This window comes from Equus quagga, chromosome 2 (genome assembly GCF_021613505.1).
Source record: "Equus quagga isolate Etosha38 chromosome 2, UCLA_HA_Equagga_1.0, whole genome shotgun sequence".
Taxonomy (NCBI): Eukaryota; Metazoa; Chordata; class Mammalia; order Perissodactyla; family Equidae; genus Equus; species Equus quagga.
This window is the reverse complement of record NC_060268.1, coordinates 169,803,433-170,068,219: the sequence shown is the minus strand read 5'-3', so window position 1 is coordinate 170,068,219 and position 264,787 is coordinate 169,803,433. Positions and strand designations below refer to the sequence as shown.

Below are 264,787 nucleotides of genomic sequence, written 5' to 3'. Positions count from 1 at the left end.
CCGCGTCCCCGCACCCGCCCGCCGTGGGCGGTGCTCCGGGCCCCGGGCCCGCCGGGCCAGGGGGACTGCACACGGGCGCACCGGCTGCCGGCCACGGTCTCTTCAGCCTGCCCGTGCCCTCGCTGCTCGGCTCCGTCGCCAGCCGCCTGTCCACCGCCCCGTTGACAATGGCCGGTTCGCTGGCTGGGAATTTGCAAGAACTCTCCGCCCGATACCTGAGCTCCTCGGCCTTCGAGCCTTACTCCCGGACCAACAATAAAGAAGGAGCCGAGAAAAAAGCGCTGGACTGATTTGAAGTGTTCCCCTGTATTTATATTTATAGTATCTATTGTGGTGATATTTATGGACTCAGTGCTTTAGGCGCCCGGGGCTCCGTTGATGAGCTCCCGGCTCCCACGAGGCCTCTGACAGTCTCCTTCCCCACCACGCTCTGCCACCAATATTATCTCATTTGGGCTTTTTTTTTTTTTTTCTGTTTCCTCCGTGTTCTTAACCCCCCCCCCCCCCCTCCTTAATTCAGGAGAATCCAAAGAATTGGGGAGAACACCCGAGTTAGCCAACATCGTGCCCCAACCAATGTCCGGCCCTGGAGGGAAGAGACTGGTTCTACGACCGCAGCACAGGACGCCTGCTCTAGATCCGGCCGCTGCTGTGGTTGATTATTCTCATGAATATTTGAAAGAAGAAAGCTGCATGCAGACCCCAGCGGCTGAAGAGGCTGGCAGATTTCATCAGACCAAGAAAGGAGGACTTTGCTTCCTCTCGCCAGAGAAACCAGGGCTTTTGGAAGGCCCTGGGCCTCCCTTTGCGGACCTCGCGGGAGAGCCGGTGCGCACGCACCTTTCTGGCTGGACAGAGCTTGCTGTTTGCTCCCCTTTAGGGACACTCCAGTCACAACCACTCCCGACCCCAGGAGACAATGAAGCAAACACCATGGTGGGCAACGGTGGCCATAAATTTGATCTAATCAGCAATAAAACAAGTAATAACTACGTAAAACCAAATGAAGTGGAACTAGTTTTTAACTGCTTGTAACAATGGAGTTTGGAAGACGTAAGAAAACTCAGGATAGAGAATATGCCACAGGGCAATGCAAAATTAAAGTTCTGGGTGTTATGACTTTAAACAGGAAATTAAAAGTGAAAAGCAAAAGAAAAGCCAACGTCGCTAATGAAAGAAAATTCAGAGTCTTTTCTCCGAGGCTATTCGGGGCGGTAGCCGACAGCTTCAAGCTCCTCCCGGAGAGCAAGCAGTGCGGCTTCCGGCGGGTCTCCCCACCGTCACCGCGAAGCGTGGCTCCTGGCAGAATTGCTGGGTTTGGAAACGAATCAGTGCCCGTTGTCTCCTCTCCCCGACTCCTGGATTCACAAAACCCTTCCAGCACGCAGGAAACGCCCGGATTTCAGAGCAGCTCTTTGCAGACCGGGAGGCAGGGACGCAGCCGGGGACGGCAGGGTGGTCGGCCTCCTCGGTCGGTAGTCTCCGCGTCAGATCAGCTCTTTGCGTGGGTAGGAAAAGCGTCCCTCCCCACCTCTCCCCCTATAAAAACCCCAGCAAAAAACCCCCTAGATTTTCTGTGGTCCCAAGTCAGAAACCCGGAACGCGACTCCGTCCCAGCTTCACCCCTCACCGCCGCAACCACCACCTTCCCCACAGCCATCGCCACTCGCCTTCTCACCAAAACCTCAGACCCAGACGGCGAGGTGCCGCAGTGTCTAGAATGTATTCCTTCATCCGAAGCGAGCGCAGAGCATTTTAAAAATACTAATTTTATTGTAAATTATTTACGTCGGAAGCTTTTTTTCCTTTTTTTTTCTTTTTAGGCAAATAGTAAAGAAAATAATGAATGATTCAAACGCGGGTAGGTGTCACTGAATCCTGGCTACTAACTTTGTTCTGAATGTTTTGGATTTTTGGATGTTTTGTATTTATGTGGTGAGAGTGAAATATATATATCTATGATGATAAATGAGGTGTATTTTTGTCTTGTATTTGAAGGATAGAAAATCAAAAACAAAAAAAGAAGAGAAAGAAGAAAGACCCAGCAAATGAAGAGTGTCGGCGTGGGGACCCCCGGGGCAGAGGGTGGCAGCCCCGTCAGTGCGGGGGGCCTTACAACTGGTACCGTGAGCGCTTGAGATGACGTTCGGGGCACATTTCCGTCTCAAGAGACAGAGACGGCCGGCTACGATGTTGATTCCACTTTTGAGTGCCTCACTCTCCCGTTCTCTGTTTGTCCTAATGGTGTCGGACCTTCAGACCCTCCCGCCTCGATCTCCCACTTCTTGTTTCTTGGTGTATTTAGGAACTTGTCTCCTGAAACCCTAAAGTTCCTGCCTCCTAACGCTCCCAGTTTCTAAAGTTTTCCAGCCGCATCTCCAGGCTGGCAGTATTTTGGATTTGTGCAATCACAGGGCCCGGAACAGGCAAGATTTTCCTTTCTTCTGAATTAGAATAAGTCCGCAGTCAAAGAGAAACTTTGAGGGAGCAAGAGATGAAACAGTAATTCCTGTACAGATCTCTCTCCTCCACCCCACCCCACCCCACTCTACTCCAGGACATATGCAGTGGTGATGGATGTAGACGTTGCAAATAAATCTGGGGAAGCTAGGAGGCGTGGGGAGAGGACACCAGTACACTCCGAAACCGTGCGCGGCCCCGGGCGCAGCTGGGCCCAGCTGCGCACAGGGGACAGAGTCGCCAGCCTCCTCTTCGTGGCGCCTGCACACCTGGGTGATGCGGCGAGGCCCACAGTTCCCTTGGGGCACCCGCACAAGACAGGCCCTCCGAACTCCCCATGCGTGTGCTGTGCCTGACCCGCCAGTTTGAGGCATCCGAAATGAGGCGGCGGCACAGTGTGGGCGGGGAAGTTGCTGAGCTATGTGTAGGTTGAGGAGCTACCGGGTTTAGGACCCTCGCAACGAAGTTGGCGTTTTGCTGGGAACAGCAGCAGCCCCCAGACAGTCCACTTTTGTTTCTCAAAGTCGCTACACGTCCCTCAGCTTTGCTACCTCGTGGCTCTTCCCCTCCCTGTCCTTGTCCCCTTCTTACTTTCTCCGGCTTAAGCTGCTTTCCCTCTTCGACCCTTTTCTTCTTCGCTTCTGTCCCGCAGACCCCTGCGCTCCCTCTAACGATTTCTCTTCTCTGGGGGGATCTCGGTCTCTTCTTGTCTCTCCCCTCTTCCATTGCTTCTCTCCAATTTGTCTCTGTCTCTCTGCTTGTCTCATACTCTCTCTGGGGCTCTCTTGCTCTCTTCCTCTCTCTCCCTTTTGGATTCCTCTGCCTGCCCGGGTGGCCCCAAGGCCGAGGCGTGGGTGGTTCTGACTGCAGTTTCATGGCTGGTGGCTGGGGCCAGCGAGGGGGCTGGAGAAGGGAGTGAGAAGGTGGCATAATTTTATAGAACAAAAGAAAACAAAATTCCAGCCTCAGGGTCCCCAGCAAGCTCAGTGCCCTCCCCCAGAAGCCTCAGCCCGGAGAGTCCCAGCAGATCCCTTAACAGCTTCCCCCACTTTCCCCTTTTTGCTTTCTTATCCTTAAAAGGGGAAAGAAGCAGTCACCCCATCGCCTCTGCTCTCACCTCCCTTCCCTGCCTGGCTTTGGAAAGAGCTGTGGAGCTCTTGCCTGCCACTCAGGGAGTACAATTGTTCTTAAAGAGACTCTTCTGCATAGAAGAAGAATCACAATTTTAATTAAAAAACATTTATAGACAATTCATTTAATTTTAGTGACTGTCTTGTTTCCCCGCCTTCCCTGAGGGCCTCCAGCAAGCTGCCTTGGTCCCTGGAGGCCTCTGGTGAGGCCTCTGGCTTCCAAATAGTGACTCACAGGCCAGGAAAGAGGCAGGTGGCCTCTGTGACAACAACTGGCCCTGCCTGGGAGGAGGTGGAAGGGGCTCCTGGGGGTCAAGAGGTTGGGGGGCTGAAAGGACTCTCATGCTCAGGCTTACGCAAAGCAACATCCAAGTTAACTCAGAGCCGCAAAGAAAAAGAAAAGTCTCTCCAAATCCCTCTGAGTTTGGTGGTCAGGTGTGGGGAGGATGTGGGAAGTCACTTGGGGAGCTGAACGGGGACGATAGTCAAATCCACACTTGCAGCTGGCCTGACCCTGAGCCAGAATGTATTCATAATACGTAGCATTTGACAGCCCTTTATAGTTTACAAATAACCTTTCACATACACCATCTCTGTTACTCCTTACTTTCAGAGGTCCAGCACCATTTTACAGATCCACATATAGTCTTGGAGCAGCAGTCAAATGACGTGCTCAAGGCCACATAGCTAGTCAGAGCCAGGAGACTATAAGCTGCCCCTAGGGCCAGGGCTCTTTTCTTTCTGTTTCTTTCTCCTTCTCTCCTTCCCATTCCTCTCTCCTTCCCTCCCTCCCTCCCTTCTTCCCTTTCCCTTCTTTCCTTCCTTTTGTGCCCTAAGTGTCTGGCTCAGGGTACTTGAACTCTTTAGCCTATTTGCATCCACATCTGCCCACTGCCATTTCCAGCCCTCTTTCTAATACACCAGCTGCTGAGGATTTACTTGGTGCCTTCATCTAAAGGTCTGAATTTCTCCCTTCTTCCTGTTTTATTTCCTGCTACCACGCAACCTTTTCCTCCTACTTACCTCTAGAATGACATCTTTAAACCCCTTACCCTATTTGCCTTACATTTCCTTAAAATTTTTTTTTTAAATTGAGGCATATGGTAAACATCTATATGATAAAGTACACAAAGCTTAAATATGCAGTTGATGAGTTTTTATACACACACACACACTTCTTGAACTGTTCCAGTGACACTCTTTCAACTTCTCCCCTAGGCCACATGATGACACAGTGTCTTTTTCCCCGTTTGAAAAGAAATTGGTGTCATATCAGTGTGCTGTTGTGCAGAAAACCTTTCCAGGAAGTCTTTGTAAGGCTTCTTGAAGGAATAAGAAGTCACATATCTTTTCCAGCTTCCTGCAGTCCTTACTTTAAGTCAAACACTGGATCAGAATTGAAGATCCACTAAGTCAGGGCTTCTCAGGATACAACTGAAGGCTACCTGCTTCAGAACCACCTGGGGGCTGGTTAAAATGAAGGTTTGTAAACTTCAGCCCCACCTGATGAATCTCGGTGGGGCGCAGGAATGTGTATTAACAAGGTCCCCCAAGTGATTCTTATCCACAGTAACATTTGAGAGCTACTGTACTAAATGGCAAACTCCCAAAACACTGCAACCTGCAGCATCTGGCCCAGGGCCTGGCGTTTGGTGGGAATACAATGAATGTTTGTTAAACAAATTAATGCACATTTTCTGACACAGTTTAGAGTTTCTTGGATCACATCATACTATTGTAATTTAACACCATTTCTACATTGGAAAATCTTTACATTTCAGAGTCTTTTTACTCAAATAGGTTTTATTTTGATGAAACAGGAGAGGAAGAGAGAGAGATTTTGATGGTTTTTCAGGTCTCAGAGGAGCTCTTTTATAAACCCGCTGTCGTTGCTGGACAGGCTGCTTCTCTTCAGACCTTGGAGTTTGGGGAGGGCCAGAGGAAAGTCTTCCAGATTTGCCCAAAGACACTCAGATGCACATCTTTCTTGGTTGGAACTGAAGGCTTCTGTTGGAGAGACATCAGAGCTGTGGAAGGAGCAAGGCCGCCAGATCCAGAGAAACTGGCATGGAATGAACATGAAAGTTGAAAATTACTTCAGTATTCTCTGATTAATGGTTGATATGAAACATTTTCTATCTAGAAACACATTTGCTTATCCTCTTACCCTGAAAACAGAAAATAAATGTGTGCTTTATGTGGGAATGTTGCATCCGTTCTTAGAAATAATAGCAACATACATATACACATTGCTCGGTATCTCACAAGACCCAGGATGATGGTTTGCTGCACTAAGAAAAAGTAATTCATCTTAGTAGTTACTAGTTAGGGACTCCAGAGTCAGAGTGACTTGGGTTCAAATCTTAGATCCACCACTTAATAGCTGTGTAATCTTCAATAAATTTCTTAGCTGGCTGCACCAAGCCTGTTTTCATATATGTCAAATGAAGATAATAATGGTAGCTACTGCATAGAATTTTCATGAGTAGTTAATTAGATATGGCATGTAAAGCATCTGGTACAATCTAGCATAAACCTTCAATACTAGCTATTTATTATAAGACCGTGTCACTGTGGTAGCTGATGATCTGAGACTTTCTCTGGGCCTCAATTTCCCCATCAGTAGAGTGAGGGGGTTGGCCAAAATCCCTTCCTGAGGAAGGACTTGGAATTGTGGTTGAGCTAATTATAATGAAATTTACTTTCACTGCTTTTAGACTGGATACCACAGCTATCAGTAAGCACAGCAGTTCAACCAAAAATGATAAATTATTATTTTAACGACTTGGCAGACAACCTTCAGTTGTCAGTTTTCAGACAGCCCTCAGCTGTCAGTCTCCTTTGGGAATTGCCTCAGCAAAAGAGAGCCACCTTAAGCCCAAAGTCATGCCCCATTTCCCAAGGTGGTTTCCAATAACTGAGAGACACGAGGATAAATCTGATCCTCGCCCTCCAAGTTTGGAGAGCTTTGAAGGGCCAATCTATTATCCAAGCTCCCTGAATTGTTGGCTAAGGTTCTGTCAAGACTCCAACGCAGCTTGACTTCTCCTTCTGCCCAACACTGCTTCCTTCCTTTCCCTTCCACACTTGTTGAACTTGGAGCACTCTCTACTAAACTTCCTATATGCTAATCTCGCCTGATCAAGAAAGGTTTTAAATACCAAGCTAAAGATCTTAGGGTACCCAACTTACATCAACTGTTATGGGAAAGAGCATGCTAAATGGTAGAAATGGAGAAGAAGCACTGACAACCCAGAGCAAAGAATGACTGAGGGCAAATGGTGGGAGAAGAGGCAGGAATGCAGGCAGGACCTGGTAAACCACGTTAATAACACTTGGACTTGACCATCAAGTTGATGGGGAGTCACTGAAAACTTTCCCAAGGAGATCATGGAATCATTGCAGGTCTGCATTTTGAAAAATCTTTTTTGGTTTGAAGAGAATCTGAGGGGAGGTGGTGTGGGAACAGGAACACAAGGATCTGAGGCAGAGATCAGTTGGTGAGTTCACTGCAATAGGGACAAGAGAGGATAATGGTGGTGGTGGTGGTGGTGGGGTCAGCTGGTGGAGTAGCAGCAGAAATGGAGAAGAGAGGATGTGTTCAAGGCATTTTCTGAGATAAAGTCAACAGATCTTAATCAACTGGAGGTGATTGGTGGTGGCATTGACTTCAAGATTGGGTCCAAGTGGAACTTTGAAACCATTTTCCTTGAACTAGAAAGGGAATTAGATAAGGAGCCCGACCCAACAAAGGTTTGGGGGCGACTGGGCCCCAAGGGCGGAGAGACAGGGGTGAGTTCTGGCAGAGGCCTTAGACCGGAAAGCAGGAGGGCCAGAGGGCGGTAAAATCACGGAGCATGCGCACAGCACGACTTGAGCCTGCACAGCCCTTCTCGGTGGGCGGAGTCTGTGGTAAGATGGCTTGAAGGACTTCCTTGGTTGAGCTCCCGGGGTGAGTGGGCTTCTGGTGTCCTACGCCAGGCCCCCAGGCCTCCTGTGGCTCACCCCACGCCGATTCCACCCGCCAGGGCCAGGGACACATTCGCTGAGGCGCCTGCCCCGACCGCCACCAGGAGAGTGAAAGGCTGGGCCTGGTTTGACGCTTTCGCGCCCGACCTTGACCTAAGCCGAGCCTGGCGTGGCGCCCTCTTGCCCAGTGTGGGCAGAAAGGAGCGCTGGAAGTGCCTTCCTTGAGGGTCAGGTCGCGCTCTGAAGAGGTCGGCAGTGACCCAGGTCTATGGGGCAGCGGGAGCCGACATGAGGAGGTGTGGCGACCACCCTGGGAGGCCCCTTCCCCGCCCGCCTGCTCTGCCGAGGTTCTGCTTCCAGCTGCTCAGCTCGTGGAAAAGCAGAGGGAGGCAGGCCGGAGGCCGCCGTTCCACGCTCCAGACCAACGCCCTGGGCCCTGGAAAGAACTCGGGCTGGGGCCGAGCTGTGGGCCCACCCCCTCTTGGAAGGAGAGAAGCCGGGATGTGAGGGATGAGGGGTTTCCTAGGGATGCCCAACAGTCAGTGCCTGGGGTTTGTTTTCCTTTCTTTTCTGCTCGTTAGATAAGACTGCCGTCCCTTAGATAAATGGTCAATAAGTGAGTTCATCCAGCCGTTTTTACTGAGGGTCAGACTTAGTCCATTCCAGCGAAGAGCTAAATGCACATTTAATTTTCTGTCGCGGATGTCAGCTGATGCTACGGAGAGCGAGCACCGAGGAGTGAGAGGACGTAATTGGCTGAGAGGAGCAGAGAACCTGTGGGGAAGGACTGTAGGAGTCTGAGGTGAGAGGAAGGTATTTCAGACCTTAGCAAGGGCGGCCCAGGGAGGAAGGGGAGGGGAGAGGGAAAGAAAATGAAATGGAGTAAAAGGAATTGGGGGGTACACGTTGAGTAGAGGTGAAAGATGAGGCTGGAAAAGTAGCCTGATCAAGAAAGGTCTTAAACACCAAGCTAAAGATCTTTATTCTGTAGGCAAAGGAGAGGTTTTATTAGGGCAGTGAAGGGAAGAAAGCTGAGTTACCTGATCAGACAGGTACAGACAGGGGAAGCAGGTTAGTGAACCTTTAGGTGAGGTGTTGAGGCCTAAAATTAGCCTGTTGGTCAGGAGAATGGAAAGTGGCTAAGGAGTAAACGTCTCTGATCTCCTCAGTGAGGCAGGCTGGGGGTAAGCTAACATGTTGATACAAACACTGCTTTCTAAACATCAGTGTTATTTCATTTTAAGATTCTCTTCCTGAGCTTCCAGTGAACATCCTTGTTTAGAAACAGTGAGCTCTTCAGAGACTAGTGGGAGGGTGGCAAGTAATTTTCAACTGTGGTGCTAAATTGGATTGATTGGTGTAGCTGCCTGGGGTACTAAATTACAGAGGGTTCTGGGTCCTCCTCTAAGCTCCATGGAAAAGTATGCTGATCATTAGGGATGTCTGCTATAGCCATAGGAGAGGTTTTTGCAATTCTGAGACAAATAAAGTGACTTCGTGGTCAGACTGCTTCTCTCGGTTCTGAATAACGAATTCGGTCCTGTTTTGGCTCAGCAGGTTTTCTTAGCCTGAGACGGTCATGGCAGAGTAGGGAGCTGTTTCTAAGTAACTCAGGGCAAGGTTCCTGCAGCGGGTATCCCAATCATCACGTAGACCCCCACAATATGGCCATAGTAAGAAAACTTGGGCTTTGAATTCCATCTCTGCCTTTGATTAGCCATGTGAACTTAGACACATTACTTGACCTCCTTCAATCAGAATACTCTTCTGTAAAATAGAAATATTACTTTTTCAACTGAGATGTAAAGTGCTTGATATAGTACCCAACTATGAACTCAACAAATGTTAATGCTTCTTACTTTCCATTTTGGACTAAACCTTGTCTTTAGGCCCTAAACATCAACTTCTTCTTTTTTTAATTTTAAAAATTTTTTTGGAGGAAGGTTAGCCCTGAGCTAACATCTGCCACCAGTCCTCCTCTTTTTGCTGAGGAAGACTGGCCCTGAGCTAACGTCCATGCCCATCTTCCTCTACTTTATACGTGGGATGGCTGCCATAGCACAGCTTGACAAGCAGTGCCATGTCCGCACCTGGGATCCGAACCAGCGAACCCTGGTCCGCTGAAGCAGAACGTGCAAACTTAACCACTGTGCCACCACGCCAGCCTGAGAGCATCGACTTCTGACTAGGTTTTCACCTGAGCAAAATTACATACCTGTAATTTTTGTGAAGATTAACTGAGATGTTGGATGTGGAGTATATGATGTAGAATAGGAAAGGAGAGTTCTCTCTGCAAGTTGTTGGAATGAAGGGGAGACACTTCCAACAGTTAGGTGTCTCCAGAGCATTTTAAATACATTTATACAAACACCCTCACTCATACATTTTGTTAAGGTTCTTGTTTTTCCTTCACATAAATAGGTTCATATTATACATATTGTTTTGTGAGTTCTTTTTTATTTAACAGTATAATTTGGAGGAGGTCCTGTTACAGTATTGCTCATTTGTCTACCTATTTTGTTAAACTTTATATGTTTTATAGTATGGATGTATCACCATTCACTTTTTGATAGAAATTTGTATTCCTTCTTTTTTCTTGCCTTTACAAATATATTTCTGGGAACATTCTTGTATCTTTCCTCACCTATACTGCTATTCTTAAAAGTAGAATTATTGGATCAAACAATGTGTATTTTTTAAATTTTAACAGATAGTGCTGAAAGTTGAGTGAATTTATACTCCCACTCACAGTGTTTGAAAGTTAGGCTGGGTAATTTGATGTCTCCTACTGTACATGATCCATCTGAGGCTCTTCTGTATGCTAACTTCTTAAATGATTGGTGTTGAAAATGCATACAACATACATTCCCTGAAGTTACTGCAAAAACACAGTTTGTTCCTTCTCTTTCCTGAGTTGGTTATTAAGCTTGTAAATAGTTTAGGACCTCCTTTAAAATTAAACAAATTTATTTTCAAAGTGATAAAAAGTCAAAATTTCAAGGCTTATTACATAAAAAAGCAGTACCCTGCTCTCATTCTCAGGAAGTAACCACCCTAAATTATTTTGAATGTGTTCTTTTAATTCTTAATTCCTCCCATTCGTCTCCTTTGCAAACCCATAGTTCCTGTCCTCTAATACTCTCAGTTTAGTTTAAGCATTTTAGGGGGCCTAGATAAACATTTTGTATTTACATTATTATGACAATATGAACCCTATTCACAGTTGAGCTGTGTCCTGTATATATTATGATCCATTTGTTTTCCTGTACGACTTTTGTTTTCCCTGGAGTTAGTAGTTTTCTTATTTATTTCTTTATTTTTTAGTTTGTTCTTGCGTACTGATCACTGATTCATTTCAAGCTCTGCCGTGAGTGTAAATCTCCTGTCGGTTAGCTCATCTGTGCCAGATGTTCTGCTAGTTCCATCTTCTTGGAGACATCTGCCTTGGTGTTCCTGTCCTCTTCTAATGGAGACTGCTAACTGACTAGGCCTGTGACACAGCTGTGTTCCTAAAATCTTTCTTCACTATTATTCTGGGGGTCATTATCCTTTCCTGGGTTGGAAGCTCTGTTTCCTGGGTTCTGTGTCTTCTCTTTGATGATTCACTCCCTTGTTTTGGTAGAGCACTTCCTTCAGTAGCTCCTTGAGACATGGTGCATGGAGGTTATTATTTTGGAGAGTTTCCATGCCTGGAAGTACCTCTGTTCTACCCTTATATTCACGTGATTGTTTACCCAAATGTAGAAATCTAGTTTGTAAATGCTCTTTCCTCAGAATTTTGAAGATGGTACTTTATTGTCTTATAGCCTCCAGTGCTGCTGTTAAGTACAATGCTCTTCTCATTTGTGATCTTTTATATGTGACTATTGTTTTTCTCTGGAAGTTTTTAGGATCTTTTCTTTGTCCTCAATATTCTGAAATTCACAAAAATGTTCTTGGAGTAGTCTTTTTATATCAATTGTGCTGATACTCAGTGAGCCTTGTTTTTTTAAAGATTTTTTTTCCTTCTCCTCCCCAAAGCCCCCCAGTACATAGTTGTATATTCTAGTTGTAGGTCCTTCTAGTTGTGGCATGTGGGACGCCGCCTCAGCATGGCTTGAGGAGCGGTGCTAGGTCCGCACCCAGGATCCGAACCAGTGAAACCCTGGGCTGCTGAAGCGGAGTGCCCGAACTTAACCATTCGGCCACGGGGCAAGCCCCCTCAGTGAGCCTTTTTGATCTGGAAACTCATATCCTTCATTGGCAAATTATCTTGAATTATTTCTTTGATAATTTATTTCCCTCCTTTTCCTCTGGTCTTTTTTCTGGAACTCCTATTATTTAGATATTGGATCCCTTGGACTGATCCTCTGATTTTCTTATCTTCTCTTTCCTTTTCTCTATCACTTGGTGTTTTGAATGAGTTTATATGTTATAAAGCACTTAGGACAATGTCTGGCCAATTTTATCTTCTAATATACCTGCTAGGACTTTCATTTTGGCTACTAAATTTTTAATATCCAAGAGCTGTGTTTGATTTTCTAAATCTGTGCTGTCCAATATGGTATCCACTAGTCACATGTGGCTATTAAAATTAAATTTAATTAAAAATCACTTCTTAGTTGTATTAGCCACATTTCCAGTGCTCTAAAGACACATGTGGCTAGTGGTTGCCATGTTGGACAGTGCAGATAGAGAACATTTACATCATCACAGGAAACTGTTGCACAGTATTGCTTTACTGCTTCTTCTTCTTCTTTTACAATATCCTGTTATTGTTTCAAGGATGCTTTGTCTTACCTCTCTGAGGATATTAATGATAATTTGTTTGAAGTTTCTTCTACACTCCTTTATTCTGTTAGATTGTTCATATTTAATATTAGGACACAAAAAATCTGATTGGGAGCTTTCTGTGCATGGATGGGCCTTGTTGACTGTTGGGCTTTACCACACGGTGGTTTGGTAGGGACCACTGAAGAGCAGTATCTTTAGGTCCTTTCTTTTATGTCCGATTCTTCACAGAAGAATTTCTCATCTCCTGATTAGATACAGGCCTGGCTGCCAATGTTTTTGGCAGTTGAGCATAGGAAGAGGGTTAGGAGTCTCGCTGACCAGTATGCAGACTTTCACTTATTCCTTTTTGCCTTCAGTTGTGCCTTTTGTCTTCCAATTTAGAGTCCTTCTGGTTCCGTGTATCCAGGAAAATAAACCTCTGGTCTTCTGCTGAAGTAGCAGAGGGGTGGTCTTCTGTCTCCTCAGGGTGGGGGGATGGGATTGAACTGGGAGTCCAGCTACTTCTTTTGTATATTGATCCTGTACCCTCAATGAACTCATTCATTAGTTCTGATAGTTTTTTTATGGTTTGGAAAGTCATTTCTTAGTTTCTCAAGATGAGTCTTGGCACCCCATGAAAACAGCATAGTTGGGATTTATTGACAAATGAAATGAGCTTCCTTTCCCTCTCTATAATGTAGAGACACTATTTCCTAATGTAGCAGTAACAATTGAATTCTAATGTGAAATGTTCCATTCTTCTGGTTATTTGGTTAAAGCTGCTGGCCTGCTTCTCCAAGACCATGGAAACCCAGGCTGGAGACAGGGAGCTCATAGCTCTGTGGTTACAATATTGTGATTATGTTCCAAGAGCCAGTCTCCTCTTGGATCAGCAAGCTGTTTCTCAGACGGGAGAGATGTTGGATGACTAAGGGAAATTCTCCCTTCAGGATAAGAAAATGCAGCACAGAACTCAGTGAAAATGGGACACTAGTAGGTTTTATAACATACCTTCTCAATCTCTGAGGAGAGGATATTCATTTGTTGTTCCCATTATTTCCTCTCTATCCTAGGCCACCATTGTCTCAGTGCCTAGATTACTGTAAAAGTCTTTTAATTTATCTCGTTTTTCTTCCCTATAACCTATTCTCCATATTGCAGCCACAGTGATGGTTCTCAGATGCAGATCTAGTCCAAGTTTTTCTGCTGCTTAAAACTCTTCAGTGGTTTCCCATTGACTCTATGATCAAATTCATTCCCCTTAGCATGATTTACAAGGCCATTCATGATCAGACTTTGCCTTTTCTCACTGTTTCTGTCCCTTTATATATAGTCTAATCTTACTGGACTTTTTCAGGTTATGCACAAGCTGTTCCCTACGTCTGGAGCATGTTTCCCTGTTAACTCACTCCTTCCTCACTCTCATCCACATCCTGTTCATCACTATGCATAAATAAGCAATAAACAGCATGTAAAAATAAGTAGACAATATAAATAAATAAACATACTATATATATACAAATGAGGAGAAAGAGAAAAATTCAGTGAGGAAAGCAAAATGCAGCCCATTTTAAAGATGCATAACTTGAGGCATGGAGAAACAGTGTGTCAGTGAAAGGATTCTAAGTTAAACTTTATCCTTCTGAGTCCTGGAGTACCACTCTGAATGTTATGTTCAACTCTTTAGTTTTGCTACGTTCCTAAATGTGCTCTACCCTCAGGCTTTCTCCCTGAGTTGGGTCCTTTCCTTTCATTGCCCTGAGGCCCAGTAACCCCCAGGTTGGAGCCAGGACCATAACTGCTGCATCTGAAGTTTAGCAATTCTTTTAAGTCGGTGCTTTGGTGATACATTTGGAACAGCAATCAGACACAGATTTAGGTAGAGATAATTTGGGATACAGGAAGATGCTGAATGACCCCAAGCTCGGGGGTTGTTTATGTCATTTTTGGAGGTTTTGGGATGCTAATCACTCACTACTCTTCTCTTCTTGTTCTAATCAACTGAAAACAAGGTACCAAGTAGGGGTACAAATTTAAGTGGCAGCACGTGACTCCCAACTTTGTCTCCTGTTTCCCACCTGGAATTGAATTTATCCATCCAGGCACCATTAGAAAAAGGGAGAAAAAGGTGGAGAGGAACAGTATCCCTGCTTTTTCAGGCACCATCCACAGGACATAGTGGTCCCATGCATATTAGTGCTCACCACTCAGATTAATTTCTCACTTGTCTCTTGAGTTGTGAGAGTTAGAGGAACAATCATCTTTCCTAGCACTTCCCTAAGTGGGTAGAAGCATTGGCTGAATTGCCTTTTAAAAAAATGTAAAAGTTCTGTAATTATTATTGTAGTTAAATTTTTTTTTTTTTGAGGAACACTAGCCCTGTGCTAACATCTGCCAATCCTCCTCTTTTTGCTGAGGAGGACTGGCCCTGAGCTAACATCCATGCCCATCTTCCTCTATTTTATATGTGGGACGCCTACCACAGCATGGCCTCCCAAGCGGTGCCGTGTCTGCACCTGGGATTCGAACTGGTGAACCCTGGGCCACCGAAGCAGAACGTGCACACTTAACCGCTGTGCCACAGGGCTGGCCCCTATTGTAGTTAAATTTAACAAAATACAAAAAGATTGAGGGTTCTCATTGTTCTTTTGAATTTGTTTTAACTCTTTGGATTGCTATTCCTAGGTCTGGTACGTAGTAGGCACTTTAATATTTGTTGACTGACTGGAATCATAAAGTTCGTTCGTTAAGTGATTTGAGTCCCTTTGATTTCATGAGTCATCTCATGAAAATATACCTTTTAAAATACATTTTGTTAAATATTTTATTGCTTTCACCTTCTGTATATACTTCACTATCCATCTGCCCTCCAATGAATCATTTGAGAATGTGTTGTAGACATCATGACACTTCTTCCTTGTACACTTCAGAATTTATCTCCTAAGGACATTCTCCTACACAACTACAATACCGTTAGCACATCTAAGAAAATTCGTGGTGATTTTGTAATATCACCTACTACCCACTATATATTAAAATTTCCCCAATTGTCCCAACATTGTCTTATAGTTTGTTTGTTTTTTCTATATCCAGGGTCAAATCTGGGTTCATGCATTATATTTGGTTATTGTCTCACTTTTGTTTCTTGTAGTCTAGAACAGTTGTCCAATTTCTTTTTTCTGCCATGATATTGACTTTTGGGAAGTCTAGGCCAGCTGCTTTATAGAATGAAATGCATTGTGGATTCGTCTGATTGTTTCCTCATGGTGTCATTTAACTTGTTGCTCTATCCCCCATGTGTCCTGTGAAGTGGAAATTAGACATATTTGACTAGAATACTTCATAGGTGATGTTTTGTTGTAATTGCCTTCTCATGTGATCTGAGGAGAAGAATGGTTCCATTTTACAATCATTACACATCTCTTCAGCTCCTAGTAGGTAGCATGTACTATGTTAGACAAAGTGGGAGAATATAAAGAATATAATGTTTAACATAGTGCCTGACGTATGATATTACTCCATAAATATTTATTGGCCACTGAAAGATATAAGTAAGATAATTGACATTGTAAGGCAATGAATGGTAAAAGTCAAATCAGTTGCTGAATGGAGCTATAATTTAATTTAATTTAACAAATATTTAAGTTTTGTTGAAGAGAGCTACTTCTGTATGCTCTGAGCTAGGTACTGTAGGCACTGCTAGGCACTGGAAACATATGGATGATCTACAACCCCAGTCTCTGCCTTTGAAGAGTAAATGCCCCAGCATTCAGAATTTGGAGAATACATTTAGATGAGAAGGAAGAATTTGTGTAAATACCCAACAATGTAAGTAGGAGTTAGATTCTGGAAGACTTTGAATGAAGGTCAAATAATTCAAACCATGGGAGAAGACATTGATTTTCCAGTACACAGAGTTTTTGGGGGGGGTAACTGTTTGACTTTGGGCAGTGTTGCTTTATAATTTATGTGGACCCTAGTTTCTTCATTTGTAAAATGAACAGAATAATAATAGCTTTTATAGCTCATATCTATTTAGCACTTGCCATGTGGCAGACACCATTCTAAATTTTATGTAAATATAAAATCTCCTTTGGTTTTCGTATCTCTGTAAACCATTTCCTTTTCTTTTCTTTATGCCCTGAGGAGTTTACCAGAGAACCTTGCTAATAAGAGAGAGTCACTTCTTGTGGATCTTCAGGAAGTACATTAATGATTCCCACCACCACCCACAGGGATCCCAAATGACATTCAACAGAACAATTTTAACCTTGTCCTTTCATGCTCAGATGTGATATTTGGCCAAGATTATCAGATCCTCCTAAGAGAATGTGATTAAAAAATCAAAATGTTACCAATAGTCATTTTCTTACACTTCATACTAGTGATTCTCACATCTTTTGCTTCAAGAACGTTTTACATTCTTAAAAAATATTGAGAACTCCAAAGAGATTTTAGTTATGTGGATTATATCTATTGATACTTACCTTACTAGAAATGAAAAGGCTTACATTTCAAAAATAGATTTATTAATTCATTTAAAAATGATAAACTTCTTACATGTTAAATCACGGTGTTATGAAAAGTAACTATATTATCCAAAACAAACAAAAATTAGTGAGAATTGTAGCATTTTTTAATATCTTTGCAATTCATGTTAATGTGTGGCTTCATAGATGACAACTGGATTCTTAGGTCTGCTTCTGCATTCAATTTGTTGCAATATTCTGTAAGCCATCTCCTATAATTGTCTCCATTCTACAGATGAGGATGCTGAGGGACACAGAGGTTAAATGATTTGTCCGAGATTATATGGATAGTAAGCGGTGGAATCAGAGTCAAGCTCCAGCAAACCTGAGAGATTGTATTCTTAGCCTTCTATATAGTAAATTGCCTGTAGGGCTGTTGAGAGGATTAAATGAAATAACTATTCACTTAATCAGTGTTTGGCATATAGGAAAAGCTCGGTAAAGTGGGCTGTCACATTATTTCACTTTAAGATATTCTTAGTGAAATGCTTAAGTGTGGTAGATCATTAAAAGTTTGTGAGCTGGGGAGTGTGTCACAATTTAAGTGTTGATTTCTGGAGGATTAATGTGACAGTTCTCAGTAGGATGGGATATAGAAGGAGATACTGGACGCAAAGAGATGTTTAGAGACTTGAAATAGTCCAGTTGAGTGTAAGGAGAGAGTCTCCATCACTAGAACAGCTTGAGAAGGAAATTTTAAGATAGTGTCGAGAGTCAAGCAACAGCATTTATGGAACACCTGAAATGCACAGATAACTGCTGGTTACTATGGGAAAGAAAGAAAACTAACATTCTCTGAGCACCCATGATAGGTGCCATTACCTTTTTTTTCTCTCTTTAGTTGCCATTTATTGAGGACCATCTATGGGCAGACACTTGTCTAGAATTATTTCTCGTTCTCACAGCAGTATTTCAAAGTCAGTATTATTGGTGCCATTTTGTGGGGAGATGGTCATTTAGCAGATTCTCAAAGGAATCTATGACCCCAAAAGAGAAGGACAATTGTCTTAGACTGTCAGAGTTGGAAAGATCCTTAGAAATTAAAGTCCCACTGCCCTCATTTCAAAGTTGGGTAAACTGAGGCACAGAAAGGGAAAAAGATTTGTTACAGAGTGACTCAAGCGGCAGAACTAGCACTAGAAGCCAGTCCCCTTGTGCCCCAGGCCACTGCATCTCCTTTTTTGATGCCTTACGTGAGGGCAGCAGAAGCCTTGAGCAGCTTGGAAGAAATGTAGTGTACCGAACCAGATCTCCTTTTAGACTGTCTTGGCAAGGAGTCAGTTAGGCACCTCTGGAGGGAGGTGTGTTAATTCAAGGACCAGGTTCTAAATTAGTACTATTTGGTAAATTGCCACTTTATAGAGTACCATTAGTAAGTGACAGCTCTAAAGCCAGCCCTAGAGGGTAGAAGAGCAACCCGACTCTCCAAGGCCCTGCTTCTTGCCTGGTGTGTAGTTTTCTCCCCAGGTAGAGGAAACCCTGCCTGGGCTGCGGCAAATCAGGCCTCCTTTTAGGAGCTTATAGTAGAAGGGGGAAAGGCAGGACAAGCTGCTTTCCACACTAGCAGAGACTGTCTGCATGCAGGAGTGGCTTTAACATAAGGAAGTACAGTTGGTACTCATATCCCCTCCATGTTCAGTCTTCTGTGAGGCCTTGCAGGCAGCCCCGCCTTCTTCTGAGCCCAAAACCACAGACCCTTTTCCATTTTCTCACTACACTTTTAAGGCTCATTTTATCCTACCCATCACATTGGTGCTTGAATCAGTATTTATTGACTAAATAAATGAATGAGATTCTAGTTGGATTTGAATCTTGATTCTACCACTTACAAGCTGTGCTATTCTAACAAGTAAGTTAACCTCTCTGAGCAATAATGCCTATCCTTACGTGGTAAAATGGAAAACAAAAGAAAATCTCAGCGATGGTCGAGACAGACCCTCTTGGGAGCTGGGGGAAAAGAATAGCAGGAGCATGACTCTCTTGGGGAACTTAGAGGCAGACTGGCAGTATTGCTCCAGCCTGCTTCACAGGTTGGTCAGCCCCAGAAACCCACTCCTGATTCAGAACCTTGACCTTGCTTTTGTGCACATCAGGCTCATTCCTCTTTCTTGGCCTGCCTCAGGAACAACTGGGGAACTTTGACATTTTCTGCTCCTTTGACATGACCTTCAGGTTTTCCTTCTCCAGGGCAAAGCCACATTTGTGCCAGCATCATTAAAGATGGGTGGTATTTGGAGGAGATGCCTGGCCAAAGACAGTTAAGAATGGAAGGTTTAGGATTTCTTAAAGAGTGACCCCTTCTACTTCAGACAAGTTTCTGTTACTTAGCTTTGTCCAGAAAAAGATTATTGTTTCTAGATAAAGCCTCTGTAGTTCCAGACATAATCCTGATAAATCTACCAGGAATTAATGCCTATCTGACATTAGACCAATTGCCTAGAAATCATGACACTTATAAGAAATAGTCATCTCTTTATTTGAATGAAAACAAAGCATTCCGGGGCAGATTAAAAATATATTATTTAATTTTTAGAGGTAAAGAATTCTTTAAAGAGAATTGTCAACAATCAAAACTAGTTGATAAATCACATATATAACTATATAATTAAACTTCTCCATTTTCAGAGACCTGCAATTAGAGTTCTTCGCCTAGTTACCCATAATGATTCATTCTTGCTAATATGCTGAGGAAGAAGGGAGTCAGAAAGAGACATTTTAATTTGAATTTTTCCCAGTTGGATCAAGAAGCAGTGGAAGAATGCCTAGGCTGGGGGCAGGAGAATTGGGTTCTAGTTCTACTTCTACTTTTCATTAAGGTGGGACTTTAGCCAAATCACTAAGCCTATCTGAGCCTTTGTTTCCTGAGCTATAAAACAGAATAATAATACCTACTTAAGAGTATTGTTATGAAGCCTTAATGAATCTATGGGTGTGCTAATGCTTTGTAAATTTTAGAGCACTGTAAGGTCCTAACACATTTTAGCATTGTGCTTTCTTTTCTTAGCATAGTGGGCTAGGCCCTCTGTCGGTGGTGGGAGGAAAAGGCTTTAATGTACAATATCGGCCTTTGTCTAGTGTGAAAAGACAGACCTTAATGAAGGGCTAGGGTACTTTGTTGAATGTGTCTGTGATTGACTGGTGGCCCTGCTTCTGAATATCGGGCATTTATTATTAAGAAAATTGCTATGTGCTTAGGGAGCTGGGACTTGGTTTGTGTCTTCCCAAGCAGAGGGTCACTGCAGATGCCTCAGGTGCGTTGCATTGACTTTGCTGGATTCACATTTAAAGAGAAACCTTTCATTTGGGCCAAGTGGGGGTTATGGGGGATTGTCACAAGGACATTGAGAATTTTCAGGGTTCAATTCTAAGTCTTGGTGTGGGGCCATAGGATAAGAACTAGGGTTGAGTTCAAATAGAATATCAGAGCTGGAAAGTACCCTACAGATAATCTAATCTAGTGGTCCTCAAAGTATGGTTGAGTTACAGCTTCAGCATCACCAGGGAACTTGTTAGAAATGCATACCCTTTGGTCCCATCCCAAACCTGCCGAATCAGAAACCCTGGGGCGGAGGTTTAGTAATCTGTGTTTTGACAAGCGCTCCAGGTGATTTTGATGCGCTCTGAAGTTGGAGAACCACTGCTCTAATCTACGCGCATTTTGGAAATGCTAGTAAAATGCTGAACCTAGTGCTTGGTGCATAGTAAACAGTGCATATATGGTAGCTGTTGCTGCATTGCTATTCTTATCTGCAGATCTGGGACTAGAACAAAAAGACTTCCTGAGTGCTACTTTTTCCGTGACACCACACTTTGCAGTGGTCCTTACAAATCCAAGTTCTTAGGGATCAAATGGACGCGAACAGCTGCAGCACTGAAGCCTTCAGTTCTCCATCTTGTGTCAGAGAGAATACTGTTCTCCAAGGGATATGAGAGATGTTCCAGGAAAGAAAAATGAGTCGTGATCTCACTATTGGCTATTTTGACCTTAACTATCATCAGAGTCCAGTATAAACTCAGGTAGACTCTACTTCTGTGATTCAGTTTTTCCATCTGTAAAGTGAAAATAATGTGATTTCCCCACTGATTAGTTGACAGAGACAGGATAATTATAGGATCATGTTTATAAGGTAAGTGTGTCAGAAGAAAGACTCTTTCCTCTATTAAAATTTAGTTTTATTAATTTTGTGATTATAAATATAATACATGTTAATGCCTTTGGAAAATTTGCAAAAGTACAAAAAAGAAAATTTTAAAAATCACCCATAATCCCATCACTCAGGGAAAACTGTTAATGTTTTGGTAGATTTCCTTCTGCCTTGAAATTTTAACAAAAACAGTTTGAAATCAGAAGATATTTTCTTTTGAGGGAAGTTTGCATGTATTAAGTGTCTCCTGTGTACAAGGCATTGTGCTAACCACTGAAGATATTTTAAATCAGTTAATCCTACTTCCACCCTGTAATGAGGGGTTCTCAACCTAGACATATTAGAATGACCTGGAACAGTGGATGGGGGTGGTCTTTAGAAGTCAGAGGCCCATGCCTCAGACTGATCATTTCAGGATCTCTGGGAGTGGGACCAAGGCATTAGTATTTAAAATTTTTTTTTATTGAGGTCAAAATAGTTTACAACATTGTGAAATTTCAGTTGTACGTTATTAGTTATCCATAACCATGTAAGTGCTCCCCTTCACCCTTTGTGCCCACCCCCCAACCCCCTTCCCCCTGATAACCACTGAACTGTTCTCTTTGTCTGTGTGTTTATCTTCCACATATGAGTGAAATCATATGGTGTTTGTCTTTCTCTATCTGGCTAATTTCACTTACCATAATACCCTCAAGGTCCATCCATGTTGTTGTGAATGGGATGATTTTGTCTTTTGTTATCGCTGAGTATTCCATTGTGTGTGTGTGTGTGTGTATATATATGTATATACATATATACACCATATCTTCTTTACCCAATCATCAGCTGATGGACACCTTGGTTGCTTCCACTTCTTGGGCGTTGTGAATAATGCTGCAATGAACAAAGGGGTGCATAAATCTCTTTGGATTGTTGATTTCAAGTTCTTTGGATATATACCCAGTAGTAGGATAGCTGGGTCATATGGTATTTCTATTTTTTAGTTTTTTGAGAAATCTCCATGCTGTTTTCCATAGTGGCTGCACCAGTTTGCATTCACACCAGCAATGTAAGAGGGTTCCCCTTTCTCCACATCCTCTCCAACATTTGTTATTTTTTGTCTTGGTGATTATAGCCATTTTAACAGGTGTAAGGTGATATCTTAGTGTAGTTTTGATTTGCATTTCCCTGATGATTAGTGATGTTGAACATCTTTTCATGAAGGCATCAGTATTTTTTAAAGGCTGTCCATATAATTACAATGTACAGTCAAGGCCAAAAAGTTGCCTAAGTAGACTATTGGTTTCCAAACTTTAGAGTGCTTGTAAAAACACAGTTTGCTGGGCCCGCCACCAAAGTATCAAGTTCTCGTTCAGTAGATCTGTGATGGAATCTGAGAATTTATAGTTCTATCAAGTTCCCAGGTGATGCTGATGCTGCTGGTCTGGGGACCACTTTGAGAATCTCTGAGGGAGATTATGTACACACCATTTTATGGGTGAGAAAAATGAGGCTCAGATTAAATAATTTGCCCAAAGTATAAAGAGGAAAGCTTGTAGAACCAGAGTATGAACCCAGGTCTATACAAGGTCAAACTTTTCTCACTTCTCTACTTCTCTCACCCTAGTAGTGTCACTTAGCTAAGGTCCACTAATTTAATAAATCGAGTCCATGGTAATACAGAATTTTTTAACCTCCTGATTCACCCCCCAAAATTGTAAGTGAGTAGTAGAAGTGAAGTTTGAAAGGTAGCAGGGAGCTTGTTTTTCTTTGGTTGTGAGTGTCAGGCTCGGTGTCTGAACTATGTCCTATAGCAGGTGCTGCTGCTTTTTCTACTCCCAGGTGCATCCCTGGTGATTGATCCGAAAGGTTTGTGCCTGGGAGGACTGCACAGGAGGTGGAGTTCTAGGCATGGCTCTGTTTCTGCTGCCCCTTAGTGGCTCTAGTCTCAATGTAGGACATCATTAGAACGGTTTTGTTATTTAATTCAGTTGTTTATCTGTGTTTTAAAGCCATGTTAATTTTTCAGTGATAAGCTCAAGCCAGAAAGACTGAAAGCAATCCAATGCATAATTGTTCTCACCTTGTTTAAAAATTATACTATCATCATGGTTGGTTTATCACTGGACTAAGTTGGACTCAGCTCCTATACTTATGAGAAACAGGGTTAGGATACAAAAGACCAGGATTTTAGTCCTGGCTCTGCCAAATACTAGCCATGTGACTGTGGGCAAATCATTTGACCTTTCTGGACCTTGGTCACTTCATCTATAAATAAGAGTAAGAATTCCTATCTCCTTACCTAATAGGATTTTCACCAGATGAGTTTTATGCTTTTGAAGAGCACCTTGGCTTCAGGTGGTCTAGGACAGCTTTCTGGGCAGGGGATGTGGATCTGGGCTGTGAGGGATGGGGAGAATGGATTGTGAGGAGGGATGCACATCTGAAATAAGGGCAGCGATGTGTGGTAATCAAAGGTGGTAGTGGTGGGGCTAGAAGAGTGCATGCTGAAGGGAGGGGACATCAGCCCAGCTGGAATCTAATTCAAGTCACGTAATTCCCAGGGGTAGTCAGACATATCAGACATTTTTTTTTTTTTTTAGGAAGATTGTCCCAGAGCTAATATCTGTGCCAGTCTTCCTCTGTTTTTTTTTGTGTGGGATGCTACCACAGCATGGCTTGATGAGCAGTGTAGGTCCGCACCCAGGATCTGAACACATGAACCCTGGGCCACCGAAGCAGAACATACGAACTTAACCACTACGCCACCAGGCTGGGCCCAGACATATCCGACTTTTACTATGGAGGCTATTAATGCTAAATAATTTGGAGGCTGTTCAAGACAAATAATTTTAATGGTAATAGTAACAAATTAATGGTCGATTAACATTACCAGACTTAGGGCTGAGGCTTTCAGTAAATTCCACAATTGCCTCATTTACTTTTCTCAACAACCTTCTGAGGTAGGTGTTATTATCCCCAACTTATAGATGAGGAAACTGAGGCTTGATGTGGTCACACAGCTAGTCAGCACCAGGAGTCAAACCCAGGTTTATCTGGCACCAAATCCACCTGGTTACCGTTGGTTTGTGCCTCCTCATTTGTTCTTTAGGTGTTTTCTGTATTCATCTCTAGTCCTAAGATTGTGTTAGAGATTATTTTACTTGGCCTTCAAGGCCCAGTTCAAATACCACCTCTTTCATAACATTTTCCCTTCTTCCCCAGTAAGAACTTTTTTTCTTTCTCAGATTTTTGGTATGTACTTGCGCAGCAATACTCTATACTCTGCTTTTTGTTTTAATTATTTGGGTACATGGTGTCTTCCCTCATTAGGCTGTTCCTCAGCGGTATATCTACCTAAGAATTGTTTCTCAGCATAGGATTGCTGATAATTACATTCCAGGGCAGAAACAGTTGCTCTCAAACCCACAACCACTAAGGAAAAACTCAAGTAAAAAACCTGTATGGTATATGTTTCCATCAGGTGAAATATGAACAAGGAAAGAAAATGAAATAAAGGCCTCAGTTTTTTCAATCATTCTGCCAAAATGGCTCTGAAAAGGCAAGTGACAATAAATTCAGTGGAGTGAAGCTTCACCTGGTTCTGGTTTGCAGAGCGCCTGTCTCTCTGCCTTTTAATCAAATAATAGAAATGACTGAAAGAGTAAAGGTGGCGGCCGATAGTTATGCTGAGTCCATTCTTCCCGTTGATGCTTAGGGGATTTATGTAGGTAAGTCCCATTAATGTTAATGGAAGTTACATGTGTAATTCCTCTTTTTCATCACTGAGAGAATAGAGCTTTATATTCCCTCGGTAATTATGGTACCAGCGCTGTTAGTTTTTTCAGTTAACTTTTTCACCTGCCTTTCCTGCTTGGACTCTTAAGAAAGGAACTGAATTCTTCTGTTCAAAAAGGAAAATTGCCAAAATATCTGAGAGGTGAAACAAATGTAACTAGATCCACTTGTTTGAGGGTAAAAAAGCAAGAAAACACTAGGACAGGAAGCTGGAGGGTGAGCTCCTGCTAATTTTCAGATCCCAGGAAGCATGTCGTGGTTTGGATTTTCTAACAATGCAGGGCTTTTCACTGGCAGCCCATTTCCTCAGGTATTTGAAGTGAGAGGAAAATAAGTTCCCTGAACATTCTGACTGAATTAATTTTAGTGTGTAAGATTTGAGTAGCAATGTGTAAGTCTTTGTAGAGCCTAATAAAGAATTAATCTTGGTCTCTGCCTAAGACTTAATAAAGGATTTGAAATACCTTGGTTTCTGAGATTCGGTTTACAAGAATCTGAAAGGACAGCTGTAGTACCATCCTACTAGAAATGTAAGCCACTTGGGTGTTCCTGTGTCACACTAGGTCCTCATACAGCACAGGTCATCCCATTCCTTACGATATAGCAGTGCCTGTTCCTTAGCCGGAGATGGGAAATTCTTCATCCTAGTCTTGCTATGTAGACAGAACATTTTTCAAAAAAGGTTTTCACAGTGAAAAGGAACAGAGATTCAACTTTCCTGGTGGCTTTACTTCTACCATTTAAAAATAGTTGGGTTTTTTTGTAATTGGGAGCCAAGGAAAGGTATACTTTGTCACATGGACACTTTCAGGTTTTGTGGCAACCCTCCAATCTCATTTTGAAAAGGACTTTTATAGCCACCTACTTGAGCCAACTGGCCCAAAAGCATTCAGTGATAGGGAGCTTACTCTAGTACTTAGTATGGTATCTGGAATACAGCTGAGTAGATGATTTGAATCAACTTGTCAGGAACAGGCTGTTTTCTCTTTGGGCAACTTTGTGATAGAAAGTTCTGCCTCAAGGTGAGATAAAAATATGTCTTCCACTGGTTTCCTTTTACCCTTTGGACCCTGTTCTATTCTTTCACCCATTGGCCCCTGTTCTATCCTCTTGGGACCATAGAGAATAAGTTAGCTCTCTCTGCTACTTGAAAATCCTCTTGTTTCTCAGAATTAAAATTGAGACATTTTATTGACCTGCCTTTTTCTTCTTAGATGCAATTTGTTTTGGTTTCTTAGGCCAGGGTTCTGGCTATTCATTCTCCAGCTGTTCTCTTATTCTTTGGGCAACCAAACCATATTTCTCCAATTTGGCTCATTTCCTGAGGCTTGTGACAGAAGACCTTTTGTCTATCACCTTGTCTTTTAATCCTTCACACCCAGATTACTGGTCCATGTAGCTGCCTATCCCTGAAGCTCCTTTCAGACTAACTAATCAAAGCTTGGAGAAGACCCAGATACAATATTATGTGAGCTGCTTTCTCCAAAACTCTTCAGTGTAGTGAAAAGAAAATTAACCGAGAATTAGGAGACCTGGATTTTAGCCTTTTCTCAATCATGGAGGCTCCCTATTTCCTTCCCGTCTATTTATTTATTCATTATGCAACAGCCAAGGTGATCTTAAAATATAAATTGGATTATGTCACTTAAAATCATTCAATGGTTTCTCAACCCACTTAGGTCTTAGCCTAAAATCCAAAATCTTTGTTGAGGCCTAAGAGGTCCTCTATGATTGACTCCATCCTGAATACCCCCCCACCGCACCCTCCTAGCCTCATTTTTACCTTTTTCTATGTTGTTCACTATGCCTTAGCCACTCTGACCATTTTGTAAGACTTGTCCCACGTTGGAATCTTTTCATAAGATGTTTCCACTTCCTCAAATGCTTATTCCCTCAATTTTTGCCTAGCTAACTCTTAATCTCTAGATTTCAGCTCAGATTATCATTTCTTCAAGAAGCTTTTCCATAAACTGGAAGAAATGCCCTAGCTAAATTAATGGCAGCCAAATTGAGTCTTGTGCCCTGGTGATGAGCATAATCCAACCCTTCAGCCTGTGCTTTTGAGGTGTGCCCAGCTCTTCTTGTGGTTCTTTCCACTGATACATGTTATATGTAAGTCCTATTATATGCAGGCTGGATATGCAGGGATGAATGCTAACAGTATGGTACCTGGGCCTTAAAAATATTTTTTAAAAATGTAGTTCACTCAACTTGAAGCGACCATGCTCAGTAAAGGAAAGGAAGGGCAATAAAACATACATTTATTGATTATCTACTTCAGGGTTTGGCAAACTTTTTCTGTAAAGGGCCAGAAAGTAAATATTTTAGGCTTTGTGGACCATACAGTCTCTGTTAGACTCAACTCTGCTGTTATAGCCTGAAAGCAAGCATAGATAGTACAGAAACAAATGAGTGTGCCGGTGTTCCATTAAAACTTTAGTTACAAGGCAGGTGGTGTTAAGACAGCTGGTCATTGTTTCCCAGGCCCTCACCTAGTATGCCAGATGCTTTCCATGTATTTACTTTTTATGACAATCTGACATGCAGTTATTTATCCACTTTACAGGCTCATAGAGGTGAGGTAACTTGTCTGGAGCCACCCAGCTTAGTATGGCAAAGAATTAGGATTCTAATCTAGGCTTCAAAGATAGAAGAAAGGAAAGGTCAATAAAGTTTAATTCAACAAGTATTTACTGAGCACCTACCATATGATTATGGTAGTGCTAGACATTTGAAGTATACAGATAAGTATACAGATGACTTCCCTCTGTATACTTAACTTCCCTCTGATTCACTAGGAAAATTTTAAAATAATTTGGGGAGGCACCATGGTGTGCTGAAAAGAAAGTCAGTTTTGGAATCAAACATGATTCAAATTTTAACGTCACTATTTAACAACTCTGTGAACTTGGAAAAGTTATTTAAGTTCTGGCCTAAATATCCTGAGACCAAAAACAAATGAAGTGATATTGGTAGATAGTAGGCCTCCATTAAATAATTTTCAAATGAGATTTTATATTGGAACGGACATTGCACTTTTTGTTTATACTATTTGGATTTTTCTGTTCTCGGTACTGTTAAGGTCTTTATGGATTTTAAGACTTTTAAAAATAGAGATAAAAAGGAGAAAGCCATTCTTTTTTTGTTTAAATTGTTTTGTTGAGGTCTTATTGCCTTATAACATTGTGTAAATTTCAGTGTAAATTATTATATATCAGTTTCTTTGCAGACTGTATCCTGTTCACCACCAATAGTCTAATTTTTATCTGTTACCATACATATGTGCCCCTTTACCCCTTTTGCCTCCACCCCCTTCCCTTCTGGTAATCACCAATCTGTTCTCCTTATCTATGTGTTTGTTTGTCTATGTTCCACATATGAGTGAAATCATATGGTATTTGTCTTTCTCGATCTGACTTATTTCGCTTAGCATAATACCCTCAAGGACCATCCATGTTGTTGCAAATGGCATGATTTTGTCTTTTTTTATGGCAAGGAGGCCATTCTTTATGTCTCCTTTAGGGCTGGTTCATCTCTAAGAAGTTGGCTTATGTGATGGAGCATTAATTGACTGTCTCTACCAGCAGGAAGAAGCTTTTGGCGGATATTCAGGGAATGAGGTAGCTACCGAGTTTGAAAGTAGATAACTTTTCGAGACCTACATTCTTTCTCCGTTATTTGCTAAGTGACAAAGGGATTATTTGGGAGAGTGACTTGTAAGGTCCACATCATCATCATGTTTGATACTTATATTCAGAGTAGTCTTTGGCATGATCAATTGTTATTACCCTTAGCAAACATTTAAAAAAGATGTACTAGGAGGAGTTAAGTGGTTTATGGGGAAGATTTTTATGACCAAAAGAAGGCTACTGTCATTTTGAGAATTGTCTTTAGTATCTGATTACATTATGCAAACTGCATCTTGTTACTTGGAATCTCTTATTCCATAGGCTCTATCATCTCAAATTTCAGACTTTCAAAAGCACACCAGACTGCCTGTTTCTGCTCCTAGAATTATCATTCACTGCCAGAAAAACTTTCCATTTCATTTCCGTGCCTTTTCAGTTGTTTTGAGGACATTCTACTCCATTTTACATGATGCACCTTGCACTAGAGGCAGCCCTCTGACTCTCTTGCCCTTATCTGTGTTTGTTGTGCTAATGGAAAAAAAAAAACCTTCAAAAATCAGTGTGGCAGATTAAAATATAAACTAGGTCATGGTTGAGAATTTAGCATTTGGTGCAATTTTAGTAATCCATAACCTTCATATCTTTCTGCTTTTATCAGATGAAAGGCAAACTCCTTTGACCCATGAAGTTGATCTGTGAACTCTGTCAAAAAATTCAAAACCCCACAGTTGTAGATCATGCATGCAATTAGCATAATTTGCCACCCAGGGTGTAGATGTATATTGTCTAAATTGGTGCATAGTATAGATAGTATTTTATATTGGGTTAAGACAAAATTGTTTATTTGAGATGTAGTAGAGTGAATTAAAAGTTTGCCATAAGAATTACTAATCTTTTTTTCTTCATATTTTCTTCCAGAAACTATGTTGTAATACAAATTTAAATATAGTCATTGAGATAGAGAATATACTTCAACTCAGTAAGACCATATATTCTAGCAGAGTCTTTTTGGGGGGGGTAGGTTTGAACAGCGTGGGAATTTGATTTTCATAAGCATATCAGTTTGGTAAATTAGGATGGGAAAAGTAAATGTCTCAACTAATCAATTTCAGTCTTTGAGAACCAGTTTATAAGCTGAAGTAATAAAATAGAGAATTTGAGAATCTGAATTTCCCTTTGCCCCTACTCTGGGGCTTCCTTCTCTCTTTGTGTGTGTGTGTGTGTGTGTGTGTGTGTGTGTGTGTGTGTAGCTTGGGTGTTTGTAGGACTTACTTCACTATTATTAAAGCTTTGTAAGATTTCTCTAGGATCTCCATGATGATGTTCCTCTTTTTTAATTCCTGAAATTAAAATGTGTTGGAATGCTTGGCTGCCTTTCACTCCCTCCTCAATGGACCCTTTAGTTTTTCACACCAAGGTGTCCTTCTTCAGGGTGCCAGGTCAGGCTACCAAAACAGCTTCTAGGAGGGGATTAGGACCAATTAACATCTTTGTACACAAAAGCCACTGGCAGCTGAACAGGCAGCCTGGTGGCGGCTCCGGAGCTGCATTTTAAATAGGGGCCTTCTGTACTTGAGTTCAAGTAGGAAGAGGTGGAGAAAGTTTTTATTTATAATTGAAAATGCTGTTTTTGGATAAAGTCTAATGAAAAGAAAAGTAGTGTTCAGAAGTATCTAACAAATACCATTTGAATGTTGGTCTATATTGTATGTGATTCTATCAAGGATGCTCTCACAGTATAGCCTGTTCCTTGGCACATATTGAGATGAAGTGATGTTTCTTCACATAACAATTTTGTCCTTACATTTCTCTTGTTCTCTGTTTAAAAAAAGTTCAGCTGGATCTCTAGGCACAAGAAAGAGCTGCTCTCAAGAATATATGGTTTTAAAAGCCAGTAGCCTTTTCATAAGAAATCTATCATATGGATACCTGTACCACAAAATCTTTGTTTAGGGCAAAATAAAGTGGAGAGAGGCATTGTGCAAAGTTTGTTTGTTTTTTAACCCTTCAATTTGAGAAGAGTCAAATTATTTTTGTTTTCATTTTAAGCACAATAATCAAATTGTTACACTTTTTATTTTTTACCTTTAATTTTTTTGAGGTAGTATATATTTTTTAGTTCATAAATACTGGAATCAATGAAGATATTTGAGTTAAAGAGATTTTGTGACCCAAGTAAATGGGAAGAGTCTTAAATAGAGATCTTGTTGGAATCTGTTATGAATAATATTGTTAAAGATGTAATGGAACCTATTTCTACACTTGGGTGATGACAGTTTTCAAATACATGTTAAAGCTCAAGGGCAAAGTAGAAGTGTTTTCAATCCAATTAATATTGCACCTTTCTAGCTTCCTCCATTGCAAGGCATGTGGCTTTCTCTGTAATTGAAAATACTAGAAAATAAACTGCTGCTTTTGGAATTTACATGAGGAATCCATGGGGAAAACTAGAGACCTGAAAGAGAAATTAATTAATATATAGTAGGTCAAAAGAATGACAGTGATTGCAAATTTACTGAATCAGGGTGGAAGGTATAAGGAAAAATGGGACAACCTGATACTCTATTTCCTGTCCTGTTACATATTTTTGTTTTACGGAAGGAAATGACGAAGAGAATAATATGCATTTCTCTTTCAATGGCTTGAATGGAAAATGTTTTTAAAAAGTCAGCCTCCTGGTCCCTAATCTAAATTATGGTCATTTTCAGTTTCCTGGGTTTTATACATAACTCTAGATTCTTCTTAGTGTGATATTTTCGAAGCAAACCTTAATACAGTCTCAATGTGTGGTTTCCCCCCTGGGTTTTAGTTTCAGATACTATATTGTGAGTCTTCAGACATGTTGCGTCCCCCTAATGTTAAATGGTAATTGCCAGAAGTATAGGTAGGGATGGAAACATTGTTATATTTTGTTCATTTTTCACACTTCAGCAGTTATCCGTTTTTCTCTCTTGCTGTATGCTTATTAGGGTATGAAATGCAGGTGTGTGGGAAATGGCTAGCGGACATTGACAGGTTATTTTGTTGGTCACTGCCTAATTAGTAGCATAGTGGATGCACCCTGCTAAGCTTTAGTGTGGGGCAGCAGAGCTGGTCTGTTCTAATTTCCTCACGGCTTTGATATTCGCCAAAAGATTGACGGTTTACACAAAAAGCCAAGGCCCGAAGGAGGCCTGTGGAAACAATGAGCTTTCTTGCTCGTAGACACCACAGATGTGAGAGAAAGCTGGCTAAAAACAATTGGTTGACACTGTCTAATTGTCTCCGATGTCAGCGTCATTAATGTTTTCCCATGTAAAACGGAGAAGGCCAAGGTTGTATCCTCCCTTTATTTTGAGTCACATGATTATGTAACTTATCGAAATTCAGATTAAGTGTTAATTGTATTTGTGCAATAAAGAAACTGAAGCTACCTTGGGTTTAATGAATATGTGCTTAATTAATTTTGACAGCTTTTATCTTATTACCTTTGGAATAATCCTTATCAGAATTAATAACATTTTTTCAGTAATTAAAATCACTACTCATTTATGATAATATATATTTACATTTCTTTCTGAGTTCAAACTAGAGAAATGGTTATGAAAGTTTGCTTACCTTCTGGGAAGCATCTTATGAGTGTGTTAAGAAATACTTAGAACAAATACTTTGGGATGTCAGCAGAGCTTTTCAAATTAGACAACTGTCCCAAGCATTCTAAAGAAACACGTGGTAATAGCCAAGAAGCATGAAATTGCAAGGTTGCCCCTGTGAAACTCCAAACCTATTTTTATCAATGAAATGGTTTTAAAGATTTTTTTCCCGAGAAGGGGAAGGTGAAACCCTAGGAGGAACTGACAGGTTGGACTGAAATTAAACATTTTTTTGCAAGGTAAGACCTGTAGTTTCCTACAGTGCTGATGATACATCAATCCAAGCAGAAGTATATTACTCGTCGTTAAATCAGCAAATATTATCATACATTTTGCACTGCGTAGCACCATCTGTGACACCAAAATAAGTCAAGGCAGATACCGTAGTTTCTGTTCCTTTTGATATTTCCTGGGTCTTTTCTAGGCAGTACATTTTTTTCATCTGAGCAACGTAATGCCCCAGAGTGGTGGTGGTGGTGGAACAGAGCTGTTCCCACGAGAAGAGACACTCTGTGATGTGTTTATTGTCTGTGAAGCTTTTCAGTCAAGGAAACCCACATATCTTGAGTTCTACACTGAGTTAGAATATATCAAACTTGATTTCCAAAAATAATCTCTTTGAAAAATTGGCCTCCCCCAAAATCATTTTTCCAAGAAAGCCCCATGTTTTCCTCTGAACCTTTTATTATCCAGGTTTGTTACTTAAATATACAGCTACTCCTGACAGGTGGTATTAGATTTTAACTTGGAGTCATGCATAGAAAATTCCGTCTCTGAGTATCTGACTTCCTGTACGCCTTCTCCACAACAACACCTGCAAAGTGCAATCCACGTATTGGATGGCCAGTATGTGGCGGCTCAATACAGTGTCCATAGTGGTTTCATAGGAGATATGTTGCAGCACAACTTATGACCAAAGCGACCCTAATGTTGTGGAAAAATGCATAGTCTTTAGGGTCACATAGATCTGAGGCTAAATCTGGCCTCTGCTACTTACTGGCTGTGAGACTTTGGGTATGACCTTTCTGATGAGCCTCAGTGTCCTCATATTTAAAAGGGGTGATAATACCTTGCAGGGTTGGTGTGAGATTTAAAGATAATGATTGTGAAGTGCTCAGCACAGGATCACCTATAGTAGCTGTTCTATAAATGGTGGCTGCCATTATTACTACAGAAGCACCTTCTGCACTCTGCTCCTTCCATTTTCTAACTGTGTATACCTGAGCTTTTTACCTAACCTGTCTAAACTTACTTCCTCATGTGTAATATAGGGATGATAATAGTATATATCTCATAATGTTGTTACGAGGAATAAGTGAACAGATGATAGTAATCTTAATAATAGACATAACGACTACTACTGACATTTTTTGAAAGAGGATTCAGTGCCAAGCACTGGGTTAAGTTTTTGTAAATGCACGTTATCTCATTTACTGCATATTGCATAGAGTCTGGAGCATAGTAAACACTTTATAAATATTAGCTGCTATTGTTGTGTTTATTTTGGAGCCCTTGGAGTTGCTGAAGAATTTTAGCTCTGCCAGATTCTTCACATGTTGTTGTTAGGGGACCCTGGTGAAACAGTTCCTCAACGAGGCATTTTTTATCTGTGAGGTTAAGCAAGTATTGCATATGAACCTATCCCCCTTTCTCTTAAACCCATTAGCCTCAGTCCCTCCCTTGTCTCCCCCTCACTTTTTAAAAGATTGTCTTCTCTAAAGACAGCAACAGTGTGAAATAAGTCCAAGCTCTCCAGAAAAGGGCATTTGCTCATCTTGATGTATTCCAGTATATAAGGTGTCTGCATGCAGTTTTTCTCTCAATGGCCTAAATCAGCTGGGTAGTGTTGCCTCCTGATCGGCAGATCCTTATGCACTGGGTACAGCCAGATGGGCCTTGAAAATACCCTCTTCTTCCCCTTTGTTTTTATTGGTTTAATTTGCCCCCAAAGGGGATAAAGTTTCAGTTTTTAAATACTGTGCCTTCATTTGTGTGTTAGTTTATTTATTCATCATTTAAGCCAATAGCTTCAAATCAGTTTAGCAAACATTTCCTAAATATCAGTTATTTGCAAGTTACTGTGTTGCATGTAGGGAATACAAATCTGAATATTGGAAGTACTATGCGTTCTAGTGGTTATGTGTGCAGGCTTTAGTATCATATCTAGGTTAAATCTTTTATCTATCCCTTAAAGCTTAGAGAAGATACCTGCTCTAAGACTTTTTCCTCATTTGCACAAAAGGGGTTGAGAATATCAATGTCATAGGATTGTTTTTAGCATTAAATGAGATAACATATGTAAAGCAGTGATCACTCAATAACGTAGTTGTTAATAAGACAGAGTCTCTTCCCTAATTGGAGGAGACAGACACAGAAAAGAGAATTTCCATGTAAGGTGGTAAGTGCACTAGGCTCATTCTGGCAGGGTGGGAAGAAGGTGGCCTTGGGAAAGTTTCCTGGAGAGGATGGTAGTTGACTTTAGTCTTGATGGATGAGGCAGAGTCATTCAGATAAAGAATGGCGAGGGACCAGGTTTTCCCAGTGGAAGAGAGGGTATGAGCAAATGCACAGTGAAGAAAACATGGCATATGCCAGAACCTGCAAGAAATTTTGTGTTACCAGGAACCCAATGTCCTTGAGATGGACTTACCTGTAAGAGAGGCTGCTAGGAAGTGGGCTGGCCTTGTTTAGCCTTCCCTTTGTTTTCCTCCCCTCAGGCTAACTTAGCAGGTTCCAGCTCCTTTTGGAAGGTGATGTGGTCTAAAGAATGCCAGCTCTTACTTAATTTGTTTAACTTACATTATGAAAGGAAAGGTTATTTATGGGGAAAGGTCGTGTCTGTCATTCAAGGAAAAGTCAAACATGGATTTCCAGAGCTTCCCTTACTGACCGTGTGATCGTGTGCTTATTATTTAACACACGTCTCAGATTCTTCATCTATAAAATGAAAAATCTGGGAAATAATAGTATTTACCTCACCTGGGATATTTCAGGATTAAGTGATATAATACATGTAAAGTGCTTGAAACAGTCCCTGGCACAAAGAAAAAGCTCAATAAATATTAATATTGATGTGTTAACTACTCCCAGAGTATTTTCATTCAGAAGAAGGCAGCATTTAACTGAGAGAAATGGTGGAATTTTCCAGCATGATGTCATTTGCTATTTGGAAGCAGAGGTCAGTGAGAGAATTGGAAGAGGGTGATCCAGTTCTTTCAGTCTTATTGTCCAGAGGAAAATTTAGTGCTATTGCACATACTGTAGTTTGAAAGGGAAACAGAGATCCTAAACTGTGATTCCAAGCTACCCTGTGCTATTCTCTCACAAAGTCGGAAGCTTTTAAATAAAGCAAAAGTCCTGAGAACAAACTTACCCTTCTGGGCAAAGGTTCTGGGCAGAACCCTTTTCTCCCTACTCCTCCCCCTGGCTCTACTGGCTCACTCTTTTTCTCTCCCTTTCTCTCTTCCTTCCTCCCTCCTCTCACCCTTTCTTACCTCTCTCTTAATTTCTCTCTCCCTCCCTCCCTTCCCTTTCCTCTGCCCCTACCCTCTACTCTTCCTTCTTTACCATTTAGGGTGTTTGGCTTGGAGAACAGTGTGGGTTAGGTTTCAAACCTGTGGCTAGGTGCCCTTGTGCTAGACAACTTGCACAACCATATGAGACAGCTCTTATTCCCCTCTGAATCCTTAACTCCTATTTGAGCTGACTCAGTGGTGATTGTTTTATTTTATTTTATTTTTAACTGTGGTAAAATACATAGACCATAAAACTTACTATCCTGACCATTTTTTTTTTAAAGATTTTATTTTTCTCCTTTTTCTCCCCAAAGTCCCCCCGTACATAGTTGTATATTCTTTGTTGTGGGTCCTTCTAGTTGTGGCATGTGGGACGCTGCCTCAGTGTGGTTTGATGAGCAGTGCCATGTCCGCGCCCAGGATTCGAACCAACGAAACACTGGGCTGCCTGCAGCGGAGCGCACGAACTTAACCGCTCAGCCATGGGGCCAGCCCCCATCCTAACCATTTTTAAGTGTAGAGTTCAGTAGTGTTAAGTATATTCATATTGTTGTGCAGCCAATCTCCAGAACTTTTTTTTTCTGCTGGGGAAGATTCGCCCTGAGCTAACATTTGTGCCCATCTTCCTCTGTTTTGTATGTGGGTCACTGCCACAGCATGGCCACAACAAGTGTTGTAGGTCCACACCTGGGAACTGAACCTGGGCCACTGAAGTGGAGCACACTGAACTTAACCACTAGGCCATGGGGCCTGCGCCTCCAGAACTTTTTCATTATGCAAAACTGAAACTCTATACCCATTAAATAACAACTTCCCCATTCCTTCCTCTTCTCAGCCACTAGCATCTACCATTCTGCTTTCTGTCTCAGTAAATTTGACTACCCTAGTACTGCATATAAGTGGAATTGTACCATATTTGTCCTTTTGTGACTGACATTTCACTTAGCATGATGTCCTCAAGGTTCATCCATATTGTAGTATGTGTCAGAATTTCCTTCCTTTTTAAGACTGAATGATATTCCAGTGTGATTCCATTGGATATCACTATCCAAGTGATAAACATTTTGTTTAGCTGTTCATCCTTCAAGAGTCATTTGGGTTGCTTCCACCTTTTGGCTATTATGAATAATACTGCTAAGAACATGGGTGTACAAATATCTCTTCAAGACCCTGCTTTCAATTCTTTTAAGTGTATACTCAGAATTGGAATTGCTAGATCATATGGTAATTCTATTTTTAATGTTAATTTTTAATGGTAATGGTAATTTTTATGGTAATTCTATTTTTAATTTTTTGAGGACATGCCGTACTGTTTCTACAGTGGCTGTACCATTTAAATTCCCACTAACAAGGCACAGGGGTTCCAGTTTCTCCACATCCTTGCTAACACTTGGTGTTTTCTGTGTTTTTGACGTTAACCATCCCAATGGGTGTGAGGTGGTATCTCATTGTAGTTTTGATTTTCATTTCTGTAATGATTTAGTGATGTTAAGCATCTTTTTATGTGCTTATGGCCATTTGTATATCTTCTTTGGAGAAATGTCTATTCAAGTCCTTTGACCTTTTTTTTTTCAGTTTTAGGTGTTCTCTATATATTCTGGATATTAAGCTCTTAAAAGATAGAGGATTTGCACGTATTTTCTCCCATTTTGTGGGTTGCCTTTTTTACTTTGTTGATACTGTGTTTTGATGAAGAAAATTTTAAAATTTTCATGAAGTCCAATTTGTGTATTTTTCTTTTGTTTCCTGTGCCTTTGGTCTCATATCCAAGAAATCATTGCCAAATCCAATGTTGTGAAACTTTTGTCCTTTGTTTTCTTCTAAGAGGTTTATAGTTTCAGGTCTTACATTTAGGTCTTTGATCCATTTTGAGTTAATTTTAGTGTATGGTATTAGGTAAGAGTCCAATTTCATTCTTTTCCATGTGGATATCCAGTATTCCCAGCACCATTTGTTGAAAAGACGGTCCTTTCCCCCTTTGAATGGTCATGGCATCCTTGTCAAAAATCATTTGACCATATATGTGAAAGCTTATTTCTAGGCTTTTTATTCTATTCCATTGGTCAATATGTCTGCCTTTATGCCAGTACCACACTGTTTTGATTACTGTACATTTGTAGTAAATTTTGAAATCAGAAAGTGTGAATCCTTCAGTTTTGTTATTTTTCAAGATTGTTTTGGCTATTTGGTGTCCCTTGAGATTCCACAAGAACTTTGTGATGGGTTTTTCTATTTCTGCAAAAAAGTCATTGGGATTTTGATAGGATTGCTTTGCATCTGTAGATCACTTTGCGTAGTGTTGACATTTTAGCAATATTAAGTCTTTCAATCCAGGAAAACGAGATGTGTTTCTATTCATATACTGTATGTCTTAATTTCTTTCAGCAATGTTTTGTAGTTTTTATTGCAACCTCTGTGATTAAATTAATTTGTAAGTATTTTATTCTTTTTGATACTATTGTAAATGAAATTGTTTTTGCAATTTCCTTTTCAGATTGTTCATTGTTAGTGTATAGAAATGCAACTGATTTTTGTGTGTTAACTGTGTATCCTGCTACGTTGCTGTATTCATTTATTCTGCCATTTTTGTGTGTGGATTCTTTAGGGTTTTCTGCGTGTAAGATCACATCATTTGCAAACAGTGATAATTTTACTTCTTTTCTGATTTGGATGCCTTTTATTTCTTTTTCTTGCCTAATTGCTCTGGCTAGAACTGCCAGTACTATATTGACTAGAAGTGGTGAAAGTGGGCATCCTTGTCTTATTCCTGATCTTACAGGAAAAGCTTTCAATCTTTCACCATTGAGTAAAACGTTTGCTGTGGGTTTTTCATATATGGTTTTTACTACATTGAGGTAATTTCTTTCTATTCCTAGTTTTTTTAGTGTTTTTATCACGAAAAGGTGTTGAATTTTGTCAAATGATTTTTCTACACCAATTGAGATGATCATGTGTTTTTTTTCTTCATTCTCTTAACATGGTGTATTACATTTGATTGATTTTGTGTGTTGAACCATTCCTGAATTTCAAGAATAAATCCCACTTGGTCTTGGTCTCTGTGCTGAAGGTCACGCTGTGTGCATGCTGCTCCTAGCACATGATTGCCTGCCTTGTGGCTATGGGTGGGAGATGGGTGGCAGCTACTGTGCTAAGAGCTGAAATTGACTAAAATTAACCTCAACTTACCATCCAGTCCTTCCTCTAGAAGTTGCAACCCTTCAGTAGACTCCAGAATTCCAAAGCAGTTATATCAGATTTTGCCAGTGCGATTGTTGTCTAGGTGGGGAGATAAGTTCCTGGTGCTTCCTAATCCTCCATCTTCCCAGAATCCTCCTCATTTTTTTAACGCTGTCATTTAAAAACGATCCTTTTTTAATTTTGATGAAGTCCATTTTATCAAATTTATCTATTTTTTCCTTTATGGCTTGTGCTTTTTATGTTCTAGCTAACATTTTTGCCTATCCCAAGATCACAAAAATTTTATGTCGTTTTCTTTTAGAAGTTTTATAAGTTTATCTCTTAGATTTAGTTCTGTTATCCATTTGAGTTAATTTAGCTATATGGTATGAAGTAAAGATTGAGGTTCCTTTTTTCTTTTCATATGACTATCCAATTGTTCCGGCAATATTTCTTGAAAAGACTGTCTTTTACCAGTTGAATTACCTTCACACTTGTGTTGAAAATCAGTTGGCATATATATGGTCTTTTTCTGTACTCTTTTCTCTTCCACTAATCTATATAAATCTATCTTTAAACCAATACCATGCTGTTTTGATTGCTTTTGCTTTGTAGTAAGTCTTGAAGTCAGGTAGCATAAGACTTTCCACTTCGTTATTTTTCAAAATTGTATTGGCTGTTCTAGATCCTTTGCATTTCCATGTGAATTTTGAGACTCTGAGCTCTTTGTGTACAGGAAGTATGTCCAATCTTTTAGTGTCACACCACTGGCACAGTACCTGCTAGGATACTTTTCCATATTTGCTTACTGATCAGTTAATGGGAACTGATGAAATTGGTAGGATTCAACTCATTGAATCCTAGAATCTTAGAGCTGAAAGAGGACTTACAGGAACACCAAGATGAACATTAAGCCCAACCACCTAATTAAAAAGAACTGAGACCCAGAGATATTGAGTGACTTGCTTAAGGTCACACCGTGAGTTAGAGGCAGTTAGAAAGAACTCAGGTCTTTGACCCACCTACTCCTAAATCAGGCACTGGGCTTACCTGGGTTGGTGGGTCTGGGGAGCTCTATTTATGTGTAGAGATAGGACTTCATTTTGCCTTTGCCTCCAGGGCTCATTAATAACATGTCAGGCCATAGGGATACAGAGAGGAATGGGACATGGTACTTATATTTGAAGTGTTCGTGGTCTCCTAGGAGCTACTTTTATATGCCTCACTGAAAGTTCCCCTAGACAAAGTCCCTGATGTGTGTGTGGTCTAGGAAATGCACCTGAAAGGAGACTGTAGGCATCTGTTGGTAACTATACTGTTTTAGTAGCAGACCTAAGGCAAGTCAGCACCTGAAGGAGTATAATCAAAGACTCTTTCCAGAGACACAAGGCAATGCCAAGGACAAAATTCTTGCAGAGTAAATAGCCTACATATTACAGGTGCTGCCATCTTCTCACCTGTATTGGAGGACTTGCTGAGTATAGACATTTTGAATTTTTAATGGATGCCTGTGAAATTGACAAATTAGGGGGAGGAAATTGCATCTCTGAAAGCTTGCGGTTCATCATTTTCCTGGGAATGACTCAGCTCCTTCTTCTCTTCAAGCTATAATTTCAGGAGTTTTTTTCTAATGGACACATTGATATTTTTGTACTCATTTCTAACCTTATGGCCTTCTGAAAACTTCCTTAAGAGGAAATGGAGAAGTAATTCAAAAAGTAGCTTTTATGTGAGGCAATTCTATCAATATTAAGATTTAATCAATGCCTTAAAATGGAACATTTCTAAACTTTAATCAACCTTGAATAAATGTTACTATTTTGATATGATAAAGGAGATTTTCATTCTTTTTAAGTATTTTCATCCATATTTATTAAATAAAAACAAATGTTAATTACTTTGGGAAGCATTAAAGCATGCTGTTTCCTTTATCAAATAGAATTTTTTTCCTAAAATTTTGTATTTAGACCTTAAGAAGACAAAATTAGATTAATAATATAGTGAATATCTATGATATTAGCTCAAGGACTAGAAATTGCTAGTAACATAATTACCACTATGTGTTCTTCCTTATCCTATTTTTCTGTCTCTTTTTCAGAGTAACCACTATCTTAAATTTTGTGTTTATCATTACTTTGCTTTTAAGTTGAATCACACATACTCATGTATTTGTTTGTCTAAACAATGTATTCTTTGTTTTTCGTGTATTTGAGCTTCATAAAATATGTCATATAGCCTTCTGAAATTCGCCTTTTTCTACTCTGTAGTCATGTTTTTCATTCATTTTTACTGCCATATAATATTCTATTTTGTGACTATATCACATTTTATTTATCTGTTATCCTGTCAATAGTCACTTGTGTTGTTTCCAAATTTTTGCTGTTACAAATATTGATGCTATGAATATTCTTTTTCTAAATAACACATGGGAGAAAGAAGAAGTCTCAAGAAAAATTCAAAAATATTTTGGACTAAATGAAAATGAAAATACAACTTATCAAAATTTGTGGGATGCAGTAAAAGCAATATTAGAGGGAAATTTATAGCAGTGAATGCATATGTTAGAAAAGAAGAAAGATCTAAGATCAATAATCTAATCTTCCACTTAGGGAAACCAGAAAAAGAAGAGCAAATTAAATCCAGAGTAAGCAGAAGAAAAGAAATAATAAAAATTAGAACAGAAACCAATGCAATTGAAAACAGGAAATCAATAGAGAAAATCAATGAAATGAGAAGCTGGTTTTTTGAAAAGATCGTTAAAATTGATAAATCTCTATCCAGGCTAACCAACAAGAATAGAGAGAAGACATGAATTACTATATTAGAAATGAAAGAGGGGCCATCACTATTGATCCCATGACATTAAAAGGATAGTTAAGAAATATTATCAACAACTCTATGCCCTCCAGTTTGATAACTTAGATGAAATGGACCGATTCCTCGAAAGAAGTAATCTTCCGAAAGTCACACAAGGAGAAACAGATATTGAACAGACTAATATCTATTAGAGAAATATTCATTTGTATTTAGCTACATATTTTTATTCTTCTGGTTTTCATCATTCCTTATTTTGCTTCTGTGTTTCTATCTGAGGCCATTTTCTTCTGCCTGTGGTACTCCTACTAGAGATGTGTGTGTGCATGTGCTGGAAACAATTCTCTTAACTTTTACATCAGGGAAGAACTCCAGCCTTTTAGAGGATGGCAAGCAAGCAGAACTCCGTAGGTGTCAAAAATAGGCACGACTTACTGTATCGCAGCAGGACAGTTTATTACTCATAGCACAGCAAACATGAGGAACACCAGCGTGGTCCCACTGTTCCCCAGATCATAGCAGATGTTGGTCTCAAGTGCTCTTATAGTATGGCCAGAATCTACTATTCTCACAGATATGGCATTTCCATAGAGAGTATAAGTGTCAAAGGCTGTTAGACACTAATGGTGGCCACAAGATTGTAGTAGAGGCCTGATATAATTTATGGGCCAGAAACAGACAGATGCTTACCTTTAGAAAGCTATGTCAGCTACTCACAGGAGCCACTGTCCTGGTAGAGTGTTTTGGCTTCTTTGGCTTATAAATGAGCCCATTAGGTTATGTTGGTAAGGTTGCTGTGCCTAGTGTGATGAAGAATGCAAGAGTGAGGCAGGCCACTTGGACTTTATTGGCCTGATTTGCCACATTGTTCTATTCCATCTTGTCTATATGTGAATTCTTACAGATACCCATAGGTAGCTAACTGAATTCAGTTGGCAATAAGCGACTGTTAGCTTTCATCTCTTGTTAGCCTTTTCACTGGCCACACAGGGCTGTTGCCTTGAGATATTGTATCTCTCATTACCCCTGTTGCCTTTACATCCCCAATCAAGGCTGTGCCTTTTTCTCCCTTTCCTAAAACTCTCTCTCTCTTTCTGTTTTTAAAGATTGACACCTGGGCTAACAACTGTTGCCAATCTTTTTTTTTCTGCTTTTTCTCCTCAAATCCCCCCAGTACATAGTGGGATATTATAGTTGTGGGTCCTTCCAGTTGTGGCATGTGGGACACTGCCTCAGCGTGGCCTGACGAGCGGTGCCATGTCTGTACCCAGGATCTGAACTGGCGAAACCCTGGGCTGCTGAAGTGGAGCATGTGAACTTAACCCCTCGGCCACGGCCCCCCCCCCCCCTTTTTTTGAATATAGCATGAGAGGAAACTGGAAGCCTGGTTGCTGGTCTGTTTTGCACTGGTTCCACTATCACCCCTCAAGTGGTTCTTCCTGGTTGAGAAAATACCCTTTGGACTTTATGAGAATTCACAAAGCAATCATGTAAAATGTCAATACCAATTATACATTCAGCAGTAAGAGCAACAACAATGGTAGACAACAGGGGTCTGAACAGCCTTAACTGGAGGATTAAAGTTATTTGCCCTCACCAGTTTATTGTTTCCATATCTGGCAACTTGAATGCATGGTCCTCACCCCTCAAGAGAGCCTGGTAAGACAGAAATTTTCATGGTGGTTTATGACTATCTCCTCCTGCCATCCCATTGTTCCCTCAGAAGGCCTAAGGGCTTCATTTCCCCCTGGGATAGAAAGATCTTGGCCTCACTCGTAGTCTACCCTGATAGTCAGAGGCTGTTAAATCAGGATATAGGGATGCAGGGTCAGAGTCTGAAGATGTTGAAGGAGTAATTTGTTCTAAGGTAGCCATCTAGTTTCATAGTTCTATAGTAGAGAGACATTGAGCTCCTTGGAGGAAACTGGAGCTATAGAGGCCGCTTTCAACCAGGACAGCTGCCTGCTTGTGCCCTCATAGCTTAATATTTGGTTCAAATTTCTTCAGTGTTCACCTCATTAATCTGTTCTTTGGGACTCTTTGTTTTAATAGCTCTGTACAAAGCTGGGTCCCTTTGGAGGATTTTATTATTCTTGTCCTTGGCTTTGTCTTTGCAAAGACTCCAACAGGATTAGGGATATATGTCTTTATCCTGGGCATCTTTTGGTCCCAAATCACCACAGGCTCTTGCACAGGCTTCAGGGCAGTAACAACAAAGTTAGTGGACTCTTCCGTGTTGAGGGACAGATCCTAAAATCTTATCAATCCTTCTCTGGATAAGGGGCTTATCATTGAGCCTGTCAATCTGTCCCTCATATAGCCAGTCTGTAGCAGTTATAGCCCTTAGGCTATGAAAAGCTTCTTCCATGGGAAATTGCTCTGGGTTGGCTATTAATGTAGTCACTGACAAAGGAATACAAGGTAGCAAATCTTGTCATGGGGCATGATTTTGTCCCAGATGAATAGTCTGCACAAATCACAGGGTTATGTGTGAGACCTCCTGGTTGCTGCCATTTACCCTTTCCTATATCACATGGATACATCAGCCAGTCTTTAGCAGCTCCCTAGCATGTTGACCAAAGTAATCCCAGGTTTCTCTTTTTTTCCCTCTCACTGTAGTTCTGCACCTCTGTACTCTAGACAGAGGTATGTTAACCTCCAGGAATGGTTTTAATGTGCTTGCTAAAATAGGGTACAAGTCTGCTTCCCTCCCTGATGGGTGCCCAGGATATTCTCCTAGTCCCCTGTCCCACAGGAGAGCAAGCAACAACCATGGCATCATTTGGGCAGCTTGTTTCAATCATACCTCCCATTGCTCAGTCTCTTCTATTGACTCATTTCATATACATTTACAGGGGGGCACCCCTTAGTTCTCCCTTCACCTGCAGCTTGGGGTGATAACATTTGCTTCTGGTTTCCAAAGAGTTTGCTCAAATCCCTTAACCCAGATCATAGGATCTCTTCCCAAAAGTCATTGTCTATCTTGACATCCTGTTAGCTGCTCCCATTTTGTCAAGGAACACCTCAACTTTGCCTCAACTCTGTAGTGCCAAAAACAGATGACGAGATTCAATGGATTCAAGAAAGACCATTTATTACTCACAGCAGAGCAAGCGACAGGATTGTGAGCATGGTAACACTGGTTTCCCTGACCCTAAGTCCTCCGGGGCAACTCAGTGGATCTAGATGGTGGCTACACACGCAGTGGGTTGTATTGCAGTTGAAGAACTGAAGGCCAAAGGCTCAGCACCTTTTGCAGTAAACAGTAAGCAAGGCTGTCCCCTTCTCCCAGGAAGTGACCAGTTGCATGGGAGTCATGCTATGATCATATGACCTACTTATTTGCCTGTGTGACTAGCTACAGAAATAGCTCAGGAGTGCTTGATAGTTATACCTTGCAGTTTGGCACACGCAGCAAGGGTGTGCAGAGATGTTCAGGACCATGACAGACTGCTTCTCCCAACATTTTATTTGCCTGAAAATTTGTTTTGTTTTGTTTTTAAAGATTGGCACAGCTAACAACTGTTGCCAGTCTTTTTTTTTTTTTTCTCCTTCTTCCTCCCAAAGCCCCCCAGTACATAGTTGTATATATTCTTGTTGTGAGTGCCTCTGGTTGTGCCATGTGGGACACCACCTCAGCATGGCCTGATGAGTGGTGCCATGTCTGCGCCCAGGATCCGAACCAGCGAAACCCTGGGCTGCCAAAGCAGAGCACACAAACTTAACCACTCGGCCATGGGGCTGGCCCCCTGCCTGAAAATATTTTTATTTCAACTTTGTTTTAGAAGAGTATTTTTACTGGGTATAGAATTCTAGGATGGCAGTTATTTTCTTTCAGCACTTTAAAAATGTTATTCCATAGTTTTCTGGCTTCCACTGTTTTGGTTGAGAATCCGTCAGTCCTTCAGCAGTAGCTCTCTGCCCCAGGGAAGGCCTCTTGCCCTGTGGATTCATAGCTTCTTTCTCTGCAACCAGATATAGTTAATACCTCATGGGGGGAAAAAGGCTGCAGAACATCAGTTGGCTTCTCCACAGCTCTCTTGTCTGGAATGTTAGTCCCTTGGTCCTTGTTTCTAACCTTTGCCCTTTCAGATCCAGGGATTGTAATGGCTTCCCACTATTGCTAGTCACAGGATAATTCCTTGTACCATATTGGCTCCCTGAACTCTGCCTAAACTTTGTAAACAGTACTTCATTAAATTTTCTTCAGTTGCTCTTTTTGGGTGTAACATCTACTTCCTGCTAGGACTCATATGCAACAGGTTTTTTTTTTAATGTGGAATTTCTGATGTCTTTTAGTATACTAATTTGTCCTGTGAATTTTCCAGAAGGTCTTAGAATATGTATCTCTTTGGGCATTTCAGGACTATGTTTCTCAGAGCCTTATATTTAGAATTAGTGTTATATGAATGTGGACCTAATGCTAAAGGGCTGGAATTTCTTGGAGTCTATAAACAGAGGTAAACAGAAGGTTCCCAACCTGGCTAATGAGGGACCTGATGCCTTAATCTTTTTTTTTTTTTAATTAAGGTTATAAAAGTTAACATCCTTGTGAAATTACAGTTGTACATTATTAGTCATGTTGTAGGTACACCACTTCACCCCTAGTGCCCTCCCCCCACCCCCCTTTCCCCTGGCAACCACTGATCAGTTCTCTTTGTCCATACGTTAACTACCACCTATGAGTGGAGTCATGCCGAGTTCGTCTTTCTCTGTCTGGCTTATTTCACTCAACATAATACTCTCAAGGTCTATCCATGTTGTTGTGAATGGGACAACTTTGTCCTTTTTTATGGCTGAGTAGTATTCCATTGTATAAATATACCACAACTTCTTTATCCAATCATCAGTTGCCGGGCACTTAGGTTGGTTCCATGACTTGGCTATTGTGCATAATGCTGCAATGAAGATAGGGGTGCATAGAGCTTCTGAAATTGCTGATTTCAGGTTCTTAGGACATATACCCAGTAATGGGATGGCTGGGTCATAAGGTATTTCTATTCTTAACTTTTTGAGGAATCTCCATACTGTTTTCCATAGTGGCTGCCCCAGTTTGCATTCCCACCAACAGTGTATGAGGGTTCCCTTTTCTCCACAGCCTCTCCAACATTTGTCACTCTTGGTTTTGGATATTTTTGCCATTCTAACAGGTGTAAGGTGATATCTTAGTGTAGTTTTGATTTGCATTTCCCTGATGATTAGTGATGATGAGCACCTTTTCATGTCTCTATTGGCCATCCGTATATCTTCTTTGGAGAAATGTCTGTTCATGTCCCCTGCCCATTTCGTAATTGGGTTATTTGATTTTTTATTGTTGAGTTGTGTGAGTTCTTTGTATATTATGGAGATTAACCCTTTGTTGGATAAATAACTTGTGAATATTTTTTCCCACTTAGTGGGCTGTTTTTTTGTTTCAGTCCTGTTTTCCCTTGCCGTGAAGAAGCTCTTTAGCCTAATGAAGTCCCATTTGTTTATCCTTTCTATTGTTTCCCTCATGTGAGGGGTTATGGTGTCCGAAAAAATTCTTTTGAAGCTGATGTCAAAGAGTGTGCTGCTGATATTCTCTTCTAGCAGACTTATTGTTTCAGGCCTAATCTTTAGGTCTTTGATCCATTTTGAGTTTATTTTAGTAAATGGTGAAAAAGAATGGTTGATTTTCATTCTTTTACATGTGGCTTTCCAGTTTTCCCAGCACCATTTGTTGAAGAGACTTTCTTTCCTCCATTGTAGGCCCTCAGCTCCTTTGTCAAAGATTAGCTGTCCAAGATGTGTGGTTTTATTTCTGAGCTTTCAATTCTGTTCCATTGATCTGTGCATCTGTTTTTGTACCAGTACCATGCTGTTTTGATTACTGTGGCTTTTGTAGTATGTTTTGAAGTCAGGGATTGTGATGCCTCCAGCTTTGTTCTTCTTTCTCAGGATTGCTTTAGCAATTTGGGGTCTTTTGTTGCCCCATATGAATTTTTGGATTCTTTGTTCGATTTCTGTAAAGAATGACATTGGGATTCTGATTGGGATAGCGTTGAATCTGTATATTGCTTTAGGTAGTATGGACATTTTAACTATGTTTATTCTTCCAATCCATGTGCATGGAATATCTTTCCATCTCTTTATGTCGTTGTCGATTTCTTTCAAGAAGGTCTTGTAGTTTTCATTGTATAGATCTTTCACTTCCTTGGTTAAATTTATCCCAAGGTATTTTATTCTTTTTCTTGCGATCATGAATGGGATTGAGTTCTTGAGATCTTTTTCTGTTAGTTCATTGTTAGCATATAGAAATGCTACTGATTTATGTATGTTGATTTTATACCCTGCAACTTTGCTGTAGTTGTTGATTGTTTCTAATAGTTTTTGTATGGATTCTTTGGGGTTTCTATATATAAGATCATGTCATCTGCAAACAGCGAGAGTTTTACTTCTTCGTTGCCTATTTGGATTCCTTTTATTTCTTTTTCCTGCTGAATAGCTCTGGCCAACACCTCCAGTACTATGTTGAATAGGAGTGGTGAAAGTGGGCACCCTTGTCTTGTTCCTGTTCTGAGAGGGATGGGTTTCAGTTTTTGTCCATTGAGTATGATGTTGGCTGTGGGTTTGTCATATATGGCCTTTATTATGTTGAGGTACTTTCCTTCTATACCTATTTTATTGAGGGTTTTTATCATAAATGGATGTTGGATCTTGTTGAATGCTTTGTCTGCATCTATTGAGATGATCATATGGTTTTTGTTTCTCATATTGTTAATGTAGTGAATCACGTTGATTGACTTGTGGATGTTGAACCATCCCTGTGTCCCTGGTATAAATCCCACTTGATCATGGTGTATAATCTTTTTGATATATTGCTGTATTCGGTTTGCCAAAATTTTGTTGAGGACTTTTGCATCTATATTCATCAGTGATATTGGCCTGTAGTTTTCCTTCTTTGTGTTGTCCTTATCAGGTTTGGGGATCAGGGTGATGTTGGCTTCATAGAATGTATTAGGGAGTGCTCCATCTTCCTCTATTTTCTGGAACAGTTTGAGAAGGATAGGTATTAAATCTTCTTTGAATGTTTGGGAGAATTCTCCAGAGAAGCCTTCTGGTCCTGGACTCTTATTTTTGGGGAGGTTTTTGATTACTGTTTCTATTTCTTTACTTGTGATTGGTCTATTCAGATTCTCTATTTCTTCCTGATTCAGTTTGGGTAGGTTGTATGAGTCTAGGAATTTATCCATTTCTTCTAGGTTGTTCAATTTGTTGGCATATAGTTTTTCATAGTATTCTCTTATGATCCTTTGTATTTCTTTGGTATCTGTTGTGATTTCTCCTCTCTCATTTCTAATTTTATTTATTTGAGACTTCTCTCTTTTTTTTTTTAGTGAGTCTGGCTAAGGGTTTGTCGATTTTGTTAATTTTTTTGAAGAACCAACTCTTTGTTTCATTGATCCTTTCTACTGTCTTTTTTGTTTCAATATCATTTATTTCTGCTCTAATTCTTATTATTTCCCTCCTTCTACTGACTTTGGGCTTTGTTTGTTCTTCTTTTTCTAATTCCGTTAGGTGTCATTTGAGGTTGTTTATGTAAGATTTTTCTTGCTTATTGAGGTGAGCCTGTATTGCAATGAATTTTCCTCTTAGGACTGCCTTTGCTGCGTCCCAAATAATTTGGAACGGTGTGTTTTCATTTTCATTTGTCTCCCGATAATATTTGATTTCTTCTTTAATTTCTTCAATAATCCATTGTTTGTTCAGTAGCATGTTGTTTAGTCTGCACATTTTTGGCCCTTTCCCAGCTTCATTCTTGTAGTTGATTTCTAGTTTCATAGCATTGTGATCAGAAAAGATGCTTTATATTATTTCAACCCTCTTGAACTTATTGATGCTTGCTTTGTTTCCCAAGATATGGTCTGTCCTTGAGAATGTTCCATGCGCGCTTGAGAAGAATGTGTAACCTGCTGTTTTTGGATGAAGTGTCCTATATATATCTATTAGGTCCATATGATCTAATTTTTCATTCAATTCCATTATTTCCTTGTTGATTTTCTGTCTGGATGATCTGTCCATTGCTGTTAATGGGGTGTTGAGGTCCCCTACTATTATTGTATTACTGTTGATGTCTCCTTTTAGTTTTGTTAAGAGTTTCTTCACGAATTTTGGTTCTCCTGTGTTAGGTGCATATATATTTATGACTGTTATGTCATCTTGTTGGAACATCCCTTTTATCATTATATACTGCCCCTCTTTGTCTCTCGTTACCTGTTTTGCTTTAAAGTCTACTTTGTCTGATATACGTATGGCAACACCTGCTTTCTTTTGTTCATTATTGGCTTGGAGTATTGTCTTCCACCCCTTCACTCTGAGTCTGTGTTTGTCTTTGGGGCTGAGGTGTGTTTCCTGGAGGCAGCATACTGTTGGATCTTGTTGTTTGATCCATCCTGCCACTCTGTGCCTTTTGATTGGAGAGTTCAATCCATTCATGTTTAGTGTGATTATTGAAACGTGGGGGCCTACTCTTGCAATTTTATCACTTGCTTTCCGGTTCTTTTGCATTTTGTCCTGATGGAGAGCTGTTACTTTGTATTATTCCTTCTGCTTATCTCCTTTGTTCTGGATTTTGTAACCCCTTTCCTTTTTTTGATTTTTCAGGAATGAGGTTCTTCCTGAGCATTTCTTGAAGAGGAGGTTTTGTGGTGATGAACTCCCTTAACTTTTGTTTGTCTGGGAAAGTTTTTATTTCTCCATCATATTTGAAGGATATTTTTGCTGGGTATTCTTGGCTGCAAGTTTTTATCCTTCAGAATTTTGAATATTTCATTCCAGTCTCTTCTAGCCTGTAAGGTCTCTCCTGAGAAATCTGCTGATAGCCTTATGGGGTTTCCTTTGTAAGTTATTTTCTTCTGCCTGGCTGCCCTTAGTATTTTCTCTTTGTCGTTGACTTTTGCTAGTTTCACTACTATATGTCTTGGGGTTGGTCTTCTTGCGTTAATAAAGCTTGGAGATCTATTGGCTTCTGTGACATAAAGTTCCATCTCTCTTCCCAAGTTTGGAAAGTTCTCAGCTATTATTTCTTTGAACAGGCCTTCTGCCCCCTTCTCCTTCTCTTCTCCCTCTGGTATACCTATAATCCTTATGTTGCATCTCCTAATTGAGTCGGATAATTCTCGGAGAGTTTCTTCATTTCTTTTTAGTCTTAATTCTCTCTCCTCCTCTGCCTGCAGCATTTCTATATTCCTGTCCTCCAAATTGCTAATTCTGTCCTCCATATTATTGACCCTACTGTTCAGAGAGTCCAGATTTTTCTTAATCTCCTCCATTGTATTCTTCATCTCCAATATTTCTAATTAGTTCTTCTTTATGGTGTCAAGCTCTTTTGTGACATAGCTCCTGAACTCGTTGAGTTGTCTATCTGAATTCTCTTTTAGGTCGTTGAGTGTTTTCATAATGGCAGTTTTGAAATCATCGTCATTTAGGTTGTAGATTTCATTGTCTTTGGGATTGTTTTCTGGATGCTTATCATTTTCCTTCTGTTCTGGAGATTTAATATATTTTTTCATACTGCTTGATGGTGTGGGTTTGTGCCTCCGCATAGAGATAGAGTTTAGTCGCTGTTTCCACTTGTTGCAACTGGTGTGTGTGAGGGGGCAGCTGTTTAGACTGACCCAACCAGGAACCCTGTCAGCTGTTACTGACTGGGTCTGGACCCCTCCTCGTAGTCACAGTGGTCCTGCGGGGTCCCTTGTCGGTTGTGGGGGCTATTGCAAGGGGGCCTCAGGCTGCTGGTGCCTACTGCTGCAGCCCACTTAGACGCGCTCCCTCCTTGTGGTCTGCAGTAGTGTTGTGGGCTTTCCCATCAGCCAGGAGCAGGATCACCTATAATCTCCAATTTGTCCCTAACAGAGCCCACCAGATCACACTTGTCCTGCAGAGCTATGGGTATCTTCTGCAGTCTGTCATTAGCTCACTTAGCTGTGCTGCTTTTGCCCCAGGGCCTTCCCGCCTTGCGATTGCCAGTCGGGACCTCTCCACTAGTGCTGTGCAGAGGCTTTCACTGAGGCTGCTGTAAGAACCTGGAGTTCCCCCGTGGGCTACGTAGTTGTTTCACCGGAGCTCTACTCTGCCCCACTTTACTCTCACAGGATCTCTGGGAACCCCTTGCCTCGTCTGGGACACGGCCAGAGTCCATAGGCCTGGCAGTGGCTTGTAAGCTGCTGCCTTGTGGGGAATTCTGCTCTAGGGAGCTTCCTGGTGTTCCGAATGCTGTGCAGGGCCTCCCTGCCAATGATGAGCAGAGGCCCTCCCTGTTGGGGGGGTGTGGGACCCTGGAACAACCCCCCGGGCCGCAGAGCCGGGTGTTGGAGCTCCACCCAGTCCCCAGGCGCATCCACGGGAAGTCCAGGCACCCCCTGTACCGACCCGTGCACAGGAGACCGTGAGTCCAGCAGCAGCTTGCGGCCTGGAGCCACCCCAGGGGATCCACCCCCTGATGCCTTAATCTCTTTTATCCCACTTGTCAGTTTTTCCTCAGAGACTTGCTGCTTTAGTTAGGATTTCAAAGTATAGGCTAGTGGTTAAGAACATGGACTTTAGAAGCAGATTGACTAAGTTGAAGTCTTTGCTCTGCTGGTTGCTAGCGATATCACTTTAGTAAATTATATAATCTTTCTGAGCGTTTTTCCTCATCTGTAAAATGCATATATACTTACCCATCTCATGAGTCTCTTGGAGAGATTAAAGGAAATAATGCATTTCATTCATGGGACATAATAGGTACTCAGTAAGTATTAGCTTTCTTCTCTAACTTCCTGCTTTGTTCCTAATGATAACTAATGGAAGTCATTTAGGGAAGATGTAGTTATAAATTCCTTTCTGCCTTCTCAAGTAGAACTTTAAAGTAAATATGAAATTGACGGTAAAATTGCTGATCCATACCTTTTAAAGCTCAGTTTTATGTTTAAAAATTTTCTCTTAAAATTCTGGTTTTTGGTTTATGTCGTGAACCGTGCTTCTTCCATATACAACTAACTACTTTAACTTTTATTTAATTAAAAATAAATTCCTGTAGCATCAATATTGTTTTAATCTAGTTAGTGTTTTTTAAGTGTTTTGAGTTTAGGAGAAAATGATTTGGACCTTTATTCTTTTGCAATTTGTTCTTTTCTCCTTTTGGGCATGTGGAGATAATGATCAAAATAAATACATCTGATAATTCCTCTAAAGTGGAGCCTTGTCCACCTAAATCATAATTTTAAAGATTTCCATGATTGCTCCATAGTGCCTGACTGTTCCAAATATCTGGTTATCCTTTCTCACAAGGGCAACCTTGCCAGTGAAAACCTACTTTCCTTAAGCATGCAGATAGAGTTGTTCTCCACACACATACCACTGACAAGATCTGAAATTACACGCCATTCTGAGTCCTTCCATCCATCTTAGCTCCATTGTCTTCTGTCAAAATGCAGACTCTTCAGAATCTAACTTTCTTTAATACCTCTTCTTTTTAAATAAAGATTTAATTTTTTTTCCTTTTTCTCTTCAAAGTCCCCCAGTACATAGTTGTGTATTTTTAGTTGTGGATCCCTACAGTTGTGGCATGTGGAACGCTGCCCCAGCATGGCCTGACGAGCGGTGCCATGTCCGCACCCAGGATTCAAACTGATGAAACTCTGGGCCACGGAAGCAGAGTGCCCGAACTTAACCACTTGGCCATGGGGCCAGCCCCTAATACCTCTTTTTGATCAGCTGTTGGGAAAATCTGACATATTACCACACTTTCTGCTTGGGGAAAATCCTTATGAATCTCATCGCTCACTTTGCCAGTTAAGGAAAACTCTTCCTAGCGGTGAGGCGTTTTTATCTTTGTAATTGCATGTTCCTTCTTAAACTGTGATGGCTTTTGTGCTGGAGGAGCTTAAAATCTAATGTGAGAAAATAAAATGGGAAGTACTGAGGTGTGAGTGTACCAATGAAAGCTCTTAGAACTTTGCTTCCACTAAAATAAAGCAAAAAAGTCAGCACACTAAACACAACACCAATGAAACTTTATACATCTTAAATTAATAATAATAGATACTGTGCAGTTACTTTCCATTTTGCCACTCTTTTCTCCAGAAACTTGTAAATCACTTTCACTTTAATGCAGATAACATGCAAGCTCAGGATTCTATATAACCTTGGACAAATTAGCAGGAAGCAGTTTTTTCCTACTCTCTTTCCAAAAGTTAAATATTTTTTAGAGTTTGTGAATCAGAATTAATGCTGACTTTTTCCTAGAAGCCCCAACTTTGAGTCAGAGATTCAGAATAACTTTGGATGTTTGAAATCATGAAAACTCTTGGTTACTTTCATCTGTCCTATCCAATGCAAGTGGGTAAGCCTGGTAATTTGCCACCTTATATGAAACTGTGATATGCATGTATTTGTTTCTGCATGCTTTTTGGGGCAAACTTGAGAATTTATGCTCCAGTAAATTAAACTTGTGTTGGTATTCTCAGCTGATAGCTTTGGAAATGAAATAGAGAAGTAAATAAATGACGGAGGAGGTATCTTTCCAGTGAACTGCTAGGAAAGAGAGAGAAAGTTGAAGGAAAGGAAATCTGGGCCTTAAATCAGCACTCTAGCAGACAGCTCCAAGGATGTAGTTATATTGCAAGTCAATTCACTTCTTCCTACCCCTGCTGTCACATTCCTAAATTAGATAATCATCAGTTCCCCTTGTAACTGGTTTCTCTTCCTTCAGTCTTGGCCCATTCAATCTGCTTTCATGTAGTATCCAAAGTTATCTTTCTAAAATACAAATCATCCTGTCAGTCTCTTGCTTAAAATCTTTCAATGTTTTTCCATTGCTCTCAGGAAAAGCTCTAAGTTTTTTAACATGACTTACACAGGGTTAATGGTCTGACCCTGTGTCTACTTTATCTCCAACTATGCCCCTCTTACGTGATTGTTCCAGTAGTACTATACTTATTATTTTTGTTGTTATTGTTATTTGTCATATGTGCTTTCAATTCTTCCTCTGATCCATTCTTTTCTTTTCTAACAAATTTTTAGTCTTCCTTCAGGTCCCAGTTGAGCCATTACTACCTTATGTCTTCCCTGACCATTCCCCACCAAGTCAAGTTTAGGTTTCTTTTTAATTTGCCTCCCCTAGAACACTCCCATCACAATGAGTATCACAATGTACACAATGTATGCATTCCTGTTCATAGTCTCAGCTCCCTATTCTTCTTATTATCCCCAATAGAAATGGCACAAATTACTGAAATTGAAATCCTTATAGTTCCCCCAAAACAATACAGGAATAAATTTACACGTATCAAAATGGTACAGGAAGGGAACTAAGATTTGTGGTGATATCACTGAAATGCAATAATTCGTAAATTTTTTGAAGTTGTGAATTCTTTGAGAATCTGATGAAAGTTATGGATCCTTTCCCTAGAAATATGTACATACATACTCACAGTTTCGCATACAATTTCAGAGGGTTCATGAACTGCAGGTTGAGGACCTCTGCTGGAATATGTTTACTGAAGAACTCTCCTAAGTCCGAAGATGTGGGTACTGGGAGATGAGAAGTATTAGAGATGCTTACGCTTATGAATTTGTTATAAAAATGAGACAAGTTTCCAAAACTTGCACCCATTGACAGAGTTTCATTATATCCTTTGACATGTGCTTTATTAATTTAAGACGGTGTGTCAGCACATGGGCTATTAGGGACTGCAAAACAGCATCATTTGGTATTTGCTGAGAGTTATTTGAGACCATTAGCTTTCTAATGAAAATATGTGGATGTACAATTCGAAAAATGAGAATTAGCTGAACTAAGCTAAAAGGGGGAAAACTATGTGTTTTAAACTAATATTTTCAAAATGCCAGGACTTTTTTTTTTTAATATAGCACTGCCTCCTTCCCCACCTGTGCTGCCTTTGTCCCTCCTTTCACTCTAAAAATTCTGATATGTTCTGCAGTAACTGGAGATATCCTGGGCTGTGGGCAGCTGGAGTTCTATTTGTAGAATGCTCAGGAAAGGAACAATGCCTTGGGGATACTAATGCTGATGGCCACCCCAAGGACTGTGACCAGGTGCAGAAGCTACCCCTTAAACTGGCAGGGGCAGAGTGGATCTCCTGGTGATCACCTGAAGCAGACAGGATTGGAGGACAAAGATTGGGGCCTGAGAGAATTACTGAGTCAACTTCTGACTGGTGATGTCCAGCTGATGACCCTCAGGGTCCATGTCAGGCTCCTAGGGACAGGAGCTAAAATTTAAAGCAAGTCTAGTAAAGCTGCAAGACCACTGGGAACTTGGCATCACCCTTATCTTGGTGTTAATAGGTTCTAAATGTTAGGATAATCAATGAAGTACAAAAATGGAGCTGCCTTTCTTCTCCTCACCTGCAATTTTTTTCTCTGCTCTAATTTGTGTGACATATTGGAAATACACTTTAATGTGGTAGTTAAATGGTCACATACCAGCTGTGTGGCCATTGCAAGTTATCTAGCTGATCAGCTTCTCATCTATAAAATGGAGACAATAATAGTACATATTTATAGGGTTATTATGAAAATTAAGTGAAACAATGCGTGTAAGGGATTTAGTACAGTGCTTGTTGCCTAGTAAGCAGTTAATAAATGTTCGCCATTTTTGTGGTTATTTGGGCATGTATGCTTCCTACTAGGCTGATTATTAACTTCTCAAAACCAGAATTTGTCCTGATGTATCCTATTTTTACCACAGAACTTATGTAAAATAGGCTTTTATATATATCTATATAAATATAGATATATATATATTTTTTGCTGAGGAAGATTGACCCTGAGCTAACATCTCTTGCCAATTTTCCTGTTTTTGCTTGAGGAAGATTTGCACTGAGCTAACATCCATGCTGGTCTTCCTCTATTTTGTATGTGGGTCACTGCCACAGCATGGCTTCCAACGAGTGGTATAGGTCTGCACCTGAGAACTGAACCTGGTCTACCAAAGTGGAGCACGCTGAAGTTAACCACTAGGCCACAGGACTGGCCCTTAGAAATATTTTTTGAATGAATGGATGAGAGAATAAGGGAACAAATGAGGTTGGGTTGAAAAATAGGTGTTTTGAATAAACTTGGATAGGTGCCCCAGGGCTGTTATATATATGCTAGTCCCTCTGAGTGGACTGTTCTTCCCTTTGTCTTTGCATGGCCACTGACCATTCCTCATCTTTTAGCTATCACCTTCGTGCACTTCTTTAGAAAGACCTTCTATAATGACCCCTATCCAAATAAGCTTCCTTGCCCTTGGCCCACTGGCTACGTTTTCTATCACTACCCTTTTTTTATAGTGCTTATAATTTATAATTAATTTATGTATTATAAAGTATATGATTATAGAGTTATTTAGTTTTTTAAACTTGTTTATTATCTGCCTTTCCCACTAAACAATAATCTCTGTCACAAAAGAGAACTATTTTCTTCATCAATTCATGGATAGACAACATAGTCTAATGGGTAGAGCTAAGATTTGAACCCATGCAGTCTGACTCCAGAGCCTGCCTGCACTCAAATCCTGACTCTGCCACTTCTTAGCTATGTGGCCTCAGACAAGTTATTTAACCTTTCATCTTAGTTTTCTCATTCTTCAAATTGGGTATAATAATAGTACCTTCCTCAGTGCTACTGCCCTTTAGTCCCAGACGACTGTGGCTCCTGCCCTGGGCCTTGTGCTTTAGAGGACCTACTCTAACTTCACCCTGGCTATGTCCCACCCCATGGGCAAGCAGTCCATGGGGCCAAAGGAACATGCCTGTACCCACCTCTTTTGGACCATACTTCCAATGCCTGAGATCCCAGGACTCCCTCCCCAAATAGCTCTAAGCCTGCTTCCAGAGCTGGCTGGGTTCTTCCCCCAGGTCCACCCTCCCAAAGGTAGATTGTGTTACTAGCATGCACACCCAGAATGGTAAGTGAGGATCTGCCATCTGCAGAGTGGGAAGGTGAACACAGCTCAGATGTTGGGCCACAGTGTCCATACCCATCAGTGCAAGGCTCCTTATGTGGTGCAAGATATGCTTGGTGGGAAGAGAAGGGAGGTAGGCCAAGTCCTCTATTTCTCTTTTACTTCTAACCTGGAAAATGTTACAGACAGGCCAGTACCTCATAGATTGTTATGAGAATTAAATGTAAAGCCTTTAGAAAATGCATGATACGCTGTAAAGTGTTCAGTAAATATTAGCTATTATTATACTTCCAAGTGGCTTAGCACAAGGTCTAATGCACAATAGGTGTTTAATAAATTATTTTTTGGATGAATGAATAAGTGAATAATTGATTGAACTATTAACAACTCACTAATTGGAGTCTTATCTTGGTTCTGTTGTTAAGGTAAAATCATCTGTGTATTGCGATAACATTTTCTTTAGTTATTGTAGTCATGATTGCTGAAAGTAAGAAATCCTGGCTGCTTATTCACAGTTAAGTATGAATTGCAAACTTCCTATCAGGAAAAAGGCCTTGGATGTTAATTTTACAGAATGACAGTTCTCAGAAAGTGTCTGCATCTTTTTTAAGCTAACAAGTTATTGTCCTTCACAAGAAAACCATGAAGTTTGAATTTATGTACTGTCAGATGCTCCCTGTTAGCTCAAATACATTTGCAGTGACATATGTAACGGTAGAATTTCCAACAGGATTCTAGGCCTCAAGACAGCACCAATAGTTTTCTGACAGCATAGAGGACTCTTATCATAAGCAAAGTAAATGGATGCCTATATTATATTATTTGAGGCCCCAAAAGCCCAGTTCTGATGGCTGACCAGGGGCCAAAAACCTCATGTTTTAAATCACTTCTTCAATTCGTCCACAAATGTGGAAGGATCATGGACTTTAGAGACAGACAGAATAAGGATCAGACCCACTTCTATCACTTATTAGCTGTGTGAACTTGGGCCAATTTCTTAATTTCCCTTTACTCCTTTAATCTGTATGAAGAGAATCATATCCTCTGAGATGGATTATTGTACAATGCTGTCAGAGGACCTAGCATAGTTCCTGGCATGCAGTAGATTTCATTCCCTTCACTAATTACCAGTTTTAGGGCCATGAACAGAGTATCTGCTACTTTCAACTTGTTTTAATAATATAGTTATACAGAAGGTGCTGAACGTTCAAATCTGGTTAAATAATAAAATATTTCACCAATGCAAAGTATCAAGCGTGAGCAAACTCCATAATAATTGATAGCAAGAAAATATAACAAAATTACTTTTAAAAGATAATTCAAACATTCATTTTACTTGTCTTGTAAAATGCCATTTTATTAAGTTGTATTTTTGTTCATGTAAGATAATTGCTGTTTTATTGTTAAAGAAGGTAAGAAAATATATTTAAAATATTTTAAAAATAAAATAAAGCAAAATTATATTTTAGTTCTGATTTCTCCAAACCTTTTTTGGAGAAAAAAATCTTCACATCTATTTTGTATCCTTATTCAACCAACATCTATGGAACTGCTTCAGCGCCCTTTGCCCGTGGGCTGGTGAAGATGACATCCTCTTCTCTCCTGGGCTTAGTGTCCCCTGAATGGCACTCTCTCTCTATTTCATCCTCACTAAAGCCTGCTCTTAGGAAAAGGAAAAGACAGGCTCTGACACTCAGTTTCAGTAAATCTGGGACAGTGAGCTGAGAGCCCAGAGGGAGGCTTTACTTCCACACTGGGCTCTTGCATCCACTGAGGGTGCTGCAGCCAGTCAGGTGTGATCAAGGACTTGAGCTGCCTGTTCCTTCTCCAAGAGAGAATCTGTCTCTTATTTGCTTACCAGAATATGCAGACCTCCTTTTAACTATCGGAGATAGCTTTGAAAATAAAAATGCCTCTTGGAAAAGTGGACTAAAACTCATGATAAAAAATTAAATGACTGAAATTAAATTCTTGGCAGTAACTTTGCTGGGGTTACAGAAGGTAAAGAAAGAAAGAGTAGGGAACATGAAGAGAAAGGCATATGAGGAACAAGAAAGCATAGAGCAAGAGTCAATAGAGAGCTCAAAAGGAAATCTCTACTGGCTGTGGTTTTAAACTAGAATCTGAAGTTTTGAAATTCTTTAGTTCTAGCAAGAGGCTTTGATTGAAACAAGAAAAAACCACACACCAGAATAGACGTCAAAATGTACTTCACATATCCACTTAGTGGTGGTTTGCAGCCATTTAACTAACATGCTTGGTATTGACTTCAGGGTCCATTATGGGCATCAACGCAGCAGCCTGGTTTTTTTTTTTTTTTTTTTTGACAGTTTGATTTTCAAGACTTTCTCATAGCTTTTAGTACTATTTTTTGGACTCATCTTCATTAGGGATTTTAAAAGCAAAGGTCTTTGCTTACACTGAAAGTGCTACTTTTCCTAGCATCATAGTTCCTTGCTAATGGGTTTCTGAATACCATTTTCATTATTTAATTTTTATAGAACTCTATTTCCTTTAGTATTACATTTGCCTTTGTAATATGTACAATTTGTTGGCCACATATTGCTAGGCTTTAAATATTTTTCCTGTTTACCATTAATAAAAAATGATTGCTGATTCATTTGCTTTGCAGAATAAATCACTAACCTTGTCCATGGCCAACAGAAAAATGGCAAGTATTATCTCCTGATTATCCTCACTGGCTATTTTGCTCTGATCTCTCTCTTTTCCTCTACCTAGTGAAGATATAATGTTCTTTGGCTATGGAGAAGAAAAAAGCATAATGGTAAGGCTACTTGGACTTTGCTAATTTGATGGTAATCATTTACCTACTTAATGATAGTAACGTACATAACACTTGACAGTTTCCTCACGACCTTCACTTATCTTGTTTGCATTCCGAAGGGTTATCTTAATTATTATCCCATTTTACAAATGTGATCTATACAACTTCATGATTAGTAAGTGACTGAGGTCACTCCTTCTTTCCTTTATTCAGGATCAAGTCTCTTCTGTCTTAAGAACCAAAATCCCTTTCTCAGTCTCGAAGAGTTTAGCTATAACCCTTTTCTCTTACCTTTCAGAGCTGAGCCACTTGAGAGCGGTCTGTACCCCTTTTCCCATTTCCTCATGTTGCAGTCATTCTTGAGCTCACTGAAGTCCACCACTGTACTGCACTGACTCGGTAAATGTCGTTGCAACCTTTTGGTTGCTGAGTGCAATGAATCCTTTTCCATTTTCCTTTTCCTTGAGTTCTCAATACTATCTGACGCTATTGGTTATTCCTGCCTTCTTACAACTCTTCTCTTGGCTTCTGGGACATCATTCTCTTTGGGTTTTCTCCTATCTTTCCAGCAGAGTGTTCAGGTCTCTTCAGTGACTCCTCCTCTTGTGCTTTTTCCTTAAAAAATGAGATTCCTCAGAATGCCACTTCCACTCACCCTACTTTCCCTTTCTTTTCATCCCAGAACAATTTGATCCATTTCTCACTGTTTCTGCTATAGGTAGGTTACCTTTTTTTAAAAACTATTACAGATGTTTTCAAAGATAAACAAAAGTAGAGACAATAGTTTAGTTAATGCCCCTTGACCCATCACTCAGCTCAAACAATTACAGACATTTTGTACATCTTGTCATTTCACTTGTAAATACTTAAATACACATTTCGTAAGGGCTTTTGAAAATCATAACCACCATGCCATTTTTATGCCTAAGCAGAATTAACAGTGTAATTAATGTCATCTAATACTTTCTCAATTTCTATGATTGTCTGAAAGATATCTTTTTATAGTTGCTTCATTTGAATCTGGATTCAAACGAATTGATGACTCTTAAATGGATCCCCGTTTCTAGTCCTGCCAGGCCAGGCCTTTCTTTTGGATTCTAAACCCAAAAGTCTAGCTGATAGATAGCTTTATTTGGAAGCCCCAATGGTACTTTAGTCTCTTTATGTTTCTAACTTAACTTCCTTTGTCCCTAAAAGCTGATTCTTATCATTTGCTTCCTCTCTCAGTAAATGGCACTACTTGTCTACCCAGTTGTTCGTGCCAGAAACCTGGGGTTCGTTTTTGATCTGTCCATCTCACTCATTTCCCATATTCAATATGTTACCAAATACTGTCAATTTTATTTCCTAAATATCTTTTCAGTCCATCTTTCCATCCTCCCTGCCATTATCTTAGTTCAGGCCATCATTTTTCCCCTAAATTGCTGCAACAACCTCCGAAATGGTGCCCTGTTCCTAGTCCTGTCTCCTCCAAATATTTTATCACAGCCAGGGATTTTTCTAGACTGTAAATCTTGTCATATGACTCCCCTCCTTAAAGCTCTTCAATAGCTCCCCATTGTTTTCAGGATAAATTTTAACATCATATAAGGCCTTCAAAATCCAATGCTTGCTAACATCTCCAGCCCCCTTCTCTTCTGATGCTATATGCTCCAACCATACATTACTGTGTTGTTCTATGCCCTTTCTAACCTTGGGCCTATGCATATGATGTTCCTTCTACTCAGAATGCTCTTTCATTTCCTCTCCTAACCCTTTCCTCATTGATTTAGGTCTTACTTGTCATTACCTCTTTGCTTAAACAATGCTTTTGGGACATCTTCCCTTACTCTCCAAGCCAGTGAGGTGCCTGCTGTCTGGGTGCCTAGGGTACCTGGAGGTACTTGGTTCTGACTCCTTTTATAGCATTTATTCCAGAGATTTGCAATTGCTTATTTGATGTCTTCTGTCTTGTTTATGGTTGTAATCTAAGTGTCAAGAATAGTGTCTGTTATCAGGCAAATTAGTTAGTTGAATGAATGAAGTAGTGATTCTTCTAAGTCCTAAGTCTGAGTCTTTTTAGTATACCACTGTTTCTTAGTGTTTTAGGTATTGTGTATGATAGGCACTGCTCTAGCATCTAGGCCTTGGGAAATTCAGTTGAATTTTCAGAAAACAGTTGCAACATAGAAACAAGGTAGTGTAGGGTAGAGATTGTAAGCTTGTTCCTGTCTTAGGGCCTTATACCATTCTCCTTGGAACATTTCCCCCCGCACTTCACCTAGTTGGTTCCTTGTCCTTTAGATGTAAGTGTAAATATCACCCCCTCAGAAGGGCACTTCTTGACCACACAGTCTAATGTAATCATATGGTTACTGCCACATGTCCTAGTTTTAATTGTCTGTATAGCACTTATTGCTGTTTCTTTGTTGTTCTTTTGTTTCTTTTTCTCTCCCCAAGTGAGACAAGGGACCTTGTCTATCCTGTTCATTGCTATATAGTAGGTACTCTATAAATATTTGTTGAATTAATGGAAAAATGAATGACTGCTATAGAAGTTGAGGTGATACATTTCTAGGACTGACAAGGGAAAATTGCAAACTTACTTCCCAAGGGGTAATGTTTTTCAAAAGTAAACAAACCCTCTGGAAGTCCTGTTATTAGTTAGATATGTGATCTTGTGTGCAGCCTTTTTCTGTGCTATTCCTAATTTTCCTTTTTTTACGGGTGTGTGGAGAGCTGTTTTATGGATGCTCTCCATTGGACCATCTTGCTTAGGTGATAAGCATGTGCTAATATTAGCAGAACCAAAAGAGAAGCAAGCTCTGGGAGAAGTGAAAATGAGTAAGAAAAGTAATCAGGGAGCCTTTTGAAAGAAACCTTTTAACAAAAGAGAGAGGCAACGGTTTGTATATTTCAGCTTCCGAAAACCTGTTTCAAAGGCTCATTATAAGGCTAACTGATTTAGCCTGAAGAACAACCAGTAAGGTTCAATTTGGATCTCTGGCTTTCTTAACACTGGCAGTTGTGTAGGACTTTGGACAATAATTGGGGGTGGAGGATGAGGGAAGTTTGATTGGAAAGGCAGTGGGATGTGAAAGTCCATTTCTAGTGAGGAGCCAGAATCTCTACACTCAGAGGCAAGATAGAGCCTGTGGCACTGAGAGTGGATATGAAGAGTTGAATTAGGTTACTTTTCTGGGTTCTTTCTAACCCTTGAGCATGTAGTCCAACGATGATCTCAGTATCACAGCACCTATTTGGTAGCCACAATAAATTCATGGTTGGAGCATCTACTTGTGAGGCCAGCCTTGAATCCAAACATTTGTCTTATGTAGTTCACTGAGAACTGAATAAGAATATATGACTCTCCACTTTCTAGTCTCACGGTTCCTTGATGTCACTGCTCAATGAAGTAGGTCTGGGAGCAGGACAGAGAGTTTAATTTGGAACATGTTGAGATTGAGTGATATAAAAGATTTCTTAGGATAGATCCCAGGGGAATACCAGCATCACAGGGATGAAAGGAGGATGTGGAACTCTTTGACAAAGACCTAACATCTCTTGCTTCAAGGAGCTCACCATTCCTGAACATCACATGCCATTGGTCATTCCTTTCTGAATTCTTGTAGCACTTCCTATCTGTACCATTTCTAAGCATCTAAGCCTTTAGCAGAGCACTGTGCAATAGAAATATAATGGCGCCACAAATGTGAGTCATACATATAATTTAAATTTTTCTACTAGCAGCATTTTAAAAAGTAGGTGAACATAATTTCAAAAATGTATTTTATTTAACCCAATAAGTGAAAAAATTACCATTTCAGCATGCAATCAGTATAAAAATTATTAATGAGATACTTTTTAATCTTTTTTTTCATACCAAGTCTTCAAAAATCTGTGGTGTATTTTACACTTAAAGCACATCTAAAGTCAGCCTAGCTACATTTTAAGTGCTCAATAGCGGCATGTGGTTAGTGGCTACTATGTTGGGTAGTGCAGTGCTTGCACTTGTATTTATTATGTATTTGGTGAGTCAGTAATGTCCTATCTCCCCAATGGATTTGTAAGACCTCAATCCCTCTTTGGAGCCCCAGTGCCTTATATAGGGCACTGAACAAAAATAAGCTCAAATGTGACCCATTTAAGGAAGCCTTCCTTGATTCTCCTCTTGCAAGCTACCATTTTCTCATTTTTTGAGCTTCTATAACACTTTCCCTGTATCTCTGTGGTACCATTTATCAGTTTTTACCTTGTGTTATAGTTATTGATGTAAATGTCTTGGAATTCCTCTTTCTAGATGTCATCTCCTTGCAGGCAATCTGTGTCTTTTTCATCTTTGGAGTCCCCATGCTGCCTAGCATATTAACTTGCAGAGGAAGAGCTTAAAAAATGTCTGTTGAATAAATGAGTGTACATGGTGAGCGTTTAATATTAATTACTGAGCATTTTGGTAAATGATAGGTAAGTCTGGGCATTGCAGAGAAAGTGACAGGTCAGACACAATAACGCTGATTAACATATCTGTAAACACTTAGATTATTTCCTCTCTGTTAGTCAGAGGAGACACAACAATAAAAAGGAAACAAAATGAAGACTGGGACATTAGTCCTCAGTTCTGGGGAGGACAAGCCATTCCTGTTTTTCTCTGCTCTACTTATTTGGTCCTGCTTGCTAATTTATAATATTTCATCACTGTCCACTTTTACCTGTAACAAAGGCAATTTCATATTTTGTTTGTAGATCTCATCTTGAAGATATAGGGAAAAAAAGAAAGCAAATATCAGCCTCAGTATGTGGAATTTCTACAACAGTGATACTTAAAGTGTGGTCCATGGACCAGTGCTGTATGTGAAGAGATAAGTTCAGGAATTGAGATTATTCATTTTGGAACTTGTATAACAATTTGACAGAGTAATTTTACTCCACTTGAATCTAATAATAAGAGAATTAAGTTTGTATTTTGTACTTATTTGTATTTTATTTCATTTTCCTAGTAATTCATTTTTTAAAAACTTTTATTGAGGTATAATTGACTTACAATAAACTGCATATATTAAAAATATACAATTTGATAAGTTTAGACATATATATACACCCATGAAACCATCTCTACATTCAAGATAGTGAACATATTCATCACTCCCCAAAATTTATTCATGCCTCTTTGTAATCCTTCCCTCTTGCCCCTCCATCCTCCCCTAAGTAACCACTGATATGCTTTCTGTCTTTATAGATTAGTTTGCATTTTCTACAGTTTTATTTAACAGAACCATACAGTATGTACACTTTTTCCTCTGCTTCTTTCGCTCAATATAATTATTTTGAAAGTCATCCAAGTAGTGGTTTGTTTGAACAGTTTTTTCCTTTTTATTACTGAGTAGTATTCCATTATATGGGCCTATCACAATTTGTTTATCCATTCACCACCTGGGGGACATTTGGGTTGTTTTATAGTTTTTGGCTGTTGTAAGCCAAACTGCTCTGAACATTGTGTACTAGTCTTGGTGTGGCGATGTATTTCCTTGGGTAAATATCTAGGAGTAAAACAGCTGGATCAAATAACCAAGCTGAGTTTAGTCAGCTTGGGCTACTGTGGCAAATACCATAGATTGGGTGGCTTAAATAACAGACATTTATTTTCTCACAGTTCTGGAGGCTGGGAAGTCCAAGATCAAGGTGCTAGCAGATTTGGTTCTTGGAGAGGGCCTTCTTCCTGGCTTGTGGCCGGATGCCTTCTTGCTGTGTGCTCACATGGCCTTTCTTTGGTGCAGGCTCGTGGAGAGAGGGATTCCTTTGTCTTCATCCTCTTATAATGGGCACTAATCCCATTATGAGGGTCCCACCCTCATGACCTGATCTAAACCTAATTATTTCCCAAAGACCTCACCTCCAAATATCATCACATTGAGAATTAGGGCTTCAACATATAAATTTTGAGGAGACACAAATAGTCCATAACAAAATGGTAGTTGTATGTTTAACTTTTTAAGAAACTGCATTTTACAGCAGTGCATGAGCATTTTAGTTCCTCCATATCTTTGCCAACATTGAGTATGGTTCAGTCTTGTTAATTTTAGCCATTCTAATAGATGTATAGTGGTATCTCATTGTGGTGTTAATTTGCATTCCTCTAATAACTAATGATATTGAACATCTTTTCATGTACTATTTTGCCATCTAGATTTTTTTTTTTTTTTTTGGTGAAGTGTGTGTTCAAATCTTGCTCATTCAAAAAAAATGGGGTTGTTTATTTTCTTGTTGAGTTTTGAGAATTCTTTGTATATTATAAAGTCCCTTATCAGATATGTGCTTTGCAAGTATTTTCTCCCAGTTTGTGACTTCTTTTTTCATCCTCTTAACAGTATCTTTTGAAGAGCAGAAGTTTAAAAATTTTGATGAAGTCCAATTTATCAATTTTTAAAAATAGGTTGTTGCTTTTGATGCTATATCTAAGAAATCTTTGCCTAACCCAAGGTCACAAAGATTGTCTCCAGAATTTTTATAGTTTTTAGGTTTTACGTTTAGGTCCGTGATACATTGTAAGTTAATTTTTGTGTATGGTGTGAAGGGTAGATCTAAGTTTTTTTTGGGGGGTGGTGCTCATATGGATGTCCAAATGTGCCAGCACCATTTGTTGAAAAAAGTGTATCCTTTCTCCTCTGCATTGCCTTTGTCAAAAATCAGCTGTCCATGTATGTGTGGGTTTGTTTCTGGACTCTCTCTTCTGTTCCATTTGTTACTTTGTCTTTCTTTATGCCATTACCATGCTGTTTTAATTAGTGTAGCTTTATAAGTCTTGAAAAAAGGTAATATTAGCACTCCAACTTTATTCTTCTTTTGGCTATTCTAAATCTTTCGCACTTCCATATGAATTTTGGAATCAGCTTGTCAGTTTCTCCAAAAAAGCATACTGAGACTTTGACATTATGTTGAATATATAGATCAATTTGGGGAGAATTGACATCTTAACAATATTGAGTCTTCTGATCTATGAACAAGGTATACCTCTTCATTTATTTTGTTCTTCTTTAATTTATATTAGCAATATTTAGTATTTTTCAGTTTACAGGTCTTTCTCATCTTTTGTCAGATTTATCTCTAAGTATTTCATATTTTTTGATGCTACTGTAAATGATATATTTAAAATTTCAATTTCTGATTATTTATTGCTGGTTTATAGACATACAGTTGATTTTTGTATATTGACCTTGTATCTTGCACACTTGCTAAATTCACTCATTACTTCTGTTAGGTGTTCAATAAATTCTATCAGATTTTCTATGTTGTGGTTTAAAATATATAATGAATCAGAAATGACTATTTTGCACTCAGTGAAACTTTGCCAGAAGTGTGTTTTGAGTTATTAAAGTTGTTCCTCTAAGTGAATTGAAACAGTTGATGCTATAATAATTAGATTTCTGCTGTTCTGACTGGATCTTAGAAGGAAGTAAGGCAATAAAAGATCAGTTTCATGTTTTTGATATAAGGATTTTGGCGGAGAGGAACCTGGAGAAGAGCTCTGTGGTAAAGATCCTTTCTGTTATGAAAGGCCTTATCTTGGGACTAACCCCAGGCCTGCTGTGGTTGCCCAAGTACCTCTGGGCCTGGACCCACCTTTCTGGCTCTTCCTAGGAGGGGCCTCAGGAGTTGCTCATCAGCTGGGCTATGGTCTAGGAAGGGTCATAGTCACTAGTAGTGGACCATCCACAGCCAGCTGCAAGCAGTCCTGGGTTCATGAGAGTTTTTTCCCTGGGCCTTGAGGTAGAAAAACAGAGGAGTAGGCAACGGGCAGTTACTGTAGGCAACATTTAGTAAACAGGCCTCCTTTCTCTCTTCCCCTTCCTTCCTTCCTTCCTTCCTTCCTTCCTTCCTTCCTTCCTCCCTCCCTCCCTCCCTCCCTCCCTCCCTTCCTTCTCTCCCTCCTCCCTTCCTTCCTTCCGTTTGTGCCAGTGGCCTTTATGTTTATTTCATTCTGGAGTATACCACAGCTCTGTCTGCCCCAATATAGTCAAATTTAGGTCATTGCAGGCTGACCGCACTACAGGTTGGCTTCTATCTTCTGGAAATTGGAGCTCATCCTTTTCTCACACCTGCCTGATTTACTCCACAGAGCTCTTGCAAAGATCAAAGGAGGTAATGCTGTGCAAGAGTTTTGCTTACCATTTTCTAAATATAAGTAAAGTATGCTTATTATTTAACATATACTTACTGAACATTTATTTTATGCACACTGAGGATAGAGCAGAGAACAAACATGGTCTCTGTTCTTGTTCCCCTTAAAGTTGAGTAAGGGAAGATTATATGAATACAATTGTGATAAGTGTTATGAAGGGAAAGTATGAGTGCTATGAGACTATAAAATGTAACTTGATTTGGAGATCTCAAGAAAGACCTCTGGAAGAGTGACGTTTAAGCTGAGACCTGAAGGACAAATAAAAATTGCCCAGGTGAACTGTGTAAGGAAGAATGATTCAGGTAGAGGGACCCATATGTGTGAAGTCAATGAAGTACGGTGGAGATTGGAGTATTTGAGGAAGTAAAAGGCCCTGGAGATTCAGGGAAAGAGGGTCACTTAGATGAGGCTTGGTAGGTGGGTGGGGATAAAATCATGTAGGCTCTTGAGGCCACACCAAGGGTTTTGGACTTTTACAGAAATCTCTCTACAGATTTCAGCAGAAGGAATTTAGTACAGGAAATTGGTTACTGGAGGGCTGAGCGAGCAATGGGTGTCTCTGTTGAGATAACCTGATATTAGTTCTGCGGTTAGCAGTTTCCACCCCGTTGGACTGCTGGTATTAGTAGAACCCAGGAGTACCCAAAAGGACCCTGTGGCAGGTGGTGGGACCATGGACCAAGATGGAATAGGGGCCTTGGTGTAGGAGCTAGGATCACCAAAGGACAGAGCCACTTCTAAAACTGCTGTCAGAAGCAGAGGAAGAGAACACAATCTTTTCCCCCTCCTTCTGCCTTCCTCTCTCCTGCCAGTACTTCTTGTTAGTAGAAGCTAATAGGAAAATGTAGGTTACAGACTCCTAGGCACAACATTATGGAACAGAGTTGAAAAGGGTGGATTACAGACAATAGTAGAGTATGAATCAATAAAAGTTTTAAATGAGAGAAGGGATAAGAATCCTCAAATTGCAAAAGGCTTGATATCATGTTAGTGACAACTTTCCTCCTAAGGTTCACAGAGTCATCTCCCTTTATGGGTAATATTATCTAGTGGATCCCCGAGTTGCTTAACTTAAAGCCGGTTGATCTTACATTCTCTTTCCAATAGATACCTATGAGTTATGTAAGAGGATCTGATAATAATAGGTATCATTTGTTGAATACCTGCTATGTTCTAACACATTGTGGTGTCTCATTTAATCCTCACAACAAACCTATAAACCAGGTACTATTATCTTCATTTTATAGTAGAGGTGCCTGAGACTGAGGGAGGTAAGCTAATAAATGGCAGAGCTGATGTTTGAACTAGAGCTTTCTGACCCAAAGCCTATGCTCCCACCATTACACTCATGTGCTGCATAGTGATGTTTCAGTCAATGATGGACCGCATATATGATGGTGATCCCATAAAATTAGTATCATATAGTCTAGGTGTGTAGTAGGCTATACCATCTAGGTTTGTGTACATATACTCTATGATGTTTGCACAACAACAAAATTGCCTAAGGATGCTTTTCTCAGAATGTATCCCTGTCGTTAAGGGACTCATGACTGTACAGCACAGCATCCAACCTAGGATTTGGGAGGAGCTCCTCACTATGAACCTCCAAAAGCAAGTTATTTCTCTGATGGTCAGTTTCTTCTCACTTGTGAGCAGATTCTCATTGGGAATTCTGTGTTAGTTGAGCAGGAGACACAACATTCAGGATCTTTAGTGTCCTGAATTTTTTATCAATGAGACTTGAAATTTATGGTTGAGAAACTTTTTTTTTTTTTTTTTTTTTTGCTGTAGGGTAAATATTCTCACTTTTACCTAGAAATCATATAGTTCTCTTCACAGCAGAAATATCGTTCAGATTTATTTCCCCTTTCACTCTATAGGTGATGATTAAATGAGACATTGTAACATGCAATAACTTAGCAGATATTCAACAAATGATATTTGAAACAAGTGTTTCATTTTTAATCAGCTTATTTTGTTGAGAACATAAAGTTTAGTTAAGAGATAGACCAGTGTGAGATGTTATGCAGATGATTTGATGAGGCCACAGTGAAAGGGAAGAAAATTCTGGAGGGAGAGCTGAAATTCCTTATTAGTACCTATATGACCCCTTTTTGAGGTTAGTAGCAATGAAAAAGCGAAACAGTGTTTGGAGATTATTTAAACCTGAAGAAAACCCATGGAATACCATTATATTTTACCTACAGTTCAATTGAGAGAGAGAAACACTGTATACACATTAGTAAGAGAGTGTTATTTTAAAATATAGTGTGGAATGTGTTTTGAGAAGTAGGCCAATTGGTTGCCACTGATTGTTAGGTTTCTCAGAAGCTTAAGTTGAGTGACTAGCCCTTTCTGTACAAAACCAATTGAAAAAGTAACAGCTATCTAGATATAAACCAGAGTTTCAGGCAATATAATAATAGTAAGTTTCATCTTGAATATACATAATAATACTATATTAACTTAATATGAACAATGCCAGCGGACGCTGACCATTTTGCTTAAAAATGTGTTGTCATTTCTTCCAAATTGGATTCTTAGGCTACTTCAGCATTATCCTTTTCTTTTCTTCTTTTTTTAAAATTAGAAGCCAAGATCTCTAACAGAATCATCCATGCAGAGATGTTTTCTTCTAGGTACTGTACCACATTAGCTTTTTGTTGGAGTCGTTACCGTTCCTAAGGTTCCTTTCCTCTTCTCATACCATAAACAGTTTAAAATACCACCGGCTTTCTGTAACATTAATTCCTGAAAGGCCTATTAGGCTATGAAACAAACTTCAATGCAGTATAGTCATCGTAAACATAATATTGTCTGGTTGAAATTTGTTACCTTTTGTATTCCATATTATCTACTCAAGGTGAAGTTCTTGTGTATTGTACACATTTCTGGCATGTTGCCTTGGTTGACTTACTGTAGGCAGCTGCTACATAGATAAACAAGGTTGGAAAGACATTACCTATTAGTTGTTCTGTTTGTTAACTCTTTGAAGTCACCTGGGTTCAAAGTTAAATGCAACTATTCATGCCTTGCCATGAATGGAGAAATAATTCTAAATCTATCGGCCATAGGACAGAGGAGCAGTTCTCAAAATGTTCATTCCAAGAACCCCATTTTTAAAAATTATTGAGGACCCCAAAGAGCTTTTTTTAAAGTGGGTTATATCTAGTAACATTTATTTACTCTACTAGAGATTAAAACTGAAATTTAAAAATGTTTATTTCATTTCATTAAAAATAACAATAATAAACTCACTATATGTTAACATGAATAACATTTTAAAATGAAAAATAACTATACATTTTTAATTGCACTTTTTATTTTGAGGTAATTGTAGATTCACATGCAGTTGCAAGAAATAATACCAAGAGATCCCATGTATCCTTTACCTAGTTTGCCTCAATGATACTGTCTTGGAAAACTTAGTACAATATCACAAACAGGATATTGATGTCGATACAGTCAAGATATCTTCTGTTACCCCCTTATAGCCACATCCCTCTTCTCCCAGCCACCAACCCCTCGCAACCATTAATCTGTTCTCCATTTCTATAATTTTGTCATTTCAAGGATGTTACATAAATGGAGTCATATTTATGTAGCCTTTTAGGATTGGCTTTTTTCACTTAGCATAATTCCCTGAAGATTCGTCCAGGTTGTTTGTATGAAGAGTTTGTTTTTATTGCTGAGCAGCATTCCATGGTATGGCTGTGCCACAGTGTATTTAACCATTTCCTTGTTGAAGGACATGTGGATTGTTTCCAGTTTTTAGCTATTATGAATATGGCTGCTGTGAATTTGTGTACAGGTTTTTGCGTGAACATAAGTTTTCAGTTCTCTGGGATAAAAATGCCCAGGAGTATAATTGCTAGATTGTACAATAATTGCATGTTTAGTTTTATAAGAAACTGCCAAACAGTTTTCCAGAGACACCATACCATTTTATGTCCCACCAGCAACGTATGAGTAATCCAGTTTCTCTATATCCTTGCCAGCATTTAGTGGTGCGTTGTCATTATTATTAGTTTTTTTCAAGGGGGAATATTTTTCCTTAATCTATTTATTATAAAATACACATAACATGAAATTTGCCATCTTAACTTTTTTTTTTTGAGGAAGATTAGCCCTGAGCTAACATCTGCTGCCAGTCCTCCTCTTTTTGGTGAGGAAGACTGGCCCTCAGCCAACATCTGTGCCCATCTTCCTCTACTCTATACGCGGGACGACTACCACAGCATGGCTTGCTGAGCGGTGCTGTGTCCGTACCCGGGATCCAAACTGGCGAACCCCGGGCCACTGAAGCAGACTGTGCAAACTTAACCGCTGTGCCACCGGGCAGGCCCCTTAACAATTTTTAAGTGTGCAGTTCTGTGGTATTAAATGCATTCATATTATTGAGTAATCATCACCACCATCTATCTCCAGAACTCTTTCATCTCATAAAACTGAAACTCTGTACCCATTAAACAACAACTACCCATTTTTTCCTTCTTTAGCCCCTGGCAACCACCATTCCACTTTCTGTCCCTATGAATTTGATTATCTAGGTACATCATATGAATGGAATCATACAGTATTTGTCTTTTTGTGATTTTTGTGACTGGCTTATTTCAGTTAGCATAATGTCCTCAAGGTTCATCCATGCTGTAGCGTGTCAGAGTGTTCTTCCTTTTTAAGGCTGAATAATATTCCATTGTATGTATATGCCACATTTTGCTTATCCATTCATTAGTAGTTGGACACTTGGTTCGCTTCTACCTTTTAACTATTGTGAATAATGCTGCTGAGAACATGGATGTACATATATTTCATAAAGATGCTTTCAGTTCTTTTGGATGTACCCAGAAGTGGAATTGTTGGATCATATAGTAATTCTATTTTTTATTTTTTTGAGGAATTACCATACTGTTTTCCTCAGCAGCTACACCATTTTACATTTTCAGTAACGGTGCATAAGGGTTCCAATTTCTCCATATGCTCACCAATACTTTTCTTTTTTTTTAAGCAGCCATCCTAACGGGCGTGAGCTGACATTTTTATTGTGGTTTTGATTTGCATTTCCCTAATGGTTAGTGACATTGAGCATCTTTTCATCTGCTTTTTGGCCATTTGTATCTTCTTTGGAGAAATGTCTATTCAAGTCCTTTGCCCATTATTAAAATTGGGGTTTTGTTGTTGTTGTTGAGTTTTAGAAGTTTCTCTGTATATTCTAGATATTAATCCCTTATCAGATATATGATTTGCACATGTTTTCTCCCATTGTGTGTTGCCTTTTCACTCTAGTCTTTTGATAGTCTTTTTTTGTGTGTGCTTTTTCTCCCCAAATTCCCCCAGTACATAGTTGTATATTTCAGTTGTGGGTCCTTCTAGTTGTGGCATGTGGGATGCCGCCTCAATGTGGCCTGATGAGTGGTGCCATGTCTGCGCCCAGGATCTGAACCAGCGAAACCTGGGGCCTACAAAGCGGAGTGCACGAACTTAACCACTTGGCCACAGGGCCGGCCCCCTTTTTTTTTTTTTTAAATAAAGCTGTTGTTTTTAAAGGTTTTGTTTTTCCTTTTTCTCCCCAAAGCACCCCCAGTACATAGTTGTATATTTTTAGTAGTGGGTCCTTCTAGTTATGGCATGTGGGATGCTGCCTCAGCATGGCCTGACAAGTGGTGTCATGTCCATGCCCAGGATCCGAACTGGTGAAACCCTGAGCCGCCTGAACTGGAGCACGCGAACTTAACCACTCGGCCATGGGGCCAGCCCCTCATAATGTCTTTTGATGTACAACAGTTTCTAATTTTGATGATTGCAATTTGTCTATTTTTTCTTTTGTTGCCTGTTCCTTTGGTGTCATATGCAAGAAATCATTGCCAAATCCAATGCCATGAAGTCTTTGCCCTATGTTTTTTTCTAAGAATTTTATAGTTTCTTACGTTTGAGTCTTATGTTTAGATCTTTTATCCATTTTGAGTTTATTTCTGTATATGGTGATAGGTAAAGGTCCAACTTCATTCATTTGCAAGTAGATATTCAGTTTTCTCAGCACCATTTGTTGAAAATACTGTCCTTTCCCCATTGAATGGTCTTGGTTCTGTTGTCAGAAATCATTTGTCCACATATGTGTTTATTTCTAGGCTGTCTAGCATCTTCCGTTGGTCTATAAGTCTGTCTTTACACCAGAACCACATTGTTCTGATTGCTGTAGCTTTCCATCAGTTTTGAAATCAGGAAGTGTGAGTCCTCTAGTTTTCTTCTTCTTTCTCAAGGTTTTCTTTTGGCTATTCATAGTCCCTTGAGATGCTATATAAATTTTAGGATGGATTTTTCTATTTCTGTAAGAAATGTTATTGGGATTTTCATAGAGATTGCATTGAATCTGTATATTGCTTTGAGTGGTAATGGAATCTTAACAATATTAAGTCTTCTAATCCATGAACGTGAGATGTCGTTCCATTTATTGTGTCCTCTTTAACCTCTTCCAGCAGTGTTTTGTGGTTTTTACTGTACAAGTCTTTGCCTCCTTAGTTAAGTTAGTTCTTAAGTATTTTATTATTTTTGATGCTATTGTAAATGGAATTTTTTTAAATTCCCTTTTTGGACTGTTCTTGTTAGTACACAGTTTTGGTTGGAAAGTTTAATCCGTTTACATTTGACGTAATTACTATTAATGAGGGACTTACTTCTGTCAGTTTGCTATTTGTTCTCCTTTTCCTTATAGCTTTTTTGTCCTTCAATTCCTGTGTTGATGTCTTCTTTTGTGTTTAGTTGTTTTTTTTTGGTAGTAAAACGTTTTCAATTCTTTTCTCATTTCCGTTTTGTACATTCTCTAGCTATATTCTTGGTGTAGTTATCATGGGAATTACATTGAACATCCTAAAGTAATCAATTTGAATTGATACCGGCTTAATTTTCAATAATATACGAAAATTCTGCTCCTATATAGCTCTATCTATACCCCTTTTCAATTATTGATATCACAAAATTGTGTCTTTATATACTGTATATCCAACAGCATACAATAATAAGTTTTTTAATGCATTAGTCTCTCAAATCATGTAGAAAACAGAATGTGGAGTTACAAACCAATGCTACCTTTTAGACTAATATATGTTTTTTAATGTATTAGTCTCTTAAGTTCTATAGAAATCACAAAGTGGCTCCATAATTTCGTTTTGGTTTCTTTATGTATTTTCTCTTTATTGATATTTCCATTTTGTTTATATGTACTTTTCTTGACTTTCTCTATGTCTTCCTTTAGTTTTTTTAGCATATTTAAGATAGTTGTGGGGTTTCTTTGACTGTCTTTTCTTTTTAATTTAATTTTTATTGAGTTAATGTTAGGTTACAATCTTGTGAAATTTCAGTCGTACATTATTGTCTGTCACTCATATTGTAGGTACACCCCATCACCCTTTGTACCCACCTCCCACCCCACTTTTCCCCTGGTAGCCACTAATCTGTTCTCTTTGTCTACATTTTTAAATTCCTCATGTGAGTGGAATCATACGGAGATTGTCCTTCTCTATCTGGCTTATTTCACTTAACATAATTCCCTCAAGCTCCATCCATGTTGTTGCAAATGGGATGATTTTGTTCTTTTTTATGGCTGAGTAGAATTCCATTGTATATGTACACCACATCTTCTTTATCCAGTCATCACTTGATGGGCACTTAGGTTGTGTCCATGTCTTGGCTATTGTAAATAATGCTGCAATGAACATTGGGGTGCATGGGACTTTTAGAATTGCTGACTTCAAGCTCTTTGGATAGATACCTAGTAGTGGGATAGCTGGATCATACGGTAGTTCTATTTTTAATTTTTTGAGGAATCTCCATACTTTTTTCCATAGTGGCTGCAGCAGTTTGCATTCCCACCAACAGTGTATGAGGGTTCCTTTTTCTCCACATCTTCTCCAACATTTGTTACTATTTGTTTTAGTTATTTTTGTCATTCTAATGGGTGTAAGGTGATATCTTAGTGTAGTTTTGATTTGCATTTCCCTGATGATCAGCGATGATGAACATCTTTTCATATGCCTATTGGCCATCCATATATCTTCTTTGGAGAAATGTCTGTTCATGTCTCCTGCCCATTTTTTGATCGGGTTGTTTGATTTCTCGTTGTTGAGTTGTGTGAGTTCTTTATATATTATGGATATTAACCCTTTGTCGGATGTATGACTTGCAAATATTTTTCCCCACTTAGTGTGTTGTTTTTTGTTTCCTTTTTTCCTTTCCCTTGAAGAAGCTCTTTAGTCTGATAAGGTCCCATTTGTTTATTCTTTCTATTGGTTCCCTTGTCTGAGAACACATGGTGTCCAAAAAGATCCTTTAAATACTGATGTCAAAGAGTGTACTGCCTACATTTTCATCTAGAAGCCTTATGGTTTCAGGTCTTACCTTTAGGTCTTTGATCCATTTTGAGTTTATTTTGGTCAATGGTGAAAAAGAATGGTCAATTGTCATTCTTTTACATGTGGCTTTCCAGTTTTCCCAGCACCATTTGTTGAAAAGACTTTCTTTTCTCCATTGTATGCCTTCAGCTCCTTTGTCAAAGATTAGCTGTCCATAGATGTGTGGTTTTATTTCTGGGCTTTCAATTCTGTTCCATTGATCTGTGCACCTGTTTTTGTACCAGTACCATGCTGTTTTGATTACTGTAGCTTTGTGGTATATTTTGAAGTCAAGGATTGTGATGCCTCCAGCTTTGTTCTTTTTTCTCAGGATTGCTTTAGCAATTCGGGGTCTTTTGTTGCCCCATATGAATTTTGGGATTCTTTGTTCTATTTCTGTAAAGAATGTCATTGGGATTCTGATTGGGATAGCATTGAATCTGTAAATTGCTTTAGGTAGAATGGACATTTTTAACTATATTTATTCTTCCAATCCATGTACATGGAATGTCTTTCCATCTCTTTATGTCGTCATCCATTTCTTTCAGAAAAGCCTTGTAGTTTTCATTGTATAGGTCTTTCACTTCCTTAGTTAAATTCACCCTGAGGTATTTTATTCTTTTTGTTGCGATTGTGAGTAGTATTGTGTTCTTGAGTTCTTTTTCTGTTAGTTCGTTATTAGAGTATAGAAATGCTACTGATTTATGTAAATTGATTTTATACTCTGCAACTTTGCTGTAGTTGTTGATTATTTCTAAAAGTTTTCCAATGGATTCTTTGGGGTTTTCTATATATAAGATCATGTGGTCTGCAAACAGCGAGAGTTTCACTTCCCTCCCTATTTGCATTCCTTTTATTCCTTTTTCTTGCCTAATTGCTCTGGCCAAAACCTCCAGTACTATGTTAAATAAGAGTGGTGATAGAGGGCATCCTTATCTCATTCTTGTTTTCAGGGGGATGGTGCTCAGTTTTTGCCCATTGAATATGATGTTGGCTGTGGGTTTGTCATATATGGCCTTTATTATGTTGAGGTAGTTCCCTTCTATCCCCATTTTGTTCAGAGTTTTTATCATAAATGGCTGTTGGATCTTGTCAAATGCTTTCTCTGCGTCTATTGAGATGATCATGTGGTTTTTATTCCTCAGTTTGTTGATGTGGTGTATCACATTGATTGATTTGCGGATGTTGAACCATCCCTGTGTCCCTGGTATGAATCCCACTTGATCATGATGTATGATCCTTTTCATGAATTGCTGAATTCGGGTTGCCAAAATTTTGCTGAGAATTTTTGCGTCTATGTTCATGAGCGATATTGGCCTGTAGTTCTCCTTTTTCGTGCTGTCCTTGTCAGGTTTTGGTATCAGCGTGATGTTGGCCTCATAGAATGTGTTAGGAAGTGTTCCATCCTCCCTAATTTTTTGGAATAGCTTGAAAAGAATAGGTATTAAATCCTCTCTGAAGTTTTGGTAGAATTCCCCAGGAAAGCCATCTGGTCCTGGGGTTTTATTCTTTGGGATGCTTTTGATTGCTGTTTCAATCTCTTTCCTTGTGATTGGCCTGTTCAAATTGTCTGTTTCTTCTTGGCTAAGCTTTGGGAGATTGTAGGAGTCCAAGAATTTATCCATTTCCTCTAGGTTATCCATTTTGTTGGCATACAGTTTTTCATAGTATTCGCTTATAATCCATTGTATTTCTGTGGAGTCTGTTGTTATTTCTCCTCTTTCATTTCTGATTTTGTTTATTTGAGCTTTCTCTCTTTTTTTCTTTGTAAGTCTGGCTAGGGGTTTGTCAATTTTATTTATCTTCTCAAAGAACCAGCTCTTTGTTTCATTGATCCTTTCTACTGCCTTTTTTGTTTCAATAGCATTTATTTCTGCTCTGGTTTTTATTATTTCTCTCCTTCTGCTGACTTTGGGCTTTATTTGTTCTTCTTTCTCTAGTTCAGTTAGGTGTAATTTAAGATTGCTTATTTGGGATTTTTCTTGTTTGTTAAGATGTGCCTGTATTGCGATGCATTTCCCTCTTAATACAGCTTTTGCTGTATCCCATATGAGTTGGTATGGCATGTTATCATTTTCATTTGTCTCCAGGTATTTTTTTATTTCTTCTTTAATTTCTTCAATGATCCATTGCTTGTTCAATAGCATATTGTTTAGCCTCCACATCTCTGTGCCTTTCTCAGCTTTTTTCTTGTAATTAATTTCTAGCTTTATAGCATTATGATCAGAGAAGATGCTTGTTATTATTTCAAATATTTTAAATTTGTAGAGGCTTGCCTTGTTTCCCAACATGTGGTCTATCCTTGAGAATGTTCCATGCGCAGTTGAGAAGAATGTGTATTCTGCTGTTTTTGGATGAAGTGTTCTATATGTGTCTATTAAGTCCAACTGTTTTAGCTTTTCATTTAGCTCCACTGTTTCCTTGTTGATTTTCTATCTGAATGATCTGTCCATTGATATGAGTGGGATGTTGAGGTCCCCTACTATTATTGTGTTATTTTTGATATCTTCTTTTAGGTTTGTTAATAGTTGCTTTATGAACTTTGGTGCTCCTGTGTTGGGTGCATAGATATTTATAGCATTATTTTTTCTTGATGAAGTGTCCCTTTGATCATTATATATTGGCCCTCTATGTCTCTCTTTACCTGCCTTATTTTGAAATCTGTTTTGTCTGATATAAGTATTGTAACACCTGCTTTCTTTTGTTTGCTATTAGCTTGGAGTATTGTCTTCCATCCCTTCACTCTGAGCCTGTGTTTGTCCTTGGAGCTGAGGTGTGTTTCCTGGAGGCAACAAATTGTTGGATCTTGTTCTTCAATCCATCTTGCCACTCTGTGTCTTTTTATTGGAGAGTTCAATTCGTTTACATTGAGGGTGATTATTGATGCATGAGGGCTTAATGCTGTCATTCTGTCACTTGTTTTCTGGTTTTCCTGCATTTCCTTTCTTTCTCATCCTGTGTGTTTTAGCCTACCCATTTACTTCTGCAATTTCTTATGCTGGGTTTCTTAGCTTTTTCCTTATTTATGTTTTGTGTCTCTGTTCTGTTTTTTAGTTTAGTGGCTACCCTGAAGTTTGTATTCAGAATCTCATGCATAACATAATCCATTTTCTGGTGGCCTCTTACCTCCTTAGCTTAAACTGATTCAGTCCCTTCCCCCCCCCCCCCCAATTATTATTTTCATCTCTTATTCCAACTTGTGTTGTGAGTTTGTGGTTAGAGTGATAAGATTGTTTTTGCTTTGGTGATTTCCTTCCCTTTATCCTAATGCTATAGTGGGACATTTGCTATCCTATTCTGATTCTATCTATCTGTCTCCCTACTCTGTGTTTTGTGACCCCTTTCTCCCTTTTTTTCTTTTTTCAGGTATAAGGGCCTTCTTGAGGATTTCTTGTGTGGGGGGGTGTCCTGTGGCCACAAAGTCCCTTAGCTTTTGTTTGTCTGGAAAAGATTTAGTTTCTCCCTCATATCTGAAGGATATTTTTGCTGGATAGAGTATTCTTGGCTGAAGATTTTTATCCTTTAAAGTTTTGAATATGTCATTCCAATCTCTCCTAGCTTGTAAGGTTTCTGTAGAGAAATCTGCTGAAAGTCTGATAGGGGTTCCTTTGTAGGTTATTTTCTCCTGCCTTGCTGCCCTGAGTAGTCTTTCTTTTTCATTCATTTTTGCCATTTTTGCTACTATATGCCTTGCAGTAGGTTTTTTTACATTGACAAATCTAGGAGATCTGAAAGCTTCCTCCACACACATTTCTCTCTCAATCCCTAGATTTGGGAAGTTCTCTGCTGTTATTTCGTTGAGCACACTTTCTGCTCCATTTTCCTTTTCCACGCCCTCAGGAATACCGATGATTCTTAAGTTGCATTTTCTCATTGAGTCGGGTATTTCTCGGAGATTTTCTTCAGTTTTTTTTATTCTTAGTTCTCTTTCTTCCTCTGTCTGGAGCCATTCAACCTGTCTATCTTCGATTATGCTAATTTGCTCCTCGCTGGTGTCTACGTGGGCATTGAGGGAATCTGTATTCTGTTTTATCTGATCCATTGTATTTTTCCTCTCCAGTATTTCTGATTGATTCTTCTTTATAGTGTCAATCTCTTTTGTGAAGTAACTCGAGAACTCGTTGACTTGTTTCTCTATTTCCCTTTACCTCATTGAATTTTTTGATGATAGCTACTCTGAATTCATTGTCACTTAATTTACCTATTTCCAAGTCCTCAGGACATACTTCTGTGTTTTTATTGTTTTCCTTCTGGTCTGGAGCTTTTATAAATTGCTGGATGGTAGAGGAACGGTTTTTAAGCATAATGCTATTATTTGGTTGTACTTACAGCCTGTTGCCACTAGATGGGGGTCAAGAGCAGAACATTCTGAGCCCTCCGCCTTCAGCCTCGATGGCAGCACACAGTGCAGGTTGGAGGAGGAGGGGCACTTTCTCTCACGCACAGACCTGGATTCTGATTGGCTCTCGCTCTCTGGTTTCCTAGGGCCTTGGCTTGATGAGGTCTCCCCATGTGAAAGCTTTCCCCTGTTAGAGGGTTTCCGTCTGGGCTGCATGGGCCTGTGGGAGACCTGGATGATCCTGTGGATGTGTGGCCCCTCCCCCGCTCCTTCCCTCTTGGAGCCTCCTGCGGCAGCGATCCCAATCTTTAGGGGAGGGAGCGAAGTTCTCTCTTACCCCATTCCAGCTCCTCCAAGGGGGGCTCCAGCCTCTCCACCCTCCGTTGTTTGGCTGCTGTGGGTCTCTGAAGATTTCTGTGCTATTAGGATTTTTTTGTTGGAACATGGTTGCTCCTTTTGGTTGTAATTTGGAGGGGAGAGAGTCCCGGGTGAGCTCACTCTGCGATGACGCTGACGTCACCCTTTAAGATAGTTGTTTTAAAGTCTTTTTCTAGTAGGTCCACCATCTGGTCTTTCTCAGGGATGGTTTCTGTTGATTTTTTTCCTTTGAATAGTTGTACTTTCCTATTTTTTTGTATGCTTTGTAATTTTTTTGATGAAAATTGGACATTAGAAGCTAATAATGTAGTAACTCTGGAAATCATATTCTCCCCTTTTCCCAGGGATTTGCTGCTGTGGTTTTGCTTGTTTGTTTGTTTTGGCTTTTGATTATTGTAAGCTGTCTCTGTGCCAGGAATCAGCCTGAGGCATAAACCAAAGGTCTTTTCTGAGCCTATGCCTTTCACTGGACACATGTGGTCACTTTCTAAATTCCCCTGTATATGTAGTTGCTTTTGAATGTCTTAGTTCTTAAACATCTGGCTCCTGAAGGAGAAAAAGAAAAAATGAGGAGAGGGGGAGAAAAGGTGCCAATCCTTTAAATCCCCTGCAAGTCATTTTAGCCAGAGGGGGAAGGGATTTGCAACAATGGCTGCCCATCTCTGTGTCTGCACCTCTACAATCAGAAGCAGCAATCAGTGATCAGAACACTGTTCTCCAGTGTTTGGAGGACAGAGTCCTTATTGCCCACCCTGGCCCCTGCAAGCTGCCATTCTCTCGGAATCCTTCTCCTGGGGGACATTTTCTTTAAAAGACTTTTTTAGAAGAGCAGTTTTAGGTTCACAGCAAAATTGAACAGAAAGAATGCAAAGTTCCCATTTACTCCCTGGCCTCACAAATGCACAGCCTCCCTCCCTATTAACATCTTGTACGAGAGTAATACATTTGTTACTATCTATGAACCTATATTGACACATCATTATTCCCCAAAATCCACAGTTCACATTAGGGTTCATTCTTGGTGGTGTATGTTCTATGGGTTTTGACAAATGACATGTATCTACCGCTATAGTATCACACAGGCATTTCATAGCCCTAAAACTTCTCTGTGTTCTGCCTTGTCATTATTTTTTATTTTAACCATTCTGATAGGTGTGTAGCGATAGCTAGTAGTTTTGATTTGCATTTTTCTCTAATGGCTAATGATGTTGAACATCTTTTCATATGGCTATTTGCTGTCTCTGATGAAATGTGTGTTCATTTCTTTTGCCCATTTTCTAACTGGATTTTTTTTTTATTCTTCAGTTTTGAGTTTTTATATATAGTTAGTCTAGACTCCAATCCTTTGTCAGATATGTGGTTTGCAAATATTTTTCTAAGTCTGTAGCTTTTCTTTTCATCCTCTTAGCAGGGTCTTTTGCAGAGCAAAATTTGAAAATTTTGATGAGATCTAATTTATCAACTTTTCCTTTTATGGATCTTGCTTTTTGAAGAATCCTAAAGATTTTCTCCTGTGTTTCTATAAATCTTTTATAGCTTTATGTTTTATGGTTAAGTCCTGATCCATTTTGAGTTAATTTTTGCCTAAGGTGTGAGGTTTAATTGAGGTTTATTTTTTTTGCCTATGGATGTCTGGTTGCCCAGCATCATTTGTTGATCTTTCCAGCATTTAATTGCTTTTGTAACTTTGTCAAAAATCAGTTGGATTGGGCTGGCCCCATGGCCAAGTCGTTAAGTTCATGCGCTCCACTTTGGCAGCCTGGGGTTCACTGGTTTGGGTCCTGGGTGTGGACCTATGCACTGCTCATCAAGCCATGCTGTGGTGACATCCCACATAGAAGAACTAGAATGACCTACACTAGGATATACAACTATGTACTGGGGCTTTGGGGAGAAAAAATTTTTTTTCTGCTTTGTCTCCCCCAAATCCCCCCTGGTATATAGTTGCATATGTTAGTTGCAGGTCCTTCTAGTTGTGGCATGTGGGACACCGCCTCCATGTGGCTTGACGATCGGTGCCATGTCCATGCCCAGGATCCGAACCAGCAAAACCCTGGGCTGGCACAATGGAGCGCACTAACTTAACCACTCAGCCACTGGGCTGGCCCCTGGGAGAAATTTTCAAAAAGAGGAAGACTGGCAACAGATGTTAGCTCAGGGCGAATGTTCCTCAGAAAAAAAAGAAGAAGAAAAAAATTCTTAAAGAAAATCAGTTGGATATATTTGTGTGGGTTTATTTCTCGGTTTTCTGTTCTGTTCCATTGATCTATGTTTCTATTCATCTAGTCAATACCACCAGTCTTGATTGCTATATGTATATTGTAGATATAAGATAGAGGGATTCCTCTGCTTTATTCTTCATTTTCAAGATTATTTTAACTATTCTAGGGCTTGTGCCTTTTCATGTAAATTTTGGAATCTCCTTGCCTATGTCTATAAAAAACCTTGTTGGGATTTTGATAGGAATTTCATTAAACCTGTACATCAACATGGGAAGAATTGGCAAGTTCACTCTGTTGAGTATTCCAATCCATAAACATGGAATATTTCTCCATTTATTTGTCCTCTTTGATTTCTCTCATCAGCATTTAGTAAATTTCAGGATGCAGATCCTGGGCATGTTTTGATAAATTTATACCTAAGTATTTCATTTTCTTTGGAGTGACTGTAAATTGTGTTGTGCTTTTACTTTTGATTTCACGTTTATTGTTAGTATACATAGAATTGACTTTTATGTGTTCATTTTGTTTTCTGCTACACTAGAATTTTTTTTGTGGATTTTTTTGGGATTTTCTATATAAACAATTATGTTATCTACAAATAGGGAAGGTTTTGTTTCTTCCTTTCCAGTTGGTCTGCCTTTTATTTCTTTTTCTTGCCTCATTGCAGTGGCTAGAACTTCCATTTGTGTATTGAATTGCAGTGGTGAGACTGAACATCTTTACTTTGTTTCCAAGTTTAGAAGGAAAGCATTCAGTATTTCACCTTTAAGATTGATATTAGCTGCAGGATTCTTTTTTTTTAATGGAAGGTGCCTGGCCAGCTCTGCCAATCAGCTCTGCAAGGGTATTCATAGTGAAGCCAGGTGGAGGCTGATTTTGTGCAGGATCATTTATTTACTTTAAATTTTGTTTATTTTAACTAGATTTAAAAAGGTTTTTTTTTTATCATGGAATATTTCAAACATCTACAGAGACAGTATAGTTGAATAAATTCCCTATTCCTGTCACCCAGCTTCAAGATATATCAACACGTGACCAGTCTTATTTCATTCTTATTCCTGCTGTCCTCCCTCCTCAATATTGTGAAACAAATCCCAGACATTGTGCCCTTTTATCCATAAATATTTCAGTATGTATCTCTAAAAGATAAGAACTCTTAAGATACAAGACTGTAATGCCATTATCATAAGTAAAATTTTAACAGTATTTCCAGTAATATCAAATATTCAGTCAGTGTACAAATTTCTGTAATGTTTTCATATGCTTTTTGTTTGTCTTAGTTTACTTTGTTTTTACAGTTCATTTATTTGAATTAGGATTCAAATAAAGCCCATATAGTATGATTAGTTGATATGTCACCTGAATCTCTTTTAGATTATAGGTTCCCTCTCTGTATCTTTTTTTTTTTTAAGACTTTACTTTTTTAGAGCAGAAAAATTGAGGGGAAGATACAGAGTTTCCATACACTCTTTATCTCCACACATGCATAGCCTCCCTCATTATCAACATGTACCACTAGAGTGGTACATTTGTTACACATTATAATTCCCAAAGTCCATACTTCACATGAAGTTTCACTGTTCATATTGTATATTCTATGGGTTGGGACAAATGTATAATGACCTGTACCCACCATCATGGTATCTTACAGAGATAGACCCTGCCCTCAAAGTCCTCTGTGCTCCACCTATTCATTCCTTCTTCTTTAACCCCTGGCAACCGCTGATCTTTTTACTGTCTCCATAGTTTTGCCATTTCCAGAACATCATATAGTTGGAATCACACAGTATGTAATCTTTTCAGATTGGCTTCTTTCACTTAGCAATATGCATTTAAGTTTCTTCCATGTCTTCTTATGGCTTGATAGCTCATTTCTTTTGAATGCTGAATAATATTCTGTTGTTTGGATATACCTCAGTTTATTTATCCTTTCACCTACAGAAGGACATCTTAGTTGCTTCCAAGTTTTGGCAATTATGAATACAGCTGCTGTAAACATATGTATGCAAGTTTTTGTGTGGATGTAAGTTTCGTCTCCTTTGGGTAAAGACCAAGGAGCATGGTTACTGGATCTTATAGTAAGTGTATGTTTAGTTTTGTAAGAAAACACCAAACTGTCTTCCAAAGTGCCTGTACCATTTTGCATTCCCACCAGCAATGAATGAGAGTTCCTTTTGCTCCACATCCTCACCAGCATTTGGTGTTGTCAGTATTCTGGATTTTGGTCATTCTAGTAGGTGTGTAGTGGTATCTTGTTGTTTTAATTTACATTTCCCTGATGACATTTGATTTGTATGATTTAGGATTTTTGTAGATGCTTTTATCAAGGTGAGAAAGTTCCCACTCTATTCCTAGTTTGCTGAGAATTTTTATCATCTATGGATATTGGATTTTGTCAAGTGCTTTTTCTGCATCAATCAATATGATCATATAATTTTTCTTCTTTTAGCTTGTTGGTAGGGTGGATCATTACATTGGTTGATTTTTGAATGTTAAACCAACCTTTCATACTTGGAATAAATTCTACTTGGTCATGGTGTATAAATCTTTTTATACATTGCTTGATTCAATTTGCCAATATTTTGTTGAGGCTTTTTTCACCTATTTTCATGAGAGATATTAGTCTGCAATTTTCTCTTTTTGCATTGTCTCTGTATAGTTTTGGTATCAGAGTAATACTAGCCTCATAAAATGAGTTGGGAAGTATTCCCTTCTCTTTTACTTTCTGAAAGATATTGTGTAAGATTTGTGTTAATTCTTCTTTATATGTTTGGTAGGATTATCCAGTGAAACTGTCTGGGTCTGGAGATTTCTTTTTCAGAAACATTTTAAACTACAAATTCAGTTTCTTTGATGGTTATAGGACTATTCAGATTGTCTGTTTCCTCATGATTGCATTTTGATAGCTTGTGGCATTTGAGAATTTGTCTATTCCTTTTAAGTTGTTGAATTTATAAACATAAAGTTCATAGTTCAAAGTTTTCCTTTATTTTCTTTTTAAAGTTCATAGTTCAAAGTTTTCCTTTATTTTCTTTTTTATTATTATGATAAAATACACATAACATAAAATTTACCATTTAACATAAAATTATACCATTTAACTTAAAATTATTGTCACCCCAAAATGAAACTCCATACCAATTATGCAGGCACTCTCCATTTCCCTCTCTCCTTAGACCCTGAAAACCACTAATCAGCTTTCTGTCTCTATGAGTTTTTATATTCTGTATATTTTATAAAAATGGAATCATAAAATATTTGGCCTTTTCTGTCATGTTTCATTCCCTCAGCATAATGTTTCCAAAGCTTCATCCATGTTGTAGCATATATCATGCTCCATTCTTCTTTATGACTGAATAATATTCCACTGCATGTATATGCCACATTTTATTTATTCATTCATCTGTTGGTGGAAATTTTGGTTGTTTGCACCTCTTTACTATTGTGAATATTTCTTCTATGAATATTCTTCTACAAGTTTTTGTTTGAACAGTTGTTTTCATTTTTTTTTTAAAGATTGGCATCTGAGCTAACAACTGTTGCCAATCTTTTCTTTTTTTAAAATTCTTCTCCCCAAAGCTCCCCAGTACATAGCTGTATATTCTAGTTGTGAGCACCTCTGGTTGGAATGTCGCCTCAGCATGGCCTGATGAGCGGTGCCATGTCCATGCCCAGGATCTGAACCGGTGAAACCCTGGGCCGCCAAAGCAGAGCGCACGAACTTAACCACTTGGCCACAGGGCTGGCCCCTCATTTTTCTTATGTATATACTTAGGAGTGGAATTGCTGGGTAATATGGTAATTCTATGTTTAATTTTTTGAGGAACTGCCAAACTGTATTCCATAGCGTCTGCACTGTTTTGCATTACCACAAGCAATTTGTGAGGGTTCCAGTTTCTCCACATCCTTGCCAACATTTGTTATTGTCCTTTTTTTCTTTTGAGGAAGATTAGCCCTGAGCTAACATCCACTGCCAATCCTCCTCTTTTCGCTGAGGAAGGTTGGCCCTGAGCTAACATCCGTGCCCATCTTCCTCTACTTTATATGTGGGATACCTGCCAAAGTGTGGCTTGATGAGCAGTGCATGGGTCCAGGATCAGAAACAGCGAACCCTGGGTCACCAAAGTGGAGCACATGAACTTAACTGCTGTACCACTTGTCTGGCCTTTGTTACTATGTTTTCTTTTTTTTTTTTTTTTGAGGAAGATTAGCCCTGTGCTAACATCTACCAACAGTCCTCCTCTTTTTGCTGAGGAAGACTGACCCTGAACTAACATCCATTCCCATCTTCCTCTACTTTATATGTGGGACACCTACCACAGCATGGCTCAACAAGCAGTGCATAGGTCCACATCTGGGGTCCGAACTGGCAAACCCCAGGCCGCTGCAGTGAAATGTGCAAACTTAACTGCCGAGCCACTGGGCTGGCCCCTATACCTCACACTTCTTGTGAGTTTAATGGACCCCATTTGCTTTTCTTGTCTTTGGTGGCATGATTGAATATTCTCAAATAACACACAGGCATTACACAACACTTTTATTAAATGCCCATCATGCTGCGCCACCAGGCTGGCCCCTGGCCCTTGTTATTGCCCATTTTAAAAAATAAGACCCATCCTAGGGCGTATGAAGTGGTATCTTATTGTAGTTTTAATTTGAATTTCCCAGATGATTAATGATGTTAAGCATCTTTTAATATGCTTGTTGGCCATTTGTGTATCTTCTGTGGTGAAATATCTATTCAAGTTCTTTGCCCACTTTTAAATTGGGTTATATGTCCTTTTTGTTGTTTAGTTGTAGGAGTTTTATATAGTCTAGGTACAAAGCCCTCATCAGATATATGATTTATAAAAACTTTTCCTCCATTTTGTGTCATCTTTTCACTCTCTTAATAGTGTCCTTTGAAGCACGAAAGGTTTTAATTTTGATAAAGTCTAATTTATCTATTTTTTGTTTTGTTGCTTGTGATTTTGGCATCATATTTAAGAAATCATTTCCAAACCGTGATTATAAAGATTATCACTATGCTTTCTTCTAAGAGTTTTAGCTTTAACACTTAGATATTTAACCCATTTCGAGGTTTTTTTGTTTTGTTTGGTTTGGTTTTTTTTGGTGAGAAAGATTGGCCCTAAGCTAACATCTGTTGCCAGTCTTCCTCTTTTTGCTTAAGGAAGATTGTTCCAAAGCTAACATTTGTGCTAATCTTCCTCTATTTTGTATGTGAGACACCACCACAGCATGGCTTGATGAGTGGTGTGTAGGTCTGCACCTGGGATCCAAACCCATAAACTGCAGGCTGCCGAAGTGGAGCATGTGAACTTAACCCTTACACCACCAGGCTCACCCCCTTGAGTTAATTTTTGTATATGGCATGAGGTAAGAGTCCATTTTGCATGTGGATGTCCAGTTTTCCCAGAAGTGTTTGTTGAAGAGACTTTTCTTTCCTCATTGAATGGTCTTGGCACCTTGTTGAAAATCAGTTGACTATAGATGGATGGTTTTATTTCTGGGCTCTCATTTCTATTCCATTCATCTGTACATCTATCCTTATGCCAGTAACATACTCATTACTGTTCTGATTACTGATTACAGTATTACTATAGCTTTATAGGAAGTTAGGAAATTGGGAAGTGTGAGTCCTCTAACTTTTCCTTTTTAAGATTGTTTTGGCTATTCAGGATCTCTTGCAATTTCATACGAATTTTAGGATGGGTTTATCTACTTCTGCAAAAGAGGCCATTGGGATTTTGATAGGTATTGCATTGAATCTGTAGATATATTTGGGAAATATTACCATTCTAACAATATTAAATCTTCTAATCCATGAACTTGGGAGACTTTCCATTTATTTAGGTCTTCTTTAATTTCTTTCAGCAATGTTTTGTCATTTTCATTGTACAGGTTTTATGTGTTCTTGGTTAAATTTATACCTGAGTATTTTATTCTTTTTGATGCTATTATAAAGGAATTGTTTTCTTAATCTTCTTTTCCGTTGTTTGTTGCAAGTGTATAGAAATACAGTGGATCTGATTTTGTATGATACAATTTTGCTGAATCTGTTTATTAGCTCTGGTAGTTTTTCTGTGAATTCCTAAGGGTTTTCTATGCATATGATCATGTGATCTGGGAATAGATAGTTTTGTTTCTTCCTTTCCAATTTGGATGTCTTTTATTTCTTTTTCTTGCCTAATAACTCGAGCTAGGACTTCCAGTGCAATGTTGAATAGAAGTGGTGAGAACTATCATCTTTGTCATATTCCGATCTTATGGGGAAAGCTTTTAGTCTTTCACCATTGAGTACAATGTTAGTTGTGGGTTTTTCATAATTGCCTTCTAACCTATTAAGGAAGTTCCCTTAGATCCCTAGTGTATTGAATGTTTTTATCATGAAATGATGTTGGGTTTTGTCAGATGTCTTTTTTTATGTATCTATTGAGATGATTAATGTGGTTTCCTCCCTTCATTCTATTAATATGGTGTCTTATACTGATTGATTTTCAAGTTGAACCACTCTTGCCTTCTTGGGATAAATCCCATTACATTACAATGTATAATCCTTTTAATATGCAGCTGGATTTGGTATCCTAGTATTTTGTGGAGAATTTTTGCTTTTATATTCATAAAGGATTAGTTTACTTTTCTTGTGATGTCTGTGTTGGGCCTGGTATCAAGGTAACGCCAGCCTCATGGAATGAGTCAGGAGGTGTTCACTATTCTCTTTCTTTTAAGAGTTTGAGAAAAATTGGAGTTAGTTTGTCTTTAGGTGGGATTTACCAATGAAGTCATCTAATCCTGGGCATGCATTTGTTGGGTGATTTGTGATTAATGATTTGATCTCTTTACTTGTTATAGGTTTGTTCAGATTTTCTATTTCTTCTTAAGTTAGTTTTGGTAGTTTGTGTGTTTCTAGAAATTTATCCATTTCATCCTGGTTACCTAATTTTTTTGGTGTACAATAGTTCATTGTATAATCCTTTTTATTTCTGTAAATTCAGTAATAATGTCTTCACTTTAGTTTCTGATTTTAGTAATTTAGTCTTCTCTCTTCTTTCCTTAGTCAATCTAGCTAAAGTTTGTCAATTTTGTTGATCTTTCCAAAGAATTAACTTTTGCTTGTATTGTTTCTTTCTATTGTTTTTCTAATTGTCTATTTTATCTCCACTATAATCTGTACTTCTTCCTTCCTGTTGCTAGCTCTGGGTAGTGTTTGCTCTTCTTTTTCTAGTTCATTAAGACGTACAGTTAGATTACTGATTTGAGATCTTTGTTCTTTTTAATGTAGGCATTGAGAGCTATAAATTTTCCTCTGAGCACTGCTTCTGCTGTATCCTATATATTTTGTTATATTGTATTTTTATTTCCATTCATCTCAAAGTATTTTCAGTTACCCTCGTGATTTCTTCTTTGAGTTATTGGTTGTTTAATCCCATGTTATATTTTTAATGACTGTAGTAATATCTTGTTTCATTCCTAATATTGGTGATTTATATCTTCTCTCTCTTTATTTTTCCCAGTCTTGCTAGAGGTTTGTCAATCCTATTGATTTTTTTTAATGAAGCAGCTTTTTGTTTTATTGATATTCTCTATTGTTTTCCTGTTTTCCATTTCATTTGTTTCTGCTCCTAATGTAGTTATTTCCTTCCTTCTCCCTGCTTAGATTTATCTTGCTCTTCTTTTTGAAGTTTCTTGAGATAGTTACTTAGATTATTGATTTGAGAACTTTTTCTAATATAAGCATTTAACAATATAAATGTCCCTCTCAGTACCACTTTAGCTATGTACTACATATTTTGATACGTTGTATCTTTACACAAAAATTTTTAAGATATGTGTTACATCATGGAATCTTCAGTACCTAGGTTAATGGCCCCTAGTTTCCTCAACTGTGGCCCCTATCCTTTATCTATAAGTCTCTTAAATCATGATACCAAGAACATACACTTCTGGATTGATCTGGCCATTGAAGAATAGAGCAGGAATGTCTGTTCATTCCTTTTTTGGTTCATTCATTTACTCATTCCTTCATTCAACAAACATTTACTGAATTCCTATATTAGACATTGTGTTTGCGAGGAATATAGAGATGTTTAAGACAGACATATTCTCTCTTCTCGCCACTCTGTGGCAGAGCAGACCTATAGTTAAATAATTTTAAGGGTGACCACTATCTCCTATATTGTAGAAACTCTACTCCCATTAATAGAAAGCTAGGTTAAAATTCCATCAGTTTTTTGTTTTGGGTTTTTTCCCCAAGAAGTTCTGCCATTTTCCACCCTATTTTCAAAACTCTCCGTTTGTCTTTCATCTAGGACGATCTAAAACTGGTCTGCACTCTACAGGCTATACTAATTTCTTAAAACTGACTTCTTTCTGATTGGTTAGGGCTGTGGTTAAATATTTTGAATATCAACTCTTGCCTGATTATAGCTGTAAACATATCTGTCTGTCCCTTTCCGTTGACCATTCTTTTAGAATACAATTGAGCCCATAATGGAGTAGCACCTTAGATTTGGGTGGAATAATTAACTTTTTCAGAGTTCTTCTGTCAGTTAAGCCTTTTGATCCTCACCAAAATCCTGGACAGATATAAGCCCCAATTGACAGACAAGAAAGTCGAGACTCAGAGAGGCTAAGTGACTTGCCTAGTTGGAAATATGAAAAACATGTACAAATTTCTAGACTCCCACCTAGGCCTTTACTATTACCTCAATCTCACTGCCTCTTTGTAGCTGACCATTAAATATGTTTTAAAGAGGCTGAAGTCCAATTGTATAATAGATCTGCCTGTCTGAAAAATGATTATTAGTGGTAATGGTTGGGTATTACCTGGTATGCATGTGTTAGGTTTACAGTAAAGAATGCCTACTTTTTATTAACTGTCCTTTTAGATATAGTAGTGACTGTCACACCTGAATTATAACAAAGAAGCACTAGAGAAAATTCAATGTGGGTGGCAAAATTCTTTGAAGAATAACTAGTTATAATTGGGGAGTCTGAACACATTTCAGAGTTGCACATTTAATATGCAGTATGGTTAATTGCACTGTAATTACAGTATTTTAGAATGCCATGCTAAGTGTTTAATCCTTTTCAGGTTTGCCCTCCAATCAGTGGTCTGCCTTCATTTTCCAGATTGATGAAGTCTGCCTCAGAGAAGGGAGCAGGTAAGAAGATTGTGCTGATGCGTCTAATCAACTGAGAAAGTTGTAAAATGAATCTTTCCTATCTGGAATTTATATTTAATCATAGTTATGTTCTCTTTATGAATGAGTGTTGATTAGTTAGTTGTCAGCATATGAAAACAATAAGGGCTTTTATTTACCCAGATAAGTTATGCTAGAATCATCATTTAGGTCTGATTGAGTTGACAGTGATATTTACATTACCTCAACACATAGATCCACTTAATCTTATTCATAATGTTAATTATATACTCCAAGAGTTACTGTCATGCCCTTATTTATGGTGTTTACTACTAGAGTTTGTTTATAGATATGGTGATTGTATAGTTCTGCTCTCGTTCACTGGACCTTGCCCCTTCTATAGTTGCAAAAGACATTTCCACACATAGAAACCTGATTTTCAGTAGGTTGTTCACACTGGTTTAATGACATCTAATTCAAAAAAGCAACTCAGTTCTGCTTCAGAGAGCTGGTTAAGATTACACCATTGAGCTGACTTTTAGAAGTTTTTTGCTTTCATATATTTGAATATGCTTTTTCAGTGTCTGGAGTTTTCTTTCTGTGCATATCCCCTGCAAGCTGCTATTTCACTCTTCAGGACCTGCCTTGAAATTCCATTCCTCAAGGAAGCATACCCTAATAGAGTTAATCATTGCCTCCTTTATCTCACTACTGTATCTGAACATTAATAGCATCACAACCCCATCATACTGTATTGCACTTATCTTTCGATATGTTTACTTTCATTAACAGATTGGTTTATTTGAGAGTGAAGGCCATATTGTGTTCATCTCTCTTATCACCCAAGTCTAAAAGTACCTAGTACATGGTAGGTGCTTAATAATTTCTCAGTGTTGAGTGATGTAGATTATTCTTTTTTAAATCTTTTTTCATATTTAAAGACTTTTTTTAGAACAGTTTTAGGTTGATAGTAAAATTGAGAGGAAGGTACAGAGATTTCTCATGTCCCTTTACCCCAACACATGCATAGCCTCCCCCTTATCAACATCTCCCATCAAAGCAGTATATTTGTTATACTTGATAAAGTATATTGACACATTGTAATAACCCAAAGTCCATAGTTTACATTATAGTTCACTCTTCGTGTTGTACATTATATGGGTTTGGACAAATGTATAATGACATGTATCCATCATTATAGTATCATACAATATCATTCCCTGCCCTAGATTTTTTTATTGAGGTATAATTGACATAATATTATATTGGTTTCAGGTGTACAACATAATGACTTGATATTTGTATATATTGTGAAATGATCACCACAATAAATCTGATTAACATTCATTACCATACAGTTACAAAATTTTATTTTTTAAAATAATTTTTTGAGATATAATTTACATAGCATAAATTCCCTCTTTTAAAGCGCACAATTAAGTGGTTTATAATATATTTAAAAAGTTGTACAAATGTCACCACTGTCTAATTTCAGAGTATTTTCATCACCACAAAAAGAAACCTCATACCTATTCCTCATTCCCTCCTTCCTCCAGCCCTTGGCAATCACTAGTCTAATTTCTGTCTCTATGATTTTCCATTACTATGCATTTCCTGTGAATAGAATCATACAATATATGGCTTCTTAGCATAATGTTTTCAAGGTTGTCCATGTTGTAGCATGTATCAGTACTTCATTCCTGTCTGAATACTATTCCATGTATGGACATGTCGTATTTTGTTTATCCACTTACCAGCTGGTGGACATTTGGGTTGTTTTTACTTTTTGACTATTATGAATAATGCTGCTATGAACATTGATGTACAAATTTTTTTATGAACATATGTTTTCAACTTCTTGAGCATATATGTAGTGGAATTTCTGGGTCATGTGGTAACTGTATGTTTAACTTTTTGAGAAGCTGCCAAACTGATTTCCAAAATGGCTACACCATTTTATATTCCCACTGGCAATGTATGAAGGTTCCAATTTCTCCACATTTTCCCCAACACTTTTTATTGTCTGTCTTATTGATTATATCCATGTTAGAGGGTCTGAAGTGGTACCTCATTGTGGTTTTTATATGCGTTTACCTAGTGACTAATGATTTTGGACATTAAGCCCCTTTTCATGTGCTTATTGGCCATTATTTTTTCTTGGCTTTTTTGATATGATATTCCTGGGTGTAGATTTTTTGGTATTTATTCTGCTTGGGATTCTCTCAGTTTCCTGATCTACAGTTTGGCATCAGTCATTAATTTTGAAAAATTCTCAGTAATTATTACTTCAAATATTTCTTATGTCATTTTCTCTCTTCTCCTGGTATTTCATTTACATGTGTATTACACCTTTTGTAATTGACCCACATTTCTTGGATATTGTATTCCTTTTTTTCCATTCTTTTCCTCTTTGCTTTTTCAGTTTGGCAAGTTTCTGTTGACATATCTTCAAGCTCATTCTTTCTCAGTTGTGTCCAGTTTGTTCCTGAGTCCATTAAAGGTATTCTTCATTTCTGTTAAAATATTTTTGATTTCTGGCATTTCTTTTTTATTTTTTCGTAGAGTTTCCATCTCTCTGCTTACATTGCCAATCTGTTCTTACATGTTGTCCACTTTTTCATTAGATCCCTTAGTATATTAATCATAGTTATTTTAAATTCCTGGTCTGAAATTTCCAAAACTCTGCCATATCTGGGTCTGGTTCTGATGCTTGCTCTGTCTCTTTACACTATGCTTTTTGTCTTTTAGTATACCTTGTAATCTTTTGCTTAACATCTAAGGGGAAGGGAAGCATGCTATAGTCCTATGATTAGATCTCACTCTTTTAGTTAGCCTGTGCCCCTGGGCTGTGACCTTAAACATTATTTCTCTGTTTACTCCTTCTGTTGAGATGGGAAGCCTAGAGGGGACTGGAGTTGGTTATTTTCCTTATACATTGGAGGGTAGAAGGGGCTGGAGTTGGGCATTTTTATTCCCCTACGTGAGAGACTGTAGCAGGCTATAACTGGGTATTTCCGTTCTCCTGGTTGGTTAGGCACTGATAAAATCTCAGTAAGTTAGGCTGTAGTAAAATAGTTTCTCTGGAAGATGGCCTTCTTAAGGATAACAGAATTCTCTGTGCACATTTCAAAATGGCTATCATTATGGTTGAAAAAGATACTTCATACGATTTCAATGTTCTTAAATTTGTTAAGACTTGTTTTGTGACTTACGTGTGATCTGTCCTGGAGAATGTTCTGTGAACGGTTGAGAAGAATGTGTATTCTGCTACTGTTGGATGGAATGTTCTATACATGTCTCTTAGGTCCATTTGGTCTAAAGTGTAGTTCAAGTCCAATGTTTCCTCATTGATTTTCTGTCTGGACGATCTATCCAGTGTTGAAAATGGGGTATTGAAGTTCCCTACGCTTATTATATTGCTGTCTATTTCTCCCTTCAGATCTGTTAGTATTTGCTTTATATAGTTAGGTGCTCTGAGGTTCACTGCATATATATCTACAATTGTTATATCCTTTTGATGAGTTGGTCCCTTTAGCATTATGTAATGACCTTTTTGTCTCTTGTTCCAGTTTTTGACTTGAAGTATGTTTTGTCTGTTATCCATATACCTACCCCCTACTCTCTTTTGGTTTCTGTTTGCATGGATTATCTTTTTCCATCCCTTCAGTTTCAGCCTGTGTGTCCTGCTGAAGTGCATCTCTTTTAGGCAGCATATAGTTGAGTTTTGGTTTTGTATCCATTCAGCCAGTATATGTCTTTCAATTGAAGAACTTAATAATTTACATTTAAAGTAATTATTGATAGATAATAACTTACTATTGCCATTTTCTCAATTGTTTTATGACTATTTTCTAGTTCCTTTGTTCCCTTTTTCCCCCTCACGCTATCTTCCTCTGTGACTTGATGTATTTATGTAGTGGTGTACTTTGATTCCTTTCTTTTTATCTTTTTTGTATCTACTATAAGTTTTTGCTTTGTAGTTACCATGAGGCTTACATAAAACATCTTGTTGTTAAAACAGTCTATTTTAAGCTGATAACTTAAATTTGATCTAATACAAAAACTCTACAGTTTTACTTTCCCCCACATTTAACGTTTTTGATGTCACAATTTACATATTTTTATATTGCGTATCCATTAAGACATTATTGTAGCTATAGTTATTTTAAATTCTTTTGTTTTTTAACTTTTATACTAGAGCTAAAAATGATTTACATACTCCATTACAGTATTTGACTATATACTTACCTTTACCAGTGAGTTTTATACTTTCATATGATTTCATGTAACTAATTATCATCCTTTCATTTCAGTTTATTTAATTTCAGGAGGACCTGGGGACCTCCTGTTCTGCCATCTTGCTTCATCACCAACACCCTTTTTCGATCAACATTTTGAGTATGCTTTCCAGCTATGTTTGGCCTCCATGGTTTACGGTAAGAAATCAGCCATTAATTTTACTGAGGATTCCTTGTACATGATATGTTGCTTTTTCGAGATCAATGGCGTTTTTATGTAGGTGAGTAGATAAGTAATGTACATACATATAATTGAACACTACATAGCTTTGAAAAATAAGGTAAATCCCAATGATGTAAACTATTATGAACTCAATAAAACAAAACAAATAAATAAAAAAATAAAGTGAGACCAGAGAATAACAATGGTATTCAATAGCTGATTCCAACAAGAATAAAAACCACCTCCTCAAAGTGGGGGAGATGGCTAAAAAAACAGCATTTTAGTAATACTTTCTATACTTTATAACCTAAATTCCTCTGAAACTCAGAGAGATTACACATTATATACGCTATGGGAGAAAATATAATTTTTGCTTTTTGGTATTAAAAAATAAAAAATTGAAAAAAATTAAAATAAGGTAAATCAATGTGACAATAAGAAAAGATTCCGAAGATATATTAAGTGAAAAAGTACATTGTAGAGAGTACAAATGAACCATGTTTATAAAAAATACGTATTTAGAGAGAAATATATTAATACCATGGTTCTGAAATGTTCGCATCATAGATTAGTTTTCCCTTTTCTGGGACTTCGTATTTATGGAATACTGCAGTATGTTCTCTTTTGTGTAAGGATTTTTCATGCAGCATAATGTTTTTGAGATTCATCCAAATTGTTGTACGTGTAAATAGCTTATTCCTTTTATTTTTGATTATTATTCCACTGGATAGTGTATCAGATTGGAAACTCAGGCAGGAGTTAATGCTGCAGTCTGGAGGCAGAAATGCGTCTCTGGTAAATCTGTTTTTGCTCTTAAGGCCTTCAGCTGATTGGATGAGGCCCTACTCAGTTGTTGTCTCCTTTACTCAAAGTCAACGGATTGTAGATGTTAATCACATCTACAAAATATCTTTATAGCAACGCCTAGATTAGTGTTTGATTAAATATCTGGGTATGATAGCCTAGCCAAGTTGACACATAAAACTAAACATCACAGATGTACTATAATTTATTTATCTGTTTATTAATAGACACTTACATTGTTTATAGTTTTTGGTGATCTTCAAATTGCTGTGAACATTTGTCTATAAATTTTTCCATGGAAAAAATGTTTTCAGTTCTCTGGGGCAAATACCTAGGCGTAGAACTGCTATGTCATAAGACAAATGTATGTTAAGTTTCCTAACAAACTGCCGCTAAAATTAGATTGTGGTGATGGTTGCACAGCTCTATGAATTTACTAGAAATCTTGAATTGTATGCTTAAAATGATTTAATTTTATGGCATCAAAATTTCCAACATTCACCTGCCATTTTCCGTTTTCACTAAGAGTGTGTCAGAGTCTGATTTCTCAAGACCATTGCCAACATTTGACATTGTCAGTTTTTTAATTTCTACCCCTTCTGCTGGATGTGTAGTGATATGTCATTGTAGTTTTCATTTGTGTTTCCTTGATGACTAATGTTTATCTTCCCAATGCATATTGGCCACTTACATATCTTCCTTTGTGAACTTTTTTCTCATTTTATATTGTTATCTTTTTATTATTGAGTTGTACTATTATTGAGTAGAAGCTCTTTATATATCCTAGATATTCATTCTGTTTTTAGATATGTGTCTTGCAAATATTTTCTCACAGTCTGAGGATATTTATTTTCCTAATATTGTCTTTTGATGAGTAAAACTTTTTAATTTCTGTAAAGTTTAATTTATCACAATTTATTGTTTCATGTTATTGCTTTCTGTGTCTTGTCTAAGAAACCTTTGCCTTCCTTCAAGTTGAGAAGATACTGTCCTATGTTTTCTTCTAGAAGCTTTATACTTTTTGCTTTTACATTTAGGTCCATGATTGTTCTTGAATTAGTTTTTTGATATGGTGGAGGTAGGAGTTGAGATTAATTCTTTTCTTTATGGATATTCAGTTGTTCTGTTTGTGGAAAAGACTTTCCTTTCCCCATTGGATTATTTTAGTGCCTTTGTTGAAAATAAAATGACTCTATAAGTGTGGGTTTATTTTTGGACTCAGTTTTGTTTTATTGGGATCTGTATGTCTTTCCTTATGCTAGTTCCACACTGTCTTGATTATTGTAGTTTAAGACTTCAATTCCTTTAGTATAAGTGGGCCAAGTTTGCTGTTTTGTTTCAAGATTTCTTTGGTTATTCCAGGTCCTTTGCATTGCCATATATTTTAGAATCAAGTTTTTCGTTTTCTACAAAAAAACATTCTGGAAGTTTGATTCAAATTACATCGTCTATAGATAAATTGGCCCTTTAGCTGTATTAAATCTTCCATCCCTGAGCATGTCTCTATTTATGTCTTTGATTTCTCAGCAATTTTTTTTTCTTACCTTTCAGTGTACAGGGCTTGAACTTTTTGGGGAGTTAAAGCTATTCCTAAATTATTTTGCTATTTTGAGTGTTACTGTAAATGAAATAATTTTAAACTTTCAGTTACTAGTTGTTAGTTGCTATTACGTAGACATGTAATTGGTTTTTTTATGTTGCTCCATGTCCTGTGACTTTGGTAAGCTCATTTATTAGTTTTAGTGGCTTTTATGCAAATTCCTTCAATTTTTCTACGTATAGAATCATATCATTTGTGAATAAAGACAGTTTAACTTCTTCCTTTCCAGATTGTATGTATTTTATTTATTTATTTTCTTCCTAATAGTACTGGTATTAGGAGTCCAGTATGATGTTCAATAAAAGTGATGAGAGCAGACATCTGATCTTAAGGGTGAAAACATTTTGCCTTTCATCATTAAGTGTTTTGTTAGATACAGTATTTTTAGATGCCCTTTATCAGATTGAGGAAGTTCCCTTCTTTCTAGTTTGCTGAGGGTTTCATTATGAATTGGTATTGAATATTTTTGAGTGCTTTTTTTCTGAATCTATTGAGATGATCATGTAGGTTTTTATTTTTAGTATGTTAATATGGTGAATGCCAGCTGATTTTTAACTTCTTATTCTGGAATAATTTTAGATTTACAGAAAAGTTGCAAAGATAGTATAGAGTATACTGAGAATTCCTATATATCCTTCTTATGTATCTAAGTCTGCTGGGTACATAGCCACAGTACATTTGTCAAAACCAACAAATTAGTACTGGCACAAGACCCTCGACCAAACTATAGACTTCGTTTGGATTTTACCAGTTTTTCCACTACTGCTCTTTTTCTTTATCAGGATCCAATCCAGGATACTTCATTATTTGGCTTAATCATGATTTAATCCTCTCTGATCTGTAATAGCTTCTTAGTCTTTCCATGTTTTCTATGATCTCAACAGTTTTAAAGAGTACTGGGCAGGTATTTTGTAAAATGGTTGTCTCATGTTTTCTCATGATTAAATTGGGATTATGGGTTTTAGGAAAAATACCATAGAAGAGAAGTACCTTTCTCATTGCATCATATCACCGGGTATAAGATAACAACATGACTTATCACTGTTGATGTTAACCTTGATCACCCTTGACCTCTTGATTAAAGTGCTGCTACTAGATTTCTCCACTATAAAGTTACTACTTTTTCCTTTTCTATTCTCTTTTCTTTAGATACAAGTCACTAAGTCCACCTCACACTCAAGGTAAAGATAATTGAATTCCACCTTCTAGAGGGGGGGAATATTTACATATATTAGTTCAAATTCTAAAAGGAAGGCTTTTTCTTTTTTCCTCACTAATTTATTTACTTAATCACTTATTTATATCAGTATGGACTCATGGATATGTGTTTAATCTTGAGTTAGAATCCACCACTATTGTTATTTGTTTTGTTGCTCACATTATTCCAACTGTAGCCACTGAGTGCTCTTTCAGGTTGACTCCTGTGTCCTTTTGACACACTGCCTCTCTTCTTTCCCTTTTCTGGCACTACAAGATGTTCTAGGCTCATCTTGTATTCTTCCTGCCCCAGCCTTAGAATCAGCCATTTCTCCAAGGAACCTGATTCCTTTTCTTAGAGAATGGTATTTAGAAACCAAGATCTGAGTGCAGGCTGTCATTGATACTGGGATGTCACTGTTTCTAGGCCCTCTCAGTGGAAAAAGCTAGGAAATAAATTATGTATGTTAATCCACGTATGGGTATGACATATAAATAAGTATACCACATACCTTATGTATATACCTAATTATCTGTGTATATATTAAAATAAATGTGAATTTATACCGATAGCTATGACTCTGTTCCAGCACCATCCAGTTCATTCTAGCCTTCCTTTCTTGCTTATTGATATAGTCTATTTTGATATAATGCTCATTTTTGAGACATAAATTTGTTTCAATGCAATTCATATATTAAGGAATAATTTTAGCATGATGTAAATTTCACATTTTCTTTTACATTATTTCATTCCTGAGAAACACTAGATAAATGGAAAACTGCACCCAGCTGATTCAAGCCATATTGGAATACATAAAATGCACACACTTACATACACCTCAGACATCTACAGCTACCTCAACTCATTGCATGTATTATCCAACAAGGTTATATTTTGCTATTCTTTTGCATTTGTGAACTTTATATATAGACACTCCTTCAACATCCCAAACACATCTAAATGTCCTGGTTCAAAAACACCAAGCAATAAATGCAAAGGGAAAGCTTTAAGTATTGGGGAGAAGTTGGAAACAATAAAATATTTTGGAAGAAACAAGAGAATATGTGATGGCTCTCAAGCAACAGGCATAAAGGAATCCACATTGAGGATTACCTGTGACAATGCTGTGAAAATAAAAGAAACATCTCTAATGGAACAACTTCGAGTGCTGTGAAGTCAATAAGAACAAAGCCTAAAGAAGAAGTGGGAAGATTGTTAAGTCTATGAATTGAAGACCAAACAGAAAAAATCAGGACCATCTATTCTCACAATCGGAGAGAAAGCACCATACGTGAAGACCTTAAATGGAAGTTACCAAATCCTGTAGAAGTGGTTCTTTTTAGTGTGAGTAGTGGCTAGCTTAGTGGTTTCAAACATCGCTACAATTTCCAAAGCTTTCAGCTGTCTGAAAGAGAGTTCAGCTGAGAAAAGCAGGTACAGCTGAGAAGGCAGCAAAAGAATTTCTAACAGTGATATAAAAGTTAATTGAAGAAGAACACTATGTATTAGTTCAAAATTCTAATTTTGATGAAACAGACATCTATTACAAATGCTTTCCTTGAAGGACCTACATCTCAAAGTCAGAAAAACATGCCTAGGATTTAAGATTGTGAAAGAACTGTGATGTTCAGGGCCACCAGCCAAACCAAGGACAGTGAGCCACACCCATCCATATATAGGTTAAGCTTTCTCTTTGGACTTCAGATAACCATTCTTCTATCACTTTACAATGACTCATAAGCTGCAGCCCTTGTGATGCCATATTAATTGTAGCATCATATATTTCTCAATCATTTAACATGTGTAAAACTATGCTAACATTCTTATTAGGTTCCTATCTTTTTTTAATGTATCACTGACAAAGTTTTTGAATGTTGGGCTTCAAAATCATTTTTCTTAGGTGTGGTTTTTATTTTGCAATTTTGCACAGCATGATGATTTTTAAGACACATATGTCATATTGTAGTAGAACTGACTATAACTTCTTTCTCTGACTGGGAGAAACCTACCTCCCATTATCTACAACTTATTTACTTATTTATTCAACCCTAGTATACATCTTGAATAATTTCTGAATTGTTAACTCATACCCCAGTGAGAGGTAAATTTGTCAAGTAGGGTAACGTTTATGTATAGCTCATTTTATCTTTTGCCTCACAATATCCAGTCAAAATATTGTTATCCAAAGTTACTTAGGTCAGCTGCTTTTCCCTCAATCCCCTTTAGTGAGGTAATGTCATATATAGTAATACAGTTAGATTTATTTGTCTTTTACACTTTGGTATTTGACCTATTTTGAGTTAATTTGTTTATTTTTTTTCTTTTTCTCCCCAAAGCCTCCTGGTACATAGTTGTATATTTCAGTTGTGGGTCCTTCTAGTTGTCACATGTGGGACGCTGCCTCAACGTGGCCTGAGGAGTGGTGCCATGTCTGCGCCCAGGATCCGAATCGGCGAAACCCTGGACTGCTGCAGAGGAGTGCACGAACTTAATTCTTCTGCCACAGGGCTGGGCCCTGAGTTAATTTGTATATAGTGTAAGGTGAGGGTCTAACTTTATTCTTTATTTTTTTAAATTGAGGTAACATTGGTTTATAACATTGTATAAATTTCAGATATACATCGTTATATTTTGATTTCTGTGTAGGCTACATCATGTTCACCGCCCAAAGACCATCCATCTACTGTACACATGTGCCCTGTCACCCCTTTTGTCCTCCCCCCTCCATTCTTCCCCTCGGGTAACAAGCATTTTACTCTCAGTATCTATGTGTTTGTTTGTTGTTGTTGTTGTTTTTATCTTCTACTTATGAGTGAGATCATATAGCATTTGATTTTCTCCATCTGACTTATTTCACTTAGCATAATACCCTCAAGGTCTGTCCATGTTGTCACAAATGGCCAGATTTCATCTTTTTTATGGCTGAGTAGTATTCCATTGTGTATATATACCACATCTTCTTTATCCATTCATCCATTGATGGACACTCGAGGTTGTTTCTAAGTCTTGGCTATTGTGAATAATGCTGCAAAGAACATATGGGTGCATATATCTTTACACATTCATGTTTTCCTGTTCTTCAGATAAATACCCATCCGTGGAATAGCTGGACCATGTGGTAGTTCTATTTTTAACTTTTTGAGGAATCTCCATACTGTTTTCCATAGTGGCTGTAGCAGTTTACATTCCCACGATCAGTGTATGAGAGTTCCCTTTTTCTACATTCTCTCCAACACTTGTTATTTCTTGTTTTATTAATTATAGACATTGTGATGTTCATGAGGTAATATCATTGTAGTTTTGTTTTTCTTGGTGAGGAAGATTGGCCCTGAGCTAACATCTGTTGCCAATCTTCCTCTTTTTGCTTCAGGAAGATTGTTGCTGAGCTAACATCTATGCCAACCTTCCTCTATTTTGTATGTGGGTTGCCTCCACAGCATGGCTTGATGACTGTTGTGTAGGTCCGTGCCTGGGATCTGAACCAGCAAACCCTGGGCTGCTGAAGCGGACCATGCAAACCCAACCAGCACGCCAGCAGGCTGGCCCCTTACCACTTTTTTTTAACAAAGTATTGGAAGTTCTAGCCAGAACAGTCAGGCAAGGAAAAGAAATAAAAGGGATCCAAATTGGAAAGGAAGAAGTAAAACTGTAACTATGTGCAGATGATATGGTTTTATTTATAGAAAACCTTAAAGAAGCTACCAAGAAACTATTAGAAATAGTAAATGAATACAGTAAAGTAGCAGGATACAAAATCAATATACAAAAATCAGTTGCATTTCTATGCACTAACAATGAAGTAGGAGAAAGAGAAATTAAGAATACAATCCCATTTGCAATTGCAACAAAGAGAATAAAATACCTAGGAATAAATTTAACCAAAGAGATGAAAGACCTGTACAATGCAAACTATAAAACCTTGTTGAGGGACCAGCCCTGTGGCCTAGTGGTTAAGTTCATGCGCTCTGCTTCAGCAGCCCAGGGTTTTGCTGGTCCAGATCCCAGGCACAGATCTGGCACTGCTCATCAGGCCATGCTGAGGTGACATCCCATATACCACAACCAGAAGGACCTACAACTAGAATATACAACTATGTACTGGGGGGCTATGAGGAGAAGCAGCAGGAAAAAAAGCAGATTGGCAACAGATGTTAGCTCAGGTGCCAATCTTTAAAAAAAAAAATTGTTGAAAGAAATCGAAGAAGACATAAAGAAATGGCAATATATTCCATGCTCTTGGATTTGAAGAATTAACATAGTTAAAATGTCCATACTTCCTAAAACAATCCACAGATTCAATCCATCTCTATCAAAGTTCCAATGATATTTTTCACATAAACAGACCAAAGGATCCTAAAATTTATGTGGAACAAGAAAAGACCCCAAATAGCCAAAGGAATCGTAAGAAAAAAGAACAAAGCTGGAGGTATCACACTCCCTGATTTCAAAATTTACTACAAAGCTATAATAATCAGAACAGCATGGTACTGGTACAAAAACAGACACGCAGATCAATGGAACAGAATTGAGAGCCCAGAAATAAACCCACACATCTATGGACAGCTAATCTTCGACAAGGGAGCCAAGAACATACAATGGAGGAAGGAAAGTCTCTTCAATAAATGGTCTTGGGAAAACTGGACAGCCACATAAAAGAATAAAAGTAGACCGTTATTTTACACCATACACAAAAATTAACTCAAAATGGATTAGAGACTTGAATGTATTAACTCAAAATGGATTAGAGACTTGAATGTAATACCTGAAACCACAAAACTTCTAGAAGAAAATATAGGCAGTATGCTCTTCAACATTGGTCTTAGCAACATCTTTTAGAATACCATGTCTTACCAGGCAAGGGAAACAAAAGAAAAAATAAACGAATGAGACCACATCAAACTAAAAAGCTTCTGCACAGCAAAGGAAACCCTCAACAAAACAAGAAGACTACCTAACAATCGGGAGAAGATATTTGCAAACCGTGTATCTGATAAGAAGTTAATATCCAAAATATATAAAGAACTCATACATCTCAATAACAAAGAAAAAAAACCCAATTAAAAAATGGGCGAAAGATCTGAACAGACATTTTCCAAAGAAGATATACAGATGGCTAACAGGCACATGAAAAGATGTTCACCATAACTTGATTCTTTTGCATGTGGATATCCAATTTCCCCAGCACCATTTGTTGAAAAGACTGTCCTTTCCCCATTGAGCAGTCTTGGCACCCTTGTCAAGATCAATTGGCCATATATGTGAGGATTTATTTTGGGCTCCCTTTCCCATTCCATCGGTTATGTCTGTCCTTACGTCAGTACCATACTCTTTTATTTACTATAGCTTTGTAGTCAGTTTTGAAGTTGGAAGGTGTGAGTCCTCCAATTTTATTTTTCTTTTTCAAGATTGTATTGGCTGTTTGGGCCTCTTTGCGATTCCATATGAATTTGAGGTTCAGCTTTTCCATTGCTACAAAAAAGGCTGTTGGAATTGCATTGAATCTCTAGATTGCTTTGGGGATTACTGATGTCTTAATAATATTAAGTCTTCCTGTCCATGAACACAGGATATCTTTCTGTTATTTAGGTCTTTAATTTCTTTCAGCAGTGTTTTGTAGTTTTCAGCATACAAGTCTTTCACTTCTTTGGTTAGAGTTATTAGTAAGTATTCAATTTTTTAAGATGTTATTCTAAATGGAATTCCTTTCTTAGTTTCCTTTTCAGATTGTTCATTGCTGGTGTACAACAACACAGCTGATTTTTGCATGTTTATATTGTACTTTGCAACTTTACTGAATTCATTTGTTAACTCTGTTAGCTTTCTTGTGGGTGTTTTTTTATTGTTGTCATTATTCCATTAATGTGATGTATTACATTGATTATTTTCTTATGTTGAACCACTTTTTCATTTTGTATAATCCCTATAATGTGCTGTTGGCTTAGGTTTGCTAGTATTTTCTTGTGGATTTCTGTATCTGTATTCATAAAGGTTGTTGGTTTGTAATTTTCTTTTCTTGTGATGTCTCTTTGTGGCTTTGATATCACAGTAATGCTGGCCTCATAGAATGAATTAGGAAGCATTCCCTCCTTTTTCATTTTTTGAAAGACTTTTAGAAGGATTGACGTTAATTGTTCTTTAAATGTTTGGTAGAATTCACCAGTGAAGGTATCTAGTCCTGGAATTTTCTTTGTTGGAAGGCTTTTGATTACTGATTTAGTCTCTTTACTTGTTATGAGTCTGTTGAAATTTTCTATTTCTCCTTGAGTCAGTTTAGGTAATTTATGTGTTTCTAGGAACTTGTCCATTTCATCTAGTTTCTCTAATTTGTTGGTATACAATTAGTCATATTATTTTTTTTATAATCCTTATTTTTGTATTGTTGGTGATAAAGTCTCCATTTCTATTTCTGATTTTATTATTTGCATCATCTTTTTTCTTAGTTTAGCTAAAAGTTTCTCAATTTTGTTGATATTTTCAAAGAAATAACTTTTGATTTCATTGATTCTATTATTTTTCCACTGCCTTTTATTTTATTTCTCCATTCTAATTTTCATTATTTCCTTCCTTCTGCTAACTGTGGCTTTATTTTGCTCTTCTTTTTCTATTTTCTGCAGGTGTAAAGTTAGCCATTTATAGGTCTAAATTTCCCTCTGAGCACTGCCTTCCCTGCAACCTGTAAGTATCTGTATGTTGTATTTTTGTTTTTAATCCTCTCTAAGTGTTTTCTGATTTCTCTTGTAATTTCTTTTTTAAACCTTTGGTTATTAAAGAAGTTGTTGTTTAATGAGTATATATTTGTGAATTTTCCAATTTCCTTCTATTATTGATTTCTAACATCATTCCATTTTAGTTGAAGAAGATACTTTGTATGATTTCAATCTTCAAAGATTTATTGAGACTAAATTTTTGGCCTAACATCCTGGAGAACGTTCCACATGCACTTGAGAAGAATGTGAATTGTGCTTTTGTTGGCTGGAGTGTTCTATATATAGTCTGTTATATCTATTTGGTTTATAGTGTTGATTAAGCTCTCTCTATCCTTATTAATCTTCTATCTAGATTTTATATCCATTATTGAAAATGAGGTATTGTGGTCTCCGACTATTATTTTTTATTTTATATTTTTTAGGAAGATTAGCCCTGAGCTAACATCCACCACCAGTCCTCCTCTTTTTGCTGAGGAAGGCTGGCCCTGAGCTAACATCCATGCCCATCTCCCTCTACTTTATATGTGGGATGCCTGCCACAGCATGCCTTGCCAAGCGTTGCCACGTCTGCACCCGGGATCCAAACTGGCAAACCCTGGGCTGCCAAAGTGAAACGTGTGCACTTAACCACGTGCCACCGGGCCAGCCCCTCCAACTATTATTGTTGAGCTATTTCTCCCTTCAGTTCTGTCAATGTTTGCTTCATGTATTTTGGGAGTCTGTTGTTTGCTGCATATATATTTATAATTTTTATATATTCTTGATGAATGACTCATTTGTGAATATATAATGTCCTCTTTTGTTTCTTGTAATAGTTTTTTACTTAAAGTCTGTTTTGTTTGATATTAGTATAACCACCCTAACTCTCTTTTGCTTACTATTTACCTGGAATATCTTTTTCCATTTTACTTTAAACCTATTTGTGTCTTTGGATGTAAACTGAGTCTCTCGTAGAAAGCATATAGCTGGATCATGTATTTTTGCCTTTTGCTTTCTGTCAATCTCTGCCCTTTGATTGCAGAGTTTAATACAGTTATATTTAAAGTAATTACTGATAGGAAATGACTTACCTCGGCCATTTCACTATTTGGTATTTGTATGCCTTATACCATTTTTTTTTCTTTTTGTTTTTTTTGTTTTTTTAAAGATTTTCTTTTTTTTCCTTTTTCTCCCCAAAGCCCCCCGGTACACAGTTGTATATTCTTCGTTGTGGGTCCTTCTAGTTGTGGCATGTGGGACGCTGCCTCAGCGTGGTTTGATGAGCAGTGCCATGTCTGTGCCCAGGATTCGAACCAACGAAACACTGGTCCGTCTGCAGCGGAGCGCGCGAACTTAACCACTCGGCCACGGGGCCAGCCCCTGCCTTATACCATTTTTGCCCCTCATTTCCTACATTACTGCCTTATTTTGTGTTTAGGTGTGTTTGTTTTTGTAGTTAACCATTTTCATTTTTTTTTGTATATATTCTATTGATATTTTCTTTATGATTACTATGGGGATTATATTTCACATCTGAAATGTATAACATTCTAATTTGAATTAATACAATCTTAATTTCAATAGCACTCAAAAACTCTGCTCCTATATACTCTATCACTCCTATTATGTTATTGTTATCAGGAATTACACCTTTATATGTGTGTCCAATAACACAGATTTATAATTATTTTTAATATACTTGTCTTTTAAATAATGTAGGAAATAAAAAGTGAAGTTATAATCAAGAATACAATAATACTGACTTTTATATTTACCCATATATTTACCTTTTGCAGAGATGTTTATTTCTTCATATAGGTTTCAGTTACTGTCTAGTGCCTTTTCATTTAAACCTGAAGGACTCTCTTTAGCATTCCTTGTAGAGGAGATCTAGTGGTAATTACATCCTTTTGTTTATTTTGGAATGTCTTAATTTCTCCCTCATCTCTAAAGGATCGTTTTGCTGGATACAGAATTCTTTTTTTTTTTTTAAAGATTTTATTTTTTTCCTTTTTCTCCCCAAATCCTCCCCAGTACACAGTTGTACATTCTTCGCTGTGGGTCCCTCCAGCCGTGGCATGTGGGACGCCGCCTCAGCACGGTCCGATGAGCAGTGCCATGCCCGTGCCCAGGACCTGAACCAACGAAACACTGGGCCGCCTGCAGCGGAGCGTGCAAACTCAACCACTTGGCCACGGGGCCAGCCCCAGGATACAGAATTCTTGGTTGATAGTTTTTTACTTTCAGGACTTTAAATATGCCAGCCCACTGACTCAAGGTTTCCATGGTTTCTGATGAGAAATCTGCTGTTAACCTTATTAATGATCCCTGTGTGGAATGAATCAGTGAACTTGAATCTGTAAATTCATCTTTCATCAAATTTGGGATCTTTTTAGCCATTATTTTGTCAGTTAAAAATTTTTTTAAAAATATACCATTCTTTCATCTCCTTGTGGGCCATCCATTTTATGTTTGTTAAACTGACTGGTATTGTGTTTCAGGGCTGTGATGTTTATTTTTCAAAAAATCTTTTTTTCCTCTGTATATTTCATTTTGGGTGACTTCTGTTGCTGTGCTTCAAGATCATTGATCTTTTCTTCTGCATTGTCTAGTTTGCAGTAAATCCTATCTGGTGTTTATGGATTTGATATTTTTGTAGTTCCATTGGAGTGCTTTTTTATAACTCCTGTTTCTCTCCTCATCTTGTTCATGTTTCCCTTTATATCTTTGATTATATTTATAAGACTTTTTATATTCCTTATAAGGTCCTTGTCTGCTAATTTCATCATCTCTGTCATTTATGTTTGTTTCTATTGACTGATTTTTCTCCTCATAATGGGTCATATTTTTGTGCTTCTTTGTTTACTGTAATTCTTGGATGCTGGATATTGTGAATTTTACATTGTTGAATCTGGAATTTTGTTGTAGTCCTTTAGTGATTACAACATTAAATAATAAAGTCTACCATCACTTTTATTATTGTTCTCCAGTATGTAATATGTATTTTCCTTTAGCTGCTTTTAAGAACAAAATGTTATGTTTAGTTTTTAACAGTTTAACTATGATATGCCTAGGGATAGTCCTTGTATTCCTGCTGCACTCTTTATAAAGAGACAAATACTGGTAATGACTCAAATATTTAAGAATTTGAGAATGGCTAAGTATTCACTGATATAATGGAATGGCATTAAATAAATATGTAGATTATGTTGGTATAAGATAAAACGTATATGAAATAATGTTTAGTAAAAGGTAGAACAAACTATTATATATACAAAGATTTGTAAAGTGAAAAATATCTGTATCAGAAACATAAATTTAATAGAGTTATATAAGTCGTGTATTAAGGTATAAGTTTTCTTCCTTTGAAAAGCTGTTTTTTCTAACAGCTTTATTGAGATGTAATTCACATACCATAAAATTCTTCCATGCAAAGTGTACAATTCTAACAATTTTGAATATATTCACAGAGTTGTGCAACCATCACCACATTTTAGAAAAAATTTATCACCCCAGCAACAAACCCCCCATCTATTAACAGTCACTCATTTTCTCCAGTGCCCCCAATCCTAGACAACCAGTGATCAACTTTCTCTCTCTATGGATTTGCCTATTCTGGACATTCTATATCAATGGAATCATACAATATCTCGTGTTTTCTGACCGGCTTTTTTCACCTAGCATAATGTTTTCAAGTTCATCCATGTTGTAACATGTATCAATAATTTATTTCCTTTTATTTCAAGGTAATATCCCAATATTATCATTTTATATCATAATTAACATTATAATAAATAGCTCTGTGCATAAAACCTTTTAGGATAGATTCCCTAATATGGAATTAATGGGTCAAAGGAAATGAACTTTTTTTTCCTATTGCATTTTTATCTTATTTATCTATATGCCTCAAAAGATTACATAAATGTGATTTTACTTTAATTTCCTGAAAATGCAAACAAATATTACAGAGAAAATCCTTTTGACCACTCCTCTCTCCCACTCCACTCCTTACCCCTTGGGCCTGTTCCTCTACTTTTCCCCCTAGAGGCAGCCATTATCCTGAATTTGGTACATACCCATCCAATTCATTTTTTAAAAGTCTCTCCTCCCCCCTCTCTGTCTATACATATGTATCTATATATATATACACACACACACACACCTTTTTTTAAAGGTTTTTAATTACATGTTACATGGAGGTTAATAAATCCATTGTGATGCCTGCAACATAAATCCCTATGTGCATTATTAAACAGAACAAAAACTAATTATATCACTTCTATCCTTTCCATCAATATTCATATCATATAAATAAACCATAGAGTAATGGGAGATCTGAATCCCAATAATTGACTCTAATAGCCTTCCTAATAATTCATTCCATGCCCTCAAGATAATACCTTATTGTATTTCAGGAGGCCATTTTAATTTCAAGGAAGGTAAACAGGATTAATTTCAAGGGTCTGCAGATCCTGTGTGGGACCAAAGCACTCAATTTGATTATAGATTTGATAGTTAATTAACTAATTCTTAAACTCTGAAAGTGATGCCTAATTACTGTATAATTGGGGTAGACAATTCTAGCAGCCATTAAAAAAATGGAACTTCGTGTGAACTAAGCCAAATATTTAACGGGCACTTTGCCGATATTTGGTTGAGTATGAGAAAATATTTCTGATTATTAGTGTTTGGAGGAGGCCTCCGGGCATTGCCCAGCAGTCAGGGTGACTGATCAGGTTTAACAGGTTTCCTGGCTGCTGTACAAAAGCTACACGGCAATGATTTGTTATGCAAATTTTTTGATTTTTTTCTGGAAAGAAATGAGTTTTCTTTATACAGAATACCTGTTGGCAGCACATATAATTTCTATTGTCATGTAGTTGAGTCTGAATTCTCTCATGTTTCCTAGGCCTTCTTTAACCTCTGAGGATTCAGATGCAATCTCAGGGCAAAGGCTATTTGGTTATCTCCTGGGGATCTTCATGGCAGCTGATGTGCAACTGTCTTAAATGATCTTTTGAAAAACTAGGGAAAGGACTGAATAATAAAACCCATACCAAAATTATTTTTAAAGTTGCAAAATTTTGATTCACTCTATTTAAAAATACTGTGCTGCCCTTTTACATTATTCTACCACTAAGTCACCCATACTAAAATATTATCTCACCTTTTTAGAAGAGAAAGCATTGCTGTTTTTTCAGCTTATTTTGAATTAGAATTTAGTAGGAGTATCAGGCAGATACTAGTTACAGCATTTCCCTATATTCCAGCCCATCTCCCCCATCCATCGTGGAGAGTCCCACTCCCTAAATGGAGTTGGGTATTTGCATAAAATAGCAAGTGAGGAATGAGCAGAAGCACTGTGCTGGGGTAGTACCCACGTTAAGAGCTTTGAGGTAGTGAGAAAACCAAGATGCGTAGTAAGTCTAATTCATTTTGGACTTATTCTGGATGCTTAATAATCAGTGTAAATAAACGGTGCCTATTTTAGCTTATAGTTAGCATCTACAACCCCTTTTTCACATACCTGTAACCTTCACTTAAAAAAAGAAAAAAAGAACATCTATTGTATATCAAATTCTGGATTTGGTGTTTTGTATATCTTCCTCTCTCTGTTCAATCCTTACAACTCTTCCTGGAGAGTAGGTATTAGTATTATTCTCATCCTTTAGATGAACTTCAAAGAGGTCAGGAGACTTGACCAAAGACTAACCAACAACTGGGGGTTGGGGAGAGCAATCCTGAAATCTGGCAGGCCTGCCGCCCGTCTTCTGGTCAGGGTCTAATCCGGAGCTGAGTTTAAACAGTGCAAAGGGCAATGAAATGGGATAAATGCTGGACTTCCCTCTGCCAGGCTCTGCTGTTAGGCAGTTGCGTGACCCTGGGCATTCTGACTGCAGTGGCAGCCTCTTTAAAGAGGATGCCCTCCCACTGCGAACCAAATGATCCTCGAGGCCCAGGGATTCACGTGCTGCAGGGTCCACGTTCTGACCACCTGCCAAACCCTGCGCGGCTGGTGGAAGCCCCATCAGGCCCGGGGAACTGTTAACTGACTACCACGCCCTCCTTCGCTCACTAGGTGTTAATTTACCGGCTGGACTGTTTCAGTCCCTGTCTGCTTCAGGTGCAAAATTTACAACACTGAGCCTGCCCCTGCGGGCACCTAGGTTTTCCCACATCGCCCCAAGTCCGCTGTGTGAGACTTGGGGAAGAAGCCTGGGTGTTTACTGCCCCTTATTTCCTGCTCTACTGCGGCGGCGCGCGGACAGCGGCCCTCGGGTGGCGTTCAAAGTGGGGTTCCCACAGATGCTGCAAACTAAGGGCCATTTTTCTGCTGAATGCGCGTCTTGATGTCCAGGGGGTGGAGGCGGAGAAAGGGGTCCAAGAGCGAGCCAGAAACCAGACAGACAGGTCTGCACGCCCTCCTGCCTGCTCATCCTGCGGCTCCGGCCTCCGTGCACAAAGCTGAAGCGCAGCGGCCGCCGCAGGCTAAGGCTCGGGCTGCGGTCCCAGTGCCACCGCAGGTCTCTCCATCTACCCCATCTCCTGTCCCCGGGCTGCTAGTCCGTCCCCGCCCCCGCCCCGCGGGCTGCCTGCAGGTGAAGCACCGCGCCCGCTGAGTAGGTGCGTGAGGATGATCTCACTCGTGCGCTCCGCGCCAGGAGGAGGAGGAGCGGGAGCAAATCCAACTTCCGGGTAGTGAAGCCGCACGCCACCGGCATCTTGCTTTTTCTTCCCTCCTCCCCGCGTTGTACCCCTCGCCTCTCCCTCCTTTCCTTTTATTCCGGGCCCCACCTGCCAAAATGAACAGCTCGGACGAGGAGAAGCAGTTGCAGCTCATCACCAGTCTGAAGGAGCAAGGTAGGCGGGCGCGCGGCCGCCAGGTGCAGGCAGCCCCGGCTCGTGGGCGGGGACGGCTCCGGGGCGCTGGGTTTGGGGCTGGTGGAAGCTGGGCGGGAGGTGTTGGGGCCGCTGTAGCCCCCTTAGTAGCTCCGTCACCCGTGGAGAAGCGTCCTCCGCGCCCGCGCGCATTGGAGAGCCCAGGGCCAAGAGTAATGTGCGGGTGCCGGGGAGTGTCGGGCCCTGCGGTGCGGGAGGCGCTACCCGCTGGTTGCTTTAGCAGACGATCGGGAGTTGGGGGAAGGGACAGGGATTGGCGCGGACGACGCCCCACGGTACCAGCTTCCACGCGGGTGTAGCGAGTAGGGCTGGCTATCTTGGGAGGGGACGTTTTGGGCAGCTCAGCTGGCTCTGCTCCCTTGGCTTGGCCCCACCCTTGTACACTGGCGCTGGGAGGCCTGCAGCGCTGCTTCAGGGCCTTTCCAGCTTTTCATTCTGGTTTGGTTTATTTCCTCTTTTTTTTACCCAGCTAGGATTTTCAGGCCTTGGTGTATTTTATCACTTCCCATTTTTGGCAATTTATTAGTGAGTCAATACCCTGCCTGTGTCGGGCTTCCTGAATTCACACTTGGCTCTGGTCCGCAGGAAAGTCGGGCCATGTACATACATGCATTTCTACACTGCCTGGTAACTGGAGATTATGCCTTAATAAACTGTTTTAATCAATCATTTTCATCACTTACCACACTTCTGAACAAAGCCAAATTAGTGATCAAATGTGAACCTTACACTTTTAAAATTTAAAATTATTATTACCCTGACCAAAGGTGGCCTGCGAAGATGGGCCAAGAAAGAGAGAAAACATAGCGATTTAGGAAGTAAAAATGTGTAGGAACATGTGGTTTTTTGAATAACTTGCTGACATGGCCATTTAGTGGGAGGGGGCCCTTCTCTGTCGCTAGTCCTAGTATTTAGTCGCAGCTCTTTCACTTCTTTTGGCTCAACTCACCAACTCTGTGAACTTGAAAGTCTCTTCCCTTCCGTGGGTCTTGTGTTGATCAAGCCCTACCTGACTAAAGGCAAGGGCTAAACCAGATGATTTCACTAAGTCCTGACCTGTTGCTCCTTGAAACCACGAACATACCATTTGTAAGGATACGTGGATTCCTCTGGAGTCCACACTCCTGAAAACAAATCTCAACCTGACTGTTTACTAACTGTGTGACCTTGGGGAAATTATTTTACCTCACTGAAATGGACAGACACATTCCTTTGTGGTATCTAGCATCTAGAAAATGTTGGATAAAAATGGCTTTCGCCTTCCCAGTACCTTCAACTCCTATCCTATATTAGCCTAAGGTCATGAAGTCACAAGCATCAGTGAATCTAGTGGGTGGGCATAATGCCTTTATCTGGAATTTCTCAAGTGTTTTAGTGAGGGGCTGGATTCTATTAGTATTTTATTTCTAATAACAGCCCCCCCCCCAACATAAAGACTCTTAATTCATATTCTAGACTTTTGGAACTTTCATTATTGGTAATATCTGTCAGTGGTTATCAGATCTTTTTGATGGATGGTCAGTTTTCAAATAAAATAAAAAATTTTACTTCTTTTATTCTGTATGTGATTTCAAGGATGGATTAAAATTCAGATAATCTACAAGTTGTTTATATTTGATTTTGGAACACATTCTCTGTTGGATTTGTGAGCTGATGAAAAAGGGAGCATTCTTAAGTTTCTGATTCTTTTCTTGTATTATATTTGGAAAACAGACAAATCCATGGCATTGGTATTTTTAGAGGATATTTTTCCTTGATTATAAGTATATCAAAGGCAATGGAACAGTTAGACTTTGAAATTTGTGTTTCTTAAAAGGTACACCTTTTTTTACGGTAGTGAATCTGGTTACACAGGTGTTGGGATTTCTTCAGCTCACAGTGTGATTTTTATACATTGTGACACCCGGGCATTTGTTTGTCATTGGATCATAGGCTGTGATAACAATTGACTTATTTCAAGAGTATTTAATTGCCATTTGACCTATGGAACTAACTAGGAAGCTAGGGATTTGAGATAGAAAAATAGGCAGTTAGGTGTTTGGGCTCTTACCAATACTATGATCAATTTTGCATGCTATTGGTTTCTATGATTTATTTTTGAAAATAGACAATACTTTTTACTACCTGTTAACATTGTGAATAATTCCACTACTCCTATTTAATGTGATCAAGAGGGCTCATGATCAATTAGTCTGTATTCCTTTTTTAATGCTGAGTGTACATTAATTTATTCCTTTAACAAAACCTTAGCAGGTACCTACCATATATGAGGCTCATGTGCTAGGCATTGGGGGTTGAGATGGTAGACCAGACAGTCCCTACTCTCTCCGAGTTTCTTGTCAAATAGACAGTCATTAATCAAATAATCATACAAATAAATTTGTACAATTATACATTTTTTATTCTAGGATAGATTCTTAGAAATGGAGTTCTTGGATTAGAGGGCTTGTACACAGAGTTGTGCCAGACATTGCAGAAGTGCCCGCCAAAGTGGCTTTACCGGTTCACGGTCACCCCAGCACTGCCCATTTCCCCACATGCTGGTCAACATTGACCAGCAGCAAGCTTTACTGATTTTGACAGCCTGACAACTTTCTTAATTTTTGCTGGTCTGATGAACAAAAATGGTACCTTTAAAAAATTTGTGTTACCTGGTCGTCAGTGGGGTTTGAAATCTTTTTACATGTTTACTGGCCATTTAGGTTTTATCATATCGTTCCTTCCCTAGTGAGTTGTAAGTCTAAAATTTGAGCCCGTTTCCCCAGGAGAGTGTTCAGAAAGAGGGTTCCTATCTACTCTAAATGGCAGAGCTGACAGCAGCCTTCCCTAATGTGAAGGCTTCAGTGGTGTGGTGAATAAGGTTGCTTTTGACAAAAGTTGTGAAATGTAATGACAGAGTCTGTCATAATATGAACAATCTCTAATTTATACTTACCATTCCCTAAGCTCTATGTCTTATAAATCACACCCACTTCTGAATTACTTCAAAACATTGTATGTTCTCTTTTGGTGAATGGTATAATTAGCTATATTATGTCTTTCTAGAAAGTTATATTATGTCCCTTTAAAAAAAATTAGCCAGTGTGCGATTGCTTGTGTTCAAGCAGATGTTGAGGTAATGAGGTAATTCTCTTTTTGTCTTTTTGGGGCTTTATTTTATTGGACTGATTGACATCTTTAGTGCACTGAGAAATGGCAACTTGGGATACTATTTCCGATGCATATTTCCTAGCTACTAAAGTGGACATTTCCCTTGCAAAACATCATACAATTTGCTCCCTTTCCAGAATTCTGTGGGAAATGATAGATTTTGCTCAGCATATATTTAAGGTACATGATTTCTTTGCAATTCATTCAACCCACATGCATTGAATATTTATAGCCAGGCACTGTGCTAGGCATCAGAGGTATAGAGATGAATAAAACCTTGTCTCTGCTGGTGAGGAGTTCCTAGTCTAGAGATGGTGATAGGCATTTATATTCTAGGAAGAGTGTCTAATTGGCCTAGTTTGGGTCATGTGTTTAAATCCTTTGGCCAGGGAAAGGCGAGCTGGCTTGATTGGAAGCCTCACAAAGACCAATAGATTGGAGTAGTTGTCCAAAAAAGAATGGGGTGCCACTACCAGAAGTGGGAATGCAAGCCTGGGCAGACACAAACAACAGATGTCCACTAAACTGGTCAACGTAGTAGTGATGTGGCATGTGGAACTTGTTGAGAAAGTTTTGAAGAGAGTGACTGACAGTTACCAATGAGGATGCTCTAATGTAAGACCAAAACAACTACCACCACCACCAAACCAAAAGTTGTGGGCTCTTCTTGGGCTAACACTACTTAAAATGGGTTTCCTATGGTAAGATAACTGGTTTTAAATCAAGTTAACCTCCTTTCTCTTTAAAGTTGGTATCATTTTCCCCAGGATTGTTGACATAGTGCTTAAGGTTCAGATGGAAATTTAGTCAAGCTTATTCTTGGAGCCGAGTTAGTAATTGAAAGAGGCTTCTAGTGTTCCTTTGGCTTCTGGGCTAGAAAGTAGCTAGAGCATTATTTTGACAAAAGGGGGTGAAACTATTGTCTACCACAATGACCACATCAGTCTGGAAAAGCTGAAGACTTTTCAGTGTTGGATCCATACAAAGTCAGTCAGCAGGAAGCTGTCTGGGGCTAAATGATCGCTTTGGTGTCAGGTGCAAACTTGTCTTTACACCACTATTTTTCCAAGTGTGGTCCAGGGGCCAACTATACCTCAATAACCAGGGTACATGTGTACTTACTTCCTTAATTATGAAAAGAAGCCTGGTAAATTTATTTTTCTTTGGTTACATTTTTGTAAAGTTTTTTGCTTTTACAACAAAGTATGATATAGATTGAGAAAAGTGCATAAAATATAAATGAACATCTCAATGAGTTATTAAAAAAAAATGTTTCTAACAACACTTAGAACATTTCCAGAAGCCCCTTCATAATCCCTCTGATCACTATCACCTTCCTTTCCCCAAGTATATTCAGTGTCACCAAAGATAAGTTTTGCCAGTTTCTGAAATTTACATAAATGGAATCATACAATATGTATTATTTGCTTCTGTGTTCTTTCACTCATTATGTGTGTGAGATTTATCAATATTATAGCACAGAGTTTTCTTCATTTGAGTTGCTGAGTAGTATTGTGCTGTGTGAATATGCCAAAAAAATTTTTTTAAGCTAATATACTTTAGGTCATGGGTCAACAGACTTTTTCTGTAAATGGCCAGAAAGTATTTTAGGCTTTGTGGGCCATGTGGTTTTTGTTATAAACCAGTTTACTTATTACAAATGCAGTTTCCTCCTAAAGTTGGTGAGCTACTGCCCAAGAGACACCAGTTGGGCACTTCTCCATGGGAGGGATACTCAGCATGGGCTGAGGAGCTACATCTTCTAGTCAGAATTTCACCATTCACTTAACGCGTCCGCTAGGTAGATAAATCTTACTTTTGTTTTATTAAAAATTAAATTTAGAAATAAACATATGCTTATAGAAAAAATAAGCATATAAAGTGAAAAGTACAATTAACTTATTCCCTCTAACCCATTGTTTCCCAATATTTATTTCATTATACTCTCTTAAGGAGTCTTTTTTGACATTTTTCCCCCTAATTGCTTCCCCTCTCCATGAAATTTTAATACCACAGATATAGTATACATCTGTTTATGTACTGTGATCCTTTGGAGGGCTACAAACCTTTGTAATATCTAAGGTTTTTTTTCTCTTTGAGGTGCTGCACCCCATTGATAAGCATGCTCGAACCCCATTTCCATTCCTCAGTTATCTACTGTTAACCTTTTGTTGTATTTCCTTCCAGAAATTGTATATGTATGTACATATATATTTCACTTAATATATATTACAGAATTTATATCCATGCATATAGAGCTAAATGTTTAAAAATTGATTGGCTAGTATTCCTCTGTACGGATCTCTCACAATGTATTGTCCCCTAGATGGGCACTTCTGTGTTTCTGTATTTTTACTATTAAAAATAAATAATGCTTTTGGCAATAGATAAGAGTTGGAGACATCAGATGAACTCATGTTTAGCTTAATACAGATACAGATGTTTTACATACAGAAATATTTATAGATATGTATGTATGTATTAGATTAGTATACACGCATGTATTTCCTTGCTCTGTCAGCTGAGAGTGTAGGTGTACAGTAGCAGTGAGCACATCTAACTCAGAATGTGGCTTCTAATACCGTTCTCCAATGAAAGGACCAGTGGTGGATCCTTTGGGAGGTGCTTAGGTCATGAGGATGGAGCCCTCATGAATGGGACGTGTTCTTATAAAAAGAGGCCCACAGAGATCCCTCCTTCCTTCTCCTAACACCATCACATTGGGTATTAGGATTTCAACATATGAATTTGGAAGAGACACAGCATTTAGACCACAGCACAGACCAACCCTGATACGATGTAGGAGGGGACTATAAAGGGTGTGAATATCAGGAGGTGGGAATCATTGGGGGCTTTCTTGGAGGCTGACTACCACAGAGTTGGTGGGTGAGCATTAGCCTTTTCCTTGAGTTCCACCTGAATTCTGCAACAGAGAGGCAATTCCCAAAGTTTGCCTTCTTAGAAGCGCTGCACAGCAGTCTGAAGACATGGGAAATCAGACTCAGGTTAACCTTCACGTCCAGTCAATACATTTTTATTAGATACGGAATCAGGGATGCTGCTTTGTATAACCCTGGAAGAACAGGCATCTACATAAATGAGGCCCTTTGAAATGGCCCTGCTTACTGCATTCTCAGTGCGGCATTAAGTGCTGCCAGATTGGGGACAGAGGTTGTCTTAGAGAAAGAAAAAAAAGGAACAGGGCTCCTAGGAGAAAAGGCTGATTCTAGGGCTAGGGTCACTGGGACAGGAAATGTACACATGAGCCTGGAGCATCCTGTAGTACTGGAAACTAAGGAAGTGCTCAGACAAATAAGCCCACAGTGATGGGGATATGTCAAAGAGATACAGTAGCCAACTGAATGAACTTCCAGTGGCCAAAGATGGAACAATTTGAACACCAAAATATTGGATTATAACCCAGAGTATAAAATAAGTATTCATGGGTCCACACTGATATAAATAAATGATTGAAAAAAGAGACAAATATTCCATACATAACAATTCCAAGTAATTTATGTAGATTGTCCCGCTCAAAGAGGTGGAGCATAACACCCTGCTCTTTAAGTATGGGCTGTGCATAGAGATTCCCTTCCAAAGAGGACAGTGTGGAAAGGGGAGAAAGAGAGTAACTTTACAGTGGAGAAACCTGACAGACTTTACTTCCGCTAGGTGATCAAGGTCAACTTCAATAGCAATTTAAGTCATGTTGATGGTGTGCATGTTTGATATGAGGTGATGAAAATGGTGTTTCACCTCTGCAGTTTTCCCCTAAGAACCCATAGCCCCAGTTTAATCATGAGGAAAGCATGAGACACATCCCCATTGAGGGGCAGTCTAAAAAATAACTGACCAGTCCTCCTCGAAACTGTCAAAGTCATCAAAAACAAGGAATGTCTGAGAAACTGTCACAGCCAAGAGGTGTCTAAGGAGACATGACAACTAAATGCAATGTGGTACCTGGATGGGATCCTGGAACAGAAATAGAAGATTAGGTAAAAACTAAGGAAATATGAATAAAGTATGGACTTTAGTTCATAATAATGTGTCAATATTGGTCTATTAATTGTAATAAATGTACCATACTAATGTAAGATGTTGATTATAGGAGAAACTTGTGTAGGGTATATGGGAACTCTCTGTACTATCTTTGCAATTTTGCTGTAAATCTAAAGTTCATAAAATTAAAGTTTATTAAAAATAATGTTTCTTAAATCCGTGTACGCATATATCAGTAAGTGCAGCTGTAGGAAAAAAATCTCAAAAGTGGAATTGTTGGATCCAAAAAGTGAGTGTATTTTAAACTTTGTTGTGCTGTAGATTTTATCCTATAAAGCTGTTACACAGGCAGGCTTTGCTTTAAAATGTAGAAGGAACATGAGTTTTGTTTTTCTCTGTTTACCATGCTGGCTAAGCATTTTAAACATTAAAATATGAGTTCTGAAATTTCTGTATGCTACAATGAACAGTAGTATATTAGGATCCTTTTAGTTACTTAATTTTATCTCAAATCCTCTGTCACACAAATCAGGGTATGATTCTATTATATATATATATATATATATATATTTATTTATTTATTTGTTTTAAATGAGACTCTTTGGGAGCAGTTTTAGGTTTACAGAAAAATTGAGCTGAAAGTACAGAGAATTCCCACATTGCCCCTCCTCATTTCCCCTATTATCATCTTGTATTAGTGTGGTATATTTTGTAGAATTGATGAGCCAGTATTCATACATTACTACTAAAGTCCATAGTTGACGTTAGGGTTCATTCTTTATCTTGTACATTCTGTGGGTTTTGACAAATGCATGACCTGTACCTACCAGTATGTTTTCGTACAGAATAATTTCACTGCTCCAAAAATTCCCTCTGCTCTGCCTGTTCATCACTCTCTCCTTACCCCATCGCAACCACTGATCTTTGGACTGGCTCCATAGTTTTGCTTTTTCCAGAAAATGTCATATAGTTGGAATTGTATAGTATGTAGACTTTTTAAACTGGTTTCTTTCACTTAGCAATATGCATTTAAGGTTCCTCCAAGTCTTTTTTTGTAGCTTGATAGCTCATTTATTTCTTTTTGTCACTGAATAATACTCCATTGTATGGATGTACCACAGTTTATCCTTTTACCTGTTGATGAATATCATGGTTGCTTCCAACTTTTGGCAATTATGAAGAAAGCTGCTATAAACATTCATGTGGCGGTAAGGTATTGGGGAAGGGAAGTGTTGTATAGTCCTGTGATAAGGTCTCAGTCTTTTAGTGAGCCTGTGCCCCTGAGCTATGACTTTCATAAGCGCTTCTCAGGTTTTTTTTTTTTCCTTTTAGGTGAGACAGGAAAGCTAGGGGGCGCTGGAGTTAGGTATATGCCTTCCCCCATGTGGAAGGCTAGAGGGGGCTGAAGTTGGGTATTATCTCCCCCCAAGTCTGTTAGGCTCTGGTAAAATAATTTCTCCTAAGGACAGGCCTTGTTAAGACGAACAGAATGCTCGTATTTCCCAGTGGCTACTTTCCCCCTTCCCCACCAGAAGCAGTAGGGAAATTTTTTCTGATATTCACTGGGAGGACCTAGCAGCACTCCTGGAGGTAAAGCTCACCAGCATGTGGGGGCCTTCCTAAGACTGGCCCACCCCCTGGAGTTTTTAACTCTCAAACTTATTAAAACTGAGCCTCCGGCAATTTGTCAGTCACAGTTTAGGTTTTCCTATCTTCGTACTAGTTGGTGAGGAGGTTCTGCACCTTGGCTTCTGCTCTAATAACTTGTGATCCTCTGTATCTGCCTGAGTATCTCCCCAATTTTTGGAGTAGCAATTTGCCCTGTGACCTCAATTCTCCGATGAATCTAAGAAGAGTTGTTGATTCTTGGTTTGTTCAGCTTTTTGGTTGTTGTGAGGACAGGAGTGTCAATTTACAAGCTCCTTACATGCCAGACCAGAAACCAGACTTATATATGTATTTTAACATTACTCAGTTTCCTTTCTTTCTGTTGGTTAATTTGAAGCCATTAATATAGTGTGTTGAGAGTACTTTTTAGGCATCATTAATTTGTTAACATTGAACTATATGTTCTACCAAGTAATGAGTGAATTTCATGTTTGCCATAATTTCTTTTTGGATGTGAAATCTGTTGCCTTTGTTTTTTGACCAGATTTTCCAGTGTGTTTTCCTTGGTGTTTCTAATGCTTTAATGAACAAATGAGGTATAAATGACTTCTCTTTCTTCTCTGGCTTTACGAGCAGGACTCATTGGGATGTGTGCAGAAGGGAATAATGTCCTAATTGAACATTATATGTTATGACTCATGTCCTCATTTCCTGTTAGTAAGAAGTATTTCAAAGCTCCATGAGTCTCAAAGATGCATACTCAATGGATGAGAATCTCCATTAAAGAGCTCATGAGCTAGCGTGTTTTTTTTGGTTATATTTGATGACTATTTAAATCTTCATTTTTATTAAGTATCCTGTTATGTGATGTAAGAGACCCTTTCAATATGGGAAGAAGAGTATGTGCACTTTCATAATTTGTTCATGTGGGGACCTGGATCCATTCTTCCTTCTTCCTTAACACACATTTATCAAGTCAGGCATTGTGATAGATGTTGGCATCTGCATACATAAAGATAAAGTCCTCACCCTAGAGGATTATTTGTGGTCTAGTGCTTTAGCACACTGCACACAGTACTGCTCAGTAGTTTTTTACATGAATGACTGTGGGAATCAGACTCGTTCTGCCTCCACTATTTCTTACTGTGGGATTTGACTTCTCTATGCATTTGTGTCTTCGTTTGTTAAATGAAGATGTTAATGTTTGGCTTAATTGCTCTACATCACAGATTTATATCAACCAGCCATTCACTCAACATAAGCATTGGCTCTGTGCTTGATATTCTGCTGGGTCTAAGGTATCTAGCAATGAATTGAGTGGGAGAAAAGACAAGAAAACAGACCTATGCTCAGATAATTTATAATGTTATATGTAGATGCTCTAATAGAGATGTATGACCAGTGTACTCTGGTAGTGTATTAGAAACATAAGTGCTGATTTTTGCCTGAAGTATGGGGGAGGGTTTCTTAGAGGAAATGACAGTTGAATTGCGTTGAAAAGGAGGGGCTAGGGAAGATGGGAAGGGGAAGACCTTGTAGGCAGAAGAAAAAATATTTGTAAAGGCACCTGGGTATGAAAGGTCTTAGATGGTTCAGGGAAGCTTGGGACTTTGGGTGTGATGGAGTGAGTTGTGGTCTCTGAGGCTGAACGGTGGGGAGAGAGTGGAGTCTCAGATTGTAAAGCTAACGTCTTTGGGGGCTTTTAAACAAAAGAGTGAGATAGCCAGGTTGCTTTGTTACTATGCTAACTACTTTATAAAGAATGAACTTGGGATAGAGGGAGACTAGAGGCTAGATGAGAGGGTTTTGCCATTATTGAGGGTCAGAATTAGGGCAGAGATACTAGCTGTAGAGTAAGGGCTGGTTGGAGAAATGTTTTAAGAGATCTGAGCAGTTTCATGTTCCTTTGGAGGTGGGAGAAAGTGAGGAATCAAGGAGGATCCTGAGGTTCTAGCTTGAGGACCAGGTAGATGATGACGTGAATGAAAGGAGGTCCTGCATACAGGAAGTGGGAGGTTTGGATGAAAGGGAGGTGATGAGCTCACTTTCTGACGTGTTGAGCCTGAAGTGTTTTTAGGGTATTTGGACAGATGTCCAGAACAGTACTGTCCAGTAGAACTTTCTGCTGTGATGGAAATGTTTTGTGTCTACTGTCCACTCTGGTAGCCACTAACCACATGTAGCTATTGAGCACTTGAAATGTGGCTAGTGCAATTGAAGAACTGAATTTTAAATTTTATTTAATCTTAATTAGTTTAAATGTAAATAGCCACATGTTGCTAGTGGCTACCATATTTGACAGTACAGGTCTAGAAAGTATTGGTTGGAAGTACTGATCTGGAGCTCATGCTAGAGATAGGGTGACTAACGTACCTGGGGCTGAGAGGTTTCCAGGGACACTGGACTCTTCAGTGCTAAAACTGGGAAAGTCCCAGGCAAACTGACTGTTGTTCAACCTAGCCAAGGTGTTTTGGCCTGTAGTTATCAACTTTTGTTGTCCTGTTTCTGAAACAACCAACTCTTCTCAGTCGCTTCCTGGTCTGGCTATGTCATGATTTGCAGTTTGGAAAGAAAACTCCTTTTTTTGGCATTAGGGAGTTAGAAATAGAAAACCAGCATGATTCTTGAAACACATGCTCTCTGCCTGATACTCTCCTTGTTTTCTCCACATCTTCCTTTTTCTTCCATTCTATGCTCTTATGTAGTGATTCCCCACTTTGGCTGCACATTTGAATCACCTGGGGTGCTGACGTCTGAAAAAAACATATGTATGGATGCCCAAGCTCCACCCTAGACTAGTTAAATCGGCATCTTGGGTTGGGGGTCAGGGGGTGGGGAATAGTGGAGGGGGGCGGGGCCGGTGTTAAAAGCTCCCCAGGTGATTCTAATGTGCAGCCAGGATCGAAAACTGCAGCTCTCAGACATGCTTCCACTTCTTTGGTGCCTTGTTTTTTACTAGAATAACTACAGTTGGTTTTTATCCCCCTTTCTCCTCCCTTTATTTGTTGGAGGATAGTAATACCTAGGGTTTTAGAGGTTTTCTGCTCTGCCATCTTTCAGGTCATGTGTGACAAAAATAAGCTGGAAACTGAGGGCATTAGGGAGCATCTAGTCTCTTGTCATGCACATGAGACTTGATGTACTTTGCTGTATCAGTAATAACCATGGCTGACATGTATTGAACGCTTAATATGCCTAAGGACTCTTACGTCTTACAGGTTAACTCACTCAGTCTTAATAACAGCGCTATGAGAGATGTGTAATTGTTATTCCTGTTTTCCAGATGAGGAATCTGAGACTCTGATTAGCCAATTTGCCCAGGGTCCCCTGGCTAGTAAGTGCTCAGGCTGGGATTAGGCTGCACTTTTTAATTACTCTGCTGTATGACCTTATAGTACAGTGAAATATACTACACTTGTAAACCCAAGAGATGAAGTCCTCCCCAAACTGTGGATATCTTTCATATGGCAGAGAATTGGTCAGATTCATCTTTTCTTTTGCATTGGTTAATTCAAGATTTGGAGGATCTCTCTCATCAAATCACTTGAGCTGTGCAACTCACTTAAAAAAAATTTCAAATTGTGTGAGCCAGTTCTGAAACAGTAAGAAGGCTTTCTCTGTGACCCTTTAGCATTGCCAAAAAAGAAGCAGCTGAATAATATTGGTCATTTCAGTTTTTGCCAGTTTTCTTGAGGATAGGGTTATGTATGTCTTCGCTATGATATATAGGTATATATGTGTGTGTGTGTGTGTGTGTAAATATTATTAGGACAGTGAGCTTGGTTTTTTAAATTCAAAGAAATAAAAATAGGAGTAAATATTTTTTTCCTTTTATGCCCTATCCCTCAAGGGTCCCCTTGCTGCTAACAAGCGCTTGAATTCTTCCCATACTTTCCTTCTCCTTTCCCTGTACCTGCTTTATTATTATTTTTTAAGTTGCACTTAGTCACAAGATAGCATATTTTCTGTGGTTTCCATTAACGTATGATAGGTGAAGGATTCTCAATTAATGCTTTTCATTAAGACCCATTAATGGGGAGTCTACAGTGTTTCATCTGGATTCCATTGGCAATATAATGGAAGAATAGTATTGGTGTTTTAAAAAAGCCTTCAAAGCCGTTATATGATGTTTTAAATAGAAAAAAATTTTCCTAACGTCAATATGAGATCATGGTTTTACAAGCCTCTGTTATTTGTTTTGTACATCTGTAAAAGTCAGTCATCTAGAATAGAGTGGTAAATCAATTTTGATTTTTCAGCTTCACCTACATATATTTTTAAATGTCAGGTAAACCAAAAGTCTCTTGATAAAATATATATTTATTTTTTGAAACAATATTAGATATAGTAATAAGACTTGGGACATGGCCATAGACTACCAATGGTGTTAAAAATGCATATTTTTAGAAGCTCTTAGTTCTTCTTTCTCTCTGTTAAAGAAGGAGGGGAGCGGGGCCCGCCCGGTGGCGCAGCAGTTAAGTGCGCACGTTCTGCTTCAGGCAGCCTGGGGTTCGCGGGTTTGGATCCCGGGTGCGGACATGGCACTGCTTGTCAAGCCATGCTGTGGTAGGCGTCCCACATATAAAGTAGAGGAAGATGGGCACGGATGTTAGCTCAGGGCCAGTCTTCCTCAGCAAAAGGAGGAGGATTGGCAGCAGATGTTAGCTCAGGGCTGATCTTCCTCAAAAAAAGAAAAACAGGAGGAGAAGAGGTATTTTATTGATTTTTCAGAACTAAGGACAATTTAGTTTATACTCATTGGTTGGGGTTTGTGTGGTGAAGGCTGATGAGTGGCTGGTGTGCAGAGCGCTGCATTCTGTGGTCAGTCAAATCTTTTCTGTGGAAAACATCATTATTTTTAGAAGGGCTATGTCTTTACATGTATACTTTCAGCTGTTTTATGGGCTACTTTTCAAGGATTTTGCGGGGGTATGACTTCAATAAAATTGTCCATTCATTCTCATTTAGATAGTCATGGAGTGCTAATAAAACTTCTGGGCACTGGTGGTGTAATCCCATAAATATTTGTTCATTTGAATTGGATTTTAACGTTTCCGTCCTCCCATCACGGGAGCTCTTCTGAGTCCTTTGGATCACTGTTGGAGGAAACAAAGCATGTACTTTACCGTGTGAGTTGTCTGTTTTTGGGGTGTTCTTTACTCCGGTGGTTAGAATCATATACTTCTAGGATTAATAACCAGATTATCTGGGATGTTCTTGAAGCCACTGGTTTCAGATTTTTTATTTCCATCTTCAGGTTATTCATAGAAATAGGAAGATTTGTTGGTCTTTTTTTTTTTTTTTTAAGAAAAACTGAGCTTTTCGTAGATAAATTTAAAATTTTTTTTAAAAAGTCAAAGTATAAAAATCCAATCTGATGATTCCCTAGCTGTCTGCTGCCAGTGAAGGTGCTGGTCTGGGAGTGGGCAGCAGTTCTGCCAGGCCTACCTTACACATTTTGCTCCATCATTAATCCTAGATCATTCTCTTTCTTTCCATGATGCACTCTAAACATTGTATTCTCAGCTGTAAGGATATCTAAAAATGGTGCTTTGGCATTTGAATGAATGATGAATGTGGGGGTTCAGGTTATCGTATTTTTCTGGCAATAGAGGGTTTTAAGTAGAAAACCACTGTTTTTCCACATAGTTAGAAATATTTCTGAACAATTCACATATTTTTCCACCTTAGTGAAATGAATCTGGCTGGTATCTGGTCATGGTTTGGTGATTGATGTCTTGCAGTACCTGAAAATAGTTGTTCTTAGCTGAATGGTCAAAGCATAAACTTTTTGTTCTGTGGATAAAGCAGTTGTGTGACATAAGAATTGAATGTGCAAGCTTACTTTATTTCCTGGAGGCCGATTTAAAAAATAAACCTTTGATAACAGCATCACAGACTAATTGTGCTGGAAGGAACTTCAGGGAACACCCACCTATTTCCTTTCACAGCACCAAGTGCTGGGCATCAAGAGCAGTGACTTGTCGTAGGTCTCTTGTGGCTCATAGGTCTTACTGATGATGGAGGGAGAAGTGAATTTCAGCTTGGTGGGCCCACATCTACTATGGCCTCTTTTTCTTCCTTACTCTTAAAAGCAGAGGCCCCTCTTCTGTGGCCTCTTCTTCACCCCACCCCCAACCTAATAAATAGACAGTACGGGCTAGTTGGCTTCCCAGGTTTTCCTGCAGTAAACTTTTGATAATGTTATAATGTTGCTTTCCTTTTTTTCTTCTAGCAATAGGCGAATATGAAGACCTTAGAGCAGAGAACCAGAAAACAAAGGAGAAGGTTTGTACTTTACCCTTTTTTTCCTTTCTTACATATGTAAAAGCCTGGACGGCATGGCGCATTGTTCTGCCACCAATTTCAGTTAAATGCGAGTGAGAGTTTTTTTTTTTTTCTATTCTCCTGCCTGTGTGGTTCAAGCTAATATCAACTCCAGGCTCCAGATGGTAAAGAATAGCAGGCATGCCACAGTGGGCGCTGCTCTGGGAGATTAACTACACAGCTAAATGTGCAGCAAGGCACCAGGCCAAGCACCACAAGCCCCTGAGAACTGTAGTTTTTCCCTAAGAACTGTCAGATTTGGGATTCTAGTGATGGAATTGAAGCCCTGAGACATTTACCTTTGGGGCTTAGACATATGAGATTCTGGGGAGAACTCTTTGGAATTAGTCATTGGTGTTTAGCCCAAATGGCTCCGGAAACCTTTTGTATGTTTGCTTCCTCTAAGTGTATGAATAGTATTCTGGAAGTGAAAAACCTCCAACGTGAAGATGGGGAAACCTGGTTAATATTTTCAGCGGCTCTGGCAGTTTTATCTTTAAACTGGTAAATAATTAAATTCTGCTTTCCTTTACAAACTACTTACCTTCTTGTCTCTAAAAATGTCCACTTAAGATTTGTGAATGTTTGTTAATACATATTTTTTCCTTGTATATATGGGGAGGGGACAAATGGAAGGAAAGGCTAAGTTAAAAAAGGTAGAGGGACTGAATAGAAAATGAAAAGTAAGAGAGAGCAGAACTGTCCATTATTATTTTCAGATATAAACAAAATTTACTTCTAGAAATTACTTTGATAGACCAAATATTTCAAAACATAACGTCCATGGTGGCAAATTAATAACAGGTCTTTGTGGTTCTTAAAGAAGGTGATCATCATTGCTGTATGAAACCTCATCTTTAAAATTTCAGAGTAAGATGCAATGAATATTGGCATTGCGCTAAATATTTGTAAAACCTATGACATATTTGGGTGTATTTTTTGGGCTCTTAAGAGTCATATTTAACTTTTTCACTCATATTAATTTGTTACCTATATAGCTGTAGTATAGTGGGCGATATTAATGGTAAGTACTCTAGTTCAAAGCATGTTATAATGGATTTTTAGATAATTATTTTTCAACCAGTATTAAGGCTCCTTTGCTCATTTATAAATAAATCCTTGGTGTTTGGTGAATCTTAAGTTTCTTCTCTTCTTTTAATCAGGCGATTCAGGGAACGGTAGGTGAGGGTGATGAAAATATCCATGACAGAAGGTGGTTGGCGCATGCGTCTCTAATATGCTGAGAAGGTCACAGAAAATAGTTTAACAAGATTTCTAATTCTAACACCGTAACCACCAAAAATCACAGATGTCCTGAGGATTCCAGCAGGTGGGGAGTTTCTGCTTCAATCCTGAGTCCCTAATGCCCCATAATTTGAAAGTCAACCTAACTAATGGGTGATGCTTAGGCCAGATAGCTTAAACCTTTCCCTAAGATACCCAGCCATCTTCCAGCTCTAGGAGAAATCCAAGAAGTTGTCAGTCGATTGAGTCTTTTCCATAGATGTTCCTGGCCCAAGAGGGGAAGAGCAAAACAAGTTGGAGGAGTTGATTCAGGAGCACTCTTTGACTTAACCTAGAAGATATGAGGAGGGAAAGCAAACAAGTGTCTTCATGCTGTAGAGAAGGATATAAAAGGTGAATAAACATCAGAGGAAGAAGAGCAATTTTTTTCTCTTTTCTTCTCCTTCTTTCATCCTTGTTTGTTTGTAGACCTAGCATTGCCCTAAAAATAGTAGATGTTCTATAAACGTTGATTATTGGTGGTGACGATGGTTGCTTAACTGAGAGCCCCTTTCTGCAGTGAGTTTTTAAGTGAAGCATCTGTTAAAGTGGAATTATAGGTAAAATGCATTTGATAAAAGAAGGATTATAAATTACCTCAGCCCATTAACTGTTTACATGTTTCTCTGCAGAGTATGGCCTAATACTTTTGCAACATCTGGATGCATTATTGACCTGCTTCTATGCTGGTTCTTTAAAAATAACTATTAGCAGAAATGGGAAGAAAAGAAATGAAAGCAATGTGGAATGCTATGTGGTTGGGTAAAACAAAACAGAGTGGTTTTAAGTTCTCTGCACTTTGTTTATCTTCTGTTAAAAGACTATCAGTCTTATTGCTGCAGATTTTTTCCCCAAAAAGGAGGGCTGTATTACAAAGGAGGGAAGCATATAATAAAAGCCTTTTATACAGCACAGAATGAGTAAAAGCAGCTTTAGTTGCAGAGGTGGTCAGTGGAGAACACCGTTTTCTCTGGTAAAGCACTTACTTGTGCTTGTCTGGGTGAGGTTTGTGCAGCGCACATCTGCAAATGTACATGGCCATTCCTATCTCATGGCCCCAAGCCAGAGTTCAGTTAACTCAGTCAAGCATAGGAATCTAAAGTAAGCCTCCTTTTGCTATAGTTAATTTGATGCGGGGAAATTTTGCACGAGTGGAAGGGACCGAAAAATACCATTTCAAGTTATTTCTTCCTTCCACAGGTCCATATTACGTCTAACTATCTTTGTTGCCAGGTCATGAAACTTATCAGTGGGAGGAGACGGTGGGTATGATTCCTTCGGGTAAGATCTTTTTAAGCCCCGTTTGGAATCTGAGACAAGTCGTAGGACGTGAATCTCTGCAGAGCAGGCAGTTTCTTAAGAGGCTGTGTTTATTAAGAAGTCATGTACGTTCACTTACCTCCCTCGTGTGATGCTCCAAACAGCCCCATCTCAGCTCCATTGCACAGAGAACAGGACCTCAGGGCTTAACAGAGTCGAATGCAAACATGAGTCTTCTGACCACAAATGTTCTTTTTGAAGCAGGTAAACTTACGGTAACCAATTGAGTCTTTTTCCACAGAGGTCTTGGTTTTATTCTTAATTCTTTATTGTTAGCTCATGAATTTTCCACAGCAAATTATCAGACTCAATACTTTTCTGAATCATTTGCCTTCACCATCTATTGGTTTCTTTAAAAACTAAAAGTTAAATATCAATCTGACGTCAATCTTATGTCAGAAAAATTCGTATGCGTGTGTGTGGGTGTGTGTGTGCATGCATGCATATAGATTCTAACATAATGCATTCAAAGGATAAGAGTAGATTTGGGAGGGTGGGCCAATGTTTTAATAATCTTTTCCTTTGAAGTTCTCCCTTTCAAGGAAAAATGTAATGTTAATCATTTTGTGTTTTTTATGAATGTCTTTGAGGATGGAAGCAGAATCTGAGTTTATATGGGAAGCTTTTTTGAAGGGAAAACTTTTTATTGAATGCCTTCTAAGTACCTCTCTGGGGCTTAAAGAAAAATATATGAAGGCCCCATTCTTGAGTAAAACCACTCTAATGAGGGACACAGGCAAGTTGACAAATAACTGTGATAAATTGTGCTGTTATAAGTGAATGCCTAGAGTTTTGGGGTGGGATGGGAAAAGGACAAAAGATAAGTTTCCTACTCAATTCTATGTGACAAACTCTTATTAGCCCTTAATGCTTGGCTTAAGTGTCACTTAATTTTTTTCAAAGTCTTCTCTCACTAGCAGAATTAATTGTTTGCTTCTTTATAATAAAGCATCTGTATTTTTTTATGTACTTATTACATTTTATCAACCCAAATTCATTGTTATCAAAATATTATATGGAGTACAAATAAGTTACATGGGTTTTATTAAAATGTAAAACCTTCCGTTTTGGTTTTTTCAACATCAAGGTAAGTGGGGATTATGGAGAGGGTGTTACTTTCCGTTATTTTTTGCTTAGTTTCTGAATGGCATTATCAATAGTGTGTTAAAAAGTAAGAAAGCCTACCACGAAGTCAACAACCCTCACAAATCTCTTTTTGGGGATATGGAAAAATAGAGGCCTATATATTTTAGAATCAACCAAATAAAATATTTTACTTTGCTTTGAAGCAATCACCATATTCAGACGTTAGTCATGCTTCTACAATTGAAGGGCATTCTCTTCTGACTCATTCAGGATCTTTGTCATAATTGTTTGGAGGTTTTTCCTATATGGGGGGCAAAGCCTCACTGAGCTTTTAATGGAATAGCTTTCACATTTCTCAGGGTGGCGGGGGTGTGTGGAGTGCACATCAAAAGAAGGAAATCTGTATCATAGAAGAATGTCTGCCTTTAAACAGTATTTATGTTTAATATTATGTCCTGAGATTGAGTTTTGAAATGAGTAAATGTTTAAGTGGCTGATTAGAAGTCGTTTGGGTGAGCTACTGTAACAGTGCATCAGGCGGTTCTGTCAGCTTGCCAGGAACAATGAATGAAAAGGGAATGAGACAGACACTTTCTAAGACTTATGTTTCAAGAAGCAAGATATATGACACTGTTTGCATCTTGGCTCAGTTGTCTATTGTTAAAATTTCTTCCTCTTGTGTAAATTTCAGAGGTGAAGGTCCCAACGTATTTTATTAAAAAAAAAAATCAGTAAAGAAGCCACTTTAAACAGCAAGATATGCATCCATTATGCTAACTGTTCATGCATAATACATCCACATACATGCAGTTTCTTTAGAACAGAGTGGCAAGTGGTTGTGCCAGAGAAAAAGTAATTACTTAGCAGTTTGAAAGTGAAAATGAGTCTCTTATTAACAGCAATCTATCCAGAAACAAAGAGCAAGATCTCTGTTCCGATGACGTGTGTTTCCATCCGAAACACAATCCCTAAAATTTGGAGAATGCTGTAAGACAGCTTGAGGGGGCAGCTACTACTTATTGCCTGTGAAAATTGGAGGGAAAGAACTTTGAATTGGAAGAACACCACCAAGAGAGGAAAGTGAAAGGAATTCCATTCTAGTGAGAATGGTTTAATTCATCGTGTTCTTTAAGGATAAGCCCAGGCGAGTTCTAGCCGAACTTACATAGGTGGAACAATAGAATTGTCGATTATTAAAAATGATTTGATGGTCCTCTAACTGCGTCACCAAAGATTCTAAAACAGGTAAATATGCACATTTCTGATGCTATGCATGTTTAAATGTTTAAATATTGTAATTGGACATAAAAGGAATGAACTTCAAGAAAAATAAGTAACAATGGTGTGGGGTTGAGACCTCTTCAGACTTAGTGTTATAGCCTCTGCTATATGTTTGCTTCTGTACCGCAGTATTTCTCTCATTATAGCAAGAGTTCTTATAAATTGCTTGTCTCATGTTTGCTCTTTCTTGGTAGATCATAAGTTTTGTGAGGGCACATGGTCTGTTATGTTCCCCACTGTGTTCCTCCCAGTGCTTAATGCACTGCCTGGCACGTGTTGGTGCTGTATGAATAATTTATTCAATGCTCAGAGGAAGGAGATAAAGGCATTCTGTGATTACAGTGGATACCTGCTTAGAAGTCTAGTTCAGTCCACTGTAAGGTACTTGTCTGTGTATAGATTGTCTGCTCCCTCGATGTTGTGTGTGTGCAGGGTGTGTACACACTTCTTGGGCCCCAAACTGGGCTTTCTGTAACTGGCAACCCTCCATTGCATTTGTGGACCATGGAGATAAAAATGAATGTTGGTGTTAGTGGAAATTAGACACAATTTAGAATATTGGGGTTTTTCTCGTATAAAATATACACATAAGAAAATCTAAAGATGCCTTGGTGTCTATATTAGTTATCTGTACGTCTGCTGAGCTCTGTTAAGCAGACATTTTAGTATAAGCAATAGTTGGACGATATATGAGGGAAAAGAACGGAGCTGCCCAATTTGGTGGGGAGTGGGGGGAATGCCACTTCACGCTGGAAAGACTTCCCTCTGCAGATCAGTTGCCAATGCTTTGAAATGCTGGTTTAGTTTCAGACGCCAGGTATCTGCCTGGATGAAGCTCAAGGAAGAGATCTGGAAAATAGCCAGGGCTTCTAATATTAAGAGCTTTCAAAACCAGCAAGGCCAACCTCTGGTCAATTCACCACTTCATAAACAGCCAAAATGGAGACTCCAGAATAGGTATAATGTTATCCAGCTTGCTTAAACCAGCACTTGTGCTGCTGGGTTCTACCCCAGCCTTGAGCTACAGAGAATTGTTGGGCATCATAATTAGGTGATGTAGGCCCAAGAACATCTGTTGCTATTGCTAAATCTTCATGGGCAATTCTCACACAAAAAGAAGCAGTTTCTACAAATGGTGCAGCTGCATGAGCAGGGTCGAGGAAGGGGTAGGATGGGTGAGGGGCTTCTGTGGGACTTAAAGATGTGACGCTCTTCTGAGAATGCCTAGAGTCCTTGCTGACTTCTCTCTGTTAGTAGAATGAGAGAAAGGTTACGAGCTATTTTTCTGGGTTCTAAAATGATGAAGTAAATGGATGTTTGGATTTCTGCTTAGTAAACGGGAACGTCCCCATATTTTGCTCAGCTCTGGTTTGGAATCGGTAGCTGCATTTGCAGCATGTGTAGAGCCCCTCCCCCAGTTCACACCGCTCTCAGTATCCATAGCAGATGGTAAATTCTGTGGCTGCCAGTTCTATCACAATGTGGTTGCAGAAAATAGAAAGCAAAGCAACATGAAGACCCCTGATAGAACACAGCTGGGGTTGGGAGACAGCTTCTGAATCTGCTGGTAATGACTGTAGGGTTGGGGTAAAAGTATATAGCTGGACTATAAAAATTGGTTACTTGCATGTTGGAATTAGACTGTGATGTTGAGACATGTTATTAACTGAAGCCTGTCTACCTGGGCTTTATGAGCAGAGAGCATGGCATAAAGCCTTACTTTTGGGGGACTGGTATAAGCCTACCTAAAATTGTCATGTGTTGCCAATGACCCATACATGGTAGCTGCATTGGTGGTTTGTGTGTGATATCAGTTCGCGGCCTTTTTCTGATTTGAGTGGATGGAGATAGAGTACCATCCTGTTTAATGCTCTTGTCTCGCAAAGTCTCAGTGAAAACTCTGGCTGTTTGATTTAAGCGAGAATTAAATTAACCTCCAGTTCCTGCAGGTGGAGCTTTGAGAGGTCTATAGAAGAATCCATTTAATCAGGCATTTAATCAGGAGCAACACTCCAAAGCACCAACTCTTAGATAAAGACGGGTTTTCACAGGGCATCTTCTATCTTCAGAAATGCCAGATTAATAAACATGAGATTAATTTGAAAGTAAAAAACCAGATCTATTTCATTTGGCAATCTTAACTTGAGTTTGCTTAGTTAGAAATTGTGTTTCTTTTTGTGCTTTAGACTGTACTGTGCCTTGTTGGAAGTGAGGTGGACAGACAATTGTAACACATATGCACTACACAGAATTAACTGTTGTTTTTTTGAAATTTAAAAATAAAAGGATGCTACAGATAAAATTGAAGGTCCCCAGTGTTGCCCAACCCTAGTCGCCTTCCCCTCCCTATCTTCTAAGAGACAACTGCTGTCAAATTTTGTATATATCCTTCTATTTCATGTTTTTATACTTTTATATATACCGTATGTATTGTGAAATACACAATATAAATATATAAAGTGTTTTGTGTGCTTAAAGTATCATTTGATAGATATTCTGTAACTCATTTTACTCAACATTATGGTTTTTGAGGTTTACCGATGTTGACTCATAACTTTAGTTCATTCATTTTCTCTGCTCTGGAGAGTATTGTATGATTTGACGGAGTATTTTATAATACTCTGTAGAGTGTTATACCATGATTTATTGTCAGTATAAATGTTGAGCATGTTTGTATAGATCGTCTTGTATATATTACTAAGATTCTATTAATAGAATCTAGAAGTAAAATTGCTGAATCACAGGGTATCTGCATGGCCAATTTTGATAGTTTATTTCCAAAGTAGTTAGGCCACTTGATGCTTCCACAGCAGCATGTGAGAGTTTCCAGCTCCTGGTGTCAGACTTTTTCAGTTTTTGCCCATCTATTAGATGAGAATATCTCACTTTTAGTTTGGATTTTCCAAATTATCAGTGGAATAATAATGTTTTAGCCACTGATATTTGAAATTAAACATCTCCAAAGGCATGAAATACCAGTATATTTATCTAGCATACTGGGACTCAAATATAATTTAAAGTTGTGCTTTGTTCATATGGTCCTCTTATTATTACATTATACTATTCCCACAAAATTAAAATTTTAATCATCACTCTAGTAGATGAAATGGCTTTTTAAACTTTTAGACTTTTTTGGTGAAAATATTTCTAAAATGTCTTATACTTACCTGTTTTGTGAAATTCAGGATAAATTGAATTCAGTCCTCATAATGAACATTAGGTTTTTAAAAAATTCATTAATGGTGCTGGCCTGGTGGCGCAGTGGTTAAGTTCGCACGTTTTGCTTCAGCAGCCTGGGGTTTGCCAGTTCAGATCCCTGGTGCAGACCTAGCACTGCTTGACAAGCCATGCTGTGGCAGGCGTCCCACATATAAAGTAGAGGAAGGTGGGCATGGATGTTAGCTCAGGACCAGTCTTCCTCAACAAAAAAGAGGAGGATTGGCGGCATCTGTTAGCTCAGGGCTAATCTTCCTCAAGGAAAAAGAAAAATTTGTTAATACCTTCAGGGCCTGTTAATATAATAGATACTTGTTTCTATACTAGATGCCTTAAAAGGTCCTCATGCTTTAATAGTTATTTTTGCCTTTTGTGGTCTTACATCCTAAAAGTCTTTTCAGTGAGTCCTCCTACTTTTTAAAATTAAAAATCAGTTTATGTCCATGATACATGCTGATTGTGGGATATTTTATCTTATATCCTTTTAATATGCTTCCTTCTCCTATTCTCAATTCTAAGGACACGGGATGATCTTTTTCTGGAGTGAGAGAGTGCATGGGGCCTGTGGCAGCAGGCTGTCTTCATTTCATGGTCACTTCCAGTTGTGCACCAGTGTTCTGGATAGTTGAAACTACCTGGTTTTCAGGGTATCTGACTTTCGAATGAGTGGGATGTTCACTGTATTAGCAAAATACCTACTTAAAAAGAGGCACACATAGTCTCTTAAAGAATGAATGCGTTTTAACTCAAGGATGTTAAATTGGTCCGTTACTGAGGAGCTAATGAGCAGTAAAGGTGACTCATTATCTTAGAGGGTCCGAGAAAATTGGTTGGATACAAATGGTACAAATACCTTGTGATCGTTAATGCTTTTTTAAGGTTTAAAATTTTTGTTTTCTTTTCATAAAATTGCTGTTGTCTATTAGTTTGCTCTTTCTTGCCTTTCTAAACTTAAAGTTTATGATACAAATTTAACATTTCCTTTTTCTGTCATTTCAGTGTGACAAAATTAGGCAAGAACGAGATGAAGCTGTTAAAAAACTGGAGGAATTTCAGAAAAGTATGTAAGCATTTCAGTGGAATTATTATAAGACACATAATTGTTTTGAGATTGTGTGAGTAGACATGAACCCTATGTTTAGCTGCTGATGCATTGGGCATCCAATCCAGAGAGCAAGAATTATCTTCCCATTTGCCCCCAAAATGCCCTGGCATTACGGCGATTTTTAAAGAAATGAAATGAGCATTACTGTTTTATGAGTATGTTATTATAAAAGACAGTTTTTACTTGTTATAAAGAATTTTACTATGCAGAACAGTTAAAGGAGAACAAAAATTACTTGTTATCTTGACTCTTTGAGAAAAGCCAAAGTTAGTATTTTATGATCTTTCCTTGCTGGTCTTCTATCTGTACAATGTATGTATCTACAGAAAAGTACAGTCAGACTTTGCATTCAATCTTACAGCCTGCTTTTTTCAGTAAACAGTATATTATGGTTATCTTTGCATGTCTGTAGAGATCTATATCAGTTTTAATTGTCTGTAGTATTCTGTTATATGATAGTACCACAGTTTATTTAAACATTTCCAGTGATAGGTGAATTGTTTCTGGTTTTTGGTTGTTGTAAATAATTCCATGGCAAGTAATCTTATACATGTATCTTTATAGTGGTCTTCTTAGTTCCTTAGGTTAATTCATAGAAAAGGAATTCTAAGTTCACAGAATTTACCCATTTTTAAGAGTTTGAATGTTTAAAATAGCCCTCTCACCAAAGAAAGTTATATTCCCACAAAGCTGTAATACTCTTCTTCTGAATTTTTGCTATGTTATTTTTTTATTTGATGTAAATCTGTTATTACTTCATCCCCTTAGAGAGGTAATGTCTGATCATCTGGAAGGATGAGATGGAAATATGTCATGGGAAAAGGGCAGACCGTAGCAGGGAAAGTGACTCTCCCCCTTGGAAGCAGAGCCTTTCTCCATGTCCTGCAGATGCTTTATCAGCCAGGCTGTTTGATTATATCATAAAGTGGTGACTTGGTAACTACACAACAAAACATGTTATTCTCATTGAAGATAAAACAGCCATAAAAATGCAGCATTGTAGTTAAATTTCAATAACTAGTTTCTTTTTGGCATCTAGCTGTAACAAAGAAAATCTAAGGGGAGTATTGTTGATATTATGTATTTTTGGAGGCCAAAATGCTATGATAGAAATATCTCTTATTTGTAAATGTATGAATTGCATTTGTGTAGGACTTTTCTCCTCCTCCAATGCAGGATTAATAGAATGTTCTTACACTTGTGCTGACACCAGGTCACATCTGAAAGAGTTATACCATTGACATTGTTACCAATTAATGTGCTTGAATTAATTATTGATAATGGATTGCGTGCTGTGTGCAGTGGAATTAGTTCAAGTTTTTATGGTTGGACTTAGCATTAAGTGTTTTGGTCCAGGTAGGTAGTAGGTATTTTGCTTCTTGTGTTATGCAAAAATGGAAGCAAGTTCTCCCCAAATCTACCCATCTTTAGAGCAAAATTTAAACTCTGCTTTCATCTACCATTTCTCTTTTCTCTTTTTTTGTCTCTTCCTTTGATAGTTTTAAAAATTTACATTTTTCCTTATGAGCAACTCAAAGCGTGAAAGAATCGGTTGAAATGTTAGTACAACAATCTTTATTGTTGTATTCATTTAATTTTTTCTTTACTAAGTCTGCTTAATTAATTTAAAGTTTGGATGGCAGGAAAACAAAGTGCTAACTTGACTCAGGCTCAAAGGAACAGAAAAGGGGGACTAAGAAAACTTAAAGTATTTGTTAAAAAATTGTATCTGAGATAAATGGTTCACAACTTTTGAACAGTGGGTGGAATTTAAGATTTGGAAGGGAATGAGGCAGTATCTTATCACCAATGAAAAGCACCACTTGATGTGAATCCATGTAGCCCTGAGCAATTTCTACATTAGTAAAACGGGGATAAATGACCCCACCTTTTCGGCTGTTTGAAGATTTAATGAAATAATCCATGTCAAAGGTGCTGAATTCGGTGCCAGGCATTATAGTAAGTGCTCAATAAATGTTAGTTGCTGCCACCACCATCCCATTTACTACACTATCCAGTGCTTGCCTGCTGTTCAGTGTTAAAAGTTCTTATCATTTACCTTCAGTGAATTAGTTTCCAGGCACCAGTCTCTGCGTTTGGACAGCTCTAAGGGAAAGTTTCTTTTGGTGCTCAATTGAAATCTGCCTCCCTGTAATGTTTCCCTACTGGGCCTAGTTCTCAAAGTGTAGGAAGAGCAGCTGACTGAGGCTCAGGACAAGCTTTGTTAGGCCAGAGGGCTCCACTCTCCCTAGCTTAGCATGCTTTTCCTGGATGGTTTTTGTCCATATTTCCATGCCATTCTTGGCCCTCTGCCAGCTCCTCTGAGCCTTTTTCCTAGTTTCTACACAAAGAACACCAGTGCATAGCAAAGCCACGTTCCCTAGAAAGGCAGAATCCTCTGAAAGTAGAAGTAAAGAAAGTCTTTTCATGTCCTTCAGGCCACACCATTAGATCCTTTGCTCTGGTTTAGGGCACTCCTATTTTCCTGCATACCTGCCAGCTTTCGTGGCTGTTTTCTTACTACTTGAAAACCTTTCTAAGTAATCTGATGTTGCAAAAGAACTTATGGTGTGTTCATCACGAGACATCCTGCATCTAAATATAGCTGAGAGTTGGCTGCATGGAGAGGAGTTTTGCTCAGGAAGCAATATCGTTTGTGGTGTCACCTTTAGATATGATGAATTAGAAAGGAACATAGAAAATTGGAGTCCCCTAGAAATAGATTTGGCTGGGCTTTACCAGTTAGAACTCTGTAATTTGGCATATGTTACTTAACTTCTCTGGGACTCAGTGTTCTCAAATATAAATTTGCTGTAATAATACCTACCCCCTAGGATAATTGTGAGGATTTATGCAAGAACACATGGAAAAGGTTTAGCACAAGCCTGGACACATAGTTAGCTCAATAAATGGTGATGGTGGTTGTTTCCTAGCAATTTTGTACTACAGAGAGCATCCTTGTAAAAGGGTGTTCACAGATGAACTTAGATCTGATCTGTTTTTCCAGTCAGGCAGGCAGACACAAACATGAGTACCTACTTTGTACATAGCATTGTGCTAGGTAAAAGAGAGTCAGACATTAATAAAACAAAATCCCTGTTCTAATGCTCACAGTTAGTAGAAGACAAAAACAAGTGGAAAAATCCCCAGTTACCCTACAGGTGATGTATTCTATGATGGCAAATATGTAAGAGCATTTTGGGCTCATAGAAGAGGAGAGACAAACTTTGCTAATTCAACTAGACTGATAGAAGCAATGATTGATGTACTTTTAGGTTATACTTCTGAGTTCTCAGAGTCACTAAAAAAACTTTTATTTTGCATAATTTCAAGCTTATATAAAAAGGAGAAAATGGTATAATGAACCCTCATGTACTCATCATACAACTTCAACAACTGTCAATTCATGGCCAATCTTCTTTCATCTCTACATCCATACACCTACTCTCACTGACCTCAGATTATTTTGAAACTATTTCCAGTCATCATATCATTTTATTTGTAAATATTTCAGTATGTGTTTCTAAAATACTAGGATTCTTTTTTTATGTTTAACGTAACTGCAGTAACAGGGTCACTTTATTTAAAGTTCACTTTTTTCTTTTTTAAACCTTCATGTCATCCAAATTATAGATGTTTGAGGTGTAATGGTCACAGATTGTGGATATTATGAGACAAACTCCAATTCAGGACCTTAAGGCAAATTGTTAAATGAAAAGCTAAAAGTTTTAAAAACATTTATCCTTTGAAAGGTACAAATAAATTTATTTATTAAAAAAATTGCTATTTAATGTCATGTGACCTGACTTTTGGTTTAGGAAATGGGGTTTTATCTTTTTAAAGATATAAATGCCCTTTGAAATATCTTCTTCCCTTTTGAACCTAAGAAGTTGGTAAGTAGGTTTCTATCCTACCAATTTAGCATTGGGATAACTTTTTAAACTAAAAATTAAAGCACAATTTTAAATTTCTACTGTTCCCTCTTAGAGGAAGGAATAACAGCCCTACCTGGTGGAGTATACCGTATCAGAATTGGAGAAAATGTGGGCTAGTGCTCCCTAGCTAAGCTAATTTATCAAGTTAAATCACAGGGCAGCTTTTTACAAAATGTTTAGAAAATAAGTGTTTCTTTCTGTTTTTTTTTCTTTTTGCTAGGCCTAAACCTTACTACTGTGGAATGATTTTTCTTACTCTTCCATGAGCAAGAATGTTATTGAATAAAAAGTCACATTCCTGTGAAAAATGCAGAGTGTTTATGTTTTTGTTATGATTGTGGAAATACCAGATTGTGGCAGAAGATGTCAAGTAGTTAAGGCTAAAAATTCAAAGTAATATTTGATGTTGTAAAAATTGTATAGGTTTCTTTTCTCTTTCCTTCACATTTTTGAAGAACCTACCTTGTAAACATAGTGATAAAATGCAAGGAATATTAGGATTTTAAGGAAATAATAGAGCCTATTATTTAAACTACAATATAAAAGGCAATTATATTGATGAAGAGCTACACGGGCTTTGTGTGTGTGAATAAACTTGGCCTGTGTTCAGCTTCTATTTGTTCTTCTGGCATAAACACATATTGTGTGTGATTCCAGTTTAATGGGGACCCGTTTGTATGCCAAGCAGCTGCATTTTAGGACCTATTGCGTGATTTCATAGCTCTCTGAAAATTGGTTCTATTCAGAACAAGAGATAGAAGAGGAGAAGGGGGGGGGGGGTGGGGGGGGGAGAGCTTCAACACACAATCATTTCTTTTCAATTGGAGCCAGAAAGGTTGATGACAACATGACCATTGTGTTATAATGATAAGACCACTAAGGCATCTGTACCTCTCATCAAGGCTCTCACACAACAGCAGATACAATTTAATTCACTGCTCTGTCAGCAGTGCTGATACCATTATGCCGTCTGTCTCCACAGTTATAATCACTGTCCTCTGAGAAATGCAGTTGAAATGATCTTGAGCAGTCAAAGAAACTCTCAATTAAGGCTGCCACTTCCAATGTGTCAGATTGTGTCTTCTGCACTTGGTACAATTTTCACCTCCAATCCTGTTTATTTACAATGTCTACCAGTAATTACGCTTAACGTGTCATTTAGTGAGGGGGGCCCCTGCCAAGCCGATTGTTGGGTGCTGCTGTACCATTGAGTGGGAGTTTCTCGAAGTCAATGCCATCAGCAGCTTTTAGGCCCTGATGGGATGCAGTAGTAATGTTGATAATGCAAGTATCGTGCTCATCAAGTCATAATTAGATGCCACTCAAATGTGCCACTTGTAATAACAGTGTTGATTCCTGTTTTTCTCGGTGACTGCAACTACTAATTAGTTAAGTGGTTTCTGGTTGGCCTGCATTTGCTGCAGATGATTATTACCCCTGAAAAAATGTCAAGGTTAGAGATGTTTCTGGCCATTTAGTGCTGCTTTATGAATTTGAATATTAACATAATAAGAACTTTGGACAGACTTAGGAAGTAATACATTTTTGTATTTAATTTGGAGAGAAATTTTTTCCCCTGAGTTTAATCATAATTGCAGGTTAATTAAGCTTAAATGAAGCAAAAGTAATCTCTCTTTGTGTTATGTGAGCCCAGTGCTTTTTGCCTAACTTTGTTGGGTTTCACATTTGGGTGTCCTTAATTTTTCTTTTTTAAGCCAAACAAATGCCAATAAGTATACATGTCTACAGTTAAGACTGAAATTCTGAGAATTTTCTTTTAACTAGAAATATGGTGAAAGGAATTGGCGTTTTTCTTACTTGATCTTCAAAGTATAATTCAAGTTCTAAATTACTTTGTACCTTTAAATCTCAATTTATATAAACCAACTACCAAAAAAAAAATCACAAAATTACTATTTTTCAGGCATTGGTAAAATATCAAGTAAAATTTTATTTTTCTTCTAATCTTCCTGACAGTCTGTCATGCAAGCAGCAGTTTGTTAGCATCTACTTTCATCATTGTATAGTACATAAATCTTGGTGCTATACTTTTCTGCCCTGGAATTTATTAAATAACAGTAACCACTTAGTTACTTATTAATAAAAATTTTGTCACTACTATTGTAATACTTACCTTAGCTAAGCTGCCACATTGTTATTCCAGTTATGAGATCAACTTAAGATTTAAGAAAAAATTCCAATTAGCTAATTTTCCTTATTAGATCCATATGTTTTATTCTGCTAAGAAAAGGAAATCGTGTTTGCCACATTTTATTTATGAGAAGTTCTTTTGTTTAGATTAGTAGACATGTCTATGGTTATGTACACAACTACATAGAAAGCAGACACTTAAAAAAATTCTAAATAACTTTCTTAAAATGTGTGTAATAGCAATAAAGCTTCTTAATTATATGTTTTTTCTTTCTACATTCATATTAGTTAAGATTTATCAGGGCAGCATCTTAAACACTTTTTTTCCATAATAGCTAACGGCCTGGCTAGCTGAAGAATTGAAGTATTCTTAATCATGGGACAAGATGTGTGGGCTTCTGGAATAGCTGACTAATCTTTGAATGCTGAGACTCTTTTTCCTTCATTCCTAGTTTCTCACATGGTTATAGAGGAAGTTAATTTTATGCAGAACCATCTTGAAATAGAGAAGACTTGTCGAGAAAGTGCTGAAGCTTTGGCAACAAAGGTGAGACAATTCAAATAAAGGAATTATTTCAACTTGCTTTTCTAAACAGTGTTTTCTATCCTGTTTTGCTTTTCTAGTTTTCTAATCAGTTTTCTACTCCTGTGATGAGGAAGGGGTTGTAAGGTCTCAGAATCCTGGAATATGATTATGTAAATGTCCATCTTCATGCAAAGGTTATTTTGATTGTACATGGAGCATTTGAATGTGTATTCGAGCATTTGAGCTTTTGGCCTGTAAAAAAATGGTCCCAGAGTAGTCTGTTGAACTGGACGTTCCAAATGTCTATCTATTTGGTTAAAATTCTAACCAAGTTTAAAACTAACCTGATGTGACATGAAAGAGCAGTGAGTGTTTCATGTTTGAATCACATGAAAAAGTCATCCTCAAGCCTCACGTTTCAGGTGATTATTTGTGAAAGCAAAGTGAGGGATACTAAGGGTGACCTCCAGTGCTCTGCTGATTGCTTCTAGCTGATGAATCTACCAAGAGTGTAATTTTCTATGTTCTATCTCATCAGAAGTACATTATTATTAAAGAATGTTTTTATCTCTGTCTTATGTATTTTGGATTGGGTAAAATGCATCTGAACCACTTCATCCGAAAATGGATTACAGCGATTTCAACCAAATTTCATTAGTAATTCCAGTGTGTTTCTTTCCCCTCTCCCCCTTCACCTACTCCAGAGTATTTCTTTGGATGTTCTGAAATTCTACAGATCAATCAATTTATCTATATATCTATCTATTTAATTTGTCTGCATTAGCAGTGTGCTTGCTGGAGGTATTTGCTTAATTGTTTGCATAACAACACTACATTAGAATTCATAAAATATGCAGTCAGAACCTAACTCAGAATATAACTATGTGTGTATAACTTCTCTTCTGTTATTTGTCTGAAGAATACATAGCAATACAGGCCATTGCTTTAAAAACAACGATAACATGAGTGCTCTCACATAATTTCTGCTCTGCTACACTTCGCTGAAGTTCACTGGTTTATAACACTGTGTGAATTCTCTCTTCATTTCCTTTATTTCTTCTTTATAACAAGTAAGAAAAAAATATATATGGAACATACTAGCTGCTCTGAACCTCATAAAGGCTAAGGATGGTCTCTGTAGTTTTTTTTTTTTTTGTTAACAGTTATTCCTGTTGCTGTGGTACATCCTGACTACCTCTCAGGACTGCCAGAGGTTACGGAAAGCAATGGTTTGGGAGGCAGTATATACAGGTTTTAGTCCTGGTTATGTCATTTTGGGCATATGTGACTTTGGGCAAGTTAGTTCTGTTTCCTGGACTGCCATTGTCTCATCTTAAACGATAGGATAGACTAGAGTTAGAACTGGAGTGAGAATGGGGTGGACTTTTCCTTTTTCATGATTCACTTTAATCAGTGGTTCATATATGGCCTCCTTTAAAAAAAAAAACTATTTCATCCCTCCCCACACACACTTATTTAATGGGTGACTTTGTAGTCACCTCTCTGAGCTACAATGTCTTTTCCTAAATCTCAGAGTTGACCAGGGTTGATCTTTTAAGAATACCCCAGACTCACTGACTCTAGGAGTGTGGCCCAGGCATGTATATGTTGAAAGAGCTGCCAAGTGACTGTTACAGCCATCCCTGGGTATGAACCAGTTTGTTATTATTCTCTAAGGTCATTTTTTTTTTTTTTCAATCTTTTTTTCTTTTTGAGGACGATTAGCCCTGAGCTAACATCTGCTGCCAATCCTCCTCTTTTTGCTGAGGAAGACTGGCCCTGAGCTAACATCCGTGCTCATCTTCCTCAGCTTTATATGTGGGATGCCTGCCGCAGCATGGTTTGCCAAGCGGTGCCATGTCTGCACCCAGGATCCGAACCAGCGAACCCCGGGCCAGGGCCACTGAAGCAGAATGTACGCACTTAACTGCTGCGCCACCGGGCTGGCCCTCCAAGGTCATTTTTACAATTTAGTCTTGACAGTAGGATCCTTAACTTATACAGTTAGTTGTCTATTCTTTAAGAAGCCTTTTTGAAAATGGACATTTGGTTTGTTTTTGAGGATACAATTTGAATTCATGGGGCTTGGAATAAAAAACAAACCAAAAAACCTATTCAAACAAACACAGTAGATGTGTTCATTGGATGTGGAAGATACTGTAGTTTGGAATACAAAGTTTGGAGGCTTCGTTATAAATGATAATCGTACGTCCTGATTTAGGTATCAGCTGTCATCTTTTAAAGTAGGCTACATTTTCTAAGCAGCAAACTTTGTGATTTAATTCTTATTTTTCTAAATCTTCTAAATCTTTCCTAAATCTGCTCTCAAATTAATGACAATGGAATGTTTAATTCTTATGATGTAATTTGACTGCATAATTTTCTTAAAAGCCAGTGTAGATATTTTGCTAAAATGTGTAAGTTAAACTGATAAATATAGACCAATTATTTAAATTGTGTGGTCCAAGTCTGTTTAACTTGCTTATTTTGCATCTTCAAGTATTCATTAAACTGTGCCTAGTAGAAGAGCTATTTAAATTTGAGTATAGTAGAAGATTCTGTCACTGTAGGGTTATGAAAGATTTATTTTTGCCTTGTGACCTAGAGGGTTCCAAAAAACAAATAGCATGCCATTAACCTTATAACTTGAATATTAATTGCAATGGGATTCCTTAGCCAAGGTTTGTGAATGCAGAGTTCTCAGAAACGTTCAGTTACTATGGTCGTAAGATCTCATGTACATAAATCTTATATTTCTTCTTTCAAAATATGAAAATGGTATCTCAGAGAAGACTTGAAATTTTCTGTCTCCCTTTTTTTCTGAGTTTGTAACTTTGTTAAATAGAGTAGTTGCGTCACACCCAGACAGTGGGTCTGGTGGCCAGTTTGATGGAGATGTTAAACTCTTTTGAGGGAGAACTGTTAACTGTCAGCTTATTAAGTATTATTGTGATAGTGGCTGAGAAGGGATATATTAAGCACCAGTGGCAAAAATTAGTATTTTCTTTTTCTCATGAGTGTCTTGGAGGAAGAAAAAAGTGCATAGACTAATACCTTGGTTGAAGAAAACTAGCTAATAAATGGTTTCCAAAGGAAAATTAAACACACAAACTAAACCTCTTTTGTTAGTAGCTAACTTACTGAACTTTTACTATATGTCAGTCATTATGCTAAACACTTTTATATAACATCTCATTTAATCTTCGTAAACCTTTTATATGTAATGTCTCATTTGATCTTCATATTATGGGATAGAGACTATTTTTATCCTTAGTTTGCTAATGAGAAAACTGCTGCACTGAAAGGTTAGGTTAGTTCTTGAGGCAGAGACAGAATTTGATTGCAGAGCTGAGTTCTTAACTCTGCTACACTGATTTTATAGAAATGTGTACCAAAGCATTGCATTACTCTTATGTCAGTGATTCTTAGCATTGATGTCCGTTAGATTCACCTGGAAAGCTCTGAAAAAGTACTATGCAGTGCCCCACTATCAGAGATTTTGATCTGGCAAGGCTCTGTCCATTGGGATTTTTAAAAGCTCTCTAGAGAGTCTAATGTGCAGAGTTGGAAACTATTAATTTAAATATTTAGAGGCAGAATTACAAATGAAGTCTTGAGTTTTTTCACTTTTTTCTTAAATTATTTTCTTCTCACATTCTGAAAAGATGGCATCATTTGAGAATTGAAGGGTCCTTGAGCTTCTAGTGCCATACTGTAGCATTCATGTTTCAAAGAACCCACAACAGTGTTTACTTAAATTTTCCATCTTAAGGAAGAGGGGTTGGGAAATCATGGGCCTCATATCTTATCCCTGACCCTCTAATGTAGTATAGGAGTTAGAATCTGGAGCTGTGGGCTGGAGACAGGGAATAAAGGACTGTGATTCCCTGCCTAGAGCTTGCCAGGCTTCCCAGGAAGAATCCATGGAAGGGTTCATGGCCATTTCTGAGAGATTCTTCCTGATTGCCCCAGAGAGGTCAGGGAACCCTCTTGTGCTCCAGACCATGCTACTTGGGATATATTTAGATTCCATGTTATTGGGGTAAGAATCAGATCTCCCAGATTGAAATGGGTTGAGCTTTCCTTGAGAGAAGCCCTGAAGAGTCCCGGTTATGATCACAGATGAAGGACCAAAGCCAGACAGATACCGAACTAAACATCTTATTCTGGTGTAAAGTTTGCAGTAGGGAAGGGCAGGTGGATTTACCATGAATTATATTTCCATTTGTATTTATTTCCAATGTCAATTATTAAATTCATAACTTGTCATAATGGCCGATGGCCCTTAGTAAAGGTTATGTGTTTGCATTTCTCTATCTTACCTTTTATCCTAGAGAAATCAATCTGCTAAATACTTTCACATACTGAATTAAGGGAAGACCTTTTGCTTTTTAGTCTTGAGAAGGGAAAACATAAGCAAAACCATATCTTCCTTCTGTGGACTTTGGACCAAGTTTAGTCTTCGTGTGTGCTTTGTACTAACATTTATATGCACATAAACACATGAGCTAAGAAGGTAATGGTAGTTGATAACTGTAACTAAAAACCAACTCATTTCTGCATCAGAGAATAACAAATACATTAATGAATTGTGATTCCTTTTCCTCTGCTAAGAATTAGAACTCTTCTTATAGAGTAATAGAAACATAACTTGAACTTTCTTCTGTTGTGCGTTATTAGAACTCTGTGTACAGTTAGTGGAAACACATCTTGAGCTAGCTTCAAGAAAAGAAAAAAAAGTAGAAATTTGTTAAGAGAAGGCTATTGGAGAATCCCATAGAATCTGTGAGCTGGAAGCATTTCAGGAATGGACTCAAACCCTGTGGTAAACCCTATCTCCATTGCTTTTCTCTGCCTCTCTCTACTGTCAGCTCCATTTTGGCTTTGCTACAGGCTACTTTCCTCTATCCCTCAATTCAGTAGTGGAATGTGGTTGCCAACAGCTTCTCTACATCCAGACACAGGGAAAGAAACTCATCTCTTTGTTCCAGCCTCCAAATTTCTAGAGAAGGGATTCGATTGAGCAAGCTTGGGTCATGTGCCTAATCCCTAGACTAATTAGCTGAGGCCAAAGGAATAGGGTATGCTTAGGAGGAACATGGCTTGTTCCCATAGAAATTACGTGGAACAATGAGGAAGAGTGACAGTGTCCAGAAGAGAGGGAATGCTGGGCAAGCAAACATTTAAAAGGTGCTTACAGCATAGCATCCAAAAAAGTATTTGCTTGAAATGAAGTACCTTAATTAAGACTATTAATGACTGTGAATAAGTTGAAACTTGATTTAATCTATGCTGATGTTTTATCTTAATCCTTCTTAATTTCTTATCAGTTGTAAATAGCATTTTCACATGCTGCTGGCTGTAATCCAGGCATCAGGCCTTACTTGAAGTTGTAAGTTTAATATTAACAAGTGTAAATAAAACCTTATTTAATGACTCTTCTAATTGTTATTTCTTGCTGTGAGTGTTGATGAATATGTAAGACAAAAATGCACTTAATTTGTCTATTGTTTAAAAATCCAAGATACTCATTTGACTGCTGTTAAAATAACCATTGTTGTATTTTGCCTTAGCTAAATAAAGAAAATAAAACATTGAAAAGAATCAGCATGTTATATATGGCCAAGCTGGGACCAGGTGTAATAACTGAAGAGATAAATATTGATGATGAAGATTCAACTACAGAGCCAGACGGTGCTGCTGAGACTTGTGTCTCGGTACAGTGTCAGAAGCAAGTCAAAGGTAGGACTCCTGGCTTAATTAGGGAGCATATTTTTGTCTCCTATTAGCATAATGCTTCTCAATCCTGGTTGCAGATTGGAATCACATGAGAACTTTAAAAATACTGATGCCTGAGTCCTACCTTGAAAAAATTCTCATAAATTGTCCTAGGGAATAGCCTGGTTGAGAGTCATGATAGGGTATAACATTTGTGCTTTATGATTTATTTTCTTGTTTTGGATTAGGCACTTTGGAAAGTATTGTCTTGACAGAAACAGCCAGTTAGTGTATAAACTTCTTAAGAATGTGGACTTAAGTTTTAAGATATTTTTGTTAAGTGAAGGAAAGAATGAATAAAAATATATTTAGTTAACACCTTCTGTTAGTCTAGTTCTCTAGAATCTCTGGAAGATTCCTCTCCAAATTGCTTAGTCTCTGCCCTCAAAGAACTTCCTGTCTGATTCAGGCAGTGAGCTATAAGCAAGATGCAGTATTAAACAACTCTGTTGGTCAGCAAGTAGTGCTGTAAGGCAAGATCACATGATCCATCTATTAAAAACACATTAATTTATTCATAAAACTATATATACATTATTAAAGATTAGAAAAGCAGTTTTTGTCTCAAATAACTATTGGGGCATTTTGGCTTATCACACATGTCAAAAGCAATACTGATTAGTTTGTTTGGTAGATAAAACTTCAGTTGGAAGTATAAAGAAAGTCTAAAGAAAAAAGTATAAGGAAAGTCATCTTTACCTGATTCTCCACTCCCTAAGACAAAATAATATTTCTCTACATATTATGTAATATGTTATAATTATTATAATTATGTAAATTATAATACTATTAAACTTATTATTCCCCCAAACTGGGAAGGAAGGGAAGTTTGAAGGATTTCCTTGTTTTCATAATTCTCCCTTCTTTTAGGTCTCGAACGGTATGATTTCTTGTTCCATAGCCAGCCAGTGGAGAAAGTGATTTTGAAATAAGTCTCTGAGAACTCTTTCAAGTTGGGTTCGTGTAAAAGTTTGATTTAGTTTATAAATAACCATATATCAGGTTTCTTATTCTTGGAGAAGGGTAAGAATTAAAAACTAAGTTAAAAACTAGGTGGCAAAATCGTAGGCCGGGCCCTGAGTTTAAGTACCTCTGCTAATCCGTGTGTATTTTTTTAACATTTGAGTGGTAGAAGTAACTTAAGTGTAACACAGAAGCTTTTGCACTTGGTTGCTAATATTTTCATTAAATCCCAGAAGTAAGAAATATGAAGTAAATTAAGAAACAAAACACCCACAACTCTGGAGAGAAAACTACTAGAATTTTTCAAATAGATTATATTTTGAGTCAGTTCAAATAATGTTTAATGGCTATAAATTGACAGCAAGTCAGGATGTTTCTCTTCAAATCAAAATCTCCAAATTATTAACTGCCCAATTGTTTGTGTATATTGTATCGTGATAAGAGCCCATGGCCATTATAAAATAAGAAAGAAATTAGTACAAAGCCTTAACTTGTTTTGATGAAAAGGTAAAAAATTTTACTTCTAAAATGTAAATAGTTTTCTAGAATGTGGGTTTGATAGAATGCAAAGAAAACATGATCTGGTACATTTAACATAGTGAGATTGCCTGATATGAAATAATTGATAACCGTGGCTATGTAGGGGGACATAGAGGTGAGATTTCCATTGTCCTTTGCTTCTTCATTTTCCTTTTAAATGTTAAATAACCTTGCCTATAAGCTGCATGTGCACTAGCATTTTCAGTTCTTTTGACAAGATTGATTTCTTCTTTTAAAAGTAAGTGTTTTTGTATTGGGTTTTTTCCCCCTTATTTTTTCTTTAAAAATGCAGAACTTCGAGATCAAATTGTATCTGTTCAGGAGGAAAAGAAGATATTAGCCATTGAACTGGAAAACCTCAAGAGCAAACTCGTAGAAGTAATTGAAGAAGTATGTATCTTAGGCCTGAGAGGCAAGACCTCTAGTGGTTTCAAGGTGTTTGGGCACTGGCTAAGTTAAAAACTTGCTGTTGGAAGCTAATTTCTGATGTGAGAACTATGTACCAATTTTAATCTTCTCTTCTCCCCATTATTTCAGATACACAATAAGGTATAGATAATGCGCTCATGAACATTCATATACTCACTACCTAGCTTAATAAATGAAACACTAAAATAGCATTGACGTGTTCCCTTTTGTCCCTCATATTTCACTATGTGAAGCAAATTTGTAAGAATGATATGTGCAGTTTGAGTCATACCCTTTATTGCTGCTGGTGAAGAGGATTTTTTCTTCTCCAGTGGATGGCTGGCTCAGTTGAGAAAGACTATCCCCCCGTGTACCTCCAACACCGGCACATATGATAGATGGTAGAATGGTTCAAGTGGGTATTTGGAGAATCTTTCTCTTTTTCCTTTTGAATTATCTTTCAGAGCAGGAGTACATAAATTGTCTTTCTTTACATGAGGCTTCAAGGATCTGCCTTTGCAATCTCCATTTAACTTGTGTCAATGGTTCTCAGATTCTGTAGCCCAGAGCATCCCAACCCAAGTGCTGTAGCACCTTGATATCCCTCAGATGGCTTACAAGTATGCCAAGGTATTGATCCCTTCAGTGAGCTGCCTCATCCAGTTACCTCAGTTCCCAGGCACATATTAGTATTTTCTGAAGGGACATAATGTGAAAAAGGTTGGAAAGCAGTGTTCACCAACCTCCTGGCCCCAGTTGCTTCTACTTATTGTAGCAAAACATCATAATGAATGGGAAGAAGAAGATGATATTTTGGAAATGGCATTCCTGTTGGAAAGTGTATACCAGTTACTAATTTAAACCAAAAACAAAAATATAGTTTACACTAAAAGAAATCAGTTCATAGACTATTTGGAAGTGCTGATGGATTCAGAGTCCTTTTGAGGACCATTATCTTAATTTGTTTCTTGAGTGTAACCACAGGAGAGAGATAAGAAACATATTTTGATGCACTCTATTCCTCAGTTATGATTATTTATTGATGATTCTCTCCCCTCCCATTTAGAGGTGTCATTGGAAGATTTCAGAAGCTATTTTTATTATGACTACTTCAGACATCTGAAAAGTGTAAAAAACAAAATAATGAACATCTGTATGCCTGCTATCTAACTGAATACGTAAAACATTAACATAGTGTTGAAAACCCTGTGTCTGTCTCCCTAATTGCTTTTTCCTTAATGCCTGCCCTGTTTCCCCAAACAAACCACAAAAGCTTTGTTTTCGTCATTCCAATGCATGTATTTATGTTTTTACTACAGTACATAGTATTCTGAGCATTTTTAAACTATGTAAACGTACATACTTTTTTTATTCAACGTAATGCATTTGAGATTTATCCATCCTGAAACATGTAGCTTTATTCTTTTTTTTTTTAACTGTCCTATGATATTCTCTTCTCCTGTTGATAGATGCCAAAAATTATTTCAGAAATTTAAGCTTTGGTGAGGGAAGACTTTCATATGTATTTTATTTAAGCCAAAAGTTTTCAGAGTTGAAAGTATTTTTTATTTTAAAAATTCATGTATGCTTTACTTAAGCCAAATGTCATCAACGTTTAAAATGAATACCAAAATTGAGTATTAGATCTCTGACTGAATGATTCATGTATTTTCTGGGTATTCTTTGGTTGTATTTTTGCATTAAAAATATCAATTATTTACATTGGGCAGCTAGAACACGTCCATGTTTAAGGACCAATGCCAATGCCATTTGGAATATGTAAATAGGTTCTCTACCAAATGTACATTCCAACTTAAAGAGCCACCATTGAGGCTGTAAGAAGCGCTTTAATAAAAGCCTAACACAGTGAAGCCAATTACTGGTTTAAATTGTAACTTCATTTGAAAGTTGAATAGCAATTTGAGTATCACACATCGCCATATGTCATGTTATAATTTTGGGTGTTTTCTCCCCTCAAAATCTCACATTTTTAGGTAAATAAAGTTAAACAAGAAAAAGATGTTTTAAATTCAGAAGTTCTTGAACAGAGAAAAGTCTTAGAAAAATGCAATCGAGGTATGTGTTTCCAGTCTCTTTTCTCAAATACATACGTAGTTTTATTTTGTTTACATGTATTTTATGTTGTTTTATACCTGTGCCTGAAGGTTCTTGTAGCAAGAATCTTCTTTGTTGTGTTTTCCTAACTTGTAGCAATGAATTGCTCTCATTCCTGTTATTTTATCGCCCATCTTAGAGTCTTGGATATTTAAAAGTGCTTTCACTGGGGGAACTCATACCCCACTCATTTTGAAACTTCAAACCTAAATACTGTTATGTCCTACATATATCCTGGGACCACGGCCATATGGGCCATCCCCTCAGTGTCTGTATATTTGGTAGGTTATGTAGTAAACCTCTCTTCAATCCAGGAGAGATTAGGATATCTACATAAATACGTGCCACATGGTATGATAAAATTTTAAATTAAGAGGATGTGGAAAATAGGACAAAGGGAAAGGAAGAGTGTATATTGATTTACAAAGTGCATACTTTCTCCAAGGTCTTGCGCATTTCCTACGTGTGTGCCTGAAATCTGGCTGTGAGCTAGCCTAGGGGCCAGTGTAACGAGAGATGAATGATCACCGATATGAATCACATAAAAATGAATCTCTCCATCAGGAGAAGCAGACTTGGTCTCATAGTGAGAAGGAAATTTCCCCAAAGGCTACTTTTAGAGAAAACTTTGTAATTTGATCCTACCATCCTTGTGGTAAAACACAGCATCAAGTCTCATGGGGCTCCTTCTGTCCCCTGGTTTAAGACGAGGGAATGATGCCAGAGTACAGTTCTGCGAACATAATTCTAAGAAAGGTGACTTATATGCTTTTTTTCTCCCTCAGCCATTCTCTTTCCTAGTTCGGAAGCTGCAACAGTAGAGGGAAATCTTCCAGACCCAGGGCCTTCCCTGTTGTTACCGGTTACGGTTCTCCATCTTTGCATCATTCGTGTATTGAGATTTTTAAGTAGATAAAGGACCTTGTAGTTAAGTGTGGGAGATGCACTAGATTATAACATTTCCTCAACTCTTTCTCCATTTAAGAAGATAGAAGTGGTGTAGAAGAATTTTTGGTCTTGATGCCCTGTGCTAGTAACAGAGGGTTCTATAAAGGTTAATCCGTGGTTCTTGCCTTCAGAGAGCCCCTTATCGAGGAGGAGAGAGAGATTATATAAATAAATACATGACGAGGACCAACCTAATTTCTTTCAGAATCCAAGTAAAAAGGGCCAGGACGTGTCAAAATTCACTTTTTTATTACAGTGTTCTGGGCATAGAAACTAGAGTCAATTATCTTGCCCGAGGCTTCAGATAGTCATTGTCGTCTTTGTTTTCATCATGAAATTTCTTTTTTTAATAGGTTTGAAAATCATTTAGCTCTCAGAGACCTATAATTCACATCACAAACCACCACTTATATTGCTTTACTTGAGTAAGACTATTAGTCTTTCCTCTGAGGAGGCAGTCAGTAGATTTACAGTACAGAGTTTGAAATTCTATGTTATTACTCAGCAAACCAGTCCTTAGTCAGTTAGGACTGAAGTGCCCTGGTGGAACATTGTATGAAAACAGCCATTAAGAGAGCCTTTTAAAAGATTTTATTGATATGACTCAGCTCGGAATTGAAAGTGCTGGCCAGAAGCAGATGTAGAGGCCAGAGTGATATCTACCTCTGTTGTGCCTAATTTGTAATGGCGTCATCACTCCCTCTGTGCTGTCTGTATCATTATTTAACAAAGTAGGCCACAAAATGTCAAAAAAGTAGCAAAGAATTCGTATTGCTTTTATTTGACAGGACTTTCTCTTTGACAGTGTCTGTCCGACAGTGGTTCTTTAATTCAAAGCTCTGACTCTGGGCCTGGATCCAAAGCTGTTTCTCTTCTTTGTAAACGTGGGAACCCTTGAAAATAACTTACGTATTTTTTTCTCTTTATTTATAAAAGCATAATATACTTTTTTTTGGTGGAAAGTATAGAATCATATAGAGGAAGGAAAAAAATCCCAACCTTTACAGTCCAGAGATAAGCACCACTAACATTTCAGTGTATATTCTTCCAATCTTAAACCCTATATGTACATTAAATTATTTATTAAATGTGTTTATAATATATATGGAAGACAAAGAAAATACCAGCAGAAGAAATATAAATATCTTTTTAGCCATTGGTACCTTACAAGCCCCTGAACATCCCTCTCTAGTCATACTCCTCCCTTGGATTTTTATCATTTCTTTTATTTACAGTTTTGCCAGATACTTAGATATACCTAAACAGCATACTGTTTAATTTTGCGTGTTTTTGAACTTTATATAAATGATAACATTTTGCACATGTCCTTCTGCAACTTTCTATGTTTGTGAGGTTCGTCTGTGTAGGAGAGCATTGCTGTGGTGCGTTTATTTTCACTGCTGTGTAACATTTAATTCAATGTCTATACCAGAATTCATTTATCCAGTATGCTGTTGGTGGACGTTTGAGTTTTTTCCAGTTTTTTGCTGACCTAAGTTAGGCTGTTATGAAAATTCTTATGCGTGTCTCTTGGTGTACATGTCTGAGAGTTTCATGAAGATATATGCCAAAGGTAAAATTTTATCTTTAGTTTTACTACATAATGCCAAATTACTTTTTAAGTAGATCTGTAAGTTTACACTCATGTAACCAGTGTGTTCGTTCCCAATGTTCTGTATCCTCTTCAAGCTTTATATGGTATATAAATCTTTATATGGTATATAAATCAATATGGTATATTGAATCTTTGGTTAGTATAAAAAAGTATCTGAGTTTTTACTTTTCATTTCCCTGATTACTAATGATGATGAGTATCTTTCCACATGTTTTTTGGCCTTTCACATGTTTCCTCTTCTGTGAAATACGTTGTTGGTGTGTTTTGTATGTGGCTTTTAAAAAATAAAAGTGAACTAATTTCTAAAAAATTTATCATAAATGTCTTTCCGTTAAGTAAATATGCTTCTTCAATATAATTTTGATGGCATAATAATATTTCCTGTACACGCCATATTTTACTGATCCTTCAATGTTAGACCATCTAGATTATTTCACTCTTTTTGGCAATGATGCAGAGAGAGCATCCTTGCATATGTTCATGAGAATAAATACCTTCCTAGAAGTGGAATTGAGTCAGAGAGTATGAATAGTTTTAGATTTTTGACTCACATTGCAACTTGCCCCCAAAAAGATTTTATCAATTTATATTCTAACGAGCAATGGATGAGGGTGCTTGTATGTCTGTTGAAAGAATCTTTTCAACACTATTTTCCATCCATAGTCCTGATAATCTGTGTGACATATCATCCATTTTCTATTCCTTGTCGTCTTCAGTGTCCATGCTAGCAGTAGAAGAGTATGAGGAAATGCAAGTAAACTTGGAACTGGAGAAGGACCTTCGAAAGAAAGCAGAGTCATTTGCACAAGAGGTAAGTATCTTGCAGGGACCTTGTTTTTTATTTTTTTAAAAACTTTGCAGATGACAAAATATTTTTTGAGGTTGAATAGAACTTGTTACTTTGATTAAGGATCAGCTGATTTAGAGAGGAGGCTACGGACTAGTATCCAGTTACTGAACTTGGTGTCTGAAGATCTGGGCTCAGATTTTGTCCACTGCAGTCAGTTACTAGTTGTATCACCTTAGAACAGTCCCTTAGCCTCCTAGGGCTTCTCTTTCACCATCTGTTAAATGGGTGATGATACCAGTCTAACCAAGAGGGTTTTAGAGACAAATGGCACGATTTTAAAAAGTCTTTTGTAAACTATAAAATGCTGTATAGGGGAAAGGAACTATATTTAGGGATACCCATAACTTGTCATGGAAAGTCCAGCTTGAACACAAGATTTTTGTATGTTTCAAGTAGCCTTAAGAATCTGGGTTACGTCTCCATCTGCCATCTCGATAACAGTATTGTGGTATTAGTATTTCTCTTCAGCTTCTATACAGTGCTCTCGTGTGAGCTGATTCTTCCACTTGCTGTGGAACATTGCCATGTTGTACATCCATTATCTCAGCCTTTCACCAGAGTAATGAGTTTCCTCTCATGTTAGAGATAAGCTTTGAGCTTCTTGTGTTCTGGCTTACCTTTGTGGACATGTAGTCACTGGGTATTCCCTGGCTCTGGGACTGGTTTCCAGGAAAATGATGAGGCACCAGTTGGCTGAACCATCACAACTCATGGAAGTGGAACTGATCCGCATGAGATTTTCATCACGTATAAAAATTCTGAATCTGTATGCATACTGAAGGTTGAAGGAAAGTAGCTAAGGGAAGGTAAAACATTCTTAGGTGGAAGTATTCAAGGTGTGGAAGGAAGACAAAGCATAGGGTTATGGGAATGACATTTGAAACTCAAGGTACGCTTTTGTGCAGGAGTCTTTCTGTGCTTGAATGTAGCTGTGTAGCAAAGAACTTTACAAAAGGTTTACTCCAAGAAGATCTGATTTGAAATCTTAGGATTCATTTCATCCAGAGAGTTTAATGAAAGGTGAGTAAATACTGTTCCCTTATTGCTTGGAATAAAGAAGAAAGAACTGAGGTGTGTCAGAGCCCTTTGGAAAAAGCTGCAGCAATATAAATAATGAAACGGAATAAACAGTTGAGGGGGAGGGAGAGTGGAGATAATGTGAAGACAACTCTATTGCAAAACTGAAAAGATTGACCAACTTTGACCCAAATGCCAGGGTTTTAATTTGAGAGACATTTTCAGTTCTCCATCTGTTGTTTGTAGAATGATGTTAAAATACAAAGCAGCTCAAAGAAAAACTTGAAGGCCATGTAGTGGCATAGAAGATAGACGGGAGAAGCAAGATTCCACTAAGAAAATGAAAATGAATGGTTTCCTCTGCCATTCACTTGGTAGTGGTTAGTGGAAACAATCATGCTGACAGATTAGCCCAGAAAGAGGAGATAGAAGTTTGCGGAAGGAAAGCAAGAGCTGTGGCACTTATGTTACTGGTAGCATAAATATTTGCAAGGGTGCTCAGTAATTTCACAATATCTAAGTTTGATCTACACAATAGTGAGAAGAAAACGATTTTTTAAAATAAAGCTAGATTAAAACCAGTATATCTTCCCGTTTGCATGGTTTACAAATTCTCAGGTTTTCAACAGATAACTACTGCTAAAAGGTATATGGCTTGGGTTAATAAGAGAAATATCCCTCTGGAGCCAGCCCAGTGGCAGAGTGGTTAAGTTCGTGTGCTCCACTTTGGGGTTTGCAGGTTCGGATCCTGGGCATGGACTTGGCACCGCTTGTCAAGCCACACTGTGGTGGCATCCAACATAAAATAGAGGAAGATTGGCACAGCTGTTAGCTCAGGGACAATCTTCCTCACACACACGAATAAGAGAAGTACCCCTCTTTTACATTTTGTTTCTTAGTCCATCCAGCAAACGGGTTAAGCCAGACACTGTGCTGATAGTGGGAATATCATGGTGAAGGAAGCAAATAGGATCCCTGTCCTTGTGGAGCTTACAGTCTAAAGCCTTAGAAATCAATTTTTAAAGTTAATTTACTTTATATTTTTTATTACAAAAGGACTATATATGCCTTGCAAAAAATACAATCCATTCTCAAATGTGTAAAGTAAAAATCGAAAGTTTCTCCTCCACTCCTACTCCCGCTTGTCCATTTAAAGAACAAAAACCAAAACATGATCCCCCTCAACAAGGAAGAAACAGCCAGTTGTCTTCATAAGTATGTTAGGTTTTTGTATTTCTTCTACATAATTTCAGTTTTAAATGACTTTCCTCTATTTTTTTAGTATATTTGTGTTAATATTCAGTAAGTTTTTCTTTTCTTTTTTCTTTTTATTTATTTTTTATTATTTTATTTTATTTTTTTTTTTGAGGAAGATTAGCCCTGAGCTAACTTCTGCCACTAATCCTCCTCTTTTTGTTGAGGAAAACTGGCCCTGAGCTAACATCCATGCCCATCTTCCTCTACTTTATATGTGGGACGCCTACCACAGCATGGCTTGCCAAGCAGTGTATAGGTCCACACCCGAGATCCAAACCAGTGAACCCCAGGCTGACGAAGCAGAACATGCAAGCTTAACCACTGCACCACTGGGCTGGCCCTTTTCTTTTCTTTTTTAAAGGTGTGGATACCTTGTTCAATATGTAGTTCCAGTGTACTGTGAGAGTATTATGTAATCAATTCTTTTTTCTTTCCAAACAACTCAGATGATATTTTAATGTTGTTTGGAGAGAATGTATTATATATTAATGACAAAAGATTTTCTTCTCATTCTTTGAAATAAGTTATGAAATTTCTCTGAAATTCTGGTACATGTGATATTATTTGTCTATTAATAGAACAGCTTCATAACTCTGACCAACAAGTTCTTACTGTAGCTAAAAACCAGATTTATTAGCATTTTGGTATTGAATTTTCTTTAGATACATCTTTGGAAAGGCGTTATGTAGGATATTTTATTTTAGTGTCTTAAAGGCTAGAAAAGGCAGTCTAATGAGTAATTTTTTTCACGTTACCGTTGTTATTTAAAGGAATTTCTTTTCTATCTGTTCTTTTCATCTTATTACTATTTAGAGATTGTTACTGGGTTTTGCAAAAGAAAATTCACATTTATTAATGTTCCTAAGACATAGTCTTTACTCTTTTCTCTCTAAAATAGCAAAATTGAGATAATTTTTAATCATGTAAGCAAGTTTTCCTGAGTGCTGCATGGAAAAGGGGAACTATCCTTTTTCCCCGAGAGAACCAAAGCGCAGAGAATTGGTGCAGTGAGTGGCATCTCCACCCTCCGCGTTGACGCCAGCTTGTGCCCTGCGTTGTTTTACTGCTGAGGTCACTGCCCAGTGCCTGCCTCCTCTCTGCCTGCTCCTGGCCGCCGAGCACTCTTGGTGTAAGGCCTCGCTTGCTGGAAAGCCAGAGAACCTCACTTACTTCAGCAGCTATTAGCAAGCCTTTCATGTTGACTCTGAGGTATTTCCTAAGACACCAGCAAGGGACCCCAACCAGTTAACTGTTAAGAGAGAAAAATATATAAAAAAGAAATTACTATAATAATAATACTAACCTGAAATAACTCATTTCGATTATACCATTGGTCTAAAATTAAGATACTGGGGCCCGCCCTGTGGCTGAGTGGTTAAGTTAGGGCACTCCGCTTCAGTGGCCCAAGGTTTCTCTGGTTTGGATCCTGGGCGCAGACCTAGCACCACTCATCAAGCCGTGCTGAGGCAGCATCCCACACAGCAGAGGCAGAGGGCCTACAACTGGAATATACAGCTATGTACTGGAGGGGGAGCTTTGGGGAGAAGAAGAAACAAACAAAGTGAAACAAAAGATTAGCAACAGATGTTAGCTCAGGTGCCAATCTTTACAAAAAAAAAAAATTTAAGATGCTGTGATGAATATTGATTACCCTTCCCTAGTATGTTGACACCTCTGGTCTCACGTTTCGGTAGCCTGGCACTGCCCACGCACACATGTGTTCATTCACGCTATCTCTATACCGCTCCTTCTTACACTGAAAGAGGAGTCAACTGGAAGAAGAATGTAAATTTCACTTTAAAATGCTGTTAAGAGTCTGAAAATGTAAAGTCTACTATAAAATGGGACTAATTTTGGAGTTTGTAAAACATTTCATGCTTGGAGTCACCCATTGGCTAACTTCTGTAGGGTATTAGGAAAAGGAATAACAGGCGAATAGAAAATAATATTGTTTCACTCATGTAAAGTTGTGAAGGTTAAATGAATCATATATGTAAATTGCTTAATAAAGTGCTCAATAAATATTAATATACCTTTTCCCTTCTCCTTTTTATCCTCCTACTGTTAACTACTTTCATTACTAGGGAAAAACTAATCTGTTTAAAACAAAACATTGGGTCTAATACATAGCAGAGAAAGGAGGTTACCCAGGTAGTTAAGAGCTTGGGTTTGTAAATCAGTCAGATTGGGGTTTAAATCCTGGTTTTGCCACTTATATGTGTCCTTAGGAAAGTTGCTTAACCCCTCTGAGCCTCAGTTACCTTATTAGTAAAAATAGGATAGTAATAGTATCTATTTGACCATGTTATTCTAAGGATCAGGTGATATGATATGTGTAAAATGATTACCACCATATCTATTACATAATGTTCAGTGCATTTCAGCTATTCGTAGTAGAAACATTTAACTCGTAGGATTGATTTAAGGATTAAAATGATGTGTATAAAAAATTTAATAGAGTACGTGGCACAAGATAAGTTCTTGATAAATATTAGCTACTACTGTTAGTGTTAATGTATTTTAAAGCAGTTATAAAATATTAAAAACCGAAGTGTAGGACTAAGTGATTGTATGTATACCTTGTTGGGGTAACGGTACTGGAGATTGTATGAAAGTTATGAATGAATGAAATAGCCGTCATTCCTTCCGAAACTGTTATACTATACAATTCAGAAATCGCCTTTAACTTCTTAATAAAAGCTCCACATCCTTTCCTTTTGCTCAAGTTTCTGTTGAGGAGATATGTGAGGTTGATCGGTATATACGTTTTTGTAATTAACTTTTGCAGATGTTCATTGAACAAAACAAGCTCAAGAGACAAAGCTACCTTCTGCTCCAGAACTCTGCTCCTGACCAACAGCTTTTGAAAGCTTTAGATGAAAATGCAAAACTCACCCAGCTCCTTGAAGAAGAGAGAATTCAACATCAGCAAAAGGTAACAGATTTTCTTCTGGAGTCTTGATACACACACACACACACACACACACACACACACACTCAAAGTGAGAGGAGTCAGTTCAGTCACTTACAGTTCCATATTTTGCCTAAGTCTTTCCAGTCTCTTCACCTTTTAGAAAAAAATAACTGTCAAAGGAACTTAGTGTGTGAAATTTATAGTGCGCTATTGTAGACTTTATAGTGATCTTTAAACTGTCCAAAAGGTCAGAAGAAGTGAGGGAAAGAGAGAAAACTCAAAAAGAGCTTGGATAATGCACATAATGCCCAGTTTGGAAGCCTGTGAATTCACTGAGTTTTTTGGAGACTGCATACACTAGGAGAATGTATTAGTCTCAGAGAGCGTGTTGGAGAGCATAGATTTTATTCAAAGAGGGAGGAGAAGTCTGTGCTGGTAGCAATTGTTCGCTTAAAGAAAATTTCTGATTTTGTAAACTTGCACAAATGTGTATGGTTAAAGACATCCTAAGTGGTTATTTCAGCGTGTTTGAGTGGAGCTATTCCAGCTGACGCAGCCTACCTCTGTATGCTAGGCGGAAAGGGTAGTCATCGTGGTAGGTGAGAAGGAGGCGGAGAGGAGGAGAGGCGAAGAGGTGGAACAAAGGCTTTCAAGTTAAAGAAACCACTTAAGAAAAATTACATCAATATTTATGCTACTTACAATGTACCTACTTTGTGAAGGAAAGGCTGTTAGCTGCTATTTATCATCACCTGTCGAAGTCTCTTTAAGCAACAGTATTGACATTTAATCCTTGAAAGTTCTGAAGTTTCTACTAAGTTGGTTGTGAGGTAGCGTTGATTATTTCTTCCTCAGTAAGAAATGTTGGTGTATTCCTAGAGCATCTCCAGATGAATAGGTGGTAACCGTGGTTGCCCCTGGGAAAGAGGACTGGGGAATAGACAGGAAGGAAAGAATTTTTTCTGTCCTCATATGCGGGAATTACCTTTTCAAAATAAAGAGAGCATCAAAGAATGTTTATTTTTATTTAGCTTATGCTAGAATTTTTTGTTTCTGAAAAGTCCTGTTCCTTTGGTTCACTCATTTAGTAAATAGCACATGCCCAGAACCTATGGGACTAAATTGTTGTGTGTATATCTTGCTGGGGTAGTGGGAGAGGTCCTGAAGATTAAAGTTATGAATGAAATTATAGCAATCAGTACTTCTAAAGCTGCTACACTATAACTACAGTTATTCTGTATAATCTTTCATGTGTGTGGTTTAAAATATTTTTTACCTGTCTGTGAGTTCCCTTGCAGATTCAGCAGTCTTTTAAACACAGCTGTATTGTTTTTATGATTATAAAAATAACATATAATTCTTCTAATAAGCAAATTTTAAAAATACAGAGAAAGTTAAAAAGAACATTAAAATTACCCCAGAATCCCATATTTTGGTGCATATTGAAACTTTATGTAAATATATAATTTTGTGACTATAGTTTAAGTGGAATCATACCATGCATACTGTTCTATTACCTGATTTTTTTTCAATTGGTAGTCTATCTTCACATGTCACTGTATAGTGAGCTATGTGATTTTAAATGGTTATATAGTATTTTATTTAATGAACATGCTGTCATTTATTAAATCAACAATATTGCTGGACATTTAGGTTATTTCCAGTGTTTCCCTGTTATGAACACTTTAGTGAATATATTTGAACATTTGTCTATTTTTTTTAAAACAAATTCTAAAAGTAGTATTACTGAATCAAAGGAACTTTCCTCCTCCTTTCTTTCTTTTTTTTTAAGATTGTTGATATTTGTTACCAAGTTGTTCCCCCAGGGTTGTTTTTAATAGTACTTGAATTTTTCTCTGGAAAATAGGTATGAAAATATTAATATATTTTAAATTATTTTTAAGGTATTATTTTACTTTTTTAAAATTCATGTTTAAAATTAAATTATCTGGGACATAGGTCTCCAATAAATTTATGTTGAATCAAATAGCTGATAATGATTTTAGGTATTATCTGTATCCAAGAATTTGCGTGGTATTTAAGATGAATTGGAATCTCTTTGCTATGAAGTGCAAAGTAAAAGGGAGACGTTAATTTTTTCCCTTTATTTTCCTCGACAAAGGAAAAACTATATCATAAAAGTCTCTGTATAACTTTTAGGTCAAAGAATTACAAGAGCAGCTAGAAAATGAAACACTGCACAAAGAGATCCACAATCTCAAACAGCAACTGGAGCTTCTAGAAGAAGATAAAAAGGAATTGGAATCGAAATATCAGAATTCTGAGGAGAAAGCCAGAAATTTAAAGCATTCCGGTAAAAGCATTGAGTAGGCTACTGTCTTATTATTAATCTGTGAATCTCTCATGCCCAGTACAAAACCTGGCATACACTCAATCCAGAACATTTACTGAATGCTGTAGAAAATTACCAAGATTTGTTTTTAAATTCCTTCATTGCTAACTGTTGCAGTTCAGTGGAATGGCTGCTGTAATCAAATGATCGACAAATATTTAAACTTCTTTTTTGGATTCAGAGCCTTTGTGAGTGCTTATCCCATACAGCATTAAGAGACAGAAAAAATACAGAAAGATACCTTTAATATGGGAAGACCAAAAATTTCAGCATTTCTCAAGGCTTTAGAGATGAGTGTTCTTTAAGAGCTTATTTTATTCGTTTTAAGTGCATTTTAAAAAAGAAACTTTTGGGGTTCTTACTACCTTCATCTTTGGTGTTTAATTATATACATGATAATACTTTGAATGTCACACCTAACAATAAAATGGGCAACAATATATATATTAAATGGAAAAACTTTTAAAACACCAGGGGATACTTAAATCAAAGGATTTATTCATTCAACTGTAGAAGGCTTTACAGGAATGTGTGAGTTAGATTATTGCACAGGGATAAGTAATAAGTTTCTGTTGGAAGGTAGGTAATTTAAGGAGGCAGGTATTTCCTTTATAACAGCTTCAGTATTCACTTCAGATATTTTTGGATAATTTTATACTAGAATTTTGAAATCTGTATAGAAGAACCAAGTAGGCTTTTTTCCTTTAAAAAATATTCAGTACTTTCTAATCCACAGTGGAAATTAATTACAATTTATTTTTTTTTCAATTTATTTAAAATTAAGAAATATTGCATTCTTTTTTGTGTATATCAGGGCAGCCTGTAGCCAAAGCCACCTTTATTATACATGGAGGGGGTAGACATTAGAGGTATTTGAGATTCGGTTTTGAACATGTTTTATTTAGTATCTACTGTGTGTGTACCCAGCCTTACCCTAGGGTTCTATAAGAAATATAGAAGAAAAGAAACCATGCCTTTTGTCCTTGAAGAACTCAGACTCCCTTTGGAGAGAGAGACAAATGCATATGAAATAACTAGAGGATTCTTGGTGTTGGAGAGAGGATAATCCACACTGCTTATTTAAGTGTTGAGAGTAAAAACAATTGGATAGATCTTTGAGGGTACAGTCAGTTGTGGAGAAAGTGGAATGGCTGTGGAGAGGCAGAGCTATTCCTGGGTGCCAACAGTATTTAGTACCTATATATAGCCCATTAGATTCCATATTTGAAGTATTTGCATCCGTGATAAAATATAAATTTAAATTGACGTCAGATACTTTGTCTTGAACAGCACCAAGCATAGGTCCTTTCATATTGTTGGTGCTTAGTAAATACCTGTTTCATGAATGTCTTGAATGAACTGAATGAATAGATTATATTTCCAGAATGCTCTTCGAAAGAGCAAAAAGTTTCTGAGTTAGAAACATTTGAGAGTCTGAATTTGGTTTAAATCAAGAACTCCAGGATTTGTAGTTTTTGAAGGAAATTAAGTGGAAGAGGAAAGTATGCTATTAAAATTCATTACTAAATGTCATCTTTAAAATTAATTCTTGGTCTATATACTTTAAAAGTCAAGTATTACCAATTTCTTAGTGTTTGAGTAGTATATTCTGTTGTTAACAAATATTTCTTCAACCTACTCAATCTTTACTTCCCACCCATCCAGCCATTGTCTTGAATTTTTTTTTTTCTGTAGTTGTATATGGAGTAAAAAATGGTAATGTTTTCTCGTAACATATGTAAGGCCTCTCTTGCATGAGTGGTAGTAGACTGGATGATAAGAAGTTTAAAAAGATCTGTAGATTCATATTGAAATTTCTAACTTTACCTTAATAAAAAAGAATTTGATTTTGAGAGAGGTTGTGTTTTTCCTTTACGTGTAAAAGAAGGTGTTAAGTTGCTCATTTCAGCTCTTTTCCGACTGCTTGCTCTCTGTGCAGTTGATGAACTCCAGAAACGGGTGAACCAGTCTGAGAATTCAGTACCTCCACCACCTCCTCCTCCTCCACCGCTTCCCCCTCCACCTCCCAATCCTATCCGGTAAGCACATCTGGGAAGACTGCTCTGCGTCAAATGTTACCCCTTGTCAGAGGACCCGAAGTTTATGTTCCTGGGATCCTTTTTTCAAAATACTGGCTTAGATTGCATCACTAGAAGGGTGGTAAAAAGTATGAAAGATATCAGCTGGTGTTTCTCTCAGAAAATTTTCTAAAGGCCAGTGTTTTATTCTCTTCTTATAAAAGATATATGGAAAGGGCCTTAAAACACCCGGGAAAGACATTCTTGTGGCCTAAAGTGTTCTTCTGTTGTAGATGTTCCGATTCCATGTGAATGTTTCAAACCCAGGAGCTAGACATTTAAAAAAATTTTTTTAGGGGCTAGCCCGGTGGTGTAGTGGTTAAGCTCATGCGCTCTGCTTTGGCGACCTTGGGTCATGGGTTTGGATCCTGGTGTGGGACCTGCACACTGCTCATCAGGCCATGCTGTGGTGGCGTCCCATATATAAAACACAGGAAGATTGGCACGGCTGTTAGCTCAGGGACAATCTTCCTCACACACACACACAAAAATTTAAACTTCAGTTCCATACATATAGTTTCATCCTTCAGTTATAAAATTTCAGTCCATGACATTAGGATTTCCTTTAACTGGAAGACCAAGGAATTTTGAGTTTCTTCGGAATGTTTTCATCTTTTTTCTCTCACTAATTTGAATTTGAAAAGCTCTAGTTTGTTCAATTATTTTAAAAATAAAGGTACTAAACTAAATGAAAATGTAACAGTACTAATTATTATAAACTAGTGATTAAACTAAAAGTACTAATTATTTTGTATCCCTAATCTCATATTTAAACCTTTAATAATGCTGAGAGAGAAACCTTTCATAAGAAGAAGAAATTATGTTTAAATTCTTGCAGCAGGAAATCATATCTGCAGACAAGAATTCACTTTTTCTGAAGCCTAAGGTGACTTGATGGTGTTGAGTGCCTGAATAAAGCACCATATACCCCAGGAGATCTAGAGAAAATTTTGCCGCCTTTGTGGTTCTTCATGCCACTATCTGAAATTTCATAAGACAAGCTACTTGCTGTGGTGACAGCTTACGTCCTCGTGTCATGATGTTAACTGTTCCTGGATAATTTATTCTTGAACAAATGAGATTTAAAATTTTGCTAGATTTTTACCTTTATTAACTCATGTGATTTGTTTAATCCTTTCACACAGAGAGGCCATTTATTCCTACTTTGCATCTTTGCCGATCCATCTGAATAGAATGTGTAGCATGTTCCTCCCACGTGACTGGGAAAATGGTGCTTTGCCTTTTAAAAAGAATCTCATTAGTTTTTCTTACTGAGTAGGGTATGACACAATCTACTTTAAGCCATTGAAGTAGTTAAGGCAAAATAATTTTTGCACATGATCCATCCAAGAGTCAATTGAAAGAATTTTAGGTATTTGAAATTCTTTCTCTCCTGGGTAGTTAAATCTGTAGGAGATATTTTGAATTTGACATTTAAAATAGGAAATTCGTCTCTTTGATCTTTCTATAAGGTCTGAAATTTTGAGCTGATAAGAAAGGTCACTTCTCTCTATGAGGGAGAGAGAACTATTAAAAAGCGATTGTAATCTTGCTGTCAGCCTTTAATTTTTAGTCTCAGAAATCTCGAGAGCCCTTAGAATTAAAAGTAAAGTATAACCTAAATAGAATATTTTCCCAAAGAACACGTTACAGTCCTACTGAGAAACGAATATAGGATTCAGACTATGGATGTCTAAAGTATGAACTCTTTTATAAGGTCCTTTAAGGAAAATTTTAATTGAATAACATGAATGATTTTTATTTCAAGATGAATTTATATAGTCTAAGACATAATTTCTGAGTAGAAAGAGTTTTTTTTTTTTTTAGTAAGGAGTACTTTCTTGTTAAAGAAATATATTTGCATGTGTATTGAGTTTCAGTGGACTTTGAATCTACTAATCAAGACTTCTCAACTTTGTTCCTGAGCCATTTGTTTTACCCTGATATAGATCACGGATAGAAATAAAAGTGGGAAAAAAGACTAGGGCCCAAGGCTTTATTGCTTCTTCCTCCTCCTCTTGTTCTTTTGACCCAGAGGACAGGTGGGAGAGAGGAAAGAGAGGAAGAAGGCATACCTTGGTCAGTTTGTGCTAGTGGTAGTGAAAGTAGGACAGGTCTTGGGCCTGTGTGGCTCATGGGGGAAAGTGTATTAAAGTTCTCCAGAAAAACAGAACCAATAAGGTGTGTGTGTCTGTGCACACACACACACACATACACACACATAAAAAGAGATTTATTCTGAAGAATTGGTTCACGTAATTATGGATGCTGACAAGTCCCAGGATGTGCAGGGTGAGTCAGCAAGCTGGAGACCAAGGAGAACCTATGGTATAGCTTCAGTCTGAAGGTCAGCAGGCTTGAAGCCCAGGAAGAGGCAGTGTTTCAGTTTGAGTCTGAAAGTAGGAAAAAGCAGAATTCTTACAAGGCAGTCAGGCAGGAGGAGTTCTCTCTTGTCTGGGAGAGGGTCACCCTTTTGTTCCATTCAGGCCTTCAACTAGTTGGATGAGGCCCACCCACATTAGGGTCAGCAATCTACTTTACTCAGGCTACCAATTTAAATGTTAATCTCATCCGAAACCTTCACAGAAACACCCAGAGTAATGTTTGACCATGTATCTGAGTATCCCGTGACCCAGTCATGTTGAGCCAGAAAATTAACCATCACATTATACATGAAGAACACTTCTTGAAGAATTTCAAGGTGAATAGTCTCCATTGAACGCTTCCATATTTGGGGGAGACTTGCTTGAAGCTCACATCCTTTCAGTTGAAATGGCTGTGAAAAGGGGCCATTTTAGCCAGAGGTTTGGATTATTGGTCCCAGATGTCTTGTCCTGGTCCTGTGAGACCCACCCTATCTGCTTTCTTTGGACTCTATGCCCCTTCTTGACAGATGGTTCTTTTTTAATATTACAGATGATTTTCCTCTGGGCAGCATAGCAGTCTCCACCTTATACTTTGTTTCAGAACATTTAAAGCTAGCCCTTTCTCTCCTCTACTTAGGTGGTTTACAACGATGAACATATGTTCTTACTTCATTTCTGTAAATAATACAAATATTCCGAGCAGTACAAAGAGCTTTCTGCTTCATGATCTTTATGTACAATAATGCGCACTCTCCCAGTTTCCTCTCAGAACCAGAGTGTGGTGAGAGGGTCCGGAGAGGCCTCTCATCTGTGAGCACCCTCCCCAGACCCCTCCCTGCTGTGGAATGTTAGCAAGTCGACACTGAACATCCTGCCTTCAGTTGACAGAATGGAAAAAATGAGCAAATAAAGCTTGCGTTATTTCATTTCTCCCAATTTCTGGAATATAATGTGCTTATTTTAACATTCTGTGTAAATTAGAATTTCTAGGTTTTATGAAAAGAATTTAATTCCATCTTAGGCCACTGTGAGCCCAAAGACGACAAACTAGACCAAGTCAGAAGCCCAGTGATTGAGTGTTTCCCAGTTGCTTAAGTCCTAGAAACTGCACAGGGTAGAGCAGGATGTCCTGCTTACTTTCTCCTCTGCTTTGTGGGAGATTGTTCAATGTGTTTGGGAATTTTAAGAAAAGGCAGTTAGAGAAGGGATTAATAATATAACCAAAAGTAGAAGTAAGAAGTAAAAAAAATCTGAAAACTACAGTGATTAAGAAACATCTAGTCGTTCTGTCCTCAGAGCAAGTGTTACTGTGTGTATCCAGTGGCCCCTTTTCTGGAGGCAACATGAGGCCTTTCCTATCCTCTAAATATTTGTTTTCTATTGCTGGCTTCCCAGCTTATCTTCCTCAGGATCGTGTTTTGTCAAATCCACTTTACCACACTGAGGACATTTATAATGTAGGTGAAAGAATTCAAGAATTCTTGATTTGTTTGTGTTTCTGTAAACTTTTTTTGGAGGGAATGATAACATATATGTGGAAATGTACACAAACTTGTGTACGGTTTAAAAATAACAAAATGAATATCCATGTAATCATCATCCGGATCAAAAAGTAAAACAGATACTCTAGAATCCCTTCTTTTTTATCTGTTTTTTAAAGAAAAGGTTTTTTTCTACTACATGTAGCTCCCTAGATTACTAGAAATATATATATGGTCTTTTTTTTTAACTTTACATAATTGTAATTTTACTGTATTCATTTGTCTTGTTCTTTACACTCAACATTATTTTGTAGGATTCATCCATATTATTTTGTGTAGCTGAAGTTCATTCATATTCGTTGATACATAATCCATTTTATGAATGTCCCAGGATGTGTTTATCCATCGTGTACTGATAGACATTTGAGTTATTACCAGTTCAGGGAAATAATGGAAATTCCACGTGAACGTTCTTATACATGTATCCTAGTGCACAAGTGCTTGTATTTCTGTAATATATATAGAAGTCGAATCACGGGCTCCTGGGATATGCGTATCTTCAGCTCCACTAGGTAATGCCAGTATTCTAAAGTGGTGCTATTGATTTATATGCCTTCTTCAGTTTGAGAATTCCTGTTATTCCACAAACTTGCCAACATTTGTTATTATCAGACTTAAAATTTCTTGCCTGTTTGATGAGTGCTCAGTAATATCTCAGTGTGGGTTTCGTTTGTGTTTGCCTAATAACTAATAAAGTCAAGAACCTTTTTAATATGTGTATTGGAAATGTGGACATCCTCTTTTATGGAGTTTCAAGGGTTTTGTCCATTTTTTCTTTAAGTTGTCTGCTTTTTCTCACTGATCTGTAGAGGTTTTATCTTTATTCTTTGATGTCTTTTAATATTTGGAGGTTTTAAAATTTTAATGTGGTCAAATTTATCATGATTTGGATTTTATACAGATTTTTAAAACATGAAGCAGAGAGACAGTGGTCTAAGTATATTTTTATCCCTTAAGTGTTTGGTCTGTGTCTCAGATTCAGATGTTCTTGTGCCCATATTTCACAAATAGATATTTATTTACTGAAAACATCCCCTAATTCTTTCATCCTTCCCTCTCTCTCAAATGTATTATGTAAATAGCCGTTTATGAATTTTAGATATGGATGTGGAATTTTTTTCTGTATGTATTTTACTTTGTAAATGTCTAGGCATCATATTAGTAATTATAGCAGTTCCTTTCTTCCAGTAATTAATTTGGTTTCACACAGAAAGGGATGAGACATCTTTCTCTTCCTTAAAGTGATGAAAAGTTTAATAATTTATTAAAAGTGGAAAAGAAGCTTCTTAAATTCTAGTTATACATTCATGCACCTAGAGAAGAGTTGGATTTTTACTAATTATTTAGAATCTACACATTTTATTTCTTAGATCATAAGGCAGCCAGTAATCTCCTGTCTATCTTTTTCTTTCTCCCAAAGATCCCTCATGTCCATGATCCGGAAGCGATCCCACCCGAGTGGCAGTGGTGCTAAGAAAGAAAAGGCAGCTCAGCCAGAAACAAGTAAGTCTCATCCGCCTTGGTTTACCCTAAGTAGTTGATGGTGTACAATTTTTCAACAATACACACATTTGTTGAGTTCTATGACTATGAACAGATCGTTGCGGGAGGGATGTGAACTTAACAGCTATAAGAACGAACCACATAAGTCGTTGCCTTCCTGTAGCTTATTGTCTAGAGCAGATAAACATGCACACGTCACTGCAATGTGAGGTATGCTGGGAAAGGTGTTTTCATTAAGTGACGAAGTACTTTGGGGTGTGAAGGAAAGAGAGGGAGTAATTGCAAATGAGGCATTTGAGGAAAGGCTTTTTGAGTTGATAGCAAGTGAACTGAGACTTTCTCAGGCACCTACCTACTGTGTACCACTCCAGTGCTGTGTACCGGAGATACAAGACACAAAACTTACATTTGAGTGAGGTAACCAGTAACCATCCAAATAAATATATAATTATTTAAATACAGTTTTGATCAGTACTATGGAGGAAGAGTACAAGTTTCTAAGAGATCGTGGAGGTGGCCTGCTGGTGTCAGAAAGTGATGTGTGAGCAGAGTAGTTGTGGATTTAGAAAGTCAGGGTGAGGGTATTTAGGATAAAAGTGGTTCACATGGAGGGGCAACAAATTCAAAGTCCAAAGTGGGAAGGAGCTTGGTATATTAGGAAACTGAAAGAAAGTTGTGTTACTAGAACATGGGGTCCAAGAGAGGAGGTCTGATAGGTAGGCAGGAGCCAAATTCTAGAGGCTGTGGTCAAGATTTTGAAATTTATCATAAGGGCAGTAGAAGTTTTAAGTAGGGGTGTAACACGACGACATTTGTCTTTTTTAAAAAATCTCACTGGCTGCAGTGAAGAGAACAGAGAACAGGCTGGAAAGGAATGAGAGTGGATGAAGGGAGACTATTGCAGCCATTCAGAGGAATGTTGATGGTGGCTTAGACGACGGTGGTAGCAGTAGAGACAGAAAGAAATGGATAAATTCAGGAATGACTCAGGGAGGTAAAATTCACAGGACTCTGATTCACTGCAGAGGGAGTTGTTGAGGATAATATGAAGAGATGGAATGGAGGGAGAGGGCTTTCCTGTGGCTGGGTGGAGTCAGTTCACAGAGCTGTGTGCAGTTTTGTGTGCAGCCACAGTGAGCGCACAAGGTTGGAATGCTCGGGCCACGTCTTGGGCCTTTCTGCCTGAGAACTGTAGAACCCAAATTAAACGCAACAGTGTATGCTCAACACCTGCTAGTTACAAAGCATTGTAGATTTGCCTGGTTCAAGCCCAGCCAGGTGTAAACTTCTGGGCCCCGTTTTCCTGCCTCCAGGTTTCATTGCTCCAGTCCATCCATCTTCATATCATTGGCAGTGTGGCATTCCCAGATCATAGGTCTAATCACATTGTGTTCATCTTATGACATTCTGTGCTTCTCACTGCATCAGAATAGAATGCACACTCTATAGTCTGCTTACAAACAGTTCTCTGCTTTTACTTCAGCCTCATTTCTCATTACCCCTGTCCCACCTTATGGCTGGACCATTACCTCTAAGCCCCCTATGCATTTGCTCCTGTCTTTCCTCATTCCACAGTGTTCCCCCGCCCTTCCTCTAGTCAGAGCTTTCTCATGCAAGGTGCTGTTCTAATTCCCTATCTCCCATGAGGGTTCCAGGCAATTTGTGTGTTCCGGGCTCTTCCTCTTATTCCTCTTATTTCTCTTATTTATTAGTATTAGTATTAATAATCTAAAATGAATGGGCTCATTACTGTGTATTGCTATAGCGTTTTGCTTCAAGTTTTGTTATAAGGATTTAATGTCCCATCCCTCAGCCTCTGCTCTGGTGTTCGAGTTATTTCCATATCTCTCCTCCTGAACAGATTGCAGACTCTTTGAAGATTTACTCTTCTCTGCAGCCTCCCACAGCTTCCTTGCATATTGAATGAATTGAAGTTTAGACTTAGTCTTTTCTTTCTTAGCAAGTACCTCAAAGCACTGTTACAAACGAAAACTGTTTGATTTCATCTATATGAATTGACTTTCTGTGCCTGCCTCCTGCAGTCCTTTGGAAACTATTCCTCTGTGTAATAATGCAGCTGAAAGGCAAATTCTGTTTTGCACAAGGTGTTGCAGGATTCAGAAGTCCTGCCTTTGGTGATCTGCAGGGCAGCCCTGCTTTTGGGTTACTGCCTATAAGCCTTCCTTGACACTGTAATTAAAATCAAAATTTTGTTTGTTTCAGTATTGTTTTGGGACAATTGGTAGGCCTTATAGGGTCAGGAGGGCAGTCAGAATAAAATGATTTCCCCTTCTACGTAAATTACATTATTAGCTTGTCAACCTTGACAGCACCCTTAAATTTTAAAAAAAAAGTATTCTAGACCTTATTAACCCCCAGTGTTAGAAACTATACAGTTTTCCTTATGAAAATGATGTTTCATTTATAATTCATGAAATGTGGTAGGATTTTCTCCCTCATCCTTGAACTATGTGATCATTACTTTGGGAATCTGGGTAGTTACTGACAGAGAAGTTGCTCATGAGATTTTAAACTGGAGCCACCCTAAAATCATACTGCCTTAAATGATATGTACCATAACCACCCATTATTGGAGCCTCTCTTTGTCTGGCAAGGTAATTTATAGTGTCTTGTTAATAGTTCACGCTAAAAACAGTTGAATGAATAAACCAACAATGATTAAATGCACGATACATGAATGTAGACCCTCAGACACTGGACTCATCTGTGACCTTTTGGAGTTTGCATTTATAACGTATGGACCAGTGTTGCTATCACAGTTTTTTCTTTTGCTGGTGTCTTATGGTGGCTTTTACTAGACGGTGGGTGTGCTTGTCAGAGCTTGTGAATGGAGAAACTTTTATTGCTAGGTTACGGCTATTAAAAAACTTGATTGTAAGGAAGGTGTGTGGAATATTTCAGAAGTAGTTTTAAGGTCTAAATATAAGAAGTTATTACAAGCTTTGAAGTCATTACTGTAATTTTGATAAGAAGGCATTTATTGCACAGATTCTGAAATTGCAGTGGTATGCCTGCTGTTTATCATATATTTAGTTCATTAATTGATTGATTGATTCTTTCCTCAGTTTGCTAACCTATAGGATGGGGATAATAGTTTCTGTTTCATGGGGTTCTTGTGAGAATTAATGAACCTCACAACATGTAGTGTTTAGTGTAGTAGAAAATACTCAAAATGATAGCTAAAAAGACAGTGTACCAACCACGCTGTGAGGGGCAGAAGTCCTTATTCAGCAGCCTCTTGTGATCATTGTAGTTAAGGAAATTTCCTTAACTTTATGACCTTAGGTCAAATTCAGACTTATTCAACCATGGTATGTTCTTTAGAAATTTCGTACATCACAGTGGCGTAAGATTTTTTTTTAGTACCTTTTAAAAAATGTTAGTGAAAGAGAAGAGTAATCCTGTGGAATTTAGAAGTGCATTTTAGTTTCTTTTAGGTAATAACAAAAGGTTTTATTGAGCAAAAAGGTGATGGTTTGTCTGTGGGTTTTTTTTTTTAGGAGCTAACTTATTTTTCAAGTGGGTCTTAAAAGTTAAGCCTCAATTAATTACATGTAGCTTTCTGATCCGAGACTGACCTTGAAGCACTAACTCAAAGAACATTTGATTTTATTTTCCCGTGGCAGTTCAATAACATTAGACCTGTTGTCTTCATTTGTCCCTTTTCTTTAATCTCCAGTATCCTGCATATTTCTATTGTCCCCCTGATTACACGCTTTTGTGAGACAATTACCAACTGTGTGATTGCAGAAAGAATTACAAAACATACCATGAGCTCTCTGTAGGTGATTCTTGCAGATTTATTAGAACTGCTTAATAGTTTAGAAGTTCATATAGATTGCTTTTTGCTGGTTCAAAAACAGGGTTGGCGAGAGAGAGAAAAAAGCTTGTGCAGCTAACCTAGTGTTGCCCTTGTATTGTGTCCGAGTAGGGAATCTGATAAGAGTGATTTCTTTTCCTTAAGACCAATTAAGTCTTTACATTTGAAAAAGACAGAAATTAAAGCCTGGTTTACAATCTGTATACAATACAGATAGTGGCACTTCTCTGAATTATCACTATGATTCTGGCAAGCAAAAATAAGAAACTACTTTAAATTCCTGCTATGTTAGATGCTGCAGCAGATTTGAATGGTGTTGACCATAATTCTCCATCTGTCTGCCTTAATTAGTTTTTGTATGGTGCATGTAATTGGGTCTCAGTCATTCCTTACAGAGTGCTAATCTGTTTGTAGGCGGCGTTCCTGTTGCCATGCAGCTCTTCCCAGGTCTCACTCAAAATGGCAGCCTTTCTGAAAATCAAATGTTTTTTGAAGATTTTTTTTTAAATTCCCAAAAGTAAATTCCATACCCATACCAGGTGCTTGAATGACAGATCTGGGTTTTCTCTCCCCTGATTTTGAGTAAGGTCAGCAAAAGCATGGTGTAGTGCATAATAGGTATTCAGATATAAAATGAGTGAGTGAGTGAAAGAATGAATGAATGAATTCCCCTCCATAGTAATGTTATTGCCTGTCCCCTTGTTGGTGTTTGTGAGCCAGCCGCAGAAACTGCCCAAGAAAGTGCTATTTAAGGGCACATAGTTGATCTGCCCACAGTTTTGTTCTGACCTTGGTGCCTTATTTCCCGTGTTGTCTGGCAGGAGATACTTTTTTTTGTCTTCTGGATCTGAAAGATGTCGTTTGGATTACCGAGAAATTTTAATTCCCAGCATTTCAATGGCTTGTGAGGATGACAGAACACTACTTGAAGTCAGGACTGTATCAGAAAACCTAGATTATGTGATGAATGTAGCAGCAATCCCATCACTGTGGCTGTAGAGATGAGGATAATGGAACCTTCTAGATTCTCTTGGTTGCACCTTAGTCATCTATATAAGAGGAACAGCTACCGAGAGTTAGAGGGAAGTCCGGCCGCGTAGCAGAAAAATAAGCCATGATTTAGGCCTCCTTAGCACAAAGCCAGCCTGACACTCCTGTTAAGTAGCTTGGGGATATAGTTGTGATTGCCTCCACTGAGAAGCCATTCTTTTGGGACTTCGTTATTTCTGCTCAAATAGTAAAAAGATTAACAGCCATTTAAATCCAAAACTTTAACAGGTCAGTCAGTAGATAGATACTTGCTGAGTGCCCGCAATATGGCCCACAAGTCTGTTAAAGATTCTGATTGGAAGGTCTTTATGAGATACTTAAATATATTGGCTGCAGTGAGTTAGATGGAAGGAAACACAAGATGTAGAAATGCGTTGATGGTGTTAAATGTTCCAAAAATGATTCAGTGCTTTTCGTCAAGCTCTTCTGCAAAAGAGACAAATTTCACTATTCTGATCAACAGGTTTAAGCTCATCTCAGGAGCATTAATCAAATTGATACATACTTCAACAGCTTTATTGTTTTTACAGAAAAGTAGTGCAAAGATTAGACAATGGACAGTTGAAATTTTTAAATCAAATTTAATTACTTAATTGCACTTGTTTCTGGATGTGTGTTTTCTTTTAACATTGACAGTTTTAAAAGACTAGAAAAAGATTTGCTTAAATGTTTTCTTCCCATGTGATTCCTAAACAAAAGATGGCAGTTTAAAAGTAGATTTTACCTATTTGCTGCTCATCTTTGACAGTGGATTTCTTCAAACAAGTAAAAGATCTCTTTGATCCTTTTTTTTCAAGTGGGCTTTTTGACAGTTATACCTTCTTTGGGCTGCTTTCTTTGACATAGGATGTACTGTAAGTTATAAAAACATCTGCGAGGCAAAGATGAATGATTTTGGGGGGTTAGGTATAAAGTTGGGCTTTTAAAAATCTGGAGAAATTCAGGTCTGTCATTATGCTGAAAAATGGAACAAAATCCATTGTTTAACATAGATGACCTGATATGGACTTTTAGGCTACAAATTAGACCTTAAATTTTGTGACTTATTTTTCAAAGCAGATCTTTTATTAAAAGATTTTTTATTAAAAACAATGTTTCTACCTGGCAGCTGTTAACATTGGTAATTGTTGGTGTTTTGCGACTCTGAAAAACAACTGTGGTTAATTACATAGTGCAATCTAAATCACCAAAAATAGGAAGTAGCTGTTTTCTTGTAACATAAGATGATTTATGTGTGTGTTCTTTGAATAGCTGAGGAAGTCACAGATCTGAAGAGGCAAGCAGTTGAAGAGATGATGGATAGAATTAAAAAGGGAGTTCATCTTAGACCAGTTAATCAGACAGCCAGACCGAAGGAGAAGGTACGGAATGATTAAATGCTTTTTCACCCCTTGATATTTCCTTTTTCAAATGTAAAAATTTGAAATTTGATGAAAGCTACATCAGGATTGACTGTCAAATCTTAGGATAAGACTAATGTGTCGTGAAAGCCTTTACTTCCTTATAAGCATGTTTCGGGAGGACTCTCCTTGACCCATGGTGAACCTGAATCACTGTGGAAAGTAAGTAACACCTGTTATTGCGTGTGCTGTGCTGCCGTCTCCTTGAGAGAGACATTGATGTGAACTGTTATCCCATACAAATGACCATTATTATATCTTTTCTTTAATTCCTGGTTCTTTTGTATAATTCAACAAGTATTTATTGAATATCTACTATGTGCCAGGGACTGTTTTAGGCACTGGGAATAAATCTGTAAACAAAAGAGAAAATCCTTGCCTTCCTGGGGCTTCTTTTTTAGTGTGTAGGGGAAGGGAACGAGGAGTGGGGATCACATCATAATGCCAGAACAGACCTAAGGCAACTTTTGAAAAATAGTGAGATTTATATGATTGTTTTCATTAATTTCACAGACCTCTTCCAGGTCACTTCAAGGAGAAACTGTTGTGTATAACTGCCATTAGCTGTCGTCTAAACTAGACCACAGTGAGCGCCAGGATCTATCGAAGTTCCTAGAATCTAGTTCAGTACTTCTCTCTTCCCTTTGTCCCATTTAAATAGACCCAATAATAGAGTTTTTGAAATTTTTCTTGAACAATGTTTTTTTCTTTCCTCACTCTAATAAGGTATCAACAGATGGATTCTCTTTCTTTTTCTTCTTCCTCTTTTAAACCAAACTTTATCATTCTTTCTTACTCTCAAGGATGGCCCTCCTCAACTGCTTCAGTTCCCCAGTATCATGACTGTTCTGTACAAATGTCACTGGGCTTTTGAAGTTGCCACTTTGTCACAGGCAGGCAAGATAGCCAAGCAAGACAGGAATGGCCATAGTGTGGAAAGGGGGTTGGAAAGAGGGAAAGAATTCTCAACTCCAAGACCAGATTTACATCTCATGAAATGGCAGCCATGGCCAACCCTGTAGGGTAATTCAGTTTTGTGCTAGTTTTCTGAGTAAAGGATGGAATACAGAACTGGAGGAGCAGCTGTGTACGCACAGTCTGGCACAGCTGTTTCTGTGCTGCTGTCTGGTGACTGAGTGAAGAGCACTCTGGTTGGGGTTGAGGCCCTTGCACTATCCCCCAGCTTCCCAGGCTTTTTTCTCCACAAAATTGGGATAGCACCTGCCCTGTCTGACTCGGGGTTGTTGTCAGGATCAAATGGAATGCATCGTGAAAACACTTTAAAATGCAGGGTTTAAGTGGAAGCTTTCAAAAGAATACATTTTTATGACTTTCATGTCACAACTATTTTGGAGAGAATAAGCAAAACCAAACTATTACTATAGAAAAATACAATGTCACAAAGAAACAAAATTAGGTTAGAAAGAAAAATGTTGAAAAACTTAAATCGTAAGCAGTCAATATTCCCTAGTACTTTCATTTTCAGAATACAACCTTGTCCTTTTTTATTCTTACCATGACTCTTCCAACAGTTACACATTATTTAATGTCAGTTCAAAATCTGGAAAACAACTGAACAAGGATCAGTGGACGACTGGGTTTTCACTGGTAATCATTAAACTATGTAGATATAGTGCTGAATGACCTGGTCAGTAACCTTTAGGACAAATGGTCACTGCATGCTTGAGTACAGACTTCTCGTCCCAGTACCATCAGTGCTTTCCTAAAATGAAACAAGTCAGGAGTCTGCAGTCCAGGCTTCTAAAGGCTTATGCAGCCAGAGAGCACCTTCAGTGGCATTGTGGCACTTTTGAGTATGCCTTCAGCCAGGGCGTTTGTTCAGAAGTCACAGCCTGTCACCTGAACAGAAGTCAAGCCTGCCTTGTGAATACTAATTTAACCGGATATTTTCTAAATTTCTTGATGTTGATGATGGTGCTGGTATGGTTAAAATTAGTGTTTTAGAGCTTTTGACTGGCACTTATGACTGGCGCTGATGGCATGTATAATTTCACAGACAAGCTAAGCTATGAAAGTTGAACGCCTTAGTCTAATTTGTACACGAGCAGCAAACCTCTCTCTCTTTTTCCCACTGTCCATTTTTAAAAATTGGAAGGGGATCTTATTCTTTTATTATCTTTTGAGAGGAAAGGATTATAGGTTGCTATTAATCACTCCCATTTCTTGAGAGAGAAATTTTACCTCTTTTCCTGAAATGAGAGGCCTGAGAGGCTCCTTTCACTGTATCTTCGGGGCTTCTCTTCATCTCTGTCCTTTGAGAAAGCAAGTGATACAGGGGAGATCAGAGGTCTTTTTTGATCTTCTTTTCATGAGGGCCTCCTGCTAAATTTTCCCTCCATTAAATGAGTTGAGGGATACACAGATACTGTTGGGTATTGTGGGCACGCAAATATTACCCAGAACCTCATTTCAAATTATGTTGTTCCTGGTTCAGTCAGAAGAGAACTGGGCTTGTAATCAAGGCACCTGACTCCAATACAGCCTTCCGCAAGGTGTAACTCTCCTCATCAGTAAGATGAAGTGATTGGACGCCATACCCTCCGAGGTCTATTACTGCTTAGGTAGCTAGTGATGCTAATAGTCTTCTGTAAGCCAAGTTCTTTGCTGGTCCCTACTGTTGGCTCACTGCTGTTGTGAAATTCGTGAAATCAGATGTGCCAGTGCTCTGTAAGCCGGCCTCCACCTGGAGCTCACAGAGCTGAGAGAGGTTTTCTGCCCTGTTGCTTGCTTTCTGCTCTGCACTGCTGCCTTCCTAGTCCTCACTTGCTGGAAGAAGTCCAGTAATGCAAGTGGAGAAAAGTTTATTGTAAAAAGTTCTGAATAATTTGGAATTAAATCTTTGAAATCTGGTGTTTACCAAATCTTTTCTATGTATGATGATAATAGGAAGTAACAAAATGATGTTTAGAAGATGGTAGCTTGAGGCCTTTTGCTTTGAATAGTACTTCTGATTTACGTTTACCTGACACTTGGGAGCACTAACATGTCTAATACTTTTTCCTAACCATAAGACATAGAGCTGATTAAAAAATATAGTCAATATAAGCTACCACCTCTTTGCTGTGTAAAAATCTTTAAGTATTTTAAAACTGAATTACTCAGTAATTTTTTTTCTTTTTAAAATTGTAGCCAGACTCTTCAAAAGGCTCTGAAAGTGCAGTGAATGAACTGAAAGGAATACTGGTAAGAGTAGAACTCAGTTTATTTTTTAGTTAATGGGAAAATGAAAGGAGAATATTTTAAAAATCTATCTTTATGAATAATTGGTTCTGATATGTTTTATTTCCATTTACAATAAGCTTGATTTCTTCTGATGGTTCACTTGATTGTGCTATGAACTCCCCCATCGGGTGTGTTAATAATATATCAATACTCTGTTTCTATTCTAAAAGAATGGTTATGCTTTCAACAAAATCATTGTTTCCTGTTCTTGCCCTCCAATCCTTCAAGATAGTGTCAGGCCAGCTCTGAGATCAGTACATGCTTGTTAATAACAGAAATATAGTAGAGTCTCTTACAAGGATAGGGCTTAACTTTGAGGCATGAAAGTGGAATTCTTGGTGCCTAAATGTACATCTGAGCTCCCACCCAGATATGTTAGTATCAGGGTCACGGTCTCCTTTTTGTCACAGTTTAAAAAATTATTCGATGCTAAATTGGAGAATAAAATATAATTCTTTTTTTATGTTACTAATTTCATTTTCTAAAAGTAATTCATATTCATTGAAGAACATGCTTAATGCCATTTCGAGTTGTATTTCTTTTTTTCAAAGTTTGAGCTTTTGCCAACGGAATAAATGAGTACTGCCCTGTCGAGCAGTTGCTGTCAGAGACAAACGCCCCACTCCGAAAATGTTTCAGATACTAAGAGCTTGATTCTCAGATGCTCTTACAGTCTCAATACCAGTTATTATGCACAGGAAGTCAACAAACATGGGGGCGGAGGTACAGAACTAATATTCCCATGTTTGTTGTTACTGTGCTAATTATGCATTGCATGTAGACATCCACATAATTGTGGTAAACAAAATTATTTTCATCAAGCATGAAACAGTAGACTTGGCTCAGAATGGCCTAATTAGTCTGCGTTAGTTTTAGGTGAGTGGAATTAGGGCTAAAGAGAGGTATAGCGCTAACAGTGGTGGTCTGCCTACAGAATAAAGCGTGAAAACCATTGGAAAAGTATGTGGTTATTATCTAACAGATTCTTTAATGAGAAAATTTTGTCTTCCAGTGTTCTGTTAAGGAGAACTCCTTACGACAGTCCCATTTGTTGTCTCTACGTTGTCATACTAATTCCTATTCATGAAGATGTCCCCAGGGGCACTGTGAGGTTTTGGGGTGTATTCTGAGCATCAGTGAAAGAGTAAACTCTACTGAGTTTGACTTTTTAAAAATTAGGTTTATTTGAAAAATCAGACATCTATAAGGAGATACACATAATTTTGATTACCCAAGATATCCCTCTCCCTGATAATGCTGTATGATAGCAAGTTTCCTGATTGATAGCATAGCTCTTAAAGATCATATTCACTATACAGTTGTATTCACTATAATTTTGTGCCACTTCGAGGAGAGAAGTTTGTGAAATGGAATTTTGTGAAATCATTTACAAATTATAAAGATTGTCAAAACATCTTCTTTTTCTGCAGATTGCCCCCATTCTCCTTGCCCTGATTTATCATTAGATTTGTCTACCTTATCTGGCATTAATGTATCACTAAAGCTGTTATTCTGGCAATATTTTTTTTTTTGCATTAAGTTTTTTTTAAAAGTGGAACTCACGATGCTCTCCCCTATTCTTCTTTGCTAAACGGCAGCTCTCCACTACCCCTATAGGAGTTTCCTTTGAGGGATGATGACTCCCAGTCAGTTGGGGCCAAGAAACCATACAACTTCTTCTAAGAGCGAGAGAAAGGAAGCCCATGTTAGATGGGGCTTTGTCGGTGCTTCTTGCTGGAGTTCAGACTATTAGGATCATCAAAGTTAGTACCCAGCAAAGCACATGACACCAGCCTCACACTTGTGGCATGTGAGAGACAAATGTGAAAAGCCTACAGATTGTGCATTGAGGTGGAAAGTGAGCACCTGTACCAAGAGATGCCAAGAAACAGTGTTCAGTTCTGTTGCAGAACAGAAACCAGGAATAAGCTCAACGTGGGGGTGTTTTTGCTGAAATGAAAGGCAACCTGAGTTGTAAGGGACATCCACAACTTAGAGATTTGGCCTATTGCTGAAAGTTAGCCCATGGGTAGAAAACAGATCTGTGATTTGGGGGGTTGGAAAACCTCACTCTATTTTGAGTTGTACAGTTTTAAAGTGTCGGTGTTGACTGAACTTATTTTTTCAAGCTTATTTACACTTAATTTTTTAGAGCTGTGTATTTTGTAGTTAAAAAATATATAGTTATTTTCTCATAGTTGCACACCTCATTTTGCAAACCTCTTGAGTCACCCCAGGCATTTAAAGCCACTCAAAGTGGAAACGGCAATTTCTGAAGAGTGAATCAATGCAAATTACTCCAAAAGTCTCTTCTCAAGTTCAGTTGCCTCTGAATCAAAGAAATAAAAATAGCTTTAAAAAAATTCTCTTTCAGGTTGTTTTTGAGCATCTTCAGTTTTTCACAGTACCCAGGGATTTTTGAATAGTTAATTTTGCCACCTGACAATTAGATTAGTCAGTATCATTAATATTTAACTAACATGGGGACTGAGATTGTTAAATGATCAAAGTGGTTTGAAGTAGACTTAGAGTACTGTTCTGGGAAGAAGAGCGAAGTTCAAGGTCCAGCCCTGTCGCTGACTTCTTGTGGGACCCGGGCCAAACCCCGAGGCACAGAATTTGAATTCTCTTCCCTATAGAGTGAAGGAATTGTATGTACCACATGGTTTCTGGGTTAATCTCTGTCTCAAATTTTATGATTATAATATAATTAGATAATTAAGACAATCTTGGTAGTTTATTAGCTGAGCTCCTTGATCATTTCAATTGAGAGTCATGCAGAAAGCTTTCTTTCCTCCATAATTGCCTCCATATTTATAGTTCACCCATATATTGACTGAATCAACCATGTCAGTCAGTGAATGGAGAAGAAAGTTTGAGATTCAAAGATTAGCACTTGGAAAACGGATTCTTTCAGTATCCGGTATGATGAGAGGGTAGCTCACCACAGTCAGGAATTTGGGGAAGTAATCCTAGTATCCAAATGAAAAATAGAGAATATTTTGAAAGATAAATTCTTCAATAAAAGGTAAAAGGTATCCTTGAAAGAAAAAGACACATATCATTTTCTTGAATTAACTCCAGCCCTTGGGGAAATCACAGACTGTCCTTGACATTCACATAATGTTGTTGTTTTATGAGTTATTTTAATAGCAATGGCCATAAGTTTTTCAAATATCTATTTACAAAGGCATACAGCTGGTAAGTTTTTTAAAATTATAAACACAAACGATTTGGGAATAGCTTTTCTACTACATTTTTTTCAAATTTATCTAAACTGGCTTTAGTTCTGTCTTCTTTACCTTGTCAGTGTCAATCCTGTCTTACTATGTAACTCCTTGATGAGTAGGTACAGATCTGCACTGTGAACTGTTAAATAAATAAACCAAGTCACCAAATTTTTAATTATAAAGTAAGCCATTATAGTGGTACATGTAATGTGATTTTCCTTTGAATACATTTTATGAATTTTTGCAGTAAATGAAAAGCAGAAAGAGGTACTTCCAGGGGGAGAGGATTGTCTGCTTGATTAAAATATGAGCCTTGTCTAAGTATTTTACATACCAGTTTTGCTTAGGCAGCTGACAGCTAAAGAATATACTCTCCTAATCTTGTTAGTCAATTTCCCTCCTGACAACGGGCTGCTTTTCAATAACTGTGCAGTTAGGGGGGTAAAAACCTTTCCAAACCAAACAACAAAATAATCTGTGTCATATGAGATTTGTAACTACCTAATTTTACAAGGTACTTTTTTTTGTTTTATAGGCTAAAGAAGAAACATGAGTTGCCATTTTTAGCCAGTAGAATTGTTAGAATCCTTTAGGAAGTTGGGGTGTGTGTGTGGAGGGGGGCAGGTTTGTGCAGGGAGCAGGATTAAGGCAATCCCACAGTGACCTGAAGTGACAAAGGCTGGTAGCCTTGGTGGACAAAAACCTTCTGACTCTGGCATGAAGTCTGGCAGGTTATACTGGACTGACGGTTCTGATATGCTCTGATCAAAGGATTGTGGTTTTCCTGACTTCCCCCTCAAGCCTGTGGCACAGCTGAGGAGGGCCATTTCAGAGAAATAATAGGCGTTTCTTATGAAAGAAAATGGACCACTTGTAATGATCGGGTGCTAAGTCCTTACACCTAAGAAGTACATCGCCCATTGTTCTGTACAAACACCTGACTGGTAGTCGAGATGGAGAGCCATAGCTCTCCCTCCGTAATATACTTCCTAGAGGGACCAGGGCAGGGAACTACTGCCTGGCTGTTTCTCTGTCATCTTGAAAGTCAGTACCAATTTTAGCAGGAGCACAGCTTTACGGCATCTCTTGTTTCCTTCAGTATCTTCTGTACCCCAAATATACATTCACTGCCTCCTCTGTTAGGAATATGAAATTACAGTGCCGGGCCCTTCCTCGCCTCGCTGTACGATTATAACGTTTCCTCTTTCACAGTGAAGTTAAGGTGTGCTGAGTGCAGCACTTCTTTGGGTAGCCCACTGGAGAGCATTATGTGCCTCCTTTGGCAGCCACGATACCAGTTGTGCAGCCAGGGTCATTCTCTCTGAAGAAATCAGCCACACATTTTTCAGTGGCACAAGTAGCTCTTGGCTGCCGTATCAAGATAACCTTCTAAGGTGAGTTCAGTATATCCGTTCTCTTCTCCATGAGATCGACCAACACAGATCAGAATCTTAATCATCGATGTGCAGGTACCTTCCCACTGCTGAATTTCAGTTAGCTCATCAAGAGATGTTCTTGTTCTGTTCTTTTGATACGAAAGCTAACATCTTAGATCATCAATAGCACCTTCTTAAATGATCTAACACTATGTGTTGTTGAAAATATGCACATTAAAATATATATATATATATATGTAGCAAATTCATTTTATTTCTTAATTCCATTCAAATTCTGGTAATGTTTTAGTGGTTTGATTTTTATCTTCTTTTGTATATTGTATTAAGACATTAACCTTTTTGTTTTGTTTTTGTTTTGTTTTCACTTTAGGGGACACTTAACAAATCCAGTAGTTCAAGAAGCATAAAATCCCTTGACACTGAAAACAGTGAAACTGAGTTAGAAAGGATTTTGCGTCGCAGAAAGGTGACAGCAGAAGCAGATAGCAGTAGTAAGCTGGTTTGAATTCTCAATGGTTCTACTCTTTCTCTCTGAAGCATCTTCCTTTAAGTCCCTTTTTAACATGAAATGAATCTTTCAAGCTTTTTATTGGATTCTTTTTAATGTGAGTGAGAAGTATTGGATGGGCAAAGGTACTTATGAATATCTCATAAGAACTCTTATGTATTTTTATTTGTTGGCATATTTATTGATTTATTTGTAGGTAATCAGGCTTTATAGATCTGGTTTGCTTCATGCACAGCACCCTTGTGTAAAGACATGTGGGATGGCCTTTGGTAGCACTGTAGCATTGAGGACAGGCTCCAGAACCAGACTGCATGAGTCTGAATCCTACCTCTGCCATTTATTCGCTGCCTGCCCTTAAGCAAATTACTCAACTTTTCTGTGCCTCAGTTTCTTTATCTATAAAATGAGGACAGTAAAGCACTACCTCATAGGATTATTCTAGGTATTGAGTCAGTCAATATATGAGAAGTGCTTAGCACTGTTCCTGGCACAAAGTCAGCACAGAATAATTAGTAGTAATAGTAATAATTACACATCAGTTACGAATGCAGAGAAATCATCTTTATTCTTCATACCCATTTTGTTTATCGTCTCTGCCTGTGAACCAAGTGAATGAGAAATTCCAGCTCTGTCACCAACTGTAAATGACCATCTGAGCAGTTCTCATGCTCACAGTTTGCATTGTGTCATGATACACATGCATTAGACCTCAAAATCTGTTCCAAAACTAATTTTGTCTGTCTGAAACTTTTTTCCATCAGCTTGGTCATGGAAATTAGCAGAAACCTTTATGAGGTTTTTCTCTTGTGGCCAGGAGGGTGGCATTGAAAAACTACGCTAAAGTAAAATGAATCAGCTACCATAGTTCATGGGCTGAGGTCATCAGGTCATCATTTAGACTCAGGTCATCAACTCCGGTTAGTCCGGCAACAGTTTAAATTTGCATTGAGTCATGTTTACCAAGTTTAACTTGCTAAAATATTAAGGATTTGGGTTTTTATAGTCGAGCTCTAGTTTTCACATAAGAAGTTACTCAAACAATTGAGTAAATTGATTCCTTGAACTGCGAGCAGCATAATACCAGACAAACCTTTGTTATAAAAAGATGAAACCTTTGTTTCCTTCTTGAAAAAAAAAATTAGCCATGCAGTTTTTAGTTTGGTCTGGAAATTCTGATGTTAATACGCCATAAGAATTCCCCCCTCCTCTGAAAAATAACCGCCTCTCAGGAAAATTAAGGGTGCCATAAGAGTTTTTTTCTTAAGATTGCATTGCAAGCATTTGCCAGCCTCCATAATGAAGCATATTCATTTTGTGACTTAATCACCTCTTCAGACATTTCATCCTTGAAATACGTATGTAGCCATCATCATCTTCTAGGACTTTCTGGATGCCATTTTAGTGCTCTGGCATTTACATTTTATATTTTGCCACTGACCCTTTTGTTCCTCCAGAAACATTCTTTCTTCACTCATGAACTTGGTTAAACATGCAGCACTCACTAGTTCAGAGTTAGTTTTCAATGGGAGAAATGAGGAAACATTTTCATTTCAGTCAATATGGAAATTGGAATATTTAAAAGGGAGGAGAAAGGTAGGAACATGTTTTATAGGCATGGTGAGAATCTTTCATTTTATTTATTATATTCCACCAATATACAAACATTCAATGTATCACTTGATGGAAGTTAGAATAAGAGATATATATTCAATAGAATCATTAATATTTGGATAGGAAAATAGGAACTGTGTAATGGCAGGGTGGAGAGGAAACATACTGAGGGAGTAATTGTAATTGAGTAGAAATTTTCTTTTGAGCTCCCTAGTAGCCAAAGCCAAAAAAAGGGGGGGAGGGGCAGGGGAGAGGAAACAAACTTACAAATTCTATCATCTAGTAAAAGAAATCATACCTTTTTTGAGGGACAGTACGAATATTTTCCTGGCATCAAACTGCAGGAGATATTTAACATATAAATCCTTTTATAAAGGTCATGGAATGACAAAGTGAAAGTCTGTTTGGGGGAGGGTGGGAATGAGAAGCTAAAGGAGCATGGTGGGAGCAAATTACAGAGATGAGTTTCATAGGTTTGTGCCTCAGGTGTACTTGAAGCTCTGAGATTTTTTATTCTGCACACAAAGGCTTATGGGAAAGCTAAATGTGGGGTCACAAAGTGGAGAAAGGAAGCATCATGAGAGAGGCAGAGACAGCTTGAGGTTTGCAGAACTCAGATCTCAGGTTAGTTGGTCTCTCCCCCAGGGGCCAGTGAAGCCACTTCCTTGTTAGATTTTTTTTTGGACTTGTTTTTCCCTTGTTTTACCTAGACTTGCGGCCTACCAAACTGACATTTTACAGTGCAGCAAGTGCCTCTGGGAAAACACTGGGCAGCTTAAACAGGATGCAATAATCATCATCATCATCTTAAACATTTTTCTTTCTTTACTTTTGTGTGTACAAAAAATAAGAGCTCTGGCTCAGCTCACCCACTCTCCCTCCTTTTTAATTGGCTTCAGTTGCAGAACCAGCAGCAGGCATTGGTGTATTCGGAAACAGATCTTGCTTTCCTCCAAGAACAGATTGTTTAAAGCTATCTAGTGTTGCAGTCAACAATTATCCAAGGGGTGAATACAGCTGCTCTGGAGTAAATCTTGAATTCAGTTTCATATTCATATTTTCAGGAGCTTTCTTTCTTGATTTTTATGTCCCTCTCTTTACTTCCACATCCCCATGCAACATGAGGTTTATCATAGGTGAGAGAGAGAGGCCTTTTGAACTAGAATATTCAATGATGTCACAAACTTGTCTGCCCAGATGGTATAGATGAAATAAATGAGGAAGACAGACACTGACACTTTGTGAGCTGAGGCTTTCCGCTAGACCAGAGGGGATTTGTGTCTCCCACTTGGAGTAAAGCTAAAGGAGGTGCAACAAGAGAATGTGTGAACAATTTTCCAGCCCCTCTTAGAGAGGCTTTTCAAATTAGAACTTCATCTTTGGAGTTGATATGTTGTAATACATCAGACACATTCATATACAAATGTATGATAATATTAATGATCAGGGATTAGTTAGCATTTTGGATTGTACCCACTGGTACTTTCCATTTTAGGAGATGATCTGAGATTTCTTAAGGATAGACTGCCAATTTTTTCCTCTTCTTAGTGGCACATTTCAAGGTTGTCCTCTAGCTTCATTTTGAGAAGTTCTAACCTTATTTTTACATTTGTGTAATCTGTATTGCTTTGTATGAATTTGTATTTCATAGATCTCTTTGTTTTAAAAGGATTCCTTCCAGAGTATCAAGAAAGACATACTAGAATCTTGCTTTGAAAAAAGCTGTCTAGGATAGTATCTTTCTAACTAGAGATAGAAAAAAGTTTAGCTTCAATACCCAGAATTTTTAGATTGATTTGCCAATAATTTCAGTGATAAGCCCAATTATAGTTTTTTAATTCTGTCCCAAAGAGCAGAAAAGTCCAGAAGGTAAACAGCCAAACTCTTTGCTGCTTAATTTTTATAATCCTGCGTCTGTCCTTTAACAGGAAAGAAATCCACTTACTTCTCAATCACATTAAAATGAAAATGTTCGTAAAAGCTGTTTAATACTTATGAAGCCTTCATGAGCCTTTTAAAAAGAGCCTTTTGACATTGTTCCATTTTCTGTTTAAAGTGCAGAGCTGAATTTTGGGGAGAATTAACTCTTGAGAGGCCAAATGGATCAAGTAGGGCTGTCAGAAATCCATACTCTATGAGAAGAAAAGAGTTTTCACAATTCCAGTGTTTCTAAGGACTCTGGTCAGTGAGAGACCCATGGCCTGGGATTTTGTGGTTTCTTAAAGGTCTGTACACAATTCCTCAGCATGGTCCTGGTGCATTGAAAAGCCGTAGTACCACCAAAGCAGAGCAGATTTGTGAGAAGAACGTTTTTCAGCATGCTCTTGAAATTTTAACAAAACTTGGCCTTTTCACTTCCTGAGGGATTTTCAGCTAATCTGTTTTTCAGTACCATATTAATAAGCATCGCACAGAATTATTAAACTTGAGGTATGTGTTTGGTTTTAAGGTCCAACCGGGATTTTAGCCACCTCAGAGTCCAAATCCATGCCAGTGTTGGGTTCTGTATCCAGTGTAACAAAAACAGCCTTGAACAAGAAAACTCTGGAGGCAGAATTCAACAGCCCGTCTCCCCCAACACCTGAGCCAGGTGAAGGGGCGTGTAAATTGGAAGGATGCACAAGTTCCAAGGTTACATTTCTGTAAGTAATGATGCTCTTTACTAAGTAGTGTGTAGAAGAATCTGTGATGACTAACTTGTGTGCTACTTTGCTTTATTCTCTTTAGAGAAATTTTGATTTGGTTAGCATAAATACTTTTCTTCCTTGATTTGATGAGCCAGCTTCTGAGTGTAGGCTCCTAGCTTAGAGATCTTATTCTGATCCAAAGCAGATATATGTGAACTGGTTTGGTAATCTGGTTCTTCTTCTACACAAAGAATTGACGTGGATGATAATTACTCAGCATCAGAAGACACTTAATCATTCTTTCAAGATTAAATGCTTAGATCATCCCTCTTAATGGTTCATGAGCAGCCGAAGAAGATACTAGATCTTTCAGAAGATACTAGGTCTTCAAACATACTTTGAAGGGTACGTTTTTACAGTCTTATTTTCTGGTCCTGAGTTAAAGCTGTGCCTTAATATTGCTCTATCCCGAGAATGAAATGATATGATGTAAAATGTTATCTACATAGACTTGCTTGAAAGTGGCACTTTGATTGTCAAAGAGTTAATCCTGCTGCTGAATGTGTTTCAGACAGATCTGGTGGAGGATCAATTTGTTTTATAACAATGGCAAGCTCTTTTTGAAATTAGTCTAGTTTTGCTTTAGTTGTCTTGCCGGGATGTCAGCTGGTTTGTCACTTAAAGAAAAGGAAGAGTTGAGACAAATCAGATCAGCCGAATATTATAATCACGGTTAATTAAACCTCTGATTTCCTGTTCTATCGGGAGAGAAAGAACCCTTTTTTGTAGCTCTATCTGTCTTAGTTTAAAAGGTGAAGCCTGGACAAATGAAGTTGAAATTCAATTTAGATCTATTTTTGCCAACTGGTGTTTTCTTCCACTCTTGCTTTCTCTCCTTGGTACTATTAACTTTTTCTTTCTCTTTTGGAATGAATGGCCTTCTTTGCTGATTTACAGTTTTATCTAATTTCATTGTGTTGAAAAGCACATTTTCTCCTGCAGTCGTGTATTTCTTTTCTTTTGACTAGAGTCATTTGAACAGTTCTAACGGAAAGATGATCTATATTCATTCTTCATCTTTCCTATTAAATTTGTTTAACACCTAATTTGACATCAACAATCTGGCTACATTTGAACCAATATCCAGACACAAAAGCAATTTGGCTGAGACAAGTTAGTTTCTGAGAAATGCTTCAGTGTGTGTGTATAGATTTTTTTCCTTTACCATTTTACACAGATAATCTTAATCAGAAAATACTGCAACTCCTTCCTCCTTTTGTCTGCCTTTTATTCTCCAAAAGTAAGTGGAAATTACATTTCCGAGAAAGGAAATGAAATAATTGCAGGCCCAAGGTCTGCAAAATGTGTGTTGAATTGACAGTGAAAAGGATCCATGTGTTGACAGACACAGTTGTTAGATGCCATAAAGGCCTATATGGAGCTCAATTTATTTCTCATCTTGCTTGTTCAATGACTGCTTAAGAGACACGTTTCAATTTAATTTATCTACTTAAAGCACTAATACAAATACTCTGTGCTGCTGTATTAACTTTTAAACTTTGTAACCTAATGCTTGATTATTCAGTTCTTGACATTCTTTAGCTGAAATAACTAATGCCATGTATTTTCATATTGACAGTCATTTAGCACAGAAGAGTACCTTTCTGAAAAGTCTGTTTCTTAAGTCAATTAGTCCATCCAAATGAATCTGAGTGTTTTGTGTTTGTACCTGGTAATTATTCACTTCCCAGACAGCCACTCTTCATTCACTTATGTTCAGACCTAGCTTTTTAATGAGTAAAAGAAGTTTAACTTAATGTAGTTACATGTAAGCTTTAAAAGTAAAAAACTCATGTGATTTGTCAGAATTCCCTGAAACTGGTCTGGCTGCCAGGAATGAGAATGGTTATTTTCAGGGCTGTTTCAGGCTGGCTTTGACTCATAAGTTCACTCTGTTATACTAACCATAAAGTAGAGGCAACTACATTGTCTTGCCTCATAGACCTGAATTGTCAAAGCACTTTGAAGTCAGATCAGTAATTCAAAAGTGAAATGTTTCCTTTGCTTTTTAAAACCTGTCTTTGCACTCTAGTAATTGCACCTTTATTTTGATCTGTGGTGACACCACCTTAGCATTTAAGGTGAGTGGCTCTTGACAGGGACTCAAGGTCAAGGGAGGATCTCAATGACAGTGGCCTCTGATGCATGCGTTCTTTTTTTTGAGGAAGATTAGCCCTGAGCTAACATCTGCTGCCAATCCTCCTCGTTTTGCTGAGGAAGACTGCCCCTGAGCTAACATCCATGCCCATCTTCCTCTGCTTTATACGTGGGATGCCTACCACAGCATGGCTTGCCAAACTGTGCCATGTCCGCACCCGGGATCTGAACGAGTGAACCCTGGGCCACCGAACTTGCGCACTTAACCCCTGCGCCACCAGGCTGGCCCCCCATATGTTCTTATACATGTGCACACACATACTCACATGAACGCTCTCACACACACCCTCACACAGCCGTCCCTATCACTCCTACCCTCTCTTCCTCCCTTCACTTTGGCCTCTCTGACCAGGTATGGTTCCACCCTAGCCCTTTGCTTTTGCCGTCTTCTCTGCCTAGTACGCCCTTCCCCCAGTAGCTACATGACTGACTTTCTCACCTCCATCATTCCTTTGCTCAAATGTCATCTTTTCAGTGAGCCTTACCCTGACCACCTCATTTAAAATTGTAACTCTTCTTCTCCTAAACTCTGATTCCCCCTTACCCTACTCCATTTTTCCCCATAGCAGTTATCTTCTAACATACTATGTACTTTATGATATTTACTGCTTATTTTCTCTCTTCCCCTGCTAGAATATAAGCTCCATGAGGGTAGGGATTTTTTTTTTCTATTTTGTTCACTGGTGCATCTCAAACATCTGGAACAATTCCTGCCTTATGGTAGGCTCTCAGTGAATACGTGTTGAATAAATGAGTATATTTTTAGTATCAATAAAACAGAATATCAGTTAATTAGAATACTCAACTATTCATTACTCAACAGTCACACACATACACAAGCTAAATGGTAGAGAGTTTTGTTTGTTGTTTGGTCTTTTAAACATTTTTAAGTGCCCAGTAATCATTTACATTCAGCTCACTGTCGCATATCTTCGGCATCTTGTACCTACATGAGATAAAGTTAACAGAGACAAGAGAACATCCAGGTGTAAAAGAAAGTTTCCGCTATGCTCACTTGATTGGCCTCAGGTTGACAGGAAAGTTTGCTAACCTACTAAAAAAGGTTTGAAATGTAAGGGTAGAAACAAAGATGTTTTCTGCATGGGATCTTCACTTAACCGGAACATTAAATAACTTTAAACTATTCCTGGAGAGTTTTTCCTTCTCTTAATCAGTTCTTAAAATCAACCTGTGTATGTGTTCGAAATAATTGAGTAACTCCTGTCTGGTAAATTATAGAGCCAGAGATAGACAGATTTGTCTCCTAAGGACTTATGAGAAGGAAAGAGACACTTTTAATACTTAATTGCAAGGATTAATTAAAATTAACATTCTTGTCACCAGCCTAAGCAAAGCAAGGTGTTTTTTTAAGAAAAAAGAAGAAAAAGATAATTGGGACTTGGAGAAGCCTAATTATTTCTATTTTAATAATAGTTTTAGAAATATTTGTGTCCTGTTAATTATTTCTAATACGTATATACTATCTAGTAATAATATCTTAAATCTGAGAAGTTAAATTTCATTAATTCCAATTAGTTATAATTCAGACAGGAATTCTGCTCATAGTCTCCCTTTAGGCTGTGAAGGGTAAAGAACTGACCAAGCAAATGAACAATATAAACCTGATTTTTGCTTTCACGCTCTTTCCTGTTGATCTGGATTAATCTGACAATGTTAAAGTATAGTAAAACTCATTGATTCAAGCTAATCAATGAATGGGACGGTCAATATAAAATAGGGAAAATTTCAAATTATAGAATTTTTAAAAGATAACTATGTTATTACTTTCAGACATCTACAGTACCTGGAAACAGGCTGTGTTGTGTGGGGTCAGAAAAACGAGTGATTAGTATTTTCACCAATAAAAGCCTGTAGACTAGAGAGGAGTAACAAGGAAACACAATGCGATGGTTTGTAAGACAGTGCCTTTCATCTGTGCACAGGGTGGCAGGTAACACCGGGTTATTTCCAGAACTGGAGCCTGCAGTCAGACTAGGGTTCAGATCTTTGGTTTGGCCTTTACTATCTTTTATGACTTTGAGCAAGTTATTTAATCTGACTCTGTTTCCTCACGTGTAAAATGTGGGTAGTAACACCTACCTTGTAGCATTGTCATGTAAATTAGATAATATCTGAAAAGTATTTCAATAAATTCGTTTTCTACCTTATGTCAAAATTATAATGCTGGGCCATTACTGGATAATCAAGGACACCTGGGTTATTGGCTGGGCCAGGTTTCCTTGGGAAAGTCATGTGACCTCTCTATTTTGTTTTCTTTTTGTTATGTTTTTTCTTATCTAAAATTGAGGCAAGCAGATTAGACACTCTCCAGAGTCCCTGTCAGCTCTAGAACCCCAATATGGGGTTCCTCACAAATATGGTTGCTTGGTAAAGATGTTCACAGGATAAGGAACAAGAGTTAGGCACGTATTTTCTACCTATAACATGTCTCTCAATATAGATTTACAGTAAAACACACACAAACCTAGAAATGTAAAATAATTAATTTTTAAGCTACATGATCAGAACTTACAAGTTCTAACCAAAGTGATAGTTATCCTTCAGAGTAGTACCCTTAGGGGTCAGGATCCTCATTCGAACCCTGTCATTATTGCTCCAAATGCTGTTAGACCTATTTGGATGAGAGAGACCTGATTGCAGAGGAAATAAATTGGGCAGTCTTTGCTGTCTGTTTATTTTGGGGTGGAGAAAGTGGGTGAGAAGAGTGCTTTAGAGCCACTCTGCTGGTCCTAGAAGAGAATTAATGTCAGTATTTATTTTGGTCAAAAAATGATATGGCCCATTTTAATCATTTAACATGTTTCCAAATGACTTTGGCTTTTGAAATCGGATTCAATTTTTGGAAATAGCCATGAGTTTGGCACTATTGTAGATGTATTTTTTTTTAAATGTGACACAGACACTTGACATGCCTCCCAATCACATGTACAGAGAAAAGTACCGTGTAGTAAAGTCAAGTCAAAGGTGGTCGGTGCCTGACCTTTCTTCTTTTACTCCAGTAAGGTTGACTCCTTCCACATTTACACATTCCGCGGTATTGATTAGTGGGTAACTAAGAAATGAATATTTTATAAACAAACGTAAGTTGACAGTAAGAAAACACAGTATGCCTAGTTATGGGTAAGATTGTCTTCCATTTTAATCCAGTGTGAGGCACCTGAAACATGTTAGCTTTATTATTGACAGAACGCGGAAGCCTAATGTTCTTGATTGATACAGGTAAAGTAAAGAGGGAACACATTTTGGAGGTAAAACCTTCCATTGTATGTGTTCTTCCTCTTCTTTTAGGTAATATTTTCTATTATTCTTCATCAATATATGTTAAGATATATCCATATTATAATATCCATCCAAGAGGAAATGTGCTTAAATTGCTGTAAGCAGTATGTGTATGTTGATTATACAGTATGTATATGATGATATGATGGAGGCTATGGATAATGAAACCAATTTCCAGCTTGGAGGTTCAGGATCTTGGAATTTGCTTCCATGATGTTTTGTTGTTGCTACTATATTTCACTAATATTTATTAAGCCAGATAATTTCATGTGTTATTTTAATTCTTCCAAGTAGAGAGATTGGACATTATCTCCATTCTACAGATGAGAAAATTGAGGCTCAGTGAGGGAAACAAATTGCCCCAAATTCTGTTCTTAATCGATAGTTGGGTCAGATTTCATTTGAACCTTTTTCATTCTATCTCCAACACCCATGCTTTTTGAACTACAGCATATTGCACTGAGTACATTAAGAGCTTGAGGAGTGGGAGGGAAGAAAGTGACCATAGGTTTCTTCTATAGGAAGCAACAGTTCTGCAGTGAAATTGCTCCATTAGACCTATGATACACACGTGCTGCTCCTCTGACACTGCATACACATGGTCATAGGTAATATCATCCCCTCCTTTTCCGCTCCTCGTCTTAAGGCTAATATAAGCAATTAAAATCTCTCTTGCTGGTGCCAGCCCAGTGGCGTAATGGTTAACTTCGTGCACTGTGCTCCGGTGGCCCAGAGTTCACAGGTTCTGATCCTAGGCGCTGACCTACACATCGCTCATCAAGCCATGCTGTGGAGGCATCCTACATACAAAATAGAGGAAGATGGGCACAGATGTTAGCTCAGGGACAATCTTCCTCAGGAAAAAAAGGACAAAACAAAATCTCTCTTGCCAAGGGAAGGAAATGTTACCCACTAAAATAAAGAATTCTGAAAAGGAGAGCCAATCTGAATTAGCAAAAAGACTTAAAGATTAGTTGGGAAGAAATTGTTTTAATGTTTTTTGTGTCAAATGTCCAATAAAGGGGCATGCTTCATAAATAAACTTTAGAAATTACCATATCAGAATACCAGCCTAAGCTACTTTAGTCTTTGATGTAAGTTTCTTTTACATTTATTCATTGACATTTCAAACATGCTGAAGAAGTTTATTCCCAGAAGTCACTTACCTTGAAAATATCTAACTCTGATCATTGGATTAGAAAGATGCTTTACTAAATGATACTATGATAATCTGTGAATCTAGTTGTTTCAAAAACATACATTCTACAACTTCCAATAAATTTGATTGTTGTATTCACTTTATGCCGTACCTCTTTGAGAGAGCTCTATCTTTGGTAACTTAGCAGTTACCTCCTTTGAGTTTGTGCTTAGGTGTCTATTGGTCATTGTGTTTTAGGATATCTCTATTATAAAGAGAGGCAGCACAAATGAGCTTTCGTTATGGAGAAAGGGAGGAGCAGATCTTTAAAAGAGTTCTGCATCACAATCAGGCAGAGGCCCAAGAGGATCTTGTGTTTGTGCCATCTTGCTTTTTCATCTCTGAACAGTTTCATCTAGAAATGGCCCTACTCGTCTGTACTGAGCTTTATTCATCTGTGTTCACTTTTTCTATTAATTACTTTCAGGAAAGTAAATATCCTTCTGACATTTTACAACGAAACAAGGCGGTCAACCTCAAAGATGATTTTTTTATTTCATCCAGTTACTTCTATAAAGCCTTGCTTCAGGGGGGAGAACCCATTTGACAGTGAACTCCGATTCCATTGTAATTGGTGTGATTTGCAGCAATTTCCTAGCCGTGTCCTCATCTCTTGGTCATGCTAAAGATGCTTTTAAGCCATAGTTAGCAGAGACCCTTCCAGTTAACACTTCTCTAATTCCTCATGCTTCTCTTCAACCTCAGAGCTCCCCAAAACTGTAAGCTTTATCAAGCTCTTTGAAATTTCCTTTTTAACCACCAGACAAGCAGCTAGCTTGCTTTTTTTGTTTGGGAGGTCAAAACGGGTCACACTGTGCCCTAGAAGAATTTTAAAAACAAAAATCCATGTAGCAATTACAGGACTTCAGTTTCAATAGAAAAATGTTCCTTTCGATGAAACCGTTTTTATTTTAATTTGCATTTAATTTCTAGATCTGTGGTGTCTCTAAATACATGTGACTTTTGGCCCCACACAGATTTATTTTTGTAAGAGTTCATCTTGTTTGAGCCGTTAACTGAATACCAAAGCATAGTTGATAAAAGATAAATTTTTGATGTCTCTTGGTTAGTGTGATCAGTGAAACATTTCTATGAAAGAAAAAAAATCTAATTGCCTTTCACGTTTTGAATTAAAAGATTGATTTTATCATTGTTTGACCTCTAACTGGTCTCCAGTTTTATTTCATTATTTCCAAAGTGAAACTAATGAACAAAAATGAAATTGAAAAGTACTGCTTTTTTGGATTGGAGCTGGAGAATCTGAGCTTTTGAAATATGTTACCAAATAGAAATTGAGGTTCTTAACTCTTAGGGAAACTTAGCATAAAATTATTCTCTCAAATATCTCAGCTGGCAATTAATTTGGTTGGCCATACAACTATTCCTTAAGAGAGGTTTGGGCCAACATTTTGTTCAAATGGAAAATAGAGAAGTTCCTTTAGTCTCCATGGTGGAAAGGTGGGTTTCCTTCCTGTTATTCTTACCTCCACCATTTCCTCATCTCCTCCACTCCTCCTTTCTCTGCTTTTGTGTATGTGTGTGCACGCGCGTGCTTGTGTGCGTGGTGTGGAGGAGAGAATGGAGGGCACCTTCCTGTACTTAGTAAACATTTGTTTCTGAGAAGAGACTACTAACTAGCAGAATGAACTGCATGGAAGTTACTGCTTAATCTGATGCTCTTAGACAATTAAAGGATTTGCTCTGCGCTCAACTGTAATCTTAGTACTGCTGAATTGTGTGCTGACACTGCAGGAAACAGCTCTGCTCGGCAAAGCGCTCCTACAAAGGTTCTCCATGTGTGCCTCTACATGGACAATTAAGTTTCAACAACAAAATTAGCAGAACAACTGGATGTTCTGGAAGTTGAGATCCCTTCACTTAGTCCCTTTTCCCTCCCCCTAAGGAGGTATCCTGCCGACTGGCCGAACGATCTGCTGGTCATTATTCTTACAAGTGTTCTGAGTTGCTGTACAGACAGCAGCTTCTTCCAGATTAATTGTTGAGGCTGTGTTACACCTAGTGTTAAAGTTCTGTTGAGTAAATCTCAAAATGACTGTTAAAACTCTGCTGAGTAATTCTCATTTCTCTCAGAGAATTGCTTGCCTTCTAACATTTGCCTCCAGTTGCAAACACCTATGATTTTAAGAGACTTAGCATAAAATACATCATTTCTGCATAGACAACCAGGTTGCTTTTTGTGCTTTGTAATTTTTTTCAAACATCTTTCAATAGTCTCTGTGGTATTTGTGTTTCCTTTTATTTGTGTCTAGTGAGTAGAGGAGAGTTGTTTAATTTATTCAAATAGAAGTAGCCGCCTAAAACTTAAATGCAATTTCCGATCTAAGGGTAAATTGACCTGACTTCTGAAACCTGATGAGCACATTTCATCTGAAATATACTTTGTCATATAACTATATGAAAAGTAGCACACTGAATTCTTTGTGACTTCCCATCTTAAAAGAGAGTTTAAAGTACATAATATAGTATATTTAAAGAAAAAATTGTAAATATTCAAAAAAATATTATCCTGAACACTTCGAATGAAAATGCAAGCATTTTGTGCATGACCGCTTTCTTGAGAAGCCAGTGTTTTATATGGTGAATTTTGTGGAAGACTTTCTATCTCTTAAAACATTTCTTTTAAATAACATTGGCTTTTATTAGTTGAGATCTGAATGGATTTTCCATAGTGACTTAAAGTTGGGCAAAATTATAAAAAGCTTAAGAAGTAGCCAAAAAGAGTATCACACATTTTTCAGAATCTTTGCCTGAGCTCAAATCAATCTTAGTTGATGTTTTATCAGTGTTGATTTTGCTTGGCGAGAATGGTCCAGTTTCCTGAGCTCAAATCAATCTTAGTTGATGTTTTATCAGTGTTGATTTTGCTTGGCGAGAATGGTCCAGTTTCCTGAGCTCCCCTGGGCCAGTGTATTTCGGAATCTGGAAATGTCCACAGTCCAGCTTACGCTGGAGGAGTAAAAGACTTGGGACAATGCTTCATAACACGCACCGTGATCTGGGAGGTAACCCATGCAGCTACTCCACTAAAGTACGGCTAAATATGGACACAGGGGTCTTTGCCCAGCCATTGTTACTTCTGTGAAAAAGGAATTCTTGTGAATCTTGAGGGCAAAGCAGCATCTAGAAGCTGATGTCAGATTTTCAGCCATGGTGGTATTGTTGTCTTAACATTGTTATTTTTCATAATTTAAAATTACATCCGTTTTTCCCTCAAATAGAAGCAGACCCAAACGGACAAACTAATTTATTCTTTGAGCCAAAATGGAGTTTTAAAAACAACACAAAGCCAAAAGAAATGAGCTTTTTTTCTACCTTCATTATATTTTAAAGTATTAGAATTGGTAATAATATGTAAAGTTTCACCTTATATTGGAAACTTTATTTTGGGAAATTTTGGACAAGTGTGTTAAAATTTCCTGAAAAAGAGAGTGTCTGAGAGAAACAATAAAAACTTCCTCTGCTGTAACGCCACTACTGTTGACTGCTGTAGTAACTGCATAAAGGGCTGGGGAACAAGTAACGCTTCTTATTTTTACACAAGGGAAAATAGAAAACTGACTTCCTCTTTGGAGTTTTCCCAGGAAACTGCTTTATCAAGACAAATTTAAATCTTTCCGTTTTCTGTCCTTGAAGGTGGTAAATATGATTGCAGCTTTATCCATTTTTATTGTAAAAGAAACAGAGTTCAGACCGTCCGGCTGCGCGTCATTTGTTGGATGGCTGCCACAGACTAATGCAGACGTCCCACTGGGAGACCAGAGAAGAACTATACTTTGATTCACCAGATTGTGTTAAATAGTCCAGCTGTTGCGATTTGAAAGATAGTTACCTCAGAAGTGAAATAGAAATGAACTTGGCATTTATTCCTCAAACCATTTTTATACTGTTTGGCAATCAGCTTTTCAGAGGTAGCATTTTATAAAATAACTCTCACCGCTTAAAAGTTTCATTCACTGTAATGTTCAAAATGTCCCACCTTTATATTATCAGTAAAATTAAGCTTGAGTGATATGCAGAATTTGCATGAAATAAGCATTTCCCCCTTCATTTCATGAGCTTTGATTGTATTCAATTGAGCTCAGAACCACGTCTATTAGGGCTCTTTGGGGCATTAGTTAATTTGAATTGCAGCCGAAATGTTAGCTAGAATGTTGTTGAATATAATTGGGATGTGGAAAGTTGATTTTGAAAGGAATTTCATTGAATGCAAACAATGATGTGCTTTTTAAAAATTAGAATGCTGCGCTTTCATCTCTTGTAACCCAGTCTGGGAAATCACTGAGTCCCTTTAGAAAGTTCAGCTTTAGCAATACCGTTTGCAATTGTTCTGATTCTTCTGGTACCAGTTCAGTTTGAAGTCAAGTCTTTCCCTTTACCAGCGAGTGGCCCCACCACCCGAGCCCCACGTTCTGGCTGGCTTGCAGCTGCGGAAAGTTGCTGCTTTCTAAAAGGGTACCCAAGTTGTATTTGGCCATCAGGCTTGGTAGGGTGGCATAGATTGGTATATTGTCTCCTAGCTTTTATTTTGCTTTTTAGTTTCTCTTTTTGTCTTGAAATAGCCCTTGAGCAAATGATCTAAAATGACCCATGAAAATATCTATTTGAAAGGATCATAAATGACTTCCCAGTATGTTGTGATAAGAAAAAATATTGGACAAGAAATCAAGTTTCCACAATTTTAGTCCTGAATCCATTGTTGATAGGTTGTATGCCCTTGGACAAATCATTTAACTCACTTTTCTTTGGTGTCTTCATCTGACAAATGAAAAGGTTGAATTAGTTCATGTCAGTGATCCCTTTCAGCCTGAACATCCCATGATTTTGGTCTTACTTTATATCACTTATAAAATTTAAGTTTTACCTAGAGACTTTGGAGCATACAGAAGCTCTCCATTACTTTTCATGAGTACTGAATTTTAATTCCTTATTTGTGATCATTGCTCTTAGATGGAGAATTAAAGTAGGAAAATTGAACAGAAGAATAGTATACTGCAGTTCCTATTGGATTGTTGCATTTGAGCACTTGCTATTTTTATCCTGGGGGAGAAGCTTCAGATTACCTTCTAGAACCTGCCACTATGGCTGCCTCAGCAAGAGCCTGGTTTCTTGGCACCATCACTGATTGGGCTTTCTGGCTCTTTCCATAAGATGGGGATGAAGCTAGAGGCCTCGGAGAAAGGCCTCTCATTCCAGAAGGAGCCCTGGGCAGCTCCCTATGGGAACCAGGAATGGACCTAATGTTGTCAAATCAGGAGGCACTACAAATCACAAAGGAAAAAAAAATCAAGGAATAGGTTGAAGAGACAAATTTTATATTTACAGATCTGAAAGATGCAGCTGAAAACAGGGATTCAGAAAGAAAGAAATGAGCAAACATGCCAAAGTTAGCCTGCGTCATCATTATCATGTTTCCAGGAGGAGGTGCCTTTGGTAAACAGCGTGGTGCTGTGGACAAAGCAGAAACAGGAGACAGCAGCTTCTGATCCTTGTTCTGGCTCTGCCACTGCTTAGCTGTGTGACTTTAGGCCAGGCTCTTCCCCGTCTCCAAACCTCATTCTCTTCATCTGTAAAAGGACCAGTTGGACGGGATGATTGCCTTAGTCCCTTTTAGCCTTAACCCATTAGGATTCCAAGTCAGTGGTCATTATCCTTGAGAAACAAGTTTCTCTGACTCTGAATGCATAGATGCAGAGAAATTGCCCACTGTGCCACGTTCAGTGACAATCAACAAAAGAGTTCTCAAATTGTAGCCTACAGGTGACGTAATAATAGATTAATCTGCAGCTGAGAAGTTTGCTTCAGGAAAGAAGAACAATTCTTTGGACTGAGACAATTTCAGGCCATTGCAGCCTGAAAGTACAAGGTTTCTGAGTTTTCAGTTCAGTCAACATCCATCTGTTGCTGTTGTGGAGCCCTGAGAGCACTTCCTGGAAGTTGTCAGCCTCCAGCTGATGCAGAAAGCTTTTGTAGGATGTGTTCACCACTCCTTCACCCGCAGATACACCTAGGCATGAAACACATTCATGGTGGTTCTACAGAAGAGATGGAGGCTAGTATGAGTGGATGGAAGTTGCTCACCTAGAATGAGAAGAATACTCCCTTTGCATGTTTAGAGTAGATTGGCCGGCTTACATAACAGACAGTGGGCTCAAACCCAAGGTGGAGCCAGACTGGTGATTTGACCTGCAGACTTTGTCGTGGCTTTGAGTGTAACAACTTAGCTAGGCTGGAATTTCATTTCCTAGAATTCCCTTGCCCATTTGTTTCCAGGTAAGCATTGGACATGAGCAATTTGTATGAGGTTTAGAAGGCAGAAGTGACATAGTTTTTTTTTTTTTTTTTTAACACTCTGAAGGTCCGAGTAGAAGAGGTGTTGTTTCAGTTCACACATGTAGTCACCTAGTTGGCATGTGGCAGCAGCTGGCCCCCAGAGTCTCCAGTTCCCTCTGTCTCCTCCTCCCGCTTCTCCAAATCCAAGGCCAAGTGTATGTGCAGTTCCATGTGGAAGGGCTCCAGTTTATCCTGCAGGTCATTTGCATTATCAGGATTGGAGATTGTGAAAGACAGAGACAGCTTTGGTTTGTCTTTAGTCTCTTGCCTCTTTTCCCCATCTTTCTTTTTACTTGCCAGAACTGCTGTCTTCAGGCCTGGCATGAGATGCAGAGCCAACAGACTTCTTGTACACAGACTGCCCAACTAGCTCTCTCCACTTCCTGGGGCCTAATTCATATAATAAATCCCTTATATCACTCATAGTGGTTCTGCTTCTCTGAATATACCCTAATGGATGCAGTCTTGCAGATGTTGCCTGGGTCAGAGAAAGTCAGACCAGGTACTACTGGAGAAACTGCATCCCACACTGATTCCCACAGCACAGTAACAGACATCCTGAGAAGTGGATCCTTGGCCAAGGTAGATGGACAGTGTCATGGTGTTTTCTAATGACAAGGGTGTTGCCAAATTGAGGCAAAAATAAAGGACACTGTCCTCATTACAGTATAGCTTTCCTCTCAGGCTCCTGCTCATCTCTTTGCTTTTACCACCTCCAAAGAAAACAGAGTTATGTGTTAGTCACTTAATGATGATGGCCAAATCACACAGTTCGTATAACCAGAGAGCCAGATAGAGTGGTTTTCAACCATTTGGACAAATCTCATAGTACTGGTCAGAAAGTGGTAAAACTTTGGTCATTGGGTTTGTTTTTTTGTGGCTGGACCATGCAGGCCACTTTCTTTCAATAGTTGATCATTTGTTCTGTTGTTTTTGTTGTAAAGGAAAGACGTCTAGACATACTCACACCAAAGCCTAGGTTTCTGCCCATTCATTCTGAGCCTGTCACGATTCCTTAGTATTCACTCATTCATTTACTCCACAAATGGATCTGCACTGGGTGCTGGAGTATAACCGTGATGAAAACTAAGCAGTCTCTGTGTCATTGATGCTTACGTTTTATTTGAAGAGACAGACATTCAACAACTAATTGCACAGTATTTAATTATAACTGTGGTAAGTCCAACAAAGGACAAATATTAGGCAGTATGAGAGTGTCTAACTGGCAGATCTGACCTGCTGTAGGAGTCAGGGACTAGTAGAAATCAGCTCCAGGAACTACTAGTGGAGCAGTGGGCAGACCCTGGCCAACAGTTCACCAGTGCATGTCCTGACTTCCAGAGGTAGGACAGGGTAGTGCTGGTTCATGGTTAGCTTCCTGGCGTTTGCCAAGACCAGGTAAGTCTGAATAGCCCTGCCTTGCCTCCTACACACCCCTCAGGGTTCAGGCACCAGGTCAGCAGCAGCACTTCAGATGGTGGCTTCTGACCGTGACTTCTGAGAGGACTAGGTACTGACTGCCTAAGTTCCTGACACATGGCAAGAGAAGAGTGTTTCAGGACATCTCTGTTTCCACGAGGAAATTCATTCAGCTGGAAAAGCAATAGCTTCTTGCATCAGCATAGAAGAGAGGAAGCCTCTGTGGGAAAAGAAACTGCATCAGAAATTCAATAAGAAATTTCTCAAGACACGATTCTCCTTTTTAGAAAAAGTCTATGGTAACTCAGCATTTTAGCTTATTCTCTGGATTCTTCCATCTGCCCTTGTTCCTTCCCTCACCCCTCCCCAGGTCTGACTAGATTTCTTGTCAGTAATGGCAACAGCTGGCACGTCTCTCAGCTGTCCATCGGTGATGGGGGTGATTTACTTCTCTCATTGAGGTGGTCTCCTGAGAGCTGATCTGCAACCAGATGTACCCAAGGACATGGGGGAGGGGGTTAACTGGCTCCTCCCGGCTCAGGAGTCTGGGCAGCAGGCAGTGGGGAGGTATGCACAAGGTATCCAGGAGCTTTGCACTTCCTGAGAAGAGCGTGTCTTTAAGCAGGTAGGTGCGTTTGGCTTTTTAACCCTTCCATAGTTAATTGCTCTGACTTTTCTGCCTTCTTTCTTCTGGCCTTGTGCTCCTAATATGTAATCTAATAGCTTCTTCATCTTTTTTTTTTTTTTTTAATGGCTGGCACCTCAGAGACCACTTTGTGCATGTTGATTAGACTTAGAACATTTTGGGTTTTTTGCTCATCTGAATCCAGGAATATGAAAGACCAATTTTTTCTCTCTCTGCTTTTTATTTTTTTGTTTAACTGTTCATCCCTTAGGCCTCCCAGTAACACTGGATGCAGGAGACAGTATGTTGGCAGTGAAAAACAAGCTGAACCAGTTGTAGTTTTAGATCCTGTTTCCACATATGAACCGCAAACCAAAGACCAGTTCGCTGAAAAAGATCCAACTCAACGCGAGGATGATGAAGGCGAAATTAAACCAGAATACAAAGAAGACAGTGTTGAAAAAATAAGAGACACAGACAGCTCCAACTGCTGATCCATAAACCATGTTTAGAAGTTGTTTTCAATAAGCACATGATTAGTTTTGTTGTATTGGCAAGGGCTATAGACATTCTGTTCTTGTCACTGTCTTCAGAACACTGGTCCAGAATATAGGTTCTTTTCTGATGTCACTTTTGTCAGTAGTTCACCTATATATATATATATATAAGTAATCTGTTTAGCAAAATATACATTCTGTGTAGGGTTTTGGTTTTTTTACCTTTATAGGGATAAGAGTTTTTCCTAATGACTGTATTAAGTGTGACTTCTCTTAGAAGGTTACAAAAAATTCGGATGATATCTTTTTAGGTAATGTGCATACCACTAATCAAATGTAATGCTGAAAGTTTGCAGTGCTTGTGGAGAAACAGAACTGACCGATGTAAGGCAATTTAAAAAGCCCCCAAAGAAGCTTCTGTTTTGATTCTGACCCTCTTGTTGGAGAAACTGCAGTAGCATGAAAATTGTTAGGCACTGTGGCATACAAATTACTTTCTAGGATATACTGAGATAAGCTTAAAATTCAGGAGCTGGTATCAAACTAGTAGTCTCATAGTCAATGTTAGTTACACATATGTTGACAGTGGAATGAAAATACCTGCTACTGATTGTGTCCACAGCCTCCCGAGGGCTCTGGTGGCCTGAATGCAGAATGGAGGTGAAGTCCAAACCTTGAATTCCATGGAGCGTTGTCTTGATAAACCATGTGCTCTGTGCTGGGAGTTAACTGTCTGCTCACGTACTAATGTGGAACAAGTACCATATTTTATCGTAGTTCTTATGTACAGTGAAGATAAGTGACAAGCACACAATTTTCTTGCTTCACTGCTGTTCCACATTACACAGGTTTGTTTTGTTTTTTTAAAGAAATTAAGTGGTAGTTAGTCTCTAAAAATACAATGTTTCAGTCTACCACAGTGAATAAATAGAAATGTAATCAGGGATTTAAAAAAAACTTATGCAGCTTTTCAAAGTTGATTGTTTCAAAATTGGTGTTTATTTAAAATAAGTGGTAATGTATTTGAATTCGTTTTTTTATGACAATGATTCAGTAATGGTAATTTTACTATTAAAGAAAGTGAAAGGTTTAGTTTTGTTAGCATGGCTCAGCATGTAGCTGTCAGGTGGTTCTCACCTAAGGGCAAAAGAAAATGATAGTAATAATTGCAGTGGTTGTATTGTATTTTATTTTTGCACGTGTGCTAAGCATAGGCTTGAAGAGGTGGGTAGGCAGGTAAATGTAATTCCTAAATTTGGAGATAATTCTCTTTCCGTAGGTTCATTGTGCTTGACTGTTTCCACGTTCCTCCAGTGATGACTTTACAGTTAGTAATCGGTTTACTTAGGGGGAATTAAAATGTAATGTTTGTCAACTGTAATTTTCCCTAATTGAATAATGCTGCCGTGTGATACAGTAACTACACACTGCGTTAACTCACTGAAACGAGTTCTGTTCTGCTGTGATTTGAACTCTCCTCACCACGCTTATTAAAAAGCACCAACAGTTCCCCACTAAAGGTCAGTTGTGGTTATTGACATTTTTGGTTTAGTTCCCCAAATTTGACATTCTTTAATAAGAAAATTGTATAAGAGTTGATAACCTTATTCATTTTTAATAATTACAAAATGGTTTATTTTGAGGAATTTTATTCCATGTTTCTTCATGTTCTCCTCTATCCTGTGTCTGTCTTCAGTCTGCTGGCATGTGTCTTACACACATTTAGGAATATAAAAAAATGTACACTTGTCATTCCATATTTCATCACACATATCAACAGAATAATGCAGTTATAAAAATACTCTCATTTCCAGGGTAAGAAGTTAATCATTTAGTGAGATATGTTAGCTGGACCAGGCAACAGTAAATGGTATTTTGAACGTGTTCCTGCCTTTCTAAGCTGCCTACTTTCCTTTACCATTATCACAAAGCATTTAAAATTAATTTGGTTTAAAGGTATTTGACGTAGGATTTTACTCACCTTTTTCTACCTGCAGTTTTTCCCATGTCACATCAGTTTTGAGGAAGTTTTGCCCCTGCTTGGGCGCCATTGTCAATAAGCAGTTAGTCTGGGATAGAAGAAACAAGACTAGTGCTTGTATCTTCAAGGCATATTCATAGCTATTTACGCAAAAAAATTATAGACATCCTACTTAAACTGTTTTAAAGTTGGAAGAGACTGCCATCTTCATATTTTTGTTTTCTCTAAAAAGTTATTTATTCTCCCTTCTGTTTTAGAAATATGAATTACATCTCATCTGCTCCAGAGTTTTATAACTAACATTGATGCATTTTTATGGCCAGAGTGAGGCAAAGGAATAGACGTACTTTGTGTTCTTGCTATTAAAGAAAAAGAAAATGTCTCTCTTTTTTCTGAAAGAATAAGAATTTAATTATAATTCTAGCCCCCTTTTGTATCGGAGCTAGGCTCAGATAAACTCCTCGCCCACAGTAGTTTCAGCGGCTGGTCAGTCCTGTGGTCCGGCTGATTGGCAGGGGTCAACAGGGCTCGAAGCACCCGGCCTTGTTTGGCCTGAGTGAAAAGGATGCATGTTTTGGCTCTGGATACTCACCAGTAATTCCTCCTTCCTTACCTTCTTTGTTAACAGTAAAATGTTTGTTGGAAATGGGGTAGGGCAGGTAAAAACTATTGTTAATTATCTTTCCAGACCATTTTTAGGTGGTATGTCAGGTAAATGATACTCCATATCACAGAATCTTAAAAACAAAGTTTGGATGATTTTTCTAAATGCACACTATACCTGTTTAATCACTTTCATCATGGAACAACTTCAGTTTGTGACAACAAGTTGTGGAGAGTGAATAGCCATTTGTCATCATCACTGACCTTAGAAGGATCATCAAGCATCCTTACTTAAGGATTGGATTGAGGTTTCTTCCAAGCACTAACCTTTCCCAATCCCGTTGTCGTTTTTTAATATGGGATATGACTAGTTTCTTTCATCTCTTTTACAGATAATATCTTACATACATGTTCTCTATCGATTATTACATATTATATAATGGAAAGAGAGAGAAACAATAGAACAGTGCTTATCACTTTAAGAAATTTAAATTAAAATGCTGCCTATCCCCTAGTGACCCTAATCCTCAAGTGGGGTAACAGTGAACAAGCTATACTCTGTGTTGAAATTAAAGTGCTGACCTGGTCAAGGTAATAAATCACCTCTTTGGTTAATTTAATTTAGTTATTTAGTTATTAACTTTGTTGTACATTTTTGCTCTGGTTTCATTCATTTAATTATAGTTTATATCACAGTTCCAGGGCGACCTTTCATATGATCTCCCATGTTTCCTGTGTGTGTGTGTGTGTTAGTGTGAGGACGTGTGCAAAGGCTGTGTGAACACCCCCATCATGTTCCTCCTGCCCTTAAAGTGAACGTTCCTTCCCGTTTCTCATACGCCAGTGTTTGTTGCTAAGCGTCAGGAGAGGCAGCAGCAGCCACACACTGGGACACAGTTCCCCCAGCTCAGAATCATACCAACCGCTTCTGCCCCGTGCTCGGAGAGTGTGCCACTGAGCCAGCGTGAGACCACTGCTTCCAGAGCAAGGCCTCAGCTGCACCGTAAGGCTGTTAAGTTCCCCCATTAGGACTTTTCAAAAGGAGAGGACCTCAGTGTGCTTAGTAAAAGCTTACAGAATATATCAGAAATCTAAGCTGAGCCAACCCCTCACAGGTTGGTACGTAGCAATTTCTATAATTCTGGGGGAAAGCAAATAATAACATTTTAATAGATAATCTAAATCATATAAAGCAGCTGGACATTATTCTATCTGTAGCTATGTGTTTGAATGAGTTTATTTCTGTTATGCCCTGAATACTGGCTTACAAAAGAGGCAATTCAGTCAAGCTATATGCTGCATTGTTTTTAATCACCTGTTGAATACTGTCGTATGAATAACTGGGAATTTAGTTACCTTAAGAATATTTATTCATTCACTCATGTGCTTATTCATTTATACTCGTTCTTGTTCTGAAAAGGATCTAAGGAGACCCACAAGGATATAAATAATATAAGAAAAACTAACATTTAGAAAGAGGAGGGGAGGGAATTAGGGAAAAGAGAATTAAGGGGAGGAACGTAAGAGAAAGCTGTTTGGCTGTTATAAAAAACCATGAAGCTCTCCTACTTCTGCCTGAGGTCGGCTGCAAAAACACGTCTGTGCTTTCTAGCACGAATATGTAAGATAAACACTGAAGATGTACACCTGCTCCTGGCACAGACAGCTCCTGGTGTAAAAGGTTTTTGTTTTCAGGGATGTTCTGATTTGTAAAGCAGGAGGTCTTTGAACTGAGTGTGGAGTTTGGCAACAAAAGTATTGGACTCTTTTACTACGTCAGGACCCTAAAGATTGGACAGGAAGCTGCTATACAAACGAAATCCCCATGAAAATTTGATAGCTGGAAGACAAAGTTCACAGGTATAATTTCAGGCAAAAATATTATATATGTATTTTACCAAACCTTGAAATTAAAAGAATAAAAAGATACACAGTGAAGTTTTAGAGCAAAACCAGCACGAAGACATACTTCAGATCTAGCAGTCTTAATAATTAATACTAATGGTGTGGCTGTAAAGTGCAGCGTGGACAGCCTGATCCAGAAGATGCTCATGTTCTGGCTGATTCCTCTACAACTTCTGTGGGGAAGATGGGCTGTGGGGCCTCAGGCAGCTCACCAGCCATCGCGGCCGCAGCCTCAAGTGCCTCAGTGGCCTTTTTGGCTTCCTCATTCAAGTAAAAAATGTGTTCTTCATTGAAACCTATTAAAAAACAACAATAAAGCTTACTGTCTAATCCAGTGGTGCCAATTTTGACATTATTTGTTACACGATTTAAAGGAGATCATCTTCAGAACAGTCCAGGGGTGTCACATCACCATTAGAAAGGATTCTAGAACCATTTTAAACTGGGCCTGACTTTGGTTATACATTAACTGTGCGATACACTGGTCTGTTCAGTTTGCACTGTACCCTTATACAACACTCTGGAACATCTGATGTGCAGTGGACTTTGGGCAGAGGCTTGGCAGAAAAGGATAAGAGGAAGAAGATGACCTAGAGGAAAGGCCAGCACACCGCATGCATACAAACCATGGCCAATTTCTATTCCAAAGTAAATGATTGCAGACTTAGACCATTCCAATTAGGTCCATGGAGACAGTGATGGTGTTTTAATGGCTGAGCTTTTGCCAGGATTTCCTACTCAGTCTCTCAGTTGGAGAGATTGTTTTCCGAGTTTTTGGTCCCCTTAACGTTTATTGAGCACTGCCAATATCGGAGAAATTCTCATTAATCTGTTAATCCATTCTGGAATGCTCAGAGGCCAGCACTGTCACCAGGGAGGGGCTAGACCTCTCATCGCTAGAGTCCTTTTTGATGCCCTGAGGCAGCTATTTCCCTTATGGTGAAGTCTGGCTGGTCATTTAAGGAACCTAAGGCTTCCACAAGTCAGGATGACAAAAAAAATAGGCGATATGTAGGAAGAATATATTTTTACCTATTGGAAAAAACAAGCCCTTGTATTACAGACTAAACACCACAAGCTAACTTTTGACTGCCCTTACAAGCCTCAGAAAAAGTCTCCCAATTATGTGTATCTTCCATGAATCTTAGGGTGTGTTTCAAGATCATTACATATGTTAAACATGACAAATTTATAATGACAATTTCTATTGGTCACTATTTTTTAATGCATATATTGAGTCACAAAGTAGGACTGCTTCCTTGCTTTCCTATCCGAGAATTGGTATGCTCCACAATACATTCTGTAACACATCTATCTCATTTAATAGATTTCATTTATAGCATCCAAGAAAATTTCATATTTTAATAGCACTACTTAAATAACACCTACTTTTTTTTTTTCCAGCATATCAATTAATTCATCCTAAAATACAAAATAGTTTTAGGATTACAAAGACAATAACTAGTGGTCTCTTTAAATGTGTCTGCATGGTGTTTACCAACTTTTGGCCATGAGAGTCAGTAATATAAAGAGTAAAAATGCATATCTGGGGTGTTTCTCTTCAGTTAGCCAGTACACAAAGTGCTTCTACCCTTGCAGGTTTACAGAGGTTTCATTTCATAAATGACTGGTTCATTTCTCGAGACGATAGCCTTTCCAAGGTACAACGTTAAAGTTACCATGCTGCCAACTTATCAAGTTGAGTGAGTTGTTTCCAAGAACCATCAGCAAAACATCTGCCTTTAACTTTCATGGGCTGTGCAAAGAAACCTGAATTATAATTTGGACCATCACAAAAGGTAGGCTCGGAGATTCCAATCGATTAATTCTATTGAAAAGCATCACGCAGCCTATTCATCAAGAAGCAGGGCGAGAGCTGTAAACATTCAGGTAAATAGATAATCCATTAAGACAACAATATACATTGTGGCAAATGCCATCCTAGTTTTGTCAGCACTTATCTCTATTCTTTGGATTCCCCTGCCCTCCCGCCAGGGGACTTCTACTCCCCCTCTTCAATCTTTGTTCTCTTATTCATGGCGAAGTGAAAACAAAGCAAGAAAGCAGCACATACCCAGTCTTCCGTTCTGGACAAGTTCTTCCTCTATAGTGAGAAGGCGGTTGTACTTCGACACCCGTTCACCACGAGAAAGACCTCCCAACTTGATAAACCGGACACCAAGTCCAACAGCCTGAGGGGCGGAAAAAGTGTATTTTAAATAAGGGAGCCATATTTGCTAAACTAAAAATCCTTTAGGGAGAAAGGACATTGTCACCATGTGCTGCTTAGGTTTTTCTCATAGTTTTTTTATCTTTACCTAAGTAAAGTGGCCTGCTTACAAGCTGAGAGTGTCAGAAGGAAGAGAGTGCACTATACATCCAACGCTTTACCAGCCACGTAGCAGGCCCATTTTATCTAAGAACGTTCTGGCCTTGCTCACTTCATTTTAGGAGGTAAGATTGCAGGTGCACACCCCAGCCATTTCAGTGTGCTCATCATTTTCCCAGGACTTCATTTTTCTTCTTTTTAAAAGTTCAAAGATTAGCTCTTTGCAAAAGGTAGCTGTCTGGGAGGAAGCAAGTCTATTTCATAAAAGGTTACATGACTTTCTCCGCCGAAGACTGCATTTCTCTGAAATACCAATTCATGATAAAAGCAGTGTTTTGGCAATTCTGCAGTTGACCAGCTTTCAGCACTTACCAAATCGACAAGGCTGTCATCAGACGACTCTCCTTCTGTACTTCCAAAGACAGTTACGTGCTTCTTTCCTATAGACAGAGGCATCTTTTCAGTTTCAGACGGTACAGAAACAATCAGCTATATATGAGCCTCTGGGATCAAAATTTAAAATTTGCCAGAGATTTAAAACTGCTGTGAAGAGTCAATGGTTTGACCACCTAAGAATTCTAACCCAAACATTTGCATTTTTATTAACCTCGTTTTATCTGTTTACCCCTTTCCAGTAGCTTGGATGCTAAATACTAAATGAATGCCATGTTTCATCACATTTAGGATACCATAAATTGTAAGATGCACCACTGTTACCACTACAGGGGGAAAATGCTCAGACTGGATCGACACATTGCTAAGATCACAACTGTAAGACGTGATGCAATTTCGTCCATGTTCAATATAGAAAAATGTGCACCTTTAAGCCAGAATTTACAGTAAGTGCAAGGACATCATATGGTAGTTGATATGCCTAAATAATGGGTTTCACAATTCATCGTGTAGAATTTTATTCAAAGGAATCTGTCATTCTGAATGTTTACTTACTAGAAGAGCGGCGTTGATGGTATTTAATGAATCACTGGAGGATCTCAAAACCCCTTGAAATTTGCCAAAGTCTACAAAGTGCAAGCCACAGATTTTCCTACAGACAGAGGGTGTGCGTTTCAGGGGCAGGAGCTAAGCAGCAGTCTGAGGTGAATGACAGACTGCTGAGTGGCAGGCCCAGGAGCAAAGGCCAGGGTGGGGCCTCCCATCTGCCGCCTTCAGGTCAGCCCCGCCTGGCCCCTGGACTGGGGCAGTCTGCAGGCAGAGGGACTGCAGGCATTTCATTCCATCCTCTGGCACCAGCCCAGGCCCCTGGCTGCCAGTCTGGCTCTGAGTCCTGCTCCAGGTCTGCGACTCGCCTTCTGCCTAGTTCCTGAGACCCACCCACTCATGATCTTTATGTTTCGGGCACTGTGCAAAAGTGAATGAGACTCCATAAACTCATGGGAGCTCACAGTCTAGTGGGGGATACCAGACACTGAATGTACAAGTGATTATGGCCAGTATTCCTACAAAGAGAAAATACAGGTAAGAGAAAATATGCTATGAGAACGGTCTAAAGCAAGCAGAGAGAGGTGGGGGAAGTCAGGGAAGGCATATCTATCTGAAGAGGTTTCATTTAAGGCAAGAAGACCTGGAGGATCAGGAGTATTTAGCCTAATAAACAGTACAGGGCAAAGCATTCCGGGCTGAAGGAACACCAAGTTCAAAGACCTCAAGGTGGTATAGAGTTTGAAACTTTTGAAGAATTAAAAAAACGCCAGTGTGGGCAAATGGGGTCACTATAGTGTCACGTGCAGCTGATAAGGCAGCGGCCTTGGTCACACCTTTGGTAGCCCTCCCGAAAGGGGATGCCCTCCTGGACTGGGGCTGCTGTTGGAACACTGTGAAGTGAATCAGTAAGCCACATTTCACTTCAGCACCAGACCTCTCACAGATGGTTGGAGTGTTTTTTTCCTTCCAAGATTTATTCCATGCTTTTTATTAACTGATATACTGCATTTTTGTGGCTTCTTGTATAACCAAGTTCAGTTCATTGCAAGTCTTTCAGATCTATACTTTTACTCACTGTCGATAAGATTGGTTATTTCCACCAAGTCAGACATCGTCGTCTGATTTGTATGTTTTATGATCAGCCCGCTGGATTTGGGGATGCTGATGTTTCCATCCTCTAGAAGTTTAGAAATGCTTTTGGATGCAGTTCCTGCAATTATGTAACACCTGGAACCAAGAGCATTATAGATGCTGTCCCACTGTTCAGAGTCCTGGGTAAATAGTTAAGAATTGATCATTAAAATGTTTTGAACATAATCACAAAACAACAGGAATCAGATAGCACCTAACGAAAATTATACACTTTTCTGAGATACACAAAACAGATTTGTGTCTGTGGCTGAAGGATGCCTATACCACAGCCATGCAAATTAACAAGATTCATGGAACAGAAACTTAAAGTTAGTAAATTTGAGCGTAAAGATCTAATGAATAAAATGTTAATGCACATTAAATGCTATTCTCTACGTTGATTCTGAAGTCCTTCAAACCCAGGCAATATCCCACCCAGTGTATTATCCATAATGCTGTTAAAGACTGGCTGGTTAAATGATTTCACTGTTATTTCTGGTAAAAAGACAGCTGAAGGAAATGAGCCTGCAGAGACCCTAGGCCCTCATTCTCAACACCCTTGTTTTTTTATCGGTGAGACCACCATGTGAAATGACACGCTTATTACTTAAATAATAGTAACCAAAGTCTTCCCAGCCATGTACCAGATCTCAACCTATTCCATTAGAACAGACCATACAGGTGAATCTTATCACATTAAAAACAGCTGTGGCCAGAGCCTCAGGACAAGCCCCAGAAGTCAGGTCTGGCAAGATTAAAGACCTGAGCTCCGCTGGTGTCTTCCTTGAGTCTGGGATGGAGCACAGGCTGCGAGGGAAAGATGGGACCGAGAGACCCTGGGCCTCTAAAGGAGATCCAGCGTTCTTCTTGTCTCCAAAATTGAAGTAGTTATCTCAAAGAGGATATCTGTTCAGTGTACCTAATGGTTCTCAAATTCATAAAAATCAAGAATTTAAGCACAACCAGAGGCTCTCACAACTAGAATCTACAACTATGTACTGGGGGGCTCTGGGGAGAAGAATTAAAAAAAAAAAAAGAAGATTGGCAACACTTGTTAGCTTAGGTGCCAATCTTTAAAAAAAAAAATTTAAGTTTTGGAGTTTTAAGTGGGTTAGAAGAGACATGGTCTTCTATGGCACATAAACAATGCTTGTAAGATGTTAGTTTGAATAGATCAAAAACTTCACTATGTCAAACTTTTTAAAAATATGGCTTTGTTACTTTTATGCACGTGTAGTCACTGGATTTAGGTTAAGAAACATTTGGCCTGGTTGAAGTTCTGTCTCCACGAGCACTTGGAAATGATGCGTGATTAACCTATTGAATCACCAGCACAGCGGGCTCGCCTTCCATCAGTTAGGTTGCTTGTAAATACCAGGTACTCCTGAAGTGCTGGGGAGAAGCTCACTTCACCCTGTTGACAAGCGCACTCCTATGCAATTGTGTTTCCACTATTCATTTGCTTAGTAAATACCCTTTCTCATAAATGCTAAAATAAAGCAACTCAGCCCAGGCCCAAATTACAACACATTTCCAATGACAGATCCAAAAGAATGAGATTTTATTCTGTGTTTTATTATAAAATTCAAGGTGAATCCTGTTACCTCCTTCCTTAAAGGATCAATTAAGGCAATAATTGAAGGGAACTTGTTGATCAGATCCACATACAGGTCAACCATCTCGGCTGCGCTTTTGTGTGTCCCCATCATCACTTCATACTTTCCTCTACTCTGTTAAGTGTAAGGAAGATATTAAAGGATAAATGATGAATTCCTCAAATGTTAAAGATGTGGGTCAAATTCATTTTCATTCATTTCATATAATATATTGTAAACGTTTTTTTCAGGCCACATTCACATGAGAAATCTGTGCATTCTTTAAACATGTGTTAAATATTAACCTGGGCAAATCAAGTCACCATTCCTCTTGATGCCCCGCAGAGCTCTTCCTACTGACTTCAGATGAAGCCCTCCGCACAAAATACCAAGTACAGTAGGAAGGGAATAATTTCTTAAGTTTATGATGTGGTGCCAGATACCTGGCTGCTGGGGTAGATGGGGATTAACATAAACTCATAAAACAAACGGAATAGCAATGCAACCTGCCCACTCACCAGAACCCACCATCTTTCAACTCACGGTGAACAAATAGCTTGTTTCCTCTACTGTGAATATTTTAAAATTTGAAAGCAGAGCTAGGTTTTTGAGATACTAACAGCCAATGTGAAATGGAAAGTGATTATGTGAAGGCATTTCTTTCAGCATGCAAGTTCTAGTAGTAACAATATTGTCTTGAAAGTAGAATTCTAGCGCAGCCCATTCATTTGAAGTCTGAAAGCCCTCAACTCGTTACGTACAGAAGTAATCGGGGATAAAGGATTAGTGTAGTCTCTGCACAACACTGCCCTCATACTTCCACATCTGTGTTCCGCGATGGCACCTGGGACATTTAGGTACCCGGAGAGAGGTGGAATGGAACCGCCTGGTGGTTTGCTTTGCTACTGCCTTCTTGTGCTGCTACAAATAGAACGGATTCCATCGGAATTAAGCAGGTTCTAAGAGGTCCATGATTAAAAAGATTTTATACTTTTTTCACATTAAAAAGCAGCAAGAACTTGTAGTTTCTATAGTGAAAAGCTTTAAAAATCCTATCTTGTCAGTAAGGAAATGCTAATGACTTTGAACTAAAATTATTGTAATAATTTTCTGATATCAAGCTAATACATTTTACTGAATATAAGCAATAAATACCCATTCTAGTTAGCACTAGCAGTCAGGATATTCATAGTTCTTGGTATACGTTGCTCATGAAAACATGCAATTATTTTTCTTAATGGTATGCCTACGAACCAATCATTCATGAAGAATAGGAAATTACATTAAACATTCCTTTATGCACTTAGTTTCTTTAGAAAAGTAAAAGAACTTTTAGAAACCAGCTGAAACTTAGGGTTCTTATAGACTGTTCAAAATTTCCTTTGAAGTTAAAAGTTAGAATCACAAATGGAAGTGGAATCGTATTTGGTCGTGCCCCCTGAATTTGACATTAATTACCAGGTCACCATAAATGTTTGTCAGTATGCTGGATATTTTATAAAACTCAGACTCAGAATCTCTGTATGTGAAAATGGGAAGTATGTGTATGTGTCTGAGACAGACAATTTCTAATAGCTTTCCTAACGTACTAATTTCCCAAGTTTAAAGATGAATTGCTGATGCGGTCCCCTGAGGAAGTGAGGCCTGCAACATTTTTTAATGAAGCTCTTTTCCATTCTCTTAAATAACTCCCTTCAGGGGGTGTGGTCCCCAGGTGAGATTTCATCCCATAAATTTCTGTCCTCCTAAGCCAGGCTGTGGATGACACTGTGATGGGCTTAACTGGATAAAAACATATTCTCCATAGACTTCAATAACATGGAAATATTTTTATATTTAAAAAGTGAGTCATAGCAGAAGCTCTGAGAACCACGTGTCTAGAAGGGCTCATCACGTCATAGTTACAACTGATCCACTTTTCAAGCTTGACAAATTCAGCATTGACCAACCAAATGATTGTACTTGGCAGAACATACCAGTTAAATTATTTTTCATTAGCCGTCATGATTGCAAGGTAAGCAACCCATTTTAGTCATTTTTATTACAGAATTTCTATATATAATTATTATGACATTTTCTGTTAATTTTTTAAATTATATGGTTATATTTTTCTCTGGTCATTAGCTAACTTGGCTCTCTCAATTCCATTTATGTTTTGGACCCCCTCACACAATATTAATTAAAAAAAAGGATATGTTTGGAAAATATACAGATAAGCTCTTCTTTTGAGTTCTAGTTTAAAAATAATGGGACAACAAAAAGTAAATGTTCTGGAGTGGAAACTTACATAGTCCATCAGCTCATGTGCAGCACAGTCGATGGCCAGGTGCAGGTTTGTGCCCATTTCCAGCCCCAGGTTCGCACAGATCCCTTGTATTAGGAGCAGTGGCTGCTCTATGGTGTCATAACTAATGGTTAAACAGCCAAGGTGGGATAACTTGCCGGTGATCTGCTGCTGCAAGATCAAAAGAAAATGATGCATGTCAATATAGCACACTAAGGTTCTTGGAGTTTCCTGTGATGGGCACAGTTTATAACCAGACACGACTCTCCAAAGATGAGACCCTCTGATTCTAGGACTCATCTCTGCATGACCTTTGGGCATATGATTGCCCTGCAGTATCTGGGAGTAATTTTTGAGCTCCCAAGGTATTCAAGTTTGACCTGTGAACACACTTTCTTTAGCGTGCCCACGTTATCGCTTTATCGGCTCTGCCGTTGTACATGGGCTAACCTGAGCCACAACCCCCAAGCTGGTGAATCTCCAGGCTGTCTGTGTAAACATCTGTCCTGTCTGCCCCTGACTCTGTCCTCTTTCTCCAAACCTGCTCTTTCCTACGTCCCATTTTCCTTCAGAAGAATATAACTGTTAAAACGTAAAAATGTAGTGCCAGCCCCCGGGGCCTAGTGGTTAAGTTCAGCACACGCCACTTCGGTGGCCCAGGTTTGGTTCCCAGGCTCCAACCTACACCACTCTGTTAGCAGCCAATGCTGGCCCACATACTAAAAAACAGAGGAAGATTGGCACGGATGATAGCTCAGGGTGAATCTTCCTTAGCAAATCAAAACAAAACAAAACTTAAAAATGTAACTCTCCTTCAGGAAAGGTTTTATTTTAAAAAGGATTGAAGACTTCAGCTAAAAGAATGCTACACTGAGGATGGATTTCAGTGGAAGAAGATTTGGGGACCCAAATGATCCCAGGGAAAGGCAGCCATGTGCTTCTATTGTGAGGTCAGCCTTGATGTGCCCTCGTCATAAATTGCCATTATGCGATTATAACATAGTTGAAGCACCATCAGTAATTCTGAGAGCATAAGGGGTGTGTGTGTACCAAACTCAAGAGCTAACGTGAACCTAGGTATAAACATCCTGTTTTTACCGGTGATAGCGCTAGTGAGTAAGAACCATCCAACATTTTTAATGTCAATGAGAGGAACCTTTTGTTCGTCAAAGGAGCAGTTGGGGAAATTTTTGTGTATCAATTGAGGAGTTTTGTTACAGAGTCTTCTAAACCATAAAAGCATCACTTATTTGGTGCTTACTAAATGCCAGGGACTGTCTTAAGCACTTTACATAAAGTAAATACATTTACTCCTTACATCAATGCCATGAAGTAGGTATTATTATTTTCCCCATTTTAGAGAGTTAAGGAACCTGGAACAGATTTTAATCCAGGCAGTTTAGCTCGAGTCCATGCCTCTAACTCTGGTATGGCTGCCTCTCTAGAATCTATCATCTGACCTGTCGCTAACAGGGAAAAAAAAGAAGTAGTAACGCTGATCTCAGAAGGGCTGGTCTTGGTCTAAGCTGCTCGGAACACAGCCAGCCTGCTGGGATGAAGGCAACAGCACTGAGATTTGGTGACTTGTTCACCATCCCCTGCTTCTCTTACCAGGCCCAACATTGGAGTGTTGCGCTCATTCCAACATACACAACTGTCAAGTACTTTACATACTGTTTTTATGCACCCATTTCTCTTCTCTCTCCCAATGCTGAGGAGGAACTTAACTTTTTGTCTTTACCAAGTCCTTTACTGGCCCCTCTTGCTGATGACTTCAGCAGACTCTGGAGCCCCTGGCATCAGGGTAGGGCTAGTGATGGCAGGCTTACTGGGCAAATACTGCACATGTGAGCAACCAACATACATTTGCATTATCTCCAGGGTTCTTATTGGTTGTTCTAACTCTATAGTTGAAAGTTCAGGCATATATTAGGTGTATCTATCAGAGTACCAACAATCACCAAAGTGACCGATCAAGTTTCTTCCGCTGGCCCCCTGAGGTTCACACAGCCACCATGGCCAATTTTCACATGAACTGTTTGCCTGACTCTCCTGGCAAAATCTGAGCTCTGGCAACGGTGGGCCTGAAACGTACTGCATTGCCTTTTGGGGATCAGATGAAAGGAATGGCTATCTTTCTGTGCCTTTTCTTTCTCTCTTTGGCAGTAGTAAAATTAAAATCAAAACATCCTATGTGCCTTTCAGCTAGTTGTCAGAGAGAGTCATTTTCCCCAACGCTGCACCTATAGGGTTTCACATGTAATCCGGTTACTCATAAATGCTTCTCCAAGCCCTCCGAGATTTCAGTTGGCCAGACAACTGCTGCACTGATGGCCAAGCAGCCTGTGGCCAGAAAGGCGGGGGCAGAATGATATTCCAGCCCCGGGGGTGGCCTGGTTTAGTGCTCTTGAAGCACTGTGTGATTTCCATTTGCATTAGCCCTGGTCCTGAAGCAAATGACGAGGGGAGGGGAAAGGGGCAGGGGGTATATAAGTGGATTGTGTCATAAGAAGTGTGGTAAACAAATACATATACTTACTTGACCTCTTTTGCCTCCATTATGCCCTTTTTTGGTCTCTGCTTTTAGAGGAGGGGGCTGTGGGACAGAAGATAAACAACCATCACTTGGGATTTTCAGACCCGTCTGTGGCAGCAAGCAGAGTTTCATGTCCTCTGGCCTGTCCACTGCTCTGGGGCCTAGCCAGTCCCACTGTGAATCATGCACACACATGTGCACGGGCACACACAGCCAGTCACACTGTGAATCATGCACACACACACACACACACACACACAGAAACCATGCCAGCCACTCCCTAGTTTTATAAACTCCAAACTGTTTCTCAAATTCAGGCACACGTTCCCTTTAGATCATCCATACATTCTGCCTCCAATCATATATATGGGGTATGGATATACATATTCATGCATTTCTACTCATATAAATTATTATTCACTCATACAAAGTCCTCTCCTTGCTGTTCAGAAATAACGCCATTGTGCAATTTGCTTTTATAGGTTCAACATATTGTTTTGAATATTCTTAAGGCACAAACACTTTCTCCTGCAGGGCAATCTGACCTTTTGGAAACAGCCAAAGGTCAGATTTAACTGAGGAATCTGGTATGTGTAATGTCACTTGAGATTAAAAGCAAAGATAATTTCTAAAGAGTATTGGTAATCTCCAATACCCACGATTTGGGGCTATTGATAGCACACTGTAGCAAGGATTTAGCCTTTTAAAGCTGCACTTTAATGCCCAGCATTTGCTGGTGCTATAAGCTGGGGCACGTTTGTCAAGGATCAACATGGTTCACACTCAAGTATATGCAAATACAGCTGTCCTGCTTTTCCGCACTATGGAGTCAGCTGAACTTTCTATCCCCTGGTGAAAACAACATACTCAGGAAGCAAATCGACGGGCCAGGCAGGAGAGAGAGAGTGGTGAAGGAGACAAACATGGCAGAGCCTCAGGTTCCCATGGTCCTGTGAGACAGAGGTGCTGAGATGTGGGTTACAACCAGGGAAGACGGATGTGATGGGGGGTGCAGAGCAAGGGGACTTCTTGTGCAAGAATCAGGGAAGGGGACTAGGATGAAGCGGATACTTGGGAGACATATGAGGCTATCAAAAAGAGACGTGCGTGAGTGACCCAGAGCCGAGGGAACGCGGCCTTCCTAAAGAAGCCCCCTTGAGGGCTGCTCAGCCAAGTGCGCTTGCTTGCCCAACACTGGAATTCTAAGCAGGCACAAGAATCTGTGCCTTAACTATTACAGCAAACTGCCTCTCACATTCTAGGGGCCAAATCTTTTCTTTCTTTGCAAATCTTAAGGGAGGATCTTAGCATAGAGCCAGCTGCCTCAGAAATCAACAGGAGATTGTTAAGTACCATTAGAAACTGGATCCATAGCCAATGAGGGAATATATAAGCTTGCCTCATATGGGAAACCCAAAGCAAATTCATACATTTTCCATACATAACAACAATATTGATTTAATTCCATAACAGACTATAATTTGGATACTAGAAGGTGTATAAGCGTAATTAGATACCATCGATCCTCTTTACATACCACTTCAATTGTTCTGTTAATATGTTTCTGTATTTCCAGAAGCATCGCCATACCCTGTAAGTAGAATAACCATGGTCTTCCACACTGCAGTCTAGAAACTTCAAATATAAAAACTTACACATCACATATGGCTATTTCTAACTCAGAATATTTGTAGGGTCCCTGATAAAGCATCCTGGTTAGTAGATGATATGGTCTACAAAATCAGAAGATTAAATGTCAATCTTCAGCCCTCAATGTTTATTTGGTTGACCATGAATGAAAGGCTCTTCTTCCTCAGTATCCTCTCTCCATTGTTCTGAACTGACTAGTTAGGCTGATTGGATCAAGTTAATTTCATTCTCTTTCACAGTCTCTTGACCAACCTTCTTGCAATACACATGACAGGTCACCAAGGGATCCTGCAGAATAGTGTTTGAATTACTATAAATCCACTGTCACTTAAAAAGTAGAAATGTATTCCAATGATGGTGGGATGTGCACATGAAGACAGATAAAGAACGGCATGCCAGGGCCTGGCCAGGTGGCATATCAGTTAAGTTTGCACACACTGCCTCGGGGGCCCTGGGTTCGCTGGTTCGGATCCTGGGTGTGGACCTATGCACCACTTATCAAGCCATGCTGTGGCAGGCATCCCACATATAAAAAATGGAGGAAGATGGGCACAGATGTTAGCTCAGGGCTAATCTTCCTAAAAAAAAAAAAAAAAAAAAAAAATGCCAAATGCTCTGGTACCCAAATAGCACAACAGGTATTAACTATAGGAAAGATCCTGGCACCAGGATCTGAACATGATCTGACAGACGGTTAGCTGGATATAAATCCTAGTCTTCCATAATTGATAAATCGTGACAATGATTATTCTCTTTAAAAAAAATTCTTTATCATAAAGAAACTATCTTGAGATTTTTTTTTAAAAAATATTTTTCACTAGCTTAGATAAAATATCACTCAATGTATTACCAGAGGGGATGGAGCTTCCTGTATTTTTTCTGAAAACATCCACTATAGAACATGAACATTTAGTTCTCCCTAATGCCTAATGGTAGAATATTTCATGAAGATTTAAAGAGGTGTACTGACTCATTAGGCCACTAAAGAATGATGGAAACACTAGCACGCCTCAGAGTTGTAAAGATGCAACTTAGGGTTCCCCCATTCCATATTCCATAAACGTGCACTAAACCTCTCTCATGTGCCAGGCAGTCTGCTAGGCCTTGGAGTTCTTACTTAACAGAACAGGCTGCCAGGAAAGTGCCAGCTTCCTTTTGTTGCTGCCATAGTGCACAGACCGGTCAATAAAGATCTCTCAGTTTCGTCAACCAGCCACCTTTCAGCACGGTCCAGGCCTGCAAGGCTACCTGCCCGCGGCTTCTCCGTGACTCACCAGCCTGAGTCAGTGCGGCAGTGAACCAGAGATCTGAGGCGATCGAAATGTGCTCCCTTTTGTTCCAGGTCTTGCTTTCTCCCAACTTTCCCCATTTCCTAAAATCTTTTTTCTCATTTTATATTAAATTCTCTCTCTCTTAGTGTCATAAGCCTTGGGGACCTACACTAAAAACTCATCGATGATGAAGTATTTTTTTTTAGAAAAAGTAGTTTGAGACAATGGCAGGTACTTGTTTAGCTGTTAATCCATGATGGGGTATACAAATCACTTCTTTCATTAAATTCAGCTTCCCAGGCGATGACTTTCCGCAGCTGACCAAAGTTACCATCAGCAAAGGTATAGTGAGCTTTGTTGGCTGTTCCTGAAATAGGGGGAAAACAAGGGGAAACGAGAAACAGGATTCATTCATACTGACATGCTCGTGGGTCCTCGTATGGAATATAATGGACACTCACCTGACGGTGCTTCAGTGCTGCAATATTCAAGTACAGGGGACTGTTGCCCAGAATGGCGCTGGTTTTGGCCACAGCTAGTGACACAGCCCCTATGGCCATGCTGCCACAGAGTACGGGTTCCACAGGATCGGGAGGCACGATAGGTTTCTCTGGGAGAGTATCCTTCCGCCCTGGAGGGAAAAATATTGACAAAAGATTCCTTTCTAGGAAGTCTCACTATAAGGAAACTGTATTTTCTAACGCTTTGCTTATAGATGTGAAGGCCCAGCATAAAGAAAGGTTGAAAATTGAGGCTGGGAAGAGCATATTCTCCACCTTAATTCCCAAGAAGTTTCTGTTTGAGTTCACGTACTACTCCCTAACGTTCAATAATCCTTAGCCATGCATTTTGCCTCTCTAAGAAATGTTAGGACACTCAATATTAACTCCTCCAACACTCACATGGGGCAGATATTGCTATCCCATATTCACATATAAGTAAACTAGCACTTAGAGAGTCGTTAAAACACTCGCTCAATATCTAAGAGAAAGTGAATAAGAGAGGGTCTGGTCAGTCTTTGAATTCCAAATCCTTTGTTTTTCTATATTCCACCATAGCTCCTGCATCCCCAACTTTCTGTTGAACATCTCTTCATCCATATATCTAACTAGTTATCTTTCTTGACAACCCCAAATTGATGCCTTTTTCTATTAGAAATGGCTTCCAGATCCAACCATCCATGCAGAGTCTTAGTCACCTTCACTCTCATATGTTCTCAGCCCCCTAGTCTGATCAGGTACCACCGAGTCCATGAGACATCTCTAGTGTCCCTCCTGGCGCCTCCTTCGCTATAGCGACTGACCCGGGCCAGGAAGGTAAGATAAGTGAAGAAGTTTTGTAAGCACCTAGCACATAATAAATGTTTAGCAAATTAACTGTCCCCTCCTACTTCTTCCCTGTTCTGAAGTCCCAAGTTCTATCAGTCAAAAGTAACTTCCAAATTAACATCCAGTGGTAGCCCCTACCTATAATTCGGTAGTGGCCATCCCCATCCTTCTAAGAGAAGATTGGTCTAACATGAATCCTTTGCCTTGAGCAACTCTCCTCCCCTCTCTGGGCCAGATCTGAATCTGAAATAAGAGCCTTTGTCTCTTATTGTCTCCATAGTCTCTTTGGTCCCTTTCCAGTTCTGGTGCTTTCTTATTCAATGGAACCCACCTTTACTGGGTGTGTACTTTGTGCCTGGCATTGTGCTAGGCCCTGGCAGAACTAAATTGAATGAGCCATGATTGATGCCCTCAAAGAACATGTTCTAGTCGGAGAGACATACAAACCACTGTTAAAATACTAGCAGCAGCTCAGGAATTAACATACTGGAGGGGCTGGGGTTAGCAATATGTTAGAAGGCATGGAGCAAAGGGCCATGATAACTTCGATTATTTGCTTTAAAATAGCAAAGTTTTCCAAAGAAAATTTTTTTTTTCTGCTTTTCCTCCCCAAATCCCCCCAATACATAGTTGTATATTCTAATTGTGAGTGCCTCTGGTTGTGCTATGTGGGACGCCACCTCAGCGTGGCTTGATGAGCGGTGCCATGTCAGCGCCTGGGATCCAAACTGGTGAAATCCTGGGCCACCGAAGTGGAGCAAGTGAACTTAACCACTCGGCCACGGGCCGGCCCATCAAAGAAAATTTTTATTAATATGTTACATAGGACTGAGAAAATGTTGGTTATCCATTTTAACGATAGCATTAACCTTTACAATATGGAGTGGCTTTTTGATGAGCTAATGGAAATTTTGAGGGGCAGTTAAAGGTCCCCCCGCCCCACCTCTGGCATTGCCACTGTTCACTGCAATTTGTTTAGCAAGTGTTCACCTCTGGCTAAGAAATATTTTTATCTTACAAATAAAAATGGAGGGTCGGATGGGGTAAAACCCTGCCTGCCCAAGAAAGTAGCTTCAAGTAAGGAAGTGGCATAGAGGATGGCTGGGACCTGGAGAGAGCCCGACCTAGCTCTGCAGCTAAGAGACTAACTCGGAAGGCCGTCAGCCTTTCTTCCTCACACGTGTTACTCATGGTTCCGCAAGATGATCAGCCACTGACCTTGCTTTTGTCCCTTTTTTTTTGCTGGAGGTGGAGGGGGGGATGGTGGCATCAGAGGGAAAGGTGTGGGCACTGTTGAGTCTTCCAGGACCTTCTCTAGTTCTTTTCTCTCCTTATCTTCTTGCACTTTACTTTCAAAGAATGTCCTTAAGGGCAAGGAAATATGGCTTTACAACGGGATATTTAGGAATATCACTCGTAATTTTGGTCATGTTTTAGTGCTGACCCTGATATGTTTCAATAATTAACTCTGCTTTTTAGCTACTTAAGGACAAATCTGCTTCAATTTCCTAGGCCAAAAATGATGCTGTTATAAAACAGTATTCACGAACTGAAATTAATTTTGGCCTGGAAATAAATGTTTAAAGATTTCAGGTGTTAGTTTTTTAAATTATTTGAGCCGTGTTCATATTTTTTAAAGTAAAATTTGAAGATTTAATTTGATTAACAGCTATTGGATTTCCTTTTTTTTTTTTTTTTTAAGGGTATGCTTTTTGGTGAGAAAGACTGGCCCTGAGCTAACATCTGTTGTCAATTTTTTTTTTTCCTCCCCAAAGCCCCAGCACATAGTTGCATATCTTAGTTGCAGGTCATTCTAGTTCTTCTGTGTGGGATGTCACTACAGCATGGCTTGATGAGTGGTGTGTAGGTCCACGCCCAGGATCCAAACCAGCAAACCCTGGGCTGCCAAAGCGGAGAGCACGAACTTAACCACTCAGCCACGGGGCCGGCCCCTGGATTTTCTTTTTGAACAAATGACCATCAGAAGAAAAATGAGTCAAGAATAGACAGTGAAATATAGAGCACTATGTGCAGGACTTTCTTTTCTTTTGTTTTGTGGGGGGCTTAAAATGAATAGTTAAAAAAACTTTTGGGAAATCCCACTTAGGTGCATCAACATAAAATTTCAGCTCCCCAGAATAGAAAGAGGCTAAAAGCTTCCAGAGACAAAAAATAAGCTAACAAAAGACAAAGACGTGGGAATCAGATTTGCACTAGGCTCATTAATCATCCAGATGCCGGTGGGGCAGTGCCTTTAAAGTACTGAGAGAAATTAATTTTAAACAAGAATTCTTTTCTCAGCTGAACTGTCAACTGTGAGGGCAAAGTGCTGACATTTCCACACATGTAAGAACTCAGAAACTTTACATTCCACATACCCCTTCTCATCCTTACTTTTAGAGGATGTAATCCAGCAAGTCAACAAAGAGGAAAATATGGGATCTAGGAAACAGGAGAACAATCAAGGGATGTCTTCTGGCATGTCTGTAGTAGGGCTAGAAAGGAACTAGTCCAGATGGGAGGTGTGGGGAGGGAAAGCTCCAGGAAAAAAGGAATGTCATAGAATGGAAGGTATGACTGAGAGCTTGGGGAAAAAAAAACTACGGCTATGATAAAAGCAGATAAGACACACACACAAAAAGGAATAAGTGGAATAGCATTCAGAAACTCTAAGAAAATCAAAAACTACTCAAAACAGTTTTGTACAAAGGTCATGATCCAACTCTGAAGCAAACTAAAATGTGATGGTCTGCACAATTACGGAAGTGATGAAGCTTAGAGAAAGGGAATCCAGCTGACCTTCATTGGGCCAAGAGGGTTGTGGCACTGGACCCCCACGAAAGAAAAAGTCACACTAACCCATACTCAGTGGAGCTGAACAATCTCACAGCCCCAGGAAAGCCTTCCTTGGTTTTCACATTTTAGAGTTAACCTACGGGCAGGGCATGGAAGACCTGGTTGTGTGTGGAGGACAGAATGTGAGCACCACCCATGGTGACTGTACAAAGGATACGAGGCGCTCCAGGCGGGCGTCTGTGGAGGTGGGGAGAGAGAAAAGACAGCATCCGCATTCTTGACTTAATCCTTTTCCTGAGAAACTTTTTACTGACTCCTAGGAAAGCTCTACGCCTAGAGGCTGAAAGGCTGTATGTAGCCTTACAGTAAAACTTTAATAACAGACTTTTAGAAGAAAAACAACATTTTATGCTCAGTTTTGCTGCTTTGGCATATGCTTCCTAATTGACTTCCCTACTGAACCCTACAGATACGACAGACCCATTTTATTGGCAGGTGAGATGGAAAGAAAAGAGATATGCATGTATCCTGGACACTTACCTTTCAAAGTGGAAGATTTACCTGAGCACCTGATCCACCTCGGCCTGGCTGGAGGGTCCTAGGCCCTGAAGCTCTTCGGTGATGGTTTCGTTGACCCACTGCACAGCAGTGCTGACGGCTTCCAACCTTTCTGCTTCCTCCGCTTCAGCCAGCTCCCATGAATCGTTCTCATGCACTTCGAAGTGAGTCGCGACCACCACAGAACATATGTTCTGAAAATAATATAGACATGTTCTACATTTTCCCTACCTCTCTGAGAAAATAGGAAACTGAATGTATCCAGCTTTTAACGTGCATGATATTTTATCACCAGTTTCAAAAGGAAAATGAGAACATGGAGTTTTCTTTGAAATATTTTTATAGCTGTTGAAACACTGGAATGTAACTTCAAGGAACATTTAAGATTATTACCTTGCTAAAATAGCCTTATAAAAACCTTATATTGAACTTCCTTTTTATCACTCCCTCTCCAATAAATAACTAAAAGTATACAAACAGATTTAATCATAATTATTTTCCTCCCAGAGACTGTAACAAAATTATTTCTAACAAACATGTCCAATTAAAGTGAAAGATTAAAATTATAAAAATGTATTTTTTCTTTATGTAGATCAGTCTACATATCTATAAACCTATGTAAATCTATTCATAAATATATGAATCTATAAACCTATCTATAGATTTATAGAACTCATCACATAAATAATGTCACAGTTTTAAAACTATTTTTTTCTTTTTTTTTTTAAAGATTGGCACCTGAGCTAACAACTTTTTTTTTTTTCTGCTTTTTCTCTCCTAAATCCCCCCAGTACATAGTTGTGTATTTTTAGTTGTGGTTCCTTCCAGTTGTGGCATGTGGGACGCCGCCTCACCGTGGCCTGATGAGCGGTGCCATGTCCTCGCCCAGGATCTGAACCGGTGAAAGCCTGGGCCGCCGAAGCAGAGCGCACGAACTTAACCACTCGGCCACGAGGCGGCCCCTTTAAAACTATTTTTGCCCCATGTTCTTTCGCCACCTTGGATCATCTTCGGGTTAGCATGTCATGTCTGTACCAACATTACACGCAAACGTAATAAAGTCTTCATGGTTGATTGTATGATTTGTGCTTTATGTACATGAATACCTACAAATAGTATGTGTTTGTGTGTATTCACAAACACTGAATTTCAAAACATTAATTTTCCACAGTTTAGACAATAAATGTAGTGGGGCCAGGACATAGTGACGAACCCATGTAAGCTGCCTCGTACCTTGGGAAAATTTTGAATGGTGCAGAATATTTCCACTTGCAGGGTTGGAAGCCCCAGTCCATCCAGCACGTTTTTCCCCACCACTTTGCATATGGTAGGAGGCTTTGCAAGTTTAGAAAAGCAGTTTGCCTTCAACACAAAAAAAACAAAAATTACAATGCCATATCTAATTCATCTTTAAAAGGTCACTCACATTTACTCTCGTTTCGACTGACCCTCTCCCCGAGTGTCCTCCTTGTGGGGGGATTAGTCTAGCAGCTCTGTGGGAAATGCCCCGCCCTCATGCCCTGAGATTTAGATATGGCCTGATGCTGAGTCTCAGGGGCAATTTGCTGTCTTCTGAACTCTCGGCAGAAACTCACACACGTTTCTGAATAAAGCCCTGTGTCACTCTGTAGTAGGCCTTATACTCAACTCAATTCCCTAACCTCTTCTTCTGTCCAAGATACCAAAGTCAGTGGGTCTCTAGAACCCTGCGATGCAGTCAAACTTAAGAAGCCTTAAGTGGGCCGATTTTTATTGCTCCCAGCAAGCCGTCTGATATTTTAATGGTGAAGACTTATGCAGAGGCTGTATTTCATTTACCATCAGCTCATGCATGGAACATGTTCAAAGAGGACTGTTGGAACCTTAGTAATAGCAGTTTCATTGAGGTGGAAAAGGAGAAGCCATTTGGAAGTGATCCAAGAAAGAGATGGAAGAAAGAGAATGAAGCCCAGGGAGAAAGCCCACTCAAGGAGGCTGAGTAAAGATTCAAGATGGTGTTTCTATGCAGAGGAGCAGCAGCTGGGAGAGCAGCAAGAAGGGAAAGTGAAGGCACACCCTCTTCACCCTCTTTATCACCAGACAGCATTGGGCTCTTGAATTTCATTTAGCAGATCAGGCCTCTGATATTTCAGTTCAAAACCCAGTGACTTCAACCTGCATAACAGGTCCTCTAAGGCCCATCAGCAACGTGCCAGGGTAGAGGTGGTGCGCCAAGAGAACTAAAGCAAAAACCAGTTTTCAAGCCATCCACGCATTTGAAGGATGATGGTTTGTATGTTACAAAGTAAGTGCCTAAATGAATTTAGATAGAACCAAGAGGGGGAAAAATGTTATCTAGCTTATACTTTCCGTATTCTAGTGAGTTCAAGTAACAAGCAACAAGCATCTACAATGTGCCACATATTGTGTTAGGCCGGGAAGGGAACTAACATTTTTTAAATGCTTAATATGTACTTTGAAGGAGTGACTATCTCTTTTTTTTTATCACTTATCACATACCACAGTGCCTGGCATATTTAAATCTTGTATAAATTAATACATGTCAGACACATGTCATTAAATTCTCAAAACAACTCTACAAGGTAAATGGTATCAGCTCCATTCTACAGATGAGCAAACTGAGTTCCAGAGATATAAACTGCCCAAGATAACATAGCCAATGTTTTAATTATCTACTGCTTTGTAACAGACCACCCCAAAACTTAGTGGCTTAAGCCATTTATTTGCTCATGATTCTGCAATCTGGGTTGGGCTCAACCGTTCTTTGGCTGGTCTTGCCTGTGGTCTCCCATGTAGATGCAGTCATCTGGAGACTTGACTGGGTCCAGAGTGTCCACGACGGTTTCACTCTCATGTCCAGTGTCTCAGCTGGGACGGTTGGAACATCTAGGGGCTGGCTGGGCATCTGTCTTTCTCAGAGGATACCCTGGAAGTTGCACATCGGCCAGGGCCTTTCTCTCTCTCCAGCAGGGTAATTGGACTTCCTCACAGCAGGATGACTAGCTTCCCAGAGGGAGTGTTCCAAGAGTATAAGCCTCAATATGCCAGCAGCAATATGCCCTGTTTGCATCATGCTTGTCAAGGTGCTATTGATCAAAGCAAACCATACGGCCAAGGTCTGAGTCAATGTAGGAGGGACCTACATAAGACTGTTCATCCTGGTGGTGTGGTTCATTGGGGATGATCCATGTAACAGTCTACCACAGCTACTAAATGGCAGAGCTAAGAATGAAACCCAGATCTGCCTAATTCCCAATCCCAAACTCTTTCAATCATTAAGTTTTATGATGAAGGAGTAAATAGTCTTGCTATTGCCCATAGGAATCTTCCTCATCCCTGAATTCCTCTAATATGTATAAGAAGCATAGAAGAAATGGCATTTGAACCAAACATTGGAAGATGTGTAGTATTTCAACAGGCAGAAAAGGGGGAGAAGTTGAGGGCAAATAGTCAGGTGAGGGAATAGAATAAGCAAAGAGGGAAGTGGGAAACTTCAGGCTTTAGAGAATGGTAAGGGGACCTGCAGGGGGGGGGGGCAGGGGAGGGAGTGGGAGGTAAGCCTGTTAGCAGGGGTAGGGGTAAGCACTATGAATCACCCCCGGAAGGCGTTCGAGCTCAGCATGAAAGGGGGAGCCACAGGAGACAATGACGCACAGATTCAGGATTAGGAACATTGCTCTGGCAGCTCTATGCAGGATGGACTCAACAGAGAGAGAAATAAGGTGAGAATAAGGATGGCCCAAACTAGGGCAGTGACAAAATGAAAAAAGGTTGCCTTTTTGCTGATCCAATTCCTGAACATCCTTCAAAGTCCAAGCCAAAACTTTCCCAGATGCTACAGCCTACAGGATCGTCCCCATCCCTGAATTCCTGTAGTGGGTATACAGTGATGTGTCCCTCAGTGGAGCACACAATCACATATCACCTTATCTATCACTCCAATTATTTTATGTATCAGAGGCTTTTGTCCCTAACCAAGGTATAAGCTCCAGAGAGCTGTACAAACCAACGTCCTGGTGGCCTAATAGACCGGGCAGAGCATTACACTGGGGACCAGACTCCAAGTTTCCAGTCTTAGCTTCTATACTAAGTAGCTGTGAGACAATGGCTTGGTGTCTTTATAAAACGAGGAAGTTAGACTAGTTAACTTTCAAGAAGTCCTCTAGCAAGAGATAGTGGAAAGAGAATGGAATTCAGTTGCATTCACTCATTCATCCCACATATAGTTCTCGAGCATCCACTATGTACCACCTTCTCTACTAGGTACGGGGTTTAATCACTGTCCTTCACTGTGTCCCCTGGGAAAATCCTTTAAGTTCACTGGGCCACAGTTTATTTGTAAAACAGGAATCATAATTTTTACCTCAGTGGTCCTAAGGATTAAGTGAAATAACATATAAAGCACACGGAACTCAGTAACCACCACCACCACCACACTCCCTCCCCCCTCCCCCCGCCAACTTTGATGTATAGCCCATAAGTGAGAAAAACAAACATTCATGGAGCATCATCTGTATCAACTGCTTCAACAAGATGTAGTTTTGTACCCTGTAAACACATCATGCTTCTTCACAGTATTTACAGAATCTGCTGAGTGGTGTCATATTGCCCCAGCATAGTCAAATTCCTACCAGTCGCAACCACACTGCCTTCCAGAAGGTAGGTGTTGGTTGGTACTTATGGATCTAGAAGTGAGAAAACACTTGCCTTTGTTTCAGCTGCTTACAGCTTAAGGCTAAGTTTTGTGGCAGATCTCACACTGGGCACAGGGACTAGGAAGGTGATGTAAAAAGGCTCTGCTCTCCATAGCAGCTCACAAGCTGCCTAGGGAGGGTTTCAATACATGTAGGAAATGCTATAGGAATGCAGAAGGACAATTAGTCCAGGGTGAAGTGGGCGAGACTTGTATCTGAATTTGAAGTTTATGTAGGAGCTGGTTAGGTGGGGACGGGCATCCAGGCAGAGAAGGGTGCACATGTCAAGGAGCAAAGACTTGAAATCGAGTGAAACTTGGAAGCAATGGGGACCAGCTGGGTATGAGGCCCCTGGATAGGCTGTGGCCAAGTTGTAGCCAATGCCAAGGCGTTTATCCCGTGGTCTAAAGGAGGCCAATAAAGGTCGGTAAGCTGAGCTATGTGGTTAAGATCTGTGTTTAAAAAGGCAACTGGATGTAAAAGAATGAAAATAGACCATTCTTTTATGCCATTCACAAAAATAAACTCAAAATGGACCAAAGACTTAAAGGTAAGATCTGAAACTATAAGACTTCTAGGAGAAAATATAGGCAGTATATTCTTTGACATCAGTCTTAAAAGGATCTTTTTGGACACCATGTCTTCTCAGACAAGGGAAGCAACAGAAAGAATAAACAAATGGGACTTCATCAGACTAAACAGCTTCTACAAGGCAAAAGAAAATAGGATTGAAACAAAAACACAACCCACCAACTGGGAAAAGATATTTGCAAATCATATTTCCGACAAAGGCTTAATCTCCATAATATATAAAAAACTCACACAACACAACAACAAAAAATCAAATAACCCGATCAACAAATGGGCAAGGGATATGAGCAGACATTTCTCCAAAAAGATATATGGATGGCCAATAGGCACACGAAAAGATGCTCATCATCACTGATCATCAGGGAAATGCAAATCAAAATCACACTAAGATATCACCTTACACCGTTAGAATGGCTAAAATAACCAAAACCAAAAAATAACAAATGTTGGAGAGGTTGTGGAGAAAAAGGAACCCTCATACACTGCTGGTGGGAATGCAAACCGGTGCTGCCACTATGGAAAACAGTATGGAGATTTCTCAAAAAATTAGAAATACCATATGACCCAGCCATCCCACTACTGGGTATCTATCTAAAGAACTCGAAATTAGCAATTCAAAGAGACCCATGCACTCCTATGTTCATTGCAGCATTATTCACAATAGCCAAGACATGGAAGCAACCTAACTGCCCATCCACCAATGAATGGATAAAGACGTGGTGCATATATAGACAATGGAATACCACTCAGCCATAAAAAAGGATAAAATTGTACCCTTCACAACAACATGGATGGACCTTGAGGGTATTATGTTAAGCAAAATAAGCCAGAGAGAGAAAGACAAACTCTGTATGACTCCACTTATATGTGGAAGACAAACAAACACACGGACAAAAAGAGATTAGTGGTTACCAAAGTAAAGGGGTTGGGGGGTGGGCACAAAAGGTGAAGAGGTGCACCTATAATATGACTGACAAATAATAATGTACAACTGAAATGTCACAAGGCTGTAAACTATCATAACCTCAATAAAAAATAAAATAAATAAAACGAAAAAGTCAACTGGCAGCCAGGGCAGGCCCACCCAGAGCTAGGAGGAAGCCTGCCAGACTCTGAGCTGTCGCCGCAGCTGCAAATCTGCCTAGAGCCCACTTTCCTCTGTTTCCTGTCCACCCCCTTCTCGACATTCCTCCGCCCCAGGTTTCCGCTGGGCATCTCCCCTTCAGGGTCACCTTTCCGCACGACCACTGCCCCCGAACCCCTGACGGCTGCGCGCGTGCGCGACTCTGTGGCGCAGGCGCACGGCTTTGCCGCAGCGCGGGGCGGGGGGAGAAGGGCTGGAGGGAAGAGGGTGCTTGTCCCAGGTCCCTACCAGGTGCCCGTAGACGTCGGCAGGCTGGAGGTAGAAGGTGGAGTTGAGCAGTTCTTCCAGCCTGCGCGGAACGTCGTTCTCCTGGTAGTACTCCAGCGCCTGCTGCTTCAGCTTCTGCAACTCCCTAGTGGTCCCACAGCTGCGGCCGCCGCCTTCTTCCCCCATGGTAGGAGATTTAAGGCTACAGCAGGGGTTAGTGTGGGGGCCCGCGAGCGTCCTCTCGTCGCTAGGCAACGCAACGAGATTCCCGACCCTAGATCTCGCGAGGTTTCTGGCCCCTAGTTCTTCCCGCGGTCTGAGACGCGAATGGCTCCTCCGCCCCCCGCCCTCCTTCCCCCAGAGGAGTTGGGCCCCAGGATGGGGCTCCTCTCCTCGTGAGACTACCGCTCTCTCGGCGTGGTTGTCACCACTTCCCTCCGACGCGCTTCCAAACGGGAAATAGTTAACGATCTCATGAAACGCTTTTTGTGGAGGCGTGGGAGCGCTACCCCGGCTTCCAGCTGGGGACTTGAGCCTCGGCGACGCGCGGTTCCGCGTGGCCCCGGCCCCGGGCCTTCCCGCCTTCCCCGCCGTCCCCCTCGCTGCTCGCGGGCAGTGTGCCCCTCGGGTGGCGAGGCTGGCCCGCTCTCCTGGGGAGGGGTGTGAGAACTCAGGGCGTCCTTGCTACGCCGTGCGGTCCCCAGGAGCTCCTTCCATCGGCTGTTGTCTGACCCCCTTCCCTGAGACGGCCCTCCCCGGGGAGATTGGAATCCACGGGAGGAAAAGCCAGTGTGGGCCGAAAAACATTTAGGGTAAACCTTAGGGGATGGGTATGGTTTGGACCGGCCTAGGGATGGAGGGTGTTACAGGCAAGACTGGAGAAATGGGAATGGGAGACTGTCATTGGGTCACATTACCTCTCCAGAACCCTCAGAGGCGGCCTGCGTCCTGTCCATTTAAATACGAACTGCCTGCGTGGCTGCATTACACCTGCCCGATGTCACACGCAGTGATAGAACTTCTTAACTGCGCGCACCGCGCTCTGTGCTTCTGCGGCAGGAGTGGACTGAGATGGGTAGGGTGTTCTTGTTCCTCTCGTGCCTGTTTGTATTCCCAGCCCACGCAGATCACTTAAAACGTCTATGCTGCACTTTGCTGATCTGGAAAACGTTATCTTACCTGCTCTTGCCTGCTTCACAAGTCACTTAGGATAAATTGAGAAAGTGAGTGAGAAAACACTTTGGAACAAGATGGTTCTTTTCAATAGATGCACGTAGATGTATAAAAATGTTATTCTGTAAAAACTCTTACAGGAACCCAGACATAAACTTCCTTCTGTCCTCCCTCAGTGTTTTCTCTGAATTTCTGATGGAACATCTCACTTTCTGGGGTGTGACAGATCATCACAGGCCTGCCTTATCCTCCTTGCTAGATGGAAATCCTTTGATGGTGGGAGCCAGTCTGAGGCATGTTCACATGCACCTCAGAGCCTGGGACCCCGCAGGGACAGAGCGTGTGCTCTGCTGAATAGGTCTGAGTGAACATTTATACAAAATAAGCTGGTGCTATTGCTGCTGTTATTTCCAGTCCACCCCTGTGCCTTTCCTCAGATGCCCCGGATGGAAGGCACCCCCTTCTCTCACATGCCCATCTTTTCATGCCTGCTAGTTCCACGTCTTCAGAGAAGCCATGCTCCACACTCCAGCTCTCCCCACTCAGCCCTTCCTTTCTCCTGCAACTCTTCCCCATTTGCAGCCTGGGGCACAAAGTTCAGTCCTCAGGGATGTCTTGACTCATTTGACATTTTGGTGGAAGATTGGAAGCATCCTGGGCTGGGGCCACCATGTCTGAGAGTCTCTCCTCTAGAACCCGTTGGCCTCTGAATTCCATGAAGGCGGGGACTTGGTCTCTCCTGTTCCCCATTGAGTCCTCAGCATCAGTACATTACCTGACAGAATAGATGCTCAGTAAATATTTGTTGATGAATGAATAGATCTTATACATAATAAAGGATTAATAAATACATAACTCACAATCAAATGTTTTGGAGTTGGGTGACTAAGGAGTACACCAGTCTGGCTGGAGCAAAGGTTTATTTTCAGGAGTATTGAGAAATACGGATGGAAAGTAGTCTGAGGTGAGATTGTGAAAGAACTGGAATACCATTCTGTAAGAGGGAAGCACCCCCAAGCTTCTGAATCTATGATAGGCAAGATGGAAGTGGTGTTTCAGGAAGTTGACTGGTGGCAGTGGGTAGGCTGGATGGGTGTTTGGTTATACAAAAATCAGGAGACCCTGTGAGAAAATAATATAGGTGTAAGGGCCTAAACAATAATGGTAGTGATGGGAAGAAAAGGATGAGAGAGATAATAGGAAGGAAGGATGAAAATCATTTTGAGGGATTGGATGTAGGTTTGGGGAACCAAAGATGACTCCACTGAGGGTAACTTGTAGAATTCTGTTATAGTTGACAGAAATAGGATAAACGAGAGAATAATCTTGTTTGATGGAGGGAACGTGAGGCGTTTGGTTTTGGACATGTAGAGCTTGAGGGGCAGTGGTACCCAGAGGAAAGAGAGACTGAAGGTGCAGATAGAAGACCTCCACAGAGAATTTAAAGTTGAGTACAAGTACGTGAATCCTCTGGAGGGAAAAGGGAAAAAACTCCTGGGGAAGGAATATATTTAGGATGTAGGAGGAGAATAAGGAGCTGAATAGCAGGAGACAGACAAAAAGGGCTTAGAGAAAAGAAAATCCAGAGTCTAGGGCAGAGAGTTTTGGGACTCTGTCAGATGTGTGCGTTTGTGTGTGTCCATATGCATAGAATAAAGCTGAAAGGATATACATTAGCATGTTAACTAGGTCATCCTTGGGGATTGAGATCATGGGGAACTTTTATTTTCTTCTTTTCCTATACCGGTAGTATCTGACTTTCGTAAAATGAATGTGTTACTTGTATAACTTTGAAGAATCACATTAAAAATATTTGAGGGAAGGATGTTAAGTCAAATGTTACAGGAGGATTGAAGATGCAAAGAGATTATTAGGAATCAGTTCTTCTCTTGTGGATCACTCTGCCTTCTCAAATGAAAATACAATTACATGTAGGCTAAATAAGTAAATAAATAAACCTACCATCCCCGTTTACTTCTGCCATTCAGTTTATTGAATGCCTGCCATGTGCAAGGCCCCATTCTAGGCGCTGGGGAAAAAGCAGTGAATGGAATAGATAGCGTTTCTTCTCTTTGTGGCACTTAAGTTCTAATGACACTCCGGTAGCACTTACATCCTAGTCAGCCATTGGACAATAAACTGAAGTAATAGATGTGAATCATTTTGAAAAGTTGGTATGCTAGGGGTTTAATAGCCTATTGGTGTTGACAGATCCAGAGTAAATAAAATGATTATTTATGAATATTCCAATTTTAGTATTTTCCACAGATAGTAGAAGTACTGGGGTTCTAGCAGCAAAATAGACTCATGCATCTGCATATTTTATACATACTCAGCACATTCCTCGTTTTAGTACTTTGGTGACTATATTTCCATTTCATATTGAGACTAAATGTCCCAGGGCACTTAGAGAGAGAGCATCAGAGCTCAAAAGGGATTGAGTGCTGCTAACCCTAAAGGTATAAACTGGGGAGTTGAGGAGGAGAGGGAAAGAAAAAGAAGGAAAGGTGCAGGAGATATAGAAAATTCTGGAACGTATCCAGGGGGAGAGGGTAGGACTATATTCTCCTTTAGAAGGAGAAGAGATGCTTGATAGAGGACACAGCCATGACTGTTAACTTCTCGTGGATCGGGGGCCCGCATCAGAAGGGATGTATGGTATGGGACAAGGACCCTGTGGGAATCAGAAAACCTAGACTGGGGCCCAGCTGTCCCCATGGTCTTCTGGGACCTCATCAATAAAACCAGCCACTGGGCTAGATCCGTGTTTCCTAAACTTTTTTGAGTATGAAGACTCTTTTTTTAACAAGTGAGACCCCCCCCCCCACCGTGTAATAGTGATTCCGTATAGTGACTGTGACTTCCCCAGTAGGTCTGGAGGTATTTGTATTTCATTCATGGAAACTCTGTACATATGACAAAGAACACATTTATGGGCAAGCCGTTCTTCAGTGTCAGGGGTGTGTTTGGTGAACGTTTAGAATTGGGCTTCTTGCCCATAGTCCTCAGGCTTCTCAGGGACCTTGATTGCAAACCACTGAACTGGTCTCTCCATCTTCCATCTCTTCTTCTTTGTAGCTCCGATTTGAGATAAAAATCAGGACTTATTAGTCTATTCCTATGAAGACCCTTCATGGAAGAAATTAACCATTCTGCAGTCTGCATTTCAAAAACAATTTCTAAGCTATGTCAGACATTTCCTAAATGAAGGAGGATAAAGAAAAATGTATTTGTTCATTTCTCCTTAATCCTTTCCACCACCTTTGTCTAAATTGGAACTTGTTTGCCATGACTTGAATGTTCAGAAGTGATTATTTAGATGTTATTTTGGGATTGCTATCAAGTGCTTGTTAATTCTTCTTTCCTGCATTTGCCATCTGTGTTGAATATCATTTTTCATAGGGAACTAATGAACATGATTGCAGGTGCCTTTAATCATAGAATCATAGAAACTGGAGACAGACTAGATGGAAATGTTGCCTTTTCCTCATCTAGAAAATGGGAGTAATAATGTTACCCGTCCTCCCCAGTGGTCATGAATGAGAAATATGATTGCCAAGCTAATTGCAATGTAAATAGCTGTAAATTAAATGCTAAGTAATAAAAGTAGGAATGATTTAGCTAATAAAACAATGTTTTTGTAATTTGATTTTTTTCATTACTAATGCCTCCCAGCAGTAGTCATTACCCCTGTAGTAGTAACAACAACAAAAACCACAGCAGCAACGGCCATTGATGGAGCACTTTTATGTGCCGGGAGCTTTCCTTTTGTCGTCCCTTTGAATCTGCAAAACAACCACCACAGGTGAGTGAGTGGCCCAAGCTTGCACAGTTAACAGTGGAGATGGAATTTGAACCCAGGTCCCACTGACTCCAATGCCCACACCCTTCCTGCTGTGCTCCACTGCCTCTCAAATCTAGAACTCTCTTAATCAGCTCTTGCTTGACCCTTGCCCCTCCCCTCTGGAGAAGCCAGTTGAATTGCTCACATTGAGGGCTTGGAGAAAGGAGGCTGGGTAAGTGGCAGTGATCTCTTGATCTCTGGTTCTCAGTCTGGGATGCACATTATAATCACCCAGGGATTTTACTAGATTCTAGAAGAATCTAAGCACCATTAGAATTTAAACACCACCGAGAGAAGGATTATCTATTTTATTCACTGCTATAGTGAAAACACTGATGCCTGGGCCCTACCCCAGACCTAGTAAATCTACATCTCCAGGGGCGGGGCCCAAGCATATGTGGTAACATCTATATGTGATGTTAACGTGTAGCCAAAGTTAAGAACCACTGCTCTAAAAGATTTCTTCATGGATCATGTTAGAAAGAGAATGGCTAAGTCTTCACCCAGGAATGGTTTGATAATAGATGCAGCCAAGAAGACCTAGAAGAGTTCAGTCTTGGAATCAGACCCCATGGGTTCAAGTCCTGGTTCTTCCAGTTCACAGCTGTGTGACCTTGTATAAGTTACTTAACTTCTCTGAGCCCATTTCCTCAGCGACTGATATTTTCAGTTTCATAGGATTGCTCTGAGATTAAATTGAAAAATCCTTGTGAACTTCTTCCCACCACACGCAACACATAGTGAATGATGTCATTATTACCGAAGAAATTAAGGAAAAGGAAAATGTAGCATTTTTAACACTTTTGCAGTATTTGTCTGAAAACTTTTATTTTAGCTTTGTACAAGAATTCAGATGGGACTGAGTTAAATGACAGGGGAACCGCCCCCCCTTTAAAACTATATTAGTGACCTTTTGAGGTAATCAAAACTCCTGATAATCCATCACTTTTATTTTAACCTTACTGTTTGTGCAGAATTAGAAAGTTGATGTGCTATTTCTCTCTTGCTTTCCAAAGAAAGCAGAAAGCTGGAGCCACAGTCATAAAGTGAGTGTTCAAAGTTGGCATCCTGTCAAAGGCTGTTTTAGATTTAGCCTTCCGGTCATTTGTTCAAAGGGCTTTGGCACTCAAGACCAAAAGATACTGTTGGAGATGCTGCTGCTGGCAGTTTAATTGGTATTTTTCAGGGTATAGACACAGAATTTCTCTATAGGCAGAATGCAACTGGAAGTAGGGCAATTATCCGGTGAGTTCAGACAGTAAAGAGAAAAGGAAAAAAATCAGGCAAAAGAAATTCTTTAAGCCAGCTATTTTGCCATTTTTAAATAGATACTTTTTTAACTTTATAGAAGTAGATACAACTTAAGAGTATTTTTGTCACATAATTACGGGGCTAACAAAGCAAGAGGAATACATATAAAATATCCTACAAAGGCCAGGTTTTCCATTTTATACTTCTTTTCTTAATATAAAAGTAGCAAAATAAAAATAGTAATTGCGTTTATGGTGAATAAGGAAAATATTAGACATATTTTCTACATGGGGGCAGCAAAGAAGAAAGCAAGGAAGACACGCAGTGAAGAGGACCGGTTAGATGTTTTATCAAGTTATGGCTAAAAGTCTTTTCTCTGTTCCTGGTGCAAATATTGGTTTGGTTTGTTTCCTGGCCCCCGAGAGTCCTGTGTCTGCCTGTTTGGCTGTTATGCTTGAATGAGAGCTAATAAATTGTTTGACTTTTGTAATTAAACTTAAGAACCTGATTGAAGGGGATTCTAGCTTCCCTGAAAATGTACTTTAAGTTAATCTGCTTAAGAGGAATTATCTATTTCTTATTAGCAAAATCAAAAGCCTGTCTATGCCTTTATAACTGATGATTTCTGCAGGCCTGGTCATGAAGCTTACGGTAATGTTAAACCTTCAGAAAATTGCATGGGGAGTTTCAAAAATTCAGTTGGCAAAAATTTAGGACTTGACTCTTTACATTTGTTACTGGCAAAGTGTAGGATTGTTTTTTGTTGTTGTTGTTACTGTTTTCTTTTTTTTCTTCCTTGATTTGCCTCTTTTGGTCCTGTTTAAGAAGTTTGAGGATTTTAGTTCTTTGAATATTTTTTAAAAAATTCTAGTCACAGACTACTAGATGAGATGATGAGAATTATTTCTTGAAGAATTGTGATTTTGGAGAGTAAATTTCCAGGAGTTTTTAGCAAATAAAATCATTTTAGGCAAATTTCTCCATGTTGATTTAACTGCATCTCTTTTATATATGACAGTCATATAGAAATTATCATTGAGCCATGCCTACTTCCCAAATTAAGGGGACACTTGTGAATGAATCTCTAATGCCAATCTAATGTGTTAGATTAAATTTCTGTATAATTTTAAAAAATTCATGGAATTGTATGTTGGCGAGGGATCATGAATCCTATTTTTAATTAAATAATACAATTATTATATTTTGTGATTGTACATGCAACACCTTAGGTGATTATTATAGAAATAAAAGTCATGGTCAGAATCAGTTTCTCAGAAAAATAATGTTTCCATTAATACTTGAAGGAGAGACATAGTAAGGATGAAAGACTAAAATATTATTTCTAAAGTGGAAATACCTTTAATGTTATTAATGATGCCTGTCTTCAGCGTGGGCTACAGTCAGCATAACGATATTTTGAGTGTTATAGTTTAGGATAGGAAGGAAAAGGAAAGTGCAAGAGAACGTAATACAGTAGCACTCAGACAGAAATAAAGAGTTGATGTGTAGTAGGATAACTTTGTGGGAAGCTACTTTTACTTGAAATAAACTATTGAGGCAAAAGTGAGCTTGGTGACAGAAGTATCTGGGTGCCGTGATCTCCCTTTCTTTTCATGTGCATAGACATACGGCCAAAGGGAGCACCGTGAGTGATCCAGGGTCCGCTCTCCGGCTCTGCCCTTGTTGGCAAAACTGGCAAGAACCCCCGAAGGAGCCACACTTGTTCAACAGCTGCTGTTAGACTGCTGTACAAATTCGAGTGGATTTATGAACAACGGAGTGATTTAAAATATTCCTGAGCTATTCTAGGTAACCATCTTTCCCAAAGTTCATGGCCAAATATTTGCCCTCTAGTCGTAATAACCTTTGCGGGAATTTGGAGATAGAGAAGATTGTGAAGCGAACTCACGAGGCAGGGGATTTCATAGAGAAGGGCCGTGTCAGTTACCCTCCGACGTCCGTCCCTTAGAGAATTGTTCTACCTCTAAAATTCTAAACGGAGGGCTCCTGTTTGAGAGAACTAGTACCGAATTTCTTTTTGATGTAAAGTTATTCCATGCCAACACTTGTTGGAATTTTTATTAACTTGCAGATCTGACCTGAACTTTGGTTGCCTAATCGAAAATGCTTTCTTTTCTTTATAGCCAGGCTGGCAGGATATAAAGGAAAAATTAAGTTCCTGTGCTGATTTTAAGAATACAGAATCAAAGCCTGTATTTTGTAGAGTAAGAACAAAAACATTTACTTTAAAGTATGGTATTTGAAATAAGTAAAATTTAGAAGCTTTGGAATGAATATTGTCCTATGTATCATCATTTATGACTTTACTGAAAATACAGCCATTTTGAATTCTTAACTAAGACCATGGCAAGAAAATATTATCTGTTTAATTAATAATTTTTTCTGTATATTTCTCATAAACCTATTATTGGAAAATTAGTTGTCTTTTTTTGAAATAGTTATCAATTTGCAAAAGCAGAAAATGCAATCAAAATGAAGAATTCAAAATTATAAAATCTCTCTTAATTTATATTTGCAATAAACTTAATCTCCATGTTGTTTGCTATATGAAAACAAAAGAAACCACCATGTATTTGTGGGTTTTTTTTTTTTTTAACTAAAAATAACCGTTTTTACCTTCCCCCGTGTATGATGTCTGGGTTTGACTCTAGCTCACTAGGGGCATGCCTTGAACTTTTCACACTCTTTATCAAGCCCTAATGCTACGAAAAAAGCATTATTCTACTTTGTGCAGAACTAGACCCTGGCTGGCGGGTCAGAGAATGTCACACACACCCAGGACCCTCTGGGGTTACGGCTCAGCGGCCGCCTCAGGATCAGCCAACACGATCACGTCTATGAGATTCAACTTGCTCCCCACATTTAGACTTTAGCACTGTATACCTCATATCATCCTGGCTCATCCATTTTTGACTAAATGTGTAGGTAAAATTTTAGGGTTTTTAATGGTAGGCGTCTACAACTCGTCCGTTGGATCAGCCATGTTTGTGTTGATTACTGAGCGCAACTGTTTCAGTTGGATATTTTAAAATAAGCTCTAACTCTGCAAGGATGTGATTGGAGGAAAGGACGGTGATCCTGTACCAAACAACCCCGGAGAGAAACAGTGTGGGAACACTCCTTTGGCTTCTTAGTGCTTTCTAACTTTTGAAAGAAAGGAAATTTTGCAGCAAGGAGTTCTAAGAAAATTGTAGGGAACAAAAAAAGTAGATGGAGCTCTTCATGGGGGAGGAGAGTGAATCTGTGCTTGCGTAGCTTCCATGATATCTAACTTAAGTCATAAAAGCTGCAGCTGACATGTTCGTTTAGAACCATCCCATGCATTCTGCCGAGGGATGAAACAGCAAGACCTTTTTCTTCCCTTAGCCACTGGTTCTATATTGATTCAGGAGCTATAAAGCAAATTTCCAATTGAGGTCATTTTTTAACTGGAAAGTAAGCACAACTTATATATGTATAAGCATACCTTATATATGTGTATATATATATATACACACACACATACATACATTTCAACAGGTACTGTCACCCATCAGCCTGATGTTAACTTTTTATTAAAGTATAAAGGATCTTAACATTTCTGTGTGTTAACTTTTAATGGATGAGATACATGGCGGTACCAAATGTAAATACTGAGTAAGTAAATAAAAGGCTCAGGCTGAAATGTCTGTGGCTCTCCACTGCTTTAAGTAAATTTACAAATCTGATTATGAAGAATGTTAGCGCTTACCCTTCAGAACAGTCACTTATTAGCCCAGGGTACAATTTTCATCACTCTGTGTACATTTCATCACTAGGTGAGCAATGATGCAGCATTTTTAAATGCATTCGTTTATTTTTAAGCGCATGCCCAACATCTTGACAAACCCTATTTCGTACAAAGTTCAAACGCAGGTAAACCAAGGTTAATTTATACCTGTGAAGTCAGGTGGTTTAAAATGTACTTCGAAGATCCACGTGAGGAATAAGACGTGACGCCCCATTTTGTTGTCTCTGAACTTTGGAATTTTATTCAGACCTCTTGCATTACGTGCAAATAAACAAAAGAGGAGGATGCAAAAGTGAAACCAGTCCTGTGGCTGCTGTCAGAATTGATATTCATTCCACTGACGATGTGCTTGTTTGACGTATTTTTCTCCTCTTCAAATGTTCTTGTTCCCCGCTCCAGAAATACAGTGAAACGGTGTTAACAGTGTCCACTCACGCTCTCACTCAGGGAGTTCATGCAGAGGACACTCGGCCTGAGCGCCAGCAGCAGGCCGGCCCCCTTCCTGCACCTCACCCCCCCACAAATGCCACCTTCCCTGTTCGTTCCTGCTTCCTGGGCGAGGGGGTCTGGGATTCCAGCCTTAATGGTCCAAGCTCTCCTAGTCTTGGCTGCAGGGGCTTAACTAAACCTACTTTTACTGACCACCTGTTTAATAGGCAAAGCTGCTAGAAATAACCATGTGGTCGTTATTTACTGCTTGTCTCTCCATCTGCCACTATAGGAATCATTTCTTATGGATAAGGAAATCATAGAGCCAGGCAGAACTTCTGGGGTCAATTAATTCCGTACCCTCATTTTACAAACCAAAAAAAAAAAGCAACCTTGCAGTATAAGCAAATAGAAAAAAACTCCAGTTGTTGGTGAAAGGCTGTCAACGTAATTCTTTGTATCCAGGAATCAGTTTATTTAACGGGTTTAAATTTAAAGAATTTTAAAAATTCTCTTCACTATCTGGGTAGATAAAGGAACAATATCTTTTATTATATATTGTCTATTTTAGTGTAATATGTGTAATTGTCTTAACTGAATATCCTTTCTATTCTGACAATATTGCAAAATTTAAAAATCTAAAATTCAGAATTCCAAGAAAAAAAGTGCTGCACCTCTTTACGGTTATGGAACTTGTACCATGACATTTCAGAGGGTTTAGGTGTAAAACTTTCTATAGTTTTCTTCAGATTTATAATTTTAAATGGCCTTTTTATAGTTGAGTTTTCTATACTCGTTTGTCAAGTAAGCAGGCAGATGTTTTGCCTTTTTTTAAAAAGTACAATAATAAGTACGTCCACTGCCCTGACTTCATCAGCTACAGAAAATACTCATGGCTCACCGGGTTGGAAGGTGATTCACCTGAAGCTTTGTTCCCGAATTAGTAACGTGGCAGCATCTCATTTAGCAAGTGGCGCTTCCCACCAATTAAATTGAAAAAAGTCTCTCGCTCTTATTCAGATACAAACTCAGGCTTGTCAGAGGAAAATGAAACCATCGCTAACAGCTGTTTATTTCTCTGTCAGGTTCATGCCTACGACAGAGTGATTTTTCCCCAGGTGAATTACTCCCTCACATTGGCATGGCAATGACTAATAAAGTATTTGTAAAAACTCCTTAAGTGTGTGGTCCCCATTCCCACAGTGTGTCACTGCTGCCGCCAAGTGACAGGTCTGAAAAAATCAGCAAATCTAAAACAATTAGAGCGTCAATTCCTGTGTGCAAAACCCAGGCTCCTGCTACCTCCTAGACAAAGATACTGTCTTCTTATGTGATGAGAACGAAGATGCTCTCGAAATCACACTTGACCCGTGTGCGTGTCCCTCCGAAAGCAGGCTTCTGAGAAACAAATGGCACAGGGGATTAAGAAAATAATTTCTTTCCCTGAACGAATAAATCTAAGTTTAGGGTTGAGGGAGTTTTTAGCTTAGTTTGGTTAGTTTTCCACAATCACACACAAAATCATACTGTGCTGGAGGAAGGGAAATTCTCTGTCTTAAAAATCCATTGGGCACACCAAAAACTTGTAACTCTCGGAACCCGCAAGTACTTGGGGACATATGCAAAGACTGTTCTCTTGAGCAACCTCCTTCTTGAACTGGGCTAAGAGCTTTTCAATTGCTGTGACATTTTCAGCCAGAGAAGTAGTAGTTGTTGCAGAGCAATGTTTTACAGGCAATTACTTTATATGATCAATGGAGCAATTCCCCTTCCAGAAAGGAACCAAAGCGATCAAGTTAAATCATTAAAGAGAGAAAGGGAGAGCGGCAGAAAGGATTCATCTCATTAGCAGTTGCCAGTGCTGCAGGCTTCGCGGTGGCGCACAATGTCACTGGCCCTTTAAGACAATGGCTGTGCTCCCTCCACCACCACCACCCCCTCCCCTGTAGCTGTTGACAGGTCTGAACCTCCCTAGCAGCCCATTGTGGCCGCAGTAGGAGGCACCTGCAGAAAATGTGCCAAAACCAGGCAGGGAGCAAGAGCTTTTCAATAAGCTCCCCAGCTGGAGAGGAGAAGCAACGCTAAACAACCAGGCGCGGAGCGGGCATGTGATGGGAAAAGGGGTCAAAACCAGACACCTCCTATCGGCTTTCTGAGCACTGTTCGGTTCAATTTACTGACATCTTCTAGCTGGCTTTTCTCTATTTGCTTAATATGCTGAGGTATTTAGCTTAAAAGCACTAAATGCTCCATCACGATGAGCTGCTCTCTCCCTTTCCCATTTACTGTTATTAAGGACGGTTTTCTAGTATTTTTCCTCTCTTTCTGCCCCAAACTAAGATTGTTTTCTTTGCTTCTCTCTCATGACTGCTTAGAGGCATTCTCCGCCACACGCCGCTTGCTTGATTTAACTCATCTTTAATTCAGGGACCAGTAAAGCTCTCCAAATTCAGGATCTGTGCTGCCTTCCTAAAGCGCACATTCCAGCTGCTATAAGCACAGGTCTGGAAGCTGCATTGCATTTCAATGCACTAAACATTTATTGTGCATCTACTGTGTACCCACCACTGTTCTCAGGGCTTCCGGAAATCTGGAGATGGACAAGACGTGCCTCGCCTCGCTACCGTTTAGGATCCAGCAGAGAGGCTAAATAGCTGCTATAACCATGGGTTTTAGGAATTTGTTTTGCACCCATGCACTTTTCTTTGTAGTACTTACAGCTCTTTTGAGAATAAGCAGGCATGGAGGCGGGGTGGGGCGTGTGCCAGAGTGTGCTGGTGGTGTAGTGGCTTTGTCCAGCGTGCCTTGGGAAGCAAGAGGGCAGATTCCCAATTTCGTCTGTCCAAGATAGAGGATGGATGAGAACCTGGCATAGCTCCTCAATTTTGGCCGCTCTTATTGGGCCGTAACTCCTTACCTGTAGCAGCACTTTCCAGTTCTCATGATATCTCCACCTATTTTTTTCTCTCTTGAAGTAGTAAGGCATTATCTCTGTCTTACAGATGAAAACATCTGAGAGTCAGGGCAAAGCACCTTGCCCAGGGCCACACAACGAGTAGGTGGTAAGTGCAAAGGCCGCCAGGAACCCGGTCCCTCTGTCGCCCACCTGAACCTCTGCTTCCCTTCCTCCCAAACCGTGAGCTGGCACGGGCGTGCGATTTGAGAGCAGCGTGGAAACGGACAAAATGAGCTTTTCCCAGTGAAACTCTTTTCCCCTCTCCTGCAGATGGAGAGTGTCGGCGTGTATGGATTCTGTGGGTGTACAGCAAAGAACAAGATGAAGTGTGATTCGAGGTGGGAAGTAACCGCCACAGGTAGGAAATGAACTAATTTGTGTAAGTATCAAACCAGTGCCTGAAGTACTTACCCCTAGAACTTCCTTCCTTTAGAGAGGGACTAGGTACCTTTAGATTTACGCACACGTAAGATACTTGCTGACCCGCTGCAGAACGTCTGCTTGTTCAAAATGCCAACAAGTGGTAAGAGGTGCAAGAGAAGGAGTATTTGAGAGGCACCCTTGAGTCAGGAAATGAAATTGTTTCCCACATACCCAAAGCCCGAATGGTCACTGTCCACACTCACAAGCACCGAGCGGGACCCGGTCTAGCCTGCTGGGCACACGCTCGTTCCCCGCTCTGCCAGCCCTGGGCACTTCTATCTGTTGGACCCGTACTAAGGCAGGAAGAGATGGTCTCTCCGCTCCTCTGAGCCTGTTTATGCTTTAACATGTCTCTCCTCTCAGAAGACTGGTCCTCTTCCTTCTTCCCTAGTGCCTCCCTCCAATTCTGGAGAAAACAAGCGGACTATTCATGTAAAAAGAGAAAGAGTGAGCCGGGAGGGGGGAGATGCCACCGACAGACTCCATTGAAAGCCACTGGCTGTTCATTTACATTCACACTTTTAAAAAATGTTAACTAATGATGTTAAATGGTTTGCCAAAGGTCCTGGCAGGTCAGTTGTAGAAGTGTCATTTCTGCCTAATTAGGGCTCTTGTGGCTGCCCGGGGCCTCCCAGTGCAACTGGTGACAAGCCGAGAGCTGACAGCTTCAATTGGTGCCAATAGGAAGGTTGGACCGGTCATGTTTTCCAACTCAGCCAGGTGTTTGCTGAATGGGGGAGGGGGCCTGGTGAGATCTGAGCGCTTCTATGAGCCTTGTTCTTTCACTGCTCCCCCCAAGTCCTTCCCCTCTGCCTGTCTTGTCTTGTGTCAAGGTCAAGAATGGGCTTTGCTAAATCAGCAATTTGGGTTAATCTCTGGGAGGTCATTAGCAATCCTCGGCCCAGACATTTCAAATGGTCTCAGCCTCCAGATGCTAGATTTTTCTCCCTAAAAATTGGAGAGTCAGAAAAGAAAAGGAAAGTTTTAGGTGGAAAACAATAGCAGGAAGAAAACAAAACAAAACAAAAAAGATGCAGAAAACTGCATAGCCATCAGAGTGTTCAACTTCTGAAGGCATTCATAATAATAAAATGGCTTGCAGAGAAAACAGCTAAAGCATCCTGATCAATGCTTTAAATATTTTAAAGCGGAAAAGACAATAATGAAAAGAAATCCTATAATACTCAATTGGGCATAAGAGTACCTGTCACATAGTAGATGCTCAATAAATAATTTATTGTTTGATTTGATTTTTCAGGAGAAAAATTATTGTCTGAGAAACAATGAGTGATTGAGAGAGATCCTGCTGTTTTTCTTTCTTTTTTTTTTTGGCTTTTTTCTCCCCAAATCCCTCTAGTACATAGTTGTATATTTTGGTTGTGGGTCCTTCTAGTTGTGGCATGTGGGACGCCACCTCAACATGGCCTGGTGAACGGTGCCATGTCCTCACCCAGGATCTGAACCGGTGAAACCCTGGGCCGCCGAAGTGGAGCGTGTGAACTTAACCACTCGGCCCACGGGGCTGGCCCCAATCCTGCTGTTTTCCTTGCTTACTTTAATTATTTCTACAACACTGAATTTCTCAGTGGATCATAAAATACTTGCTAAGTTGGAGTATCACATGATGGGTTGATATGATTATTTTATTTTTTGTTTTGTTTTGGTTTTTTTACTTTCTTTCTGTTCTTTTTTTTTTTAAAACAACTTAAAGAAGCAAAATACCACTGGTGCTGAGGAGCCCCAGGCTGCAGCAGCTACAACACAAAGGGGCAGTCCCACTGCAGTGAGGGGACATCTGTGTCCAGAATTTGGATTTGACACACTGGCAGATCCCGTGGGGGTGCCGGCACCCTCTGTTTGTGCCTGAATTGAACATACCAGCACTTGAGCACACATAAACACGTGTGCATGTACTGAGATGTTAGCAGGTCCATTAAACGAGACACGTCAGGATTAATAGATGGGCGTTTAGGGGTAATGTATTAAGTTAAAAGGGAAAAATTAGCTGAAAAAAAATGTTCGTTTTATGAAAATCTAAGACCAGACCCAAAGCTCACAGCTCTGGGAAGAAGAAAGGAGACTAAAGCGATGGGTATCTGAAACTTTAAGTTTCCGGCTTCCTTTCCTCACCCAGTGGCCCCTTTCCCAACTGCTGCCTCTGTTTTCTCTAATGTGGGACAATGAAAATTGAGGCCAGAAAACTCGACTGTTCATCTCTGTTGATTTTATCAAAGGAGTGTTATGAAGACTAAATGAGACAGCCTATGGAAGCACACCTAGGACAGTACCTGGCACCCAGGTGCCCCATAGCAGCAGATTCTGGTCCTGTTTCCTGAATCCTTCCTTGGTGGAGACCATGTGCTGTTCTGTGGTGTCAAGTTATTTTCTCAATACCCAGGACATATTGGAACAAAGAGCATCGGTAGAATGGACTCATAGGCTGACCTCATGTATGATGAGTGAGCAAATGAATCTAGACGTACTCAACCAGTTTAGTTGCCTGTCTCAGACTTTCCCTCCAGGGACCTCCATTGTCACTAAATTCCCTTAAAAGATCCTCTTTGCCTTTTTGTCCATCCCTCTCCCGCCAGAACACGTGCTCTTTTTCCTCTTCTTCGGTGACCTTCTGTGTTACTCATGCTGCTTTTATCCTGGGGTATGATTTGGCTTCTAGTTCCGGTCCTAACTCCCATCTAGGTTCCCAAATGTACCCCCCGTCTCCACAACCTGATCTGCAAGGCTGCCATTGCTGTTGCCCGCAAACGAACGTTGAGGGTGGGTGATTGCCTTCTGGCTCTTATGAATGCTAAGAAGTGGCCACTTACTCTTGTTGCAGTTAGGCAGATGAATATTTCACAGTCATTCTGTACGATATTGGCGGTAAGAAAACCTTCTGCAGCAGCTAAATCAGCGTGGAAAAATAAGCCAATTGGGTACTAAAATGGAAACCAACAAACACACACTTTTGAAGGCTGGTGAACAGAGGGAAGAAGGTGTGAATTACAGTAAGCCCTCTGTTTTGTGGCGTTAATATATTCCAGCAGTATTCGTGACAACCACTCATCACACTAATGACCCTGGAAAGGTGAAATTATCTTCAGTTGGATTTTACCTAAACCTTTCTGAAAGGCAAATCTGATTTCATTTCTCCGTTGTTTAAGGCTTTTTGGTGGTCTTTTCAGATCTGGCTTTGGCTTCTCTTTGACCTTGAACCCTTACTCTGTGCTGATCTGCTGGCAGTTCTCTGGACATGCCAGGAGGTTTTATGCCTCAGGGCCTTTGAACAAACTCTTTTTTATCCTTGGAATGCCTTTTCTCCCTATTGTTCTCCTGACAAATACCTACTCCTTATGCCACCTCCCCACTGAAGCTTCTCTGGTTAGACTGAACTTTCTCTTTCAGTGTCCCCTACAGAACCTCATATTCTTGTCAATAAAAATAATAATTGTAATAATAAAACTTCCCTTTTATTGAGCGTCTCTTGTGTGCCAGGAAGTGTATGTACCTTCGCTTGTTCTGCCGTTTAATCCTGGCTGCCCTGTGGAGAAGGTGCTGTTGTAGATACTCATTTTCCTGATGGAGACACTGAGGCATGAATTGCATGTTCGAGGTCACCCAGCTTGAAAGTGGTGGAGGAGGACGTGAGCCAGCCAGAGCCACTCAAGCACACGGCCACCCTCAGTCTAGAGCCACCAGACCACGCTGCTGCCATGCGAGTGGCCGCCATGCTGGTCGAGATGGGTGTTTGTTTCACTCTTGTCTCCCCTTGAGATGGCGAGCTCCTGGAGCTTGGTGACACTGTTAGATAGTTTTGTGTTCCAGCGCTTAGCATAGCGCCAGCACGTGACAGAGACTCCCCGTGGTGGTTAAATTTAATAAAGTTGCATGGAATTGAACTGCACTACATATTTATGTGAACATATACATATATATTCTCTCTTTCCCTGCCTCTCTCACTCTCTTTATAAATACGCATATTTCATACACATAAATACGTGCACCCACATATTTTATATACATACATATATAGTTGTATACGCATATATGTATACATAGTGTATATAAATTAACAGGCATATATACATATATAAAGAGAGTAAGGGGGGGCAGAGGATCGGTCACATCTGTAGGAATGTACATGCGTTACATGGTCTCTGACTTTGAAGGGTGCGTTTGCAGTCTGCATTAATGTAGCTTCCTTGTGGCAAGGATGAGACAGCGTGCACCTGGCCCAGATGTTCCGAAAGACAGACCTCAAAGTTCTAACGTTCCGCCCTGGATGTCATGTCATGTTTAAGTCAGGATGGTCATTAGAAGAGGAGGATGCCTAGGTGGAAGAGCATTTTTGAGTTTTTCCCTATGCATTATCTCGGGTATAGAGACGACAAGGTCTACTTTGTCCAAACGTATTTCCTCATCATTCAGTCTTCTTTTTTTTCTATTGGCCCTTAGCTAACATCTGTTGCCAATCTTCTTTTTTGTTTTTTTTCTTCTTCTTCTCCCCAAAGCCCCAGAACCTAGCTGTATATTCTAGCTGTGGGTCCCTCTGGTTGTGCTGTGTGGGACGCCACCTCAGTGTGGCAGGATGAGCGGTGCTAGGTCCAATCCAAACCAGCGAAACCATGGACCGCTGAAGCAGAGAGCATGAACTTAACCCCTCGGCCACGGGGCCAGCCCCTCCGTCAGTCTTCTTGAGCCTGAGCTTGTCGTTGATGGTGAGCGTGGGTTTCGTCCTCTGCCACAGCGCCCGCAGCGCCCTCCTGTGATGTGCCGTGCATTATGTGAAAGGGCAGAACTGACCGATGACGCCGCATGGAGAAGAGCCTTAGCACAAACCCAGAGCTTTGCTAGAGCTCAGAGGCACCCGTGAGATCTGGAGAGCTGGGTGAAGGTTCAGTCATAGCCAATTCAAGGGCAAAACCTCTCTCATTTACCCTTTGGATTCTCTGCTCATGCGATTGCTTACGGGGGGGAAAAGTTCATGTGTCATTTATGTCCAAGTGCCCTTTTGACGTTGAGCGGGTTACATTTATTTTAACCTATATGAGCATGAAATCCTTGTTGTAAAATCAGATTCTAAAACTTGACACACTGTCAGGTTCGTACTGATTTTTCTAAAGTAGATCCGTGGCCTGGGTGGGCCCTCCCCGCCTGTCCTGTTGCCCCTCTTCCTGCCGCTGACCAGGCTGCTGCTTGCTCCGTCTTGGCTCCTTTGCTCCTCTTCTAGACCCCTTCCACCCATCTGAGAACAGCGTAGGCCCCTGGGATCTGAGCCTTTCCTGCTTTGCTGTGCCATTGACCCCTCCAAACTTCTCTCTCAAAATGGGAAATGCTGGCAGGGTGTGCAGGCGTGGACAGAAACATGGTAAAAGTTAAGACAGTTGTTTCTCATGCTTTTTCACCAAATTAGTCCAAACTGCAGGGCTGAATCAGCGGGGGCTTCTGCACGAATGGAATGTCTTTGAAGTCGTCTGTTTTATTTTCTAAATATTTGCCAAGTTTTAAGTGTTCTTCCATAAAAAATAGGAATTTGCACTTATATATAAAAATAATTTTCTAAATTATACCTTTGAGTGGCCTTGGGGCGGGGCCGGCTCGGACGTCTGACCTCTGCCGTCGCACAGGGCCCGGCACTCAGTTTAATGCTGTGCTGTCACCTTCTTGAAATTCTTAATAACTTGGACAAGGGGTCCTGCGTTTTCATTTTGTGTAAGGTCCCGTGAACTGTGTAGGTGGTTCTGCCTTTGGGGTCACGCAACTCCTCTGACTGGGAAGCCTGGAGGTACAGCGTTAAGATCTTCCTGTGGGTTTGTCTGTTCCGGCCTACCCAGGGAGCCTGGGAGCCCGGATGCTCTTTAAGGAAGGAGTCCTGGGCTGAAGACCATGGATGGTCAGGCAGGGCTGGGGGCCCTGAATGCCAGCTTTGCCCAGGATCAGCCACACCCAGCAGTGTGGTTAATGTCTGTCTACAAAGGTCAGGGAGTGCTCAGTCCTGCTATAATCCACATTCAGTACTTGAGAGAGCCCTGTTTTCTACCTGGAACTGCCAAGTCATTTGACCAAAAATTTCTGCTCCTTTGAAATCTTCGGAAAAAATCCCCAATAAAACACACCAAATTTGGAAATGAACTTTCCCTTTTTAAATGTATATACACTAAGTTCTTATTCTGGCTCTTCATTTTATTTCCTTTCACTTTTCTAACTTCCTGTCTTATTCCAAAAGGGACTTTCAGACATACATATAATAAAATAATAAGAATGACACATCTGGGAAACAGGACTGAAAGAGACACAGGGCAAAGCCCAGGGGCAGGTGAGTTCACAAGTGGGTAGCATGAGGTCTGTGAATTTTCAAAGATGAGCCACAAATGTGTCTCGCAGCCTCGTAACAGCAGAACAAAAATGCATGGTCAGCTACAAGGAGGTGGGAGGAGGAGAGCGGGGTGGGGAGCAGGCCCCCCAGCTTGGCCTCTGCTGCTCCTCCGCTGTGGGATTTAGAGATGTCTTGGGAATATGAGCTGGGCTTTCCAGGAAGCTGTTTGCATCAGGGACCAATCGTCTCCCAGGAAGTTCCAAGATAGTCCAGAGAGAAGCTTCGTTTGGAGGAGAGGGTAATTCTGAATACTTCATGCTGTCTTGTCACTCAGTCTGTCCCTCATCTGCCTACAGACTGACTGGGGCTTGAGCAAAGGACAATCAAAAGCTCCTAGTTCCCACACTTGCCTTCCGCTCTGTGAGTGTGGTGGGAGCCGGGCCAGCTCCCTGTGGCGTTGACTTGGGCAGTAGGGCCAGCGACGTGACGGCAACGGCAGCAGAGGCGGTGAGCCCGGCGCTGGCAGTGTTGGTGGCACTCGCACGGTGGCAGTGGCACCAGCACTGGCGGTGGCGGTGGCACCAGCACTGGCGGCGCCTATACCAGCAGAACAGCGGGAGGTGGCACCACCCCTTCGAAGTGGACACAGCAACATTGCAGCGGCTGCAGGGGCCAGGCAGCTTCAGTGAGTGTGGGTGGCAGGTGGCTGGAAGTGGCCGAGAGTGGGCTCTGCAACTGGCTTTACAGATGACAGAAGCCTGGACCACAGGAGACAGCAGAGAGGTCCATCCAAGGAGGTATTCGAGGCTCCGCTTGAAGAAGACTCCTCCAAGAGCTGATGGGAGTTGGAGCCAAAGAAATGCTCTTTATGGTGTTAAAATGACCCCATGTTTAGCCTTAGGATAAAATGTCCCAGGAAGGGATGAATGACGTAAGATTTAGAGCATTTGTAACGTAAGAAGCAACCAGCTAGTTAAGAGAAGCTCAGTTTTTCCTAGTGTGGGCAGTTGACCACGTATTTCATTCATTCGTTTGTTCTGCGACTCATTCAACAAACATCAGTGGAACCTTTGCTGGAGTCTGAAGTGGGGTGACTGGGGTCTGTATCTGGCTCTGCCATTTGCTGTGATCTTGAGAAAGTTACAGGATTTCTCTAAATCCCAGTGACCCTGTCTGTGATGTGAACTGTGAATAATAAGCGTCCCCCTCTCTGGGTTTTAGGACACTCAAACACACGTGAAGTGTTCAGCACAGTGCCTGGCACAGATTAAGCATCGCTCAGTGTGAGCCGTGATGAAAGGTTATGAGACGTGCGAAGATTCACATAATCCCACGTTAGCTAAGGTTTGTCCACGTACCTAAATGCTCCATAGCCAACGTCCAGAAGGGGAGGCTTTGTTAACTGTGGCTGTCGCTTGGTAGAGAGATTCTGGGTGACTTGATTTAATGACTTTTGTTATCTGTCTTTTAGGATTTTTCCAGAGTACATGAACTATTTATGGGATTTTAAAACAGAAGTGGAAGAAATCCCATGTGACCATCTCTCTGGTGCTTTACTCTGCTCCCTGACACTTCTGTCCCCCACGTGCTGGGACAGTTGCAATGAAGGGAGGCACAGGAGCCCTCAAGGCAGCTTATTGCATCTGTTGGCAGCTCTGATTCTCAGAAAGTTCTTCCTTAGACTGTCTGCTTATAGTTTCTGACAGTTACATTTTGTTTGTCTATTCATTCAACCAACACTTATTAAGCACCTCCTATATACCAGGCCCTGTGATAAATTTTGGGGAGACAGCAGTGAAGGGAAGCTGGCAGGGTCCCTTCATGGAGCTAGTAATTTAGTGAGGTCCTCAGACTGTAACCCAAGAATTAGACAAATATATCATCACAAATTGGAGTGCGCTGGAGGCTATGAGCATGCACAGCAGAGATGAGGGGGCAGTGTCCCTGGGAGGTGACAGTGAAACGAGCAGTGAAGGATGTGTAGGAGATATTGGGGGTGTGGGGCGGGCGGGGGAGCAGGCCTGACGGAGGAGCAGGGTCTGCTGCGGGGCCGCACGGGGCATCTGATTCCCTTTCCATGTGTGAGCCCTTCAAATATCTGCGGTTGGCTCCTTCCCCGGAGTCCTTCTGTTTTACTCCCAGTCTCTTCAGTTTGTCTTCCTGTGAAGAGATTTTACAGCCTTTCGTCTTTCTGAGATCGAGTTTGTTTTCGATACCCCCCTTTTATAATAATTTTATTGAGCTGTAATTCACACACCATACAGTTCACCCATTTGAAGTGTACAATTCAATAATTTTTATTGTATCACAGAATTGTGTAGCCATCACCAAATCAACTTCAAAGCATTTTCATCACCCCAAAAGGAAACTCCTATACCCATTAGCTCACTCTCCATTTCCCCCCAAAACCCCAGCCCTGGGAAACCACTGATTGCTTTCCGTCACTATAGAACTGCCTATTCTGGACACTTCATAGAAATGGAGTCATAGTCTGTGGGCTTTTGTAACTGCTCCTTTCATTTAGCACCATGTTTTTAAGGTTCATCCGTGTGGTAGCATGTATCAGCACTTCACTGCTTTTTACTGCTGGATGATATTCCATTGTACGCATGTGTCATGTTTTCTTTATTCAATAGTCAGTTGATGGACACTTGAGTTGTTTCCACTTATGAGCTATTATGAATAAAGCTGATGTAAACATTCACGTACAAGTTTTTGTGTGGACACGTTTTCACTTCCCTTGAGTATATGCCTAGGAGTGGAATTGCTGGGTCACATGGTAACTCTATGTTTAACCTTTTGAGGAACTGCCAGGCTGTTTTCCCAAGCCACTGCACCATTTTACCTTCCAACCAGTGCTGTGTGTAGGAGGGCTCTGATTTCTCCACATCCTCACCAACACTTGTTATAATTTGTCTTTGATCGTAGTCCTCCTCATGACTGTGAAGTGATATTCATTTTGTTTTGATTTGCTTTTTTCACTGATGCCTAATAATGTTAAGCATCTTCTCATGCACTTATTGGCCATTTGTATATCTTCTTTGGAGAAATGTCTACTCAGATCCTTTGCCCATTTTTAAATTGGCTTATGTCTTTTTATTATTGATTTATAAGAGCTCTTTATATATTCTAGATACAACTCCCTTATCAGGTATGTGATTTGCAAATATTTTCTCCCATTCTATGGGTTGTCTTTTCACTTTCTTGATAATGTCCTTTGAAGCACAAAAATTTTAAATTTCAATTGTTTAATTTGTCTATTTTTTTTCTTTTTGCTTGTGCTTTTGGTGTCATATCTAAGAAACCATTACCTGAAAAGGTTTATGTCTATGTGTCCTTCTAACTTTTATTGATTCTGATAAAAGTTTTAGAGTTTTAGCTCTTACGTTTAGGTCCTTCGTCCATTTTGAATTCACTTTTGTATACTGTGTGAGGTAGGGGTCCGGCTTCACTGTTTTTTGTGATATTCAGCTGTTCCAGCACCATTTGTTAAAAAGACTATTCTTTCCCCCACTAAATTGTCTTAACACCCTTGTCAAAAATCAATTGATCATAAATCCGAGGGTTCATTTCTGAACTCTCAAGTCTATTGCATTGATCTCTCCATCTCTCCTTATCCAGTGTCACACTGTCTTGATTATTAAAGTTCTGTAGTAAGTTTTAAAATTACAAAGTGTGATCCTTCCAACTTCATTCTTACTTTTCAAGATTGTTTTGGCTATTCTGGATCCCTTGCATTTCCGTATGAATTTAAGATCACCTGGTCAATTTTTGCAAAGAATGCAGCTGGGGTTTTTATAGAGATTGTGTTGAAACTGTAGACCACTTTGGCAAGTATTGCCATGTTAACAATAGTAAGTCTTCTGATCCATAAACATGGATGTCCTTCCATTTACTTAGGTCTTCTTTAATTTCTTTCAACAATGTTTTGTCATTTTCAGAGTATGAGTTTTAAACTGCTTGTGTTAAGTTGGTTCCTAAATATCTTACTATTTTTTATGCTACTATAATGAAATTGTTTTCTTAATTTCATTTCTGGGTTGTTCATTTTACATCCATTTTAAAATGTGGTCCTTAAAAACCATCAGAACAGCATTGAACCCGGTGGATGCCTACCTCACACTTGTGGGTACAATCCCGTGAATATAACCTAGGACAAAGTTAGCTCTTTATAGGAGAGGATAAGCTGGGGTGGGGTGGTTGCCACAGCGACATCGTACTGTTGACTCGTGTCAACAAAACACCTCATACTTTTTCAAGTCTTCAGCTGCTGTGCCATGCTTCCCTCATTCTGTACCTGGACAGGTAGCTCTGGGGAGCCAAAGGCAGCACATTACTCTTTCCATTTCATATTCTTGGATTCAGCCCATTGCCTCTAGTCTATGAGTGGGACTGATTTGGATGCTGATTCTGACCCTGGTCATGATATCTTTGTCCTCTTGCCTATCCATAAAGGTAGTAAACATGTCCTCTTTGTTTTCATTCAAGCAAATGACAAAAATGTTCAACAGGACTTTGCCAAGGATAGAATCTTGAGGTCTTGAGTGCAGGACCTCTCTCTTTGATCATTAAATTTCAACCTGACTAATAGTATCCAACCAGTCCCCAAGCCACCCAATGATCCTTGCACCCAGCTCAGTAGTTCTTGCATCCAATCCATATGTCAACACCCTTGAACTTATCAGATGCCCTGCTAGATTCATAAACCCTTGATCTACCTTGTTTCTTCCAGTCTAATAATCCTGTTGAAGAAGGAAGCAAGGCTTATCTGACAGAGCTTTTTCTCTGTGAACCCAGCGTGGGTCCTGGTGATTCTTGTTTTCTTTCTCGTCATATACCATACATCCCCTTTAATAAGCCATTCCTGAATCTTGTTCACCAAACTCATTAGCCAGTTATTCTCTTATTGTAAAGAATTAACTTCAGATGAAGAAACTGAGGAGCACAGAGATTAAAGTCATACGGAATGCTGGTAAGTGTGGAGGGAAGACTAAAACTCAAGGCTTATGATGACTGATCCTGTGCCCCCTCCACTCACAATGGAGAAAGGTCACATGTGGACAATGATGGAAGGGAATGTGGGGAGAAATTCAGAAACTCCGTGCCCTCAGATAAACTTAGGCATTCAACTTACTGTACCCAACACGAAATACTACTATGCATAAAGGGAAGTAATTGTCTTAGCAAACGCCAGAGGATGGGCAGAGCACGAAAAGGTGTCTCTTAACCCACGTCTGTGGCTTCATATTCTCTCATTTAATTCAGGTTCCTCTTTGGCCTGAATTATCTGGAGTTCATTAATTCAACAAGCAGCTACTCACTCATGTTTTTTCAGGCCCCGCGGCAGGTTGGTGGGGAGCCTGAGACATAAGAGCCACAGTCCGCTGCCCTGTAGGAGCTCAGCATCTGACAGGGAAGGTTGACAGGTAATCCAGCACTGGGATGTCCCATGTGGGAAGTGTGGTAGGCTGTGACTTGCCATCCCATCCCCTGAGGCCCAGGGTTTCCTCCCATGCAGTCAGGATGGCAGGTGACACAGGTGAATCAATGTGGAATCACAAGCCAGTCCACAGATATTTATTTCACATCTATCATGTGCCAAGCACTGTCCTAGACATCAGGATGCAGCAGTGAATAAAACATAAAAGTTGCCATCCTCGTGGAGCTTCCGTGTGTGTGTGTGTATACAAATCTTGTCAAATGATAAATGATATCGAGAAAAAAATAAAGCTGAATGGGGGATGGGAATGATGGGGTCGGAATGGGTTAGAATCTAAAATAGGGAGTCCAGGGAGGCCTCACTGAGAAGGTGACATTTGAGCAGCAACCTGAGGAGGGTGGGTGATCAAGCAGTGTGGATATCTAAGGGAGGAGCATCCTGTGCAGAGGAACAGCTAGTGCAAAGGTCCTGAGGTAGGAGTTGCTTGTGTATTAGATCCAGCAAGGAGGCCAGAGAGGGCCTTGTAGGCCATGGTAAGGATTCCATCTTCTCCTCTGAGACAGGAAGCCAGGATCTTGAGCAGAGGAGTAGCATGACCTGACTTACATTTTTAAAGACTCCAAATGGTCAGGTTGAGAATAGACTTTGGTATTCCATCTGGGGAGCAGGGTAGGCAGAGGAGGGGCAGGGAGACCAGTGAGGAAGCCGTTGCAAGATGGAGATGGAGATGGTGCTGATTCAGATTTGGGTAATGGGCGGAGGCGGTGAGAAGTGGACAGAAGTTGGAGGAGCAGGCCCCAGGAGTTCTGGCAGCTGGATGTGGGATGTGAAAGAAGAGGAAGAAGGATGCCGTCATTTTTGGTCTGAGCCCACGGAAGGATGGAGTCACTGATGACTGGGGTGCAGACGGCCAGAGCAGGAGCAGCCTCGGAGTGAAGAGGAGATCAGGCGGTCAGTTTGGGGCTTGTTTAGGAGAGTTTCCTGTTAGACATACAAGCAGAACTGGTGAGCTCAGACCGGATATGTCAGTGTGGGAGTCATCAGCACATAGATGGTGTTTGAAGCCAAGCAAACCGGAAGAGATCCCCCAAGGAGAGAGTGTCAATGGAAAAGAGATGTCTGTGGACTACAGCCTGGGACACCCCACAGTTAGAGCTCATGGAGATAAGGAGCAACCAGTGAAGGAATCACATGCTGTGCCAGTGGAGGAGGAAGAGAACCAGGTGTCCTGAAAGTCGATTGGAGACAGTGTTTCCAGGGGGGGTGGTCTGTTCTTCAAGTGGTGGTGATTGGCTGTGTCTGATGAGGACCCAGAACTGACACGTATTTGTGATCTTCATGGCCATGCCGGGGGGGGGGGGGGGGGGGGGGG

At 39.2% G+C, this 264,787-nt stretch overlaps 3 protein-coding genes and 1 long non-coding RNA gene across 5 annotated transcripts in view; 3 read left to right on the top strand and 1 right to left on the bottom strand.

Annotated features, from left to right (window-relative positions):
• VAX1 (ventral anterior homeobox 1) overlaps nucleotides 1–290 on the top strand; it is a 4,346-nt gene extending 4,056 nt beyond the window's left edge. Inside the window, exon 4 of the mRNA XM_046652835.1 lies at nucleotides 1–290. Coding sequence (XP_046508791.1) covers nucleotides 1–290 — 290 coding nt within the window.
• Nucleotides 291–114,179: 113,889 nt separating this feature from the next.
• On the top strand, nucleotides 114,180–211,432 carry SHTN1 (shootin 1). Its single transcript, XM_046652145.1, has 17 exons — nucleotides 114,180–114,464; nucleotides 129,496–129,548; nucleotides 138,774–138,834; nucleotides 145,418–145,512; nucleotides 151,065–151,233; nucleotides 153,065–153,162; nucleotides 155,175–155,256; nucleotides 158,575–158,669; nucleotides 163,771–163,917; nucleotides 166,057–166,210; nucleotides 168,189–168,288; nucleotides 173,655–173,737; nucleotides 179,880–179,989; nucleotides 183,179–183,232; nucleotides 188,269–188,389; nucleotides 192,467–192,659; nucleotides 208,026–211,432. Exons 1-17 carry the CDS (start codon nucleotides 114,407–114,409, stop codon nucleotides 208,246–208,248), a joined length of 1,896 nt encoding a protein of 631 aa, XP_046508101.1. The 5' UTR covers nucleotides 114,180–114,406; the 3' UTR covers nucleotides 208,249–211,432.
• Nucleotides 211,433–211,606: 174 nt separating this feature from the next.
• On the bottom strand, nucleotides 211,607–238,085 carry ENO4 (enolase 4). 2 transcript variants are annotated; one of them, XR_006887384.1, is made up of 15 exons: nucleotides 237,818–238,085; nucleotides 232,394–232,522; nucleotides 231,164–231,354; nucleotides 229,025–229,170; nucleotides 226,940–227,109; nucleotides 226,714–226,845; nucleotides 225,095–225,148; nucleotides 223,561–223,617; nucleotides 221,025–221,192; nucleotides 218,747–218,872; nucleotides 217,087–217,282; nucleotides 215,442–215,509; nucleotides 214,815–214,932; nucleotides 214,420–214,616; nucleotides 212,922–213,036 (listed from the first exon to the last, which is right to left on the bottom strand). XR_006887384.1 is itself a non-coding variant. In XM_046652146.1 (14 exons), the coding sequence occupies exons 1-14, from the start codon at nucleotides 237,980–237,982 to the stop codon at nucleotides 212,885–212,887; spliced, it is 1,872 nt and encodes a 623-aa protein (XP_046508102.1). In that variant the 5' UTR covers nucleotides 237,983–238,085; the 3' UTR covers nucleotides 211,607–212,884. The 2 variants fall into 2 exon arrangements, 1 of the variants encoding a protein (XP_046508102.1); XM_046652146.1 differs by lacking the exon at nucleotides 214,420–214,616 and having other exon boundaries at nucleotides 211,607–213,036.
• On the top strand, nucleotides 237,855–260,589 carry LOC124234744 (uncharacterized). Its single transcript, XR_006887385.1, has 4 exons — nucleotides 237,855–237,983; nucleotides 251,510–251,597; nucleotides 259,197–259,319; nucleotides 259,447–260,589. It is a non-coding gene; the product is annotated as an uncharacterized LOC124234744 (long non-coding RNA).
• Nucleotides 260,590–264,787: the final 4,198 nt, after the last annotated feature.

What these genes read in the sequence shown, in the direction of transcription:
- SHTN1 (XM_046652145.1), top strand. Translation starts at nt 114,407, where the DNA reads ATGAACAGCTCGGACGAGGAGAAGCAGTTGCAGCTCATCACCAGTCTG. An exon ending in CCACCTCCCAATCCTATCCG is followed by an intron (nt 168,289 to 173,654) that starts GTAAGCACATCT and finishes TTTCTCCCAAAG; the next exon opens with ATCCCTCATGTCCATGATCC. An exon ending in AGCAGAAGCAGATAGCAGTA is followed by an intron (nt 188,390 to 192,466) that starts GTAAGCTGGTTT and finishes TTTGGTTTTAAG; the next exon opens with GTCCAACCGGGATTTTAGCC.
- ENO4 (XM_046652146.1), bottom strand. Translation starts at nt 237,982, where the DNA reads ATGGGGGAAGAAGGCGGCGGCCGCAGCTGTGGGACCACTAGGGAGTTG. An exon ending in CCATTCAAAATTTTCCCAAG is followed by an intron (nt 231,355 to 232,393) that starts GTACGAGGCAGC and finishes TATTATTTTCAG; the next exon opens with AACATATGTTCTGTGGTGGT. An exon ending in TGTCCAGAACGGAAGACTGG is followed by an intron (nt 213,037 to 214,814) that starts GTATGTGCTGCT and finishes GTTTTTTAATAG; the next exon opens with GTTTCAATGAAGAACACATT.